Source organism: Balaenoptera ricei, chromosome 17, assembly GCF_028023285.1.
Source record: "Balaenoptera ricei isolate mBalRic1 chromosome 17, mBalRic1.hap2, whole genome shotgun sequence".
In the NCBI taxonomy this organism is placed as follows: domain Eukaryota; kingdom Metazoa; phylum Chordata; class Mammalia; order Artiodactyla; family Balaenopteridae; genus Balaenoptera; species Balaenoptera ricei.
Window position 1 is genome coordinate 151,343 of NC_082655.1, and position 266,740 is coordinate 418,082.

General features: G+C 57.7%; 19 protein-coding genes, 1 long non-coding RNA gene and 1 pseudogene across 64 annotated transcripts in view; 13 read left to right on the forward strand and 8 right to left on the reverse strand.

Moving 5' to 3' along the window:
* The first annotated feature begins 2,301 nt into the window (after positions 1-2,301).
* Positions 2,302-18,228, forward strand: ZNF7 (zinc finger protein 7). 6 transcript variants are annotated; one of them, XM_059901527.1, is made up of 5 exons: positions 2,302-2,355; positions 3,748-3,795; positions 4,315-4,441; positions 11,881-11,997; positions 13,681-18,228. In XM_059901527.1, the coding sequence occupies exons 2-5, from the start codon at positions 3,793-3,795 to the stop codon at positions 15,462-15,464; spliced, it is 2,031 nt and encodes a 676-aa protein (XP_059757510.1). In that variant the 5' UTR covers positions 2,302-2,355; positions 3,748-3,792; the 3' UTR covers positions 15,465-18,228. The 6 variants fall into 6 exon arrangements, with proteins under 6 accessions (XP_059757510.1, XP_059757508.1, XP_059757509.1 ...); XM_059901525.1 differs by having other exon boundaries at positions 2,324-2,382; XM_059901526.1 differs by having other exon boundaries at positions 2,326-2,382; positions 3,751-3,795.
* Positions 18,229-24,828: 6,600 nt separating this feature from the next.
* On the reverse strand, positions 24,829-26,900 carry COMMD5 (COMM domain containing 5). 4 transcript variants are annotated; one of them, XM_059902069.1, is made up of 2 exons: positions 26,832-26,900; positions 24,829-25,723 (listed from the first exon to the last, which is right to left on the reverse strand). In XM_059902069.1, the coding sequence occupies exon 2, from the start codon at positions 25,665-25,667 to the stop codon at positions 24,993-24,995; it is 675 nt and encodes a 224-aa protein (XP_059758052.1). In that variant the 5' UTR covers positions 25,668-25,723; positions 26,832-26,900; the 3' UTR covers positions 24,829-24,992. The 4 variants fall into 4 exon arrangements, with proteins under 4 accessions (XP_059758052.1, XP_059758055.1, XP_059758054.1 ...); XM_059902072.1 differs by having other exon boundaries at positions 24,829-25,893; positions 26,832-26,863; XM_059902071.1 differs by lacking the exon at positions 26,832-26,900 and adding an exon at positions 26,737-26,758.
* A 16,564-nt stretch (positions 26,901-43,464) lies between these two features.
* On the forward strand, positions 43,465-126,853 carry ARHGAP39 (Rho GTPase activating protein 39). 10 transcript variants are annotated; one of them, XM_059901246.1, is made up of 12 exons: positions 43,465-43,572; positions 85,252-85,413; positions 91,285-91,719; positions 100,886-100,969; positions 110,669-112,025; positions 113,829-114,390; positions 120,228-120,320; positions 123,439-123,512; positions 123,890-124,089; positions 124,791-124,882; positions 125,273-125,442; positions 125,522-126,853. In XM_059901246.1, exons 2-12 carry the CDS (start codon positions 85,334-85,336, stop codon positions 125,714-125,716), a joined length of 3,342 nt encoding a protein of 1,113 aa, XP_059757229.1. In that variant the 5' UTR covers positions 43,465-43,572; positions 85,252-85,333; the 3' UTR covers positions 125,717-126,853. The 10 variants fall into 10 exon arrangements, 9 of the variants coding, with proteins under 9 accessions (XP_059757229.1, XP_059757230.1, XP_059757223.1 ...); XM_059901247.1 differs by having other exon boundaries at positions 125,534-126,853; XM_059901240.1 differs by having other exon boundaries at positions 124,791-125,442.
* Positions 98,128-99,067, forward strand: LOC132351705 (autophagy protein 5-like; annotated as a pseudogene).
* Positions 126,854-127,890: 1,037 nt separating the features above from the next.
* Positions 127,891-129,581, forward strand: C17H8orf82 (chromosome 17 C8orf82 homolog). Its single transcript, XM_059901161.1, has 3 exons — positions 127,891-128,099; positions 128,748-128,796; positions 129,075-129,581. Exons 1-3 carry the CDS (start codon positions 127,938-127,940, stop codon positions 129,518-129,520), a joined length of 657 nt encoding a protein of 218 aa, XP_059757144.1. The 5' UTR covers positions 127,891-127,937; the 3' UTR covers positions 129,521-129,581.
* LRRC24 (leucine rich repeat containing 24) lies at positions 129,581-134,431 on the forward strand. 2 transcript variants are annotated; one of them, XM_059901156.1, is made up of 5 exons: positions 129,581-129,922; positions 131,709-131,959; positions 132,116-132,394; positions 132,563-132,731; positions 133,403-134,431. In XM_059901156.1, the coding sequence occupies exons 2-5, from the start codon at positions 131,792-131,794 to the stop codon at positions 134,323-134,325; spliced, it is 1,539 nt and encodes a 512-aa protein (XP_059757139.1). In that variant the 5' UTR covers positions 129,581-129,922; positions 131,709-131,791; the 3' UTR covers positions 134,326-134,431. The 2 variants fall into 2 exon arrangements, with proteins under 2 accessions (XP_059757139.1, XP_059757140.1); XM_059901157.1 differs by lacking the exon at positions 129,581-129,922 and having other exon boundaries at positions 131,371-131,959.
* Positions 134,432-134,803: 372 nt separating this feature from the next.
* Positions 134,804-138,808, reverse strand: LRRC14 (leucine rich repeat containing 14). Of its 2 annotated transcripts, none has more exons than XM_059901158.1 (4): positions 138,757-138,808; positions 136,784-137,137; positions 136,019-136,603; positions 134,804-135,924 (listed from the first exon to the last, which is right to left on the reverse strand). In XM_059901158.1, the coding sequence occupies exons 2-4, from the start codon at positions 137,110-137,112 to the stop codon at positions 135,357-135,359; spliced, it is 1,482 nt and encodes a 493-aa protein (XP_059757141.1). In that variant the 5' UTR covers positions 137,113-137,137; positions 138,757-138,808; the 3' UTR covers positions 134,804-135,356. The 2 variants fall into 2 exon arrangements, with proteins under 2 accessions (XP_059757141.1, XP_059757143.1); XM_059901160.1 differs by lacking the exon at positions 138,757-138,808 and adding an exon at positions 138,348-138,612.
* Positions 138,809-138,938: 130 nt separating this feature from the next.
* RECQL4 (RecQ like helicase 4) lies at positions 138,939-145,575 on the forward strand. Of its 3 annotated transcripts, XM_059901475.1 has the most exons (23): positions 138,939-139,099; positions 139,164-139,197; positions 139,324-139,427; positions 139,648-139,788; positions 140,098-140,720; positions 140,813-140,912; positions 140,990-141,116; positions 141,237-141,350; positions 141,458-141,583; positions 141,669-141,761; positions 141,841-141,977; positions 142,409-142,492; positions 142,576-142,749; positions 142,838-143,017; positions 143,090-143,231; positions 143,312-143,574; positions 143,651-143,936; positions 144,019-144,148; positions 144,230-144,399; positions 144,473-144,653; positions 144,734-144,887; positions 145,025-145,133; positions 145,225-145,575. In XM_059901475.1, the coding sequence occupies exons 1-23, from the start codon at positions 139,016-139,018 to the stop codon at positions 145,347-145,349; spliced, it is 3,681 nt and encodes a 1,226-aa protein (XP_059757458.1). In that variant the 5' UTR covers positions 138,939-139,015; the 3' UTR covers positions 145,350-145,575. The 3 variants fall into 3 exon arrangements, with proteins under 3 accessions (XP_059757458.1, XP_059757457.1, XP_059757459.1); XM_059901474.1 differs by lacking the exon at positions 141,237-141,350 and having other exon boundaries at positions 138,940-139,099; XM_059901476.1 differs by lacking the exons at positions 138,939-139,099; positions 139,164-139,197; positions 139,324-139,427; ... (2 more) ...; positions 140,813-140,912; positions 141,237-141,350 and having other exon boundaries at positions 140,992-141,115.
* Positions 145,576-145,652: 77 nt separating this feature from the next.
* MFSD3 (major facilitator superfamily domain containing 3) lies at positions 145,653-147,770 on the reverse strand. 3 transcript variants are annotated; one of them, XM_059901487.1, is made up of 5 exons: positions 146,786-147,770; positions 146,342-146,489; positions 146,134-146,258; positions 145,958-146,038; positions 145,653-145,870 (listed from the first exon to the last, which is right to left on the reverse strand). In XM_059901487.1, the coding sequence occupies exons 1-5, from the start codon at positions 147,549-147,551 to the stop codon at positions 145,791-145,793; spliced, it is 1,200 nt and encodes a 399-aa protein (XP_059757470.1). In that variant the 5' UTR covers positions 147,552-147,770; the 3' UTR covers positions 145,653-145,790. The 3 variants fall into 3 exon arrangements, with proteins under 3 accessions (XP_059757470.1, XP_059757469.1, XP_059757468.1); XM_059901486.1 differs by having other exon boundaries at positions 145,958-146,067; XM_059901485.1 differs by having other exon boundaries at positions 145,958-146,258.
* A 333-nt stretch (positions 147,771-148,103) lies between these two features.
* GPT (glutamic--pyruvic transaminase) lies at positions 148,104-153,326 on the reverse strand. Of its 6 annotated transcripts, none has more exons than XM_059901479.1 (12): positions 153,142-153,326; positions 151,837-152,002; positions 151,594-151,683; positions 151,411-151,519; positions 151,098-151,231; positions 150,712-150,955; positions 150,482-150,561; positions 150,338-150,391; positions 149,968-150,142; positions 149,736-149,891; positions 149,528-149,640; positions 148,104-149,458 (listed from the first exon to the last, which is right to left on the reverse strand). In XM_059901479.1, the coding sequence occupies exons 2-12, from the start codon at positions 151,996-151,998 to the stop codon at positions 149,039-149,041; spliced, it is 1,737 nt and encodes a 578-aa protein (XP_059757462.1). In that variant the 5' UTR covers positions 151,999-152,002; positions 153,142-153,326; the 3' UTR covers positions 148,104-149,038. The 6 variants fall into 6 exon arrangements, with proteins under 6 accessions (XP_059757462.1, XP_059757463.1, XP_059757461.1 ...); XM_059901480.1 differs by having other exon boundaries at positions 152,936-153,326; XM_059901478.1 differs by having other exon boundaries at positions 151,837-152,135; positions 152,936-153,326.
* Positions 153,327-154,131: 805 nt separating this feature from the next.
* PPP1R16A (protein phosphatase 1 regulatory subunit 16A) lies at positions 154,132-187,317 on the reverse strand. The gene is made up of 11 exons (XM_059901484.1): positions 187,198-187,317; positions 158,794-159,792; positions 157,570-157,640; positions 157,347-157,492; positions 156,136-156,239; positions 155,893-156,017; positions 155,677-155,802; positions 155,521-155,596; positions 155,313-155,442; positions 154,925-155,090; positions 154,132-154,705 (listed from the first exon to the last, which is right to left on the reverse strand). Exons 2-11 carry the CDS (start codon positions 159,050-159,052, stop codon positions 154,331-154,333), a joined length of 1,578 nt encoding a protein of 525 aa, XP_059757467.1. The 5' UTR covers positions 159,053-159,792; positions 187,198-187,317; the 3' UTR covers positions 154,132-154,330.
* Positions 187,318-187,463: 146 nt separating this feature from the next.
* Positions 187,464-191,809, forward strand: FOXH1 (forkhead box H1). The gene is made up of 4 exons (XM_059901744.1): positions 187,464-187,508; positions 189,756-189,984; positions 190,280-190,384; positions 190,489-191,809. The coding sequence occupies exons 2-4, from the start codon at positions 189,811-189,813 to the stop codon at positions 191,290-191,292; spliced, it is 1,083 nt and encodes a 360-aa protein (XP_059757727.1). The 5' UTR covers positions 187,464-187,508; positions 189,756-189,810; the 3' UTR covers positions 191,293-191,809.
* On the reverse strand, positions 191,807-198,862 carry KIFC2 (kinesin family member C2). Its single transcript, XM_059901742.1, has 18 exons — positions 198,556-198,862; positions 198,238-198,319; positions 197,905-198,056; positions 197,637-197,775; positions 197,374-197,498; positions 197,217-197,282; positions 197,000-197,128; positions 196,488-196,571; positions 196,259-196,373; positions 196,071-196,180; positions 195,573-195,681; positions 195,305-195,462; positions 193,524-193,628; positions 193,320-193,441; positions 193,100-193,223; positions 192,866-192,995; positions 192,524-192,780; positions 191,807-192,432 (listed from the first exon to the last, which is right to left on the reverse strand). The coding sequence occupies exons 1-18, from the start codon at positions 198,652-198,654 to the stop codon at positions 192,178-192,180; spliced, it is 2,361 nt and encodes a 786-aa protein (XP_059757725.1). The 5' UTR covers positions 198,655-198,862; the 3' UTR covers positions 191,807-192,177.
* Positions 198,863-199,553: 691 nt separating this feature from the next.
* TMEM276 (transmembrane protein 276) lies at positions 199,554-201,113 on the forward strand. The gene is made up of 2 exons (XM_059902392.1): positions 199,554-200,157; positions 200,323-201,113. The coding sequence occupies exons 1-2, from the start codon at positions 200,065-200,067 to the stop codon at positions 200,806-200,808; spliced, it is 579 nt and encodes a 192-aa protein (XP_059758375.1). The 5' UTR covers positions 199,554-200,064; the 3' UTR covers positions 200,809-201,113.
* A 956-nt stretch (positions 201,114-202,069) lies between these two features.
* ZFTRAF1 (zinc finger TRAF-type containing 1) lies at positions 202,070-214,694 on the forward strand. 8 transcript variants are annotated; one of them, XM_059902387.1, is made up of 6 exons: positions 202,559-202,634; positions 205,916-206,043; positions 206,410-206,546; positions 211,277-211,515; positions 212,133-212,344; positions 213,923-214,694. In XM_059902387.1, exons 4-6 carry the CDS (start codon positions 211,295-211,297, stop codon positions 214,312-214,314), a joined length of 825 nt encoding a protein of 274 aa, XP_059758370.1. In that variant the 5' UTR covers positions 202,559-202,634; positions 205,916-206,043; positions 206,410-206,546; positions 211,277-211,294; the 3' UTR covers positions 214,315-214,694. The 8 variants fall into 8 exon arrangements, with proteins under 8 accessions (XP_059758367.1, XP_059758368.1, XP_059758370.1 ...); XM_059902388.1 differs by lacking the exon at positions 202,559-202,634 and adding an exon at positions 204,222-205,136; XM_059902384.1 differs by lacking the exons at positions 205,916-206,043; positions 206,410-206,546 and having other exon boundaries at positions 202,070-202,634.
* Positions 214,695-218,387: 3,693 nt separating this feature from the next.
* TONSL (tonsoku like, DNA repair protein) lies at positions 218,388-230,641 on the forward strand. The gene is made up of 26 exons (XM_059902353.1): positions 218,388-218,469; positions 218,570-218,665; positions 218,824-218,966; positions 219,449-219,632; positions 220,028-220,157; positions 220,390-220,561; positions 220,650-220,764; positions 221,302-221,447; positions 221,541-221,693; positions 221,864-221,989; positions 222,332-222,521; positions 223,456-223,535; positions 223,635-223,724; positions 224,001-224,073; positions 224,174-224,337; positions 224,427-224,550; positions 224,672-225,432; positions 225,548-225,624; positions 226,035-226,188; positions 226,271-226,349; positions 226,736-227,037; positions 227,194-227,365; positions 228,080-228,255; positions 228,493-228,566; positions 228,974-229,107; positions 230,314-230,641. Exons 1-26 carry the CDS (start codon positions 218,445-218,447, stop codon positions 230,505-230,507), a joined length of 4,134 nt encoding a protein of 1,377 aa, XP_059758336.1. The 5' UTR covers positions 218,388-218,444; the 3' UTR covers positions 230,508-230,641.
* On the forward strand, positions 230,631-236,586 carry VPS28 (VPS28 subunit of ESCRT-I). 4 transcript variants are annotated; one of them, XM_059902351.1, is made up of 10 exons: positions 230,631-230,641; positions 233,520-233,590; positions 234,155-234,183; positions 234,304-234,341; positions 234,570-234,659; positions 235,387-235,492; positions 235,604-235,705; positions 236,035-236,088; positions 236,163-236,254; positions 236,351-236,586. In XM_059902351.1, exons 2-10 carry the CDS (start codon positions 233,554-233,556, stop codon positions 236,466-236,468), a joined length of 666 nt encoding a protein of 221 aa, XP_059758334.1. In that variant the 5' UTR covers positions 230,631-230,641; positions 233,520-233,553; the 3' UTR covers positions 236,469-236,586. The 4 variants fall into 4 exon arrangements, with proteins under 4 accessions (XP_059758334.1, XP_059758332.1, XP_059758333.1 ...); XM_059902349.1 differs by lacking the exon at positions 230,631-230,641 and adding an exon at positions 231,790-231,859 and having other exon boundaries at positions 233,522-233,590; XM_059902350.1 differs by lacking the exon at positions 230,631-230,641 and adding an exon at positions 231,871-232,173 and having other exon boundaries at positions 233,522-233,590.
* Positions 230,667-232,340, reverse strand: LOC132352048 (uncharacterized). Its single transcript, XR_009498568.1, has 2 exons — positions 231,000-232,340; positions 230,667-230,878 (listed from the first exon to the last, which is right to left on the reverse strand). It is a non-coding gene; the product is annotated as an uncharacterized LOC132352048 (long non-coding RNA).
* A 4,409-nt stretch (positions 236,587-240,995) lies between the features above and the next one.
* SLC39A4 (solute carrier family 39 member 4) lies at positions 240,996-245,603 on the forward strand. 2 transcript variants are annotated; one of them, XM_059901402.1, is made up of 12 exons: positions 240,996-241,285; positions 241,853-242,137; positions 242,618-242,813; positions 242,929-243,080; positions 243,170-243,341; positions 243,685-243,857; positions 244,027-244,164; positions 244,243-244,371; positions 244,547-244,601; positions 244,726-244,878; positions 245,069-245,256; positions 245,349-245,603. In XM_059901402.1, exons 1-12 carry the CDS (start codon positions 241,019-241,021, stop codon positions 245,475-245,477), a joined length of 2,037 nt encoding a protein of 678 aa, XP_059757385.1. In that variant the 5' UTR covers positions 240,996-241,018; the 3' UTR covers positions 245,478-245,603. The 2 variants fall into 2 exon arrangements, with proteins under 2 accessions (XP_059757385.1, XP_059757386.1); XM_059901403.1 differs by lacking the exons at positions 242,929-243,080; positions 243,170-243,341.
* Positions 245,604-248,708: 3,105 nt separating this feature from the next.
* On the forward strand, positions 248,709-263,934 carry CPSF1 (cleavage and polyadenylation specific factor 1). Of its 3 annotated transcripts, none has more exons than XM_059902296.1 (38): positions 248,709-249,010; positions 255,658-255,685; positions 255,778-255,920; positions 256,027-256,107; positions 256,193-256,344; positions 256,433-256,579; positions 256,743-256,882; positions 256,956-257,066; positions 257,151-257,244; positions 257,330-257,417; positions 257,488-257,610; positions 257,692-257,743; positions 257,827-257,921; positions 258,208-258,282; positions 258,364-258,444; positions 258,519-258,608; positions 258,823-258,933; positions 259,020-259,161; positions 259,247-259,425; positions 259,505-259,641; positions 259,724-259,898; positions 259,982-260,188; positions 260,258-260,347; positions 260,433-260,576; positions 260,660-260,812; positions 261,150-261,185; positions 261,603-261,719; positions 261,813-261,903; positions 261,975-262,059; positions 262,127-262,268; positions 262,367-262,519; positions 262,596-262,772; positions 262,864-262,930; positions 263,018-263,065; positions 263,149-263,304; positions 263,384-263,513; positions 263,596-263,734; positions 263,816-263,934. In XM_059902296.1, exons 1-38 carry the CDS (start codon positions 248,867-248,869, stop codon positions 263,861-263,863), a joined length of 4,371 nt encoding a protein of 1,456 aa, XP_059758279.1. In that variant the 5' UTR covers positions 248,709-248,866; the 3' UTR covers positions 263,864-263,934. The 3 variants fall into 3 exon arrangements, with proteins under 3 accessions (XP_059758279.1, XP_059758280.1, XP_059758281.1); XM_059902297.1 differs by having other exon boundaries at positions 259,508-259,641; XM_059902298.1 differs by lacking the exon at positions 261,150-261,185.
* Positions 263,922-266,740, reverse strand: part of ADCK5 (aarF domain containing kinase 5) — a 16,348-nt gene continuing 13,529 nt past the window's right edge. Inside the window, exons 4-15 of one of the 4 annotated variants that reach the window (XM_059902299.1) lie at positions 266,417-266,492; positions 266,103-266,303; positions 265,863-266,003; positions 265,672-265,785; positions 265,463-265,594; positions 265,311-265,394; positions 265,147-265,228; positions 264,988-265,066; positions 264,808-264,899; positions 264,493-264,745; positions 264,266-264,382; positions 263,922-264,181 (exon numbers count right to left, since the gene is read on the reverse strand). In XM_059902299.1, the coding sequence (XP_059758282.1) occupies positions 264,076-264,181; positions 264,266-264,382; positions 264,493-264,745; positions 264,808-264,899; positions 264,988-265,066; positions 265,147-265,228; positions 265,311-265,394; positions 265,463-265,594; positions 265,672-265,785; positions 265,863-266,003; positions 266,103-266,303; positions 266,417-266,492 (1,477 nt within the window). In that variant the 3' untranslated portion in view covers positions 263,922-264,075. The remainder of the gene's footprint in view (positions 264,182-264,265; positions 264,383-264,492; positions 264,746-264,807; positions 264,900-264,987; positions 265,067-265,146; positions 265,229-265,310; positions 265,395-265,462; positions 265,595-265,671; positions 265,786-265,862; positions 266,004-266,102; positions 266,304-266,416; positions 266,493-266,740) is intronic. The other 3 variants (XM_059902302.1, XM_059902300.1, XM_059902301.1) reach the window with 3 other exon arrangements.

Sequence of the window (266,740 nt, forward strand, 5' to 3'; positions counted from 1 at the left end):
CATTGTGGTGGCTTCTCTTGTTGCGGAGCACAGGCTCTAGGCGCGCGGGCTTCAGTAGTTGTGGCACACAGGCTCAGTAGCTGTGGCTTGTGGGCTCTAGAGCACAGGTTCAGTAGTTGTGGCGCACGGGCTTAGCTGCTCTGCGGCATGTGGGATCTTCCCGGGCCAGGGCTCGAAACCGTGTCCCCTGCATTGGCAGGTGGATTTTTAACCACTGAGCCACCAGGGAAGTCCCTAAATATTTATTATCTATTTATTTATTTAGGCTGCTCCGGGTCCTAGCTGCTCGTGAGATCTTTTTTTAGTTGTGGCATGTGGAATCTAGTTCCCTGACCAGGGATCGAACCCCAGCCCCCTGCATCGGGAGCGTGGAGTCTTAGCCACTGGACAACCAGGGAAGTTCCCCAGGCCCCTTACTGTTAATAGTCTGTTTGCTCAGTGGGTCCAAGGCTCAGTGAGGACTATGGGACTCAGCCACGGAGGCCCTGGAATGGCCTGCAGTGGATAGAAGCAGTCTCCTTCACCCCGCTCCCAGGAGCACCCTCAGTGCCCTGGTACCTGCACCTCCCACACTGCCCAGATGTCTACTGGGTGGACACTCTGGGCCAGGCTTTCGTGGTGGCTGAGATGGCTCTGTCCTCAGGGTCCACAGACCCAAGCATCAGCCCTGGCTCCCCCTCTTGCTCCCTGGGTCATCCTTACCTTGAATAGGAGTGCTCCTCTCACCTTGAGGGGGCCAGGCTAGGGCCCAGGTTTGCCAGCACCTCCTAGCTCTAGATGGTGCAGTGTGAAGACCCTCCAGCAGGAAGGCTCCCAGTAGATCAGGACCACCAGTGAGCTCAGGGTACCTGAGCGCTTGGCTGGCGATTAGGGTTAGGAAGCAGGTGTATTCCCAGCCCTTTCCCATTCTCCATTCCTTCGTTTATTCATACTTTGCACAGATGCTCTCTGAACGTGACCAGGGAGGATGTGGGGACGGGAGAGTTGAGTTCGAGCTGGGAGGTGTGGGGTGGGAGCGCCGGGACCATGCCGCACAGGGGCCCAGGGAGAGGAGCTGGTTCCTCCGAGCGTACTCGCTTTTCCCTTCCACCTCCCCTAGGAGTCGGTCCGGGAGCTGATTCTGCCCATTTCCTTACTTTGGTTTGCACCAATTTCACAGTGGCTTTGCCTGGGACCCCGGGATTTGGATCATCGACGAGTCGGGTGTCAGGGCCCTCCCAGCGAAAAGCTCTGCGCACCCTTCCCCTGCCCTTCCCGCTCCAGGGCTGTCCAGTGTGAAGAGCTCCAGGGACCAGGGCCGCACAAAGCTGAGGCCTCCGAAGACACAGGCAGCGTCCTCCCCAGGGCTGCAGGGACCTGGGGAGGCTCCTGCTGAGTTCCAGAAAAGTTGGGGTGCCCGCCCCTACACACAGGACAGCGTGGATCTGGGAGAACACCCAGAACACGTGGCTCCGGGGGCCACACGAAGTTGGGAATGGGTGGGGGCGCAGCGAGGAGAAGCCTTGACCTGACCTCGGGGCGCGCCGCCCTTCGCCTGGGGTCCCACCGCCCTTCGCCTGGGGTCCCACCCCATCCGGTCTCTTGGCAGGTCCTGGGCTGTCCTGCTGCCCCGAGCCCCGCGATCCAGCCAGGGACCCCAGCCTGGAGTCCCGGCTGACGACCCTCCCTTGGGCCTCTCCTCTTTCTGGTGGTCCTCACCCTTTCTGGGGCCCTCCCAGCCTCATCTCTGAGCTGTCGGTGCCCCGCCACACTCTGCGGTGACCTCGGCCTGGACCACCTGCCCCACCAGGTGCAGAACACCTGCTCTTTGCACACGGCTCCTCTGCGCCCCCAGCTGGCCGTTCCCCCCAACCCCGTACCCCCTCCACCCCGGGCACGGCCTGGGTGGGGGTGTCTCCGTAGTCCTGGGGCCTGGAACGGGTGCCCAGCGGGTGCGTTCTGCTATGGAAAAACCAGCACATAGAACCAGTGCGGGGACCAGCGCCCTCGGACTGGTGACCGGAGGTGCGCGGGATCGTCCCGGGCGGACTTCAGGCTCTCCGCCCGCTTCGCCCGGGTCCGCTCCCCGCCCCCAGGCCAAGAGACACCGGGCCCAGACCCACACCTTTCCTGGGCCCCGGCTCCGCCCTCCCCGTACTGTGACCCCGCCCTTTACCGGACTCCGCCCCGCCCTCTCCGGACTCCATCCTTTCCCCAGCGATCTGGCCCCGCCAGTTCACCGGCTCCGAGGCGGGGGCGGGGGCCGGCTGGGAACCACCGAGTTGGCCGAGCCTCCGAACCGCCCAGAACGGCCGGAAGTCTGCGGGGCAGAGCGGCCGCGGGCGGCCGAGGCCCATTTCCGGCGTCGTCCCGCGGGTGGGTCCTCGAGCGGCCCCGGGGAGGGTGAGTCGGTGTAACCCGCGCGGATTAGTGTCGGGGCGGCACACGTGCTCTTCGCCCTCGGGCGGAGAGGCCGCCTACCAGCCCCAGCGTCCTCCCGCCTCCGACTCTGCAGGCCCCGCGCTCCCCCTGCCTCTCCGCGGGGAAGCGCGGGTGGCGCGGGCGGCTCTCAGAGCCCGTGGGCGCCTGGCGGGGCGGTGGTCTACCCTCGGCCGTCTTGGCCAGCAGAGGTGGGAGGCGGGAGGGGGAGTCCCGCAGATCCGGCCTCGCGGCAGCCTCGTAACCTTCCCGCTGGTTCTAGGCCAGCTCCAGGGGCATCCTTGTTTCTCCTACCTGCATAATCATCTTCCTCTAGGGCCCTCTTTTTCCCTCCCTCACTGCCCGTCGAAGACCTAGACTTAGTGAGGGTGGCAAAAGGGGCTGTACCTTGGGGGAGTAGGATATGTATCTTCTCTGAATTCTGGCTGCCGCTCAGGGCCTGCGGTTCTCTACAGGGGACCCAGGATCCAGCACTGGCCAGGCCCAGGTGGGGACCCACCTGACAGTGGTCACTGCTGCCTTAGCCTTGGTGTCCTGACGGCCTGGGGCTTCGGCCCTCAAGCCGATTGGAGAGCCAAAAGCTCCCCTAGGAAGCCCGATTCTCATTCTGACCTCCCAGAGAGATGCCTGGGGAGGGGCCAAGTTTATGTACTGGGGTTGGGGTGGGGCCCTGTGTCCACTCCTCTTGTCCCTGCAGTCCTTCCTTCCGATTCCTGTCTATTCGAGCCTCCAGTCGCATCATGCTTCCTCTTGCGGCCCCACAGGCTCATTCAGCCCCGGTTTTTCCTGCCTCATGCCCTTTGCACACGTTGCTCCTGCTGCCTGCAGTGCCCTCCCCGCCTCTATTACCTTGGCCAAGTTAGCACCTAGGGGAAGTGACCCATCAGACTAAGTCAGAATTTCCTAGTTTACGTGCTTTCAGAGTTTCTTGTGCTTCGGTGCTATTATCACAGCTGTAATTTTGCATTTGTTTGTGTGGTCATTTAACTCTTTTCTCCAGTAGACTGCTCCGTGAAGGCAAAGTCTTTGTGTACTGTTCATTACTGTATCCCCATTGCTTGGTTGAGCACCTGGCACCCGTGGCAACCACCCATTACATGTTTGTGGAGTGATTCATACATACTACACACACTGAAAGATGAATGGAGCTTCGGGGGGCAGGTACTCAGGTGCCATGGCGACTTTGGCCCCGCCCCAAGTCCCTGCCAGAGAACACCTGGGGTTGGAGGTAAAGGATCGGAGAACGTAGTACCACGCCCCTCGATTAGCCTGCAAGTCAGGGGTTGGGGCCTCCAGGATACTGATCTCTGACCTTTTCGTAACTTCCAGCAGGTCTCTCGGCCGGGACACGTGGATCCCCACCCACCCAGCCGCATGGTAGGAGTCTGACTTCACCCGTTCACTCCCTCGTCCTGTGAGGGCCCCTTCCTCCTCCTTTAGGCACCCCCCCTGCCCACTGGACCTGGACCTAGACCCTCCCTCGGCCCCACACTGTGGCCCTTGCCAGTCTCAGGCATGCCCATTGCCAAGGTAGTGAGCAAACCCCTGCCCAGACTGGTCCCTGCCTGAGGCTCTCGGGGGAGGGTTGTATATCACCATAGTCTGGGTCCCTCCCCCTTCTCCATACTGTCTCTCCCCTTGATTTTCTTTTCTTTTATTATTTTTTTTTTTTTTTGCCACACTGCGTGGCTTGCAGGATCTTAGTTCCCTGACCAGGGATCTAACCTATGCCCCCTGCAGTGGAAGTGCGGAGTCCTAACCACAGGACCGCCAGGGAATTCCCTCCTCCCGTTGATTTTAGAGCCAAAGGGGCCTGGTGACTGTCTCACCCAACCTTGTGGTCCATGTGCCTGAGACACCCAGGGGTCCCTGGGGGACTGGTGTGTGTCCTTTCAGGAGGCTGTGACGTTTGGTGATGTGGCTGTGCACTTCTCACGGGAGGAATGGCAGTGTCTGGACCCTGGCCAGAGGGCCCTCTACAAGGAGGTGATGCTCGAGAACCACAGCAGTGTGGCCGGACTAGGTGAGGCTTCATCTGGACACCCTTACTCCCTGCGTCATCGGTCAGCACCCACCTAGCCAGGCCTCTATTATATATATTTCTTTATTTATTGATTTATTCTATTTAATTTTGGTTGTATTCAGTCTTCGTTGCTGTATGCGGGCTTCTCATCGTGGTGGCTTCTTTTGTTGCGGAGCATGGGCTCTAGGCGTGCAGGCTTCAGTAGTTGTGGCACACAGGCTCAGTAGTTGTGGCTTGTGGGCTCTGGAGCGCAGGCTCAGTAGCTGTGGCACACGGGCTTAGTTGCTCCGTGGCATGTGGGATCTTCCAGGACCAGGGCTCGAACCCGTGTCCCATGCGTTGGCGGGGGATTCTTAACCACTGCGCCACCAGGGAAGTCCCCAGGCCTCTGTTATAGGCTGTGGATACGGAGGCCCTGTGGTCAAGCTCTCATGGGCTAAACAGGGGCCTTGGGCCTGTGAGTCCTTGTGGGTCAGAAGCTAACCCCAGGAGGGGTCATAGTGAGCCAGGCAGGCTCCCAGGTTTGCACACGTCACGTGATTTAATTCTCACAGTGTAGGTGGACTTCTGGGAGCTGATGAAGTTTCCTTTTTGCCTGAGTGAATAGATTAACTTGTGAGAAATAGAATCCAATTTGAAATAGCTTAAACAGCAGAAGAGAAGCTATTGGCTCATAGGATCCAAGGGGATGGTTGTATAGCCAAAGCCAGGGTGGCAGCGATGCTGCAGGTGCCACTCCGTGGAGACTGTCAGGGCTCCCTGCGGCCCTCCTGCCCTGCCCTGTCTTCCTCTCCCATCCCCCACCACCACAGGCAGGCACCCCAGTGCATTTCATGTCTGTCTCTGTGTTGTTGTGTCACGCGCCCTGTGACGTGGACTGCACCCTTGTGAAAGGGGTGTGTGACCCCTGCTGCGCTGGCCCCATGTGGTCTCCAGCCCCATCACACTTGAGTGCCTGGGACCCCGAGAGAGCATTGGGCTGGGGGACCAGAAGTGGGCTAGACACGGCAGCGTGGTCAGCCAAGGGCCTCTCAGCCTGCTGGACCAGGCCTGTCCCCTTCAGTCCTGGCCAGCCCACAGGCCCAGCTTTCTCGTGTGTTTCCACGTAAAGGAGCACGCAGTGAGCCTGTCGTGATTTGAGCTCCCATTTCTCTGATGACTGCTGACCTGGAGCATCTTTCAAGTCTTATTAGAGTTGGGAAGAGCCAGGTATCTTCCATAAAGTGCTCAGAGCCTTGGCCAGTTTTCTGCTGGGGTCACTGGGCCTTATTGATTTGGATGTGTTTGTTATTTCTTGCATTTGATTTCATTGAGTCTAAGATGCTATACATCATAAAACACATCATTGTTTTACGTACCATTACGAGGTAGAACGCTGTTGTTTATACTGCCACACAATGTTTTCTTATCCTTTCAGTTTTTTTCAATAAATTTATTTATTTTTGGCTGTGTTGGGTCTTCGTTGCTGCTCGCAGGCTTTCTCTAGTTGCAGCAAGCGGGGGCTACTCTTTGTTGCGGTGCGTGGGCTCCTCATCGCCGTGGCTTCTCTTGTTGCGGAGCACGGGCTCTAGGTGCACGGGCTTCAGTAGTTGTGGCACACGAGCTCAGTGGTTGTGGCTCGCAGGCTCTAGAGCACAGGCTCAGTAGTTGTGGCACATGGGCTTAGTTGCTCCACGGCATGTGGGATCTTCCCAGACCAGGGCTTGAACCCGTGTGCCCTGCATTGGCAGGCAGATTCTTAACCACTGCGCCACCAGGGAGGCCCTTTTTTTTTTTTAATTTTATTTATTTATTTATTTATTTTTGGCTGCGTTGGGTCTTCGTTGCTGCACGCGGGCTTTCTCTAGTTGTGGCGAGCGGGGGCTACTCTTCGTTGTGGTGCACGGGCTTCTCATTGCAGTGGCTTCTCATCGTGGAGTACGGGCTCTAGGTGCGTGGGCTTCAGTAGTTGCGGCACGCAGGCTCAGTAGTTGTGGCTCACGGGCTCTAGAGCACAGGCTCAGTAGTTGTGGCACACGAGCTTAGTTGCTCCGCGGCATGTGGGATCTTCCCGGACCAGGGATCGAACCCGTGTCCCCAGCATTGGCAGGTGCATTCTCAACCACTGCGCCACCAGGGAAGCCCATCCCTTCAGTTTTTTATTTTATACCTTTTAAGAGTGCTCTCAGACACATTTAGTCAAGATTAAGTGTGCATCACTGAAATAGAAAGGGAGAGACACGTGGAGTGAGTTGGCTTGGGTGCTGCTCTGTCCCCTCCCATCCTCTGGTGAATTGGTTTCTGTGTCCACTCTTTGACCTGCTGGCGTCCTGTGGGCCATGGAGAGCCTGAGTGGTGCTGCCTTTCTTAAGTGTTGCTGGGTTTTCGTTTTCTTGCCCCGTGTGGGGCAGCCATTCTTCCTGCTGGATCTCAGTGATGAACCACACGACTCCTGCACTGTGCCCATCCTCCTATCTCAGGCGTGGTGTGCACATGGTTGCTGATTTGCCAGTGACTGATTTGCAGTCACTGCCCTGGCGAAAGTCTGCTTCTCCAGTCTCAAAAGAACCCCACTGCTTTTTCTCCCTGGCCTTCTGCTATACGGTCACTTGGTGCAAAGAGCAGTGTTTACCACAGTGCTGGTTACTCAGCTGAGGCCACTGCGATGTGAGCAGCTGTGGCCCAGCCCACATGTGCACAGGCTCCATGGCAGGTCACAGCGCCACCCGGCTAAGGACAGCACGTCCCAGATGTGACCCACATTCAGAGACCTGAATGTGCTCTTTAAGTGCATCTTAGGATCCATCAAATGAGACAGTACTGCACAGGTGTTGTGCCTTGTGAGTATCTTCCCCATTCTCTCCTGTTTGTTAGCTTTGTGAGGTGAGATTCTAATGTAATTAAATCGATCAGTTTTTGCGTTATGAGTTGTACTTCTGAAGTTTTATATAAAAGTTCTTTTCTACTCCAAGGCCATGGGGATGGCCTGCATTTTCTCATGTGGATTTTATAGTTCATCTTTCTCATTTAGACCTGGGCTCAACTTTTGTGTGCGGAGTTAAGTAAGAATCCTTTTTTTTTTTTTAAATTTTATTTATTTATTTATTTTTGGCTGCGTTGGGTCTTCATTGCTGCATGTGGGCTTTCTCTAGTTGCGGCGAGTGGGGGCTACTCTTCGTTGCAGTGGCTTCTCTTGTTGCGGAGCACGGGCTCTAGGCGCGCGGGCTCAGTAGTTGTGGCTCGCGGGCTCTAGAGCGCAGGCTCAGTAGTTGTGGCGCACAGGCTTAGTTGCTCCGTGGCATGTGGGATCTTCCCGGACCAGGGCTTGAACCCGTGTCCCCTACATTGGCAGGCGGATTCTTAACCACTGCACCACCAGGGAAGTCCCAATAATCCTTTTTTATCTTTGTCCACACACTGAGCCATTTCCCCAGCACTAAACAATCCATCCTTTCCAGTTGATTTGTGGAGCTGCCTTTTTCGTATGTGTGATGGTGTGTTTCTGAGCTCTGGTCTGTTATGGGCCAGCTCTCTGCTTTTTGTTAGGTTGTTCTGTTACTGGTATTATTTTTTATTGCTTTGGCCTGTGGCATGTTAATACCTGGTGGGGCAGCTCTCGCTTTTTATTCTTTTTAAAATTTCACTTACTTACGGCTAATAGAGTAGTTCTTTCATGTAAGTTTAGAATAAGTTTGAGTTCCTTGAAAATTGCACTGGAATTTTTATAGGGGAGTGGTTTGAATTTGTAGATAGTGTGAGGAGAACTGGCACCTTTCTGTTAACTGTTCCCACTCAAGACCATGCGCTGTGTCTCCATTTATCTACTTACCTCTGCAGACATTATTAGAGTGTGGGCATTTCCTCCACAGTGTAGGTTGTTTTGTGAATGTATCATTGTTATGTTATATTTCTAGCTGATTATTGCTGCTATAGAGAAATGCTCTTGATTTTGGAGGATAGACCTTGTATTTGGCCACTTCATTGGACTCCCTGCTAGTTCTGGTATCATGTTCTAAGGAGGGGCCTGCAAGTGAAAGCTTGGTGTTTTCCCTCCTGGCCCCCATGTGTCCTGATCTTTAGCAATGGCCAGAGCACCCGTGCTGTTAGGAGTGCTGAGAGCATGCTTGTTTTGTTCTGATTTTAAAGGGAATGCATGTAACTAAAGACAGAAGTTGGCTGAAGAGTTTTGGTGTTCTGTTTTTTTTTTTTTTTGGCTGCGTTGCTGTGCGTGCGGGCTTTCTCTAGTTGCGGCGAGCGTGGATACTCTTTGTTGTGGTGGGCGGGCTTCTCGTTGCAGTGGCTTCTGTTGTGTGGAGCACAGGCTCTAGGCGCGCGGGCTTCGGTAGTTGTGGTTCACAGGCTCTAGAGTGCAGACTCAGTAGTTGTGGTGCACCGGCTTAGTTGCCCCGCGGCATGTGGGATCTTCCCGGAGCAGGGATAAAACCCATGTTCACTGCATTGGCAGGCGGATTCTTAACCACTGGACCACCGGGGAAGTACAAGAATTTTGTTTTTAATCATAAATGAGCATGTCGAATTTCAAATTCTTTTCCTACATTAATTGAGATGTCCATATGTTTTTTTTTCCTTAGCCTGTTAGTCTAATAAATTACGTTGGCATATTTCCTTATATTCCTGGAATAAACCCTACTTAAGTCATGATATTTACATATACATTCTGATAACCTTTTGGACTCAGGTAGTCAGTATTGTATTTTGGACTTTTACATCCCTGTTCCTAAGCCAAATGGACTTGTATTGTTTTTTGTTTGTTTGTTTTTTCTTTTTTGGTGAATTGTCATTATATAGTTTGGTATTTTTTGCATATAAGTTTCATAAAATGAGCTGGGAAGCTTTTGCTGTCTTTTTTAATTTCTGGAAGAATTTATATAGATGGAATTAATTGAACCTTCGAGTTTTTGGTTGAACTCACCTGTAAAACCACCTGGGCCTTGGGCGCTTGGGGAAGGAAGGTCTTTGACTAGAACTTACTTTTTTTTTTCTTTTTTTTTTTTTAAACATCTTTATTGGCGTATAATTGCTTTACAATGGTGTGTTAGTTTCTGCTTAATAACAAAGTGAATCAGTTATACATATACATATGTTCCCATGTGTCTTCCCTCTTGCATCTCTCTCCCTCCCACCCTCCCTACCCCACCCTTCTAGGTGGTCACAAAGCACCGAGCTGATCTCCCTGTGCTATGCGGCTGCTTCCCACTAGCTATCTATTTTACATTTGGTAGTGTATATATGTCCATGCTAGAATTTACATTTTCTTAATGCCTCATGGTCTATCAAGCTTACGGATTTTCCCCTGTGCCAATTTTGTCATTTCTAGTTTTTGTACAGATAGATCTACTCATTCAGATTTGCAATTTTTTTAGCATGTATTTGTTCGTAATACTCTTTATTTTTAATCTCTATTATGTTTGTTTCCCTTATTTGTTTTATTTTTTGGCAGCATCTTTTCACTGTGTTGACTGTGATTTTTTAAAAAATATTTTTTTATTTATGCTGGCTGCACTGGGTCTTCGTTGCAGCACACAGGATCTTTTCGTTGTGGCATGTGGACTCTTAGTTGCGGCATGTGGACTTCTTAGGTGTGTCATGCATGCGGGATCTAGTTCCCCCACCAGGAATGGAACCCGGGCCCCCTGCATTGGGAGCGCGGAGTCTTACCCACTGGACCACAAGGGAAGTCCATGTGATTGGTTTTGCTACAAGACTATTCTTTTTATCTTTTTGAAGAACCAGCTTTTGGGGTTTTTTTTGGGAGGGGGTGCTCTTTCATTGAATCTTGCCCACTTTTGTTACTTTCTCCCTTTTTATTTATTTGTGTTTGCTGTGTTGTTTTGTTTGCAACTCTTTGAATTTAGTATTTACCTCTTCTGTGTTTATCATTCTTGTTTCTTTTTTTTAATAAATTTATTATTTTATTTTATTTATTTTATTTTAATTTTAATTTTATTTCTGGCTGCATTGGGTCTTTGTTGCTGCACGCGGGATTTCTCTAGCTGCGGCGAATGGGGCTACCCTTTGTTGCGGTGCATGGGCTTCTCACTGCGGTGGCTTCTCTTGTTATGGAGCACGGCTCTAGGCGTGCGGGCTTCAGTAGTTGTGGCACACAGGCTCAGTAGTTGTGGCTCTCGGGCTCTAGAGCACAGGCTGAGTAGTTGCAGCACACGGGCTTAGTTGCTCCACGGCATGTGGGATCTTCCCGGACCAGGGCTCGAACCTGTGTCCCATGCACTGGCAGGTGGATTCTTAACCACTGCGCCACAAGGGAAGCCCCCAATCATTCTTGTTTCTGGTCAACATATTTAAAAATGTGAAATTTTATCTGTAAGTACTGCTTCAGCTGCGCCCTACAAATTTTGACTTACAGTAAATACAATTTACTTATAGTAGATACCACTTAGTAATTCATTATTTAGTTTTCAGATAGCTAATAGTTTTGAGCTACTTGTTGTGATGGCTGTCATGTCCAGTTCCATTTAGATCAGGCGCGGTCTGTGGTATTATTCTGTGGCCTCTGCCTGACCCCCTTCCTGACTGGCCCAGGGATGTTTCTCTGTGAGCGTTGCACATGTGCTTGGCAAGAACACCTGCTTCATGTTGACTGTGGGGGTCCTGCCATCACCTGAGCCTTCGACCTAGGCTCTCTCTGCCTGCCCTTCTCCACCCACACAGCTGGAAACCTGAGGTGTGCTCCAGCCAGAGGGCTTGGCCAGCCCTTGGATGGGCTGGGAGCACATCACACGGCTGGCCCACAGCATGGGGGCTGGCGGCCCCAGAAGGCAGGTGCCAGGTGGGTGCCCGCAGCTCTCCACCCCTCTGCCGAGGCCCCCCAGGGCTTTGTATGAGGACTCGAGGCTGGGGCTGCTGGGTGACCATTGAACTTCACACCTGATTTTTTTTTTTTAATTTATTTTATTTTATTTTTTGGCGGCACCGCACGGCATGTGGGATCTTAGTTCCCAGACCAAGAAATCAAACCCGTGCCCCCTGCATTGGAAGCGTGGAGTCTTAACCACTGGACTGCCAGGGAAGTCCTCACACTTTCTGATTTAAAATCCATTTTGTTTGTTGATTTGTTGTTGTTGTTGTTTGTCTTGTTTTTTAACCACGTCAACCTCTTGGAGTGTCCTTGCCCTCAGAACTGAGGGACTGAGGGAAGTGCTGGCAGTGCCTGGCTTCTCTACCCCTGGGCTAGAGCTGGCCTGTGCTAGGCAGATTCGGGTGACAGGGCTCCCTGGGGATCCTGGCCCTGTGTGGATGGAGACAGGGACAGGCTGGGAGTCCAGGAGTTCCTCTGTGTCCAGCCTCAGGAGGTGACAGACCTGGACAGAGAGGGCCCCTGTGCCCCAGTAGCCCCCAGCCCTTCACTCCTGGGAACCAGGGAGGGCTGAGCTGCACTCCCAGCCACACCAATGCCATCTCCTCCTCTGCTGCCTCCACAGCAGGATTCCTGGTCTTCAAGCCTGAGCTGATCTCCCGGCTGGAACAGGGGCAGGAGCCATGGGTCCTCGACCTGCAAGGAGCGGAGGGGAGAGAGGCAGCCAGGACCTCCGAGGCAGGTGAGGCTTCTAGGCACAGGGTGAGAGGGCTGCGGGCGGGAGGCTGGAGGCAGACCCCAGGTGCCACCTACGTGGGCTTGCTGGGCTGCCTGGGAATGCCATGGGGTGGGCCCGGAAGTTTAGACTGGTGGTGGGGCAGCCTCAGAAGAGACTGAACTACAGAAAAGCAAGGGCACAAAACACCTGCGCATTATGGCAAAAACAGTTTGTTTTTGAACCACAGTTTGTTCAGTTTGTAATGTTTTTTTTTTTGAGGTGGGGGCTGTGTTGCATCTTTGTTGCTGCGTGCGGGCTTTCTCTAGTTGTGGCAAGCAGGGGCTACTCTTCATCGCGGTGCACGGGCTTCTCATTGCAGTGGCTTCTTTTGTTGCGGAGCACGGGCTCTAGGCGCGTGGGCTCAGTAGTTGTGGGGCGCAGGCTTCAGTAGTTGTGGCTCATGGGCTCTAGAGCGCAGGCTCAGTAGTTGTGGCACACGGGCTTAGTCGCTCCGCGGCATGTAGGATCTTCCCAGACCAGGGCTCGAACCCCTGTCCCCTGCATTGGCAGAACCACTGCACCACCGGGGAAGCCCCTGTAATTTTACTAATAGTCTTACTGAGCGCAGGTACACACATGTGGCTCTAAGGGGAGCACTAAGTGTGGCTCTGAGCAGCTGTCCCCTCCCTCCGCCAGTGCTCCCTCTGGAACTTCTTGGGGCCCTGGGTGACCCCAGCCTCTCAGATAAGGCTCTAGGGCTGTGTTAGTGTCCTGGGGCTGCTGTAACGAAGCACCACGAACTGGAGACTTAAAACAGCAGAGATTTACTGTTTCTCAGTTCTGGAGGCCAGATGTCCAAAATCAAGGTACGGGCAGGGTCGTGTCCTCTCTGAAACCTGTAGGGGAGGATCCTTCCTGCCTATTCTAGTTTCTGGTGGCCCAGGTATTCCTTGGCTGGTGGCCATATCACTCCAAACCTCCATATGGAGGGCAGGCAGCGTAGGTGGACCCGCCAGAAACCCACAGGAAGGAGGAGTCTGTATGACCAGTGGGTGTGGCCACCTGGAAGCTGAGGGGCAGACTAGCAAGGGACATGGCCAGGTGTGCATCAGAGAGCGTGGCTTGGCGGCAGCTGGATGCCACAGAGTTCAGGCCCGGGGTCCTTCTCAGAACCCCACCCAGTGGACAGCCGGAGGCCCAGTCCTCTTGGGCTCACCACCCGTGTACCCCTCAGCAGCTCTTGCACCTCATTTTTCTTGGTATCCAACATCCCTTTATTCACAGTTTTCAGTCCCTCTTTCCTCCTCACTCTACGTCCTCTGCAACCAGGAGCCTCTGACCTCTCAGCCTAGCCCTGCCTCTCACTAAACCTCCCACCCTATCGAGCTCACTTTGCTTCTTTGTGGATTTTTCCTCGTGCTAGTTCCACGTGGGAGGACCTTTCCCCCACGTAGGAGGGTAGCTCTTCGCACTCTGCCAAGTACACTGTAACTGAATGAGTGCATAAAATGAAGTATGAATGAAACCAGATTTTGAGAACTGTCAAAGGCATTGACTTCTTGTAGCGTCTTTCCATGTGCTCAACGCAGACTGTCCTGCGAGGGGGCTCAGTCCCAGGGGTGGTCTGTACCCCTGCCCCATCCTCCAGTCTTTGTCCTTTCTCTGAGCACATGGGATAAGTAGCAGTTTACTTCCTGTTCATTTCAGATTCTACAATCGGGACCGAGAGTGAGCAGGCCTGTGAAGACATTGACCGTCTAAAATCAGAATCCCATGTGGTCATGGTCAAAACCCCATCCCAGGACTTTCCCCAGAGTCCTGGCTTTGGAGACGCCTCTGATCCCGAGGTCTGTTCGGAGAGTCAGCCAACCTCCCTCTTCCAGAAAAACTGCTTGAACACAGGGACTGCGGCTCCCAGGGAGACCTTCGCCGAGGACGAGGCCCAGGGGTGTGGCGAGCGGGGGAGCGGTGGCCGCCTGGGTTGTCGACGTGATCAAAGTCAGGGGTCCTTGCGAAGATGTGACATCTGTGGCAGGAGTTTCCGATCTACTTCAGATGTCGCTCTGCATCAGGAAATTAATACACAGAAGAGACCTAACAGCTGCCAAGAGTGCCAAAAAAAATTACCTGATTGCTTACAGGGGAGACATCTGAGTACCTTGCGTGGAGAGAAGCCATATGAGTGTGAGGAGTGTGGGAAGGTCTTCAGGTTGTGCTCACAGCTTACTCAGCATCAGAGGATCCATACTGGAGAGAAGCCGTTTAAATGCACCGAGTGTGGGAAGGCCTTTCGTCTGAGCTCGAAACTCATTCAGCATCAAAGGATTCACACTGGGGAGAAGCCCTACAGGTGTGAAGAATGTGGAAAAGCCTTTGGTCAGAGCTCTAGCCTCATCCACCATCAGAGGGTCCACACGGGAGAGAGGCCCTATGGCTGCCGGGAGTGTGGGAAGGCCTTCAGCCAGCAGTCTCAGCTGGCCAGGCACCAGAGGACCCACACGGGAGAGAGGCCCTACCCATGCCAGGAGTGTGGGAAGGCCTTCAGCCAGAGCTCAACCCTAGCTCAGCACCAGCGGATGCACGCTGGGGAGAAACTTCAGCTCCCGAGAACCCCAGATAGTCCCAGCCTGGTTGCACATCAGAGGTTGCACGCTACTGAGAAACCGTTTAAGTGTGACGAGTGTGGGAAGGCTTTCCGGTGGGTCTCCCGCCTTAGTCAGCATCAGCTGACACATACCGGAGAGAAACCTTATAAATGCAACAAGTGTTCAAAGGCCTTTGGTTGCAGCTCACGGCTTATTCGCCACCAGAGAACTCACACTGGAGAAAAACCATTTAAGTGTGATGAGTGTGGGAAAGGCTTTGTCCAGGGCTCACACCTAATTCAGCATCAGAGAATTCACACCGGAGAGAAGCCCTATGAGTGCAGTGACTGTGGGAAGGCCTTCAGCCAGAGCTCGAGCCTCATTTACCATCAGAGGATCCATAAAGGGGAGAAGCCCTACGAGTGCCTCGAATGTGGAAAAGCCTTCAGCATGAGCACACAGCTTACGATACACCAGCGGGTGCACACGGGGGAGAGGCCCTATAAGTGCAGTGAATGTGGGAAAGCCTTCAGTCAGAACTCCACCCTTTTCCAGCACCAGATCATTCACGCTGGGGTGAAGCCCTATGGATGCAGCGAGTGTGGGAAAGCCTTCAGCCGGAGCTCGTACCTCATTGAGCACCAGAGGATCCACACTCGAGCCCAGTGGTACCACGAGTATGGGAATACTCTGGAAGCTTCTACCCACGTGAGCCGTAAGAAAGTTAATACTGTAAAGAAACTTCATAAATGTAATGAATGTGAAAAAATATTCAGATGGCGTTCGCATCTAATTATACACCAGAGAATTCACACTGGAGAGAAACCTTATAAATGTAATGAATGTGGCAAAGCTTTTAATAGGAGCTCAAGGCTTACTCAGCATCAGAAAATTCACATGGGATAGACCACTCACCTTTACGAATGTGTATAAATGTGAATAACCTTACAGCCTTAACTTATTTTTTATGGGATCATTTATCCTGACGATTTAGAATGTTGTGAAAGATTCAGAATTGCTCTCTTAGGAGAGGGAGCATCCAGATTCACCTGAGGTGTATGTTTATTTTCTGGCACCTTTGACCTTCAGTAAAGCCCGTGTCCCTCACATCAAGGTGCACGTGTGTAGCGTTTGAGTTCATAGAGGGAAGACCCCAGGTCCTGCGGACAAGGAAGAGGCATAAGAAAAGCCCCGTGAGCCCCGCCAGACGAGTGGGTTGAAAGAAGTTACCCAGGACGTCTTCCTTAAGCATCAGGTACTCAGACTGGCTTCAGCAGCAAGATATGCTCACTTGTGTCCGCGGGGCCCCAGGCGGCGCGGCCGGGTCCCCCTCACCTGACTCCCCCGGCAGGGCCTCTTTGGGGAGGAACTGGCTCCAGCAGCAGTGCCTGGGCCCGGGGACAGTGTCACTGGCCCACCCTACTTCCAGAGCCCAGCTGCTTCGGTTACGAGAATCAGACGCGCAGCCCTCACTGGGATTCCCAGCCTGGCCCTCAGCACTGCAGGAGCCTCGCCTCAGTCCCGAGAACACCACCAGAGGCTGGGATGTGTGTTGTTGGCGGCTGCTGGCCAGACGTCCTCAAAACTCCAGCCACAGGGACTGCCAAAATGGGGGTCTGCAAGTAGACACACGAGCCCGTGCCTTCTCACAGGCCTGAGGAAGGTGGAGATGCCTGCTCACCAGGATCAGCATGTCGGTGTGGTCATATGGGCCCCACAGGTCCCAGGGCAGAGGGCCCCGCGGGTGCCGAGCACCGGGTGCGCGTGAGCGAGCCCGCTCCACCCACATCACCTCCTCCCCGGGTTTTCTTTGCCAGCCCAGCCTGGAGAAACGGCCAGGGTAGAGTGGTCAGGACCCTTGACCTTCTTGGCACGGGCGGAAAGAACGTGCAGGGGAGATCACCACTCCGCCCACCCTTCTGGTTAACCTGACTGACAGGCTGGGGCTGCGGAGCGGCTCACAGAGCATCTCATCAAGGCCTGTGAGCCACAGGCTGAGGCTGACGTGTAGCATTGAGTCCAGACCTGCTTGGGGCCCTGGACTCGGCAGCGGTGACTCGGGACCAGGAGTGTCATTTGCAGAGGCTGCCACCCAGGACCACCCCCCTGAGACCTGCCGATCTTTGGTGCCATTGCCAATAATCACAGGCCAAGGGCAGCCTGCCACAGAGAGGCCATTTCTCCCATGCATGGACAGGTGACCCTGAGGGACATAGGTCACTTCAGGATTTATTGCAACACGACTGGGGTCACCATCACACTGGTTGGTTGAAGCCCAGATCGCCTTGTGCGACGCGGGTCAAAATCAGCCTATGGGTTTGTATCAGGGGAAACAGTGCCGCTCCGTGGGTACTGGAGGGCCTGGTGGGGCTGGGAACAGTGGAGCTCAGGGTGGCCGAGTTCACGTGAGTTTCCGTTCTCAGCACGCGGACAGGGACTCAACCCCGCAGCAGCTCAGCCTGACCTGCCAGTTCGCCTGACACAAGGTGTGACATGTTCTCAGGTTGCGGTGCTGTCTCTGGGGATGAGGATCGTCCCCCAACCTGCATCTTCGGGGGTGTTCCCGCCCTGGGCGGAGGACGCCATGCAGTCATTGTGCCCCTTGCAGCAGCTGTAACCCCATCTCCCCCGCCGTCCCCTGCTCTACCCAGAACTTGTGTCTGAAGGGTCAGTGCAAGAGGTCAGGGACTTTTACAGACTGTGCAGAGATTATGAACAGAGATTATGTCCCCGCCTCGGCTGCTGTGCTCAACCAGGTGGTCACTGCCGTCAGAGCCGGACAGGGTGGGCACATGTGAGTGGGCTGTATCTTAGGCTTTGTGAGCCACCCAAGGATGGGACAAGAGTCAAGGTCCCGGTGCACATGCCACACGTGCCCTCCACTGGCTCCTGGTGCCATCATGTGCTGGAAGGGCCTCCCGAGGCCCCATGCTCTCGCCTTCTGGCTCTAGGAAGGCTGTTTGTCACTGGGTGCACCGTCCCCACAAGGGAATTGTCTCCTGGCCGCTTCCTGGTAATGATGGACAAAGGGGTGGAAGGCCTCTGGACTCCAGGTTCTGCACTGGGCAGGATGCTTCTGTTTTCCCCTGACAGCACTTGCAGGCTGGCCAAAAAGGCCAGAGGGACCAGCCTTAAATCTGTTTCAGCACCTGGATTCTTTCTGGATCAACATGGTCCTAAGTCAGGGGCTGGCTGACTGTGTGGCCCTTGGGCCAAATGCGGACCTGTGCCCACATCTGTGAGGCCTGGTGATCAGCCTGAGGCCACTGGGCCGGGTAGCTGTAAAGCCTGGGACCTACACAGCCCACAAAACCTGAGCCAGAGTCAGTCCTGTAAATGCACTCATGTCCAGGAAACTTAATCACAAACAGCCAAGGAGTAAGGCAGCTGCTTCAGCTGTAGCCAATCTGACAGCTTCCTGGCTTTGCTTCCGAGTCCCCTGTTGGCAGGACTCCTAACCACTTCGGCTTGGTGCTGCTCCCGATCCATGTTTGCTCGAATCAACTTCAGGATTTTAATGTACCTGTTTACCTTTTAACAGGCCAAGAGCTAAGGATGGTTTTTACATTTTTAAATGGTTGGGGGGGGGGGGGAAAGACTATTTTGTGACATTTGAAAATTATATTGAAATCAGATTTCAGTGTGACCAAATAAAGGTTCTTGGAACACAGCTGGCCCATTTGTTTGCGGGTTGCCTCTGATCGAGTGGCAGTCCTCCCTCGTTTACTTGGGTAAAAACGTCATGCCTCCAGCTTTTGAGGGATTATTTTTCCTCTCTGTTCTTAGTGTGCTTTGTTCACTTAAATGTCCCAATACAACCAAGAATTCAATAGGAATACATCTCAAGCTCCGCATTCCAGTCTAGAATATCGACTGCAGAAGTACAGGGTGAGGAGTCCTTTCTTAGCTGAGTCCATGTGAAAAAGATGTGTAGTATTCATGTGTCACCTGGCGAGACATTGTGAGTTCAAACTGCTGCACAGGTTTGAGATCCCAGAGCACAGGAAAAGCATCTGTGCACGTCATGTGTGCTGGTCGCTTTGCAGGGAGGGAGAGGAGAGGGCTGCCTGCCGGGTAGTGCGCGTTCTGGACTATTCTGCTCTACTTTCAAGCTATATTTCCCAATTTGGGGCTTCAGTAAATGTAACACTAAACTCATTTTAAGAATTTCTGGGAATTCCCGGGCGGTCCACTGGTTAGGACCCAGCTTTCACTGTGTGCGGGGCCAGGTTCAATCTTTGGGGAACTAGATCCCTCAAGACGCCCAACATGGCCAGAAAACAGAATTTCCAGAACTATTCCAGAGTAGATATTAAAATACTTTGGATTTCTCTTTTGGAGACAATAAATTAAACCCCTAATTTTGACCTGAAATTGCTTTTTGTCTCAATTATCAGATTAAGCTTTGATTTATGACATTTTGAGCATTCTGGAAGCTTCACAAATAACATGGGGTGTGTGTGCAGAGCCCAGGTGGGTTTTCACATCCCTGTGTCCCCTTGTGTGTGTGGCTTGCACTCAGAGCCTGGGAAATGTTTGTTGAATGAATGAATGATGCATTTGGGGCACATCCAGGCTTTGAGGCGAGGCTTTAGAGGCCCACAGAAGAGAGAAAATTCTCCAGCATCAAGAGTTTCCACAGAGATCTAAATAAGGTCAACACAGTTGTAATTTTCCAGGTGCAAACATCTGTGCAAGGTCTTGTTCTTGCCTGGGGACAAAGGTGGATTGGGCTGGCCCCTGCCCTCAAGTCCAGGTCTGGGGTAGAGACTGACCGCAGGTGAAGGTGGATGGTCCCTCTGCAGCCTGAGGGAGCCCTGCAGGCACACAGGGAGGTGTAGCACTTACAGCCACCGCCCACCCCCTACCTGGTTTTGTATGGCCCTGGAGCTGAGAATGGGTTTTAAATGGTTGAAACAAATTTTGTGACATGAACTTAAAATCTCAGTGTCCACAGGGCATTTTTATTGGAACATGATCATGCCCATTGGTTTAGATGTCTCTGGCTGTTTCTGAGCTATGATGGCAGAACTGACAATCATTATGACCTGAAAAGCTAAAATACTCTCTGGCCCTTTAGAGAAAAGTTAGCCACTCCCGACGCAGGTGAGAAGGGCCACCACTGCTGGCCTGCAAGCCTGTGCCCCGCAGTTGGAGGGACCGTCTCAAGCTGGATCATGTCTGCCTCCCCGTACCCACGGTGAGGCCAGAATCCTGTGAGCGGCCTGGAGGCTGGTGGCCTTCATCCCCTGGCTCTGTCCAGCCCCAGGAGCCAACAGTCCCGGGAACAGCCTGCTGCCCATCTTCTGCGTCTCATGAAAGCCACTTACCACCTGTACGCCTTGTGTCACTGTTTGCCCGTGTGTCCCTCCTTGAGACAGAAGCATGAGGGCTCACAAATGAACAACCCAGAGTTTGCAGTATCAGAGCTGTCACGAGCTCCTCCGAGGGCCGAGGCAGGGCTCTGCGACCCTCTCCTGGTTGAGCAGCTGGGGAAGCGGGGGGAAGGGCTGCCCCACAGCCGCTGTGGGAGGGGCAGCGCCGTCAGGGCCACCACCTCCAGCCTCCCGAGGATGGAGATGATGTTCTGGTCCTGACGTTCCTGACCAGTGACTTAAAAGGCGCAGCCGGTGCCTTCTGGGGGAGGGGGAGGGGAGCAGGTGAGCGAGCAGAGCTCTACACCCCCACTTGCTGGCCGGGACCCCCCGAGGGTGGAGATGGAAGCAGATAGTGCTTGTAGACACGGTGACTTCGAGGGGCGCGGGGCCCTCCCAGAGTCTGCTGACCCTCCGGGGCGTGGACCAGCAGGGTGGACACACCCACAGGGCTGGGGAGACAGAGCCAGACAGCCCCCGCCAGGAGCACAAGGACAAGGGGGTCTCTGCCGCCTGGTGGGCAAAAGGGTGTGCAAATCCTGGTGCTGACTCGCGGGACTCCCAGCCTCAAGTCGGAAAAGCACCCCTGCCTGCCAGGACAACCGAGGATGATGGGAGGCTCCCTCGGGAAGGGGGGTGTGTGCGTTCCTGCCAGGCACGTGACTTAGAGCCACGGCGTCGCGGCCACGGGGACACTCCGTGGCAGCAGAGCTCGGAGCACCTGCTGGGGCACGTTGGCCGGGCTCGGACCCCAGGTCTCCGTTCCTGGTTGCACTGGCCCAACTTTGCTGCGGTAACCGGCAAAACAGACGCCCCCGAGCCCGTGGCCCTCGACCCTAAACGTGTGTCCTCACTCTGGGGCCAGCAGCCGCTCAGGGCACGGGAGCCAGCACCAAGAGCCTGTCCTGCCACCAGGTTCGCACGCCCACAGAGTCGGCGGACTAAGGACAGGTGGGGAGGGAAGGCTGGCGGAGAACGGACTGCCAGCTCCCCCATCAGCTGTGTGTCGTTGGGCAAGACGCAAACCTCTCTGCGCTTCGTCACCCGTGAGGCGGAGCGGCTTCGTGCCTGTGAGTTAATGAGTTAACACGTGCCCGGCAGAGGGCCTGCACCTGGTGGTTCCACCTGTACCTTCTCTGCGCTTGGCTGGGGCCTGGTCGACAGCGCCTGGCCTGTAGGGGGCGCTCGAGGTCGTGCTTTGGGTCGTTAGGGACATAATACCAAGGGCTTTAAAATGATCACATTCTTTTCTTTTAAAAAACCCCTTTATTTTTGGCTGCGTTGGGTCTTCGTTGCTGCGCGCGGGCTTTCTCTAGTTGTGGAGAGCAGGGGCTACTCTTCGTTGTGGCACGTGGGCTTCTCATTGCGGTGGCTTCTCTTGTTGTGGAGCACGGGATCTAGGCAAGCAGGCTTCAGTAGCTGTGGCATTACAGGCTCAGTAGTTGTGGCGCACGGGCTTAGTTGCTCCGTGGCATGTGGGATCTTCCTGGACCAGGGCTCGAACCTGTGTCCCCTGCATTGGCAGGAGAATTCTTAACCACTGTGCCACCAGGGAAGCCCCTAAAATGATCACATTCTATTTTTACAACACTGTGTTAAGTAAAAGAAGCCAACACAAAAGTCTACACATGGAATGATTCAACGTGGAAAGTGGTCACATTCTGCCTCCTCTGTTCCTACTTCTAAATAGTTTTAATATAAAATCTTTCTACCGTTTACTATTGACATCAATGATTTAAAAAAATTTTTTTGAAGTATAGTTGATTTACAATGTTGTGCTAATTTCTTGTGTACAGCAAAGTGATTCAGTTATACATATATATATTCTTTTTCATACTCTTTTCCATTACGGTTTATCACAGGATACTGAATATAGTTCCCTGTGCTATACAGTAGGACCTTGTTGTTTATCCATTCTACATATACTACTTTGCATCTGTTCATCCCAAACTCCCAGTCCTTCCCTCCCCCACCCCCTTCGCAACCACAAGTCTTCTCCGTGTGAGTCTGTTTCGTAGATATGTTCATTTGTATCGTATGCATTTTAGATTCCAAACATGTGATAGCATATGGTATTTGTCTTTGTCTGACTTACTTCACTTAGTACAATAATCTCTAGTTGCATATCTAGTTGCATAACATCACTGGTTTTTTTTTTTTTTTTTTTTTGGCTGTGTTGGGTCTTCGTTGCTGCACGCAGGCTTTCTCTAGTTGCAGAGAGCAGGGGCTACTCTTCATTGTGGTGCGCGGGCTTCTCATTGTGGTGGCTTCTCTTGTTGCAGAGCACGGGCTCTAGGCGTGTGGGCTTCAGTAGTTGCAGCATGCGGGCTCAGTAGTTGCGGCACATGGGCTTAGTTGCTCCATGGCATGTGGGATCCTCCCGGACCAGGAAATGAACCCGTGTCCCCTGCATGAGCAGGTGGATTCTTAACCACTGCACCACCAGGGAAGTCCTCACTGTGATTTTTTAAAATATTTATTTGGTTGAGCCAGGTCTTCGTTGCAGCTCGAGGGCTCCTTACTTGTGGCATGTGAACTCTTAGTTGCAGCAAGCATGTGGGATCTAGTTCCCTGACCAGGGATCGAACCTGGGCCCCCTGCATTGGGAGTGCGGAGTCTTAACCACTTAGCCACCAGAGAGGTCCCAACTTCAGTGATTTTTTAATTAAGAAAAAAATGAAACACGGAAGTTGCTCTAGTCTGAATGTCTGTGTCCCCCAAATGTATATGTATGTGTTGAAATCCTAATGCCCAATGTGAGGGTGTTATGAGGTGGGGCCTTTGGGAGTGCTTCGGTCATGAAGGTGGAGTCCCCCTGACAAGAGACCCCACAGAGCTCCCTTGCCCCTTCCTCCACGTGAGGACACAGAAGTCTGCAGCCAGGAAGAGGGCCTCACCCGCCCCTGCTGGCCCCCTGACCTCAGACATCCGGCCTCCGCACTGGGAGAAATCAATGTCTGTTGTTTATAGGCTGCCCGGTCTGTGGTGCTTTTTTTATTTTCCCCAAGAGAAACTTGGCACGCCCACCGGGAAGATGCATGTTCTGCTGCCATTAGACAGACCCTCATATCAGGAAGAGTTACATGAACAGAGCTGTGTTAACACAGAGACAGCACAGAGCGTAAATGTCAAGTCTGGTCAAGACGGTTTCTCCATGACCGTCTATGGGCAAAGGAGCTTTTTGAATCTTTTTATTTTTTTGTTTGTTTTACTTTTTCGGATTTTCCAAACATATCATAATGAGTACATATTCCTGACACATGCCCAGCGGTCGAGGAAGAAGTCACCGCACAGTGACGGTGCCAGGAAAGCCTCCATCACTGGTTGAGGCAGATGTGGTGCTCAGCTTACCTGTGCACGTTCTTCTGAGCAGGTGCGGGCAGCCGCGAGCACAGCCCAGGCCAGCTCCTGTCCTCAGGGAAGCAGGGCCCAAGGATGCCAGCTGACGCTGAAGGAGACCTGGGGAGTCTGCACTCCTCGGCTGAGCCAAGATGGGGCCCCGCCTGCGGCCTGGCCTCTGAAACTCTAGCTCCAAGCGCACAGCAGCACCTTAGGGTGGCCTCCTCCTCTCTGTGCCCTTGGCCCACACCTAACTTGCCAGGACCCTCACTCAGGGAAAGGCCTTAATTAACCGAGATCATGGGAGTGTTCTGGAAACAGCACAGAGCAAACACTGCCGCTCTTGATGGGTCGTGGCATGGAGCAGGGGGCAAGAAGGGGGCGCTGGGGAAGCGCAGGTGCCAGGTGGGCGCCCAAGCTCATCTGCTGTTTTCAGAGGAGGTTCCTGCCTGATGCTCGGGCCTATTAACACCACCAGACCTGTGACCTGGTTTCGCGGCAGAGCATGGAGGCAGGGACACGCCAGACCCCTACCTACCTGGGGTGTGGTTATGCTGGAGGGTGCAGGGCTGGCCACGGGCTCTGCACACTCCCACCCTAGAGGCACCCAGGCGAGGCCCCTGCTCCCCTCTCCCCTGCCACCGCCAACTCCACCAGACGCCCAATCCCTACCCTGCTGCCCTACGCTCTGCTATCAACACAGCATCCAGTATAATCCTCTGAAAACAATTGTCACATCACACTCATTTCACTCAGAATTGAGCCAAAGCTCTTAGAGAGGCCCTTGGGACTGCGCCCTGTGCCCTCCACTCACCTTCCCCCAACTTGGCTGCAGCCACAGTGCACCACAGGCTGCTCCCTCCGCCTCGCCTCCTTTAAGTCTTTGCTCAGGTACCATGTCCTCAAGGAGGCGCAACCCATGCCGATTTTTTTTTTTTTTTGCCTGCGTCTGGTTTTCGTTACAGCGTGCAGGCTTCTTTCTAGTTACAGCGCGTGGGCTCAGTAGTTGTGGCACCCAGGCTTAGCTGCCCCATGGCATGTGGGATCTTAGTTCCCCGACCAGTGATTGAACCCGCGTCCCCTGCATTGGAAGGATTCTTAACCACTGGGCCACCAGGGAAGTCCCCCCACGACCCAATTTAAAATGACAGCCCAGTTCTCCCACAGCCTTGACCCCCATCTCCAAAGGCTGCTCTACCTCCTGCACCACTTCCCATCCTCCCATGAGCTACACCACGTGTTTGTATTATGCACTTCGTAATGCCTCCCTCTCCCCACTAGAATGCTCTCTATAAGGTCAGGGATTTAAGACAGGGGAATGAAATGTGCACCCTGAAGCACAGGGTTCCCAAAATCACAGGAGCAAGAGTTCAGTTGTTAGGTGGGGCCAGGCTGAGGAACCTCTGTGTCCTCACAAAGGCCTTGGCCTGGACCCCAGACTGTGACTAGACCACACATGGCCACACCGGAGCAGTGGGTGCCCTTACCTGGCAACAAGACCAACTGATAGCTGGGGGGACGGGGCCTGCAGTTTGATGCCTACCCAGGAGAACATATTTTGTGTAGCTGCTTTACTTCCAAAAAAAGGGAAAGACACAACTGTCCTCTTCACTTAGAGAAATACACGATTATACTCAAACGGGAAGGGCGGCCTTTGCTCTGGAGACACCTGTCTGAGCCAGCTATCCCCAGTGACTAGAAGGGGACCGGTGAGCAAGGCTCAGCCCTGCAGTTTGCGCTCGCACCTCTTCTCCAGGTCGGCCATCTCCTTCAGGACCATGGCCACACCGAACCGCAGCTCCTGGAACTTGGCCGTGGGAACCTCGAAGCGGAGGGCCGACCCATCCGAGAGCTTCAGCTGCATCAGGACACTTGGCTGCAGGGAGCGGGCCAGGGCGCTGGTGGAGATGGCCACGTCCACCCTCCACCGAAAGTCGGCAACATGGGGCAGCCAGGCCCCCTGCTGCCTGGCCACAGAGTCAAGGAGAGGCCGCTGGCTCCCAAACACCACACTGGCCAAGTCCACGACCAGGTCTTGGGGAATGCAGAGCTCCTGGAGCTGGTTCTTGAAGGCATCGGGTTTCAGGCTGGCCGGGGGCAGCCGGAGGGCCTGCTGGAGCAGGGTGTGTGTGCCAGCGATCAGGGCACCCAGCCGCTCCTCAGGCAGGTCTGCGCCGGCCCCGAGGCGCCGCACAGCCTCACGGCAATCTTCTCCCTGCAGGCTGCTGACCACCAGCTTCAGCAACTTTCTGAACGTGCCCCTGTCCAGGTCCCTCAGGAGCTGGGGCATTGCTGCCACCTCTGGAGGCAGCTGGGCGCCCAGGAAACTCATGCAGCCACTGTGACTGTCACCAGGGCGATGCAGGTGTGGAGCTGCAGGACCCACGGCAGACATCGCTGCTTCCTGCTCTTTGACCGGCAGCCCAGGTAGGAGGTCCCAGCCGCAACTGCCTGGAACAGGGGTGCAAGAGAAGCCCAGTGACTCCCATGTCCTTTGGACCAGTGAATGAGGACTGATATGGTCTCCACCTCCCAGATGCTGATGGTGTGAAACACTGATGACAGCCAGCGTGACGGAAGGTGCCCTGGAAGCAGGTGGCGGAGGGGCCCCTCTCCAGTCCCTGGAAGAGGGGAGACAGGAACCGGCAGAAAAGGGAGATGAGGTGGGGAGGAGAGAAGGAAGAGAATCAGGAAACAGGAGAGCAACATAAGTTCTCCAAATAAATAACGGATTAAAGAATGAAGGAGAAGAAAAGTCCAGAGAACACAAGGACACAACAGCCACTGCCGCTGCCACTGACCACTCCAAGATCACTCAGCTACTCCACGTCCAAGCCGCACACGGCTCTGCACGAGCGGGTTACCGTTCTCACCCCACCAACAAGGAAATCGAGGCGGAAACAACTGCTCAAGTCAAGGACTAGAACCCAGGCCCGTCCACTCAGAAGTCCCTGCAGGGGGGCCCAGACGGCGTCTCTCAGGCAGGAAGGGCTGAGGCGCAAGTGTTAAGAGAGGTGGGTGCAGTATCTGGAGAAAAGGACTGAGATGTCACCTGAAGCACAGCACGACACCCCACACCTGCTTCTGCAGGAGCGCCCGGCCCCCCGCAGCCGCGCCAGGCGCCGAGCAGAGCCGTCCCCAAGGCGCCCCCACCCTCGGCCTGCGGGCCTAAGCGCGGCGGGCCCGGGCGCACGGCGAGCTCCCCACCGGTTTCCTCGTACCCCACTCTCCCGGGAAGGCTGGGTCCCCTCACGCCGGCTGTCAACGACCACCCACGGGTTTTCCTTCAGGGCATGGCCAGTACCCGGACAGCCTTCCGCCGCCCCGCCGCCTGCCGCTCAGGTCCCGGCCCCTGGAGGCCAGCGCGCTGCCCCCTGGCCCGGAGGAAGGAGCGCCCCGAGGCGGCCACCCAAGCTCTTCCGAGCCGCCGTCCCGGCCGCGGTCAGCGCCCTGCGGTCCGGTACCGAGCTGCCGGATCGGCCTCCTGCCTCCAGAGTGTTCGCCGCCTCGCGAGCAGGGCGACCCATCCCCAGCCCCGCTTCCCGCTGCGCCCCCGTACCTGGCGCGCGGTCCCAAGCGGAGCACAGAGGCGTGCGCAGCCGGAAGCGCGGCCTGGTTCCCGGAAGCGACCTAGAGACCCCGGCCCCCTCCGGGAGGCAGCTCTAGGACAGCGGGAGGACTCGCCCTCGGTGATCCGCGGCCTGTGGGGCGGGGCCTAGGCCGCCGGGTTGGCCTTACGGGTCCGACCGCGCAGGACGCACCTCCGGTTGTCCTCCGCTCGGATTGCTGCTGCGTGGTTTGGACTCGAAGAGCGGCGGGGTCTCCCCCGGGGTCTGGGGACACGGGGGTAGGGGGTGTGTGCCCAGTACAGACCTTCGGCGGGGAGGCTCGCCTGCACAAAAATGCGCGCGAACTTCGCCTCTCAGTTGTTCACTTTGAATAGGTGAATTGATGGGATGTGCATTTATCTCCATAAAGTGGTATTTTAATAAGTCAGGGCTTCCCTGGTGGCGCAGTTGTTAAGAATCCCCCTGCCAATGCAGGGCACATGGGTTTGAGCCCTGGTCCGGGAAGATCCCACATGCCGCGGAGCAACTAAGCCGGTGCGCCACAACTGCTGAGCTACTGAGCCTGCGCTCTAGAGCTCACAAGCCACAACTACTGAGCCCCCATGCCACAACTACTGAAGCCCACGCGCCTAGAGCCTGTGCTCTGCAACAAGAGAAGCACAGCAATGAGAAGCCTGTGCACCGCAATGAAGAGTAGCCCCTGCTCACTGCAACCAGAGAAAGGCCCACGCACAGCAACGAAGACCCAACACAGCCAAAAATAAAATAAATAAAATAAAATAAAAATTTTAAAAAGTCTAAAAACAAAACGATATCTTTTCTAAATCCATGTGATCCAAAAGCAAGAAATATCGACTTGTAAAAGATAGCTATAGAAAAACCACAATACCTGCTTCTGTTCCCATACTTATTAAACAAATTCCATGGAGTCAGGAGAAAAAGGCAGCCCTTTTCTCCCATTTATCCTGAATTTTGTTCTCTTTTTGCCCACTTCCCTCCCATAAAATATCGAGGGCCTTCCCTTTCCCTTACTACCTTCTTCAACTTCTATTACCTAGAAGCTTGAAGAAACCAGCCTATTACTAAGTCCATTAATTTATAAGCTTTTAGCAAATAACTTGTCCTTTAATAATTGTAAGTCAGAATTTTAAAAATCAGCAAATTAAATGTTCAACTTAAGCTAGACAAAAAATATCAAACCTAAATGAAGTAGAAAGAAATAATAAAGAGAAAATGAACTGGGACTTCCCTGGTGGCACAGTGGTTAAGAATCCGCCTGCCAATGCAGGGGACACGGGTTCAAGCCCTGGTCTGGGAAGATCCCACATGCCACGGAGCAACTAAGCCCTGGTGCCACAACTACTGAGCCTGTGCTCTAGAGCCCACGTGCCTAGAGCCCATGCTCCGCAACAGGAGAAGCCACCGCAATGAGAAGCCCATGCACCGCAACAAAGAGTAGCCCCTGCTCGCCGCAACTAGAGAAAGCCCGTGTGCAGCAACGAAAACCCAACACAGCCAAATAAAAAAAAAAAAATATATATATATATATATATATATATATATATATATATATATAAACAGGGAATTCCTTGGCAGTCCAGTGGTTATAACTTGGCACTTTCACTGTCGGCACTTTCACTGTCGGCAGAGTTCAGTCCCTGGTGGGGGAATTAAGAGCCCTCAGTGGCGTGCCAAAAAAAAAAAGGAAACAGAGTGGATGAATAAAACCGAAAGTAGATTCTTTGAAAAAGACACCAAAAGCACATGACAAAACAAAAATAGAAATATTGGACCACATTAAAATTAAGAACTTTTGTGCTGCAAATGATACTATCAGGACAGTGAAAAGACAACGCACGGAAGTGTGAAAATATTCGCAAACCATGTATTTGAAATATCTCCTAAGCACTCAGAGCTCATAGAGATATTGCTGCCCTTTGGGCATGAACCTGGTAAAATCCACGTGATGAGAACAGTATCTGACGTTCATCGAGTACCTGCCACGTGACAGGTTATGCTGAGTGCCCCACACGCACCAGGTAGGTATTAACATCCCCATCTTACAGGTAAGAAGACTAAGGTTGGGGGTTACACAAATTGTCTATGACCGCATACTAAGTGAATTCAGATCCATCTGTCCGACCCCAAACCCATGCTTCTGTTATTCCCCCCAGGGACTCACAATGGGTGCGGCTGGGCGTCTGTGAGGACAGATGAGAGGCTGCAGGTGTGCTACCGAATAGTTTGGAGTCACTCTAAAGCTTCATCAACCCTAAACTTACTTCCCAAGAGGGCAAGAGAACATGATTTTAACTTAGCAGAAACTTGTTCACTCATTAGAGAAAGTCTGAGGAAACCTCCATTCCGCTTAGACTCCAAGCCTCAGAGGAAAGAAAATGGACACATGAAGATCCAGAAGTGTGCAGACGCCACCCAGGCACTGTCTGGGAGACCTGTGGCCGGACAGCCGAGGGCAGTGACCACACCTGTAGTCTGATCCCTACAACGGGGATGGAAACAGCAGCTGTCAGTGCTTGGAGCCACTGAAATTTGAATCTTAAGACCCACTCGCAGATCCCCCAGCCTCCCCTGAAACTTGTGTTCAAAGAGGGGTGCGTGCCTGGCAGCACCACTGGCACCACTGACAATGGACGGGCCCTTGCTGGGTTCCGCTGTGCCCTGGCTCTCTGCTCTTCTGTGTCCACTTCCTGGAGGACAGGGCACCTGGTCTCAGCACCAGGGCAAAGCTGAGGAGCAGACCCGGGTTGGTGAGCCTGTCTCTGGACAGCCTCCCTCTGGCTGCCTAACCACAGGGGCCACACTCAGCCGCAAGCTGCACGAGAGCTTCTCTACCCTCAAATCCTACGTGAAGGAAGTGGATCATGAGGTTTGGGTAATCAAGAAACTGATTTACAATCTCTGAGGAACAGAGAAGCCTCTATGTTACGCCCGGGAGACAGGTGAGATGAGCCTCACCGAGCACCTCCCAGGATCCCACACAGTCCTCATTCCTGGATGGCCTGAAGATTAACTGAAGCCCTCCTTGACGATGCCTCACTCCTCAAAAACACGCCAAGGCTCCATGGCCTCCAGGACGGAGTCCACAGTCTCCAGGAGACAAAAAGCCGGGCCCTGCCAGCTCCAGAGTCACATTCCCATCTTTGCTATGTTGCACCTTTGCTTGCGCTGCTTCTGTCCCCTGTGCCACTTCTGTCCCCTTGTGCCGTCATCCCACCGTCTTCAAGGCAGTTCCAGTCCTCCTTCCTCAAGCCTTCCTGGCCTCTACCACTGCCTCCACCGCACTCCTGTGTTACCCCCAACAGGACCCGAGGAAGCACCTGACTCCGGCTGCGTCTCCCTCTCCCCGTGAGGAGCCCACAGTTGAGGACAGGACTCAGAAATCCCCCTTCCCGTTCCCTTCTTGACCTGTGTGAGGCAACAGCTTGCTCCTCCCCCCAGGCCTGACAATATGGAGCCCCTGGGCCGGCACCCTGCTGGCCTTCATCCGCACCTCCCGACTTCTGAAGACTCGGGCGTTCCTGGCTCGGCCTGTGCCGAGGCCTGGTGGGAAGGAGGTCTGGGTGGCTGTGCCTCACACCTGTTCCTCTCAGGCCTTCCTCCTTTCCCCTTGGATTGGGTCAACTTGGGAAATCTGATGCAAAACTTTTTTTTCTCATTAAACTTTGTTTTAATGGGTCTCAAAATTCTGTGACAGAGTTTTTGTCCAGTTGTTTCCATTAAAAAGTTCTGATTTGGGGACTTCCCTGGTGGTCCAGTGGCTAAGACTCCGCGCTCCCAATGCGGGGGACCCGGGTTCGATCCCTGGTCAGGGAACTAGATCCCACGTACCGCAACGAAGATCCCGTGTGCCGCAGCTAGGACCCAGCACAGCCAAATAAATATTAAGAAAAAAATTGTTCTGATTTTAAAAACTAGTAACTTAAAACTGCCACGCAACACCCCCGCAACAATGGTCCACAAAACATTCTCTTTTCCTTATGAAGATTTTATGATGCATTGTTCTCATTAGCCAGTCCTTTACTATTAAACCAAAATGGCCAATTGAGACTGTCCTGAGACGGTTCTTCCACCACAGGCTAAGAGTGGGTGGCAGGCATTAGGGACAATACAGTTGACCCTTGAACAACACAGGTTTGAACTGTGGGTCCACTTATATGCAGCTTTTTTTTTTTTCCAATAAAAAAATCTGGGGTTGTTGAATCTGCAGATACAGAAGTAAAGTTATACCTGGATCTTCAACTGCGTGGAGAGTTAGTGCCCCTAATCCCCACTTGGCTCAAGGGTTAAGTGTATTCGTTTAGCCTTCTGAACTTTCTTGCCAGCTCCAGCAGCCTTCTCACCTACTGCTTTGATGACACCCACAGCTGCCGTCCATCTCATGTCACAAATACCAAAATGGCCCAGAGAAGGATCGTCAGAGAAGCTCTTAACACACATGGGCTTGCTGGGGACCATTTCAACGATGAAGCATCACGAGGTTTCAAGAATCCGGGGCCATCTTCCAGACTCTTCCCAGTACAGTGATCAACATTCTTCACCTCAGCAGACTTGCAGGCAACAGATGCCCAGCCAGTGCTGACACGGCCTGGATGACTTGGGATAGTCACCTGGGCTGTGAAGCCAGCCACTTGCGTTGCTGGATCATTTTTGCTGTTGCCACGATGAGCGACAGACACGTTCTTGACACTGAAGTCCACACTCCCCAAGAAGAGCTTCACTCAAAGCTACTGCTGTGCACGTGGACAAAGGCGACCACTCCTCTGGGTTTGAGAACCCCCATCTCCTCTCAGCCCACAGGCTTGGTGCCAATGCACCAATTGTGTGGATGTGCTGGAGGGGTGGACGCGAGGGCTTGTCAGCTGGACGAGCTGCGGGCAGCTCGCTTCCACTGCACTGCCACCTCTACCAGGTGTTTTCCATCCCTCCTGGCTGCAGAGGGCTCAGTGGAACCCATCTTGTTAATACCTGCAGTTAGTGGTGTCACACCAGTGTGTAAGCCAGAGGGCCTGCTCAGGGAGAGGTCTGCCCACACTTGGAGACAGAAGCAGCAACAACCAGGACAGCACGGTCAGCCTGAGATGTTCCTGTGGTCATGTTTTCAATAACTTCTGTGTGTCCTGGGGCGTCACTGATGGTCACAGAATGTTGGCTGGTCTTGGGTCTCCCCAGGGAGGTCAGTGGGGACATGGCGCTCATGCTGAGCTTGAAGCCATGTAGGGGAGCCCTTCCCATCCCCGGAGGCTCCCTCCCCCCACCCCCCACAGTTCTCCACGGCTCCTTTGTTACTCCCACCATAGCTGTGAGGCAGAGAGCCAGGAGAGGCAGACGCACCTGAGCGCCATATCCAGCGACGACGACGTCTTTTCCTTGCCCGTTTTGGCTTAGCCTTAGTGGTGGTTTTTATTTATTTATTTATTTATTTATTTATTTATTTATTTTTGGTAAGGAAATGGAGATCCATATTTTTGTTTGTTTGCTTTGTTTTCATAAATCTATTTATTTATTTTTGGCTGCGTTGGGTCTTCATTACTGCACATGGGCTTTCTCTAGTTTTGGCGAGCGGGGGCTACTCTTTGTTGCAGTGCACGGGCTTCTCATCGCGGTGGCCTCTCTTGTTGCGGAGCCTGGGCTCTAGGTGAGCGGGCTTCAGCAGTTGTGGCTCGCGGGCTCTAGAGCGCAGGCTCAGTAGTTGTGGCGCACGGGCTTAGTTGCTCTGCGGCATGTGGGATCTTCCGAGACCAGGGCTCGAACCTGTGTCCCCTGCGTTGGCAGGCGGATTCTTAACCACTGCGCCACCAGGGAAGCCCTAGTGGTGGTTTTTTAAACGCCTGTGTCTGGGAGCAAATCCACTGTGGAAAAAGCCAGAAACTTTTCAACAACCATTTTATGTAAACAACCAACTATTCCGTTATACCTACAGTTTGAAATTCACGGTGGCTTTCTAGCCTTTATTTTCTACTGTAAGGACCTTACTATATATGTCACTATCGTTCATTGCTTTGGGGAGGATTGAGCTACAAATGAGCGTTCTTTCACAGATTTTAGAATGCAGCGTTGGCTGCGGCCGGTGCTCCACTTGATTGTGGAGGCGGGGTAAGGCCCCTTTTGCATGCTTCCAGATTTTAGAAACTTAGCACAGAAATGTAGGAAACTGTCAGCTACTGTCCATTTGGGTTTCGTGAAGAACTGAGTCACTGCTCGCCATTGTTCAGGAGAAGAAAGCTCCGGGGACCCGGCACTAACTGCAGCAATTTTGCACTTTTCCATGAATCCACGGACCCATTTCTCCATCTGCTTTTCTCTGTACATTTGATTCTCCCGTTCTTTGAGACCTGGCCACATCACAGATCACTGACTTCCCCTGCAGATGGGAATACAGCTGGTTTTGCCTCTGCCTGCACTCTGGTCTAAGGGCATCATGTCTCCCGCAGAGCAGGGCCACCCACGGCAAGAACTGGGCGGGGGGGGGGGCAGTTTGTTCAACAGGGAGCAGCTGGCAAGGGCAGGCGCCCAGAATGCCCCCTCTGCCCATGACCAGAGCCTTTCTTGTACCCATTACATCCCATATGAGGGGAGTTTACAGTTAAACAGGTACTTGCTGCCTTGAGGGACGTCCACACCGGTCCCTGTGCCTGTCCTGGAGCCTCCCCCAGGCCGTGCTGACTGGGCTGTGTGCTGCAGGCTCTCTGAGCCTCTGTACAGCTGAGGGGCAGGTGCCCGTCCCTGCAAGGGCTAGTGACACAGACAATGGACTTAGTGCCAGAGTGAGGGGCCCCACGTGCAGAAGCAGAGGAGCCAGACTCCACAGAGAGATAGAGAGGAGAGAAGGTCCACGCGGTGGGGACAGAGGGGTCGCAGGCTTCCAGGTCAGCCTCCTGCCATCTGTGTGAGCCAACTCTGTGTCCTCCCAGCTGGGTCTTCTCCTCACGGTGAGCAGCACCCAGGGCTCCCACTCCTTGCGATCAGATGATCCCAGACCTAAGGCACAGGCAGACGTCCTGGACAGTGCACAGGTCCTGGGAGCCAGTCCCTGCCCTGGACACACCTGGGGATATGGCCTTATCGAGCAGCTGTGCCCACCAAACAGTCCGGCTTCCCTGAACACAGACGTGGGTCCACACGTGTCCCGAGCCATGGCCTGCACTCCAGCTAGTAACCCTGGGGAACAGAAGGTGAGACTCCCCCCAAGGAGTCCTGGGCACTCATCTCTGGGTCCAGCCCAGGTGGGAGGGGCCAAGGTGGCCCGAGAGGCTGGGAGGCTGCTGGTCACACGTCCGGGTCCTCCTCCCCATTGCCCTCCACCAAACCCCATCATTCAGTGTCATCCACTTGTCTCCTCTAGCCTGAAAACATGAGCCCATAATCCATCCCAATGCTCCCTATGGGTCTCCTGCTGTGAGGAAAGGGACAAAGAGAAGGGACAGTCAGGCAAAAGATGTGAACAGATACCTCACTAGAGAAGATTTATTTTTATTTATTTATTTTAATTTACTTTTGGCTGCGTTGGGTCTTCCTTGCTGCGCACGGGCTTTCTCTAGTTGTGGAGAGTGGGGGCTACTTTTCCTTGCAGTGCACGGGCTTCTCATTGTGGTGGCTTCTCTTGTTGCGGAGCACGGGCTCTAGGAGCACGGACTTCAGTAGTTGTGGTGCGTGGGCTCAGTAGTTGTGGCTCAGGAGCTCTAGAGAGCAGGCTCAGTAGCTGTGGCACACGGGCTTAGTTGCTCCACAGAATGTGGGATCTTCCCAGACCAGGGCTTGAACCCGTGTTCCCTGCATTGGAAGGGCGATTCTTGACCACTGCACCACCAGGGAAGTCCCTAGAGAAGATTTATGAGTGGCAAACAAACACATGAAAAGATACTCAACACCATTAATCATTAGGAAAATTCACTTTTAAGTCACAATGAGGAACACCCATTAAAATTGCTGAAATTAAAAAAGACTGGGCACACTCACACTGGCAAAAAGACAGACATAGAGACCGATGGGACAGAAGAGACAGCCCAGGAATAAACTCTCACGTTGCTGAGAAAATAATCTTTGACCAGAGTGCCAAGAGCGTCTAATGAGGAAAGGGCAGTGTTTTCAACAAAGGGTGTTGGGAAAATTGGCTATCTGCATGCAAAAGAATGAAGTTGAACCCTTATTTCATGCTGTATTAAAAAATTAACTGAGCCCCCGCTCGCCGCAACTAGAGAAAGCCCATGTGCAGCAACGAAGACCCAATGCAGCCAAAAATAAATAAATAATAACTAAATTAATTTTTTTTAAAAAATGGAAAATGGATCAAAGGCCTAAAGCCACTAAACTCATAGAAGAAAATGGGAAAAGCTTCATAACATTGAATGTGGCAAAGATTTCTTGAATATGACACCAAAGCACACACAATAAAAGCAAAAATAGGTAAATTGGACTACATCAGACAAACTTTTCTGTGCATCAAAGGACACAATCAAGAGAGTGAAAAGGCAACCCAAAGAACTGGAGAAAATATTTACAAATCCTATATCTAATAAGAGGTTAATATCCAAAATATATTAAGAATTCCAACTCAACAACAACAACAAAACAAATACCAGATTTAAAAATGGGCAAAGGACTTGAGCAGACATTTCTCCAAAGATGATGGACAAATGGCCAACGAAGCGACAAAAAGATGCTAAACATTACTAATAATCAGGGAAATGCAAATAAAAACCACAGTGAAGGGCTTCCCTGGTGGCGCAGTGGTTGAGAATCTGCCTGCCAATGCAGGGGGCACGGGTTCGAGCCCTGGTCTGGGAAGATCCCACATGCCGCGGAGCAACTAGGCCCGTGAGCCACAACTACTGAGCCTGTGCGTCTGGAGCCTGTGCTCTGCAACAAGAGAGGCCGCGATAGTGAGAGGCCCGCGCACCGCGATGAAGAGTGGCCCCCGCTTGCCGCAACTAGAGAAAGTCCTCGCACAGAAACAAAGACCCAACACAGCTAAAAATTAAAAATAAAAAAAACAAAAACAAAACAAAAAAAACACCACGGTGAAATACCATTTCACACCCATTAGGATGGTGCCTATAAAAAAAATAAAACAATAACAATTGTTGGTGAGGATGTGGAGAAACTGGAACTCATGGACACTTTTGGTAGAAATGTAAATTTGTGCAGCCTCTGTGGAAAATAGTATGGAGGTCCCTCAAAATATTAAAAATAAACTACCATTTGGGAACTTCCCTGGTGGCACAGTGGTTAAGAATCCGCCTGCCAGTGCAGAGGACACGGGTTCGAGCCCTGGTCCGGGAATATCCCACATGCCGCGGAGCAACTAGGCCTGCTGCCACAACTACCGAAGCCCGCGCGCCAAGAGCCCGTGCTCGGCAACAAGAGAAGCTAACACAATGAGAAGGCTGGCACCGCAACAAAGAGTAGCCCCCGCTCGCCGCAACTGGAGAAAGCCCACGCACAGCAATGAGGACCCAATGCAGCCAAAAAGAAATAAATAAAATAAATAAATTTATAAAAAAACAAAAAAACACCAAAAAACTACCATTTGATCCAGTAATCCCATTTCTGGGTGTATACCCAAAAGAACTGAAAGGTGGATCTCAAAGAGATACTTGCACACCCATGTTCATAGCAGCATTATTCATAATAGTAAAGAGGTAGAAGCAACCCAAGTGTCCATCGATGAATGGATAAACAAAATGTGGTGTGTATATATAATGGAATATTACTCAGCCTTAAAACAGAAGGAAATTCTGACACATGCTACAACATAGATGACTCTGGAGGACATTATGTTGAGTGAAATAAGTCAGTCACAAAAAGACAAATACAAATACACTCCACTTATATGAGGTATCTAAAGTAATCAAATTCATAAAAATGGAAAGTAGAGTGGTGGTTGCCAGTGGCTGACGGGAGGGAGGAATAAGGAGTTGCTTAATGGGCAGAGAGGTTTAGTTTTGCAAGATCTGGATCTGGAGCACTGTTGCACAACAATATGAATATACTTATCACTACTGAACTGTTCACTTAAAGATGATTAAGATGGTAATTTTATGGTGTGTGTGTGTGTGTGTGTGTGTGTGTGTCTTACCACAATTTAAACAAAGACTGGCCATGTCAAGAGTCTGTGAGGATGTGCAGGAAACGAAACCCTCATCACTGCTGGTGGGGATGGAAAGTGGTGCAGCCACGTGGAAAATGGTTTGGAGGCTTCATAAAAAGTCCAACATACACCTCGCATATGAGCCATCCATTCTACTCCTAGGTGTTTACCCTAGGAGAAAAGGATTTCATTTACACCAAATTCTAGAAAGTGAAACTGACCTAATAGTGACAGAAAGCAGAGTTCCCTGGAGATGGGGTGGGGGAGGGTAAGAGGGCGGATTCATTGGGGCCTGCAAGACTGGGGAAGTGCCAGACACGTTCATTGTCTTGATTGTGTTAATTCTTTCACAGATGTGAAATTAAGAATTAATACATCAAAGCTTATCATCAAATTGTATCCTTTAAATTTGTGTGGTTTATTGTATGTCAATTATATCTCAATAAAAGTTTAAAATATTTTTAAAAAGAAGTCAGCCTGTCTTATTTTCCAGGCAGCAAAATCAAAGGAGGTCTGAAGGCTGTTTGACGTCTCAGCAACTAGCCTCCTGCAGGGGAGGAAAAAGAGCGGGTGGGGGCGCGTCCACCCCTCTCCCCTAAACTCCCTAGGACGCTTGGGGCTGAGCCCCTGGTCCTATCAGCGGACCGCTGGGCGACCTTGGCCAAGCTTATCAACTCTGTGCTCAGCGTCTCCACCCGGAAGAGAGAATGATGACAGTACCTACCGTAAAGGAAAAATTATACCAAGCCTGGTGTGCCGAGGCAGCTTCCTTGGGGAATAAAGAGCGTCCCTGATAGAACACCTAAGCAATTTCTGTTGAGCTGTAATCGGATTAAGATGGAAACCAGTTACCACCAACCCAGGGGACCCTCAGCCTGTCCCTGCTCGTGGGCAGAGCCCCAGACCTGGCACAGAGCCCACTGCAGGTGGGGAGCGGCCCTCGGACTGGAGGGAAGGGATTTGATTGGGTTTGACAGCCCACAGCCAGCTGGGGAGAGGGGGCCCTGAGGGAGTGAGCCGTGGGGGCGTGGCCCCGGTGAAGTCCACGGGGGCGTGGTCAGGGCGGAGCGTCGAGGAGCTTAAGAGGCTGTCTCCTGGGGGAGTGTCCTTGGGCAAGGGGCGTGGCCCGGGAAGGCGTGACTGGGATCAGAGGGACGCGGCGAAGCCAAGGTCCGGAGGGAGGCGCGGTCAAGGAAGGGGCGAGGAGGGTGTTGGGGGCGTGACCCGGTGCAGGGGCGGTCGTGAGGGGCGTGGTCAGGAGGCCGGAGCGGGTCCCAGCGGGTCCACGCTGTCCCGCCTGCGCTCGAGCCCTCGGGGCGCCAGGCCGCTGTTCCCGCCCCGCCGCCCAGCCGGGACGGAGCCAGAGGTGATGCTGGAGCACCCTGTCTTCCCGGCCCTGTCCTGCAGGGGCGAGTGGGATGAAAAGGGGTCCTCAGTGGGATTGCGTGCGGCCGGGCAGCGGAGGGGAGGCGGCGCCTTTGCACGCAGGCCCCGGGCCCTTTCCTGTCTGGACCAGGCGCTTCTCCTCGTTTATCAACGTATCCCTGACTCCGCAGCTCTTCCTTTCCATCACGTAGGTGCAGGTGTTTTATACATGTCCTTAATATGTTTTTTCCTTGTAAAATATGCACTGTTGTGTGGTGTATGTGACTTAATTTACATGTTGTGCTATAAAGCCCACTTCACTTAATTTTTTACGCAGCGCCTTGTTTTTAGGATCTTCTCTTGTTCTCCATACCTCTGGTTCTTTGTCCCTAACTGCTGCGTAGCACTGTCAGTCTGCGCGTCTGTCCCTGATGATGGACACCTAAGTTGCCTCTTATTCCCCATCACTGCAAATCACGTAGCGCTGAGTATTTTTTTACCTGGTCCCTAGGAATGAAAATTCCTCTGGATTATCTATCCAAGAACGGGTTGCTTGTTCATAAGGTATCTGCACGCTTAATTTCGCTGACTACCGCTAGGTTGCCCTTCAGAGCTGCTGAGTACATTTACACTCCCAGTAGCCGTGCCTGAGAGTTCCCAATTCACTACACCTTCCCCAACACTAAGTGTTATACAGTGTTCTTATTTTTGCCAATCAGATGCATATCATGGTTGTTTCAATTTGTCCTTAATGGATTCCTAGTGAGTTTCATGATCTCCTCAAATACCATGTGGGCTTTCCCCCTTCGTGAATTGTCTTTTCATATGTACGTTTTTTTTGTTTTTGTTTCTGACCTATGTTTCTATTGGAGTTCCTGTTTTTTGTTTTGTTTCGTTGTTAATACGCAAGAGCTCTTGTATATTCTAGATACTGATTTCTTGTCAGATTTAGATTGCAAATGTCTTCTGCTAGTCCATCATCTATTAACTTTAACTGTGATGTCATCTGTTTAATAGAAATTAAATCAGAGGTAGTCAAATTAGTTAATTTTTTACCTTGTGGCTTGTAGTTTTGTGGTTTTAATAAGTCTTTTCCCTCTCCAAGGTCATAAAGATTCACCCCTCTATTTTTTTTAGAAGTATTTCAGTTTTACTTTCTTCTACTTTTCATATTTATGTGGATAATCTATTGGGAACCCAATTTTATACATATTAGATGTGGCTCCAGCTTCATGTTTCTTCAAATAATTCCTCAACAAAGAATACATTAAATAATCAATCTTTCTCCATTACTTTTTATACATTAGTGAGATTCTGAATTCTTTTTTCTGTTCTATTGGTCCATTTGTGTTCCTGGGCCTATCAAGTACCATTGCTTTGGAGTAGATCCTAACATCTGGTAGAGTACCTGCCTGCTGTATGTCCTCCTTCAAAACTGAACTAGCTATTTGTAGACTTTTATTCTTCCATGTATATCTAAAAAATGTTTTTCACATTCCTCAAAAAATCTTACTAGAACTAGATTATTAATATTTTGGTTTTTTAGACCACTTTAGTGAGCATTGACATCTTTACAGTGTTATGCCATCTGGTCCATGAACATTGTATGTTTCTCCATTTATTTAGGCTTTCTTTTAAGATACTTTCATAGAGTTTTTATGTGTCCTCTATAAAGGTTTTGTATATTTTTAATTAGCTTAATGCCTACATAGTTTATAGCTTCTGTTGGTGTTGTGAAGAGCATCTCACTTTCTATCATATTTTCCAGTTGGTGGTTTCTCATCTGTAGAGAACCATTGTTGGGTTTTGTGAGCAGATCTTATTGAACTCACTGATTCTCATACTTTGTTGATTCTGTGTATTTTCTGTGTAGAATTTCATATTATCTTCAATTTTTGAGACTTTAGGTTATTCTCTTCTAATCCTTAGGCTCTTTTCTTTTATTGTTGCATCAGCTGAGCACACCTGCCTCCACCCACCAACATTAGTAGGCATCCTTTCTTGCTCCTGACCTTAAAGGGTTTGTATCCAAAGATTCTCTGTTGAAAATAATTTGTGTGGGATTTTGGTATATAGCCTTTACCCAGTTAATAAAGTTTCCTTTGTAGTCTCAGTTAAAAATTTTTTGATCATAAAGAGATGCTGACTTTTATCAACAATTGAGAGAAGGAGGTGATTTTATCCTTAGTTTGATGATATGCTAAATTACACTGATAGATTTTTCTGATGTTATGTTATCCTTACATTCTTTTTTAAAAAATTTTATTTATTTATTTATTTATTTTTTGGCTGTGTTGGGTCTTCGTTGCTGCCCACGGGCTTTCTCTAGTTGTGGCGAGCAGGGGCTACTCTTCGTTGCGGTGCGCGGGCTTCTCATTGTGGTGGCTTCTCTTGTTGCGGAGCACCGGCTCTAGGTACACAGGCTTCGGTAGTTGTAGCTCACGGGCTCAGTAGTTGTGGCTCGCGGGCTCTAGCAGGCTCAGTAGTTGTGGCACACGGGCTTAGTTGCTCCGCGGCATGTGGGATCTTCCCGGCCCAGGGCTCAAACCCATGTCCCTTGCATTGGCAGGCAGATTCTTAACCACTGCACCACCAGGGAAGTTCCTATCCTTACATTCTTGTATATTCTTAAGCATTCTGTGTTTTTGTATGTTGGCATTCAGTTAACAATTTTTATGTACGAATTTCACATCTATGTTTTCAAATAAAATGAGCCTAATTTATCCCAAACTACTAATGTAGCCCTCCCCACCTTCCCCTTTGGTAATCATAAGATTGTTTTCTATGTCTGTGAGTCTGTTTCTGTTTTGTAAATAAGTTCATTTGTATCTTTAAAAACATATTTATTTATTTATTTATTTATTTATTTATTGGCCATGCCACACGGCTTGCGGCTTAGTTCACCGCCCAGGGATTGAACCCGGGACACAGCAGTGAAATCCCCAGGTTCTAACCACTGGACGGCCAGGGAATTCCCTGTATCATTTTTTTAGATTCCACAAATAAGTGATATCATATGATATTTGTCTTTCTCTGTCTGACTTACTTCACTTAGTATGATAATCTCTGGTCCATCCATGTTGCTGCAAATGGCATCATTTCATTCTTTTTTATGGCTGAATAATATTCCATTGTATATATGTACCACATCTTTATCCATTCATCCCAAATTAGTAGTGTGGGATTAACAGATACACACTACTATATATAAAATAGGTAAACAACAAGGACCTACTGTATAGCACAAGGAACTATACTCAATATCTTGTGATAAACTATAATGGAAAAGAATCTGAAAAAAATATTTATAACTGAATCACTTTGCTATACAATTGAAACTAACAACGTTGTAAATTAACTATACTTCAATAAAAAACAAAATAAAACCAACAAACAAAAACAATATGATGGTGAGGTGCAGGCAAGTCTTTTGTGAAGCATGGCCACCAGGGGACCCAAGGACCTGGGAGGGATAAGTGGAGTTAAAGGAGGCATTTTGTTTTTATAACGAGAAATATCAGTGGCTTTGTATGCTCATGCAAATAATAAAACAGAGAGAGACAAACAGATGATGCAGGAGAGGAGACAGATGAACAAAATCTTTGAGAATGCAAGAAGGAGTGGGTCCCAGTTCATCAGAGGAGGGCCTGCCTTGTATAGGAGCAGGGAAACTGCCTGCCCATTTTCAGGAGGGAAGGTGAAGGGCAGGGATAGATATGGGCGGGCCTTTGGGTTTGGTGATAAGAAGTTTTGTTCTCATCTGGGAGGCTCAACTAGAGAGGCCTAAGAAATTCCTATGCTCACTTTGGGGAATGGGAGACTTACCCTCTGGAGAAAAATCACAAGATTGCCAAGGAGTGTGAAGTGCTCCTTCTAAGTTTAAAGTGAAGCCAGCCAGCGCAGGTCTGTGATGTTTCTGCAGCATTCATGATGGAGAATGGTGGGGTTCCTCCAGACTGGGCTTTCTCAAGTGTGCACAACGGTCTCCGAAGCTAGAGACAGGAGAGCAGAGACCATTTTTCCTGTGTATGGGAGTGCAGTGTGAAGATGGGCCAAATGGGAAGCCAAAGAGTGGTGACAGAGTGCGGATCAGAGAGCCGGGAGGCAAAGCACTGCAGCAGCGGTGCACTGAGGGAGTGAGCTGCAGGCCGGAAGTGGAACTCAACTGAGGGCTTCTGAGCTTGAGCTTTCAGCCCTTTGCAGTTCCTTGTGCGAATGGGATCCGGGCTGTGGCCACGGAGTGGTGTGGGCTTCTCTGTTTTGTTGTGGGAGTTTCAGGCTGGTTAGCTTCCATTTATATCGACATGCATGTCAAATACTACAACTTCTGGAAATGAATACTGTATAGGTAATAATAATTTTTAAAAGCCTGAAGAGCAGGCTAAACGCAGATTAGAAAACGCTAAAGAGAACAATAGTAAGGCTTAACTGAGCAATTACCAAGAGTTAAGATGACAGAGCAAAAAGAGAGAAAATCGTAGAGACACGGAGGACACAGGCCGTCCAGTTTAGCTGATAGATACATAGGGGGAACCTATAAGAATGGAGGAGAGCCAATATTTTAAGAGACAGTGGCTGATAACTTTCCAGAATCGAGGAAAAGTGAAATCTTTTCCAGGAAGTCCAACATGGTTTGAGTAGGTAAAATTACACCAAATCCACACCGACACGTAGGAAATGTCAACTGCACCGCACCGAAGGGGATCGGAAGACTCTCAGGAGCGATCTGACAGGCAACGTCGGCCGTGGTGCGGACCGCGGCGCTGGAGGGAGCGCTTCGGCATCACCTGGCCAGCAGCCGCCCCTCTCCGCCCGTCGCACCCTGGGACCCGGGTGACCCGGGCCGGGGGCGCCCCCCTTCGCCCGAAGCATCCCCGGACTCGCCAGGACAGCGCGAGAACCCCACACCCGCGTTGTGGGCGGAGCCAGCGCGACTATGCTCCCGACTCCCGGCATGCAGTGCACGCCCCCGGCGGGACTCCCGCTCCCGGCGTGCCGCGCGCCGGCGCATGTGCATGGGGCTCGCGGCGGCGTCCCCAGGCGGCGGGGGACGTGCGGGGCGGGGGCGGGGCCGGAGGCGGGGGGTTGCGCTGGTGACGGGAGGACGCGCGGTCGCGGCGCACTGGGCCGGCAGCGGCGGCCGCGGAGGGCGCGCACCGAGCGGGCGGCGGCGGCGCGGGAGAGCCGCGAGCAGCTCACGCGCGGCGTGCGAGCCGGGATGAGGGGCTGTGGCCGCGCGGCCCGCGCGCAGCTTGCGGGTGAGAGCGCGGGCGGTGGGCGGCGCGGGCCGGGAAGATGGCGGAGAGGCCGGCGCTGTGGCCCCCGCCCGGCCTCGCGGAGGTCCCCGGCCCGGCCCACGAGGATACGGGTCCTTGGCAACTGAGGGGGCGGGCGGTGCCGCGGCCGGGCCGGGGAGGGGCGGGTTCTGTGTGTAGAGGTCTGGCTGGTGGGGGGGGCGCAGGGGCGCGAGGGGCCCAGGCCTCGCGGGGCCAGGGTGTGAGGTGGGTGTGGGGTCCGGCCTGTGGGGGGAGGTGGGTGAGAGTGTGTCCGGCCCGGGGTGCGGGCCGGTGAGTGTGCCCGGCCCTGGGGTGTGAGCGTGCCCGGCCTAGGGTGGGCGTGAGTGGAGTGCCGGGCCTGAGCGCGGCGTGTCGGCGTGGTTCGGGTGCGCAGTCGGGGAGGTGCGGGGCCGGGGAGTCGGGACGCGCGTGTCCGGGTGCGGGCCGTGGCCTCCGGCTCCGCCGACCTGGCCTCTGCAGGGAGGCGGGCTGGGGCGTCCCCGCCTTCCCTCCCGGTCGCCCTCCCGGAGCTGGAATTCCCTCGGTGGCCCCCCGGTTGCGGGATTGGTGTGGGTGGAGGCAGTGTTCCGCGCGAGGGCCGAGATAGAGGCAGGCTGTGCGCATCTTGGGGGTCAGGACGTCTTTTATTTTAAAACGTGCAGCTGGCGGCGAGGCCGCCGCAGCTGTGGGTGTGTTACATGCTGCTCCCACCAGCAGCTGCTGCGGGCGCTGCGCAGCCTTCAGCAGTAAAAATGCGGCGTCCCTCACCCGCTTCGGTGTCCTAGGGTTTAACCAAACCTCCTGTGACCTTTGCAGAAACCTACAGTTGCAAGGCTTCTTGTTCCTCCCCTGGTGCAGACAATAGGAGGTTTGTCTTTGAAGCCAGCGAGGGGAATTGCACCCTGTACATCCTGGGTGCCTCTGTAAACAGCAGGTGGTTCCCGGTCAGCGGCTCCCCTTTCACAGTGAGCAAGGTGTGTTTCTCCTCGTTGGGGGAGGGGAAGGAGATTTGATAGGGGTGAATGTAAAGCAAGGAGACTCATTCCGTAAAGCAGCTTGGCGCGGACTGTGTGCCCCGCGCGCTGGCTTGGGAAATGAGCAGGGCCCTGGGTCTCCCTGCCTGCACTTTGTCTAGTCAGCTGTCTGGAGAGGCTGGAGAACAGAGGGGAGAAGAGGGCGGCTTCTGGAGCTAGACTGCTTGCCTTTGAGTTGTGACTCTTCTGTTTACTGGCTTTGTACTCTGCCTTTGGTTCCTCATGTGTAAAATGGGAACACCAATAATATTGGGCTCCCAGGGTGGTTGTGGGGACTCGGTGAATTCATTGTGCCTTGTACGTTGTCAGTGTTGAGAAAAGTCAGGAGTTGTTATCGCTGCCAAGATCTGGTTTCCAGGGTGCGCTCGCTGGGTCGGCAGTTTCGTCTTAGTTTAACACTAACTTGAGGTCTGTGGCTCTCTCTTCTTGCGCAAGCTGGGGTCATATTTGGAGAAACAAGTCTTTATAAAGGTAAACGAGGAACAAATCTCATGTACTTAGATAAATTATCATATAGAACTGTTTTTAAAAATCTTTTTAGAAGAAGAAAGCTTCTAATGAACCACTCTAGAATCCTGCAGTACTTACCGTCCTGGGAGGTAGATAGGATTGTCGTTGACAGAAATGAGATGTCGAGCAGTTCTTGGGTAGTTCTCTACGTGAATTAAACTATCAAAACCATTGTTGTTATACTTTTTTCTTTTTAATTTAATTAATTAATTAATTGGCTGCGTTGGGTTTTCGTTGCTGCACGCGGGCTTTCTCTAGTTGCTGAGAGCGGGGGCTACTCTTCGTTGCAGTGCGTGGGCCTCTCATTGCGGTGGCTTCTCTTGTTGCGGAGCACAGGCTCTAGGTGCGCGGGCTTCAGTAGTTGTGGCGCACGGGTTCAGTTGCTCCGCGGCATGTGGGATCTTCCCGGACCAGGGCTCAAACCTGTGTCCCCTACATTGGCAGGCGGATTCTTAATCACTGCGCCACCAGGGACGCCCTGTTGTTATACTTCACAGTGTTATCCTTGTAACAGAAAAGATACTTTATTAACAAACTCTAAGTGACAGCAAGGGCATAAGCACCAGAAAATGAGGACTTGGCGTTATCAGTGCTGTAACATTCTGTCTTGCTAAGCTGTTGGAAGGAATAACTTAACTTGCTTCAGAACAAAGTGGAAAAATTCGTCGTGTTTCCCAAGGAGATGGTTCTCTTTCTCAGGTCTAAGGAAAGTATCTTAGGCTTACCGTAGATCACTTCATCTCATCCCCTTTATCTGTGTGACACTGAGACTAAGAGGGAACCCCCCACTTTAAGGAGAGTCTTTTGGCATTTGTGGAGTCTGAGGTGGAGAACATTTGATGTTCAGAGCGAATGGTAACGAAATAGCTTCTGTGAGCAAATTTTAAAATATCTAAAGATAGATTTAAAAATGTCCATCCCCGCCTTCCTTCCTGCATGTGTGCTGGTGTGGGCTGTCCTCGAACAATGTAGTAACAGTGAATTCAGTGTCTTGTTAAGCCTCCACCTGGTTCTTTGTCGCTTTTGAAAAAAAATGTCCGTGTAAAGATGAAAAAATGAAACAAATGTTTCACCGTGAGAACATTCTCAGAGTGAAGTATCTGGTTTTACCAGCAAAATGCCTTTGCTGTGCCTGGTCGCTGACCCATGTGGCCATCTGTTGAGGGTCTCACACGCTCCCTCTCAAAGTTGGCTTTGTGGGTGTCCTGTCTCAGGAGCTCAGCCTGGGTGTCGCAGTGCTGGGCCTGGCGACACCTGGCAGAGCTGAACTGGGCTGCCCTGCCTGGAGGTCTCTTCTCCTGTTACCCTTCTTGCTCCCCTGATAAAGTCTGCACCCTCAGCTGTCGGCTGTCTCTGCTCCCTCCTATGCCTGCCTCACTGTGCCTCCCATCGGCCTCTGGGACTTGCCCTTGATGTTACCTGGCAGCTCTGCCCTGCTCCCCGAGGTCGTTTCTGACCCTGACTGCTGTCCTGCAGGCACACTGTTTCACCCTGCTGAGAAGAACCTCCTCCCTTGGGCCTGCAGCCCTGGCTCACTCCTGCTTCCGCTGTGCTCACGCCTCAGCCTTCCCAACACAGCGCCAGACGAGGGTCTGTAAGCTACAGCCACTGACAGCTCCTTGGCCTGTCTTTGTAAATAAAGTTTTATTGCAACACAGCCACCCTGGTTTATTTTTGTATCATCTATGGCTTTTTTGGCAGACTTGACTAGTTGCAACAGAGACTTCATGGCCCACAACACCTAAACTGTTTACTATCTGGCCCATTTTCAGAAAAAGTTTGCTCTAGAAGTTCAGAGGGAGAAGGATTGCAGGGGGCTGCAGTGTGAGGGAAGGCTTCAAGGAAGAGGTGGTCTTTGAGCTGAACCTCAGTAGGAGGTGAGTGGGGGAAAGGATTGAGGACATTGCAGCACTACAGACAGAAAGTGTTTCAGGTCTTGGGAGTAAAGGCAAGAAGGTGGCTCATGTGTGGTCTGTGGGGGTTAGAAGTTTGTGTAAGGAATAAGAGGAAATAAGGATTATAACGTGAAGATCTTTGAACTTAGGTGAAGGACTTTAGATTTCAGTTCTCTGGCTATAGGGAGCCACTTCAGGCCTGTGAGTAGGGGAAGTCCTGATAAAATGGTTTAGGAACATTTACCTGGCCGTGATGCGTAGGATGGGTTGGAGAAGGAAGAAATCAGGGAGTTTACTGGGCAGCTTTCTCTAGAAAGATTGCAGTAGCAACTCAGGTTTATTTCTAGCTCACATTTCATTTGCTTGAGGCTCTTTTCTGAGAGTCTTCATTGCTGGACTCGGGGACGTGCCCTTGTTTGGGACACGCTATTCTTTTTTTTTTTTTAATTTTATTTATTTATTTGTTTATTTGTGGCTGTGTTGGGTCTTCGTTTCTGTGCGAGGGCTTTCTCTAGTTGCGGCAAGTGGGGGCCACTCTTCATCGCGGTGCGCGGGCCTCTCACTATCGCGGCCTCTCTTGTTGCAGAGCACAGGCTCCAGACGCGCAGGCTCAGTAGTTGTGGCTCACGGGCCTAGTTGCTCCGCGGCATGTGGGATCTTCCCAGACCAGGGCTCGAGCCCGTGTCCCCTGCATTGGCAGGCAGATTCTCAACCACTGCGCCACCAGGGAAGCCCCTGGGACACGCTATTCTTATGGCAAGAGAGTGGCAGAGACTCAGCCTCTCTTTGAGCTTCAGCTTAGAACTGGAGACTCAAGTTCCGTGGCCAAAGCAGGTCACCTGGCCCAGCCCCGGGGGAGGAGATACGTCCCACGGCCGGCTGTAGGATGGACAGCCCTCTTACAGGGAGGGTGGCCAAATAACTGGAGACAATGCTAGGACCACCCCAAGGGAGAAAGCGAGCCCATTTAGTGCTCCATCTGGGGTCCAAGCGCCAGCCGCACTTCTTCTTCCCTTGGCCGCCTGTGCGGAAGCCCTGCAGGCTTCTCAGGCCTTGCCTCCTGCTTCACTTCCAGCCTTGGCCGTTCGGTGCTCTGGGACCGTCGTGTGCTAGGTTCTCGTCTGGAAGCTTGGCCTTCTGGGTCCTCCCCCAGCCACCGCATCCTGCTGTTCCATGTCTTGCTCGTCGTACCTTCCAAGTCGTTGATGACTCCCCCTTCCTCTGTCAGCAGGGCCAGCTGCCACGCGGGGCCCGGGCCCTGTCCCGTCCGCACTGTGGCTGTGCCTCCCGGCTGGACTCCCTCCCCTCTGTCTTCCACGCAGCTGCTCAGGGGGCGTGTGCAGAACAGTGTTCTTGTCCACGGGCGCTTCATCTGGAGACATTTTTGGTTGTCCCAGCTGGGAGCAGGTGCAGCCGGCAGCGAGTGTGTGGAGGCCGTCCCGTGGCACCCAGGACGCTCCGTGGCTGAGGAGCAGGCCCAGGGCGTGTGTGCCAGTCGCGCTGCTGCCCTGCCCTCCTCCCCGGCTCCCCGTGCCCCCTGGACTGCTGTCCGTGGCCCAGCGTGCCCCGACTCGCATCCTGCTCTCTGGCGACACTGGCTGAGCACCACCAGGCCCAGCCTTGCTCCGCATTCGCTCCTCCCCTAAAACAAGCAGGGCTCGGGTGGCTCCTCAGCTCCGCTGGCCCTCGCTGGGGCCTGCCTGGGGCCCGATCTGCCCCCGTGCCGGGCAGGCTCTGCACGGCCTCCAGCTGTCTCCCTCTGCACGGGGCGTCCTCGAGGGCAGTGGACTCAGTGCCTCGTGGAGCATTTCCTTTGTGTCTTAACATCAGCAGGGATGGGCGCCTTTGGGTGGGAGTCACCGTCGTGCTTCCCAGGTTGACACAGCAGCGGCTGCTTCCAGCTACCTGAGGCCTCTCATCTCTTGCTTTCCTAAGTGTAAATGTTTTAATTCTCATAGATTCTTTTCATTTTTGCTCCCTAAAAGGTTAAAAAATTTTGTACTACGTAACATATTCAGGGTTTGAAGGCACAGAGGATGCACAGTGTAGCTGTCTGTTGCCTCCTTCCCTTCTCTGCCCCCAGAAGCCTGGTCCCCTGGAGGCACCCACTGCGTCTCCTTCTAGAGATACTTTGTTGTAACTATGCACGCAAACATGTATATGTATTCTTTTCCCCTGCTCTTTTCTTTTAAAAAATTTTCTTAACCTCGCCTTTTTAACTAAATGTGTTTGGGTTTGGGAAGTCACTCCATATCAGTACATTTTCCAGTTCATTCTTTTTCATGACTACATCATGTCTGGCTGTGTGGAGGTGCTATAATTTATCTAACCAGCCCCTGCTGGTGAATATCGTACTTTGCGCAGTTAAAATCAGGCTGCAGGCACAGCATTGTGCACGTGTGCCTGTGGGGCCCATCCCTAGAAGTAACATCTCTTTGTTTAATCACTGTTGATTCTGTTAGTTCAGGTTTTGCTTTTGTTTCTTCATGTCTTTAACTCTGTACTTTCTTTGGTCATTTATTTCTCCCAGTTATCTGTCTGTATTTTAAATAGTATGGTCAGATTAAGTGAGTTTCTCAGTTGGAAATTGGCTCACCTTTCTTGTGTTCTTATAGGTAGGAGTGACGAGGAAAACACATCCACACAAAAACCTGAACACAGAAGTTCACAGTAGCATCATTCATAATAGCCAAAAAGGGGAAACAGCCAAAATGTCCATCAACAGATGAACGGACAAAGTGTGTTCTATCCATACAGTGGAATATTATTTGGGAATAAAAAGAAAGGAAGTACTGATTCATGCTACAATGTGGATGAATCTTGGAACATTATGCTGAGTGAAAGAAGCCAGACACAAAGGTCTGGCTTTGTACGGTTCCACTGATATGAAATGCCCCAAATAGGCAAATCCATAGAGACAGAAAGTAGATTAGTGGTTGCCAGGGGCTGGGAAATGACAGCTAAGGCGTATGGGGTTTCTTTTTGGGTAATGAAAATATTCTAAAATTGACTGTGGTGAAGGCTGTGCATATCTGTGAATATACTAAAATATTCTAAAATTGTATGCTTTAAATGGGTAAATTGTATGGTATGTGAATTACATCTCAATAAAGCTGTTAAAAATAAGAGTGATTAGGATTTTTAAGAAGGGAGCGTTCCAAGGGGGGGCCCAAGGCCTTAGTGTTGACTCTGTCCTGGGCTTGTGGTGAGAAGTCCAGTGGGCAGCACGCTGACTCCCGGATCGGCCTTTGAGTTACTGGGTATAGTGGACACAGCACTGTTCCCACTGCAGGAGACTTGAGTTCAGCCTTGACTCAGTCCCCGAGGAGTGTGGTCCATCACAGGTAAATCGATCAAATCGCTTAACAGCCGAGCCTCGGCTCGTATCTGCGGATTAGATTGTATCTGTCCCGTCTATTCTCAGGGTGTGTTGTGAGGACGAAGTGTGACTGAATTTCAGAGGACTCTGTAAATTACTGAGTGTTATACGTGTATAGGGTTCTAAAAAAGTAATTTCAACACCAAGAGGCCAAGTCAGCAGAGCACGTTTTCTGTCCTCTTGCAGACTGGTTGACCCGAGTGTAGCCGGCTGCATCGTGAACAGAACCATGCGTGGCCCCAGAGTGCTGGGCTCAGGCCTGGGAGCCCCTCGTCTGGCCCCCCCCTACTCGAGCCTATTTGCCTCCTTGGCTGCACTCCTCTGTCTGTTCTGCCTCTTATCTCGGTCCTTCCTGAAGTCCCTGGAGGCCCAGCACGAGCCAGAGATGTGGGTGCTTCCTTCATGGGTGGAGCGTCACAGGAGTGTCATCCTGAGACACTGCGGGTGGTTCTGCCACAGTCCCTTCAGCTGCTTCCTGGGACTTCTCTGGTGGCCAGCATGTGCCTCCTAGCCACTGGGATTGTGTGAAGCATGTACAGTACAGATTTCCCAGCCGACAGACTTCAGGTTGTTTGTGCATCCGATTGCACGTGTCGTGGCAGCTTCTGGACTCTGGATACTGTTTTTCTATTTAATTTTGGTGGTGTTGGCCTTTTATTTTGCATTCAGAATTCAGCCATGCTATGAGGATTCCTACTTCTTCCGACTCTGAGAAGCCCAAGAAGTAGCCTCTGGTTCCCAAAACCTGGGAGGGGGTAAACTGTGGGTCCCAAGACCCTCATTTGCAGGGGTGTGCAGAAAGCCCAGTGGCCGACCGCCAAGGGACAGTGTGTGCCTTCCTGCCTGAGGCCGCTGGGGCCCAGGATGGTGTTGCTCGGGGGTGGAGCCTTCTCTGTTGGTTTGGCAGGATTTTTTTAATTTTTATTTTATATTATAGTTGATTTTCAACGTTTTGTTAGTTTCAGGTGTACAGTTGAGTGATTCAGTTATGCATCTACATATATCCATCATTATTATTTTTTAATAAATTTATTTATTTATTTTTGGCTGCGTTGGGTCTTCATTGCTGCACGCGGGCTTTCTCTAGTTGCAGCGAGCGGGGGCTACTCTTTGCTGCGGTGCAAGGGCTTCTCATTGCGGTGGCTTCTCTTGTTGCGGAGCACAGGCTCTAGGCGCGCGGGCTCAGTAGTTGTGGCACGTGGGCTCAGTAGTTGTGGCTCGTGGGCTCTAGAGTGCAGGCTCAGTAGTAGTGGCGCATGGGCTTAGTTGCTCCACGGCATGTGGGATCTTCCCGGACCAGGGCTGGTTTGGCAGGATTTGATGTCTGCTTCTGTTTGTCAGGCCCACCCACGTCCATCCCATGCTCCTGGTCTCTTCTGTCACCTGCTATGTGCCAGCCATTCGCCAGTCAGTTGCCCGGTGATAGAGGTACACCAGGCTCCTGGTGGGGGACATGGTGGTGTGGATTCTGATAATCTCACGTGGACAACAGTCAGGGAGGAGAGTGTGGGGTCTCGGGGCTACCCCTAGGGTGGCCGCTAGCCTCGCCTTGGGGGTACAGAGTTTAGGTAGGCTTTCTCATCTAGAAAGGAGGGGTGTCTGACCAAGTCTTCGGGGGTGTTAACCAGGCAGAGGAACAGCGTGCCGCGGGTGGAGGTGGCGGGCATGAGCAGGGCACAGCACGGTGTGCATGAGCTCCCAGAGCACTTCGTGGCCGGAGCATCCAGTGAAGCAGGGCCGGGCAGGGTGGGAGGTCAGCGAGGTAGCCGGCGAGCGTGTTGGTGAAGCTGAGGGCTGGGGCGGCCTCCTGAAGGGCACCATCCCTCGTCTCCAGTCCTGCCTGCCGTACCCGGGATGCAGGTGAGCCCAGCGTGGGGTCCCCCATGGAGCACGAGAAATGACACCGGCCACATTAGCTACATAGTCCTTAAAGAGTACTAATGTTAGGAATTTACGAACTGGAGTTGACATGAACTTGGTATGTGGAGGCCCCGTGGGTACTGGGAGAAGCTGGGCCCTGATGCTTGGCGACCCTGCCGGCTTCCTCCTGAGTGTGAGACACGTGGGTGGTCGGCGGCTCCAACGTGAGGGGTGTGAGCTCTACTGGCGGCAGCATCGTTGCACTTGGATCAGGTGGTCGAGCCTCTCTGGTCATCTGGTCATTGATTTCGTGAGGTGCGGGGCTGGTGATGCAGGGGTGAGGCCCTTGCCTCCGGAAGCTTAGAGTTCAGTGCAGGGAACAGACGTGCAGTTGACAACTGTGGTGCTTTTATTTATTTATTTATTTGGCTGCGCCGGGTCTTTATTGCCACATGCAGGATCTTTAGTTGTGGCATGCGAACTCTGAGTTGTGGCAACTCTTCCATTGGTCTGTGTGTGTGTGCTTATGCCTGTACTACCTTGTCTTGAATACTGTGGTTGTATAGTAAGTTTCCAAGGCAGAAAGTGTGAGGCCTCCACTTTGTGCTTCTTTTTCAAGATTGTTTTGGCTTTTCTGGGTCCCATGAATTGCATATTCAGCCTATCAATTTCTGCAAAAATAAGGTCAATTTTGATAAGGATCTGCTGAATCTGTAGATTAATTTGGAAAAGTTTGCCATCTTAATGTTAAGATGAACATTCCAGGACTTCCCTGGTGGCGTAGTGGTTGGGAATACGCCTGCCAATGCAGGGGACACAGCTTCAAGCCCTGGTCCGGGAGGATCCCACATGCTGCGGAGGCTGTGTGCCACAACTGCTGAGCCTGTGCTCTAGAGCCTGCGAGCCACAACCTCTGAGCCCAAGTACCACAACTACTGAAGCCTGTGCACCTAGAGCCCATGCTCCACAACAAGAGAAGCCACCACAGTGAGAAGCCTGCTCACCGCAACAAAGGGTAGCTCCCGCTCGCTGCAACTAGAGAAAGCTGCACGCAGCAAAGGAGACCCAACACAGCCAAAAAAAAAAAAAGATGAACATTCCATGAACATGGGATATCTTGCCATTAGGCCTTCTTTAATTTCCTTCAACAATGTTTTATAGTTTTCAGTGTACTTGCACTTCTTTTGTTAAATGTATTACTAAATATTTTATTCTTTTCAATATTATTATAAATGGAATTGTTTTCCTGATTTCATTTTCAGGCTTTTGATTGCTAATGAGTGTCTTTTAAAACTTCTTCCTTTTTTCTATTTGAACAAAAGTTCAAAATTTAAAAGGTATTAGAGTGCAGAGTGAAAAGTTTCTCCCACCCTTACCCTTTGGCCATCCAGGTTCCTCCCTGGAGGTGGCTGGCTACCTTAGAGTGTTGTTTGTCCTAACAGGGATATTCAGTACATGTATAAGCAAATTCATATGCATGCTCTCTTTTTCCCCATTGGGTTGATAGTTCTAAGTGAGCAATAAAAATTATACCCTTCAAAACTTTTAGTGCATTCATAAAAAATTCTTTCTGGAAAAAGTGGGGAGTGAACAAATGTAACTTCTATTCCATCTTCTAGTTTTTGTCAGTTTTCAGGGACCAAGAACTCACTAGCTTTTTTGAATTCTGAGATGAGGCTTAAGAAGCGGCTACGACACGATTTCCCTGACGCACCTGGCTGGCCTGCTCAGCTTGCTCAGTGGCCAGGCCGTCGCCTTGTCTAAGAAGTTGTTACTGTCCGTCAAGTCTAGGAAAAGTACTTTGAAGCTACCTGGTGCCTGTTATCATCGTTGTGACCTGGTGTGTATGTTCCAGGTGCTGTTCTGACCCCCTCTGTGTTTTATGTAATTTATGCCTGTGAACAGTCCATGTGGTGCGTGCTCTTGGTCCCACCTAATAGATGAGGACCCTGAAGCCAGAAAGGCCTTGCTCAGGTCACATGGCTGGGGCAGCATCAGGGTGCAAGGCCTTTCCCTCTTAGCCTCAGAGTACACTTGTCTTATGTCATGTGGCCTCCCTGGCCTCAGGGTGTAAACATGCTTTTATTGACACTTCTATGTGCTGCACTGTTCTCGGCGCTGGGACATAGCAGTGAAGAAGACAGGCCAGTCCTCGCCCTCACAGAGTGACAGAAACTGACTTCTTCCATATGTCAGGAGGTGTCAGTGCTGCAGAGAAACAGTGGAGGAGGGCCAGGGAGATTGGGACGTGGGGTGCAAGTCTCAGTAGGGGGTTACGTGGGCCTCGTTCACAAAGACGATGAGTCTGAGCAGAGTTAGAGCAGATGAAGTAGGTAAACTTCTGTGGGGAGGAGGGTTCCAGTCAGAGGAACAGCCAGCACAAGGCCCGGGAGTTGGAGCGAGTGTGTTGTGCTTGAGGGACGGCCAAGGGGCCCGGGGGGGCTGGGCCTGAGAGTGTGTGGTGCCAGCGGGAGGGGGTGAGAGCAGGAGCGGGTACACAGAGGAGGAGGGGGCCTGTGGGGAGTTCGGGGCAGAGGAGTAACACCGTCTGATCCGTCTTCAGTAGCATCCCACTGGCCACTACTCAACAGACGTGGGGGGGAGGGAGGAGGTGAGGAGGCTGGTTAGGAGGTGACTGCGGCAACCTAGGTGAGACGGGTAGTGGTTCAGCCACAGTGGTAACAGGTGTGGTGATAGGACTTAGAATCTTGAAATATATATATATTTGTTTGTTTGTTTATTTTTGTCTGCATTGTTTCTTTGCACGCGGGCTTTCTCTAGTTGCAGCGCGTGGGGACTACTCTTCGTTGCGGTGCTCAGGCTTCTCATTGCGGTGGCTTCTCTCGTTGCGGAGCTCAGCCTCTAGGTGCGCAGACTTCAGTAGTTGTGGCACATGGGCTCAGTAGTTGTGGCTTATGGGCTCTAGAGCACAGGCTCAGTAGTTGTGGTGCACGGGCCCAGTTGCTCCGCGGCATGTGGCATCTTCCTGGACCAGGGCTCGAACCCGTGTCCCCCGCATTGGCAGGCGGATTCTTAACCACTGTGCCACCAGGGAAGTTCTGGAAATATATTTTTTTATTCTTAATTTGTTTTCTTCATTTTCCTTTATCTTCTTTGTCGAGGTTCTGGACCTATTTTGAGGCTAACCGTTAAGATTTCCTGATGGAATTGCAGGGGGCAGCTCGGGAGTTTGGGTGTGCTGCACTTGAGAGTCTGAAATCACTGGGAGCTGGCGGTCAGAGAGGAGCGGGCGGGCGTGGAGATGCCATGCAGGTGTTGAGCCTGGGGAGCCCTGGTGGGGTGGGTGAGGGTGGAGCAGGTGGGGGGATACTGGGGAGGGGGGGTGATCCTGGTGGGTGGTGGGGAGGGGGGGTGTGGTCTTTGGTACCCTGAGCTGTTAGGTCATAGAAGCAAGGACAAGGAACTGCCTTTGGGCCCAGGTCATGGTCATTGGTGATCTGGAAGAGCAGATTCGGGGGTTCATGTGTGTGTGTGGCGGGGAGCGAAAGCATGTTTGGAGTGGTTTATGAGAAAATGGACTGAAGAAATTGGAAGTGGTGAGTACAAGACACCTCTTTCAAGGATGTTTGCTGCAAAGGGGCAGTGGAAGGTTATTTATTCATGTCTTTTAAGATGCAGGAAATGACAGTTTATGTGCTGATGGGACTGCCCCCTTAGAGAGGAAGAAATGATGTAGGAGGGAGATTTCCCGGAGGTTGGGAGGTTGTGGTGCAAGTGGGGTGGCAGGAGGGCCAGGGTGTGTGCCGGTCCATGGCGGGCCTGTGGACATCCTCCTCTGATGCTTCTTAGAGTAGGAAACGGTTCTCTGTTGAGAATAGGGAGATGGGAGGAGATGCTGGAGGTTGGGGAGAGAAGGTGTAAAAGGGCCTGAGGAGGTTGAGATGACCAGGCGGAAGGGGAGGCTGGGTACAGTGCTCTGTGGGGCGATGGGCCGTTTCCATTTTCTTCTTTATCCTTCTGAGTGAATGAACCCCAGGGGTGTGGGGATTATTATTCAGAGCAGGAGCGGGACGGGGAAGGGGAGGCCTGGTGAGCAATCCCGGTGGAGACCTGGCAGCGGTGGGGCTATGAGGAGGCTGGAGGGAAGTGGGTAGGAAAGAGCCCGGCAGCAGCCCAGGCCCAGGTGAGGAGGTGGACCTGCTGCAAGCCTCTCTCATCAGCCGCTTGCAGCCAAGGCTGGAACCGCCAGGCCAGAGGTCCATTCAGTCCCATGCGGCGCCACCTCTGGGGTGGAATTGGGACAGTCCACTTCACCGTTGCATCAGAGCCACGGACTTTCTGCCCTGTCCAGTCGCTGGCTCTCACCTTGGACAGCGAGGTTGTTTTATAATTTAAATAGTATCATGTTGCTCCCCTGCTTAAAATCCTTTAGTGGCTCTTACACTTAGGACAGAATTTAAAATCTTAATGCTCTTTTTGAGGCCTTGTGACTCTGCTGTCACCTTTCAGTCCGTGGTCCCCGGGGCGCCAGATGGTGTCATAGGGCCCTGCTTCCTCCTCTTGGAGGCTTCAGCGTCAGCGATTCCTCCTCAGAGCTGGTTTCGCAACCAGTTTAATGTAGGTCCTTCCTGCTGTTCTTCCTCTTAGACCTTATCCTCTTAGAGCGCTTACCAGAGCTGACGATTGTGTACTCACTTGCACTTGTTCGCTATCTCTTTCTTCTGTAGAGTGTGCAGACAGAGGCTGTCAGTTTTGTTCATCACTGTCTAGCAGAGCGAAGCACGATACTGGCACATAAGCACAAAATAGATATTTTTGGAATGAGTTAATGAATGCATAAGTGGGAAAAATAAATAGTGGGAGAAATTTTAATAAGATCCATCAGGAATGCAAGAGATAGTACCAGCCACTGCCATACATAATTTAAAATTTAAAGTTATTTGAATGATAGAAATTAGTGTCACAGCGTTCAGAGGTGAGAGTGCCCAATGGGGTGGGTGACACTAAGCACTGCTTCTTAATGGGTGGATGGCCTGGTTGGAAAGGGAGGAGCGGGGAGCCCACAAGTGGGGAACAAGCACCAGGTGGAGTGGGGCTTGGCAGGTGGGAGGCGTTAACTGAGGAACAATTAGCAATATGTTTTTATTGGAACAGAGTAGGAGTGGGAAATGAGTCTGGACCAAGATGTTAAGGTGGGCATGCTCGTACAGCTGTGCTGTCCAGGACCATGGCGACCACTAGCCACGTATGGCTATCGAGCGCCGAAATGTGGCTCGTGGGACTGAACGTTGAATGTTATTTAGTCTTTTTTTTTTTTTCCTTTTTGGCTGTGACGCCCAGCATGCAGGATTTTAGTTCCCTGACCAGGGATCGAACCAGAGCCCCCTGCAGTGGAAGCGCGGAGTCTTAACGACAGGACTGCCAGGGAAGTCCCGAATGTTATTTAATCTTAATTAATTTAAATTTAAGTAGCCACAGTAGCAAGTGGCAACTGTTTTTGAACAGCATAGTTCCAGAAGATGCTAGTATAAGAAGTGTCCCTTTATTTGGGGGGCACTGTTGAATGTTTATCACGATGAAAGTGAGGTGACGTTGGCTGTCCTTTTGGGAGATTCTTGAATCTGACAGTGGGGGTGAGATGCGTTGGGGGAGGGAAGGCTGAAAGCATGGAGAGTCTTCTGTTATTTAACCAGAGGCCGGCATGAGAGGCCGTGAGGCTGTGAGAGCAGGTGGCTAGTGGCCAATGCCAAGCTTCATGGATGGGATGGGCAGTGGTGGGGACGTGGGCCAGGGGTGGGCACAGGAGCACCCCACACCTTCGAGCCTGGGGGCCAGGCCAGTGTGGTGCTGTGGACAGAAGTGGGTGCACTGCAAGTGCATGGGGTGGTTGGGAAAGCCATCTGCAGGAGAGTTCCATTGGGAACACTCTCCAGGGCAGGCCTGCCTGGCATTTGTAAAGTGAGGCGGACCTGACATTTGGGGGAGAGGTGGTCGGCAGAGACTTGGGACTTAGTTACAGAGAGGTTGTAGTGGGAACTGTGGGAACAGAACCAGGATTTCAAAGGATAGGGTGTAGAGGGAAAAGAGCCTCGCGGTGTCCCACAGTTGGAGGGCATTTGAGCAGCGGCGCTCGAGAGGCAGTGGGGGAAGGGGTGAGAGAAGCAGGTTAGGGGTGGGGGTGGGGGCCGTGAGCTGTGACTCTGGGTGGGTGGGGCACTTCAGCCAGAGGATTTGTCAGAAGATTGTTTGGAATCCTCTGATCTCTTGGTTTAGACCCCATGAAATAGTCTAAAGAATGTCCTCCATTTAGACTCTTGAACTTTGACTTAGAGGTAATCCTTGTCTCTCCGCACTGAGATCCTGGGACTGGTGATGGAAAAAGAAGCCCTTGTTAGTCTCAAAGATATTTTGTTGTGATTAAGACAGGACTCAATGGAAATACAAAGTTGAACCACGTGAAATTGCAGTTTTTGTAGGTAAAAGCGGTCAAAAAAATGACCATTTCATATGATTTTATGTATTGTATAAAGAAAGCATTCTTCAGATGAGCAGCTTCACAGCACACATAGGGGGTTATCTGGTCGTTTTCCTCCCAGCCTTCACTGTGTTGATCTAGTAATGCTCATCGCACTTGAATTGTCCGGGTCAGCGTCTTGCTAGTGATCTAGATAGCTACACTTTTGTCTCCTTTCCTTCCTTGACAAATGTATGAAGTATTAATTACTCTTCATGTTGGATTCCCTGGGAAGCAGACTCCAAGATGGAGATTTGTAGGAAGTTTCCTGGGGAGCACTTGTGGGGGGTGTGAAGTGTGAGGGACTGGACAGAGGACAAGTGGGAGTGTGACCCCTTAACACTATTGAGCCTTCCAATCCGTGAACCTGATACACTGCTCTGTAAATTTACACCTTGTACAACGCCTTTCCTCAGTACTTTGTAGCACTCAGTGTACATATTTTGCTGAATTTATCCCTGATATTTACTAAATATTAATATTTACTCAATATTCGGGACTTCCCTGGCGGTCCAGTAGCTAAGACTCCACGCTTCCACTGCAGGGGGCACGGGTTCGATCCCTGGTCAGGGAACTAAGATCCTGCATGCTGCATGGCAAAAAAAAAAAAAAAAAAAAAAAAAATTACCCAGTATTAAATGTTAATATTTAAGTTTTTTTGTATATCCAATAATTTTCCCTGTGAATAAAGATAGTTTTATTTCTTCCTTTCAAATCTTAATGCCTTTTATTTCTTTTTCTTGCCTTTTGCACTGCCTGGGCCCTCCAATAAAATGTCATACAAAAGTGGTGAGAGTGGGTGTCCTTTCCTTGTTATTGATCATAGGGAGAAAGCATTCAGGGTTTTACTACTTAGTATTCTGTATATAACTATAGGTTTTGTATATATCCCCTTTATCAAGTTGAGAAAGTTTTATTCTAACTTTACTTTGAATTTTATTAAGAATGAATGGTAGATTTTGTTAAATGCTTTTTCTGCCGCTACTGTAATGATCATATATATTTTTTCTTATTTAATTGGTTAATTACACTGATTAATTTTTTAAAAATATTTATTTATTTATTTGGCTGTGCTGGGTCTTAGTCGCGGGATGCGGGATCTTTTTAGTTGCGGCCTGTGGGACCTTTTTGTGGCATGTGGGATCTAGTTCCCTGACCAGGGATTGAACCCGGGCCCCCTGCATTGGGAGTGCGGAGTCTTAATCACTGGACCACCAGGGAAGTCCCTACAATGATTAATTTTTGAATGTTAAAACAACCTTGCAATCCTGGGATAAACCCCACTTGGGTATGGTGTGTTATCCTTTATAGCTGGATTCAATTTGCTAACATTTTTTTTAAATTTTAAGGATATTTAAATCTATGGTCATGAGGGCTATTGGTCTGTAGATTTTTGGTAATGTCTTTGTCTGATTTTGATATCAGTGTAATATTGGCTTCATTAAATGGGTTGAGAAATGCTTCTAGAAAGTGGAAGTGGAGGAATTTGTATAGAAATGTTATTTTTCTTGGATGTTTGGTACAATTTATCAGTGAAAACATCTTGGCCTGGAGTTTTCTTTGTGGGAAGGTTTTTTTAAAAAATTAATTAGTTAATTAATTAATTTACTTTTGGCTGCACTGGGTCTTCATTGCTGCTCACGGGCTTTCTCTAGTTGTGGCAAGCGGGGACTACTCTTCATTGTGGTGCGCGTGCTTCTCATTGCGGTGGCTTCTCTTGTTGCAGAGCACGGGCTCTAGGCACGTGGGCTTCAGTAGTTGTGGCACGCGGGCTCAGTAGTTGTGGCTCGCGGGCTCTAGAGCGCAGGCTCAGTAGTTGTGGCGCACGGGCTTAGTTGCTCCGCGGCATGTGGGATCCTCTCGGACCAGGGCTGGCACCTGTGTCCCCTGCATTGGCAGGCAGATTCTTATCTACTGCTCCACCAGGGAAGTCCCAGAAAGTTTAGCTAAATTTTTAATACTATTTTGTGGGATGTTTATCTGCCCCAACAGGTATTTGTCAGGAAAACATTGTTTTTTTCCTGCAGTACTTCAGCATTTGTTGTTGTTGCTGCATCTGTATTGAAGTGTCGCTTTGTACGTGTGCCATGAAAACTACCTTCCCTCATTCACCCTTTGTGTGGAACTGAGCCGATCACAGGCGAAAAAACAGGCCGGCCACAGCTTGTTTGGACTTGTCTGAGTTTAGCAAATCCTTGGCATCAGGGAGCCTCTAACAGGGCATAGAGCCTTTGATGTGCCTTGCAGCAGAAACAATTTTCAGTATTTTCTAAATAACACTTGTAATATATTCTATAAAGAGCAACTGTTCACATATTTCTCACTCAACACTGGTAACCCATCCTGAAAATCAGACATTCTACTTGAAAACAGAGTCTATTTTTCATCATGTTAAATGGGAAAATTTATTAACTCATTAATTATCAATCAATTTCCTAAAACATCTTTGAAACCCTGTTAAAAGACCTTCATATAAGAAATAGGCTATCACGTTAGAACGTAAAAAAGGGTTTCCCTGTTTTCCAGACAAGTGATGCAAATTACTTGCTGTTGCTTTTCCTGTGGTAACACCTAGAGCCTCTGCGACTCAGCAGCAGGTGCCCTGGTGACACTTTTTTTTTTTTTTAATTTTTATTGGCGCATACTTGCTTTACAATGTTGTGTTAGTTTCTGTTGTACAGCAAAGTGAATCAGCTATACATATACATATAGCCCCTTTTTTTTTTTGGATTTCCTTCTCATTTAGGTCACCACAGAGTATTGAGTTCCCTGTGCTATACAGTAAGTTCTCATTAGTTACCTATTTTATACATAGTATCAATGTGTATATTTTCAGAGGTGCACGTAGCACGCTTCTCCCAATTGAATTTCAAATCCAACCTGAGGTTTTTTCCCTGCATGTTGTTTTGAGGAAATTGTTGATTTAGTTTTTTGACATAAATACAAATTTTACCCCTTTAATAACCAAAACTGAAATACATATTAGAATAATTATATGATTTATGAACTTAAAAAAATTTTTTATTGAAGTATAGTTGATTTACAGTGTGTAAATTTCTGCTGTACAGCCAAATGAGTCAGTTATACATGTATATGTATTATATATATAGTCTATGAACTTTTAAACTATCAAAAACCAAAAGATATTCTACCAAAAAATGTTAACCAGGATGATTTCCATGGGGAAATACAAATACGCCTGTATTTGTAATGTGGTTAATGTTAAGAGATGATGAGGTTAAGAAGTTATTTCTTCTGTATTTTGAAATAATTTGTATCGTGGAAATGAAATTTAAATTAATTTAAAAAATGTCTGGACTCCAACTCCAATTTTTCATGCTGAAGATAATTTTTTAAGGAAAGCTTACTGGTTTTCAGGTAAGGATGGCAGATTGAACACACGTATACACTTTCACTGTCTCCCAAACTCTCTCCCATTCTGCTAAATGAACAGGAAAGTGATGTTTAAAAAAGTCAAACTCACAAGGCTGAGTAAAGTGAGAGGGAGACAATAGCAATAAAGTTTTGGAAGCTGGGAGGCAGATGGATACGTCATAACTGACGTAGCAGATCTGAGAACGCCAGGTTCGGTGCTGGCAGTGAGGAGAGCTGAGAACTAATCCTGTTTGCACCACAGAATCATCAAAAGGCTCAAAATTTAGAGGCACCAGGGACCTTAAGGAAGTCAAAGAGAGAACCACAATGATGAGCAGGAAACACGGGGCTAACAGGAAGGGTCAGGAAGATTGGAGAGAGACCGAATGGAATCTCCAGAAACAAATGACAGTTGGAATTTAAAAACTAACCCACAGGCTAAATATTAGGTTATAAGCAGTTGAAGAGAGGCTTTGTGAACGAGCTGAAAGGAGTTTAATAAGAACAACAAAGAGTTAATGGAATGGAAAGTATGATGGAGAAGGTGATTGAGGGGTAGAGGCAAGAGTTTCAGATACATTTGATTCCAGCCCCAAAAGTGAAAATAGAATGGAGAAGAGACAATGTTGGAAGAGCTGTTGGCTGGAACTAATGACAGATGTGATGGTGGAAAAATCGTTTATTTCAAACAGGATAAATAATGTCCGTGTTGAGAAACGTCACAGCAACGCTCCAAAACACCGAAGACCAAGACAACGTTTAAAGCAACCAGAAGTAAGAGCTCTTCCAGGGTGCTGACGGGTCCTGACTGCCGCTCCTCAGCGATCACGGCGCCAGGAGGACAGTGGGAGCGGCCTGAGACACTGGCCTCCTGCAGGGTAGTCTCCCAGAGCAGGGTGGAATGCTGTTTTCAGAGAAACAAAGAATCATCAGAGAAAGCATGACTTGCAAAATGGAATGGTTAACAAATGATAAATATGTTTGCGTGAAATAATTATACTTTGTAGGGTTCAGAGAGAGACTACACAGCAACAGCAGGGGTGCCAGATGAAGCAGAACCCAGATTTGGGGTGGGAGAACAGAGAAGAGTACTGAAGTCTGGGAACCCTGTCAAAGGGGCTCGACACTCTGCAGCTCTCCGGACAGATGGACGGCTCGGACAGATGGAAGGCTCGGACAGATGGAAGGCTCGGACAGATGGAAAGCCCTCGCAGGGCTTTCAGAGAGAAAGAGACAGAGAATTGAGCATCCGAATGACTTTGCACTTCTCAGTAGCGGTTCTGGAGTCTAGAGGTCTGGGAAGCAGTAAGTTCAGAATCCGACGGAAGGTGACCTCCAGGGTGGTGCTCTGCCCACTGACGCCCCTGTCCTCCCCGTCCTGGCAACGACCAGGATGCTCTTTACCGTGTGCGGTGAAGGGCGGCCCCTGGCGACGGCAGCGCCCAGCGGCGGAGCGTGCCTCTGAGCGTGTTCCTCGCGCCCGCGCGTTTCCACTGTTCTCCGTGGCGGTTGCCGCCCCCGCCGTTCGGGAGCCTTCAGCATCACGGCACCTGCATTGCAGGCGACGTTAGGAGTGCTAGGGGCCAGGGCCGGTTTCTTCCTGTGCTGCTCCCTCACCCCAGAGGCGGGAACAGCTCGAGCCGCCCAGGTGACCTGATTGCCAGTTTCTCCCTTGTTTCCTTTACATGCTCCCACCCCTTTTCCGGTACTGCTGCTGATTCTTCACTCACATTTGCTGGTATTTTGGAGGTTTGGGGTTGGTGTGGTAGGAACGGGGAGAGAAAAGTAACTTTATATTTTGCGTGAGGAACCAGGTGTTAAGCGAGGTGGGAGAGAGGGACCCAGGGCGGTGCTGTGGGTACCACGTGAGACGGGAACAGGGCGGGACAGTGCCAGTGGGCTGGGCAGGTGGCGATGGGGAGGGTGGGTTCTGGGAGAGGCTGCAGTACTTGGCATCTTCCTAGGATAACTGGCCGCCTTAGAAATAGGAGACTGGAAAGCTCAGCTAAGGAAATGACGGTGGGTGGAGCAGCGCAGGCCTGATGTAATCAAGACTCTCAGGTGCCCGCAGCACTCCTTGAGTTGGTCGCTTGATGTCTTTGGTCAGTTTGGGGACATTCTTGGCCGTCATCTTTTCGCATATTGCTTCTGGCCATGGGAACACGCGTGGCGCCCCTTCTCACGGTTTCCGTGTGTCTGTCTCTTCGGTTTTTCCACCCTTTTCCTCTCTGTAGCTGCGGTTGGACCATCTATTGGCTCTTTTCCCAGCTCCCCGAGCTGCGTCTGCAGTGTCCATCTGTCCATGAACCCAACGGTGGAGTTCTCAGTTTCAGTTTTTGTGTTTTGCATGTGAGCCCTTTCTGTGGATTCCACTTCTTTGGTCTTGTCATCTGTTTTCATGAATCCATCGGTCACGGATATTTAAAGTTAACGCCTTGTTGCAGAAGTCCCAGCGACACTGTGGGCCCGGCCCAGATGGACCCCTAGGGTGCTGCCGGCTATGCTGCCACTCGCTGCCTGCCTGCCCGCCGCCTCAGCCAGATGCCCAGGCTCAGCACCTTCCCCCCGCCCCCCAGGTCCCCGGAGTAGGCTCCCTTCCCCCAGGGTCAGCCGGGGCCTTGGCCCCTTGGGTCCTGGCTGCTGTGTAGCATTTCCTTGCCTCCAAGTAGATTTCTTTAAACCTTTTTTCTAGATTTAGTTTTCTGGTTGTCCTCAGCATGAGCTTTGCCTGCTGAATGCTCTTCCATCATTGGATGGAGAGTGTCAGGTGGGCATCTTAAAACAGAGATGCATGTGACCACTCAGGTCTTCTCCCCTGTGATGCCCCTGAAGTAGTGCCCGCTGAGGCAGAGAAGACCACGTGACCGGTGGTGCAGAGGACTTGGGTCAGCGGGCGCCGAGGGGCCTGGTGATGTGTCGCAGCCCTGCAGCCTCTGTGGATTCCACCAGCTGCCTGGTCCCTTGCTCCCTCCTCGAGGCTTTTGCCGTGGGAGTTGCAGCCCCTGTCTCGAGCCCTGTCTGCCCCAGCGCAGGGGCTTGGCCACGTGATTTGTGCTGATGCAGGGTGGTCCCGGAGCCTGTGTGTGTCATGACAATGTCCTGCCCGAGAGGCTGAGTTCCAAGCCTCATTCTGGGAAGACCGTGCTGCTCGTGGCCTTCATATGGAACAAGCAGAGGCAACACTGCTTAAGATCTGGGTTGTTGGTCCCTGTGCTGGACATGGCCCCGACTGGTCTTCACAGTGTGGAACTGCTGCCCTTTACGTGTGGGCCAGAGTGGGAGCTGGTGCCTCGGTCCCAGTGGTGAAGGGCGGTGACTGCAGGAGGTCTGTCTAGCCCACGTTGCACTTACGACTTTTACAACTAATGCAATTTAAATGCTTCACATTTTGAATTATTCTATTAGCAAATGCTCCTGACAGTTGAACCCTGGCAGCTATCACATCATCCAGAATAAACCCTTCTTTTATAACTGGCCAAACTCTCCTGTCCCATGTCTGCATGACCCTGGCAGTCTCGCCTCAGGCAGGGGGGCCTTGCAGAGCTTCATGGGGTCACAGCCTCGCAAGGGGCTCTCTGGTCGCCCACGTGGTGCTGTTGTCTTGGTCACTGCAGGTCAGGATTCAGCGTGAGCTCAGAGCTGGGCAGAGCTGAGCATCCCTGGGACACTCATGGGGGAGGCAGCGCTCAAGCCAGTGCCACGGGCTGGGCAGGCTTCCTGGGGGCTCCCACCCTTCCTTGAGTTTGGAGCCTGTGCTTGGACGGTAAAGGGTGCGGGTGCAAATCGCTGACCATCCCTGGGCAGTAGGGCTTCACGTGGTCGGCGCCTGCCCACCTCCCAGAGGGACACGTGGAGGCTGGTGTGCGCAGGGCGGTGCGGGTGCTGGGGAAGGTCCACGGGGACTGGATGCCGGAGGAGGTTCGGCCTCAAGTGGCAGCCACGGCGTGGCCCAGGAGCCGTGGGGTGCATGTGAGCCCCGAAGGGTGAGCGCCCTGTGGACGTGTAGGATGGGCAGAGAGGCGCTTCACACCTGCTTTTGGTTATTAGAGGAGAAAGGAGGTTAAAAAAAAAGAATCCTAAGACTTGAGGTGAGCATTCCAAATGCTGGTGGCACTTAGGACAGACTCGGGAGGAAGCCCGTGGGGCACCATGGAGGTCCTCCCAGGGCTGTCTGAGAAGTAGTTGTGTGCTTAGATCCTCTCCCTCGCTGCCTGGAGTTGACAGCTGCCCCTCCCTGTCCTAGGAGGCGTGTGAAATCTTTCCTCCTGGGAGAGGAGACAGAGGTCACGGGCGCGGGGACTCTGGCACCGGTGAGGATGCAAGTGCCTGCCCAGGACTTTGGCGGCCAGGCCTTTCCCTCCGCACCAGCTTTTGGCGGGGAGAGTCCAGCCAGAGAGGCCTACTCGGGCCCCCGTCCAGTGGGCCAGTGTACCGCCCTGACCAGGCCCAGATTTGGAGCTGAGCTTCCAAAAGGAAGTGGGGAAGCATCATCAACGTCTCTGAGGTGAGAGGACTTGCATCCCCGAGAGCAGGCCGTGCTGTGCAGGAGGGGACGGGGCAGAGTACGGGTGGGAGGGCAGCGTGAAAGGTGCAGTGAAAGAAGCGAATGTAATCATCCAGAAGGAGAACAGAAAGACACAAACGGGAGGAAATGAAAAGACCAGTAGAGGCCGCTCCAGCTGGTCCAGGAGCTTCAGCACCACAGGGTCAGGAGGATGAGGAGCGCAGGGTCCCTGCGAAGGCGTGGGGCAGGCTGGCTGGCAGGAGCGGGGGACCTCGGAGGCACCTCCAAACCTGACGCAATAAACTCTGACCCAGCCAGACAGCCCATCAGCTGTCCAGGTAGGATAAAGGCCTTTTCGGACACATACATTTTCAAAAACTTAGCTCCCACCTGCCCTTTTTCAGGAAACAGAGAGAAGAAATGGGAGCCAGGAAGAAGGTCTCGCAGAAGGGAAGGCGGTCCCAAAACGGCGGTGCCCCGGGGCTGCCTGTGGGTGGAAGGTGCAGAGCACGGAGCCCACGCTGTGCCCGCCGGCCGCCTCTGTTTGCCGGGACCCCGGGCTTGCCCTCAGCGGCTGGGCTGGAGGGTCCTCTTCACTTCCCATATTCACCGGCTCCACTGCAGCGCCCTTGGAGGACGCCTCGCTCCACGTGTGCCCGTCTGTGGGCTCCCCCAGCTCCGTGTACTGGCAGCTGAGTGCCTGGAGAGGTCAGGCCCAGGGAGGACGGGCGCCTAGGCTCCGGGGGGATTGGAGAAGACGGTTCTTGCTTTCTGGACTCGCATTTGAAGTAGACAGGCTGCTCGTGTGAGGACGTCCAGAGTCTTGGTGTGAAGAGAGGTCAGTGGAGAGTGTGTCGAAGGTCTCCCGGAGCAGGGCCTGTCCCTGGGCACCCCACGCTGGGCCGGGACTCTGTGATGCCAGCAGGAGCCTGTCAGCTCCGGCGCACGCGTCTCAGTAACAAGTGTTCTGGAGTTTTTCAGCTGAAACGAGGCCCCGTGACGCCACGTCGGTGCCCTCTGCCCACCTTTGTCGTGGTGCTTTCCGGTGCCGCCTGCTGTTGGTCCTCACAGCTTAAAAACGAACAAAACAGCTCTTGGCCTCTCCCCAGGCTACCACCCCGCATCCCTGTACCTGGCGCACCTGTACCTGCTGTCCCTCCTCCCTGCTCTCCTGAGCCCGTCCGCCACCGCCTGCCTCCGCAGGCTGCCAGCACCCTCTCCACGAGGGCTTCGTCGCCTCCTCGAGCCCTGACCTCTGTCGTCTCTGCTCGTTCGCTGTGCCCGCAAACACGCTGGGCAGGAAAGTGGAGTTCCTGCTGTGTGCTGGTTTCTCCTAAGCTTGCGTCCAAAACGTGGACCTCGTCCCGACCCAGGTGCGTGTGGCCGACCACCTGCTTGACGCGCTGAGTCAGCGCCTGCTGGTGTGGCAGCTGCCCTGACGCGCCGCCTCCCTGCCTCTTGCACCCGTCGTGCTGCCCTGGCTCGGCCCGTGCTGCCACCCCGCTTGCTACTCGTGCACCTGTCGAGCGCCGTGTGGTGTGCGGCGAAGCGGGAAATCCGTCGCACGGGGCGCCGCAGCGGATGACGCCCTGCTCTGAACATGTAGAAAACTTCTCCCAGTTTTCTAAGAAAAAGCCCGTGGAGAGTGAACCGGCAGCTCTGGGGATCAGGGTAACAGTTGAGATCTCGAGGAGCACATGATCCATCCCGTGTGCGCTGTTTAAAACCCCAGGGCTGACGGGGTCGGGAAGCGGCTGGCGGCTGAGGTTACGCAGACACCGGAGGGGGCTGGCAGCGCGCTTACCTGCAGGTCAGCTCCGCTCGGGACAGCTGTGGGCCTGATTTTGTCCTCTGCTTACTCTGTTGGTTATCCAGGGAGAGGTTTAAAGTTCTTCCGCTACGGCTGTGTCTGGGTCTCCTTTCGCTCAGGTGTCTGTGTGCCTGAGGCTGCGTTGTCCTGTTTCGTCCTCTCTTTGGTGGCCCTTCGTGGTGGCGGAGCGACCATCTCTGGGCATCGCTGTCTCCTCCGGGTGTGAGAACCGCTCTCCAGCTCTGAGTGTTTGCTGCCGCTTTCCTGTCATTCGGTCCCAGCCCTTCAGTGGCTTCACTCTGGATATTACGATGACCACAGAACGAGGAGCCGCCCTGGGCGCTATCCACGTTGAGGTGACAGGCTGGGTGACAGCCTGCATGCCCCCAGCCACTCCGCAAGCGCCAGCTCTTTCGGGGGTGCAGCTTTTTGAGGACTTGGTGAATCCTCCTTACCTTTTGTACCGCAGCCTGGAGGGGCAGCCTGCTGCAACCAAGGCCCTTGGAGAAGGGGTGGGATTGGAGACTCCCTTCCACTGTGCCCTGGCCCCCTTCTCCCCCTTCCCTCTCTCTTCCCTGCCGCCTCATAACATCAGCAGGTGTGGGGGCTTAAATGGCCCCAGGAGGGCTCTTTTGATCACCAGTGCATCCCAGCTTTAGGACAAGGGATCCGTGTCCTCTCATTTGGACAGGTACTGAGAAGTACCTCCTTCAGGGGTGGCTGGATCCAGATGCCAGGTGGTCGTTCTCTTTTTTCCTATTATTTATTTCTGCCTCCTTTTTTTTTTTTTGAGAAGCCTCTCCCTGTTGGGGACAAAGTGGCCCAGCAGCTGCAGGCCCCGAGCCCCAAGCTGGCGCTTCCAGCAGGCAGGGCGTGTCTTCTCCTGGGATCCTCGGGGACGTTGCTTCTGCCCTGCACCCGTCCCATGGGGAAGGGTGCAGGCGGGGCCTCCACTCAGACACCCGGAGGGGCACTTCCCTGGTGGTCCAGTGGCTAAGGCTCCACGCTCACAATGCAGGGGGCCTGGGTTCGATCCCTGGTCAGGGAGCTGGATCCCACATGCTGCAACTAAGAGTTCATGTGCTGCAACTAAAGATCCTGCATACCGCAACAAAGATCCCACGTGCCACAACTAACACCTGGCGCAGCCAAATAAATAAATAAATATTAAAAAAAAAATCTAATGACGTTAAAAAAAAAAAAAACCACACACCTGGAGAGCCCCAGGGAGCAGGGCTCCTAGCAGACAGGAGGGAGAGAAGCATAGACAGACAGGCCAGCTCCTGTGGCACGTGCTGGGCCCAGCAGGAGCTCCGGAACGTGAGCTCAGACGCTGGCCTTTTAGAAACGGGACCTTGTTTTCTGTCCTGTAAGGTGAGGACGGACACAGCTGCCGCGTCCCCAGGTGTGCAAGAGGAAATGTGATGGTGTTTGTACAGCTCTTCCCAAGCGTTTTACTGTATACAGTAGGCGCTTAGTAAATGATGTAGCCAGGGCAAGGTCTGTGCCAGTTTAGCTGAGGCAGTTTTGTGGAGCAAATGCGTCTTCACAGGCGGTCGGGGCAGTGTCGTGTTGCACTCAGGCCACCTGCTGAGTTGTGGGTTCCACGCTTCCTGCCCCCACCCCGTCCTCGTCCTCATAGTTGCTTGTGGGGTGATTGCCCTTGTGCATACAGAAGGCTGTCTCTATCGTGACCTGCTCTCCCATGTGTGCTGCACAGGGAGCGCAGGCGCCCCCCGGAGCGCGGTGGGGTGGTGCGCAGGTGCAGACCGGTGCCCTTGGGATGACCGTGGTTCTAGGTTCCTTAGAGAGGACGCCGCTGCAGGCAGCTGCACCCTCACCTGTTCGTAGCACATGATGGTCCTGCCAGCTTTCCCGTCCCTCCCCAAAAGGTCGCTTCTCAGCCGTGACCCTGAGGCTGTGGAAGCGGTGCATATATCTTCCTTTTTCCCACGAGCTGTGACCACAGATGACTGCTGGGGCCGGGCCTTCGCACTCCCTGACTCACTGCTGTATCCCATGGGTGGGGCTGTGCCTGAGCCGCTGGGCCTTTGACCTTTGTTGGGAGCTCTGACTTTTATGCCCTGGTATGGGGTCCGTTTTCAGAGATGTTCCAAGGATGGTCCCCTGAGATGAAGCCTGGTTAGCTGTGCCGGCTCTTCCTTCTCACGGATGTGAGGCCCCCCGACCCCACCGTGCGGTGGGCCGGCCCGTCAGGCCTGCTTCTGGAGGTGTCTTCTGCCCACACCCCAGGGCCGCACCAGCTTTCCCTCAGGTCAGAGTGTCTTGTCCATTCTTGACCTTCACAGTTTCACATCCTTATGTTTGAATGTATCTGGATCTTTAAAAATCTGGTCTGACAGTCTTTGTCTTACCTAGACTGCTGGTCCATTTATGTTTATGAAAATTATTATATTTGAATTTATTTTTACAGTCTTATTTCACACTTTATTTGTCCTGTTATTTGGGGACAGATTACTTTTTTCCTCCTTTCTTAACTTCTATTTTATTTTATTATTTATTTATTTATTTTTTGGCTGCGTTGGGTCTTTGTTGCCATGCACGGGCTTTCTCTAGTTGCGGGGAGCAGGGGCTACTCTTAGTTGCGGTGCGCGGGCTTCTCATTGCGGTGGCTTCTCTTGTTGCAGAGCATGGGCTCTAGGTGCGCGGGCTTCAGTAGTTGTGGCTCGCCAGCTCTAGAGCGCAGGCTCAGTAGTTGTGGCGCATGGGCTTAGTTGCTCCGTGTGGCATGTGGGATCTTCCTGGACCAGGGCTCGAACCCATGTCCCCTGCACTGGCAGGCGGATTCTTAAACACTGCGCCACCAGGGAAGCCCTTAACTTCTTTTGGGTTGATCTTTTTTATTTCTTTTTTTCTCCTCAACTAGGTTGGAATTCATTCACTTGGCTTCCATAGTGGCTGCCCTGGATATTTTAACACACAGAATTCATTTATCAAAATCTAAATTAATTGATATTTTTACTCTCCTCCAAACAATTCAGTGCTCTTAGAACACTGTGAGTCTGTTTAGTTCCATCCCGGGTGTGGGCTGACCTCTCCCTCCCCCCGCGCAGCTCCTGCCTCCTCAGGGTGGGAGGGCTGGGTTTCCTAGTGGCCCTTCGGGGCCTCAGCCTTGGGGGTGTCTCCGAGAGGGTGATCACGTGGGCACATCCAAGGCTTTCTGTTCGCTCCCCTGCCTCTTCTAAGCAGTACAAATGCTCAAGATCAGCCAGGCCCTCAGATGCAGGCAGCAGAGGGGTGCCTTGATTTCCCCTCTTGCTGGTTTTACTTAGTTTTTGCCCTCTGAGGTTCCGAACTTTCTCCCTATCTCATCAATGGGTTAAAATTTTTTTTCAGTAGTTTAGAACTGTCATAATAGTGTGTTTGTTCTCTCTTAAGAGGGTTGGTCAAAGCTGTCTATTTCATTATTGTGACAGAAATGGCAGTGTTCTCTGAAGTCTTTACTCCCAGTAGGTCCTGGGGCAAGCCTCCTGTGTGTGTGTTGGTGGGGGGCGTGTCCCCTGCACAACGGGTCCCAGCTCTCCCAGTGGCCTGGCAGGCTTGGCCCTGCCAGGAAGGCACCGTCTCTTCTTCTACTGGAACTTGGCAGAAAGGAGTCTCTGACGGTCTGATTTGATGAAACGTTCCTCATGTTTATCAGTGGTTTTCTGGAACCTTCAGCGAGGAACTGGATGGGACATCCCCCTCCGGGCCCCCAGGAAGGGGAAGCCCCCTCAGACGCTGTCTGACAGAAGGGCTTGCCCCAGGCCTGCTGCACAGGGCCCTGTGGGACCCGTGGGGTCTGTTACTGTGACTGCCGGCCCCGTCTGCAGGTGTGCAGGGCCCAGATCTGTGTTTCCTGATGGTCTTCCGTCGGATAGAGAAAAGGTTTCCACTTTGTTTTCCTTTCCTCCGTGTTTGGTTCATATTTCGTCCCTCACTTCGAGTGAGTCCTGACGAAGCCTGTGGTCACCCCGTGCCTCCGCTCCCCTGGGCCTGAGAGCTGTGAGGACGACTGGGAACCATATATCACCCTCCCTCCTGCTCCGCTCCCTCCTCCCTGCTTGATGGGTCGTGGGAGGGAGGCGTTGCTGCTGCTTCTGTGGCAGAAACCACATTTTCCTCCTGTTTCTGAGACGTGACCTTGCCGACCTCGGGACTCCTTGCTGGTCAGCATCTCTGGGTTTCGCTGTTGACCCCGTGGACGCAGGCCCCCTCCTCTGCTGCCGCCTGAGAAGGCCTCCACCTCCTGGCTGGGCCACCTCTTCGCTGGTCTGTGTTCAGCCGCGTGGTCTGTCTGCTGGTGGGAATTGGCCAGCTTTGCATTCCAGAAATATCTGCTGGCCTTTCAGCCTTGGGGGCAGGGAGGTCCTCAGGGAGGCAGTCGGCTTAGGGGAGCGACTCAGGCCACAGCAGGCAGGACCGCAAGGTTGTGCAGGCTGGCCGCTACCACCTTGCGTGGAGCTGGGGAGGACAGCAGGCCGGGGTGAGCAGGGCAGGGCTGGGCGGCCTCCTAGAGGCGGCTCCCGTCTGTCTGGACACACCAGTGGGTGGAGGGTGCTGTTCAGTGTCCCAGTGCCCAGCCCTGCCCGCCGAGGGTACCGCCAGTGGCTGTGGGCTGCAGGGGTCTTGGGATGTCCTGCCCTTGCCGTGGCCCCTTCCCTGCCCTTGCCGTCTCAGCGCCCCGGGGGAGTGGGGTGCAGCACGGAGGCGGGCGTCCCAGGCCCCATCAGGCCTCAGGCTGTCGCTCCGGCGGGCGATGGGCGCCGTGCTCACACGTGTTCACACGCTCACGAGGCTCACACACCGCGCCACGCAGGCGGCACCGGGCAGAGCGTTCCCCTCGGCCCCCGGCCTGCGGGTTGCAGCTTCCTGGGGCTCGTGCTCCAAGCAGACCCTATCAGGAGCCGGCACAGAGCGTCTCTGTTCCAGAACTCGCGTAGGAAGTTGGAATCAAGAACCTTCTCGCCCACGTGTGACCGGAGCGTTCCTGCAGTGGGGGCGGGGAGGAGCGAGCGGCGGTCCGGCTGCCCCTGCGCAGCTCCGGCCTCAGAACCGGCCGGGTCTGTGGGACAAGGACGAGCTGACCTGCCCGCGCAGCGGGGGAAGGGCGCCGAGCGACCACGTGGTGAGGTCGGTGCGCACTCGGCAAAGGGCAGCCGTCGTCACATCCCAGTGAGCCGTTTGTGAGTTTTTCGGTGTCTTTACTTCCCCTGCGCCAGGCGCTCTTCAGGAGGCGGGGCTGCGGAGCCCAGGTGCTGGGTCCAGGGGCTCCCCGTCCTCTTGAGCTAGGGCAGCTGGGCCCCGGGGCGGAGCCGGCCTCCGGCTCACCGACAGGGGGTCTTCGAGGGGCCTTGGCGGGGAGGGTGTCCCTCCTGCGGTGACTTTCAAGGGAGCAGACCTCCTTCAGGTGAGGGGTGTGCATGGAGCATTTTGGGGAGCGGGCTAGGATAGGGTGAGGGCGGCCCGGCCGACCCTGCCGGGAGCTTCCTTTCGCAGCCTCCCGTTACGTCACCCGTGGAAACAGGCAAAACATCCAGATCCGTAAGTGGGGGAGGCCCGAAGCGCGAGACTGAGCAGAGAGCGGGGCAGGGAGACGCCAGGCGTCCGCGTCTCCACACGGGACCCACGGGAAGCCTGACCACCTGCCCCGGGGCCACCTTCGCCCGCTGGGCGGGTGAGAAGCGCCCTAGGAAACCACCGAGCCCTGGGCAGACGGCCTGTTGCCGCTCTTCTCTGTGCTTTCAGGCGTCCCGCAGCGTTTTCAGGAGTTTCCTTGTCCTCAGGGACCCTCTGTCTTCTCCTGGGCGGGGGGGGGCGGGGCTGCGCACGGTCCCACGTGGCCCCCGGAGTGAGTGTGGGAAGAGTCCGCGCTTCCCCCGAGCTTCATGGAAGCAGCCAGGCCTTTCGCTCCGGTGCGCGCTGCTGATTCACGGAGCAGAGCTCTGGGCGCTGGGGTGGGAACGAGCGGAAGGCACTATTCTAATTCAGTGTGTTCTTAAACAATCACAAGGAGGTTGAAGTAGTCAGGAAACATCCTCTGCCTCGAAGCGCTCCTTCTGGAGGCCCCGTCTCTGTCCTGCACCCCCGCCCCCTCGCCGACGCCCCCGCATCGTCTTGTGGGGCTGAGGCGGCTGGGGGCTCAGCCTGGAGGGGTCGGGACTGGCTGTCGCGTGGGCGCTGGAGGCGACGGGAGGGCTGGCGTCGGCGTCGTGCAGAACGACAGCCCTGCTGCGCCGTCCTCCTCTGGGAGCCAGGGCGCTGTGCGCCTGGAAGGTTTGGGGAGCCCGAACAGGACGCTGGTGTTTGGCTGTTCCCGTCACAGGCCAGCTTGTGTCCCAGACCTTGGCTCGTGAACATGTGATAGAGGTATTGTTCTCTCTAAACGGTCCTGCGGGGGCTCTGGTGCGGTTTTGTTGGTGAGGAAAGCCCAAGGAGGTGAGGGGTTGGGGACACACACCGCGGGTGAGCAGAGCAGGGTCTGTGTGTCCTGATTGCCTGTCATGCGACCCCGAGGCCGGGCAGAAGCCACGTGCTATCCCCAGGGTGGCAGCTTTCCGAGAGCTTGAAGGGCAGCACCAGCCTCCGAGATTCACTTTACGTTGCGTCCAGTTGACTCCAAACAGCAGTAGCCTTTCTGTGTGGGGGACGGTCTGACATCCTTTCCCAGAAAGGTCTGAAAAGCTGGTTCTGACCTACGGGTTGATTCCATGACTTGCTGACAGGTTGGGCCACAATTTTCAGCATAACAGCGTGGCCCGTGCATTTGGGGGGTGGGGGGGGTGGGGAGGTCAGTGAGAACAGCTGCAGCGGGAGGTGTGGAGGCGGAAATGCCAGCCCGGCCTGTTGGCTGAGCGGGGAGAGCGGGGCCTTGTGCCACCAGCCCACACGAAACTGACATGGGCTCATTGTTCAGAACTTGGAAAACGTATTAAAAACAGCATGGAGAATGGAACATAGGCCTTCTGGAAATGATGGCTGAGTAGAGGCTTGTTTATTCTTCTTTCCTCCCTGAAACTCACTGAAATGGACAAAAAGAATGAAAAATAGGGAACAGGATTTAATCTACAGTGAATCTAAGGAATAGCCACAGCCAGAGGAGGATGTCGGCCAGACAGGGAAGACGAGCGAAAGCCAGAGCCTTGAGCAGGGCTGAGTTTTCGCCCAACAAAGAGGATTTTGGGGGCACCGTTGACGACATTTACTTGGCAGAATGGGGTCTGTGGTTTGGGTGGGCCTTGGGGTAAACCGGATGTGGGTGGGCACCTGGTGAGAGAGGAGCTGAAGGAGGAAGGCCCAGGTGCTCCAGCCGCATTTTCTACAAGATCCAGACTCTTAAGCGGTGAGATGGGGAAGAAGAGAGGGGAATCGGCGCTCCGTGTGGACATGCTGGCCTCTGGCAGTGCCTTGGGCCGTGTCCCCCGTACTGTGGGGGCTGACAAGAGGCCTCCCAGTGAGTCACCTGGCAGGCAGGCAGACAGTCACCCAAAGGAGCTTCTGCAGGAGGGCCTTCGGATACCCGTGGAGCCGCCTTCCCACCTGCCCCCTCGCAGCACCAGTCAAGACTGAGGCCCCAGTGCTCGCTCAGAAGCCAGGAGACTCTTGCTGGAGCCAGAGGGAAGAAACTTCTGGCCGTGTTTGGGGGTGTCGCTGTGTGGCTCTTGAGAGAGCCAGCCTGAGCAGAGAATAGGGGAGAGCGGCCCGGGGCTTCCTAGGAACCGGACAGCCCCACTGGGCACGGGTGCCGGCTGCTCTGTCTTCAGTTTGAGTTGGGTTTCTGTCACTTGCAACCAAAAAATGTCCTAAGACCAGAAACTCATTTCCAGAGCAGAACCTGTGAGGAAACTTGGCAGTCGAGCGTTCTGGAGCGACACAGCTGGTGGGAGCGCCCCGGCTCAGTCCTGTCTCTGCCCTCGTCTACAGACGAGCAGTGATGAGGAGCCAGCGTGGGACCCTCCTGCAGACACCGGAGGGAGGAGAAGGCGGCCCCGGGGCAGGAGCGGAGCTCAGCTGTGCGCAGGAGGAGGGGCTCAGGGGGACAGAGTGCGGGGAGAGGGCGCTGGCAGAGCTGAGAAAGGAGCTGGGGGACAAGGGCTGTGACGGACGTGAGAGTCCCACGAGTAACGGCAGACAGCGAGAAGAGCAAGTCCCCAGGACAGCTGCTTGCAGAGGACATGCCGTGCAGCACGGAGAGGAGCAGACGGAAGACAGTTGGAAGATGGTCTGAGAGGCACCGCGAGGCGCTGGGCAGCGGGGCGTCCAGGGAGGGCACGAGACCCCCTGGGGTGGAGGGGGTGGCTTTGCGCCTTGAGAGTCACGTTTGGGAAGAATTGGGCCGCGCGGCCCAGGACCTGGTGCCCAAACGGAACCCTCTGTAAAGCGTGGACCACCGCCCTCTGCTCAGGTTGGGGGGCGCTGTGCACAGGCGGCTGAGGGGGGCCCTCCAGGAGCTCCCCGGGCCGGGCCGGGCTGGGGCACCCGCGGGAGGAGGGTCCCTAAGGGCCGAGCGTCTGCATAGATTGGTGTTTGCAGGGGATATTTGTCTCTTCTCCCCATTTTACTTCCTTATTTGGTCATTTATTTATATCAGTATGGACTTACGGATATCCTTTTATACTTTGGGTTATAATCGGAATGACTTTTTTTTTTCCCTCAAAATGTTCCAGCTTTGGTCATTGGGAGCTCTTTTATTTAGCACCATTGTGCCTTTGGCAGACCCCTTCATCGTGGGGTTTTGTTTTTGTCTTAAGTCTTCCTTTCTGACTCTACGGGATCTTCCAGGATCATCTTTTTTTTTTTTTTAATTTATTTATTTAATTTATTTATTTTTGGCTGCATTGGGTCTTTGTTGCTGTGCACGGGCTTTCTCTAGTTGCGGCAAGCGGGGGCTACACTTTGTTGCTGTGCGTGGGCTTCTCATTGCAGTGGCTTCTCTTGTTGCGGAGCACGGGCTCTAGGCACGTGGGTTTCAGTAGTTGTGGCTCACAGGCTTCAGTAGTTGTGGCACATGGACTAGAGTTTGCAGGCAAGAGCGCCAGAGAGCAGAGAACAGCAAACAGAGAGAACTTGGAGATGTGCAGAGGGTCTCTCTTAGTTTCCAGCAGAGTGTTGATCAGTGTGTGGGTGTGGGGAAACCACCAGAGGCCAGGGAAAGAGTCACTCAGAAGGATTAAAGGGAACAGTACCCAGAGCTGTCACAACACTGTGAAGAGTGCCTTGTCATCAGGCAGACTGAAAACCTTCATAATTCACAGGGCACTGGGCAGACTACTCAGTGGAGAACAGCTAGCCCCGGAATAAATGCTGCTATGTGCCCCTGAACAATCTTAGAAACAAGAACCAAAAGTTTCACACTGTTTCCAAGTAACTGTATCCCCAAACAAAGCTCAAAAATATTTATAGGAATACAAAAATATACAGCTTACAAAAGGATAAAATTCACAGTGTCTGGCATCCAATCAAAATTACCAGGCGTAGAAAGAAACAGGAAAATACAACTCATTAGGCAGGGAAAATTCAGTTGAAACGGATGCAAAACTGACTCAGATGTTAGATTTAGCAGACAAGGTCATTAAAGCAGTTATTATAACTACATTCCATATGTTCAGAAAGCTCAAGGAAATATTTGAGACTTTAAGTAGAGACCTGGTGAAGTAAAGACACTGAACGAAAGATCCAAATTAAACTTCTAGGTTTGACACTAAAATGTCTGAATGCAAAACACACTGGATGGGATTAACAGCAGTTTAGATGTTGCAGAAGAAAAGATTAGTGAACTTGAAGACAAAGCAGTAAGAACTATCCGAACTAAAACAAGGAGGGGAAAAGTACTCTTAAGTAAACAGTGCAAAAAAAACGAGCATGACTGAGCTGTGGGGCAGTGGGCAGAGGCTAAGATTTGTGTAATTGGAGTTCCCAGAGAGGGAGGGAGGGACAGAAAAACGACTTGAAGAAATGATAGCTGAAAAGCCTCCAAATTTTATGAAAACTATAAACCTAGATCAAACAATCTTAAACCCTGAGCACAAGGAACATGCGCAGACACACCATAATCAAATTGCTCCGAGTCAGTGATGGAGAGAAAGGTCTTACAAGCAGCCAGAAAAAAAGACATAATTACGCACAGAGGAACAAAGATACAGACGATGGCAGATTTCTCTTTGGAAACAACGCAAATGAGGAGACAGCGGAGCACTGTGTGCAAGTGCTGAATGAAAACTGTCCGCCTAGGAGCCGACACCAGGGTAAATATCTCTAAAATGAAGGTGAAATAAAGGTACTTCAAACATACAAAAGCTGAAAGACCTTCACAGCAAGAAATGTTATAGGAAATTCTTCAGGCTGCCGGAAACTGAAACCAGATGGAAATCCGATCTATGTGAAAGAATGGAGAGTCCTGGAAACATACCTACATGACTAAATATATGACACTTTCTTATTATTTAATGCTCTTTAAATGGCATCTCTTTAAAACATAATTATTTAACTAAAAATAACAATTTAACAGAGTTGGGGGATTGTAACATAAATAGAATAAAATGTATGACAAAAATGGCACAAAGGCCAGGAGAAATGGCAAACTCATATGCTTGAAGAAATATAATTTCACTTGAAGGCAGACTATGATCAATTAAATATGGATGCTACAAACCCCAAAGCAGCTACTAAAATAGCAAAACAATGAATTACATACAGCTGATAAGTCAACAGTGGAGATAAAATTGAATCACATAAAATAATTCAAAAGAAGGCAGAAAAAGAGGAAAAGGGGGAACAAAGGACAGATGGGAGAAATCAAAAACAGGAAACGAGGGTAGATTTCAACATAACCTTGTCAACAATCACAAATATAGATGGTTTAAACACCCCAGTTAAACAGCAGAAATTGTCAGATTGCATAAAAAAGCATGACCCAATTATATGCTGGCTTACCCAGTAAACCCACTTTAAATATCAAGAGACAAATAGGTTAGTAAAAGAAAGGCAAAAGAGATACAATTCTAATGCTAATGGAAAGAAAGCTGGACCTGCTGTAATAATATCAAATGTACTCATTCCAGAGCAAAGAAAACTACCAGGTAAAGCTATTTCATAATGATAAAGAGGTTAATTCCTCAAGAAGATACTATAAATTTTATATACTTAATAACAGAGCTATGAAACATGTGAAGCAAAAACTTAGAGAACTGCAAAAAGAAATAGGCAAAGCCACAATTATAGTTGGAGCGCTCAGTACCCTTTCCTCAGTACCTGATGAACAGGTAGACAGAAAATTAGTGTTGGCACAATCAACCAACTTGACCTGATTGACATATATAGAGCATTCCACCCAACAGCATGTTTTTTCCAGTGCATATGAAATATTTACCAAGATAGACCATTTTTCTGCAGCATAACTTTTTTGACAAAAACAATATTAAATTAGAAACTATAAAAATATCTGGGACTTCCCTGGTGGCACAGTGGATAAGACTCCGCGATCCCAATATAGGGGGCCTGGGTTCCATCCCTGGTCAGGGAACTAGATCCCACATGCATGCCGCAACTAAGAGTTTGCGTACCACAACTAAGGAGCCTGCCTGCTGCAACTAAGACCCGGAGCAACCAAATAAATAAATATTAAAAAAAAAAAAAAAATCTGGAAAATCACCAGCTATTGGGAAAGTAAATAACATACTTCTGTATAATCCACGAGTCAAAGGAGAAATCAAAAGGGAAATGAGACAGCTTTTGAACTGGGTGAAAATGAAAATATAGCATATCAAAATTTGTGGGATATCGTGATAGCTGTACTCTAAAGGAAATTTTATAACACTAAATGCCTAAATTGGATTAAAATTTTAAAAGGTTGCAAATCACTGAACTCAACTTCTACCTTAAATTAGAAAAAGAGCAAATTAAATCCAAAAGAATGCAAAGAAAGGCAGTAACAGATCGAAGTGGAAATTAATCAAACAAAGCAGAAAAATAATAGAGAAAACTGATAAAGTGAAAAACTGTCTTTTTTTAAACAAGGTCAGTAAAATTGACAAGCTTTTGACCAAACTGATTAGGTAAAAGAGTGAAAAGACATAAATTACCTATATCAGGAACAAAAGAGATGGCATCACTACAGATTCTATTGATCTGACAGAGATAATATAGGAATACTATAACAACTTTATGCCAATAAATTCGACAACTTATATGAAGGGGACAAATTCGTTGAAAGACAAAACCCACTAAAGCTCACTCAAGAAAATGCATGCCCAGATGGCTTCACTGGTGTATTCTAGCAAACATTTGAGGAAGAAACAATAGCAATTCTGCACAGACTCTCCCAGAAAATTGAGAGGAGGGAATATTTCTCAAATCATTTTATTTTGGCAGTATTATCTTGATACCAAAACCAGACAGACATCACAAGAAGAATAAAGTACAGACTAATCTTCCATATGAACATAGATGCAGAAATTCTTAACAAAATTTTATTTTGTTAACAATATATAATATATACAATATATATACGTGATACAACAATATATAAAAGTGATAATATATCCTGACCAATTGGGATTTGTCCAAGGAATACAGGGTTGGTTTAACATTAGAAAGTTAATCAATGGAATTCAACTATTCTGAAACCAAAAAAGAAAACTCATGTGATCATTTCAGCAGACATGGTAAAAACGATTTACAAAATCCAACATCCATTTCTGATTTTTAAAAAACTCCGCAAACTAGGAATTCAAGGAAATTTCTTCAACCTAACACAGGACATTTATGAAACATCTGCAGTTAACATCATACTTTTTTAAAAATAAATTTAATTAATTAATTAAGTTTTATTTTGGCTGCGTTGGGTCGTCATTGCTGCACGTGGGCTTTTCTCTAGTTGCGGCGAGTGGGGGCTACTCTTTGTTGCTGTGTGCAGGCTTCTCATTGTGGTGGCTTCTCTTGTTGCGGAGCACGGGCTCTAGGCGTGCGGGCTTCAGTAGTTGTGGCACACGGGCGCTAGAGCGCAGGCTCAGTAGTTGTGGCGTATGGGCTTAGTTGCCCCGCGGCATGTGGGATCTTCTCGGACCAGGGCTAGAACCCGTGTCCTCTGCATTGGCAGGCGGATTCTTAATCACTGCTCCACCAGGGAAGTCCAACATCGTACTTAGTAGTGAGACACTGGCTGCTTCCCCTGAGATCAGGAATGAGGCACCTGTGTCTGCTCTTACCCATCCTAGTCAGCATCTTAGCGGAGGGTCTAGCCAGGGCAGGGAAGGAAGAAAAAGAAAACGATCCATACCGGAAAGGAAGAAGTAAAATTGTCTGTGTTCACCATTGACATGATCATCTATGTAGAAATTCTAATGAAATTTTTGAAAGGGAGGGCACAATTAGAGCTAATGAGTGAGTTTAGCAAGGTTACCAATATGCAAAACCAAATGATATACTTCTGTACTAGTAACAAACAATTGGAAATTGTTTTATATTTTGTTAGTGTCAAAAATATGAAATACAGGTAAATTTGACTAAATATGTACAAGATCTCTGCACTTAAAAAAAACTACAAAACATTGCTGAGAGAAATTAGTGACTAATGGAGAGATATGCCCTGTTCACAGATTTGAAGACTCAGAATTGTTACGATGTTAGTTTTCTTCATGTTGATGGGTAGATTCAATGCAACTGCAAGCAAAATCATAGCAGCCTATTCTGGAGAAACTGAGAAGCTGATTCTGAAATTCATATGGAGATGCAGAGGACCTAGAATAATTAAAACAACTTCAAAAATGAAGCGCAAAGTTGGAGGGCCAACACTACCTGATTTCAGACCCAGGGCATTTGGGTCACCAAGATGAGGTGTCTCTCCCAGATTGGAGAAGGCTTTCTGGAGGAGGTGATGCCTTAGCTGGCACTGAAACGAGGAGGGCAGCCAGATGCACTGGAGGTGGTAGCCTTGCTGCTCTGGACCAGCCGGGAAGGATGGCAGATGAGTGAAAGGAGGTGCACAGTTTGAAGACATTGATTTGAGTTGGTCTCAGGTTGTGGTAGGTACCTTTTACTTTTTCCAAAATTTCACTAACGGTGCTGTTTTAATTTTTTTTTTTTTTTTAATGTTGAAGCCATACAAGAAGGTCACCTATTTTCTCTTAGACAATTAGAAAGACTTGTTTCATTTTTTAAAAATGGCAGTCTTAAGCATTCCTGGTAGTTGTGTGGACATTCCAGTGGCGGCTGGGAGCCTGTCCTCCAGCCCAGGAACTGAGTGGCGTCGGGTGGGACATGGGGCGTCACAGCCCTTCTGGGCCTTAGAGGAAGTGTCTGATTGGCCTGCAGCGCCCCTTGTCCCAGGCCCCTGGCTGGCTGTGTTCCCACCTCGTGCCCTGAACCTGTTTTATCCCCGCCTTGATTAGCGCAGATAGGGTCTGTGGACCGGCCTCGTCCCGCCCGCAGCTGTGAGGAGGACGGGGCTCAAGGGGCAGGTGTCCCCTGCGACACTGCTGCTGCTCCTCGGCCCTTCAGACGTTTTACTGAAGTGAGGCTCGTGGACAAAAATGTGTGAAAGCGATGGCATGGAACTCCGAGAGCTCTTTTTTTAAAAATTTATTTGTTTATTTTTGGCAGCATCGGGTCTTAGTTGCGGCCTGTGGGATCTTTCGTTGCGGCGCACAGGCTTCTCTCTTCTCTAGTTGTGGCATGCAGGTTTTTCTCTTCTCTAGTTGTGGCACGCGGGCTCCAGGGCATGTGGGCTCTGTTGTTGTGGCGCGTGGGTTCCAGAGTGCGTGGGCTCTGTAGTTTGCAGCATGCAGGCTCTCTAGTTGAGGCACGCGAGCTCAGTAGTTGTGGCGTGCGAGCTTAGTTGGAAGGCGGATTCTCTACCACTGGACCACCAGGAAAGTCCCTCTGAGAGCTTTTATAAACCAACACATGCGCAACGGTGGCCCTGCCCCTTGGGACCACCTGTCACTACCCGGCATAGAGGCGGCTGCTTCTGATGCATGCCCGCAGAGGCTCGTGTGGCTGATGTTGAACTTATGTAAGGGGATCGTGCTGGTGACTCCAGTGTGTCAGGCTCCTGTCTCTCACCCCCCGGGAGCCACACCCGGGTTGTCGGGGGCAACTCCCGTGTGCCATTTCTGCTGTGATGGGCATCTGGCAGTTTCCCGTTGCGGCTGCTGGGAGTGCCATGTGCAGGTCTTGGTGAGCGGCCATGTGGCCTCTGCTGGCCCCTGTCGCTGGAAGTGGCAGCCCTGGATGACAGGGCCTCGGGGTACGTGCAGCCCAGGAGGTGCTGCCAACCCGGTTGGAGGGTGTTAACCAGTGTCCTGCGGCCGGTGGGCCTCCACACTCTTGCCAGCGTGGGATAGGGTTTCTTTTCCATGCTAGCCATTCTGGTGGGCACGCTGGTGTCCCATTGTGCTTTTAACTAGCATTTCCCGATGACTAATGAGGTGGAGCACACTTCTGTGTGTTTATTAGTCATTTAGGTTTTTTTGTTGTTAAGTGTGCTTTCAAGTCTTTTGTCCTTTTTTCTATTGATTATGTTTTTTTCTTATTTATTTCTAGGAATCTTTTTTATGTTCTGGAAATAGTCCTTTGTCAGATCAGATAATGTACACACATTTATGTAATGTATTATGCATACTCTATGCATCAAATATCTCATCTCCTACCCTGGATTTGTCTTTTTTCTTGTAATGGAAAAAATTTATTTTTAAAAATTTTATTGAAGTATAGTTGATTTACAATGTTGTGTTAATTTCTGCTGTACAGCAAAGTGATTCAGTTATACATATATATATTCTTTTTCATATTCTTTTCCATGATGGTTTATCACAGGATATTGAATATAGTTCCCTGTGCTCTGCAGCAGGACCTTGTTGTTTATCCATTCATTATATCCTAGTTTGCATCTGCTCATCCCAAACTCCCAGTCCTTCCCTCCCCCACCCCCCCCTTTGCCAACACAAGTCTGTTCTCTATGTCTGTGAGTCTGTTTCTGTTTCGTAGATAAGTTCATTTGTGTCGTAGTTTAGATTCCACACACAAGTGACATCATATGGTATTTGTCTTTCTCTTTCTGATTTACTTCGCTTAGTATGAAAATCTCTAGGTCCATCCATGTTGCTGCAAATGGCATGATTTCATTCTTTTTTATGGCTGAGTAATAGTCATAATGGTAAAAATTTATAAGCAGAGCTTCTTAATATTATAGTCCAATTTGTTAATGTTTCTTTTGTGGTTAGTGGCTTTCTGTGTCTGATTATGTGCACCTACTCTAAAACCACAAAGATTTTCTTCTGCATTTTTTCTAAAAGTCTTACTATCTTACTTTTAATGTTCAGAGCATCAGTTTACCTAGAATTGAGTTTAATGTATTGGATGAGGTAGGGGTCAAGGTTCATCGTTTCCCACGTGTAAATCGTGTCAGTGCAGCACCGTTTTTGAACAGCCCCCTCTGTCCTAAATCTGGGGGCCTTGCGTGTGCATAGATCACCCTTGAGTGTTGCCCAGTCGAGGGCGGGCCGTGTGCCTCTCACTTGCGGACACGGTAGCGCCAGGTGGGGAGTGCCGTCCCTGTTTACCAGGCAAGAGCACTGCTCTCGGAGGGGGCAGGCAGCTTGCCTCGGGCCAGCTGGCGAGGGGGTCTGGATGCCCTCCGCGGGGGCTGGGCAGGGGCCGGATGCCGGCTGGGGTTCAGGGTCGGGCGCAGGAAGCCCAGAAACCAGCTCGGGCATGAGCGTGCCTCGCTCTCGCCGGCGACCTGGGCCGTGAGGGGCTAGGCTGGGAGTTACTGGTTCCCCAAACCCAAGGGCGTAACAATGTGGCTTCTGCTCTCTCTCAGGGCGGTGCCTCCCCGACTGACGCTGAGGGCATCCCACTGACTGCTGACATCCGTCCACCCGGGTCCTCGGGAAAAGGCTGCGATGTCCCAGACACAGGAGTACGAATGTGAGAGCCATCATGCTGGCCTGCAGGAGTCTCGGATTTCAGGATCTAGCACGAGGTAAGGAGGCTGACTTACCGGGGGCCAGCGAAGCAGGAGGCTTTTCCCCGGCTTGTCAGTGCTGTCCTGCCTGCTTACGCGGCCTGGCCCCACTCTCCTCCCCGAGGAGCTGGGTGCTGCCCTCTGCATCTGGCATCCCCGGGAGCCCCACCTCCGTCGCCAGTGGGCTGCAGAGCAGGGAGGGCTTCTCCTCGGGCAGTGGCCACGCTGCCAGCCCTCAGCCGGGCCCAGCCCCTTAGGCGCCCTCTGGGCGTCCACGCCGAGGCCGCGGCCACAGATCATCACTTGCGTTCTTCTAACTTATGGCTTTATTTGGGAATAATTCCACAAGTTGCACGAACAGGAAGAGCGCTCTGAGCATCAGGTCCCCTAACCCAGATTCACGCTCTGTGCCGCCGTGCGGCCGCTGTTCCGTCCACAAACAGCACGGTTCTGAGTCATCTGGGGGGGCACGCACGTCCAGCCCCGTGTTTGCTCACGTCTCCCAGGACAGGAGGCGCCGTGCGTAAATCTGTGCGATGGGAAGCACCCGCCTCCTGTGCCGCCTGGTCCGGCTTTGGCCGCTGGCTCCTTGCCGTCCTTCATGACGTTTCCGGCCCCTCCAGCACCGCTTACCCCGAGTCTGCTGCACGTCTCCTTTGTGTTTTGTAACCTGGAAGATTTCCGCTTCCTTTCTCTGCCTTTTGTGACCTAGACCCTTTTTCAGGAAAGTCACCCTTGTTAAGGTAGAGCACTCGGTTTGGTTTTTCTGATGACTTCTGAGCAGAGTGTGTCCTTCTGCAGATTCACGGCCGCCTGCCGCCCACCTGCTCTCGGGACGATGGCTGTTTGCCTCGCTGCCGTGCTCCTCGCCAGTTCCGGGGCTTCCACCGTTTCTTCCTTGACCTGGGCCTTCCTGGGGTGGGTGCGGAGCTGGACGGCTTCCCAGCCACGGCACCCGGTCCACACCGGCCGGCCAGTGCCCACCGTCCCTCGGGAGCCCCTCCTCCCCATTGCTGTGTTCACCTGTGGATCCCTCTCAGTGTGGAACCACAAATTCCATTCTGTTTTACGTGGTTTGTCGTTCATCCCGCACTTAATGACTTGGTGCTCTGCTGTACCAGATGGGCCGGTGAGACTCCGCCAGGCTGGCCCCTGTGATTCCTGGTGGCTTCCCCGGGCTCCAGGTGCATCCTGTGCTGCCTCCCCCCCACCCCCCATCAGCTGTTTCTCTGAGGGGCCCCGTTCCCCAAGGGAAGACTAGGGTCTAAGGACCAGCGCGTGTGCTCGTGGCTCCCGCGATATGTGTGTTTCTTGACCCTTTAGCAGTAGGGCTAGAAACGCTGAGTTCGCGTGGGCATCTCCAGTCCCGGTCCTTTTCTGGGGCATTTTCTTGCCACCTCCTGTACCACAGCCCTGCTCCTCCTCCAGGAGAGCCCTGTTTCCAAGAGCCTCAGTGCAGTGACTCGTTTGTTCAACTGATAATATGTCCAAGATGGTTTCAAAGTCGCTTGCCCATTCTGCTACAGAGTTGTGTGTGTGTGTGTGTATATATATATATATATATATATATATATATATATATATATATATATACACGTACTAGAAAAGTGTTCAGGATTTATTTGCACGCCCACACGCGCCCTCCACCCAGGAGCAGGAACGGAGTCTGGTCCTGTGTTCACACTGGGTTGGCTTTCTTTTCCCTCTTGTTGTGGTTATGCGGTTCATCGAAATACGGTTGCGTTCGTTTGTTTCAGTTTGAGGTTTTTTTTTCCTCTCCCTTTCCATTCTTATTGATTTAATTTTGTTTTGGTTTGTTTTGGTTTGGTGTTTTTGGCCATGCCCACTCAGCTTATGGGATCTTAGTTCCCCAACCAGGGATTGAACCTGGGCCCCCGGCAGTGCAAGCGCCGAGTCTTAACCCCTGGACTGCCAGGGAAGTCCCTAATTTTGTTTTTTAAACATGTAGACCCTTAACATGCTTTCAAAAGACAAAACTATTCAAAAGGTATTTATATTCAGAGAAGGAGCCCCCAGACCTTCTCCGTGCCCCCACCTACCTCTTGCAGGAGGTTTTCTGGTTTATCTCCTATGTTTCTGTTTGGAAGGGTGCCCTGGACCTCGGGCCCCAGAGGTGGCCCCCTTCACAGCCTCCTGGATGTGGCGGCCCAGCAGTCCCGTGTTCAGTGCAGGCGTTTCCAGTTAGTGTGCGGTTAGGAGCGATGGTGCGGTGAGAGCCTGGTGCTTGTGTCATTTGTGTGTCTTCAGGGAAATTGGGGTAGGGGTTGCTAGGCTGGAGATGTCGTGCCCTCACGTGCCCTCCGTGGGGCCCTGCACGCTGCCCCCGTCTGCCCACAGCCTCCCCCCAGGACAAAGCTCGGGCCTGGATGTGGTGCCTGGGGGCTGGGGGGCCTCAGTGTGGCATGGGTTTTATGTCTGATGCCAGGTGAAGTGGGACATTTCACATATGTTATTTACTTTATGAATTGTCTATTCTTATCTTTTGCCCGTTTTCCTATAGTATATTTGTTTTTTTCTTGTTCGAATTTATGTATTAAGTATATGAACCTTTTATCTGCAATTTATATTGCAAATATTTAATATTCTCACCAAATGTGTCCAAAGAAACCAAATCTTTTTTACTTTACAATTTACTGATCTTTTTTTAGTGCCTCTGGGTTCTTAGTCACTGCTAGGCGTGAGCTTCCTGTGTGTGGCGTGAGCTAGGGGCCAGCGTCGCCCTCCTGCCCAGAGACCTCAGCTTCCAGCAGCGTTTGCTGGAGAGGCTGCCCCTTCCCTGGTGAACGGTCCTGCCTCTCCTGTTGCAGGATCCCCACTGCAGGGGCAGTGCTTGGTCACACTCGCCTCCCTTTCACCTGGCTGATTGCCTGGGACATACTTGGCACTCGTGAGGCTCTTCCGGGAAGTAAGTATTCGAACAGGTTATTGTCTGCGAGCAAACATCTCCACGACTTGGAGGAAAGAGGCAGGTCGTCCGCGCAGCCTGCCCGGCACACGGGGAGAGGCCACGGCCGGCGTCACACCCAGGAAACCTCTGTCATCTTGAACCTTCCGGCTCTGTCCCCAAATGGCTCATTCTTTCCTACCCAATTCATGTTAGACATCGTCGCCAAATCAATCTCCCTCGAACTCCATTCTGATGGTGTGGGTGGGTCACTGTGATAAGTCTGTCACCCACAGGTCCCGACCCTTCCTACTGGCAGGGAAGCCCCAGAGTGGTTTCAGCACCATTCCTCCATCACGCGCCCGGGGACGAGGTCTGCCCTCCCCACCCTGCCATGGGGTCTGCTCAGGCCCCGCTCGCTCCCGGCCCTCCCCAGGCTTCAGGCTCCAGCACATTCTCTGCCCCCTGGGTCCCCGGGGGACTTGGTTCAGTGCTGTAGGGAGTGCCCAGAACGTTCTTCTGAAAAGGCGGGGTCCTGCCCACGTGCACACAGGGATGCGCTGAAAAGGGAACAGACGCTTTTCTTTATTCAGAGAGAATTATCGCCATTAAATTCATTTGAAAGTGTATCTAGAGCAAAAATAAGAATTGTTACTGCTTCCTTGGGGCTCAGAGTGTTCAGTCCAGTGCTTTCTGAGCACCTCTGCTGGGTCAGCCCTTCCTTGGGTAGCGTCTGCCTTTTGTCCCAGCCGATCCCATGCCGCGGCCCAAGGGGAGAGCAGGCGGTCAGCTGAGGGCAATCTCGGAACCTCGGGGCTTCCTTCTTCACGGGAGCAAGACCCCCAGCTCCTGGCCTGGTCTCCAGGCGCCTTCGTCCCTGGGTGGGGGGGCACCCTCAGGCAGTGCCCGCCAGCCTCCAAGCCTGGTGGCACCCGTATCCTCTGGCTGAACGCAGGGCGCCCGCTGAGCTGCGCTGGCGGTGCCTTCCATCCTAGGGCACTGCAGGCGGCCGCAGCTTCCTGGTTAAAAGTACCCAGTTCCCAAAGTTAGAAGTTTGCTCCGTCCTCTGTGTGGATGATGGCCAGCTGGCGGCCGTGGGGATCCAGGCAGGAGGGGGCGAGAGGACAGGAGGGGGTGAGAGGGCCACACACTCCCACCAGGCAGAGAAGCAGGGCAGGTGCTGGTCCACTCAGCGCCGTGAGGTGGCTGGGGAGCAGATTTTGGCACCAGTAGCAGGTCGATGGCGGTGAAGGCTGGGCCCAGGAGGGGCGTCTGGGGACAGATGATGAGAGCGGGCACATGCCAGGGCTCCAGCCCCACCTTCTGCAGAAGCTGGCCTTGCAGGGTAGCGATGATCAGAGGCCACGTGAGGCCCGAGGAGCCCAGAGATGCTGCAACCCTACAGCACTGCTGGCAGGTCTGCCTCCTGTCCTCTACAGCTAGGACACCGTCTCACGGCCTCTGTCCCTCGGGCCGTCTGATCCTGGGATGCCCACCCAGCCCTGCTCCTCCTTCTACAGGATGACAGGTTAGGCAGTGGTCCCACATGGGCAGGCACGGAGCCCCAGTGCCCTCCCCCACCGAGAGCTGCCCAGTGTGACCGCAGGTGGAGGGAGACGGGAGGGGTGCAGCTCGTAGAGAGAGGGGGCTCGCTGGCTGGATGACCGGGGCGGGGGGAGGCCGCTCAGACGTGGCCAAGCCCCGCAGGCCGGTCCCACTTCGCATTTCCTCCTCCAGCCCTGCGGATCCTCAGGGCTCTCCCTCTTTCCTGCTCCCTCCTCATCTCCTGCCCTCTCTGTGGCTCCACACCATCCAGCTGCTGTGCCCTGCCCACTATGCTAGGCTGCCTTGGCTCAGCCGGCTTCCAGAAATGACTGTGGACCCAGAAAGAGGCCCTAGAGCCTGCAGGGCTGCTGCGGGGCAGGGGTGTGTGTGTGCGCGTGCGCGCGCGCGCGCGCATGCTAAGTGATCGGGGCTCATCGTCCTGCAGGACTGTGCCTTCTCTCCTCCCCACCCTGAGCACGTCTGGCCTCAAAGAGTAGGGATGAGGTACCCAGAGAAGGATGAGGTCCTCAGAGAAGGTTCTCTGAGGTCCTCAGAGAAGGGCTGCCCCCTCAACCCTCTGCCAAAGCCCACCCGTGCTCCCAAGTGAAACACTGGGCCTGCGGCAGAGGGCAAGGAGCAGGGTGCCTCCCCTTCTCTCCGAACCCCTGGAAGCTCCTGACCATCCTGGTGGTGGTGAGGCCCAGGCCCGTCACGGAGTCCAGGAGCAGTGGACACGGCGCATCCACACTGCAGGGCAGTCCATGGCACTTAAAAGATTGTTGTTTGTTGAAACTTGGAAGCAGAATAAAAAATGCTACTTGTCAGTTGGAGCACACCCTGATATCAAACACATCGGCATTATAAGTGCCTTGTTCTAAATAGCTTTAATTTACACGCTTAAAAAAAAAAGGCCTTATGTGGATGGAAGTCCTCTCCTTGGGGTGGGGGGTGCCCGGGGGGCCTGTGGGGGGAACCACCTCCGCTTTTGACTGGGGCATCGCAGTGATGGTGGAGTCCGCTCCTGCTGCAGGTGGGCGGGTGGTGGTGGCCTGCAGTGGCTGCTGCTAAGAGCAGCCAGGGCATCTTGTAGGGACCTGGCCCCCGGCTGGGAGGAGTGTGGGCAGTGCACGTGGTCCAGGCCCTCTGAGGACAGGGAGCCAGAACCCAGGGCATCCCTAATGTGAGACCAGCAGAGCGGGGCCAGTTGGAAGATCCCCACCACTCCCAGGGCTGTGGCCTAATGAGCATGTATAAAATCAGAAGTGGATGGAATTTAGGTATGCGTCGGTTTTTTGAGTGACAAGATTTCTTGCTTTTGAGGCTGGCAGATATGAGGATGGGTCTGGTGCTGGACGAGCCATTCTGCAGACACGGGACGCAGGGCGGGTGGCCCAATGGGCAGGATATTCGCACCCTAACGCTGCCGTCCCTCTCCCCAGGCTGGAGTGGGTGGAGATCATCGAGCCGCGCACGCGCGAGCGCATGTACGCCAACCTGGTCACGGGCGAGTGCGTGTGGGACCCGCCGGCCGGCGTGCGCATCAAGCGCACCAGCGAGAATCAGTGGTGGGAGCTCTTCGACCCCAACACGTCACGCTTCTACTACTACAACGCCACCACCCAGCGCACGGTGTGGCACCGGCCGCAGGACTGCGACATCATTCCCCTGGCCAAGCTGCAGACCCTGAAGCAGAACACCGAGTCCCCCAGAGCCTCGGCTGAGAACAGCCCCGGGAGGGGCAGCAGCGTCAGCCGCGACGGCAGCACCAGCTCGTCCCTGGAGCCGGAGCTGGATGCCGGCGACAAGGTGCAGGAGACTCTGGGGCGAGCCAGCCGGCAGGCCGTGCTCGGGGCGGTGAAGGAGGAGAGCGGCAGGTGAGGCCGGGCGCGGGGGCCGCAGCAGCCTGCCTCCTCCGGGTGGGACCCTGTGCCGGGAGGAAGGGCCGCGCTCCCCTGCCCCCGCCGGGGGCGGAGCCCGGCAGCGAGGGCTGCTCTGCTCTGCTCTCTAGACCTGCCTGCCCAGCGTTGCCTGGGGCTGGAGGTTTCCTGGCTACTTGTGAAATTGCTTGGTTCTTTCCGCTGTGGGAAGTGCGAGCGTGGCTTCGGGACCCCAGAGCCGGCCCCGCAGAGTACGTGTGAGGTGGGGGTGCCTTCCCCAGGCAGACCAGCCTGTCGTTCTCGGGACGCAGATCCGTGGGGATTCGTCGGCCCCACCTGGCACCGAGCACGCCTGCCCAAGCTTGACAGATCTCGCCAGCATCCTGGGAGGGAGGTGAGGGGGTCACCCCCGTTTTACAAAGGAAGGACTGAGGTGGTCGGCAGCGAGGCAGAGCCCAGGAAGTGTCCGCCCTACCCAGCGGCCGCCGTGGCTGTGTGCAGAGGTGACTGTTTTCCCTCCTGGACTGGCGAACAGTGAGGGCTCCCACCTCCTGCTGGCCTCGCACATCTGGACGTCTCCCCCCAGCTCTTGTGGCCCACCCCAAGTGCCCATACCCCAGAGCCTGAACCCCAAGTACCCATTCCCCAGAGGCTGCACCCTGAGTGCCTGTACCCCAGAGCTGGCACTCAGCAGACCCTGTCCCAGGCACCAGAGTTGACCCCAGGGCCCAGCACTCAAGGGACCAAGTCCAGAAGGAATGGCCGGATGACATGTGCCCTGGAGGAAAACCAAACAGGCTGGAAGTTACCAGAAAGAAGCCAGGGAGGATCTGGAATTGGAGGCTGGGCAGGAACAGGGTGGCGGGAAAGGGGCTGGGCGGCTGGGTTTCACTTGGGGACAGTGGAAATCACAGAGCAGCCGAAAGCCGACTTACACGGTGGGTCCATTTGCTCCTTGGAGAATGACGTGCCAGGCCAGGGACAGTGCATCGTGTGCCGAGGGTGCAGGGGGCAGACGGGCAGAGTCGGATGCGCTGGGACTCGAGACTGGCTGTGCTGCTCCTGCACAGCATGGGGAGCCGGACACGCGTGGGGGCAGGTCAGCGTGGGTGCTGGGCACACGCTGGGCTCGGGCCAGAGCCTGAGGCCTGGGCAGGTGGCCCTGAGCGGGCTGATAGGCTGTTTGGGAGTTGTCCTCAGGAGACAGAGCCCGGGATGAGCCCCAAGGAGGAAGCAAGCGGGTGAGTTTGAAAAGCAGCCTTCCGCCCTTCTGGTGTCCTCACGGAGCTCAGGCTGGCTGCTTCCTCCTGTGCAGATCTGACAGCCTTTGGGCTCAGATGCCCTCCCGTTTGCCTTGGGTTGGGATGGGTGCTGGCTCATCCTTGCAGGCAGGTGAAGGGACTGGACTCTAGGATTCTGTTGACCAATGTGTCCAGCACCCATGCCCGCTATCTGTGGGTGGGGGTGTCTTCTTTCCAAAAGTGTCCTAGATGCAGCGTGGTGACTCGGATTATGGGGTCGGCTTGGGATCGGGTTCCCACACGAAGCCCTGTGTGGACATGGATTAGAATTGTGTTGGATTTGTGGGGAGTAGGCACCTTGATTATGTCACCTTATCCCGTAGATGAAGGTGGTGCATTTTACACTTTTTTCCACAAAGGACTTGCATATTTTTTTAAGGTTTATTTTTAGGTACCATATGAAGTCATATGATCGTTACTGGTATACAGACATGAATTTTTATTTGTCAGTTCTGTTTTTACACTTCTGTTGAGCTCTCGTTAGTTTCAGTAGAGTTCACCGTCTGTCTCCTGGGTTGCCTGTGACACTGGCCAGCTGTCCCAAGCTGGTCAGCACTTTCACAATGAGGATGAACCAGGGCGGGCTCGTCCCTATGCTCAGGCTGCTGGCCTGCTGTCCGTGTGACACTGTGACACTGTCCATCGGGCTGCGGCATCCCTTTCAATTATTATGCTTTTTAGCATGAATGGATGCGGAACCTTATGCAGTACATTTTCTTAGTCTATTGTGGGTTGAATTTTGTCCCCCAAAAGATATGCTGAAGTCCTAATTCTCAGCACCTGTGAATGTGGCCTTATTGAGAAACAGGGCTGTTGCAGACATCGTTAGTTAAGCTGAGATGGGGCCGCCCTGGAGTGGGTGGGGTCCTATTCCCGCGGGACTGGTGTCCTTGCAAGAAGACAGACGCACAGGACAACACCCTGACGGCCGAGGCAGAGCCTGGAGCCCTGGGGCCGCAAGCCGAGGGACGCCAAGGACGGCTGGCCCCACCGGAAGCTGGATGGGGGCCTGAGCAGGTTCGCTCCAAGCATCCAGGAGGAGCCGGCCCTGCTGGCACCTTGATCCTGGGCTTCCAGCCTCCAGGGCCATGAGAGAGTGAATGTCTGTTCTTCTGAGATGCCCACTTTGTGGTGCTGGTTCCAGCAGCCCCAGGCACTACTACAACCGGCATTTTTAAACAATCATCTATTTCATGTGTTCCTGGGATACTCTGTGTAATTTTTAAAATAGATTCAGGTTGCGAATATTTTATTTAGGATTTTTTTTTCCATGTTGATAAGTGAAAATGGCCTATACTTTTCTCCTTGTTCTGTGTGTCCTGGTTTTTTATCAACAGTGGGAGTGTTTCCTCTGAAACATTGTCTGTTCCTGGAGTGTCTGGCAAAGAGCACTTGCTCACCAGCCAGGCCTGTGACCCGTGTGGATGGAGTTTTAACTACTGATTCCTCTTCTTTACTGCTTGCAGGAACGTTCAGGCATTTACTGTCTGAAATCCTATTTTACGGAGGCCTGCTGATCTAAGTCACAGACACATTGGCATGGGCTGCCCTGGTGCCCCTTCCTCCGTGGACATTGGTCCACACAGGCCCTTTGCTTCTGCTGCCGCGCCTTATGCAGGCTCCTGGAGGGTTTCCACGCGCTCAGTCTTCTCAGAGAACCCGCTCCGGCTCTCCGGAGCCTCTTTTGTGTCACTGCTCTTCTATTTATTGGACATTTTTTTCTCAGTCTTTTACTAACTTATTGTTGGAAACTTAACTCATCTATTTTCACTATTTCTTCTGAAATGAACTTTTGAAGTCATGCTTCCCTCAGCATACTGCTTTAGTTTTATTACACAACTCTTGGTATGTAGAATTTTCATTGTTCAATTTTAAATATTTTCTACTTTTAATTATGATTGCTTTTTTGACTCATTTGTAATTTAGAAACGTCTTCATTTCCAAAACTGTAGGTTACTCTCCATTCTTGTTCTTGATTGTGAACTTAATTTCATTTTGGCCAGAAAGCATGATTTCTTTTGAGACTTGCTTTGTAGCCTAAATCCTGAATTTTTATAAATGATTTCAGGACTACTTCAAAATTTTCTGTTCTCTGTTAGGTCTAGGGTTCTCTGTGTGTTTGTTAGGTCAAATCTGTTAATTGTGTCAATTGAGTTTCTTACTAACTTTTTGTCTACCTGATCTACCGATTCTGAGAGGTAAAGTCTCCCCAGACGGTGCAATTGGCCTGTCCCTCCTTCCTGTCTCGCACTGCTGCTGCCTGTGTGTGGAAGCTGTGGATTGGCTGCGCATAGATTTGCAGTTAGGTGTCCTGATGCGTTTTTCCTTTGTCGTTATGTTGTTTACCTGCTGATGTTTTTTGCCTTGAAGTGTGCTTTGGAACTAGCGTCGGCCAGTTTCTCCGTGGTTAGTATTTGCCTCTGAACGGCAGTCCTTTCCCGTGTGCTTTAGGTGTCTTTCTCATCAGTAACCTATTGGGTTAAGGTCATGCTTCATTCCAGCACCTGTCCTTGGTCTGGCGGGATGGTTGCGGGGGTGCTTCCTGGGGATCCCTGATACGGAGAGAGGATGTGGTTTACCATCCTCGTATCCGCCAGGCCCAGGCTCTTCCTGTCATCCTTCTTCCTGCGTCGTCCCCAAACTGCTCCATGCACGCGTCCACCGCCCAGCGTGTTCCTGTGCACGGGGGGCTGTGGGCTGTGCTCCCCGCCGCGGGACACTGCTCTTAAGCTGCGTGCACGCTGCAGCCCGGGGCAGCCCTGCACCTCCTCCTCTGTGCCCGGGGCCCGGGTGGGAGCGTTTGGGGTGAGTGACCGGCAGGGCGGCCCTGGACCGGGCTTACCCAGCAGATCTGGTCAGGCAGAATCTCGCGGATGTGAATCGGCTGCTTCTGCCTTTTGCACACTTTCTTCTGGAGCTGCTGGCTGACTGTTCAGTGTGCAGGAGCCCTCGTGGACCCCAGGGCTCAGCTGCTCACCAGTGCCCCCAGCATGCCTACTGACTGGTCCCTGGTGTCCTTGATTTTGACGCAACCAAATTTGCCATTATTTTCGCCTTATGGTTTGTTTTCTTTTTCTTTTTTTTTTTATAATAAATTTGTTTGTTTATTTTTGGCTGCGTTGGGTCTTCGTTGCCGTGCACGGGTTTCTCAGGTTGCGGCGAGGTGAGCGGGGACTACTCTTCATCGCGGTGCGCGGGCTTCTTGTTGCAGTGGCTTCTCTTGTTGCGTAGCACGGGCTCTAGGCGCACGGGCTTCAGTAGTTGTGGCGTGCAGGCTCAGTAGTTGTGGCTTGCGGGCTCTAGAGCGCAGGCTCGGTAGTTGTGGCGCACGGGCTTAGTTGCTCCGCGGCATGTGGGATCTTCCCGGACCAGGGCTCGAACCCGTGTCCCCTGCATTGGCAGGCGGATTCTTAACCACTGCGCCACCAGGGAAGCCCGTGGTTTGTTTTTAATGTTTTGCTTAGAAAGTTCTTTCTTGGCCTAGGCCCAGAGGTATTCGCTTATATGTCTTGTGTTAACTTTATAGTTTTCTCTTCCATGTGGAGGCCTAGGTCTGCCTGGTGCCACCTTCGTGTGGGGCCAGAAGGATCCTCGTTCCGTCTCCTCCCCGGCCCGCCCGCGCCACACGCCACCTTCTCTCCCTACCGCGCCGTCAGTCTGCTGTCTCGGCGCCACCCGAGCCTCGTGTGTGCTAGGAAGCGCCCCTGTCTCCTCTTTGTATTTAAGAGCATCTTAGCTAGTTGTGGGCTTTTCTTCTATCATTTAAGTCCTAGAGTTCAGATTCCTCAGAAAACCCAGGTGGCTATTGCATGGACTACAGTATAGTGTAAACATAACTTTTGTTTGCACTGAGATACCAGAACGTTCACGTGACTGGCTTTATTGTAGTCGTCTGGGACTAAACCTGCAGTACCTCTGAGGTTCACCAGTAGTTTGAGCTCAGAAAATATATCTGCTGCAAAACTGTGTGGGAATGGAGATCTTTCTTCTTGTTTTAATTTTTGTGGCATGGGAAGGAGATGATAAAACAACCTGATTCTTATTTGTGACTCAGACGTTCACTGTCGTCAAGATGACTCTACTGCAGTCTTGGTATCTCATGTAAACTCTGTTTGCCTTATAATTTTAGGTTGAATTCATTGAGAAACATTCTCAAATCTGAAAAAAAAACCCTCACATTCAATGTTTGATGATAGTGGTCGAGTAGAGGTTTTTCTCAAACAGAAATTTCAGTCTAGGTTGTGAGTTTTTTAAAAAACTGCAGTAAAACTTTCCCCTTTCAAGCTGTTAAACTGTTGTGTAGTAGGTCAAGTCGGGATGTTTCGCTTCTATTTCTGACAAAAATCCATGGAACTGGTGATGGCAAAGTCCAGGAGAGCAGAGGAAGTTCTCAGCCGATGCCGCTGTCTCATGACTCGTGATGGGTTTGGTGTGTTCTGCAGAGCACCTGCCAGTGAAGGGTACGGTGCGTACCCTTAAACACCCACCCTGTGCGGGCCTTGTGGGTTCCCAGCTGAGCCTCTTCTGACACGCGTGTTTTAGCATGATCAGTTGTTAACACATCTTAGCAGATTCCACTTCAGGTTGGACTGAATTAGGTGTTTTCTCAGCTTCTTTGGCAGTAATTTCAGCTGTAGTTGCTCCACAGAGATGATTCATAGAGGCCAATTCCTCAGTCACTTCAAACTCAGTGTTGACTGCTTGAGTGAAGTAGCAGCTGCAGAGCAGTGTCAGGAACGTGCGGCCGTCTGGAGCCCAGGGACCCTCTGGTCCTTGGCTGCTGCTCTCACTGTCTCCTTGACTCTTCAAGACTCTGTCCGTGCCTAGAGGCTGATAGTCTGAAGCAGGTTTATTTGCTCTGGACACATAACTTCAGCTGCTGCAGTCAACACAATTTAATAAACTCATCATTGGTGAACAGCATTCCTTGCTTTCCTTGCTTGGCTAACAAATGAGCCACTTGGGAGCTTACTTGGTGTAAGGGTCCTTTTCATTTTCATTCTGTGAAGTAATTCTGCTGCGATGAGATTTCCATTTCGGGCTCTGACTGTTGTGCACATTGGGACATTGCAGTGCTTCCAGCAGGGCTGTGTGTCCTACCAACCCAGCAGCAAAGAGCCCGCATGGCCAGTCTGGTGCACGTCTGTGGGACAGTGTGTCTGGCGCTCTCCGCCGCCGCTCAGCCAGAGCCCGAGACCCGCGCGTCCTCACTGGTGCAGGAAGGCAGAGGAGAAGCCTGAGCTTCTGTTTGGCTTTGGCTGGAAAAGAATTTAGCCTATATGTACTGCTTTAACCACTGGACGAATGACAGATGACAAAGATGTGCTTCGAGATGTGTGGTTTGGACGAATTCCAACTTGCTTCACCCTCTATCAGGATGAGATAACTGAACGGGAGGCAGAACCATATTATTTGCTTTTGCCAAGAGTTAAAGTTATTTGACGTTGGTAACTGACAAAGTGAAAAAGCACTTTGAGAAGGTTATGAGACAAGAAGACATTAGTGAGATATGGTTTGAATACGAAGGCACACCACTGAAATGGCATTATCCAATTGGTTTGCTCTTTGATCTTCCTGCATCAAGTTCAGCTCTTCCTTGGAACATCACAGTACATTTTAAGAGTTTTCCAGAAAAGGACCTTCTGCACTGTCCATCTAAGGATGTAATTGAAGCTCATTTTATGTCTTGTGTGAAAGAAGCGGATGCTTTAAAGCACAAAAGTCAAGTAATCAATGAAATGCAGAAAAAAGATCACAAGCAACTCTGGATGGGTTTACAAAATGACAGGTTTGACCAGTTTTGGGCCATCAATCGGAAACTCATGGAATATCCTGCAGAGGAAAATGGATTTCGTTACATCCCTCTTAGAATATACCAGACAACAACTGAACGGCCTTTCATTCGGCAGCTTTTTCGTCCTGTGGCTACAGATGGCCAATTGCATACACTAGGAGATCTCCTCAAAGAAGTCTGTCCTTCTGCAGTTGCTCCTGAAGATGGGGAAAAAAAGAATCAAGTGAGGATTCATGGAATTGAACCAGTGTTGGAAACACCTTTGCAGTGGCTGAGGGAACACCTGAGCCACCCGGATAATTTTCTTCATACTCGTATCATCCCGCAACCAGCAGATTGAGGGATCAACCATTTGCTTGAACGGAATCACCCTTAAATAGGATTTACCCGAGCATGTCACCTTTCTGCTTCAGTCAGGTTTGGTGGAGGCAACCTGACCAGAAACACTGCTACAAGCCAAACAGGAAAAAGATTCCATGTCAGATAAGGGCACTTGGGCTGGTCTTACTTTGCATCACCACTGCTTTCCTCCGCTGCTGTCCTTAAACCTCAGCTGCGACATGAAAGACTTTACAGGACCACTGCAAGTCTTCTGTTTTCTTGTAAAATATAATGAAGCTGAAACCTTTGGCCTAAGAAGAAAACGGAAATATGTGCCACTCAATTTGTATTTCTGATTAACAAATAAACAGGGGTATTTCCTAAGGTGACCATGGTTGAACTTTAGCTCGAGGGAGTGGAAACACTGGTTTAATTTTCAAGAGAATTAGACTTAAGAAAGTAAAAGAGAAATTCTGTTATCAATAACTTTCAGTAATTTTTTGTAAAAGATCAAATTACAGTAAACCCACCTTTCCTTAATGAAAATTTCCTATGTTTACAGTCTTTTTTTATGCAGTCTTGTAACTTTGATAGTGAACAGTGAGAGATTTTTAAATAAAGCCTCTAAATATGTTTTGTCATTTAATAACATTAAAAAAAAAAAAAAAGAGCCCGCATGCCACCGCGCCTGAAAGGCATAACAGTACAGGCCCACTCTCTTCATGGCGTGGCTTTGTGGGTAGGCAGGGTAGTAAAAGCGTCAGGGAAATGTCATGGGTCGGCCATGCGTGTGGCACTTAGGCCGATGAGTTGCAGCTGCATCGCTGGGCCTGCGCCACGCTGAGTGATGCAAGCACCTCCTGTGGTCTCTGCCGTGGCCACGCACGTCACTGTTGCAGATGAGCGAATGGGACTGTGTTCCCATGTCGTGTTCCTGACGGACAATGGAATTTGAATCTCGTGTAGTTTTCACGTTTCACACACAAAAAAATTTTAATATATAAACCATTCTTAGCTCACCTGCTATACAAAAACAGGCAGCAGGCTGGATGTGGCCCACAGGCTGTAGTTAGCTGCCCCCTGACCTGAAGGGGTGTGCAGGCTTCCTGGCGTGGCCAGCCCATGGGGCCTGGTGGCCTGGCCCGAGCCCCTCTGTGTCCCCCTCCTCACCACCCGCTGCGTCTCAGCACAGTGGCCTCTTCCTGTTCCCGGGCTATGCCCAGCTCAGCCCCCTTGCGGGCCCGCTTTCCTGTCCACAGCTCAGACGCACCCCCCCAGAGAGCCATCCCTGGAGCTGTTTCCGGTCTGGTCCTACAGCAGCCTGAGGTTCTGGTTTGTTCTGCAGTGGACTGCACCCGGAGTGTGAGCCCTGTGGGAGCAGAAGTGTGTCTGCCTCACCTGCCTCGGGTTCCAGCCCCGGCCCAGGCCCAGCCGGAGCTCATCGGCCGGAGCCCCAGCTCTGAGGTGGACCTGGGCCGTAGTGGGCTGTCCCTGTAGGAGGGCGGCGGGCCTCCAGTCCGTTCAATCCGGGCCACGTTCCAGGCACCCGGGAGGGGTGGTGAGGGCACAAGAAATACTCAGACCAGATGAAAGGGACGACTTTGTGGGCAGGAGCTGTGGATGAGAAACTAAAAGGACAGCACCCACATTCTGAAAAGTGAAAGAAAGGCGTGTTGTTTTTGATGTATCGTGTTTCTAAATGGTTGCACTTTTGGTCACGTCTCCTTTTCATTTTGCTGCGTTTCAGTTCTTCGCCGTCAGGAGGTCTCCTTGGGAACGACTATGAGATTTACCGGGATTACAGCGCGGATGGCCGCCTTCTCCACTGCAGGTAGGGCCCCTGCCTCAGGCCTGGCCCTGTCTCCTGACCCGGGGGTGGTTTTCCCGGCAGCTCTTCGGTGAGCTGGAGGAGACTCTGGCTCGGCAGGAAGCACCCAGCTGGGCGTGCACAGCGTGCGGGGCCCTGCCCCAGCCAGTGGAACGTGAGGAGAGGGCGTCAGGGCCACCAGCGCCGGGGCAGAGTGGCCCCAGGCTCGCATGGCAGCTGCCAGTCACTGCGCAGCTTGGGGAGCTGTTGAGTCCGTGGTACTGGCCCTGGCCCCTGGCAGACCCCTCGGGGGCTCCTCAGCATGTGGTCTCCCTGGGAGCTCCGGGCCACACATCGGAGTGCTTCCCAGGCCACGTGGGGAAGACTGGTGCCAGCCGAAGGGAAGGGAGGAGGGTGGCCTCCCTCGGCCCTGGGTTGGCCTTGCAGGGCATTGGGGTTTCTGGATACGACCCTCAGGACCCTGGGCACAGCAGCCGTCGGTCTGGGCAGGGACCATCCCTTGGTCAGCTCGTGTGTCCAGGCTGGAGGAAGCACCTCCCCTGCAGCCGAGGGGGGCCGGGACGGGCGCTAGGCCCCTGGTGGCCTGGGTGCCCCCAGCACAGGCCAGCAGTAGTAATGTGTATTGTGGAGGGATGTGAAGGTGCGAGGGGCCTTTGGCAGTTTGCTCAGTGTAGAGATTGAGCTTGCACGTGGTGACCGGGCTCGTTGATGTGGGAAGGGATCTGAGCCTGCGTGGGGCCGGTGGTGTGGTGGTGTCCACAGATGCGTTTTGTGGCCGCCCACGTTCTCCGTGGTAAAGGGGTGCGGTGGCTGACGGGCAGGGCCTCACCCCCGGCTCCAGGGCAGGTCAGGTCCCCGGACGTGTTTCTTCCCGTGCACTGAGTCCTGCTCTTGCCGGCTGCGCATCACGGCCCCGGGCCCTGCGGGATGCACGTGCCACCTGCTCTGTGGTGGCCCGGCGCTGCCCTGGCCCTGGCATCCCGGTGCCACCTGGGCCGGGTGTGAGAGCAGCTCCCTCAGCCGGCACAGCGGGAAGGACAGGGAGACTGTGGGGGAGGAGGGCCGTGTGCCGGTGGCCGTGCAGCCCGGCGCGGGGCATGTCAGGGGCCTGCGGTTTGCGGGGTGGTCAGAGGACCACGTGGCTCCGGTTTTGTGACGTGGTCTCTTCTCGTCGCGCGTGAGCTGCGCCCGCATCTGGGGCAGAGGCTTCCCTCCAGACCCACGCGGCGGCGTCCGAGCCCGGCTTCCCTGCCGCTCCTTCGGGGTTCTGGGTGCCGCACGTGGGGCAGCGCTTCCCTGAGGCGGCGTCTCCTTGTTCGGAGAATGGCGGCCGCCCTGCGCTGAGCGGAGGCCCCGCCCGCCCGCTCCCGCAGCACTTCCCGGGCGTGGGAGGCCGCCTCTCCCCTCGTGGGCCGGAAGCCTCCTCCGAACAAGGGCGTGGGGCGGCGCCCGAGCGGAGCCCACAGGGGTTGAGGGGTCGAGAGAGAAGCAGGCGACGCCTGGTCTGGGGAGCCACGAGGAGCCGGAGGGGTCGGCGGGCGGGCGGGCGGGAGGCTGGAGGGGGCGCGGCGGGGGCCCTGCGGGGCTACGGGGCTGCGGGGGGCCAGCCTGTGGGGCTGCGGGGGGCCAGCCTGTGGGGCGGGAAGTGAGGCTGGCGTCTGCTCTGTGAGCCAGGCGGCCCTCGTTTCCCCGTAAGACGTGGAGCCCTCGGCCCCGGGGCCTGCCTTGGGGATGGAGCCAGAGGCTCCTGTGCGGGTGACCCGCCCTCAGCCAGGGCGCCGCCTGCCTGCCGGGCACCTTCCTTCCTGCTGCCCCGTTGCCGCCTCTGCCCTGACTCAATGGAAGCGCTCTGGCCCCGGAGTAGACTGCTCTCTGGACTCCGCCCGACATGGCACACTGAGCTAAGGACTTAATCGTATGCGCATCGTGTTGTTTAATCCTCGTAGGAACTGATGAGGACACTGGGACAGAGCCGGGAGGTGATTTCCCACAGCCTGCAGCCAGGGAACAATGGCCTGGAGTTCGGCCACAGATCTCTGGGACTCCAGAGCTGGCTCTCTGGGTCTGCTGGCCCTGGGCACACTAACTGCCGCCCTCCGCTCTGCCTGCTTGGCCTGGGGGGCAGGCCGCGAGCAGCCTCCGGCAACCGGGAGTGGAGCCCTGCTGCAGGCTGACTTCTGCCCTGGGTGGTGAGGTCAGGCTGCAGGATTTGGTCCTGGTCATGCCGGAGCAGGCTGCCCGGCTCGAGGCCTCTCACTCTCACCCTGATCGCACATGCTGACCCTGGTTCTCTAAGTCCTGCCTCACCCACGCCCAGTAATTAGGACTCATGGCCTTATCCAGAAAGCCCCAGCCTCAGTCAGAGGACAAAGGCGGAGGACCAGACTACACAACTGGTTTCTTAAGACGCTTGGGATTTCTCCTTTCTGTGATGGTGGATTCACTTAACTGAGACCAGCCTGTACAACAAGAACAAAATAGACCAAATATTCCTGCAGGCATCCGAGGAGCCAGGACGTGTGGCCAAGGTCTGGCAGTCAGAGCAGCCCAGCACACGTGTCACCACCTCAGGAGCCACAGAGGGGACCTTGGCAGCATTCCATGTTTCTACTGGGACTCCTGAAAGGCTACACGAAGGCATAGGGTGAGCCATAAGTAGACCAGTCCTTGAATAGACGCCCGAATTCCAGTCAGCTCAGTCCCAGAAGGGATTCAGGTGATCTGCCCTTATCCCAGCTGCCTGCTAGAAACAAAAGTAAACCAGAGCCTCAAATTATCTCTACAGTTTTTCATACACAGTCACCAGAATTTCAGTCTAAAATTGCCAGAACTGATTAGAAACAAAAACAGATAATAGAAACAGACCCACCGGAGATCTATATTTTGGAGTTATCAGACACTCACTTTAATAAATATGATTCATTTGTACAAGATATTAGATGGCAGTTTTTCCAAATCAAATAATTTCATCAAGATAGATCACATTCTAGGCCATAAAACACAGCTTAACAAATTTAAAAGAAAAGAAATAATACAGTATCTGCTCTCAGACCACAATGGAATTAAACTAGAAATCAGTAACAGAAAGAAAGCTGGAAAACCCCCAAATACTTGCAGGTTAAACAACACACTTCTGAATAACACATGGGTCAAAGAAGAAATCTCAAGAGAAATTTTTAAATATTTTGAACTGAATAAAAATGAAAACACAACTTAAAATTTGTGGGGTGTGATAAAGGCAGTACTTAAAGGGAAATTTATATCAGTGAGTGCATATATTAGAAAAGAAGAAAAATCTAAAATCAATCATCCAAGTTTTCATTCCCGGAAACTAGGAGAAGATGAGCAAATTAAGTACAAAGTAAGCAGAAGAAAAGATAAGATATTAAAAATTAGAGCAGAAATCAATGAAATTGAAATAGGAAATTAATGGGAAAAAAATCAGTGAAATGAAAACCTGGTTCTTTGAAATGATGAATAAAACCAATAAGCACTAGCCAGTCTAAGAAAAAGAGAGAAAGGACACAAATTATTAATATCAGGAATGAAAGAAGCGATATCACTACAGATTCCTTGGACATTAAAAAGAAAATACAGGGAATTCCCTGGCGGTCCAGTGGTTGGGACTCTGCGCCTTCACTGCTGAGGGCCCAGGTTCGATCCTTGGTCAGGGAACTAGGATCCCGCAAACCGCGTGGCCGAAAAAAACATAAAATACAGGGATGCTATAAACAACTCTGTGCACACAGCTTGATAACCTACGTGAAATAAACCAGTTCTTTAAAAGACACGATCTGCCAAGACTCATATAACAAGGAATAGACAATCTGAATAGGTCTGCATCTGTTAAAGAAGTTGAATCAATAATTAATAATCTTCCAAAACAGAAAGGACCAGGCCCAGATGGGTTGGGTTCACTGGCGAATTCTACCAAACATTTATGGAAGAAATTATACCAGTTCTCTACAGTCTCTTTCAAAGGACAGAAGCAGAGGGAATACTTCCTAACTCATTCTATGAGGTCAGTATTACCCTAATATCAAAATCAGAAAAACACATTACAAGAAAAGAAAAGAAAGAGAGACCAGTCTCTCTCATGAACATGGATATTAAAAATCCTCAACAAAATATTAGCAAATCAAATCCACCACTGTATAGAAAGAATTACACACCATGACCAAGTGGGATTTATCCTAGGTATGCAAGGTTGGTTCAACATTTGAGAATCAGTATACTCCATTACATCAATATGCCAAAGAAGAAAAATCCATGATCGTATTAGCCGATGCAGAAAAAGCATTTGGCAAAAATCCAACACCCATTCATGATTAAAAAAAAAGAACAAACCCTCAGTAAACTAGGAACTAGAGAGGAACTTCCTTAACCTGATGAAGAATATCTGTGAAAAATTTACAGCTAACATCATACATAGTAGTGAGAAGCTCAAAGCTTTCCCACTAAGACCAGGAGCAAGACAAGGGTTTCCCTTCTGACCTCTGCTTTTCAGCATCGTATTGGAAGTCCTTGCTAATGCAGTAACACAAGAAAAAGAAAGAAAAGGTATACAGATTGGGAAGGAAAAAATAAAACTGCCTTTGTCTACAGATCACATGATCATCTATGTAGAAAATCCTAAAGAACTGACAAACTCCTAGAACTAAGTGATTATAGCAAGGTTGTAGGATATAAGCTAAATATACAAAAGTTAATTGCTTTTCTATATACTAGCAATGAACAAGTGGAATTTGAAGTTAAAGTCAGTAGCATTTACATTAGTATCCCCCAAAATGAAATAGGTATAAATCTAACAAAATATGTGCAAAATCTATATGAGAAAAGCTATAAAATTCTGATGAAAGATATCAAGGAAGAACTAAATAAATGGAGGAAGATGTCAGTTCTTCCCAACTTGATCTATATATTCAATGCAATCTCAGCATCCCAGCAGGTTATTCTGTGGATATTGACAAAGTGATAATAAAATTTCTATGGATAACATACCATTGTAAAGCAATTATACTCCAATAAAGATGTTAAAAAAAAAAAATTTCTATGGAGAGGCAAAAGATCCAGAACAGCCTACACAATATTCAAGGAAAACAAAGTTGGAGGAGTAATACTACCCGAGTTCAAGACTTACTATAAAGCTACCCTTATCAAGACAGTGTGGTATTGGTAAAAGAATAAACAGATAAATAGAATAGACTGGAGAAACAACCAATAGATCCCCATAAATACAGTCAACTAATCTTTGACAAAGGGGCAAAGGCAATGCAACGGAGCAAAGATGGTCTCTTCAACAGATGGTGCTGGAACAACTGAACGTTCACAGGCAAGAAAATGAATCTGGACACATTCCTTACACCCTTCATGGGAATTAACTCAAAATGGATCAGAGACCTAAATGTAAAACACAAAACTAACTCCTAGAAGGTAACGGAGGAGAAAACCCAGGTGACCTTGGGTTTGGCAGTGACTTTTTAGGTACAACATCGGAGGCATGATTCATGAAAGAAACAGTTGATAAGCCGGACTTCATTAAAATTAAAAATTTCTGTTCTGCAAAAGACAGTGTCAAGCGAATGAGCAGACAAGCCATAGACTGGGAGAAAACGTTTGCAAAAGACACAAATGATAAAGGACTGTTATCTGAAATATACAGAGAACTCTCAAAACCCAGCAGTAAGAAAACAACCTGATTTTAAAATAGGCCAAAGGGACTTCCCTAGTGGTGCAGTGGTTAAGAATCCACCTGCCAGTGCAGGGGACACGGGTTCAAGCCCTGGTCCGGGAAGATCCCACATGCCGCGGAGCAACTAAGCCCGTGCGCCACAACTACTGAGCCTTTGTTCTAGAGCCCGCGAGCCACAACTACTGAGCCCGCGTGCCACAACTACTGAAGCCCGCGCGCCTAGAGCCCATGCTCCACAAGAGAAGCCACCACAATGAGAAGCCTGCGCACCGCAACAAAGAGTAGCCCCTGCCTGCTGCAGCTAGAGAAAGCCCACGCGCAGCAGTGAAGACCCAATGCAGCCATAAATAAACAAATAGATAAAATAAAACGGACCAATGCAGCCATAAATTAATGAATGAATGAATGAATGAATAAATAGATAAATGAAAAAAAATAAAATGGGCCATTGCAGCCATACATAAATAAATAAATAAGTAAATTTATAAAAATAAAATGGGCCAAACACCTGAACAGACACCTCACCAGAGAACATACGCCGATGGCACATAAGCATATGAAAGCTGCTCCATATCATCTGTCATCAGGGAAATGCAAATTAAAACAACAGCGAGATACCACTCCACACCTATTCCAGATACTTAGGACGCCAGATGCAGGTGAGGGTGTGGAGCCGCAGGAACTCGCATTCATTGCTGGCGGGAACGCAGGGTGGTGCAGCCACTTTGGAAGACAGGCAGTTTCTTATAAAACTGAATATACTCTAATGATTCGGCAGTTGTGCTCCTTGGTATTTACCGAAAGGAGCTGAAATTTTATGTTCAAATCAAATCCTGTCCACAGATGTTTACAGCAGCTTTATTCATAGTTGCCAAAACTTGGAAATGACCAAGATGTCCTTCAGTAGGTGAACAGAGAAATAAACTATGATCCATCCAGACAAGGGGTTACTCAGCACTAAAAAGAAATGAGCTATCAGCCATGGAAAGACATGGAGGAACCTTAAATGCACATCAGCTAAAGCCAACCTGAAAAGGCTGCACATTGCGTGATTCTGACTCTGACATTCTGGAATCATGGTATGTAGCCTTTTCAGATTGGCTTATTTAGAGGCCAAAGATTTGCTCATTGATTTGGCTTCAGATTTGGCTTCTATGGAGACAATAAAAAGATCAGTGGTTGCCAGGGATGGGGCGGGGGTTGGGGGGAGAGATGAACAGACAGGGCACAGGGGGTTTTAGGGTAATGAAAATGCTCTGTATGATACTATAATGGTGGATACAAGTCATTATCCATTTGTCCAAACCCATAGAATGTACAACACCAAGAGTGAACCCTAAGGTAAACTAAGTGATCGATTATAATGTGTCAGTGTTGGTCCATCAGTTACAGCAAATATACCATCGATGGCGAGATGTTGATGACTGGGGAAGCTGTGCGTGAGTCGGGGCCGGGGACACATGGGAAATCTCTGTACTTTCTGCTCAATTTTGCTGTGAACCTAAAAGTGCTCTTAAAAAAAAAGAATTAGATATTCTAGAACTGAAAAATATAGTAATAAAAACTAAGAACTCAATAGATGGGTGTAAGAACAGTTTAAACACAGCTGAATAGAAAATTAGTAAATTAGGGGCTTCCCTGGTGGTGCAGTGGTTGAGAATCCACCTGCTAATGAGGGGAACACGGGTTCGAGCCCTGGTCCGGGAAGATCCCACATGCCACGGAGCAACTAAGCCCATACGCCACAACTACTGAGCCTGCTGCTCTAGAGCCCACGAGGCACAACTACTGAGCCCGCGCACCTAGAGCCCATGCTCCACAACAAGAGAAGCCATAGCAATGAGAAGCCGGTGCACTGCAACGAAGAGTAGCCCCCTCTCGAGGGAATTAGAGAAAGTCTGCGCGCAGCAACGAAGACCCAACGCAGCCAAAAATAAATAAATAAATATGTAAATATATAAAACTTATTAAAAAAAATGTTTCTAAAAAACCCCCAAAATTAGTAAATTAGAAGGTAGATCAGAAGAACACATCTGTGTGGAGAGGCCAGAGGATGGAACATACAGAATACAGCCTGAAACCATATGGAACACAGTGAAGAGGACTGCAGTTGATTCCCAGGAAAGGAGAGAGAGGAAACGGGATAAAAGTAATATTGAAAAGATATGGTCAGGAGTTTCCAAAAATCATAAAAGATGTCAGGCCACAGATTGAAAAAGTGCTGGGAATCCCAAACACTGAAGCACATGTTCCAAATACTAAATGTAAAAAGAGACTTCCCCGGAGGCACAGCGGTTAAGAATCTGCCTGCCAATGCAGGGGACACGGGTTCGAGCCTTGGTCCGGGAAGATCCCACGTGCCGTGGAGCAGCTAAGCCCGTGCACCACAACTACTGAGCCTGCGCTCTAGAGCCCACGAGCCACAACTACTGAGCCCACGTGCCTAGAGCCCATGCTCCGCAACAAGAGAAGCCACCACAACGAGAAGCCCGCGCACCGCGACGAAGAGTAGCCCCGGCTCGCTGCAACTAGAGAAAGCCGGCGCGCAGCAACGAAGACCCAACGCAGCCAACAAATAAATAATTAATTAATTTAAAAATGTAAAAAGAAAATCTTTAAAGCAGCCAGGAGTCTCTTGGGATGGGGGAGCAGGTGGCAGAGGTGAGCCCCACTCATCTCTCTGGGACTTTGTCCGGCCCGTCATGGCTGGTACAGCTGTGGGACGTGGTGCAGACCTTCAGTGGGCAGATGTGGCGTGTGGTCAAGTCCATGTATCCCCAGGGGCAGTGTCACTCATGTCACCAGGCAAGTGAGGCTCAGAAGAGGCTGAGCGTCTTGGGTGGCCCCCCGCGCTCGGTGGCGGGGTCGTGATTTGGGCCTCACAGCTCCCCAGCTCTCCCTTAGCCTGATGCAGGCTTTCCCAGGAACTGGGGGACAGTTTTATCGTCTCTGTCCAGGTGCAGAGTGCCGACTGTGTGTGTGGGCAGTCAGAGGAGGGCATTTAGCCTTTTTGGAGTTCACAGGAGCCTCTGTGGTTGAGATCCAGGGCCTGAGATGCTGGTGCACCAGGGGTGTGTTGGCCACCCCTGGTAGGAACAGGGGCAGGTGCTGAGCCCGGGAGTGAGGCCCGCAGGGCAGCACTCGTAGATTCCAAAGCCAGAGAGGCCTCTGGGAGGCCCCCCTCCTGGCTCTTCCTTACAGAAATAGTTCTGTGCCTGGTTGTAGCCTGGGACCAGAGCGGAGACGCTCACAGAGGCCCTGGCAGGGAGCGTTGCCGTGGGCAGCAGCTGGGGTCTGGGGGAAGCTCCCGGATCGGGAGAGCCCCCAGAGGGGAAGGCCGCAGGGAAGTGTGTGAGGGGAGCCCCCAGGACAGGAGGGCAGCTACTCTAGGCTGCACTGACCAGAGGTCAGGGCCTCAGCAATGAAAAGTGCACAGTTCGCTACTGGGAGCCCCAGTAGGCACCAGGCCCCCACAACCTGCAGCCCTGGGGGGGCGGGTGTGAAGAGGACAGTAAGAAATGACCAGGCCTTCTGGGCCCTGACCTCAGACACTCATGAGGTCAGTGGGTGGGTAATGGGTCCAGGCTGGCAAAGGGGTCAGATTTCCACCTTTCCTCGGTAACCTCTTCCCCCTAGGACTTCCCCCAGGTAACCTGTCCCCACCAAGACCTCCCCGGGTAACCTGTTCCCCCCAGGATTTCCCCCATGTAACCTGCCCCTCCTAGGACCTCCCCGGGTAACCTGCCCCCGCCCCAGGACCTCCTCAGGTAACCTGCCCCCCCCCAAGACCTCCCTGGGTAATCTGTTCCCCCCAGGACCTCCTCAGGTAACCTGCCCCCCCAGGACGTCCTCAGCTAACCTGCCCCCTCAAGGACCTCCCTGGGTAACCTGCCCCCCCAGGACCTCCTCAGGTAACCTGCCCCCCCAGGACCTCCCCAGGTAACCTGCCCCCCCCCAAGACCTCCCCAGGTAACCTGTACTGCACCGCCCCCCCCCCCCGCCCCCACCAGGACCTCCTCGCTCCGCTGGAACTCGGGCACCAAGGAGCGCATGCTCGTCAAAGTTGCCGACAGGGAGCCCAGCTTCCTCTCCCCCCAGGGCAACGGCTACCCCCTGGACAGCCAGCCCGGGGGTCGCTCCCGCAGACCCTCCGGGGGACAGCACTCGCCCGGCCTACAGACCTTCACCCCCGACGCGGACGGCCCTGTCTTCTTCTCAGAGCGGAGGCCGTCACCCTTCCCGAAGAGGGCTGAGCTAGGGAGCTGCTCCCCACTGCTGGCGCAGCCCCGCAAGCCCGCCGCCGACTCTCAGCCGTCCTCCCCGCGTTATGCCTACGAGCCCCCCCTCTACGAAGAGCCCCCCGTGGAGTACCAGGCCCCCATCTATGACGAGCCCCCTATGGATGTGCAGTTTGAGGCCGGCGGGGGCTATCAGGCCGGCTCGCCTCGGCGGTCTCCCAGCCGCAAGCCGCCCAAGCAGGCCTCCGCGTCGCCCTACCAGCAGCTGGTGCTCACCAGGCAGAAGTGCCCCGAGCGCTACCTGAGCCTGGAGTACAGCCCGGCTGGCAAGGAGTACGTCCGCCAGCTGGTGTACGTGGAGCAGGCCGGCTCCAGTCCCAAGCTGCGCGCGGGCCCGAGGCACAAGTACGCGCCCCACCCAGGCGGCGGCTCCCTCTCCCTGCAGCCCAGCCCCTGCCTGCTGCGCGACCAGCGCCTGGGGGTCACGTCCGGGGACTACAGCAGCATGGAGGGGCCCGAGCGGCGGTCTGCCCAGCCGCCCGTGCCACTGGCCCAGGCCCAGGACGATGCCATGTCCTGGTCCAGCCAGCAGGACACCATGTCCTCGACGGGCTGCTCCCCCGGCACACGCAAGAGGAAGAGCAGGAACCCCTCTGCGTGCCACGCCCCCAGCGCCCTGCCCACCGAGGGCCCCGGGGACCGCGACCCGCTTGGCCAGCAGCCCCTGAGCGAGGAGCGGCCCCTGTGCGGCCCCAGCCTGGCGCCCACACAGCGCGCAGAGGGCGAGGCAGGTGAGGGGGACGGGACGCGGGGCGAGGCCGAGCCCTTCCTGGCTCAGGCCCGGCTGGCCTGGGAGGCCCAGCAGGCCCACTTGCGCATGAAGCAGAGGGGCAGCTGGGACTCACAGCAGGACGGCTCGGGCTACGAGAGCGACGGGGCCGTGCCGCCGCCCATGCCTGGGCCCGTGGTGCGCGCCTTCAGCGAGGACGAGGCGCTGGCGCAGCAGGAGAGCAAGCGCTGGCAGAGGGGCGCCTTGGATAGGCTCGCCTTCCCCCAGGTTCTGCTCGAGAAGAGCGTCTCCGTGCAGACCAGCCTGGCCTCCCCGGAGCCCTACCTCCACCCCTCTCAGGTAGGGGCACGGCCGCAGGCGGGTCCCCGGGCAGGGGTGGTGTGGCTTCACGGTTCCCAGCAGGCGTGAGGACAGACGGTAGATGCCCCCCAGGTCTCTGCCAGCACGGGGGTCTCTTACCTCGGCTGCTGGCCGGGCCCAGCAGTGCTGCCAGGTCGCCAGGGGGCTGGAGGCCATGTCCTGATTCCAGGCCACAGAGGCCGCCACCTGCCCGCTGAGCCCTGAGCCTCTGCTCTTCCACCTGTGAGTGGCTCTCAGGTGAGCCGTGGAGGTAGAGCACCAGGCGCTCCTTGCGTGGCTCAGAGCGCGGGGCCAGGACGCACTCAGCAAGCCCCCGGTGGCTCCCAGAACCCCCCGCTGCGGCTGGAGCCAGAGCAGGAGCCCAGCCTGCGGCGTCTTCTCGGCTCAGTGCTGGGCACGGACATCATCAGGCCCTCGGGATCCACGTGCACCTTCTGTCCTGGTTGCGTGCAAGGAGCCCGGTGCCCAGGGCTTGGTGTGGCCCAGCGTCCTGGTTCTCACCTCCTGGTCCCTGGCCTTTCACACCAGTCTCCTGCCTGAAGCCAAGGCTGAGGGTCTGCCCTGGCCTCTGCTCAGAGCTGGCAGTGGCCACAGGGCCTCCCGGGGTCAGGAGCCTCATGTCCACCCCCAGTCCTGGTGGGGAAGACATGCCCGAGAACTACGGCATCTTAGGTGGCCAGCATCCCCCAGGGCACTTAGTGTTCCTCCAGACTGGAGAGCTCAGAGCAGCGTTTCTGTCTGTGGCTTGTAACACAGGAGGACGTCAGGACAGATGGGAAGAGGCGGGGGGTGGGGGCAGGGGGAAGGTGGAGTGTGAACAGCGCGGGGCCTGGACAGCAGGACACCTGGGCTCCAAGGGCCTGACCCAGGTCCACTCCTGGCGCTGCCCAGGGAGGTGCCTTCCCTGCTTTCAAGACCAAGGGTGGGGGAGGCCAGCACGGGTTTGGGGACAAGAGCCCACCTCCCAGACAGAGGGGACGGGAGCCCCCAAAGAGTATTGGGTGAGGGGCTGTTATCTGAGTGCAGGTACGTGGAGGCTGTTGGTGGGGGGGAGGGGGCGGAAGCTTGGGGCAACGCTCTCCCTTCCCAGCATCACGGGAGCGGAGGGCCGCAGCCCACGGCCCTCTCAGGCCTGGCTCTGCCCCTCTGCATGGCATCACTCTGCCCGATGCCCGAGACTACAACGCTATCTTTGTTGGGGAAAAGGGTGCAGCCGTTGTGGCCCAGAGACATTTGCGTTTCTCTGTCAAATGTTGCATCTGGGGGTTTCTGCTGCTTTGTGGGGCTGCCCTTCCCATCTGAACCAGCAGAAGCCAAACAGCCACAGCAAGGCCAGTAGGAGGCAGCACCTTCCTGCATCCACGCACGGTCCAGCTCCCTGCCTGGGGAGACCCCTGTGAGCACTGGGGATGCAGCGTCCCCGGGCCCTCTCCCACCTGGGGCTACGGCAGCCCAGGAAGCTGACGAGACACATGCGCGACTCCCTCCTGCCCCCAGACCCGTGCTGGCCACCCCCAAACCTCGGTCTCCGGACCAGGGCAGGCACCTCCCGGAGGCCGAGCCCGCAGGGTAAAGGTCAGAGGGAGGGCTTCTCTGGGTCCCTGTTAGACCAGTACAAGGCGCAGAGCTGGGAGCCCAGGCCCGGCCTCACCGCACCCCACCCCGCCCAGGCCTCTCTCCTCCAGCAGCTTCAGGGCCCGCTTGGGGGAGGGGGGCCGCACCTCTCACCTGGCTGGGTCACGTGGGGCCCCCACCCCCTCACAGCCCCCCTGTCCTCCCCAGTCTGAGGACCTCGGCACCTGCGCCCCATTCGAGAGCGGCCGGCAGAGCCGGAGCGTGATGCCCGGCGCCCGCTGCGTGTTCCCCACCTTCACGCTCCGCAAGCCGTCCTCGGAGACCGACATCGAGAACTGGGCCTCCAAGCACTTCAACAAACACACGCAGGGCCTCTTCCGGCGGAGGGTGTCCATTGCCAACATGCTGGCGTGGAGCAGCGAGTCCATCAAGAAGCCCATGATCGTGACCAGCGACCGCCACGTGAAGAAGGAGGCCTGTGAGGTCTTCAAGCTGATCCAGATGTACATGGGCGACCGGCGCGCCAAGGCTGACCCGCTGCACGTGGCCCTGGAGATCGCCACCAAGGGCTGGAGTGTGCAGGGCCTGCGGGACGAGCTCTACATCCAGCTGTGCCGGCAGACTACCGAGAACTTCCGCCTCGAGAGCCTGGCCCGCGGCTGGGAGCTCATGGCCATCTGCCTGGCCTTCTTCCCGCCCACGCCCAAGTTCCACTCCTACCTGGAGGGCTACATCTACCGGCACATGGACCCCGTCAACGACACCAAAGGTAAGACCCAGACAGGACCCCTGGGCTCTGCCACCAGCTCAAGTACAGGCTGCGGCTAGAGCATCCGTCTGCGCTGGGTGGCACCTGGCAGCAGCAGGTACACAAACACAGCATCTCCCGGAGGGGCACGTCCTTGGCCTCCATTGGGATGCGGGGTCCTCAGGCAGCCCCTTCTCGGCACTGAGGCCCTGAGAAGAGTCACAGGCAGTTGTGGCACAGGGTCCCTCCCTGGCCACGGGCTGACAGGTGGGGGTCTGCTTGAGGACCCATTGCACCCATGTCTCCGCCAGCCGGCATCCACTCCACTCTGAGGCTACCATCCTGGTCACCCTGCCTGACAAGGCCAGGGAGGCCAGTCAGCCTGTGTGCACTTACAGCATTTGCCCTGGCCAGGCTCACTCTATGCCTTGTGGCCATCTCAGGAGGGCTTCTGAGAGCAGTGGGGAACGTGGGCACACTGGCCCAGCACTGGGTCTGAGGTGGCCAGCGGGCTGTTGAGGTGCTGTGGGCTGAGCTGGCCCTGAGCTGCCTCAGGCGTTCCGAGGTTGGGACCGTCATGGACAGCGGCCTGCTGACGGCTGCCTGGGGCCGAGCGCAGAGCTGCATCCGCCTGGGGTCGCTGAAGGCCACGCGTCAGGTCTGTGTGGGCCCCGGCTTGGCCTTCCTTGGGGAGGACCCTGGCCCACGGTCCTGCCAGCCCGGCGGTGCTCGCCTTGGGCTGGGCAGAGTGAGCACGGGGGTGGAGCCGCAGGCAGCACGTGCCAGTGCAGCAGGCCGTCTGCCACCCCGTGTTCGTGAGCGTCTGCCGTGCCAAAGGTTGCCCAGTGGGAGTGGCCATCCATGCTGGTCTAGCCAGGGCTCTGCCCCAGCCCAGGTGTGGGGGGCTGAGGCCTGTGCACACAGCGGCGAGGGCTGCGGGCAGTGGGGGGCCCGGGGAAGGCGTGTGGAGCACAGGCACCGTCCAGCATACCAGCCGTGTAGGGGCACATCTTGGAAGCCATGAAATTTTTGCTCAGGCATGCAGTTTTCGAAGCAGGATCACCGAACACTGCAGACGGGTCTCCCCAGGTGGCTCCCTGGATGAAGCGGGCAGCCTGGATCTGCCTCTGTCTTCTCAGACCTTCCCAGGAGCAGGTGGGCCCCCAGTGGCTTCATGGTTCACCTCAGCCTCTTCCAAAAAGGTCTTGAAACGTCCCTGCCGTGAGCTGGAGGTTTGGAAGTATGTGTCCACCGCTCGGCACGCAGCCCTCGGGGGCCCCAGGAGTGCTTGCGGAGTGAACGGTGGGTGAGCGGTGGACGGAGGCCAGAGGCTCCAGGCTGCGCCCTCTCTGGCTGCAGCGTCCATGGAGAGCTGGCCATCGTTCAGCAGGACGTTGCGGTTTTGCACGGAGGTTAGTGCATTTTCGCCCTAGTGTCTATGCCATAGGAGCCAGACTGAGAGAACCGAGGTTCAGCCTGGCAGCCATGGTTTTGAGGCCCCGGTGGCCTCCGCCCACAGACCACACTGGCTCTGTGTGGTCCCACTAGCAGGGTTCTGTGTCTGTGGGATCTGGTCTCACATCTGTGGCACAGGGTTGCCCTCTAGCCAAAGCCCTGTCTCCAGCCCTGAGACCCGCTCCTGGGTGGGCGTTTTCTGCCAGGCCCTGCTCATCACTGAGCCCAGAGGAGAGGCCTCGATCTCCCTCCCACTGGCCCTTGTCAGGAACATGGGTGCTGGCTGCCAGTCAGGAGGGCAGGCCCCATCAGCCCAGAAGGACCTAGCCTGTGCTTAGAAAAAGGAAATGCAGTCCGTCCTGGGAGCACCAGCGGGGGCAGAGCTGAGCTGGCTCCCGTGTGTGGGGCCTCACCCTGAACCACACTGCCTGCCTTGGCCTCAGAAGCTTTTGATTCATCTGCCAGCATGTGTGTGACATCTGCTGCGTGGTCACCACTCCGAGGGAACAAGGTACCACACAGTGAACCCCAATTCACGTGACCCCACCCCCTGGCTTAGCCTCGGCTCGCACGTGGTCACAGCTTTGCACCAGCCACCACCAGGTGACGCCACAGCTTGTCTGCCCTGGACTTCCCTAAGCATGCTGTCAGCACAGGCGTCGCAGGGATGCTCCAGAAAGAGCACGCTGGAAGGCCGCAGACCCCGAGGGATACGTGTGCCTTCACGCCTTCGGCAAGACGCTGCCTTCCAGGTGAAGAGGGCAGGATGAACACGTGCATTGACTTGCGTTCCACCTTGAACTCATGATAAAAGAACAGTGAAGGAATTCTTTAAAGGCAAAAAAAGAAACCTCACAAGGAAATGTAAAATGCTGCAGCCACTATGGAAAACAGAATGGCAATTCCTCAAAAGATTAAAAATAGAATTATCATAGGATTCAGCAATTCCACTTGTGGGCATATACCCAAAATAATTGAAAGCAGGAACATGAACAGATATTTGTACACCCATGTTCATAGCAGCATATTCACAATAGCCAAGAGGCAGAAAGCAGCCCAGGTGTCCATTGATGGATGAATAGATAAATAAAGTGTCATCTGTACACATAATGGAATTATTCAGCCTAATAGGGAAGGAAATTCTGGCACAGGCTACAACATAGATGAATCCTGAAAACATTATGCTGAGTGAAATAAGACAGACCCAAAAAGACAATTACTGCATGAATCAGACAAATAACTGTATGAGGTCCCTAGAGTAGTCAAATTCATACAGAATGGTGGGTGCCATGGGTTACGGGGAGGGAGAAATGGAGAGTTGTTTGATTCGTACAGACTTCTCATTTTGGGAGGTGAAGAAGTGCTGGAGATGGATGGTGGTGACAATTGCACAGTAATATGAATGTAATTAATACCCTGAACTGTACAATTAAAAATGGTTAAAATGGCAGATTTTATGTTACATATAATTTACCACAATAAAAAATACTAAAACCCACCAGGACAAAGAGTATGGAAGAGGAAGAACAACTATGCTTTGGAAGCTGAAAAGCACACGGACAAGTGGCTGGAAACTGACTTGGCAGACCAAGAAATGTGGATCCCAAGCAGGTGGTGGGGAAGCTGGCAAGTCGAAGCAGGTAGCAGGCCCCAAAAAGCGCAGCAGCGGGTGGAGCCAGCTTCCTTCAGCAGTGGTATGGAAGTGGGAGTGACCATGGAGCTGAAAACAAAAGGACTAGTTGAAGGTCTGTTTAAGAAGCAGAGCAGCTACAGTGGAGTAGGCAAAGTTAAAGACTCTGGACCCAGAGCATCTGGACTCAGATCTCGGCCACTTTTTCAAAATAGGCCATATTCTGAGCCATAAAACAAGTCTCAATAAAGGTTAAAGAATGTGAGTCATAGGGACTTCCCTGGTGGTCCAGTAGGTAAGACTCCACACTCCCAACGCAGGGGGTGTGGGTTTGATCCCTGGTCAGGGAAGTAGAGCCCACACGCGTGTCGCAACTAAGAGTCCACGTGCCGCAACTAAGAAGTCTGCATGCCGCAACTAAGACCCGGCACAGCCAAAATAAATACTAAAAAAAAAAAAAAAAAAAAGAATGCGAGTCATAGAAAGTGTGTTCTCTAACCACAGTGGAATTAAATTGGCAATCAGCAACACAAAGATATCTGGAAAATCCCTGAGTATTTGGAAACTAAAGAACATACTACTGAACAATCCATGGGTCAAATAAAAACAAAAAAGGAAGGTGCAAAGTATTTTGAATTGAAAGAAAATGAAAACAAAACATTACAATTTGGGTGATGCAGCTAAAGCAGTACTTAGAGGGAAATTTATGGCACCTAGATGTCTGTATTAGGAAATATCTCAAATCAATCATCTCAGCTCCTACTTTAAGAAACTTAAAAAAAAAAAGAGTGAGAGGAAATTATACCAAAAAGTAAGGAGAAGAAAGGAAATAATGATCAGAGTAGAAATCAATGAAAGAGAAAATAGAAAAAACAATGTGGAAAAACAGGAAACAAAAAGCTGATTACTTGAGAAGATCAACAAAATTAATAAACCTCCAGCCAGGCTAACCAGGACACAAAGAAGACATAAATTATCAATATCAAGAATAAGAGATAATATCATTACAGATTCAACAGATGTTAAAAGGATAGTAAGGAAATATTATGAACAACATTATGCCAGTAAATATGACAGTTTAGAGGAAATGGACAAATTCCTTGAAAGACACAAACTACCAAAAATCACTCAATAAAAAATAACCAGAAAAATCATATATCTATTAAAGAAATTGGTACTTTATGAAACTTTCCCACAAAGAAAATTCCAGGCCCAAATGGCTTCACTAGTGAATTCTATCAAATATTTCATTGTTTGTGTAGCAACTAACTCAGAAAATTGAAGTGGAGGGAATATTTCCTAATTCTCTCTATATCAAAATTAGAAAAGGACATTACCAAAAATTTGAAAAAGAAGCACAGATAGTATCCCTCATGAGCATAGGACAAAAATGAACCATATTTTAGCAAATTAAATCCAACAATATATTAAAAGGATAATGCATCTTGAATAAGTGGGGTTTATCTGAGGAATGAAAAGTTGGTTTAACATTCAAAAATCAATCAATGTAATTTGCCATATCAACAGAGTAAAAAAAAGCCATATGATCATCTCAATAAGTGTAGAAAAAGCATTTGACAAAATCGAACATTCCATTCCTGATAAAAAACTTGGAAGAGAAGGGAGTCTCTTCAACCTAGTATACACATGTATCTTTCCTTGCCCTGTCAGCCTAGGGCCTAGAAGCAATGACACCCCAATAGCATTGAGGACACCTGACCCGCGGCTCTTGGTTTCTACCATTTTCCATTAAAAGGAACCAGAGCTGTTTGGAGAAACAGCTGACTCTGAGGCTGGGGTAGGGAATGTACAAGATGCAGTGCCAGAAGGGAGGATGTGCCAGAGGGGAGACGATGGGCTGTGTCACAGGACACGGGTCACAGGACACAGAGCTCCCCGGGGCCAAAGCTGGAGCACTTTGAGCAACAGAATAAAGTCATATTGAATTGTAACCTGACAATGTAAAATGAATATCCCTAAGCCCATACTGATACAAATGATTAGATAGATATAGGGTTAGGGTTAGGGGACTTCTTCCCTGCAGAAGAATTACAAATATGGGACTTCCCTGGTGGTCCAATGGTTAAGACTCCACACTTCCACTGCAGGGGGTGCGGGTTCGATCCCTGGTTGGGGAACTAAGATCCCCGAATGCCGCACAATGAGGCCAAAAAAAGAAAGAAAGAAAAAAAAGAATTACAAATAATTTATGTAGGTAAGAGGGTCCACCATGAGGGGAGCGTGAATCCCACCTCAGTGTGGGCTGTGTGCCTCGACTTCCTTCCAGAGCACGGGATGGGGGGATGGAGGGTCCGCATCGACAGCGCTGAGTTATTTTGTGCGGGGTGTGGGGGGGTTGCCCAGCTCAGCCAGAGAGGGGAGCCAGGCCCCTCCTCTCTCGCTCAGCACCCACTCAGCCCCTGGAGCGCAGCCACGTAGGAACCAGGTGGCTGGGCTGTGGCCCTCTCAGGGGGCTCCCTACCCCTGCCTTTCTGTCGGCCAGCGGGTCATGAGCTGACCACATCCTCTCCCCACTGCCCAAGGGCACGTTCCTGGCACCTCCCCAGCCACACGACCCAGGTGTGCCCGCACACCCACCCCTGTGCCCAGGACTCCCCTCCACCTCTGGCGGGGCATCAGCCTGTCTCCCTCCGAGGAGCCCAGCAGGCTGGGGCAGTGCCCTCCCAGCTGCCCAGGGTCAGTCCCGAGCGGGACCGTGTGGGCACGTGTTCCTCTTTGTGTTCTGTGGCCTCACCCTTTGTTTGCTCCCCAGTGACACAGCACATGAAAGCGCTCCTGGAAAGGAACACTAAGAAGAAGTCCAAGTTGAGAAAGAAACCCAAGCCTTATGTTGAGGAGCCGGATGGTAGGGCCTCTCCCGCGGGCCCTGTGCGCTGCGTCTGCACGGCTCTGCTCTCCGGCCTCGGCCGCCTGGCCTCCTCTCTCTAACCGCTTCTGGGCTGGGGGGACAGTGGGGGGACACTAACCGTCAGGTCTCCTCCTGAGTGGGCTGGAAGCCCAGGTCGTCGACAGGGCTCCTGGGAGAGGCCACACCTGCCCTGCGCCTTTCTCCACGGTGCTCAGAACAATTTCCAACGTGCATGCTGGGTTCTCTGTGGGGAGGGGCCTGCTGGAGGCACCCCTAAGTGAGGGAGTGCCCTGTGGGCAGGTGCCTCCCCAGCCCTGACCTCCAGCTGGGGCTGGGGGCCAAGCCTGGCATTGTTTCCCCGGGGCCCCCAGCACAGCCCATCCCTGCTCTTCTCCTGGGCCCTGGCTCAGGAGCCCACCCCCACCCAAGCTCCAGAGAAGCCCTGTTAGCCCAAGGCTGTGCTCTCCTGGCCAGGAGACCCAGCTGTCCATTTCTGTCCCATGAGCCTCCCTTCTTGGCACCAGGGCCCTGGGACCAGCCCCCATCCCACCTGTACCTGGTTAGCCACACTTGCCCCACTCGTCTTCCTGTGAGACTCACCCTTGGCACCCCTTCCTCTGGGAAGCTCTCTGGCTACGTGCTACCCTCACCAGAAGAAGGGGGGCAGCTGCAATCCAGGATTCCCAGGCGCCCTTGGGCCCCTGTCCTTGGGGACAGGAGCAGAAGCTTTGAGCCCCGGCCTGAGCCCGTCCGCTGGCGTCCCGATGCAGCAGTGAGGTGGGGCTGGGGGCACAGAGTGCAGGCTCCTGTGGGCCGGGGGTGGTTGGAGCCCCGAGGGGGTCAGAGGAGGGAGCTAGTTCCCCCGGGACCCAGCAGAGTCCGTGCCAAGAGGTGGCAGGTCCTGGCCACACCCAGCGGCCTTCGAGGCTCTTGGCCTGGGCACCTGGCACAGCAGCAGAGGCTCTGGGAGGGCTGCTTTGTCAGTCGCTCTGGGGGCCGCTGTCTCTCCGCTGGGTGGGAGCATGCCCTGGCAAGGCCAGCACGGGGCAGTGGACCCAGAGTTCCCCCGCAGCACCAGGTGGGTTTCCCTGGGTTGGCTGCGGGCACTCAGCAGACACCCCATAGTCTTGGCCCAGGAGGCTGTGCCCTGGCAGCAGAGGTGCCCCAGCCCTGAGATTCCAGGCACACGAGGCCTCAGTCCCTGGTCCGCCCACAAAAGCTCGGACTCCAGCAGCTGCAGCCCTCACTCCATGCCAGACTGAGGTCAGCCCTTCATGGGCACCTGTCCCCATCCTACAGAGAGGAAATAAGGCCTGGAAAGGCTGCACCACAATCGTCAGGTGAGAGGTGGTGGCACAAGGATATTCAGATCACAGCCTGTTGGAGAGGCCGGTTTGGTCCCAGGAAGCCCTGTGACAGGAGGTCAGGGCGAGTCTGCCCACGGGCCCCAAGCCCAGGGACAGGAGGCTGTCACCCAAGGGAGGGGTGGGCACGCTCCCAGGATGGGGAAAGCGAGCAGGTGCCGCCACGCACTCCCTGGGCTCCCGCTGCTCAGGGTGCAGCCCGGGTTCCGTTTGCTTGAGCACCATCCACTCTCCCTGAGCCAAGAGCTTGCCCACGTGGGCCGATGGCAGAAGGTTCCAAGTGCTGTGTCCCAAGCTGGCTGATTGGTAGCTGCAGCTAGGATTCTCTGTTTGGGTCTGTGGGTCCCCAGGGACCTGAAACAGATCCTTCAGGGTTTAAACACCTATAAGAAATGTTTGTTTTCATTTTGATTACTCTAAAACAGAACCCCCTTACCAGTTATAACGACAGAAGTATTTTGTGATAACTAGAAATGAAAAGGTTTTCACAAATGAGACATGTTTGTGTTCTTCACACTGAGGTTCACGGAACCCTGTGTCCTCAGACAACTGCTTCCTTTAAAAAAGACTATATTTGAGACTTGGGTCCAGAGGCCCCCGCTCAGGCAGGGAGGCCCAGCAGAGGCAGAGCCTTACAGGGAACGGGTCTGTCCTGAGCCTGGAGGCACACGGTCGGCCCATCTGTCTGTCCATGGTCTGGGGCAGCCCGGCCCAGATGGCTCCTCTGTCTTGCTGCTCCTTCCCTTGCCTGGGCCGGGAAAGATGCGCCACACGTTTCAGACCCTCCCTGGGTGGGGTCTCCTCCCCACTCCCTCTCCCCCCTCCTCCCTTTGCCTCCAGCCCCCCACCCCCACCTGCCCCAACACACCGTATCTGGAAAGACCCGTGGCCTGAGGTCTTTGCCCTCGGATTGCTGGCCCTGCCACCCTCCATGACCACCAGCTAGAACTTCTGCTTTCAGGGGCGAGGTTTGAGAAAGCCCCCTCCCTTGAGAAAGGAGACCAGTCTTCCTGTCACCCTCAGCCCTCAGGCAGAGTCGCCATGTGGTCCTTCCCCAGCATTGCCCTCCCAGCGAAACCCAGGCTCAGGACACGGCACCCCCTCCACACTCATGCCCCTCCCAAGTGAGCCAGGCCCTGGGCCTCCCTCTCCCTGACCCCCACCCAGGCAGCCTTTGACCAAGCAGGCATGAGGTCCTGTGGGCTGAGGCCTCTCCCTGGGCTGCCCAGGGCCTCTGGCTGGAAGCAGGGCTGCAAGAGAGCTGGGCTTGCTGTCCAGCGCCCCCCGAGCTCCCTCCTCCCGTGCTGGCCCAAGGCGATGGGCGCCGAGTGCCTGCAGGCGTGCAGCACATGGAGATCACCCTTCTCAGGGGGCTCCCCAGGCCCTGCCCTAGCCTGCCTGCGACTTCCCCTGGGGAATAGACCTCATCCCCAGCCTGACCTTCCTGGCCAGGGGAAGGGTTGGGTAGGCTGGCAGAGGGCTTCCTTCTTCAACCTGGCTCCTCTGGAGGAGAGGGCAGTGCCCCCTTGCCTCTTCACATGAGTTTACTTCTGAAGGGCGGCCCAGGCGTGTAAGGACCCACTGCCTGGGGCAAGCAGCAGGCAGGAGGCTGGTCAGGCCTGGGCCCCCAGGTTCTTGCAGGAGCCACCTCTCCTCACCCCTCTTGCTGCTTCCTCTCTTAGTCACCGGTTGGCCTGCAGCCCCTGCTCCCACTCATCCATGCCAAGCCAACTGGCACCATTCTTTTCCAGGGGTGGCAATAAGCACATATGCCAAGTACTGTTACCACAAGCTGCAGAAGGCAGCCCTGACTGGGGCCAAGAAGGTACGAACTTCTCCCAGGACAGCTGGGCAGAGGTGGGCGGGCAGCCTGTGCCGGTGACGCCTAGACAGAGTCCAACGGGAGGCGGGGGCTGCAGATTTGGGGAGGGGGCGGGGGGGCAGTTAAAGGCTCGCAGTGCGGAGGGTGCCACTTGGAGCTTCTGATGCTGTAGGTGGCCCAGCAGGAGGCCCCTCTGGTGACTCAGGGGCCAGGGAGTTGGGTGTCCCCGGCTCAGGCCTGGGGTTCACAGGGACGAGAGGACAGAAGGAGGAAAGAGGGCGGGTGAGCCAGGGGCAGCCCTTGCAGAGGTGCAGGGGGAGGGAGGGCTGGGAGCTGGGCGCCAGGCCACACTGGGACAGAGAGCTGGGCCGCCTTTGCAGGGGCTGAAGAAGCCCAACGTGGAGGAGATCCGGCATGCCAAGAACGCCGTGTTCAGCCCGTCCATGTTTGGCAGTGCACTGCAGGAGGTCATGAGCATGCAGAAGGAGCGCTACCCTGATCGGCAGCTGCCCTGGGTACAGACTCGGCTGTCGGAGGAGGTGCTCGCACTCAACGGTGACCAGACAGAAGGCATCTTCAGGTGCCCTGCAACCTGGGCCCTGGTGTGGGGGCTTGGGTGTCTACACCACGTGTCTTGGGCCGACGGGGGCCAGTGGGCCCCGGGCCCCTGCCTCAGAGCAGCGAGAGAAGCCCCCTGAGAGGCCAGCATGCAGGCAGGGAGGGCAGCTTGGAGCAGATAGAAGGGCCGGGCGCTCTGCGGCCAGGAGGGTGGGGCGGGCCCCATGTTTAGGCGGTGGGTCAGCAGGGTTGTCCCTCCTGAATGGCAGCACACCGGAACCCAGACAGGAGAGCTAGCCAGGGACAGTGCCCTTGCAGAAAGGGCCAGCAGGGGCCCAGAGGGCACTTGGACACCAACCATAGGCAGGGCCTGGAAAGATGCAGCAACCTCCAGCAAACGGTCCTCACCTGTGAGTGGAGATGATGGCCCTGTCCCATGGAGGATGGCACATGGCCAGTCACCTGCTGTCGTGACTCACCTACCCAGGACCCGGGACAGGTGGGGAAACAGGCTTATGGGTTTGGGCCTCAGGGACCATTCTGAGGAAGGGATCTGCATGGGAGCAGTCAGCAGAGGGATAAGGGATGGGGGCCTGGGACAGGGGACCCCAGCCACACCTCCCTCTGGTAGGAAAGAGGCCATTTGGGCAGAGAGGGGTCAGGCAGCCCTGACCCTGAGCAAGCCCAGCTCCTCCTCCCTGAGACCTGCCCTGTGCTTGGCAGAGTCCCTGGGGACATTGATGAGGTGAACGCCCTGAAGCTGCAGGTGGACCAGTGGAAGGTGCCTACGGGCCTGGAGGACCCCCACGTCCCAGGTGAGTCCCCAGTCCCCTCAGCAGCAGGAGCAGCTCGGACGGCCCAGCCCTCCCTGCTTTCCGTCGTGAAGGGACAGCCCTCGGGTCCATTTCCAGCACAGACGTCCCCCTGCCGTTGGACAGCCTCCGCGGCGCCTCCCTCCGCTCGCCTGCTCACGGTGGCCGCACAGCCTCTCTTGGTTCCCGGCGCCCGGGGTCTGTCCAGGCCCTCAGGACCAGGAGCCCGCTGGCCTCCGGCCGCGCAGCCCACACGGCTGGGGGGACACCTCCCGTCTGGTCCTGGCCCCTCGCCCCCACTCCCGACACACACGGCCGCTTTCGCCCCTTGCTGCTGGTGGGGCGGGTCCCCGACTGCCCCGCCCGGCCGAAACCCCCGCGCTGCGTCCACAGCGTCGCTGCTGAAGCTGTGGTACCGGGAGCTGGAGGAGCCCCTGATCCCCCACGAGTTCTACGAGCAGTGCATCGCGCACTACGAGAGCCCCGAGGCCGCCGTGGCCGTGGTGCACGCGCTGCCCCGCATCAACCGCCTGGTGCTGTGCTACCTCATCCGTTTCCTCCAGGTAGGCGGTGCCGCCCCTCCGCGCCCCGCCCCTCCGCGCCCCGCCCCGGCCCACCCGCAGCTCCCCGCTCCCCGCGCAGGTGTTCGTGCAGCCCGCCAATGTGGCCATCACCAAGATGGACGTCAGCAACCTGGCCATGGTGATGGCGCCCAACTGCCTGCGCTGCCGCTCGGACGACCCGCGCATCATCTTTGAGAACACTCGCAAGGAGATGTCCTTCCTGCGCGTGCTCATCCAGCACCTGGACACCACCTTCATGGAGGGCGTGCTATAGCGCGTGGGCACCGAGGGACCGAGGGTGGGGACAGAGCCTGCCCGGGTGCGCCCGGGCAGGGGGCACGCGGGGAGGGGGGAGGGGAGGCCCGAGAAGCGGAGGTAGCATGCCGGCTCCGCCCATGCCCGCCCCAGCCCTGGAACCCGCATCCTCCGACCCGGGCCCTCGGCCTGAAGGCGCAGCCAAGGCAGAGGGGCTGCGGGAAGGGCGCCTCTGCCCCGCCCCAGGCCTCGTGGCCGTATCGTTCGGCTCTGCCCCGCCCACCGCCAGCCGCCGTTCGGCCGCGAGAAAGTGCCTTCTGTTTCCCGGAGCCAAGTGACACTGCCCCTCCCGGCCGGCCCGAGAGCACAAGCCGCCCTTCCTGGGGCGAGCCGCCTTGCTGGGGCTGCTGGGCTCAGCTTGGCCCCGGCCCAACCCGGCTGCCCATCTTGCTCTTCCTCTGCCCTCCCCCTGACCTGGGGGTCTCCTGATCTGCGACTTCCGCCCTCCCCAGTCCCTTCCCGCCCCCTCCCCCTGCCACTTGTGGCCTCCAGCGTGGTGACCGCACAGGAGTTTGGGGGCTCCAGGGCTCTGGGCTGTTCACCACCAGAGCAGAGCCTGGCTGGTGCAGGGCCCGATAGGCTCTCTCTGGGTGGAAAGGGGCCCCCAAGCCAAAGTCCTCTGGGGTGGGGGGCAGGGTTGGGCAGGCATTCTTGGGGCAGGGTGGGGGAGGGGCAAGAGTATTTTTTCTTCGTGTAACTATAAATTCAGAATCTATCCCGCATCCCAAACCCGCCTGTGTATAGAGATATAAATAGAGCGAAACCTATAAGAACTAAATTTGCTAATGACATAGTCTTAACCCAAATGTTATTTATTTCTGAGTCCTCTGCAGACAAGTTGAGATCATTCCTTCATTTTCTTCTCCACCCTCTTGGCTTCTGACCAAAAATCAAACCCTGCCCCATCCCCATCCAGGACCTGCATCAGAGAAGGAAGGAGCCCTGAACTGGGGGACCAGAGGGGCACCGGGGACTGCCCTTCCTCGAGGCCAGAGCCGGGGCGGGGGGTAGGGTGGGTGGAGGGGAGGTATCTAGACTCTCAGTTTGTACATTTTCCATTTTGGAATTTTGAGTTCCAATTGTTGTAAAACTTAATTTCTCCCCGGCTTTTATATATATATATATATATATATATATATATATATATATATATATATATATATATATATATAATATATATATATTATATATATATAATATATATATATATTTAGAGTTGAGTTTTTATTTATTATTAAAAACAAAAAACCCCAGTCCTGCCGAGGCCTGGTGTCCCCTGGGGGAGCGTCCTCAGTCCGGTGGTCTCGGGGCCTGGGTAGGGGCGGCCCGGCCACAGACTCTTGCTCTGATGCACGGACTCGAGAGATGACAACACTTTGTGTGAATAAAGTACGTATGGACACTTGCGAGCCTGTCGCCTCCCATTCCTTCCAGTTGCGGCGGGGCAGCTATCAGCGGCCAGTCGGTTGCCGGTGTGGGCACCAGGGTGGAAGCCAGGCCAAGGGAGAATGGGGGGAGCGGGGGGCGGGGGGAGAGCAAGGCAGCTTCCCGGGAACGGGGACGAGGCTCCAGGTAGGCGCGCAAGGTGCGAGGCACCTGGGGTATCACAATTGAGCCCGAAAGCCCTGCTTGATTGGGAGGGGGGCTTTTTCTGAGCTACCTTACCCGCAAGCTGGCATAGGCGTCTAGGCAGTGTTTATTCACCACCTCGCTGTTCAGCACCCAGCTGGACAGGCAGATTGCCCCACCGTGGGTGGGGTTGGGGGAGGAAACAGGGCGGGTGCCTCGCCCAAGTGAGAGCAACCATCCTCCGAGGGCGGAGGGACAGGGCCCACACGCCCGGCGCCGCCCCGTCCCCAGCCCGTATCCCTGTTCCCGAAATCGCCCACACCCGCGTCTCACACCCGAACCCCACCGTCGGGAGGCCCCGCCCGCCACCCCTTTCCCAGCCGAACGGCAGGGCGGCGCGCCCCTAAAGCCCAGAGAAGGAAGAGTGTCGGGACCGCCCGGGGTCCGGGGAACAAGCAAAGCCCGGGGGCTGGGGAGGAGGCTGGGAGGTGGGGACGAGCTCGGCGGCCGCCGCCGGAACCCAAAGCGCGAGGTCGCAGCCACCAGGGGACTTACGTTCGCGCAGCACCGCCCCCGCGTGACCCTCTGGCCGCTTCCGGCACGGAAGGACAATGTGGGCGACGCGCGGAGTGCTGCGGCCCTGGGCCCTCGGCTTGGCGTGGTCCCCGGGGACCCGGGCCTACGGTGGGGGCGGGGGCGTCTCCTACACGCAGGGCCAGAGCCCAGAGCCGCGGACGCGCGAGTACTTTTACTACGTGGATCATCAGGGCCAGGTGGGCGGGGCCGGGGCCTGAGGGAGGCTCCCGTGAGAGGCGAGGCCTGGTGCCGGGTTTCTGCGGGTCGGGGCCTGAGGGAGGACCCTGTGAGGGGCGGGGCCTGAGTAGGCGGGGTCTTTAAAGTAAGGGTACCCGACCTCCGCAGTGGCGCTGGAGAGACCGGAGCGCCCGGCCCCGGCCCCAGAGGGTTAGGTACGAGCGGCCAACCTCCCACACGTGGTTACGCCCTGCGCGCTTTGCTTCCCCAGATCCTGCGGCCCCCAGCTCGGGGCAGCCCCGCCTGCTTTGGAAGCCCTGGCGGGGGCATCCGCCATATACAGGAGGAAGCAAGTCAGATAGCCTCCGCGGAGGAGGGGCACATCTCATTAGAAACTTGAAAGGAGGCGGGAAGAGGCGCGGGAAAGGCATGCCAATCCAGAGAACCTGTGCATGAGGAAGCAAGACCGGGGGTGCGGGGTAGATGTGGGGAAGTCTGCAGGGCCCCCAGGCTTACCTTCCACGCGCCTCCCTGCACACGGTGTGCACAGACGAGCAAAGAAAGCGGACACCGGCCCAGGCTCAGGCCCGCCCAGGCCTTCTCTCCCTGGGGCCGGCTCTGTCGGGCTTCCCCCTGGGACTCAAGGGCCACGGTCTGCCTCTTTGCAGCTTTTCCTGGATGACTCCAAATTGAAGAACTTCATCACCTGCTTCAAAGGTACTGATGCGCCCTCCTCCCCCACCTTCCCTCTTCCTTCGGGGAGGGCCCTGAAGGGCTCCGCTGCCCAACCTGCCGGCGGGGTTGCCCGCAGCAGGGCACTGGCCGTCCTGCGCTCAAAAGCCCCCTAACTAGAGTGAGGCCTGGGAGGCTGTCCGACCGCCGGCGTCTGCCCTTGGTGTGACCCAGGGCGAAACGCCTGCCTGGGGCAGTAAGGCCTAGGGGGCCTCGGGGCCCGGCATGCTGAGCAGTCGCGGCCTCCCCCCCCCCCACCACAGACCCGCAGTTCCTGGTCACCTTCTTCTGCCGCCTGAGACCCAACCGCAGCGGGCGCTACGAGGCCTCCTTCCCCTTCCTGTCGCCCTGCGGCAGAGAGCGCAACTTCCTACGCTGCGAGGACCGTCCCGTGGTCTTCACGCACCTGCTGGCCGCTGGCCCGGAGCCCCCGCGCCTCTCCTACTGCGGCGGCGGCGAGGCCCTGGCCGTGCCCTTCGAGCCGGCGCGCCTACTGCCCCTGGCCTCCAATGGGCGTCTCTACCACCCGGCGCCGGAGCGCGCGGGCGGCGTGGGCCTGCTGCGATCGGCTCTGGCCTTCGAGCTCAGCGCCTGCTTCGAGTACGCGCCCGGCGCGCCGGAGCTGCCCTCGCACGTGCGCTGGCAGGGCAGCCGTTTCGCCCTCACCATGGACCTGGCCCCGCTGCTGCTCGCCGCCCCGCCGCCCTGAGCGGCGGGCTCGCAGCCGCTGGCGCCCCCAGCCCCGCTGCGCCCCCCCGGGCTGCGTCGCTGCGCACGCGCCACCCGGAGAGCGCGCTGTCCGAGTGCGCGTGCGCGGCGGAGGTGCGCCGCGGCCCCGCCCCGCCCGGCGCTGTCCGAGGTGCTGCCGCGGTCCGAGAACCGACGCGGGAGGGGCGGGGTCACGGGTGCTCTACCCCGTCCGCACACCCCCGGCCTGGGGCGTCCTCGGAGTCCTCGGCTTCGGCCAGCGCTCGCGACGGCAGACCCGGGCGGCCGGGAGGGAGGTGCGGGGGCTCCAGTGCGCGAGCGCGAGCGGCGCCCGCCCCTCCCCCGCCCGGCGCTGCTCGGTGGGCCGGGGTTCGGCGGGGGAGCCGCGCCGCAGGAGCGTCAGGTGAGGGGGCGCCCGACCCAAGGTCAGCGGGCGTGGGGGCGGGATCAGGGGCCATCCTGGCTCTGTCCCCGGCGATCACCGAGAAGGGCGTGCGACCTGGCGGGGACCACGCCCTGCCCTGAACCGGCCTGGGACAGACCGCGCCGGAGGGGATGCAGGGGGCGCCTTGGGAGATCAAGGCACCCGACTTGGGCCTCGCACTGCGCTGGAGAGCGTCGCAGGGCTTCCTCCATTACCCCTCCAGCCTCCCCTCCCCGCACAGATGGGCGGCCTGGAGACAGTGACAGCCTTTGCCAAATCCAGTATGTGACGCCCCGCCCCCTGCCCAGCCAGATTAGGGGGTTCTCCGCTGAGTAAAAGGATTTCTGGCCTGGCTTTCCCCGCTCTTCCTGCTTGAGTCCTCAACGCTGCCCAGGCCAGCCCTTCCACACGAATCAGCATCTAGTGGGTGTCCGTGTGGGCAGCAGTCCCCTGAGTCTTGAGGAGGAGACCAAGAACCTTCTCTGTTTGAGAGGCCTTGCCACTGGAAGCTAGGTGGACGCCCTGGGCCAAATCTTTTGCTCAGGGAAATGGATCCTGGGGGCTCAGAGTATGCCCCCTAGTTCTCGGGGTTCTTCACACACCTTCTGAGACATCTGGGAACTGCCTCTGCCTGGGCCAAAGCGATTCCATTAAAACTTTTGCTGTGCCTACTTCTCTTCAGTGATCTTAAATAATCATGTGAGTTACAATTTAGAGCAAGATTTAAACAAACACCAAGGCCACTTGGTGTCTTTCCACATGACTCACTCTCCTAATAGGGAGACCAGGTGAACAGGCAGGTGTTCAGAGCAGGGACCATTTGAGGTGGGGCTGAAGGCTAGCTGATAGCACACCCTCAGCCCTGCCATCCCTGGCTTCAGACTGGCTGGCTTCTCAGCCCAGGTCCCCACCTTTACAACTGGACTCGCTGTGCCTTGAACTAGACCCAGGCCTTCTCCTCTCTCTAGGGTCACAGCTGCATGTGTCTAAACCCCAAAACACTACACACTCCTTCAGAGTCCAGGAGATCAGTGTTCCCAGAGCCTACTTGGGAAACTACACTAAAACCCAGTTAGTGGCCCAAGGCCCCTCTTTCACACCCCAGCCATTCCAGGGCCCCACCCACCCCCAAAGACGGATGCACCTTTCTCGGAGCCAGCATGGAGAACACAGACCCACAGCTTCTGAACTGGCTTTCCTATTTGTCTCATCCCCCAATTGTCTAACAATTTCCGAGGAAAAGCTCTAATTCTAGCTAAGCTGTTCTACCAACTCCCACCCCCAGGAGGGCAGGGCCAGAGGCTGGACAAAACTGTGCCTGTGGCTGGTGGCTGCCCTGAGACCAGTTGTGCCCACGTCCTGCATCAGTTCACAACCGGTGAATCCCAGGGCTGGGGTCATAGCATGAGTTCTAGAGATAAAAATGACTAGAGTAAACCCTGGGTCAAGGTTAGGTGAGGGCAGGGACGGACACTAGCAGCGTGGAGCCTTGGGCAGAGATGGGATGGGGAGAGAAGTGGGTTGGGGTGGTGTAGGCGCTCCTTCTGTGGCCTGTGTGGCAAGACCGAGGACATGAGAAATTCTAAACCGAAACCTGATGCCCCAGATCTTTATGCCTTTTTATAAAGGAAGGCAATGAACATTTTATTTTATCAGTTTCTTGAACTAATTTCAAACTTCAAAAATCAGACACGGTGTGTGCCTCCATCCGTGCTTTTCACTGGCTCTCAAATGTTAGGGACAGGCCTGACAACCTGTGTTTCAGGAGGCGCATCCCATCGGGGCCAGACTGTAGGGAGGCTGCTGAGAAGGCTGCAACTTCGTGGCCTGCGGCCGGTCCCGCAAGAGATGGCCCCAGGGGCGCCCGCACTGCTGCTGCTGTCGCTGCTGTCACTGCCAGGTCTCCCGCCTCGCGCTACCGGCTGCCCTGCGGCCTGCCGCTGCTACAGCGCCACGGTGGAGTGCGGCGCCCTGCGGCTGCGCCTGGTCCCACCCGGAATCCCGCCCGGGACGCAGGTGGGCACCGAGTGGGGCTGCCGGGCTGCGGGCCAGGGGTGCCCACGACACGGAGGGATGGTGTGTGAGCCTCCCGGTGGGTGAATGGGGCGCCCTAGGGAAAAGAGACCCCCCCCCCAGCGGGGTAAACGCCCTCCCTCCCTCCTTCCGGCACAGACGCTGTTCCTGCAGGACAACAGCATCGCGCGCCTGGAGCCGGGCACCCTGGCGCCCCTCGCCTCCCTGCGTCGTCTCTACCTGCACAACAACAGCCTGCGCGCCCTGGAGCCAGGCGCCTTCCGTGCGCAGTCGCGCCTGCTGGAGCTGGCTCTCACCGGCAACCGGCTGCGCGGCTTGCGCGTTGGCGCTTTCGCCGGCCTGGCCCAGCTGCGCGTGCTCTACCTAGCTGGCAACCAGCTGGTACAGCTGCTGGATTTCACCTTCCTACACTTGCAGGTGAGGGGGGAGGAGTGGGCAACAAGGGCAAGAGGTCCTCCTGCACTGCCACCTGCCTCCCCGGGCTGGAGTAGTGAAGGGAAGAAAAGGCAGCCCAGTCTAGCCTGGTAAGAAGGGGACATGTCCCCCAGGGCTCCTTTCCCTGATGACCTACTGTCCCTGCTTCAGCGACTGCAGGAGCTGCACCTGCAGGAAAACAGCATCGAGCTGCTGGAGGACCAGGCCCTGGCCGGGCTCTCCTCGCTGGCACTGCTAGACCTCAGCAGGAACCAGCTGGGCACCATCAGCCAGGAGGCCCTACAGCCCCTGGCCAGCCTGCAGGTCCTGCGCCTCACAGGTACCTCTTTCTGGGGGCAAGGGACTCTCATGCAAAGGTAGCTTCCTTGACCACAGTGGTGGTGGTAGGTAGCTGGCCCAGCTGTGGAGGGGGCTCCAGTGGCAGTGCTCTGGGGGGCCCCACCACCACCCATAGCCATGACAGAAGGCTGCTAGGAGTAGGGGTGCTGGCAGGGTTACAGTTGTCTAAGGGAGACAGAAAAGGTATGAGTCCCTGAACAAACTGGACAGAGCTGAGCGGCTCACACACTTTGGGGCCAGGAGAGGGCAGGCAGGAAAAAACTGGAAAGATGAGACCAGGACTGGGGACATTTCCTGGAGACAGCACCCGAAGACAAGGCTGGCAGGATGTGCAAGGTTTTAGTGCTGGTGGGATGTCTATGTGCACACAGAGATTCCCCCCAGATAGCAAGACTTGTCACAGGGAGAGACGTCAGAGAAGCGGGGGCTTTCTCAGAGACGGGTGAAGTAAACTGGACGTGCATCACACAGGGGGGGGGGGGTTGGCTGCCCACACTTAAGGAGCCTGGGGTCAGAGAAGGGGTGGCAGGGGTCCCCAACTGTGGGAGGTGAGAAAGGGGCTCCTGCTCTGGCCAACAACCCCAACCACACACGCTGTGCTCTGGAGCCACCCCTGAGCTAGCTACCTGTCCGCTGCTGCTCTGCCCACAGAGAACCCATGGCGCTGTGACTGTGCCTTGCACTGGCTGGGAACCTGGATCAAGGAAGGGGGCCAGCGCCTGCTCAGCTCCAGGGACAAGAAAATCACGTGTGCAGAGCCCCCCCGCCTGGCACTTCAGAGTCTCCTGGAAGTATCTGGCAGTAGCCTCATCTGCATCCCACCCTCTGTGCACGTGGAGCCGCTGGAGGTGACAGCCAACCTGGGTGAGGACCTGCGGGTTGCCTGCCAGGCTTCCGGCTACCCGCAGCCCCTGGTGACCTGGAGAAAGGTGGCGCAGCCTCGTGAGGGGCCGCCGCAGGCCCAGGCCCAACCTGAAGGCGGGGTGCCGGGCCCAGGTGGGCCCGGGGCATCCGACACGGGCAGCGGCATGCTCTTCCTCACCAACATCACCCTGGCCCACGCCGGCAAGTACGAGTGCGAGGCCTCCAACGCCGGCGGCGCCGCCCGCTTGCCCTTCCAGCTTCTGGTCAACCTGTCCCAGCAGCTGCTGCTGGCGCCTGCGCCGCCGCGGGCCGGCGGCCCAGTCAGCCACGAGCCCCTGCCCGAGGCGGGCGGCATGGCCTTTCGCGCCCTGGGCCTGGCCACGCAGACGGCCATCGCGACGGCCATCGCGCTCCTGGCGCTCACGGCGCTGCTGCTGGCGACCATGATCTGCCGCAGGCGGCGCAGGCGCAAAAAGGCACCAGGGCCTCCCGGGGAGGGCGCGCTCTTCGTCAACGACTATTCGGACGGGCCCTGCACCTTCGCGCAGCTCGAGGAGCTCCGCGACGAGCGGGGCCACGAGATGTTCGTCATCGACCGCTCTAAGCCGCTCTTCGCCGAGGGCCCGGCGGAAGCGGCCGAGGGCGCAGCGCCCGGAATCGCGCAGGGCCTCCCGCTGCAGCCGCCTGCCGCCTACGAGATCCGTTGCTGAGGGGGGGCGGGGGGCGGACGCGCGCTGATGACACGGGCCACGCGGATTGGCCGACCCGGCTCGCCCCGCGCATGCTCCAGCGTGATCAGTAAAGCGTGGAAGCTGCGCAGTGTTGCGAGCCGTGTATGGGGTTCCTGGGCGTCGGGCGGGGCGGAAGCACCTGCGGACCCCTGCAGATGGAAGTTCTGGGGCGCGAACGGAGGGTAGCCAGGGTAGGCTTCCGACGCCCCACTGAGACCTTCCAGAAAAACCCCTGCCCAAATCACCAGACCTCCAGCTCTGCAGGTCCGCCTCGGGCCCCGCCGCCCCAGGAAAAGCCTGAACCTCTGCGAGGAGGGGCGACGGACTGTAGAGATGTCCAGAGAAAAGATGGGGCGGCAGGCCGTTAAGACATATCACCCAGTGGCCAGGCTGGGGGTGACAGCAGAGCAGGAGACAACTCACTCTGACCAGTTACGACAGAAAAAATAGCCACAGATTTAAGTTCTAAGCATACTGCACGTTTGTACCTTAAAGACACCCTCTGGCCCCCAAACCCGGCCGACAGGCAGTTTCCTGTGTGCCAGGGAAAGGAGAACGTTAAGAGGCCCCCAAGTGCCTGGGAGCCCAACCCTCCTTGAAGCAGGCCCCTGTCCAAACTTCCACCCCACAGCAGTCTGCTCTTGGGGAGGACCCAAAGGAGAACATCCTCTTTCAGCTCACAGATCCCAGGAACATTCCAAGGAGAGAACCAGGACACCGGAGGGCAGCTGAGTGCAGCCTAACCAGGCAGGGCCATGTAGGCCTGGAATCCAGCCCTCAGGCCCACAGATGGTCAGCGAGTCAGGGGAGCAGGTGCAGGACAAACCGCACAGGGTGCTGCAAAAAGCATGGGCATGCTCAAGGTGCGCCCAGGAGCAAAGAAATCAGAGACTAGTGCCTTTGTGTCAGGCCTCCAGCAAGGTCCCAAAGGCTCTGACTATCCAAGGGGCAAGAGATCTCCAGTAGCCCTGGACCCCAGGACAGCCTAACTCTCACCCACAGCCTGGAGGTCACAGGCTAAAGTAGTCTGCAGCCAGGCGCCCATAGATGTCTGTGGTCCAGAGCACGTGGGCACGGCCTGAGGCCAGTAGCAACTGGTGCAACTCGGCCTCCACGCGGGCAAACTTCTCCTCATTGATGGAGGCTTCCAGCAGGACAGAGGCAGGCGGTGGCCAGGGCAGGCCCTCATAGCAGTCCACGGGGAAAGGGTGCACCACCGTGCGCAGCTCGGCCTGTGCCACCGAGTCCCTCAAGAGCTCCTTGAGGCCCGCCATAGACAGCGGGTTGCCGTAGAGGCCGAGGTAGCGGAGGCTGGCACAACGAGTCAGCACAGGAAGTGTGGCCAGCAGTTGGGTATCAGCAAGCTGGCACTCGGTCAGCTCGAGGTGCAGCAGCGTCGCTGCTGCTGCCTGCAGCAGACCCTGGAAGGGCTCCAGCTGGCTGCCGGACAGGTCATTGCCACTCAGGTCCAGCTTCTTGAGGTGGATAGCATGGGGGCTCCGTGCCAGGAAACGCAGGTCCTCAGGCAGCAGGGCACAGAAGGCCAGCTCCAGGCTCTCCAGGGGGCTCTGCAGGGTGCTGCGGAGGACACAAGGGGTCACAAATAGGCTGGGCCAGGGGAAGGCCTCCTGGAGGGGAAGGGAAGGGCAGGGCAATAGCAGGGCCTGCTCACCTGAGCAGCTGGTCCAGCCGCCCCGAGAGAAGAGAGGAGCCCATGCTGAGCTCCCGCAAACAGGTGAAGCGGCCCATCTGGGCCAGGAAGTAACGGAAGTTGTCCTCGCCGTCCACAGAGGGCTGCCGAGAGTCCCCGTGCACATAGTGTAACCGCAGGCTGGCCAGGTGCTGGAAGCGGGCCACGTGTGGGATGATGACGGACAGGCCTCGCAGGCCCAAGTTGTTGAAGCGCAGGTCCACGCGGCGCAGGCAGCCCGCATCCAGAAGCTGCAGCAGGGCCACGGTATTGCGCATGGGCAGGTCCTCAGCCCGCAGGTCCCGGCAGCAGAGCCGCAGTGGACTGTCCGCGCTGCTACGGAGCGCCTCCCGCAAGAATGCATAAGAGGCCCGGTTCACCCGCAGGTCCACACGCACCTCCACAGGAACGGGGGCCAGGCCGGGCTCTGCAGCCCCGCCCTGCTGCTGTGCGATGCACGTGCGGGCCACCGCTGCTGTGCAGTCCCACATGCTCATGGTGCCCGGGTCCTGCTCCACGCCGTCATCCAGAAGGCCCGTCATGTCCAGCACCCGCAGCGTGTGCTTCCTGGGAGCACGGGTGGACTGAGGCAGGAGACAAGGGGACACAGCCCACACCCACTCCCAGCCACCTTAGGACAGGAGCAACATGCCTGTTCCTGCATTGTGCTCTTGCACCAGCCTGGACCCTCTTGGGGGACCCTCTCTGCACCCCCCAGGCCCGAGGGCCCCTCCAGTGAGCCCATACCTGCCGAGGGGCTGTGTGCCAGCCTCAGTCTCCGGGGTGTGGAGCCGGGCAGTCAGCCCCAGGATCACGGCTTGCATGCTCTCTGTGCTAGGCCGCTCCTGCAGCAGGGCCCGGCTGCAGTGGGCACACTCCTGCAGCAGCTGCTGGAAGCTAAGCAGTGGAAAGGGCCACGTGTGCACCAGCTCGCGCAGCACAACGGTCTTCTTGTCCATGAAGGCCACTTTGAAGAGCAAGGGGAAGAGCTCTCGTGGCAGCAGGGGCAGGGCCTGGCAGGCAGCTGACTGGCACTGGAGCACCTGCCGTGTGCTCAGGAACACAAGGGTGTGCATGGTGCTGGGCCGGGCAGGAGGCCACCTGCAGGGAAGGGCCCTTCAGTGGGGAGGACAGGCCCCAGGCCCCCACCCCCTCCACGCACTGGTAGTGGGAAAGCTCAGCATGGTGCTCGGCACAGAGTGGAGAACCATGGCACCAAAGAGCAAGTGCTAGGTGCTTTGCCTTAGACTAAGGGTAGTGAAAAGGAGAACGAGGCCACCCCCAGTCCCCGCCCTCCAGAAACACAGAGGCCTCCCTAGGGAGACAAAGCCATCGAGCAGCACATAAACAGCATGGCACCAGAGATGACCAGCTCGCCTGGGTGTGCGTTTGATGGCTGTTACCCTGCGGGGCCCACCATCTGTATTCCGGGCCTCCCAAATCACAAAGCCACTTATCAGAGATCTGTTCTTCTCCCCTTCCTTAAAAGTAAGCAAAAACAAAGCCCCCCTATCCCCCAAGCACTAGAGAGATGGGATACTACCAGGAGGCTGGAAGCTGCATCACAAGACCCTCTCCCAGCCTCCTCAGAAGCCTTGGGAGGCCGCCCTTGGATTCTGTGCAGCACAGCAAAGAAGAGTTGGAAGTACAGATGCAGTTTAATAAACAGCAAGGCAAGTAGAAAGGAGCAGAACCCAGACAACTCTGAGTCCAAAGGGCCTGAGTAACCCAAGCTCTCAACACGAGCCCCAGTTCTAACTACTGTTTTCTGGGAGCATTATCAGACACACAGATCCCTGGAGATTTACAGAAAGAATGCCTCACCCATCGAGATCCTCGCTACCTGTGTAAACGTCTCTCTCTTCCCTGGAGAACCATGTTAAAAGAGACCAAGTCTCAAACCCATGGGATTCAGAGGCCCCACACTAGGGGCCTTTGCTCAGGTGGGTAGAGGCAGCTGCCAAAGGGACGTCCAAGCTGACAAGGAGCACAAAGGAGGTGCCTGAGAGCACAGGGTACCTGGGTGTCAGCTCTGCTGCTGACTTACTGTGCGCCCGCCAGGCACCTCATTCTCAAAACTGCCTCTGGGTCATCTCCCTGAAAACAGGTTAGACAACTAAGACCTAGGCCTTGCCCAATAGAGGTCACAGCCTGGGTGATGAGCTCGGGAATGGTGGCAGCCTGGCCCCAGAGCCCCTGCTCTTGCGGACCTCACACACAAGTCCTTAGGGCACTGGTTCCTGAGAAGCCCGGGACGTCAACCCTCGGCCTCGCTCTGCCTGTGGACAAATCTCGCGAGGACGATTCATACCTCGCTGTGACAGGACAGACCAACCAAGCACCTGTCACGAGAGGAAACGAAAGCAGCCAGTGTGGTCACCGCGGAAGGAGCCTCTGTGTGGTGGCCGCCGCCCCCCACCGGCCCGCGCCCCCGCCCGGCTCCTCCAAGCCTCGAGCCGCGGGAGGCTCTAAATCCGACGCCCTCCGCCTTCCGGGCGGGGTCTGCCCCTCGAAGCCTGTGCGTCGCCTCCTGGGACCCGAGGCCGCTCAGCCCGGCACCGTGCTCCGGGTCCTCCCCTCCCCGCAGCCGCACCCCCTGGGCTCCCGCCCCCGCCTCCCGGGCGGCGCCGTCCCGAGCGCCCGCACCGGCCTCGTGCGGCCAGGCAGAAACGGGGACACACGCAGCCACGCTCTGTCCCCGGCCGGCAGCCTGCGCTCACCGGGCCCGCAGATGCCGCCGCCACCGCCGCCGGCCCCGCCTCGCCGCCCGTCGCGCCCCGCCCAGCGCCGCCGCGCGCCGCGATGACGTTAACGCCCCCCATTGGCTGCCACCCCATGGCCCCGCGGATTGGCTGCCCCGGCCCGGCGGCCTCCGCGTCGCCCCGCCTCCAACCCCGCCGAGCGCCCCCAGTGGCTGGCGGCCGGCGTCGCCCTCCTGGCGGGAGATTCCTGGGGCGCCGGGCGCAGAGCGAGGCGACCATGGAGCGGCTGCGTGTTGTGTGGGAGCGGCTGCAGGCGTGGGAGTGCGCGTTTCGGCGGCGGAGCGGGCGGTTGCCGGGCCAGGTGCGGGCTGCCCGTGGGCGGGGAGCTGAGGGAGCGGCATCCGGCTGACGCGCTCCCTTTACAGGAGGACGTGGAAGCGGCGCCCGAGGAGACCCGCGGTGAGCGAGCGGGCGCGGGGCGGAGGGAGCGGCCGGGGACGCGGGCAGGGGGCGGGCGGCCTCCACCGCCACGCCCAGCCGAGCCCTGCCTCCTGAACACCGACCCCCCTCCGGCCCCGCCCTCAGCGCTCTACCGGGAGTACCGCACCCTGAAGGAGGCACTGGGTCAGGCCGGCGGTCTCGGGCCTCACGGCTCGGAGCAGTCGGTTCCCGCGGCGGCGGCCGAGGAGGTACCCGGGCTCGACATCCCAGCCTGTCGGTCAACTTCCTGTATGCCGGATCCAGGAGGAGTCGTGACCCAGGCTCTGTGGGGCGAAGAACTCAGGGGGCGGGCTGACAGGGTGGAGGAAGGACAGCCCCCGCCCCTAGGTCTCCGGGGCTGGAGACACTTCTGTCCCCCCGCTACGCCAGCCTTTCCGCGGCCTAGATCTCTACCGTCTCTTCCTGCAGATGCTGGAGCCCAGCTGCTGGGGGCCCCACCTGAATCGGGCTGCGACCCAGAGCCCCCATCCTCCATCCAGGCTCAGCTCTCAGGGATCTGTGCAGGACTACGGGAAGAGGCTTAAGGCCAATCTAAAGGGCAGTTTGCAGGTGAGGGTCGGGCAGGCAGTGCGTCCAGCCGGTGTCTAGAGCTACTCTTGGCCCAGGAGCAGGGTCAGCAGACACCCAACTCTGTTAAGTCTTTCACACGTATTCACGCGCACACACACAACTCCAGCATTTCCCAGGGCGCAGCTCTCCAGGAGAGCTCAGGGTCAGCTTCTACTCTCGACTTCTTTTATGTCCCAGCCTTAAGTTTCTCACGTCGCCCAGCTGTTACAGGTGGGGCCTCCAGCAGGTTTCAGAGTTTGCAGCACCCCCAAGGGCCTGAGTTCCTGCTTGCTTATCTCTCCCTCCCAGGCCGGGCCAGCCCTGGGCCGAATACCTCGGCTTACACGAAGATCCTCCTCCAAGATGCCTTCCCCAGGGCCACCAGGCACAGGAGCTGCCACCATCTCTCCAGAAGAAGTCAGTGAGGTGCCCCCCCAGCCTCCCAGGCCCCAGCTGAGGCCAGGCCGGCCCCAGCAGCTGAGGGCATCCCTGAGCCTGCGGCTGGGCTCCCTAGACCTAGGCTGGCTGCAGCGGTGTCACAACGGGACCCCAGATTTTCTGGGGGTTCCCAGGGCCTGCCAGCCTTGCCTGGGTACAGAGGAGTCCCAGCTTCTTACTCCAGGTGTTGCATCTGTCCTCGGTCCCAGCGCTGGCCCTGAGGTGCCTTTACAGGGCCCAGAGGCGCCTTTACAGGGCCCAGAGGCTCCAACCCTCCCAGCAGCTGGTATCAGTGCAGGGAACTCCCAGCCTGGTACCCGTCAAGGCAAGAAGCGGAGATGGAGTGGGGAGCTGGAGGGAAGCCCTGCACAGACCCAGCAGGACAGTGACCGAGCAGGACCGCTGCCTGCGGGAGCTGGCGCTGCAGCGCCTGCAGAAGACTGTCCAGAGCAGCCTGTGCAGGCACAGCCCCCCAGCAAGCCCCCAGCCCCCAGGTATCACTGCCCTAGCCCCCCAGCAGCGCTGCCCTCAGTCGCGCCATGGTGGGGAGGGCTGTGGGTGCAGTTGACCTGTGCGTCTCTTCTAGACTTGCTGTCCGCGACAGGGGGAACTATGTGCGGCTCAACATGAAGCAGAAACGCTACGCGCGGGGCCCGGCCTCAAGGGGCAGGCTCCTCCGCAAGCAGGTGGGAAGCTGGCGCCAGATGCTCCCGCTCACCTGCCTTGCTTCTTGCTCTGTGAGTCTCATTTGTGTCCCCACTAGGTATGGAAGCAGAAGTGGCAGAAAAAAAGAGAGTGTTTTGGGGGTGGTCAGCCCAGAACCACAGCCCAGGATTCCTGCTCCCCGTGTGGGCAGTTCAGTCACTGGGCATCCCAGTGCCCTCAGCCAGGTGAGGCCTCTGCCTTGGGGGGTGGCTTGGGCCAGCGCTGCTTGTAGGGGTTGTTGTGCTCTTTGGGGAGGCGGCTCTGGCTCAAGTAAAAGGCCCTCCTAACTCCTGCCCCTGGTCCAGAACTTACCTTGGCCCCTCAGAAGGAGGGTGGCAAGGATGAGGGTGGCACACAGACCCGGGCCACGTTCAAGGAAGTATCCCAGAGAATGGGCACTGCCTGCCGCCAACTCTCTGGTGAGCAAAGAGGTGGAGGAGAGGTTGTAGCAAGTGGCTTTCTTGCCAGAGTGACCCCAGACCAGTCCGGAGCTCCTGTCCTACCCTATCTTATCTGCTCTCGGCAGGTGAAGAACACACAGAGCCTGCAGGGCCTGAGCTGCTGGTGCCCACAGGGCAGTCTGTGCCCAAGGCTCCTTGTCTGCCTCCTGTGCCACCACTCTATCCGCCAGGGCCTTTGGGGCAGGTGGTAGGTGAGTAGACGCCTACCAGCTCCAGAGCCTTGACTGGGGGGTGGGGGCGACTCGGGGCCATGCTGACTGATACCTGTGTCCACAGACACGCCAGCTGAGGTGTTTCAGGCCCTGGAGCAGCTGGGGCACCAAGCCTTCTACCCTTTGCAGGAGCGTGTGGTCATGCGGATCCTGTCTGGTGAGTGTGGCCGGCAGGGGGCGTGGTGGGACTGAGGCTGGGCCGCAGAGCTGTGCTCTTGACCCTCTGTAACACCCAGGCATGTCCACGCTGCTGGTGCTGCCCACAGGGGCTGGTAAGTCCCTGTGCTACCAGCTCCCTGCACTGCTCTACTTCCGGCGAAGCCCCTGCCTCACATTGGTCGTCTCTCCTCTCATGTCGCTCATGGACAACCAGGTTGGTGGACAGGGTCCTTGGGTAGGTGCAGAAGGCAAGAACTGGTACCCATGGCTCTGTTGACCCACTTGGGCTGCTGCTTCTTGCCCCACCCCCACCCCCGAGTGGCAAGTCGCAGGCCATTCTCAGCTCTGTCCATAAGCTGGCAGTGGCCCAAAGGCAGCAGGGACACAGCTGGCTAGACCCGGGCCCACCCACAAGAGGAGCAGCTCGGGGGCGGGGCATCCCCACTGGGACCTGTCTCCAGTGCTCCTGAGTCAAAGCCCACACGTGGCTCTGAACCCTTAGTCGTAGGACCCAGGGTCTGGGTTTTTCTCCCAGAGATCCTGCAGGGGACACAGCAGTAGTTGTCAGGCCAAACCATTCTAAGAGGCACGTGGGGAAGGGCCAGGGCTGGTGGCCTGTGACAGGCTGTGCTCCTGTACCTGCAGGTTTCCGGCTTGCCCCCAGGCCTGAAGGCGGTCTGCATCCACTCGGGGATGACCCAGAAGCAGCGGGACTCTGCCCTGCAGAAGGTAAGGCGTCCTCGCAGGGCGAGACAGGCAGAGGCAGCAGGCAGATGCCTTGGCGGTGCTCCTGACCTTGCCATCATCCTCAGGTTCGGTCAGCCCAGGTGCAAGTGCTGATGCTGTCGCCAGAGGCGCTGGTTGGGGCGGGGGGCGCTGCCCTCCTCACTCAGCTGCCACTGGTTGCCTTTGCCTGCATCGATGAGGCCCACTGCCTCTCCCAGTGGTCCCACAACTTCCGGCCCTGCTACCTGCGTGTCTGCCAGGTAAGTTTTGGGGCGGGGGCGGTGGGGGTGGGGTGCTACGTGAGCAGACCAAGGAAGGTTGGGCGTCTCACCACTCCTCTCCACACAGGTGTTGCGGGAATGCATGGGTATTGGCTGCTTCCTGGGTCTCACAGCCACGGCCACGCGCAGCACTGCCCTTGACGTGGCCCGGCACCTGGGCGTGGCCGAAGAGTCTATCCTCAGGGGGCCGGGCACCATCCCTGCCAATCTGCACCTCTCTGTGTCTTCGGACAGGGACCCAGACCAGGTAAGCACGCACACGTGGGCCAAGCAGAGGCCCTGCCTTCCGACTGCTCGTGCTGACCCTTGTCCTCTCCAGGCTCTGGTGACGCTGCTGCAGAGTGATCGTTTCCGTGCCCTGGACTCTGTCATCGTCTACTGTAACAGACGAGAGGACACGGAGCGTGTCTCTGCCCTGCTGCGCACCTGCCTGCGTGAGGCCCGGGCCCCAGGATCCCGAGGTGAGGTGGAGGCAGGCCTGCACCCCACAGATGGGCCCCGGACACATGCCCCACCTGACCATCGTGGGTCTTCCCTGCAGGCCGAGCCCCGGAGGCTGTGGCTGAAGCCTACCATGCCGGCATGGGCGGCCGGGAGCGGCGGCGGGTGCAACGGGCCTTCATGGAGGGCCGGCTGCGGGTGGTGGTGGCCACGGTGGCCTTCGGGATGGGGCTGGACCGGCCAGACGTGCGGGCCGTGCTGCACCTGGGGTTGCCCCCGAGCTTTGAGAGCTACGTGCAGGCTGTGGGCCGGGCTGGGCGTGACGGGCTGCCTGCACACTGCCACGTCTTCCTCCGGCCCCAGGTGGGTACCCGTCCCACCACCGCGCCCCCAGCCCCGCCCCCCGCTGCGGCCCCGCGTTCATGCTGCCCTGCTGCAGGGTGAGGATCTGTGGGAGCTGCGCAGACACGTTCACGCCAACGTCATCGACTTCCTCGCCGTGAAGAGGCTGGTGCAGCGCGTGTTCCCGCCCTGTGCTTGCACTCGGCAGCCCCCAGAGCAGCAGGGAGACGAGAGCGGGGAAAGGCACTCGGGCAGGGTCCTTGTGGCTACATCTCCCCAGGATGCTGACCATCCCGGCCTCGAGCACACAACCCGGTGCCCGGGCCACAAGCGGGCGCTCCCGGTGCAGCCAACCGTGCAAGCCCTGGATATGCCCGAGGAGGGTGAGGAGCAGGGAGCGTGAGAGGGGGGGGTGGGGGGACACCCCAGCATCCCCGCATCTTCTGAGCCCTGCTCTGCCCCCAGCGATCGAGACTCTGCTGTGCTACCTTGAGCTGCACCCACAGCGTTGGCTGAAGCTGCTGGCGCCCACCTATGCCTGCTGCCACCTGCGCTGCCCCGGGGGCCCCACCCAGCTCCAGGCCCTGGCCCGCAGGTGAGCGTACATCCCACCCCTGGCTCAGAACAGGGACAGAGAACCAGGGCTGCCAGTCACATGTCCCTTCCCCTGGTACAGGTGTCCCCCCCTGGCTGTGTGTTTGGCCCGGCAGTGCCCCAAGAAGACAGGTGGGGGAAGCAGTTCTGTGGAGCTGGACGTGGTCGAGCTGGCAGACTCTATGGGCTGGGAGCTGGCCCCCATGCGGCGGGCTCTCCACCAGCTGCGGTGGGATCCAGGGCCTGGGACAGGTGCGCCCGCCCCCAGCCCTGCTTGCCGCCTGTTTGCCGCCTTTCTGCCAGTTTCTGACACCCTATCTGGCAGGTGTGCCTCGGGGCACGGGGGTGCTGGTGGAGTTCAGGGAGCTGGCCTTCCACCTGCACAGCCCCGGAGACCTGACAGCCCAGGAGAAGGACCAGATCTGTGACTTCCTGCATGGCCGCGTGCAGGCCCGTGAGCGAGAAGCCCTGGCCCGTCTGCACCGCACCTTCCGGGCTTTTCACAGGTGCAGGAGAGGGTGGGCAGGGCCTGGGTCACCCCATCCTCCCCAAGGCGGGCCGCTCTGATAGGCTCTCGCCACCCCAGCGTGGCCTTCCCCAGCTGCGGGCCGTGTCTGGAGCAGCCCGATGAGGCACGCAGCGTCAGGCTCAAGGCCCTGCTCAGCCACTACTTCGAGGAAGAGTTAGAAGCACCGGGGGGCGTGGAGACCGAGGAGGACCCTGAGCCAGGACAGGCCAGGGTGAGTGTCGGGGCCTCCGGGGAGGCGGGGGGGGAGAGGAGTTACAGAGGGGACGCACCCCCAGCTGCAGGCACACACCTGCCTCCCGCCCCTCGCCGACCACTGCGGAGCAACGTGCCACGTGTCCCCACCGGCAGCTCCAGGACTGGGAGGACCAGATCCGCCGGGACATCCGCCACCTCCTGTCCTCGTGGCCAGAGCAGCGGTTCTCGGGCAGGGCCGTGGCCCGGGTCTTCCACGGCATCGGTGCGGAGCTAGGAGGCCCAGCCCTGAGCAAGGTGGGGGCTGGGGGCAGACCTGGCCAGAGTCCTCAGAGCCGCGTCTCCTCCCACTGCAGGAAGCCCCTGCTATCCGGCCCAGGTGTACGGGCGGGACCAGCGCTTCTGGAGAAAGTACCTGCACCTGAGCTTCCATGCCCTCGTGCACCTGGCCACAGAGGAGATCCTGCTGTGGGGCTGCTGACCACCCTGCCGCGGAAGGACCCAGTTCCCCCACGTCACAGACACGGGCCTGAGCAGGGGCTGCGTGGCCACAGCATGGGGGGTGTCAGGTGCAGCAGGTCCTCAAGGCAAAGATGGGCACAGATATCAGTGGTCAGGACAGCGACCAACCACTCTGGACAAAGGCCACCATCAGTAGCGTGGGGGCAAGGAGGCCCCAAAGCGCAGAATAAAAGATGCTCGAGTCATTTTCAGGAACACTTCTTCCACCGCGGACAACCCCCAGCCTGAGGACAGCCTTGCATGTCACTCATCCCAGACACAGTCCAAAGGCACGCTCCACTTTATTGATAAGTCTGGCCACCCAGTTCAGGCCAGGGTGTTGGGTGCAAGGCCCAGGTACTGCATGGGTGCGGCCGAGAGAGCGAGGAAGACAAAGAAGCAGAGACGTGGCCCCAGGCTGTCAGCCAGGGCTCCAGCCAGCGTGCCCATCAGCAGCTTCCCCAGCAGCTCCAGAGTGGCCAGGAGACTGTAGTGTGTGGCCTGCGGGGTGGGGGCGGGGGGGATCACTTCGGGACCTGCTTGGACTCCAGTCCTGCAGCCCCTGGTGTTGCAGCCACACCCCCTCACCTGCAGGGCACTTGGTGCCAGCTGGCTGCAGCGCATCATCAGGGTGAAGGTGGCGGTTGTGACCAGGCCCCCCAGGAAGTGCTGCAGACACAGACTCAGCAGGGCTGCCCCTGGGAGGGCTGAGGTCAGCAGGGCCCAGGACTCCAAGCTCCTCCCCCCTGTGGCCCACCCCTCACCTCTCAGGACTGCGCTGGGGGCCAGGCTGGCCCCAGGGCTGTCCAGGTGAAAGAGCAGGGCAGTCTGGCAGGCCAGGCCACCCAGACGGAACTGAAGCGCTGACTTCAACAGGGGCAGTGGCTGCCTGGGGTGGGGTGATGGGGCAGGTCAGAGGGTGTGGGGAAGGAAGGGGAGAGAGGTGGGTGGGGCAGGCTGAGGGGGGCTCACCGGCGCCTGGCCAGGAGGGCCCCACCCAGGGATGAGCCGGCAATGGAGCAGGCCACAGCGCCCACACCATTCCACAGCCCCAGCTCTGGGGTAGAGATGCCGCAGTCCAACAAGAGCAGTGGGAACAGGGCGCTGGTGCCCTGCTCACCTGTGGAGAGAGTCAGTAGGGGTGGCTGGCACACCTCCGCCTGGGCCTCAGTCATGCTCCCCCAGCCCTGCCTTTTTCTGGGCCACAGATGCCAGGAGACAGCTGGGGCTGGGCTTCGACGACGCTCAGGGTCAGCGTGAAGCAGCTCAGAGAGGCTCAAGGGAGTGTGGCTGGAGCTGGACCTGCAGAGGGCCGGGCTGGGCTCCAGACTTCAGGTCAGACCCCAAAGAGGAAAGGCAGCCCTGCAGGTGAGTTCCGGGGCTCCTGTGGGCCCACCCCTGCTGTGCCTGACTCACCCAGCTTGTAGGTGAGCACGAAGCCCACTGTCCACAGGGTCCCAGGCACGGCCAGCAAGTCCTGCCCAAGGTGCAGGGTGTGTCGGGGGTGTTCTGAGGGCAGAGGTGGGGGAAGCTGTCGCAGGGCTGGTGCCACCCAGGTCAAGGCAGCAGCCAACCAATAAGTGGCAGCCAGGAGCAGAAAGAGCAGGGGCCAGGAGAGGGTGGGCACCAAGGCCAGCAGCCCACCCCCAGCCAGCACCGCCCCCAGCTTGTACGCGACCACCTGCACAGTGTTGCCAGGTCCCAGCTCTGCGGGCTCCAGGAGCCGCACAGCCAGCATGTCCAGGGCCACATCCTGCACAGCTGCAGCCAGATTCAGCAGCAGAAGCAGCCCCGCCACCGTGACAGGCAGCCCGGCCTGACCAGCTGTGGCGGGAGGGTGGTATGCCAGCAGCCCACACACCAGGCCCAGAGCAGCTGTGCTGAGCGTCAGCCAGGCCCTTGGGGAGCCCCGAGTGTCCACCAGCGGGGCCCACACAAGCTTGAACAGCCACGGTGCGTACAGGGCCTTGGCCAGTCCCACGCGTGTCAGGGAGAGGCCGCGGGCCCGCAGCAGCACGGGCAGCAGCCCAGACTGCAGCCCATAGGGCAGGCCCTGCACCAGGTAAAGGCCGGCCAGCGGCAGCAGCTTCCCACGCATGGCGAGGAGGCGGGGCGCTGGGGCGGGGGCTGGGGCCCAAGCTCTAGTGGCTGGGTCTGGGTTCAAGGCCGGCCGGGGCGGCATGAGAGGTTCCAGTCAGAGTGGGGGCAGGGTGCTTCCGAGGGGGGTCCGGTCCGGTCGGGATGGGGTCAGGGGTCACGGAGCGGCATGGCTCTGGGGCTGGGCCAGGGTTGGACAGGCTGGCGTCCGCACCCGCGCCCTTGGGTCCTGGGGGCGTCAGAACGCCGAAGAACTGCAGGACTCCTCCACGGCGGGGCTGGGGCAGCGCTCCGGCCCGGGCGGCGCAACCCGGAGACGCGGCGGCCATAGAGCACGCGGGCGGGCTAGAGCGCCGGCCGCCTTCTGGCGCCCCCGGTGGCCAGCTGTCCTCGAACGTCGGAAGCGGCCGAACCCGCGGCCCATTCAGGTCCCTCCCAGGGCTATCAGATCCGGTCCCCAGACCCTAACTCTCCGGAAGTGCTTCCTGGTGTCTCACCTGGAGCCTGGTGGCCGCAGGGTCCACTGGGCCCCCCACGGAGGACCCACTGTCTACTACCGCTTACTTCGGCTGCTGGACCCTCACCTCGCTGTGCTAGTGGTCTCAGCGCCCTCCCTAGGCCAGTGGCCGCAGAGCGTCGTGGAAGGCAGGAAGTTCGTGGGAAAGGCCTGAGCCCACATTCAGCCCAAGGAGGCACCCGGCTGCTGCCCGAAACGCCCTCTAGTGTCTAGCGACGAGGCCAGGAGAGCCAGTCCACGCCGGCCCCAGCCTGACCCCAGCTGGCCATGGAGAGGGCGGGGCAGGGCGGGGCGGGGCGGGGCGGGGTCCACCCGACGAGAAACCTGCGCCTCCCCTGCCCTCTCCTGCCCAGAGCCTTGCTGTGTGGGGCACCTGAGGCCCAGGGGAGATAGTGAAGCAGGGACTATGGTTAACAACCGCATCCAGAGTGGAGCTGGGGCCTTGGCCAACACTCTCCCTAAGCCCGTGGGTCGCTGAGGCCTGCCAACCCCTAGACCAACTTGCAGACACTTGAGCCAAGACATTCCATCAGCTGCTGAGGCCACGCGGAGTGAGCTTCCTTTCATTTCCACACATTTTGGGGGCCCAGGTTTCCTTATCTATGAAATGGGGACTACAGTGCCCACCAGAGAGGACCCTTTGTGCAGTGATCCACAACAGTGTCTGGCATGCACATCCTCGCGTGCCAGTGTCAACGACACAGGGCTGCCCGCCAGCCCCCAGCCCAGGTCCTTCAGCCCAGAGCTCCACAGGGCACCTCTTCCTCAGCATCTTCCGTGCTCTCTTCCCCCAAACTTGCCTTTGGGTGCCCCAGCTCAGGAGGGGGCCTCCCCTCTCACTGCTTCCCAGCCCAAGAACTGCATTTGCACGTGGATGTCACACACCACACACAACATGGCAAAGCGAGACCAGTTTGCTCTTCCTCCCGTCCCTGCTCTTGGGCCAGCACCACCGCTCCTCCAGCTGTCCAAAGTGGCAGCACCACTGCCCGCGCCCACTTACAGGAACCAAGACTGCCCCTTTGAGTTCTCACGGTCACTCCGCTTCCCAGTGCTCACCCCATCCCGCCAAATCCATCCTGTAAGAAGGTCACCTCCCCTGGAAGCCCTCCCTGACCACTCCTCCCGGGCCCCCAGGCCTGCACAGAACCCCACACAGAAAGGCAGTCAGGAATGGACAAGGCGGCGGAGGCGCATACAGGTGTGCACACAGCCTCCAAGCAGCCAAGCCAACCCACTGCTTTATTAGGGGCCTGAAAAGAGGCAGGGGCCCAGCCACACAGGCAGCAGGAGCAAGTCCAGAGCGCTCCAGAGACCCCAGGACCCTGAGCACTGTCCGCCCGGGGTCCTCCCTGCCGGCCCAGCCTGGCCCCCAGCGGTGTCCTCAGGAGTACTCGCGGGTGAACTTGGCGTGGAACTGGCTCAGCGTTTCCAGCAAGGGCCGCAGCTTCTCCATGGGGGGCAGAATGGTCATCCTAAAAGGGGGAAGAAGGTAAGCGAATGGGGTTGGGGTCGCGGGGAGGGGCTGCGGGGCCCAGCCTCACCGGAAGTGGTAGGTGCCTTCCCGCTGCCCGAAGCCGCTGCCAGGCACCACGCAGATGCCGGTCTCCTCCAGGAGGCGCAGGCAAAAGAACATGTCGGGAGCCAGGCCCAGCTCCTGGGGGCGGGCGGGCGGAGGGGCGGGTCAGGGCGGGGCGTCCCAGGCCGCGCGGTCCCCGCCCCGCCCCGCACGCCGCACGCCGCACGCCGGACCTGAGCGCGCTGCACCGCGCGAGGGGGCAGCTGCACGCGCGGGAAGGAGTACATGGCTCCCTGCACCGGATTGCAGCGGATGCCGGGAGTCTCGTTGAAGACCTGCTCCGTGAGCTTGGCCTTGGCCGCCAGCTCGGCCAGCACCGCCCGCTTCTCCTGCGGCCGTGGAGGGAGAGCCGGTCAGGCTGGGCCAGGGGCGCGGCGCCCTGACCCCGCGGCCCCGCCCACTCACCGCCTGGAACTGCGCGAAGGAGGGGTCGGAGGGCGCGGGCGGGCTGACCGCCACGTCTAGCAGGACCTGGCCCGGCGTGGGCGGGCACAGGCGCACGCTCCGCAGCTTCTGCATCTGCTGCTGTACCGCTGCGTCCATGTTCACCAGCTCCACGTAGCCGCCGCGGAAGCCGCACCTGCGAGGCGAGGGCGGGCGTCGAGGCAGGGCAGGCAAGGAGGGGCCGGCCTGGCGGGCGAAGTGAGCCAGGCCGCGGCCCGGGTGCCCGGCCCCGCCCGGCCAGCACGCACTCGCCCATGTAGCCCTTGGAGACCGAGTGGAAGGAGGCGAGCTCCTGCCGCGCCGCGTATGGCGGCCCCATCTCCGTGAGCACCTTCTTGAACGAGTGGAACTGCGAGCCCTCGGCGTACACGTTGTCCTGGTACACCTGGACGGGCGGACGGGCGACAGCGGGGTGCGTCACGGGGGCGCGCGCCGCCGCCCTCCGACCCCTACCTGCGGGGGCCCCGGCCAGCACCTCATCGGCCAACAGGAAGAGCCCCTCCTCAAAGGCGAAGCGGATCACGGCCTCAATGCACTCGCGGGTCTGCACCTGCCCTGGGGCACAGACGGGTCCGGGGTCGGCTGAGGGGGCGCGCTGCTCTCCGCGGGGCGGCGGGCGGAGCGGTAGGCTGACCCAGGCGCAGAGGGCGGGGGTGCCTGTTCGGGCCAGGGCGGGGGGGGGCGGGGGCGGGTAGGGGCGCGCACCGGTGGGGTTGCCGGGGTTGATGATGCAGAGCGCGCGGGGGCGACAGTGGTCACGCGCCTGGAGCAGCGCGCGCCGCAGCTCGGCCACGTCGAGCGCCCAGGCGCGCTCCTCGTCCAGGTAGTAGTCTACCTGCACCGCGCTGAGCTCGGCCAGCGCGGCGGAGTAGAGTGGATACTGAGGGATGGGGATGAGCACGCCCGTGCGCGTGCGACCCTCGCCGGCCACCAGCAACTTCAGCAACGTCTGTGGGTGGGACCGGGAGGCGGGGTTGGCGGGCCGAGGGCTGCACCCGTCCCCCGCCCCGGGCGCCGCCGTGTCAGGACGAGCCGACCCGCTCGGCCGCGCACTAGGAGCCGCGGTGTCTTCCCGCGCTGCCCCGGCCTACCACGATGGCGTCGCTGGCCCCCGTGGACAGGAAGATGTTATTGGGGTCGGCGGGAATGCCTCCATCGCGCCGCTCAATGTACCGCGCCACGTCCTCGCGGATCAGCTGGGTGCCAGAGCTGATGCTGTAGGCCCCTGGGCCCGGGGACAGGGAGGACGGGGTGGGAGTGGGGATGGGACAGGTGAGGTCCCCTTGCATCCCTCCCGAGGAGATCCGCCCTTTCCAGCGGGCAGATCCCCCCGTCTCCTGGGACAGCCTCCTCCAGCTCCTGTTCCTGCCCCTCCCTGGGGCTTGGGCAGGTTCTGGCACTCACCCAGGCTGTGGCCCCCACATGCCTGCAAGATGCGCTCCGCCCTCCTCTTGGCGTCGTCGGGGAAGTCAGGGCTGTTCAGGAGATCAGGGTGGACGCAGAGCGCCAGGACCTGGGAGGAGCGAGTGCTGGGGCCAGGGCACATGGGCTGACAGGGAAGGGGTGCAGGGCAGTACTGAGCCTCACCTGGCGCAGGAAGGTGATAGGCGTCTGCCCCATGGCCTGTGCGTCCCCGATGTTAGCTCGGATGACTTCAGTGAAGGGCTTCTTTACGCCCTGTGGCGGGGGGGCGGGGGGGGGCATGGGCAGTGACAACGGACCTTATCGCTCCCACAGGCCTTGTCTCATTCGGCCCACGGGTGGGGGGAGAATGGGGCCACTCAGTGCCCCGGTGCAGCCCTGAGGCAGTGGTGGGGCTCAGGATCCTACCTGGCGCAGCTCCTGCTCCAGCTCCAGCGCCCGCAGCACGATTGGGCCTCGTACCGCATACTCCACCTTCCGGACACACGGGTTCATGGTGTCCAGCGTCAGCACCTTCTCCTTCAGCCCGTTCGTTGCAGCCTGACCGTGGTCACCTGTTCTCAAGGCCATGATCCTGCTCGGACCGGGCAAGAAGGAGACTCAGGAGGCGTCAGGATCCAGAAGTGTGGGTGAGGGAAGCTGGGTCCCGGCTTGGTGGGCCAGGGCCGGGAAGGGGGCACCCTCTTCACTGCAGCCTGCTGGCCCCACTGAAAGGGACAGAAAAGGCTGAAGGAGCTGGGCCCGCCAGGCCCCGCCCCACCCGTCTGGGCACAGTTCTGCCCTGGGGAGCCACAGGGAGTGGGTGAGAAGACAGGCGGGGCTTGGGGTGAGGCCCAGTGCCCGCCCAGTGTCCCCATGACAGGGGAGCAGGAGACCCACATGGGAGGTAGGGACAGACGGAAGGGTCAAGCAGCTCTGAGGGACTAGGCTTGGGGGAGGGGAGGTGGGCTGAGTGCCCTGAGGGGTTGGCAGAGCCTGGCAGAGCTGAACCTGGAGGGGAGAGTGAGGCCTGGGGCCTCTGGAGATTTACCCCAGTAGGGCTCGGCCGAGGCCTAGCCCTTTTGGACCCCCCCCATCTTTGCTTGGGCCAGCAGAGTAGGCCTGTCTCCCGGGTAACTGAGCCAGGCCTCAGGAATCCTGGGGCTGTCCGGGGAGGGGAGTGAGGCTTCAGATGCGGGGGTTCCATCTGGCCCCTCCTGCGCTGGGGACCATGGCCCGCGGCAGCAAGAGCCCTGGGGCCGGACCTCAGTCCCCCATCAGTGCTGCAAGGCTGGAGTCGTTGGGTTGGGGTGTTGGGGGAGGGGCAGGGCAGCTCTGGGCCTTCGCAGGGCCCTTGGACACCTCAGCTGCTCTGGGCTGCTGTCCTGCCCTTTCGCCAAACACACACCAGCCTGGGGCTGCCCTTGGGGCCACACCACAGGCAGGGTGACCTAAGCGTCCCTTCCCTGTGGCTCCTGATTGGTGGAGAGAGTGGGAAGCGAGCCATGATAAGCCCTCAGGGCCCCACCTTCACAGGCCCTGCAGGGAGCTGATAGGCCATGCCCAGCGGTGGCCACCGCAGCACCAGGATCTGGCTCCGCAGCGAGGGTCAGGGAGCAGCAGGCCCTCTCAGCTGAGCGGGGCTGTGGGTGGCTGGTCAGGCCTGGGGAAAGCTTGGCCCCTTTGCTCCTGCCGGCTGGAGAGGAAACAGGAGGCCAGACGGCAGCCTCTCACCTGCGTCTCCTGCTCTGCTGCTGCCTCTGTCACCTCTGCCTCCCAGTCTGCAGGCCTCTCTGGGCCCCGGGCTGGAGAACAGGTTAATATGGGCCCAGCCGCTGGCAGAGCCAGGCCCCGCCCGCCCCCTGGCAGCAGGGCCATGTGGCAGCTGTGGTGGCAAGTGGACCTTGGGCAGCGCACCACCCCACACTCTAAATTTAACCAGCAGCCTCCCCGCGGCCCCCCCCCCGCTGTGCTGAGGACACCCCTCCAACCACTGATGCTCAGGGACGGGGGGGCGGGGCCTGTGGACACTGGGCTGACCAGGTCAATGTCCAGCGGAGAGGGTGACCCAAGCCCATGCCACCCAGCACTGGTGGCCATGCCAAGCAACCTGCCCTGGACAGATGAGCTGGCAGTGCCCCAGCCCTCCCAAGTGAGGCCCCAAAGGGGCCCTGTCACCCTGACACATCGTGCCTGGTCAGCTCAGAGCCTCAGCAGCCAACTGTTGGCCCTCTTTGCCAGCCTGAGCAGAAGCTGGCAGCCAGGCCCCAAGATCAGGGCTGCATGCCAGTAATGGGGAACCCGCCCCCCACCAGGGAGGCTTCTGACGCTAGCCTTGTACCACTTTGACCCTCTGGCTCTTACCCAAGAGTCTTATGGAAAATACTCTCTCCTTTTCCAAGCCAGGATCCCTGCCTCTCCAGCATGGACACCCCCAGCCCTGGCCAACAAGGAGTGTCCTTCTGAAGCTCCCCGTTCCCCTCAAGAAAGCAAAGAATTACAGAGGCGTCTCCAGGAGGCAGGGGAGGCAGGGTGCAGTAAACGCTAGGCCTCTTGCCGGGGGCGTGGGCCTCACGCCCACACAGGGGCTGGGCACCACAGGCAAGCCCCAGCACGTGCCCACAGCCCTCAGGTGCTCGCAGGGCCAGGCGCACGCAGGCCCAGCAGCGCAGCAGCTCCCCACCATGGCAGTGGCGGCCCAGCTGAGACACATGACAGGGCAGGTGGCAGAACGGCCCTTTATTGAGTCACAGAATGAAACTAGGTCTCCGCAGCCAGGTGCTTCCCAGGTACAGCTTCTGCCACAGGTCTGTCCCCGAGGAAGGAGGAGGCTGGCAGCCTAGCCCGGAACACACATTGCAGTACGCAGAGCAGGGGCCCTGGGCCTGGCAGTGGGACCTTGGGCACCCCAAGCGCCAGCCCCTCACATGAGCAGGCAGCATGGCCTCTTCTCCACGCGGGCCTCTTCTGAGGGGGCTGTGAGTTTGAGCAGGGGTGGGTCTCCACCAGCCCCGGAGCCACACTCCAGCTGGGGGGTCTCGGTGTCCACAGGCAGTTCAGACTCAGCAGCCTCGAGCCCCTCAGGGGGGGGTCGCTGCAGCTTAGCGGCAGCCCGCTGACGCTTCAGCTCTGCCAGGGTGTGGGGGGCCTTGGCCTGGACCAGGGCGTCAGGGGTGGTGCTCTCCAGGGGGCTCAGCTGGTAGGAGACACTTCGGTCCAGCCGCTTGGAGTACAGGTGCCGCCCGGGGGGGCTCCCCACTCGCCCGTTGTGCTGCCTGGCCGCCTCTGGGTCCTCCTCCTGTGTGGGGAGCACAGGCCCCAGAGGCCATCAGGAGGGTCCCCTCTGGCCTGGGGTGCCGGGCTGCGTGGCGGTCCAAGGGCAGAAACGCGGGTGGGGGCGGCAACTGACGCCCACGGGGCACGAGTCTTGCATATGGGGGCAGGGTCACTGGTCCCACCAGCTCCTGAGGCTGGTACGGAGGGAGGCGGGGCCCGGGCACGGCTGGGCGGGGCTCACTTCGGGGGGCGGCCGCCGGAGCTCCGCATCGGTCTGGCGGTCCTCATCCTCCTCAGACGGCTCCGGGCTGGTAGGCGGGGGCTGTTGCCACACGATGGCCTCCTGGGCGTGCTCCTTGCGGTACAGGCTGGTGCGCTGAGTCAGGCTCACCCGCCTCACCACCTTCCTGGGAGGGGGCGGGCAGGAGGAGTGGAGGGGGGAGACACCGCCTTCCCTGCGGACTCTGCCCCGAGCTCCAGCGGGCACGTAGGCCTGCCAGCTGACATCAGCAGGGACAAAGCCCGGGGCAGAGCCCAAGGGGCGAGGGGAGGGGAGAGGGGTGCTGAGGGCCCGGGGGTGGGGCGCTGGGCGGGCCCGCGGGGGCCTGGCGGGAGGGGCGGGCACTTACCCCCGGCTGCCGGCGCTAGAGGTGCGTCGACGCAGCAGAGAACGCTGGCGGCCCTGGGCGCGCAGGAGCGCGTCGTGCTTGTGTTTCAGCTCCAGCAGCTTGGCCCGCACCTCCTCGTCCCCGCACACGTCTGAGGAGGAGTGGCCGGAGGGTCAGGGGCGCCCGCCCGCCCGCCCCCGACACCGGGAGGATGCGGCCCCAGGCTCACCGAGAGGCGTCTCGTCCATCAGGGATTTGCCGTTCAGGTCAGCCCCGTGTGCCACGAGCAGCTCCACCAGGTGCACCTGTGGGCCGGCGAGCCCGGGCTGCTGAAGCCTGCGGAGCCGCCGAGCCCGCCCGGCCCCACCGCCCCGCAGGCGCTCACCTGGCCCCAGTAGGCCGCCGCGTGCAGTGGCTCCCAGCCGTCGCGGTCCTTGGTGCTCAGGCTGGCCCTGTGTTCCAGCAGCAGGGCAGCCGCCTCGCCGAACCCGTTGGCCGCGGCGATGTGTAGCTGCAGGCAAACCGCCGGCCCCTGAGTCCCAGCCCTGGTTCGGCCGGCAGCAGCCTCCCCTGCCTGGGTCCCGCGCGGCCCCGTCCTCACCAGCGTGGCCCCGTGGTCCCGGGGGGCATTAAGGTCTGCCCCCGCCTGCAGCAGGCTCCGGACGTCCTCCAGCATATGCAGCTCGGGCAAGGCCCGGGCCCGCTCGATGCTGTCCTGGGTGATGCCTGCGGGGCAGTGGGCTCAGGGCTCCACCCCCAGCACACCACCCACCGCACCCCGCACCCCCCTGCCCCGGCGGGCGGGCAGGCAGGCAGGCAGGCAGGCGGGCGGGGCTGCACGCACCACGGCTGGCCATGGCCGTCTCCAGGCAGTCCAGTGTCTGCTCGTCCTCACACAGGTCGTAGGGCATGTTCCCATCCGTGTTGACTGCCAGGAGGTCGGCACCACTGCGGGAAGGGTGGACGGGGCGCTGGTCACAGGGCCCTTCTCCCCCAGCGGAGGCCCCCAGTACCCTCTCAGAGGCCCTCCACCTAGGGCTGCCTCAGAGGGGGCCCAGGCCTCACGTGCTGCAGTGAGAGGCAGCCCCTCGGCCCTGGATGCTGTCCTGGGGCCAGGTGGGCTGTCCTGCAGTCTCCACCATGTCTGGTTTTTCAGGTTCCTGGCACCCCTCTGCCCCCATGAATACGTACAGTGGGCTCACTTGCCACGAGGGGGTGCCAAGACTCTGGGGGCCCCAGGCAGCGAAAGGTGGTGGGGAGAGAGCCTGGGTGTCAGGAGAGCGCTGTGGGGAGCTGAAGGAGAGCCCGAAACACAAGGCTGGGTGCCCACTGTGGAGGGACACGGCGTGGGGCTAGTGGCCGCCTGGGCGCACCCCCTTGCTGCCCCGTGACGCTGCACACCCAGCCCGTCCCACTCCAAGGCATCTGTGTGCAAACGGGAGCCACCGCCATCCACCCACACACCCACCACTGTTGCCCGGACTGCTCCAAGGCCAGCCAGTGGGGGACTCCTGGATCCTGGTGAAGCTGACCACCCTCTCCATTCACCAAGGCAGGTGTTCAGGAGCCCAGCCCTGCTCTGCCCTCCTTGTTAACGGCCCCACCTGTGTCCAGGTATCCCCCCTTGCCAATTTCTCCCTCGTGGCTCTGACTAGAATGGCATTTCTCTGTGCAGACCCTGGGAAGGCCAGAAGACCAGAGCAGGAGGTCGAGGCCTGTCCTCAAGGAGTTCCCATGCTCTTCATGGTGTGAGCAGCCTGGCAGGCGGAGGACCGCACTGCCCTGAGTATGTGCTAGTTCCCTTGGGTGGCAGCATCCGTGGTCTCGGCCCACGTCCCGCTCTGCACGCCAGGGTGCAGGCAGGGTAAGCAAAGGTCAGTGGGAACACAAGAGGCCAGGGTCCAGGCACACTTTCCCACAGAGATGAGATGCCTGGGCGGTGTCTCCGGATGAACTACCCACTGCAAGGAAGGTCCTGCCTGCCCCTGGCCCAGTTGCAGCCCCTCCCTGATAGAGACACCCACTCCAGCCACACCTGCTCCTAGTGGGCCCTACCGAGCAATGAGCAGCTCCACCAGGTGCAGGTGGCCACAGGTGGCCGCGGCATGCAAGGGTGTCCAGCACTCACTGTCACGGGCATTGACCTTGGCCCCAGCCTCCAGGAGCTGCTGCACCATCTCCCGGAAGTCATCGATGCAGCTCTGCAAAGCACGTGGCCTGAGTGCCCGAGCCGCAGGCCAGGGCCCCATCCTCTCCTCGCACCCTCAGCGAGGCTGACCTGATGCAGCGCGGTCAGGCCGTCCTCATTGGCCAGGTCAGGGCTGACCCCACTCTCGAGGAACTGGCGGACTGCAGAGAGGAGGGGGGTGCATTCAGGGCACAGAAGTCCCGCCACAGGCCAGCGCCATCCTGCTCAGGTCCCTGCACCTGGGATACCTGGGCTGACTGCTGTGCGTAGCCGGGAGAGCAGAGGACGGGGAGAAAGGCAGTGGTACAGGTGACAGGAGGGACACCAGAGCTCAGGCCGAGGGCTCAGGAGCTGGGCCCCCAAGCCGGGTACAGACAGCAGCACTCTGCCTCTACCCTCCAGCAGGGTGCCCTCCTGAGTCATGGCACTAGGGCCCTCCTGTGTGACAGCCACCTCCGCCATCGCCCCCTGGGCCTGGGTGCTGGCACCTTCTGTCAGCCATCCCTGTGTCAGGTCCCATGCTTCCCCCAGCCTTCCCCACTCACACACACACACACACCCACACCCCTTCTCTGGCACTTGCAGCCCCCCACCCCTGCACTGCTGCAGCCAAGAGTGTGGGCCCAAGGTGCCCAGGCCTGGCCCTCCCTGGCTGCACCCTCCTCCCCGCAGCTCCCATGCACTGGCCTGAGGCACACCCTGCCCCTCCTTGCCCTCTGCACCCCAGCTTCTACAGCAGAGGCCCCTGCCCGGGAGGGAGGCAGAAAGCGCCCTCGGGAGCCTCCCGGGACAGCAGCAGAGGGGCTGTGAGCATGTGGGCACAGGAAAGGAACAGGAAGCCTGCCCAAAGTTCAGGCCTGTCGTCTGGGAAGGTTCTGATGGGAAGAAGGAAGAAGTCAGAGGCAGAGCCAGGTGCAGGCATCGAGGGGGCCAGCCCGTACGGGGAGCCCCGCTCCCCGTGCTCTAGCCTGCCCAGGTGGGCTCCACCGTACTCCCGTATGGAGGCTCAGGACCCAGGCAAGCAGGTGTCCCGAGCTAAGCCCAGCGCCCTGGCGAGAGGCGGCAAAGACTGGGCAGCTCCCGGCCCACCTGAACCAAGCCCTGTGGGCCCACCCAGGGCCCCCGCCCACCCCCCTAGGCCTCACCGTCACTGCAGGACCCTCCTCAGGCTGGCCTGTGAGGGCTGCCCTGGGGGCTCCCACCACTTGGGGTCTGTGGCTGAGGACGCTGGGCCTCGCCCTTGGCGGGCCTCGCGAGGCCTGCGCGGGGGACGGGGACGGGGCTGCCTGCCGTGCGCGGCTGGCCCACACTCGCCTTCCTCCAGGTCATTCCGGGCAGCCGCCTCCAGAAGGGCAACGCTGGGGGTGAAGAGGACCCGCTTCTGTGGCCAGCCGCCGGCCGCCTCCTCCTGTGACTGCTTCCGCGGGCCCCTCCTGCCGTGGGCCTCCTTCTCAGCCTGGGCCCACATCTTCACCTGCTGGGCACGTCGCTTCTGGGCGTGCTTCAGCCGCTCCTGTGTGCTCATCCTGCCCACCATGGGCATCTCTGCCAGCAGCTCCAGGTGCTCGGCCATGGCGGGGGCTGCCTGCCAGGGGGGCTGCTGGGGGCACCGGACGGGGAAGCGCGGGGGCCAGGCTGGGCCTGAGAGGCAGGGCAGCTGGCTGGACTGGCGCCCTGGGGGGCATCCCCTCTCTAAGGCTCGGTGTCCTCTGCCCCTGGCAAGGCTGGGTCAGGAGGCCCCCCACTGTGACCAGACCCGGGCAGCCATGAGGGGCCCGGGTCCCAGGCAGAAAGGGCAGCAAGGGAGGGCGCCTCGGCTACCCAATGGACAAGGCCTCCCTCCCTCGTGGGGTCGGGGTGCCCACCCTGTGGGAAGCAGTCCTGGACCCGGCCAGCCTCAGTTCAGGGTCTGAAGCTAATGACCCAGATAACGAAATTGCAGCTCCGTGACACCTCGCCGAGGGGAAGGGGAGGCCAGGACAAGGGGCAGAGGCCCCTGTGAGCCCTAAAAGCCCCTCTCACCTAACAGGCCTTAGGGGACCAGGTGGGGTCTAGGAGCAGCCATGGCGGGGGCCTTCTCTCCCCACGCCCCCAGCCTTCTGGGGTCGGTGCTAACGAGGAGGTGTGGCCACAGGGGGCCCGGGTGGGTGTGTGTCCAGAGTCCCGGGGTCCGGCCCCCAGCGTCCGGGGCTGAGGCTCTCTAAGCGGCCAGGGCACCGAGGGTACAGCGGGCCTGGCAACTGTGTCTTCAGGAAGGCTTCCCCTTCGGAGAAGCCGGCAGCCCAGCTGTACACGGCAGGTGCTCCCGCTGGCCTGAGAGGAGGAAGCAGGAAGCGCGTCAAGGCCAGACGGCGGAGACGGGCTCCACCCGGAGCCCCGCCCTGTGTGAGGGCAAGCCCTGCCCGGGAGATCCTGGCGGAGGGGAGGGGGCTGCCTGTGCCCGCATTCTGGCCCACACACTCGGTGTTTCCAGCAAGGGCTCTGCAGGCTGTGCGGTTGAGAGAGGGGAGCAGGGGCGGCACTGCCAGCTCGCGGCAGCCCCTCAAGGCCCCCGGCTCGGCCCTTGCCCCGCAGCACCCCTGACCTGTGCGCCCCGGGCTGGGCTGGGCTGGCCAAGGTCACCTTCTCCTTGGGCTCTCCCGGACTCCCCGAGGGCTGTGCGGCCTACGGCCTTCCCGAGGGCGGGCCCTGCCGCCTGGGCCCCGGGCCGCCCTGCTGCTGGGCTGCAGCTGCGGAGGCTGGAGGGCCTGGCCTGTCCTGACCAGCACCCCAGCTCCTCACCGCCCGAGTCTGGGCCTCTTCCTTGCCGGGCTTTCTGTTTCTAGCTCAGGCCGCTCGGCGCTTCCCTCTGCCATCCTGGGCAGCGGTCCAAGCCCTGATCGTGTGAACACAGGCGCAGGTGGCCTGCCTGACAGGTGGGCAGGCAGCTGGGCTGGGGCACAGCCCACGGTCCCCACCATGGCCCGTCCTGCCCAGCACGCCCGGTGTGCTCACTAGGCATGGTCCCAGGACACTCCTCGGGAGGCCATGGCCATGCTCCACCTAGAAGGTACCCACCTGCAGCTCAGCCTGCCCACCGGGAGTCCCCATTCCCACTCGGCCAGACCTTGTGGCCATCTAGAGACTGACCCAGCCTTCTTCTGGCCAGACTTGTACTCAGGGGTCTCAGTGAGTGCCCCCTTCTTTCTGGAAGGGAACTGTCCTGGGCCAGATCAAATGAGGTCAGGTCCCTCCTGCCCCGGGACCCCCAGTGTACTGGGAGCCTCACTTTACAGCTCTGCCTTGCCCTGGACTTTGCTGGCACTCCAGCGATCCGCTCTGCGAGCCAGGCCTCAGAGGCTTCCTGGGGACAGGACAGGGGACCAGCGAGGCCCAGAAAAGACTCTCCGGGCAGCACTCCTGCTCCAGGCAGCCAGCCCCCAGCTGGCCCCCTCTGCAGACTGCTGGGGCCAGGCAGACAGTGAGCTGCCTAGGCCCCCTGCCTGGATCCCCCAAGTCCCGCCTCTGCCCCCGAGACACCACTTCTCCCCCGAGACGGAGACAGGCAGGAGGCCTGCAGGCCCCGTGCCAGCTCCCCACCCATGAGGCTGGGGGTGGATCCCAGACCATACCCAAGGCATGGCAGAGCTTTCACTGGCTCTGTAAGACTCTCCCTCCCTGCTGGCCGCTCACAGGTAGCCTCCTGTTCCCCTGGAGGGAGCTGGGACCCCCTCCAGCCCACACATGGGATCTTCACCTCTCTGGGGTAGGCCTCTGAAGAGCCTGCCCCAAGAGACCCCAGGAAGGAGCAAGGCACTCTGCCCAGGCCACCCCCGACCCCGTCTCCGCCGTGGGAAGGGGAAGGGGACCCACAGGGGATGCCACCCCGACCCTGTCCACAAGGGAGGAAGTACCCTGCAGGCCGAGGCTCTGCGGCAGAGCCGGCTCACAGGGCCTCGGGGACCGTCTTCCCCAGGTGGCGCCGACATCAGAGCCACAGCCCGATTTTGTTAAGCTTGACAAGATTTAGGAGACATCATCTACCCATCATTTTATGGAAGAAAAGAGATTTTGACGCCCATGTCATACAGAAATTCCCCTAGAGGGGCATTCCCTGATGGTCCAGTGGTTAGGGCTCCATGGTTCCACTGCACGGGTTCGAGTCCCTGGTCGGGGAACAAAGACCCCTGCATGCGGGGGGAGCAGGGTGGGGGACAGAAAAAAACCTAAAATAGAATAACCACCAGCTTTTCAAATTGAACAGGTGTTGTGTTTTCTAGCTGTTGTTTTCTTATTTTGAAGGCCACCCATGAAAATACATCTGGAGCAGGATCTGAAGCCTCACCCAGCCCCACCCCTGTGCCCCAGGCCACACGGGGCTCAGGATAGAGACCTGCTCCCTGTGGGCCCCCAACGGCCCGGGCACTGCACACTGGAGACTCTGGTCTCCTGCTGGGCTACAGCAGCTCAACCGGGTCCTCAGCCCCCTACTCTGGGGGACCCACCTGCCTGAAGCCCCAGGTCCCCTTTGGGCCCCTTTAGCAGCACTCCTTGCTGGAAGCTGCCTGAGGACAGTCTACATGTGACCTTGGGTGGGTCCTTGGGCCGCTGGACTGCCTCCTCTGAGAGAAAGGTGACCCCAGGGAGTCCCAGGACCCCGCTGCAGTGGGCGGCCATCCTGGAACAGTCTCCATGGGGGGCAGCACACTGCCCAGCCCCCGCCCCCCAAGCTGAGTCTAAGCTCTCCGCCTGCTGCCCCTCCTCAAGCCCCCCTCTTCCGCCTCCTCCCAGCCACACAGTCCAGGAACAGTCCCCCCAGGCTGGAAGACTCACCCCTCAGCTGAGCCACAAAGGCCAGGGCAGCTCAGTGGAGTCTCAGCAACTGACCACCGCGCCACACCCAGGCCACGGGGGCCAAGCAGGGAGGCTGCCGCCTCAGCCCACAAATCCTGCCCCAAGCCTCCCTGGAATGTCAAACAGAGATAATCTGGACGATTTTTCCACTTCTCAGCTCCATGCCTGGGGCGCTGCATGGGAGTGTGGGGCTGAGGTGGGAGGAGCCTTCTGGAAGGACAGTGGCCACTGCCCCTCATCCTCTGAGCCCACGCCACTGGACTACGTCCAGAGTCTGTCGAGAGTACCCCTGGACACCCGGCTTACGGGGCCCAGCGCAGGCCCTCAGTGTGGACAGACACATGCTGGCCTGAGTGTCTCAGCGGCCCCTCCCCATCCAGTCCCAGCCCTGCGCTGGCAGGCCCCTGTCATTATCCCCGTTTCCCACCTGGGGAACTGAGGCCTGAACCCGTGGGGCCCTGCTGACGCCGCCACCGTCCTGCCTCTCGTGCTCACTTCCCAGCATCTGTGAGAATCAGGGACAGTGTAGCAAGAGCCCAGAGCCTTTGAGGGTCGGGAAGTGTCCCTTCACTCACTCAGGGACTGGGAGGCTGTGCCTTGCTCAGAGAGAGGAAAGGAGAGATGAAGGGGCAGGGTGGGGGGCGCAGAGCCTCAGAGAAGGGCTGGGGGCGTGCGAGGAGGAGTGGGATGCCCCCCTTCCCTCAGGTTCTGGGGGCTTCACATCCCCGTCCTGCTTAAGGTTTGTTGGAGCTGGTTTTCCTTGTGGCTTTATCTACAACAGCAAAAGATGGGGAATGACCAGCTGCTCCTCACTCTGGGAAGAGCGAAGTGTGTGTTGCCATCCTGCAGAGTCACACACACAGACATGCCCATTAGCAGGTGAGGGCATGTAAATGTCACGGGCGAGGGGCTGGGGCCTGGTTGCCGAAACCCCGAGGCAGAGCTGACCCCGCCGCGTTGCAGGCGGGGCATCTGTTTGCTCGGGGACCACGAGTAGCTGGACTTCATCCCTGGGCCGACCCCCTGCCCCATCCCCTCACCCTTCCGCCCCAGCCTGGCTCACCTGGGAAGCCTCCCATCCCCGCTGCATATCCGGCCGCCGCAGGCACAAGTCCACCAAGGGCACCGTTCGTCCCGCAGAGGACCAGCCAGCTGGGGGCCCACCCGGTCCGTGCCCAGGGCCACGTGCTGGGACCTGGAGGGCAGCCTCGGGTGGGGACCTGCTCAGGGAGGGAACCCGACGCCCCAAGGGCAGGGTCTGGCTCACAACAGGCACTCCGCCAGCGGTCTGGCCACGCCGTCCCCAGCCCTGCCCCATGGGCCTGGCCTGGGGGTGGCCTAGGGTCGGGGGACAAGGAAAACTGGCCTGCCCTCAGAGGAGGTGCAGGACGTGCGCTGGTGAGTAGGAGGGCCACCGTGGCCCCGGGGTGGGCCCACCTGACGGGCCCAGAGAGGGGTCGGGGGCACCGGCAGCGGGGTGGGGTGGGCCGAGGAGGTGTGAGCAGCAAGGACGGAGAGGCCAGGAGCCAAGCAGCGTGGCGGGTGGGCAGTGGGTTCCTCGCACTGGTGCGGGCGGGACCCATGGAGGAGCAGATCTGGGGTCGTGGCCAGGGCAGCATTACCACAGTGACAGCACATGCGTGCAGAGCAGCTGTCCCCAGGGGCACTCACCTGCCTCCAGCAGGCCTGTTCTAGAATGTTCTAGAAGCTAATCCCACAGCACTACCATCAGGCCCCTCACTGCAGCAGCCTTTACGTCCTACACGTCTATCAAAGGGTCATTAAGTAAGGCCCTAAGGGGTTTATGAGGAAGCCTCCTATGCACCCTCATGAGAAGGTCACTAAGAAACTCTTCAGTGAAGGAAAAAAGGTGTAAAATCTGTACATGATAAGCAACTTCTGTGTGAACACACATGTAAACATGTATCAAAAACACAGAACGAGGAGAGAAGCAATGGGAAGGGCCTCAGGCGGGGTGGGGGCAGGGCAGGGGGTGCAGGTGGGCGGCACCAGAGCTTTGGGTCACTCCTGTTGTTTGGCTTTTGAGCCATGTGAAGGTAAACCTCTTTGAAACAACATTTAGTGCTCTGTTCAGGGAGGGCAGGTGTGAGCACACCTGTCAGGTATCAGGTGCGGCCTCGGGGGGCGGGGACTAACAGGACCAGCCCGTGCCAGTGTCAGCAGAGGAGCTGGCCTCGGCCTGGGCCGGGGGAGCTCAGAGGCTTCCAGACAAATGAGTGATGTGATCGGATCTGAGGGGTGGGGGGACCTGGCAGGAGACCTGGCAGGAGAGACGATGGGACCCGCACACACCCCCGGCAGTGGTGGACAGGAGAGGAGCCACAGGAGGAGGGCAGGACAGGCTGCCAGGTGCGAGGAAAGGGCCCGCAAGGGGCAGACGGAGGAAGGAGGGCCCTGAGAAGTGGGACCGAGCAGTGTCCACGGTGAGCAGGGGCCAGGACGCCCAGGAGAGAGTATGTGGAAGTGAGCGGTCAGCAGAGGCACAGACGGGAGAACTGAGCGGGGGCCTCAGGGAAGGCCTGCTCGAATGGGCGGCAGGGCGGGACGCCACCTCTCTCCTCACACCAAAACCAATCCAGATGCATCACTGACACAGCCGTAGGAAAAATAAAACCACAGGAGTACCAGAAGGAAGAAGGCAAGACTGTCTGTGTGATCCCAGCAAAGGGGAAAACCTTTCTAAGCTTGACGCAAAACCCAGAAACCAAAAAGAAAACTGATAAGTCCGACTGCACTAGATTTTTTAAATGTCTGCACTGCAAAAACAAAACAATTCAAAATGAAACCTATAAAATCAAAAGACAAATGGTCAACTGGGTAAAAACATTTGCAATAAACGGCAAAGTGGTCCTCACGTCAATCATGACGGCCGCACACAGGGACAGAGCATGGATCCCACTGGAAACATCCAGATAGATACTCAACTCCCTGATAATCAACACATGCAAACTGGAAGCAGGACGTGAGCGTGGACGGCACCTGCAGCTGGACCACAGAGGCTGAGAGCACCAGCCCTAAAGGATGCGCCTGAGTAACTACTCAAGTGCAGAAAGCCTCAGACGCGCTCGGCCAAGGGGCTGCCCTGCAGGCAGCCCTGCCAGGCACACAGGTGGTCTCCTGGCGGTGGCCCAGCAGCAGTCCCCGAGGCAGAGGTGCAGTGGGCTCGGACGTGGTGGGGTCCCCACCTCCTGAGAGTCTCAGACGACGTGTGCGGGAGGCAAGAGAGAGGCTTCGTGAGAGGCATGGCACAGAGGAGGGGTCTCCTGACCCTGCTCTCCGCCCCCAGGCCCTGACACCCTCCCCCGGGGCCAGGCTCCAGCTACCCCCCACGCCCTCAGCCCCGTCACTCAGCCTTTGCTCTCCCCCGGACCGCGGCCCCTCCACCCTGCCCCCTTCCCGCCAGCCTTCTCCGGGGGCTGCTTTTTCTCTCTCGCCTCGCTCCCAGGCCTGGAAGTGCCACGACCCCTCTTCCTGCTGCAGCCTGCAGCCCCTTCCCCCTCCTCCCCCTAAGAGTCCTGGCTGACGCATCCATCGGCCATCGGCCGCACCGACCACCCACCCCAGCCCTTGCCGAGGGCGTCGCCGCATCGCTGCATCAGGCCTGAATTCCTGGTGGTCTCGATATTCCCGTGGACCACCCTTCAACTCCCTGCCCCTCGGTGTTGACCTCTTCTACCTGCCAGTGACCTCATCCTCTGCCTCAATGACACCCTGGACCCTGTCACCTCCAGTAACCCCCCAACCCTGCCCCGGCATCTCGGTTCAACACCCCGTTCTCTGCCCATCACCCCTCCCAGCTCACTGCTGACTCCAGCGCCCCAGAGCCCCAGGATGATGTGTCCTCAAGCAGCAGCTTCAAGCCCCATCAGCACACGCTCCCTGGCCCTGCCACTTCACTGAGCTTGTCAGAAAGTCCCAGGCCCGGCCCAACACAATGGCCCCAACTCTGAATGTACCAGCAAAGCTGCTGACTGAAGACCCCGCTCAGACACGACAGCGCTAAAGCTTCGGGAAACCCTACAGCTTCCCTCTCCCCTTTTCCTCATCCTCACGCTCAGCTACCGACACGTTTCCTGACAAGACAGAAGCCATCAGAAGAGGACATCTACCTCTGTGAAAAAGCCACCAGCCACTGAGCCCACCCACAGGGCCTTCCAGCCCCACCCCAGGATCCTCCAGGACAATCTCCCAGCATCAGCTCTCTCCTCTGGACCCTTCCCCTCGGCAGAGTGATGATCCCAACCTAATTTTAAAAAAACAGCAAACCCTACTGGAGGAGACAAGGATGTCTACTATCACTAGCTCTATTCATATTGTACTAAAGGTTTTAGCCAATGCAACTGGGCAAGAAAAAGAAATAAAAGGAGTAAGAATAGGGAGGGTAGGGGAACTCCCTGCCTGTCCAGTGGTTAAGACTCCACGATTTCACTGCTGAGGGACCAGGTTTGAGCCCTGGTCAGGGAACTAAGATCCTACAAGCCACGTGTTGTGGCCAAAATACATACATACATACATACATATATATATATATATATATACACATACATACATACACACATACACACACATATACACACACGTATAAAAGAACAAGAAGGGTAGGAAAAAACTCAGTATTTGCGAATGACATATAGTGTATGATAAAAACCTGAAAGGTCCTAGAAAACTATTAGAATATGAGAACACAGCCATAGTAATAGATACAAGTTGGTTTTTTTAAAAAAATATTTATTTATTTATTTTGGCTGCACCGGGTTTTAGTTGTGGCATGCGGGATCTTCATTGTGGCATGCAGACTCTTAGTTGCGGCTTGCATGCGGGATCTAGTTCCCCAACCAGGGATCAAACCCGGGCCCCCTCCACGGGAGCACGGAGTCTTACCCACTGGACTGCCAGGGAAGTCCCGTTGATAGATACAAGGTTAACGTACAAAAATCTATTGTATCTATAAATGCCAGCAACAGTTAGAAGATGAAAAATTGTAATGATGGTATTTATAATACTAAGTGTCCAAAAGCATCAATGTCTAGGAATAAATCTAATAAAAGATGTGCAAGGTCTCCACACAGAAAATCACTGAACCTCACTGAGACACGGGAGAAGGACCAAAAGGGACACACTGCGCTTAGGGGTCAAAAGACTCTGAACTCTAAAGATGCCATTTCTCCCCAAATTCATCTAAGATTCAATGCAATCCCAATCAAAATCCCACTGGTTCAATCTGAAATTCACAAACTGATTCTCCATTTAATAGGAAATGCCAAAGGGCAAGAATTGTCAGTACAATCCTAAAAAGGGACAAATCTGAAGTGCTTAGGGATAGAGAAATAGACTGACGGAACAGAACGGAGTCCAGAAACAGTTACACATGCACAGACATTCAATTTATGACACTGCAGAGCAGCAGAAAAAGAGTCTTTTCAATAAATGGTGCTGGGACAGTTGAACAGCCACATGTAAAAGCTCACCTTGACCCCACCCCCAGGTGAGCTGTGCACCTACACATGAAAGGTGAGGCAGCACAGCATCTATGAAAACTGGACACCAAAAGCACAGCCCATAAATGACAAGCTAGATAGACCTCATCAACATTTAGACGTTTTGTCCTGCTAAAGACCCTGTGAAGAGGGTGAGAAGACATGCTATTGACTGGAGAACATATTTGCAAACCACAAACAGAACAAAGGACTTTTATCCAGTGGACACAGAGAACTTTCAAAACTCAGCAGTGAGAAAACAGACACTCCAATTAGAAAAGGGGCAAAATGTGAACAGGCATTTCACTAAAGAGGATACAGATGGCAGAAAAGCCCACGAGAAGATGTTCAACAGCACTGGCCATTGGGAAAATGCAAACGAAAATCACAGTGGGCCATCAGAACGGCAAGGACGGGACAAGGACGGGTCTCACCCAGTGCTGGTAGGGATGGGAGACTCACGGCCACTCTGGAAAACAGTCTGCTGTTTCTTAAAACTAAACATGCACTTACCATATGACCCTGCAGCTGCACTCTTGGGCATTTATCTCAGAGAATGAACACTTACGTTCACACAAAGACCTGTACGTGAATTTCAGAGCAATTTTATGCATAAACTGGAAACGACCCAGATGTCCTTCACTGGGTGAATGGCTAACCACACTCCAGCCCACCCACCCCACAGGACACCCCTCAACAGTGAAAAGAGCCCACGATGGACGCACACGGCCGGGGTGGACATGGACGGCGCTCTGCTCTGTCCCCACAGTCACATCCTGCGCGGCCCCGTCCACCCAGCATTCTCGATGGGGTGGGGGTGGGGTGAGGAAGGAGGTGGCCAGGGCCGCATAGGGCAGCCGAGGGTCCTCGACTGTGGTGGTCACACCGTTTGACACGAGTGATCAGATCGCACCCCTGTGTGTGCACACCCTTGGGTGCGTGTAAAACTGGTGAAATCTGAAAGGGTCATGGAGTGTGTCCACGCCTGTGTCCCAGACCAGACCCTGCACCGCAGCCATGTGCCCTTGGGGACAGGGGAAGGGTTCGGGGCTTCCCGAACCCTTTCTCCTCAAACTGAAATTGTAAAAGTGTGAAGGGCCTTCCCTGGTGGTCCAGTGGTTAAGACTCCGTGCTTCCACGGCAGGGGACACGGGTTCAGGGAACTAAGATCCCCACAGAGCAGCCAAAAGATAAAAAATAAAAAGAGCGAAAAAGCAAGCCACAGAGTAGGAAATACATAACAACAACTGATATAAAAGGAACCACTAAATGGGACTTCCCTCGTGATCCAGTGGGTGAGACTCCGCGCTCCCAAGGCAGGGGGCCCGGGGTCGATCCCTGGTCGGGGAACTAGATCCCACGTGCCGCAACGAAGATCCCGTGTGCCACAACTAAGACCCAGCACAGCCAAAATAAATAAATAAATAAACACTTAAAAAAAAACCCAAAACTCACTAAGAAACCTCCACCAAATTGGAAAATGGGCCGAAGACTTCAGGAGTCCCTTCACATCAATACACACAATGAGGGGCTCCAGGTCAACAGTCATCAGGGAAATGCACACGTGACCCAACACCCCGGCACCTGCCCGCCCACCCGTGGGGAGACCGAGCATTAGGGAAGGCGCAGGGTGACCGTGACCGTCCCTGCTCACGGGGGTGCCCGTGGACCACACACCTTCCACCAGCCGCTCACTCCAGGCACTGTCCCCAACAGAAATGTGTCCGGGCCCCGCACTGGGCCTGTATGGGGGACAGCGCTACAGAGGATATTCCCAGGACAGCTGGCCAGCTGGGACCTGGGCTGGGGACTCGGGTCCACGTCGATCCCCTGAGGCTTCAGGCTGCGCTTGGTCACAGAAGCAGAAGTGTGGACTCAAGAATTAAGGGCACTGACAGCCTCCCCAGCAGCCGGCAGCGGACTGGGGAGGGTCAGCGTCGCACGGCCCGCGCTTAGCACGCGTCAGGATGCGCTCTGAGACCAGCCCTGGGCCCCTCGGCCGCGCTCCCACCCTTCCCGGGACCCGGCTGGACACGCTCGCGGGTCCTTCCAGACACACAAGCCTCTCAAAGGCAACGCAGGGCTGTGTTACGGGTCCCCGCCCCTGAGGGGCCCCTCCTCCAGGCCCCAGTCTCTCACCGTGCCCCAGCCTGAGGCTCCTGATGTCCCACAGGTCTGGGGAACCCGCCACGGGCAGCGCCCACAGCGCTTGGCCTCAGGGCTCCCAAGGACCCCTAGGAAGTGCCGCTGCACCGGGAGCGCCCTCAGCACCGGTCACGTCCATCGTGGCGCGGCAACCCTGACACCACAGCTGTCACCAAGGCAGACCTGGGCTGCAGGAGGCCAGCGTCTCCGGCTCCTCCTCCTACCCCTTCGCTCCGCACTCACCCATCCACCAGCAGCACTCACGGCCCTGCTCCTCCCAGGCTGGCATTTGAGGGAAGGGCGGCGGGTGACCCACACAGCTACCAGGTGCCCACATCACAGGCAGGAAGGAGCATCCGGGCCAAGTGAAGGGCTGGTGCAAAGGCCCAGAGGAAGACACCTGGCAGATGTGAGAACTGGGGAGCAGGTAAGGGCAGGAGTGAGGAGACCCATGGCATGGCTGGACCCTCATCTCAAGGAGGGGTAGTGACAGCACCAGAGGTGAGGCCAGAGTGCCATCCTGGGGCCCCCTCCCTCCAGCCCACTCCTGCCCCCAGCCCCCATTGGGTCTGCGTCTTTCACAGGGCCTCTATCTGCTGCCCTGCTCCTAGTCGGGGGTCCAGCCCCTCTCCGCACTGCAGCCCCAGGGCATTGAAATCGCAAGGCTCAACCCAGTCGCCCCCGTGCGTGAAACGGTCCTAAGGCCCTGCTGGCCCCATGTAAGGTCCATGCTTCTTACACAGCCCATGACATCCTGGGCCCAGGGCCTGCGTAGGATCCCAGCCAAGACTCAGCAGCCCTGCCCATCGCCCCACTGTCCGGCCAGGCTAGACCTCGTGTCGGTCCTGCATGCCCTGCCTCTCAGGTCTGGAGGAACAGGGGTCCCTGTGCCTGGGATGGGCCCCTACACAGGCTTCCCCAGGGTATTGGGGTGCCCTGTTAAAAACTTTTTATTGTGAAGTGTGATACTGTGAAAATTAATAAACAGAAACCTCATTTAAACTGGAGTCGGGAATTCCCTGGCGGTCCAGTGGTTAGGACTCCACACTTCCACTGCAGGGGGCCTGGGCTCGATCCCTGGTCAGGGAACTAAGATGCCACTAGCCACAGCCAAAAAATAAATAAATAAAAATTAAAAATAAATAAAATAAAATGGAGTCAGGAGGCCAGAAGGGGGAGCTCTCACACCCTGTAACTTCCACCTCAGTTGCAGACCCAGCAGGAGGAAGGAAGATTTTCTCCCGGCCAGGCAACAGCTCAGCCAATGAAAAACCACTAAACCTCAAACTCCCAGTTTCCTCCAATGGACTCTGTTTAGAACAGCCCCTCCCAACTCCCCTTCTCCTCTATAAAAGAGTTTCTTCTCTTTGTTGTGGTTCCCCATGGATTGCAGGTCCTGAATTGCAATTCTTTGCTCCTCTAAAATAAACCCATTTTCCTGATAAAATAACTGGCTGTTTTAAGTCAACAATACAAGTACAGAAAGTGCAAAAAAACCAATGCACATAAAATGGAAACACAAAACCATGTGAGCTCCACCCCATCAGGATGCCAAGCAGCTCCCCAGAGCCTTCCTTTCACTGCTGCTTGCAGCGATCACCACCTGGCTTTTCTTTACACCTACACATCCCCGCACACCTTCCGAACAGCAGAGTGCAGTGCTGACAGGCTGCACGTCCAGGCGGAGCTGGGCCTCACGCTCTGCGCTACCTCCCTCCCGTCATGTGTGTGCGATCCACCCACTCTGAGGGATGTGGCCTAGGCCTTCTGCCTTTGGCTGCGTAACAGCCCACTACACGCCTGTTTACACAGCTCGGGGTACACCTCTGAGGGCCCGGGGCAGCTTGGGTGTGGGCCTGTGAATGGCAGGCTGCCGTGAACACCCTGTCCACAGACACTGGTGCACAGCAGCCAACGGCAGCTACACGACATGAATCAATGGATGCCACAACTGCTTTTCAGAGCGGTACCAGTTTACAGTCCCAGCAGCAATGGAGAAACATCCCAGTTGGTTTATACAAAACATATTTGCTTTGTCACTCTGGTGCATGGGCCATGGTATCTCCTACAGTCAATCTGCAGTTGTCTGAGAATTAATCGGATGAGACATCTTTCTAAAGACTAGTCTCCTATATTATCTTCTAAAAGTAGCATAGTTTCCATCACATTTAGGTCTATAGTCCACCTGGAGCTAGTGTTTGTGTACAGTGTAAAGTAGGGAATCTGTAGGGGTTTAAAAATATGCCCACAAATTATTTAACGCTCTTCCCTTGAAAAGGTGGAGCCTATTCCCCTCCCCTTAAATGTGGGTTGCACTTAGTCACTTGCTTATAATGAATAGAGAGTGTGGCAGACGTGACAGTGTGACGCCCAAGATCAGGATGTGAAAGGCACTGTGACTTCATCCCTGCTCTCCCTTTCAGGTCATTCACCCTGGGGGAAGCCAGCCGCCTCCCACCGGGACCAGCAAGGGAGCCAGCTTGGAAGCAGACTCCCCGCCCCAGTCGAGTCTTCAGAAAATGTGTGAGATCCTGAGCCAGAATCATCCAGCTGAGCTGCTCCTGGACTCCTGACCCACAGAGATTGAGATAATAAATGCTGGGTTTTTGTTTGGTTTTTTAAAAAATATTTATTTATTTGGCTGTGCCAGGTCTTCGTTGCGGCATGCAGGATCTTTGTTGCTGCGTGGGGGATCATTTTTTTTAGTTGCAGCATGCGAACTCTTCATTGTGACACGTGGGATCTAGTTCCCTGACCAGAGATTGAACCTGGGCCCCCTGCATTGGGAGCGCAGGGTCTTAGCCACTGGACCACCAGGGAAGTCCCAATAAATGTTGTTTCAAGCCGCTATATTTGGAGGCAATTTGTTACACATCAATACATAACTAGTACAGGCTCCAATTGCATTTTTCTTCCACATTTATATCCAACTGTCCCAGCACCATTTATTTAAAAGCTGCTTCTTGGGACTTCCCTAGTGGCGCAGTGGTTAAGAATCCGCCTGCCGGGGGCTTCCCTGGTGGCGCAGTGGTTGAGACTCTGCCTGCCAATGCTGGGGACACGGGTTCGAGCCCTGGTCTGGGAAGATCCCACATACCGCGGAGCAACTGGGCCCATGAGCCACGATTACTGAGCCTGCGCGTCTGGAGCCTGTGCTCCGCAACAAGCGAGGCTGCGATAGTGAGAGGCCCGCGCACCGCGATGAAGAGTGGCCCCCACTTGCCGCAACTAGAGAAAGCCCTCGCACAGAAACGAAGACCCAACACTGCCAAAAGTAAATAAATAAATAAATTTAAACTGCTCTGCAACATACTAATTAAGTCTGGGACCCGATTCTCAGATTTAAAAAAAAAAAAGAATCCGCCTGCCAATGCAGGGGACGTGGGTTCAATCCCTGGTCCGGGAAGATCCCACACGCCGCAGAGCAACTAAGCCCATGAGCCACAACTACCGAGCCTGCGCTCTAGAGCCCACAAGCCACAACTACTGAGCCCACACGCCACAACTACTGAAGCCCGCGCACCTAGAGACCATGCTCCTCAACAAGAGAAGCCACTACAATGAGAAGCCTGCACACCACAATGAAGAGTAGCCCCCATTCAGCGCAACTACAGAAAGCCCGCGTGCAGCAACGAAGACCCAACGCAACCAAAAATAAAATAAATAAATAAATTTTTTAAAAAAAAGGTGCTTCTCTCCACACTGTTCTGCAGCGCCACCTTGGTAATAAATTAAGTTCCCATATATATGTGAACCTGTCCAAGACTCTTGACTCTGTTCCATCCGTCCTAAGCCTGTGCTACAGTGTCCTCCCCACTGTAGCTTTATAATAAGTCTCCTCTCTGGCTTACTTATTCCTACTCATCTTCTGGCCTCAGCTTCCTTCCTGACCCCTCCCATGAGATCTGTGTCCTTTTTCAGTGATCTCAATACTCCTCAAACTTCCCTCAGCAGTAGAACCATAGGAAATTGAAGCTATTTCAAAGCTGTGACCTACAAACATGAAATTTCATTTGGCTCAGTTACAACTTCCCAGCTGACAGTCCTGTGAGGAAGGAGGACCCCAGGACGCTGGCACGGCTGTGCACACGGTGCTTGCAGCCCCCAGGCCCCTGGGCCAGAGCAGGCGCTGCAGATCTGTTTGGACCACGCGAGTGAGGGGCTGCCAGCAAGGCGTGGCAGCAGTGTTGTGGGGGCTGGAGAACCTGGGAGGGCCCCTCCCCAGAAGCCAGGGGCACTCCAAAGCTCCCTCATCCATTTCCTTTCCCTTTGCCACCCAGCTCCGAAAGAAATCTAATCAACTAACTCACAGCGAGGTGTCAGAAGTCTAGATGGCCAAATGAAAGAAGTTCGGCAGCTGGAGGCATCTGCATTTGAAAACAGACTCAAAGAGAACTGAGGATAAAAGCCACCCTGGTGGTCCAGTGGTTAGGACTCTGTGCTCTCACTGCTGAGGTCCGGGGTTCAATCCCTGGTCAGGGAACTAAGTCCCACAAGCCACGCAGTGCAGCCAAAAAAAAAAAAAAAAAAAAGCCAACCCATGCTCAGCTAGGAGGAGAAAGGATGGGCTTCCAGAGGCCTGAGCACCATGCCTTCCCAAAGGCCAGGCCACAGGCTTGATCCTGGCTGCCGTGGTGCTGCACGCAGCCTCTTTGGCCTCATGACTCTGATGGGCCATGACCTCACCGCGCAGACTTGGAAATTAAGGTCTGTCAAGTACAAGACTGTCAAAACCAAAATAACAAAAGTGGGCTCTGGAGGGGACAGCATTGTGACCCTGGGTCTGCTCTGATTCGAACCTCAGTCACCCACACACACATCACACACAATGATGCTGGGCCTGGGGGTGGGCAGGATGCTGCCAGATGCTGCCAGAAGCACAGGGCTGGAGAGTTACGGGGGGAAGGGGCAATGAGGCCACAGAGCTTTAGAAGAAGACATGTGTGGGTAGATGTCCACACTGAGACCTCCACAAACCTAGGAGGAGAACTAGAGGGGCATCCAGAAGAGAGTTCATGATTTGTTTACACATTCCTGAGGTCACAGGGAAGAACGGTAGCAGCCCCAGAGCAGAGAGAGGGGCGCTGCATGGGGGAGGTGTCCGGGAATGACCTGAGGCCAGAAACACACCAGGAGACTGGTAACACATAACACAGCCGAACCCTGTGAACTTGAAGCCAGGTGAAAACACTCTAGGGGTGCAGGAGTTGGGACAACAGGCCCACGGATGAGGAGACACAGTTTGTGCACAATGCCTGGCTCTGAAGACAGAAAGACTGACATCGTCTCCAACTTCTGTACCACAGGACAGTGAGCTAGGGCACAGAATAGAATGTGACCCTACCGATCATGCAGTGTGAAAGCAAAGGCATATTCCACTTCTGGGTATATAAGCAAAAGAACTGAAATCTGGGACTCAGCTATGGGCACATCAAAGTTCACAGCAGCATTATTCACAATAGCTAAAAAGCAAAAACAACTCGAATGCCCATCGACAGATGAAGAAATAAACAAAATGTGGTATATACATACGATGGAATATTCAGCCATGCAAAGGAATGAAATTCGGATACATGTTACAAATGTATCAGACAAAAGCACATATATTGTATGATTTCCCTTTATATAATAGGTAAATTCAGAGATAGACAGCAGAATGGTGGTTGCCTGGGGCTGGGGGGAGGGGGAGTAAGGAAGTACTGTTTAATGGACAGTTTCTGCTTCAGGTAATTAAAAAGTTCTGGAAATTGAGAGTGATGATAGTTGCACAACACTGTAAATGTATTTAACCCTAAAAAAAAAGACAGACCATATGCTGGAACTTAATATAAGATTCAGTAAGTTTACAAGGAATGAAAGCATACAGAGAAAGTTCACCGACCACATTAGAATTAAACTAGAACTCAATAACAAAAAGATATCTGGAAAAATTCCCAAATATTTGGAAACTTTAAAGCATACTTCTAAATAACCTACAGGCTAAGGAAGGAATCAAGATGGAAAGTAGAACATATTTTGAACTGAATGAAAATGAAAACATATCAAATATGTGAGATGCATTTAAAGCAGGTTTTAGAAGGAAATTTCTACCTTTGCATGCTTAAATAACAAGAAAGGTTATTTCTTTCAATGACCAAAGCTTCCAACTTAATGACCAAAGCTTCCAACTTAATCAATGACCAAAGCGTCCAACTTAATAAGAAGCTAGAAAGAGCAGAAAATTCAGCCCAAAGTAAGTAAAAGGAAATATTAATAAGAACAAAAACTAATGAAATATAAAATAGACAAAAAGAGAAAAATATTTAAACTAAAAGTTGTTCCTTTGAAAATGTTGATAAAATCAATAAAATTCTCGCTGAACGGATCAAGAAAAGAAGACAAAAATTACCAACAGCATGAAAGAAAAAGGGGATATCACTACAGATCCTACAGACAACTAAAAGGATAAAAATGAGAATGTTCTGAACAATTTATGATTATAAACTTAACAACTTAAGTCAGGGGTTGACAAACTACAGCCTATGGACCAAATCGGCCTACCATCTGTTTTTGTAAATAAAGTTTTATTAGAATACAACCATGCTCATTTGTTCATGTATTGTCTATGGCTGTTTCATGGTACAGTAAGAGATGAGTAACCACAACAGAGACCATATGGCCTGAAAAGCCTAAAACATTTACTATTTGGCCCTTTATAGAGAAAAATTGCCATGCTTGACTTAGATAAATGGGCAAATTACCGGAATGAAACAAATTATCAAAATGGGCTCAAGAAGAAATAGAAAACCTGAACAGCCCTATATCTATTAAAGGAATTAAATTTCCAGTTAAAAACTTTCCCACAAAGAAACTCCAAGCCCAGATGGCTTTACTGGCAGATTATAACAAACATTTAAAGAAGATATAATACAGAATCTACAAAAATGCTTTCTGAAAATAGAAGAGGAAGAAACACATCCCAACTTGTTTTATGAAGCCAGTATTACCCTGACTCCAAAACCAAAGACACAACAATTTAAGAATACCACAGACTGATTGCTTCATGAATAGTTGCAAAAATTCTTTAAAAAACATTACCAAATTGAATCCAGGAATATATAAGAAGGATAATATGTCTTGACCAACTGTGCTTTATTCCAAGAATGAAAGGTTGGTTTAACATTTAAAAAATTAACATAGGGGACTTCCCTGTTGATGCAGTGGTTAAGAATCCGCCTGCCAATGCAGGGGACACAGGTTCGAGCCCTGGTCCGGGAAGATCCCACATGCCGTGGAGCAACTAAGCCTGTGCACCACAACTACTGAGCCTGCGCTCTAGAGCCTGCAAGCCACAACTACTGAGCCCGCGCGCCACAACTACCAAAGCCGGCGTGCCTAGAGCCCATGCTCTGCAACAATATAAGCCACCACAATGAGAAGACCAAGCACTGCAACGAAGAGTAGCCCCCGCTCGCCACAACTAGAGAAAGCCGGCATGCAGCAACGAAGACCCAACGCAGCCAAAAATAAATAAAATTTAAAAATAAAATAAAATTTAAAAATATAAAAATTAACATAGTTTGCTATTTTAAAAATACAATCAAATCAATAGAAGCAGAAAAAGCATTTGGCAAAATTCAATAGCTATTCATGACTTAAGAAAAAAAAACTTAGAAAACTAAGAATAAAAGGAAAATTCCTCAGTCTGATAGAGGGCATCTCCACAAAACCTACAGCTAAAGCATGCCTAATGGGAAAAGAATGAACACTTTCTCCCTAGGATTGAGAACAAAGTAAGAATATCTACTCTTACCACTCCTATCCAACACTGTACTAGAAGTCCGAGCCAATGCACTAAGGCAAGGGATAAAAAGATTGGAAAGATTGGAAACTCTTTACATGCAGAAGGCAAGTAAAAAGACATGTAGACGCAAATCAATCAATGTGATACACCATATTAACAAATTGAAGAATAAAAACCATATGATCATCTCAATAGATGCAGAAAAAGCTTTTGACAAAATTCAACACCCATTTCTGATAAAAACTCTCCAGAAAGTGGGCATAGAGGGAACCTACCTCAACATAATAAAGGCCATATATGACAAACCCACAGCAAACATCATTCTCAATGGTGAAAAACTGAAAGCATTTCCTCTAAGATCAGGAACGAGACAAGGATGTCCACTCTCACCACTATTATTCAACATAGTTTTGGAAGTCCTAGCCACGGCAATCAGAGAAGAAAAAGAAATAAAAGGAATACAAATTGGAAAAGAAGAAGTAAAACTGTCACTGTTTGCGGATGACATGATACTATACATAGAGAATCCTAAAACTGCCACCAGAAAACTGCTAGAGCTAATTAATGAATATGGTAAAGTTGCAGGATACAAAATTAATGCACAGAAATCTCTTGCATTCCTATACACTAATGATGAAAAATCTGAAAGAGAAATTATGGAAACACTCCCATTTACCATTGCAACAAAAAGAATAAAATACCTAGGAATAAACCTACCTAGGGAGACAAAAGACCTGTATGCAGAAAACTATAAGACACTGATGAAAGAAATTAAAGATGATACCAACAGATGGAGAGATATACCATGTTCTTGGATTGGAAGAATCAACATTGTGAAAATGAGTATACTACCCAAAGCAATCTACAGATTCAATGCAATCCCTATCAAATTACCAATGGCATTTTTTACGGAGCTAGAACAAATCATCTTAAAATTTGTATGGAGACACAAAAGACCCCGAATAGGCAAAGCAGTCTTGAGGCAAAAAAATGGAGCTGGAGGAATCAGACTCCCTGACTTCAGACTATACTACAAAGCTACAGTAATCAAGACAATATGGTACTGGCACAAAAACAGAAACATAGATCAATGGAACAAGATAGAAAGCCCAGAGATTAACCCACGCACCTATGGTCAACTAATCTATGACAAAGGAGGCAAAGATATACAATGGAGAAAAGACAGTCTCTTCAATAAGTGGTGCTGGGAAAACTGGACAGCTACATGTAAAAGAATGAAATTAGAATACTCCCTAACACCATACACAAAAATAAACTCAAAATGGATTAGAGACCTAAATGTAAGACTGGACACTATAAAACTCTTAGAGGAAAACATAGGAAGAACACTCTTTGACATAAATCACAGCAAGATCTTTTTTGATCCACCTCCTAGAGTAATGGAAATAAAAACAAAAATAAACAAGTGGGACCTAATGAAACTTCAAAGCTTTTGCACAGCAAAGGAAACCATAAACAAGACGAAAAGACAACCCTCAGAATGGGAGAAAATATTTGCAAATGAATCAACGGACAAAGGATTAATCTCCAAAATATATAAACAGCTCATTCAGCTCAATATCAAAGAAACAAACACCCCAATCCAAAAATGGGCAGAAGACCTAAATAGACATTTCTCCAAAGAAGACATACAGACGGCCACGAAGCACATGAAAAGATGCTCAACATCACTAATTATTAGAGAAATGCAAATCAAAACTACAATGAGGTATCACCTCACTCCTGTTAGAATGGGCATCATCAGAAAATCTACAAACAACAAATGCTGGAGAGGGTGTGGTGAAAAGGGAACCCTCTTGCACTGTTGGTGGGAATGTAAATTGATACAGCCACTATGGAGAACAATATGGAGGTTCCTTAAAAAACTAAAAATAGAATTACCATATGACCCAGCAATCCCACTACTGGGCATATACCCAGAGAAAACCGTAATTCAAAAAGACACATGCACCCGAATGTTCATTGCAGCACTATTTACAATAGCCAGGTCATGGAAGCAACCTAAATGCCCATCAACAGACGAATGGATAAAGAAGATGTGGTACATATATACAATGGAATATTACTCAGCCATAAAAAGGAACGAAATTGAGTCATTTGTTGAGACGTGGATGGATCTAGAGACTGTCATACAGAGTGAAGTAAGTCAGAAAGAGAAAAACAAATATCGTATATTAATGCATGTATGCGGAACCTAGAAAAATGGTACAGATGAGCCAGTTTGCAGGGCAGAAGTTGAGACACAGATGTAGAGAATGGACATATGGACACCAAGGGGGGAAAACTGCGGTGGGGTGGGGATGGTGGTGTGCTGAATTGGGCGATTGGGATTGACATGTATACACTGATGTGTATAAAACTGATGCCTAATAAGAACCTGCAGTATAAAAAAACAAACAAAACAACTAATACTAAACTTTCATTGGGTTATTTGTATGGAAATATGTTAATATAAATGTTTCAGACATTACATGAAATTTCTAAAAATCTTATATTTGTATTTGTATGGAAATATGTATGGAAATATGTCAATATAAATGTTTCAGACATTACATGAAATTTCTAAAAATCATATTTGTATTTGTATGGAAATATGTATGGAAATATGTTAATATAAATGTTTCAGACATTACATGAAATTTCTAAAAATCATATTTGTATTTGTATGGAAATATGTATGGAAATATGTTAATATAAATGTTTCAGACATTACATGAAATTTCTAAAAATCTTATATTTGTACTTGTATGGAAATATGTATGGAAATATGTTAATATAAATGTTTCAGACATTACATGAAATTTCTAAAAATCTTATATGTTCTGGTATAATGTTATAAGTAATAATCCTAGTTATTACTTTAAAATGTATATCTCAGAAATAACTAATTTTCTTGTCAACTGCATTATTATGAACTGTCATCAAATCTTTAACCGTGGTCATTTTTAAGTCTTTTGTCATTTACAGACAGTTCTGGGTGTACTCTGATGATTTTGCAAATATGTTCCTATAAAAGGGTTTCATCTTCAAGAAATACATGGAAAAGACTCTGACAAGTACAGGTTTCTGGTAACGGACTGTACTGCTGAACTGAATGAATAAGCATTTTCAGAACTCTAATGAAAAACTGATGAACTCATAAAAGTGCTAACAAAAGATCAAGATGAAAAAAAAAATTAATTACATGGGACTGAGTGAACTGATGAGGATGAGTATAATTTTTGTGACTTTCTGTCTGAATTAAAAAAAAAAAAAAAATTCCACAAGGACTCAGAGGCAAAGAATATACAAATCAATTTTCACTGCAAAGTAAAGGAGCTGTTACAGTGGAGGATTACTGGACTGAATGTCAATATTATGACATAGTATGAGTGTGTTTCATGTTTCGTAATTGCAATCATTGTTGCTTTTGTTGTGGTCATCCATGTACAATGGTTGGTGTCAGTCGATTTATCTCTTGTAAAAATAAAATACAGTGTGTGTGAAAAAAAAAAAAAGACATGTAGAAAATCTTTAGAAATCTATAATAGGGCTACTAGAATAAATAAGTATATTTAGCAAGGTTGCAGGATACAAGGACAATATGTCAAAATCAAATTCATATCTTTGTATTGGCAACAAAGGACTGGAAAATGCAAAATGGTAAATATATCATTCAAAAAATTCGTGTCACAAAACATGGAAGCTCTGACACCCGCTTCTAATGGTAGAGCCTAATCCCCTTCCCCCTGAATATGGGTTAGACTTAATCACTTCTAACAAATAGAAAAAAAAAAAACCTGAAATGATGACGCATCACTTCAGAGACCAGGTCTACAAAGCAGTGCAGCCTCTTGCTCTCTCTTGGATCGCTGGCACTGGAGGAAATCAACCGCCACGTTGTGAGACAGTTAAGTAGTCTAGGAAAGGCCCTAGTGTGAGGAACTGAGCCCTCCTGCCAACAGCCACGGGAGGGAGCAGATCCTAGACCCCTGCCCCAGCCCTCAGATGATGCAGCCCTGGCTGATCATCCCAAATGCAGCCACAGGAGACCTTGAACCAGAACCACCCAGCCAAGCCATTTTTAAATTCCTGACCCACAGCAGCTGTGAGATAACAAAAATTTATTGTTTTAAGTCACTAAATTTAAGGGTAATTTGTTATACAGTAATAGATAATACAGAGATCTACATAAATAGATCTGTAGCTTCAATACAATCCCAATCAAAATGCCAGTAAGCCCTTTTGTAGAAATTCTCAAATTTATATAGGACTACATAATATCTTGAAGAGCCAAAATGATTTGAAAAAGAAAAACCAAGTTGGAAAATTAACAGTACTTGATCTCAAGGCTTATTATAAAGCTACAATAATCAAATATGTGGGATATTAGCAATAAGATCAATGAATATAATAAAGAATCCAGAAATACACCCAAACATATACTGTCAATTGATTTTCAACAAGGGTGTTAAGGTAATACAATGGGGAGAGGATGGTCTTCAAAAATGGTGTTGGAATGACTGGATATCCACGGAAAACAATGATCCTTGACCTCTTGACCATAAGAGAAAGCATAAACCATAAAGGCAAAAAAATGACAAACTGAACTTCATCAAAATTAAACATATCTGCTGTTCAAGACCCTGGTAACAAAATTAAAAGTCGGGACGTCCCTGGTGGTCCAGTGGCTAGGACTCCGTGCTCCCAATGCAGGGGGCGTGGGTTCGATCCCCGGTCAGGGAACTAAATCCCACATGCAGCAACTAAGAGTTCGCGTGCCGCAACTAAGACCCAGCGCAGCCAAATGAAAGAGAGAGAGAGAGAGAGAAAGAAAGAGAGAAGGAAAGGGAGAAGGAAAGAAATAAGGAAAGAAAGAAAATGAAAAGTCAAGCCACAGACTGAGAACATTTTTGCAATACATGTATCTGGCAAAGGACTTGCATCCTAAATATACAAGGAATTCTTAAAGCTTGATGAGACAAACAACCCATTTTTTACGGGTAAAAGATTTAGACACATCACAAAAGAAGATATACAAATAGCCAATAAAATAAGGACATGAAAAGATGTGCAACACCATTCATCATTAAGGAAATGCCAATTAAAGGCACAACGAGCTACCAACACTCACAAGAATGGCTAAACTTTAAAAGAATGATAAGAGGATATGGAACTGGGAATGTAAAATGATACAACCATTTTGGAAAATAGTTTGGTACTTTTTTATAGAGTTAAACACAAATACGCATTTCAACCATCATTTCTATCAACTCAACCCAAGAGAAATAAAGTATATGTCCACACAAAGACTTGTAGACACGAGTAGTCACAGCAGTTTTATTCATAACAGCCAAAAACTGGAAAGAATCAAAATGTCCATCAACAGGTGTGTGCACAGAGAGTAAAAGGTGGTGTATCTATGCGGTGGGTACCAGACATTCGGCAACAAAGACAGAACGGACCACACATACATGCAGCAATCTTAATTTCCAAAACGCTCTGTCTGGACGAAGAAGTTAGACACAAAAGTGTTCATTCTGTACGCTTCCATTTATGTGAAATTCTTAAAAAAAAAAAAAAGGGACAGTGAATCTATAAAAACAAAAAGTAGGGACTTCTCTGGTGGCACAGTGGTTAAGAATCTGCCTGCCAATGCAGGGGACACAGGTTCGAGCCCTGCTCTGGGAAGATCCCACATGCCGCGGAGCAACAAAGCCCGTGCGTCACAACTGCTGAGCCTGCGCTCTAGAGCCCGCGAGCCACAAATACTGAGGTCGAGAGCCACAACTACTGAAGCCCGTGCACCTAGAGTCCGTGCTCCGCAGCAAGAGAAGCCACCGCAATAAGAAGCCCGTGCACCGCAAGGAAGAGGAGACCCCACTCGCCGCAACTAGAGAAAGCCCATGTGCAGCAACGCAGCCAAAAGTAAATAAATAAAATAAATAAATTTATAAAAACAACAACAGGGCTTCCCTGGTGGCACAGTGGTTAAGAATCCACCCGTCAATGCAGGGGACACGGGTTCGAGCCCTGGTCCAGAAAGATCCCACATGCCATGGAGCAACTAAGCCCACGCGCCACAACTACTGAGCCTGCGCTCTAGAGCCCGCGAGCCACAACTACTGAGCCCACGTGCCACAACTACTGAAGCCCGCGCACCTAGAGCCCGTGCTCCGCAACAAGAGAAGCCCCCGCAATGAGAAGCCCGCGCACTGCAACGAAGAGTAGCCCCCGCTCGCCGCAACTAGAGAAAGCCCGTGCGCAGCAATGAAGACCCAACTCAGCCAAAAATAAAATAAATAAATTTAAAACAACAACAACAACAACAACAAAAAAAAACCAAAAAGCAGATCAGTGATTGCCTGGGGAAGGGAATGGGGATGATGGAAATGCTCTACATCTGGATTATGGTAGCTTTTACAAGGATGTATACATCTATCAAAACCCACCAAATTATTTTATATAGGTGCCTTTTATTGTAGGTAAACTATACCTCAGTAAAGTTTGATGTAACAAAACAAAAGTATACAACCTAAGTTTTCTCCTGGCCTCTAACCCTGAGTGGTCTGGCCACCCCTGGCCTTGCTGTCCCCTCCCACACCTCTCTCCACTTCCCACTCAACACCAGACTGCTTCCTGCACCTCAGGAACCTCGGCTCTATACCACAGAGACTGGGAGCTGAGCTCTGGAACCAGACTCTGGGTCTAAAGTGGCAGCAGCTGAGGGGATTGGTCAAGTTTCTTTACCTCTTTTAAATCAGTTTCCTCATCTGTAAATGGAATAATAGTACCTTCTTTATAAGGGTCTTATGAGGATTCAATGAGTTAATACACAAGGCATTTTTTGGTGTCTGGCACAGGAACTGGCAAACTACAGCCCACTGTCTGTTTTTGTATGGCCCATAAGCTAAGAATGGTTTTTACCTTTTTCAATGATTGGGGAAAAAATAAAGAGAATATTTTCTGACACATGAATATTATATGAAATTCAAGTTTCAGGGTCTATCAATAAAGTTTTGTGGAAACAGAGCACATGTACTTACGTACTGTCTGTGGCTACTTTTCCACAAAAAGGCAGAATAGTTGCGAAAGGGACCATATGGCCGGCAAAGCCTAAAATACTTACTCTCTGGCCCTTCACAGAAAAGCTTTGCAGACCCCTGATCTACCATCCTCATCATCACTCCCCCTTTGCATCAGCTGTGCCTTCTGTCTGGAAAGTTCTTCCACCAGATCTAATAATAGTTCCCTCCTTCTTGTAACTCAGATCTCAATTTAAAGTGTATTTTTTAAAAAATTTTTATTTATTTATTTTATTTTTGGCTGCATTGTGTCTTTGTTGCTACGCGCAGGCTTTTCTCTAGTTGCGTCGAGCCGGGGGCTACTCTTTGTTGCTGTGCGCGGGCTTTTCATTGTGGTGGCTTCTCATGCTGCGGAGCGTGGGCTCTAGGCGCACGGGCTCAGTAGTTGTGGCTCGCGGGCTCTAGAGCGCAGGCTCAGTAGTTGTGGCACATGGGCTTAGCTGCTCCGCGGCATGTGGGATCCTACTGGACCAGGGGTCAAACCCGTGTCCCCTGCTTTGGCAGGCGGATTCTTAAACCCTGCGCCACCAGGGAAGCCCCTCAGATCTCAAGTTAAATATCACCTCCTCAGAGGTCTCCTGTGGTTACCCTGTCACTCCTGTCTCTTCACCCTGTTTTCATTTTTGACTCAGTTTACTGTTTTCTTCCCTGAACCCGGTGCCTGACTTGCAGGAAGCACCCATAACCACAGGAGCAGATGCATTCCGGGCACTGGGGGACGGCACAGAAGGGGACACAGGAGATGGTGAGCTTGGGACTGAGCCGGCTGAATGGAAAGGACCACCACTCAGCTGTGTGTGCAGCTGCGTCAGGGCCGGGCTCAGCACTGGGATGCAGAGCCAGCGATGGTGACACATGCATTGCTCACCCACCCGGAGATCAGCCCGGAGGAAACACAGGAGGCCTGTCGGCAACGGCAATGCTCACTGCGGGCCCTGCCAGAGCAGCGAGGGCCATTCCAACCTCCCTGACAGTGGGGAGGGCTCTGCAGGGGCTTCATCTGAGTCCTGGAGGCTCCCGGGGTTCACCTGCAACTACACCACACTCCTCCTTTCAGAACGGGAGGAGGTTCTAGGGGGTGGGTGGGGGTGAGACTTACAAAGCGCGCCACACAAAACCAACACAACAGCAGTGGTCAGATCAAAGAATGACCAAGGTCTCGCGAAGTCCTGGCAATCTTTGTGTTTGTCACAGCCGCCCAGGAAGGAAGCAGCCCAGAACCCGCCGTCTGCCATCGGGCCTTACCGCGTTGCCCACACAGGGGTCCTGGCAGTGGAGCACATGCTCCTTCTCCCCAGGACCCTCTCCCCTGGGTGTCTGTGGAACTAGACTTTCCTTCACCTCTCTGTCTTTTTTCTCAATCTGATGTGCTGACAAGACCTTTCTTAAGGCCACAGAGCTTGGAAAGGGACAGGGGAGGTTTACTCCCTCCCCTCCCCTCCACCACTATTACAGGGGTTCAGTAGGGTGGTGGTCTGACACACACATGGCAAGGTGATCAGGAGTGCGGCCCCTGAAGTGAATGAGGCGGCCCAGCCAGGGCACAGAGGCCCTTTACACCTCTCCCAGGGAGAGCTCCCCAATCCTGGTGGGGAGCACCTGGGGGAGCAAAGGCAGGGACTGAGAAGAGCAGCGTGGTGCCCCTGCACCTCCACCCCCAAGCTAAGGACCGGGAGGAAAAGGCAGGCCCAGAGGCTTGGGGAGGTCTAGCCTTTCTCCCGCTTCCCCAAACCTGGAATGACTCCGTACACACCTCCCGTCTCCGCACCCACGGAAATTAATCCCACAGTCGCCTCAGCCTCTGCTCCAGGACGGCGAGGGGCCCCAGCCGGGCGTGGATACTCCCTCCCAGGCCCGAGCGCCTCCGCACCAGCACGGCCGGCACTTACCACACAGCAGCTACTATTCCCGCCCGAACACCGATCTGTGAGCTGGAGCCCAGGATCCCCCCCACAAGTGAGGTCACTTGAACCCCTGGAAGTTTAAGGAACTTGCCCCAGAAAGGCTTCAGTTTCTCCTCTGGCCTAACTCCAAAGCCCACAAGAAGCCTGGCAAGTCACTTCTCCGCAGGCCTTAATTTCCTCAGCTGACATGGAGGTAACTTTAGTGCTGCCTACCTGACCAACAGGTTGCAAGGCTGCAAACAACTCCACATTTAGCTAAAACGTGAACAGCCTACCGGTGGCCTTCACAGCCTGCCACTCCAGGAGCCTTCCTGACCCTCAGCACCGGCTGCCCGGGCCTCACCCACCTGCGCCCAAGCGGGGCCTGGACAGCCTCCCGCCCGGACCCGGGCCTCCCCGTCTCCCCGTCTCCCCCTCCCACCTCCGGCGCTTCCCCTCCCGCCAGCAGGCCCCGGAAGTCCGCGCCTCACCTTCCGCCTCGCGCCAGCAGCCACCGCGCAGTCGATCGGAGCCCGTCTGCGGGTCCTTCAGCCTAGCGCTCCTCCCGGCGCCGCGGGGGCGGGCCCCGCGCCCGGCCCTCGCCATGGCAACGCGATACTTCCGGCCCGCGGGTCCCGGAGCCGGAAGCCGCGGCTCCCGGTGGGAGCAGGGGGCGGGGCCGGGCCGCGCGGGGGCGGGGCCGGGCCGCGCGGGGGCGGGGCCGGGCCGCGCGGGGGCGGGGCCGGGCCGCGCGGGGGCGAGGCTTGCGCAGAGCAACTAGAGAGAGGTTGCTGACCGCAAGGTGCGAACGTCTGTGGTAGGGGCGTCCTCGGCGCGGTGGGGCCCGGTTGGGGCGGGAAGGGCAAGTAGGCAAAAGGTTCCCAGGAGGGTGGTCATCTATTTACGCTGAGCTTTTAAGGAAGGGTCAGAGTTCACTCGACAAAGCAGGGTCATCACTGGTGTAGAGATGAGCATGCGCAAAGGTGGAAGGACCCGGTGGGAAGAATTGAGGTGGTGGTTTAGGAGGGCGGGGGCCCGGTAGGGTGGTACGTGCGGTCAGTGATGAACAGTCAGGACATGAGGAGCCTTGAACGCCAAACCAAGAGCTGGGCTTTATCCTGGAAGCACAGGAGGACCAGTGGAGGAGAGGGGGTGACTTAAGACCTGTTGGAGAAAAAGACCTCTCTAATGACCGAGTGGAGCTAGGAGGCCATAGGTCGCCTGGTGAGACACAAGGACCCCTCAGCTAGAGCCCTGGAAACAGACAGGCGTTGAGGAGGTGACATAGGGATCCAGAGGAAGCCAGGTGAAGTCTGAAGAAAGAGTCTGAGACAGCGGAGGGAGTCGTGTGGTACCCCACATACGTCATCCATCTCAGCTCCAGGCTTCCTCCTCCACTGCACCCATCACTCACCCATTCCCTCAGCACCTCGGTGAGAGCTGGGCACCCACTGTAGGCTGCAGATTTTCAACTCTCTAAGGGTATAATTGGTGTGTGTGTGTGGAAGGGGTGCTGCTGCTGCCCAAGAAAAGCCAAAATCTTAGAGTGAAGCGATAGAAAGTGTCTCCCTGTGCTTCTGTGGCTTTCCTCGGGTCTGGGGGTCCTAGTAGCAACACCCCACCACTGCTGGTGTCCTGGGCCTGATAATCCCTTTGCAAACTTGCCCAGTCCTCACCGGGGGGAACCCAGGCTTTGGGTCAGGGTACAGAGCACAGGCCCTGACTGACTTGAGGGGCAGAGCCACAGACTAGATGGCCAGGGAGGAGGTCAGGGGACAGAAGTGTCTGGGACCCAGAAGGACCATGTCTCAGGGCAGCTGCCAAATGCATTTTTCCAGAATCGCACCTTTGGGCCAGGCCCTGTGCCTGCTAAAGCACTCAGAAGCTCTGGCCAGGGCTGAGCAAGGGGTGCTGGCCCTGCAGGCCTCCCCAGGCTCAGCCTCCCCTCTGTCTCCCAGAGTGCCCCTCCTCCACTCAGGCCTACCCCCTCCTGCCTGGGGAGCATCTCCCTCCTAGCCTAAGCCACAGGGCATTGGGGCTGCCTGGGAAGCCCTGTGTACCCAGACATAACACACCTGTCCTCACTCCTGCCCAGAGTGATGCCAAGTGGTTCTCGCAGGCTCCCCTGGGCAGGCACCATGACCCACAGGGCTGTGTTCTCAAGGCCTGGCCCCAAGCGGTAGCCAGTAAACACCTACGGCTAGAAAGCCTCTCCTTCCATGCACACCCACCCAGGGGCACTGCCTGAGTGCCCCAGAGGACCAAGCGGCGTCCTCCTCGGGGGACAACCTCCAGAGTCTCTGGACCCAGAGGACCAGAAGAGGAGCAGAGAGGCAACACACTTCCAGGAAGTTCTCTCAAGCCAGGGGGGGTTCCAGCTTACCCAGGACCAGTGAGGTGCACAGGGAATAATGAGGGACTATTATTATGGTCATCTCCCAGGACCCACTGTTGACCAGCACCAAGGAGGGAAGGAAAGTGACCTCCAGGGCCTGGGGAGCCTTCTGGGGCCATGCAGCAGCCTGTGGGAAAATCCCTTGAGTCAACTGTATCCCTCTTTTATTTCTGAGGTTTCCTCTAGGAAGCCCTCCCAGACCACCACCCAAGTCCTGCTAGCTGCTTGGCCTTGAACTCTGGGCAGGACCCACCCCTTCTTGGCGGCTCATCTTGGACCAATCACTCCCCCATCTGTTAAATGTGAACCTGAGATCTAGATGGGATAAAGTAACTGTGGGTCATAAGCCCCTTCCAAGGGCTTTTCCTTCCAGCTCTAGGGGGGGTGCCAAAGGCAGCCCAGGGGTGAGGAATGAGGCCTGGGTGGCCGCCTGCAGCCCCCACTGGAATCTTCCCTGCCCCTCCCTCCCAGATTAACCGAAACCTGCTAATTGTGGCTGCCCTCTGCACGCTCCCCTCCCCCACCGCGTATTTCTACCTCCCTTGGCCTCCCCTCCCCTCCCCCTTCCATCCGAATGATAAAGGGCTTGGCCCGCCAGCCCCCGCCTGGCCTCAGGCCCCAGCTCTTCCTCACCACACTACCACACTGCCCCAGTGCCCTGCGCCCACCACCCGGCCGGACCCCTGCCCACGTTGCCTGCTTCCTCTGCATGGGGCCCTGCAGCAACCCCCGCCTGGGGCTCCCCGGGGGGGAGTCGCCCTCCCAGCCCCCCCAGAGGAGGAAGAAGAGATACCTGCGGCATGACAAGCCCCCCTACACCTACTTGGCCATGATCGCCCTGGTGATCCAGGCCGCACCCTCCCGCAGGCTGAAGCTGGCCCAGGTGAGAGGATCCCCGCCCGCTCTCCCTCACACTCCGTGATCGGACCTGTCCCCGGACGCGTCCTCCACCTGGCCCCTGCTCGGAGGCTCAGGCTCCGGCCTCCACCCCGACCTGGCCCTATCCAGCCATGCCAGTGGGGCCGGTCCCGGCCTGGGCACCCAGGGAGAGAGCTAAAGCACTCAGGCAGTCCCCTTCCCGGCAAGGGGGGGCCACGCAGAGGCGAGGGGAGGGGCAGCGTGGCCCCCCACCCACGCGCCCCAGCTCACGGCGCCCGCTGCCCGCCCGATGGTTTCAGATCATCCGTCAGGTCCAGGCCGTGTTCCCCTTCTTCAGGGACGATTACGAGGGCTGGAAAGACTCCATCCGCCACAACCTCTCCTCCAACCGATGCTTCCGCAAGGTGGGGCAGGGCGAGGGTCGGAGCCTGGGGGCGGGACGCGGGCGGAAATCCTGAGTATCCGGGGTCGTACAGCCCCACCCAAGCCTGCCCCCCTCCTCCACCAGGTGCCCAAAGATCCCGCGAAGCCCCAGGCCAAGGGCAACTTCTGGGCGGTCGACGTGAGCCTGATCCCAGCCGAGGCGCTGCGGCTGCAGAACACGGCCCTGTGCAGGCGCTGGCAGAGCAAGGGCGCGAGGGGAGCCTTCGCCAAGGACCTGGGCCCCTATGTGCTGCATGGCCGGCCCTACCGGCCGCCCAGTCCCCAGCCGCCGCCCTGCGAGGGCTTCAGCATAAAGTCTCTGCTAGGGGACTCCGGGGAGGGGGCGCCGCCGAGCAGCCCAAGTCGGTCAGGCTCAGTTCGCATAGGGGAGGAAGAGGCACCCACTCCAGTCCCCCCCTCTGAGAGACCTCTGTGGCCCGTCTGCCCCCTCCCAGGGTCCCTGAGAGCAGAAGGGGAGACTTCCCAGGGGGGAAACAGCAGGCCCTCGCCCCTCTCCCCTGAACCCAGAGCCTGGCCCCTCCACTTACTGCAGGGTACCCCAGGCCCTGGGGGACTCCCTGGTGGAAGCCACAGGGCCTCGCTTTGGGGGCAGCTACCTACCTCTTATTTGCCCATTTACACTCCCAACGTGGTGATGCCATTTGCCCCACTGCCACCCACCTCTTGCCCCCGGTGCCCCCCCTCAACCAGCACAGGCTATTGGGGGGTGGTCCCTGAAACCCATGGCCCCCCAAGGCTGCTCTGGGATCTAGACGCCCTCTTCCAGGGGGTGCCACCCAACAAAAGCATCTATGATGCGTGGGTTAGCCACCCCCGAGACCTGGCTGCCCCTACCCCAGGCTGGCTACTCTCCTGGTACAGCCTGTGAGGCTCCCAGGGCAGGGGCTGCTTTCCTCTCCCACCCTCTCCTGCCACCCTTAGGCCTGCTGAGGGGAAACCAAGGTATGTGTGGCTCCACCTTGAGACACGAGGTACCAGCCGTGCTGAGAGTCCGCGTGTTTATTGGACACTCCAGAAGAGCTGTGGCCCAGCTGGGCACCACCGCAGCCCTGATGGTCAGTCATGCCTCTCTTACCCCAAGAGGCAAGGCTGAAAGGAGCAGGGCTCTGCTTGAAGTAGCCCTTCCTGTCCCCTTCCTGGTCCCACCTTCTCCAGCCCTCTGTCCATCTATCCATCCATCCATCCATCCATCACCATCTGTCACTTCCCCTCCCTGGCTCCGGGCTGGGGGAGGGAAAACCTAATGACCGCCCCAGCCGCTCCATCCCTAAGACCTGTCCCCCCTCCACTGTTGCCTGGCAAGGAGGTAGCACCTTTGGGGGGAGGGGACGGAGAATGGAGACCCTACCTGGTTTTGGTGGTGGTAGTGGGGAAGATAACAGTAAAGGAACAAACGACATTTTAATGCAAGTCTGATGTTTGGTGATGGGGTAGTGAGTCTGGTGGCCACTTGGCCAGGGTCTGCCTCCGCGGCTCTGGGATCCCCTGCTGTGCGCCGCGCGATAACAGCAGATGGTGATAAGCAAAGGGCTAAGGGCCTGGGCTGGGGCGGGGGGGGGGGGGTGTGTGTGTGTGTGGGGGGGTGGGTGGTGATCATTACCCCAGGCGGAACACTCCTGGGGGCGGGAGAGAAAGGGGTGGACTCTGGGAGTCTGGGGGTCAGCAGGCCCCCAGAGATCAAGGAGGTCGTGGGGGGAATAGGGACTTTGCTGCCTCTGCCAGCAGAGACGCGACCCAGACTCCTTGGGTAGAACTACGAAGGCAGGTCCTCCGGCGGTGCCAGGGCCGAGCTGGAGCCGCTGTCCAGGCCGGGGCTTGGAGGGCTGCCGGGCGAGGGCGTGGCGGTGCAGGGGGTCCCAGAGAGTGGTGTGTCGGTGCTCAGGGAGGAGGGCGTCCCGGAGCGCGGGGCCCTGCGGGGCCTAGCAGGCCCCAGCTCCACTCGCCCCACTCGCTCGGCGAACTTGAGCGAGCACACGGTCTCGCCGAGATCCTCCGGCCGCGTGGAGACCTGCGGGGAGCGGCGCTGGTGGGCGGGCCCGGGTGGGCGGCGCCTGGCATGCAAACAACCCTCCCGCGGGGCCGCGGCCGCCTGGCCCCACCTGCAGCAGCAGCACAGCGGTGGCGCCGGGGCCCAGTGCGGGCTGTAGCAGGCGCGTGAGCTGCGAGTCGCGGAAGGGCACGTGTGGCCGGCGGGCCCGCAGTGCGGCCATCACTCCTCCCAGCGCCAGCAGCGAGCGGTTGATGGTCCGAGCCTCCCGCAGACGCTGAGCGCCGTCCCTGTCTTCATGCGACGTGCCGGCCGCCCCTGCCTTCCAGGCGCGCTCGGACCCTGCCAGGTCCACTAGGTGCAGCGTGCCTGCAGAGGCGAGAGAGCCCGGCGTGGAGGGAGGCCCGGTCTCGGGTGCAGCGAAGCCCCCCGCACGACTCAGACGCCGAGATACCTGCGGTGCCGGGACCGCTTGATGGGGACGCCGTGCGCAGCGTCAGCGTGACCAGCGCGTGCGAACGAGAGCTGTGCTGGTTCATGGCTGTGGCGGCGGTGGCCCGGTTGCTCCTCCCCAGGTTCAGCATCTGGAGGACGGAGGACAGGGCTGGCCTGCTGCGGCGTCCGCGGCCCAGGTGGGAGTACAGGGCGGGGGCTTGGAGGACTGCGCAGCCCCACCGAGCAGCCTCACCTGGTGCAACGACTCCAGATTGGGCACGTCCCAGTGGGTGAGGCCAGCCACCTGGATCCCCCCCTCGCCTGCTGGGCCCTGCCTCACTGCCAGGCGCTGGGGAGGCCCTGGGGCTAGGAGGTCCCTGGCGAAAAAGGGGAGGGCTCTGTTGGGGGTTCTGGGGGGCGGAGCCAGAAGTTGGGGCCCGGGGCGGGGAGGAGGCACCGTTTGCGGCCCTGACCTGACAGCCTCGTTGTAGATCTCCACCATGCTGAGGGTCACGTGGTGCTGTCCCCCTGTTCCCATCTCCCGGAACAGTGACTGCAGCGCCCTAGGAGCTATGCCAGGGTCCTCAGGCGGGCCCTGGGGACGGGGTGAGGTGCCTCATCGGGCTCACATCCCAGCCCCTGGCCCCAGGAGCCACCCAGACTGCCCCCTTTCCCACCTCCATGCTGTAGGTCTTTCCCGTCCCTGTCTGACCGTAGGTGAAAATGCAGACACTGTAGCCTCCGAGGCAGGACAGCACAGCCGACTCCAGCTCCCTGAAGACCTAGGGGTAGGAGGGGTTGGGAGGGGCCCTAAGCTCCAGGACCTGGGGCAAGGTGTGAACAAAACTTGATTCCCCTGGAAGGAGGCTGGCTCTAGGGGAGCACAGTGGAAGAGGGGATCTCCCAACAGACAGGTGAGGCTCCCTGGAGAAGGTGGCATTTGCCAGAATTTGCCAGGCAAAGGGAAGGGACGTGACAGGTAGGAGGAACAGGCGATGCAGAGTATTGGAATCCTGACAATTGACTGCTTGGAAGGCTGGGGGTGTAGCAGTCAAGAGCCCAGACCCTGGGCTTCATGGCCAAGTTCAAACCCTGGGTGTGACTGGAGGCAAGTCACTCATCTTGCCCTCTGTGAGATGAGGACTGTAGTGGCACCTGTTGTGAGGATTAAGTGAGAATGTGGACCAAGAGGACTAGTGCAGCACTTGGCACGTGAAAGATGAACCCAGAGAGTCCCATGTGTGGAGGTTGGTGGGCAACCAGGATCCTGGAAGTCAGGCCCTGGGAGGGTGGAGAGAGGCAGGTGAAGGGGAGATGGAGCTGGGACTTGCGTCCTGTTGGCAGCTGGACACCAGCAGCAGCCTCTTGAGCAATGACACAGTCGGCCAGCTTTTGTGCCCAGAAGGTGGCGGGTAACTACTGGGCTGTCAGATCTCTTTGAAATTTTGGTTGCCAGCTACGAGGGCAGAGTCCAGAATTGCCAGTGAGGTTGCTAAGACTCCATGACTAGAAAGGAGCATTGGGGGCGCTATTGCAGACAAAGATAGGGACTACAGGTGAGGGAGCCCAGTAACAGAATCCTTTAGCTCTTTCAGCCAGAATTGGAGGACCCTGTCTAGGAAGGCTACCCAGAAGGCAGTAGACAAGGGACCCCTGTTCAGGGCTGCAGTTGGGATGGAGACTGAAGACAGGGTGGGGGTGGTATGGGGGGTAAATAGAGGTAGGTGGAAAACAGCTGCAGTGCCCCAAAAAGTGGGGGAGGGAGTACCTGCCAGGCACTCTCATCACAGTCTGTCCCCGTGAGGCCAGCACAGGTCTGGGTCTCTGAAAGCTCTGCCCCTCGCCTCACCCCCTCCCAGCTCTCAGCCTTGTTTCCTGAGCTCTAGTTGCAAGTTGGTGTGCAGTGAAGATAGTGTGCGGGAAACAAGGCAGCGGGGGGCTGGGGTTGGAAGCTCACCTGTGCCCCCCACTCCCCTTGGCCACAAAGCAAGGAGAGCTACCCACCCTCAGAGCTGACCATCTCTGGACCCTGGGCCAGGGGAGTGGGCAGCCAGTGAAGCCTGCAGGAAGGAGGTCACAGTACTGACCTCACAACAACAGCAGCACCCCAGCCATGCTCCACAGCCCCCTGAGTAACCATCACCTCAAACATGTTCATTTTCCTTTGTTTCCTGGCACAAAGTTACTTTTGAAAATGTTAATCTTCCTGTTTAAGCCATAAAGTCTGTCTCCCCCAGCCTGTAGAGTTTGGTGGGGGGATGCAAAGCGGAAACCCTGGAAAGAAAGTAGGTGCCCAGCTAGAATACCAGTCCTGCCTCCCAGACCCTCCGGCTCCCTTCCCTTCCCTGCTGGAGTCCTGCCGCCCTCTCTCCTGGGAGGGCAGACAGACAGGGAGCCTCCTCTGGTCTCCAGGGAACTCTGAGTGACAGGCGACACAGGTGAAAGGGTGGAGCATCACCTCCTCCTGGCTGGCGTGTGGAGGGAAGACCCAGTCCAGGCGGAAGCGACGCTGGTGCCCTCGATAGCAGGTGGTGACAGTGCCACCCGGGCCGGGCTCTAAGCTCACCAAGCTGGAGGGTGTCCCTGGCCTCAGCCGACAGAGCACACGGATGTTTCCTGGGGTGGAGATCAGGTCAGGGGGCTGCCTCCCAGATCCTGAAGCGTGGAAAGCCTCCACGTCCCCCACCTCTGCCGCCCCAGCCCTTTGCTCCCCAAGCCTGCCATACCCTTGAGCTCCAGCGGCCGCCCTGGGCATCCAGTTGGGGGCTCCTGCTGTGCCTCCAGGAGCTGAGTCCCAGCCCCACCCGCTGACAGTGCCCCCAGGGCCCACGATACCTGGGGGCACAGAGAGGTGAGGAAGGGGAAGGCAGTGGGAAGAGAGCAACGGATGGGGTGCTGAGGGCAATATCCACCACGTGGCCCCCAGCTGTGGGGATCCACAACTTTCAGTGGCTTCAGACCCTTGGGGCATCATTCAGTGGGCCTGGGATGGAGCTCAGGGACCCGAGGAGAACCGTGGGCTTCCTGGCAATCCTGTGAGGGATTCACCGTCACCCCAGTTTGCACAGAACACAGTTGTTCTGGTTCCAGAACCTAAGATTTGCAGTAGACGAGACAAGACCCTGGGACTGGAAAGGAAGGGAGAGCAGGGGTTCCCCAAGGGAAGGCCAGTGACGAGGCTGCACAGAGAACAAGTGCAAGGGAGGCGAGTGAGGGGTCCTGACCTGGCCCCGGGCTTCGCTCAGCGAACCCTGGCAGCTCTGGGTAAAGGTGCTGACCAGTCCTCGGAGGTCCCCACAGCCCTGACGCAAGCTGGCCATGCGAGCACGGAGTCCTGGGGGCAGGAAGGCTGTTGTGAGGGAAAGCCCAGACCCCACAGCCTTCCCATGAGCTCTGGAGCCCCAGCCCTCACCTGCCAGCTGCGCGCGCATCTGCTGCAGCTCCCTCCTGCAGTTCTGCTCCGTCTCCTGCTGGAGCTGCCGGAGGGCCCCCCGGAGGCCCTGCAGCTGCGCCTCCTGCACCCCTAGCTGCCCCACCCAACCCCAGCCCTGTCACTGAGGAAACAGGCACTTACCAGGCTCTGCCTCAGACACCCCCTGCCCAGAGCCCCAGACTTCCCGGCCCCTGGGCCCAGAGCCCACCTGGACTCGGAGAGCTTCCGTGGTGTCCTGGGCCTCTTGAAGCCGGCCCCGGAGCTCCAGCAGTGCCTCTGCCTCCTCCTGCTCCTGCAAGGGGAGTGGCGGCCAGCTGAACTATGGAGCCAGGAGGAAACTCAGGGAGGGGCACTCCAGCTGCCCCATTTTACAGATGAGAAAGTCAAGTCGACAAGGGCTCACAAAGCTGGTCACACATCCATGCCTCCCAATTCCATGCAGGGCTCCTTTCCCCAAGTCTCTCTGCTCTCCTGGAGTCAGTCACTGGGAGAAACCATGGACTGAAAGGAGGAGATTCTCCCATGAGCATCAGTCTCCTTGACGGGGCTACCATGCATTTGCCGCCCACAGTCCAGGCCTCAGGTCTGAAGGGTCAGAGGGGGCTCCCTGCCTCTGCTCCAGCGAGCACAAGGTCCTGAGGAAGCCCAGGCAGTGTTGCTAGAGACCAGGGTGCAGGAGCCCCGGGCTGCAGGGACGGTAGCAGCTAAGGAGCAGGATACCTGGGGGGCCCTGTTGGGGGGGGCGGGGCCCCAGTGCAGCAGGAGGTCCCGAGTAAGGCTCAGGCTCTGTTTCAGGGCCTTGTTTTCCAGAGTCAGATGCTGAACCCTTTTCTCCGAGTCTGTCGCCCCCTGGGAGAGAAGGAAGCACTCAAAGCTCACCTGGAGGCTGAGACCCTCTCACGTCCCCCTTGTCCAGCCCCGACCCCAGCAGCCTCACCACTCCCACACGCAGCTGGCCCAGCTCCTTCTCCTGCAGTTCCAGCTGCTGCTTCAGCTCCTCCAGCTGGAAAGGAGGAAAGAGCACCGGGTGGAACGCCTCCTTCCAGGCCCCTCCCAGACCCCCCACCCCCCCCACTGCCTCCTGGGCCCCTCACCTGTCCAAGGATGAGCTGTTCCAGCCGCTGCCAAGCCCTCTGGTCCTCCTCTAACTGAGGAGGCTGCTGCCCCTGGGCCTCACCCCTTGGTGAAACGGAAGGGCTTTCTTCTTGGGATGGGGATCCTGGGGTGGGGTGGACCCAGTTAGGACAGAAGAGCTCTCTGGCCTGAAGGAAGGGACACCTCACATCTGGCTGCTAGGGTTCTGGTGGGCGTCACTCCCTGAACAAACTCCCTCTTCAACTCACTACTCCTTACGCACCAGCAGGAGTGGGGGGCTGCACCCCTGAGGCTGGCTGCGTCGCCTGGGGCAGGACCTGCCTCCCCCTGGGGCTCCGAATCCATGCCAGGAGGGCCAAGAGCTGACCGGTCACCGTCAACAGTGGGGGAACATCACCAGGCTGGGAAAGAAATAGAAATCAAAGTGGAAAAGGATGGGGATCGGGTGGAGAGAATACAGGAGTATGGATGGAAATCAGTAGGCCTGAAAACACAGAACAGGTGGCTGTAGAAATCTCAACTCTGCTTACCTTGCTCAGGTCGGCAGAATTCCCGAAGCTCTCTTCCGCCCCCAGCTGGACTGAGAGGAACTCCGCAAGACGCACGAGAGCCTCTTCCAGTGAGACCTCGGCCGGACGGCCCTCCGCTGCCCCTCCCGGCCCATCCTCGGACTCCGAGCAGCCTGCGAGGGAGTGGGACGGGTAGGCATGCTGGGTCACGTGTCGGATGCAAGGCCACTAGCCGGCACCTGCCAGCTCCCTCCCTTCCAATGAGGGCACGAGCACCCCCTGCATCTCTCGGACGGCGGCGCTCCCTCGTTGCCCCGGGAGACGCAGCACTCCCGATGCACCAACAGTACCTACCGACCAGGCCGGTCAGCTCGGTCCACAGCTCTGCGGTGGGCTGGTCGGGGCGGCGGCGACCCCCGGGCTTGCAGCAGGCACTCTAGGGAGGGAGCGGGGGGGAGCCCCTGAGGCGAGGCCAGGCAGCCCATGGGGCTCCCTGCCTCCGAGAACTGAGCCCGAGGGGTTGGAGCCGGGCTCTCATCTTCCAACACCAGAGACGGGGTCCTCGGCACGGCCCCTCCCCCGCGTCAGCGCCCCGGGACCTACGCAGCGCCGGCCTGCAAAACCGTTCTCCGGAAGGGGGTCGCCGGCCGAGCTGCGCCCGCCCCCGCTCACCTGGGCGGGGTTCCCAGGGTCGGCGGCCGCCGCGGCCCCGCCATCCCTGCGAAAGAGGCTGTAGAAGATGTAGATGAGCAGCGAGTAGAAGGCGTACATGAGAGCGCGGGGCGGCAGAGGGCCCCGCTTCGCGCCGCCCCGCGTCCCCGCGCCCCAACTCCGCGCCCGCCCGCTGCAGAGCCCGTGCGCATGCTCTGGCGGCCGCCCCCTCGGCACGGCCCCGCACCTCCTCTTCCAGAATCCCTACGGGTCCTCTGCGAAGGACCCCCGCGCGGCTGTACCCCCTCAGAGCCTTCTGCCCTCAGGTGTCTAACCTTTTCTTCCCTCAAGCCCCTTTCTCGGCCCCTCCCCTCACCGCCGCTTCCACCAAGCGCTCCCCTCTCCGGCCCTCCCCTCCCGCCCCTTCCTCCGACCCCTCCCCTCCGCCTCCTTCTCGGCCCCTTCCTCCAACGCCTCCCCGCACCGCCCCTCCCCTCCCCTCAATACCCTTCCCCTCCCCGCCCCTTCACCGGCCCCGCCCCCTCCTCAACCCCTCTCCTTAACGCCCCTTCATCCAACTCCGCCCTACGTCCTTCTCGGCCCCTTCTTCCAACCCCTCCCCTCAATGCCCCTGTCCTCACAGCACCTTCCCCCAATCCCTCTCCCCCTCCCCGACCCCTCCCTCACCACTCCTTCCTCAGACCCTCCCCTAGAAGCCCCTCTTCTCGCCACCCTTTCCTCGGCCCTTCCCCTCATCGCCCCTTCCTCCAACCCCGCCCCGCCCCGCCCCTTCCTCCAACCCCCGCCCCGCCCCTTCCTCCGACCCCACCTCTCACTGCCCCTCCCCTCATGGCTCCTTCCTTGAGCCCCTTCCCTCCCCCCAAACCAGCGGGCGTGTGCGTCCATTACCAAGCAGACACCCCCTCCTCCTAGCCCCGCCCATTCTTACAACCCAGTCTTGCTCTCCTCCACGCCCGCGACGCCCCGGCCCCGCCCCCCCCCGGCCGCTCTAGCCTCCGCTCCTCTCGTTGGTTGGCGCGGGACCGTCGCACACCCGGCGCGGGAGGCGGAGCGGCAGCCAGAGGGCGGCGCGGTGGGCTGATTTGGGTCTCTCGCTCGCCGCTGCGCCGGGGTCGCGCAGCTCAGCGGTCTCTGAGTGCTTGCGCCGTCGCTCTTTCCGGGCCGGGTTCCGAGGACGGCGCCTCCCCGAGCGCAGGGCCCTGCGCCCCTCTCCCCCAGGCCCTGCGCCGACTTGGGTTCCAGGACGCCAGAGCTAACGCCCACCCAGTCCAGGCCCCGCACCGTCTTTTCCCGGCGGATATAGGTTCTTCTTCCCCAACGTTGTGTCCAGTGGCCTCAGGGCTCCTGCGAGTTTCGGATGAGCCCATAACAATATTTAGAAATGGGGTTCTGGAACCTGGGAATTCTGGAGAGACACCCCTAGGGCCCCTTGTCGCCGGCTTCTACGTTCTTCTCCAAAGTTGAGGATCCCTTTCCCATTCCCTCAAACTCACTACCGCCCGAGGTGTCATGGCCCCCAGGCCAGGGCGCGAGTGGAGCTCCGCCCTGTCCCACCTGGCGCTGGGATCAGTGTCTCTGCATGCAGCCCTGAGCACTGCCCAGGTGAGTACGCTGGGGCCGGGCAGGGGCGTAGCCCACTCCCAAATCCCTAGAGGGTGGTGGGAGGTAAGTGTGGGGGCCCGACTTCTGTGAGACCTTCAGACCCTTCCCTGTTTAAAGGGAGGTCCTGGCCTCTTTTTCCCACATCTCCCTTCCCTGTGTTGACAGGCAAATCGAGGGGCCGCTGCTGGCTTCCTGCTCCAGGCCCTGGCTGCTGCCACCATGCTGGCCCCAGGGCTGGGCACAGATGAAGACTGTCTTGCTGGAGCCTGGGTGGCCACTGTCATTGGCCTGCCTCTCCTGGCCTTCGATTTCCACTGGGTGAATGGGGACTGCTCTTCCGCCAACCTGCTCCTGGGAGGAGGCATGGTGCTGGCAGTGGCTGGTGAGCACCTTGGTGCTGAGGGCCGCTCTGTGGCTGGGCAGGCAGTGGTGCTGGTGGTCGCAGTGACCATCCTCATTGTGGCTGTTTTCACGACCAACACTTATGGAATGTGGGGGGGGGTGATGCTCGGCGCCGCAGGCCTCCTGAGCCGGTTGGAGGAGGACAGACTGCTGCTGCTGCCGAAGGAGGACGTCTGTCGCTGGGCCCTGGCCGGAGGCAGCTGGGCCTACCACCGGGCCCTGCACACACAGCGCCTGCAGTGGGGGTGATGGTTGGGGACGGCAAGGCGAGGCTTCTGCCCTGGCTATCACCTTCCCCTCATAGGCCTGCTCCTAGGGCCTCCTCCTCTAGGGAGAGACTCTCCTTCCACCGAAGCCAGCTTGCGGCAGAGTGACTGGTCAGGGGGCAGAGTCTGGGCACTATCTCCTTCTCTAGCGCAGTGTGAAGACTTGCCTAGACCAAAATGAGGGGGACTGGGTCCCGGGCATGTTTTGGGGCCTGATTCTGGGCAGGCCATAGTTGTGGATCCAGAGAGAGGCTTGGTCTCCAATAAACCTTAGGGATTTAGCAGGAATATGGACTCTGCCTATTCTTGAGTCGGATTGAGAGCTCCTCCAGTGAGCTTTCTGAGGCTCCCAGGGCAGCAACTGGTTTCCCTGAGCAAAGGAAGGCAATGCGCTGCAACCAACCCTGGGGGCCTCACTCAACTTGGCCTGCCGGCACCTTTGTCAGGAGGGCCCCTGGACTGAGAAGATACAGGAGCCCTTGCTCTCCTGGAACACGGTGGAGTTCTGAATATCCTTGCAAGGTCTGGCTGGTGGCCCTATGGGACAGTGACCTTAACCGCCCGCCGGCTGGTGTGGGGGCAGGGGAGGGCCGTACCACAGCTGTTCCCGGAAATGTACATCCCCTCCCAGGGCTGACTCGACCTCTACCCGTTTGCCCACCGGCCTGTGCGAGGCAAGTCCTGATTTCCTAAGACCCTCGCTTTCCTCAGCGGACCCCTCTTCAGCTCCCAACCCCAGGGTTATGAAACGGGATTGGGCAGAGCAGTGGGTTAGATTCCGGGTCCAGAGTCCTCCCTTGGGGAGTGCCTGCACTCGCGTCCTGTGGAAGCACATCTCTTCCCGCACAGGAGGGAGAGGTGGCCGGCAGTTTCTCGCTCCGGCCAGCCAAGCCAGAGCCCCGCGCACGCTAGCCTGGGTGTCCGGGGACAAAGGCGCAGGCACATCTGGACGTGGGGGTCCAAGGTTGCCCTCCGTTCCGGGGCACCCAAGGCGTGTGGTCGCGGGCCAGACTGGCGGGGAGCACCGCGCTCACCCCTGACGCCAGGACTATTCGAGCCCCAAAGATCGCCCCTCAGCGGGTCGCCCGGGGCCCCGCCCACCTTATGCAGGGGCGGGCTCTCGCGCGCCCATTGGTTCTGGCCGTCGCGCTGTCTCCCCGAACGGCCCTCCCATTGGCCTCGCTCGGCTCACGTGATTGAGAGAACAAGGGGGCGTAGGCGGTGGCAGGGGGGATCGCACAGGGAAAACAAAGATGGCGGCCGCGCCGGGGTCGGTGGCCGCGGCGGCTGCGGGGCGACGCGCGGGCCGAACCCACTGAGGCGGCGGCGCAGGGAGCGGGGCTGCGGGGTCGCGGCGGCGGCGGCGAGAGGGCGGAGGGAGTGCGCGGCGCCCCTAACCTCCAGCCGCGGGAGCGCGCCGGCACCCGCCCGCCGGGCCGGCCGGCCGCGATGTCCGGCGCCGAGGAGGCCGGCGGGGGCGGCCCGGCCGCGGGGCCTGCCGGTGCCGTGCCGGCCGGGGCCGGGGCCGGGGTCGGGGCCGGGGCCGGAGCGTCTGCGGGGCCGGCGGCGGCGCTGGGCGAGGCGGCGGGGCCCGGGGTCCCAGACGAGGCGGGCCTGGCCAGCGCCCGGCAGTTGCAGGAGGCGGCGGGCGACCCCGATGCGCCGCCCAAGAAGCGGCTACGGGCGGCCGAGACGGCCGAGGCGGCGGCGGCGGCGGCGGCGGCGGGCAGCGGGAAGCTGGAGGAGCGGCTCTACTCGGTTCTGTGCTGCACGGTCTGCCTGGACCTGCCCAAGGCCTCCGTGTACCAGGTAGGGCCGCCGGCCAGACCCGGCTCGGCTCCAGCCCCGCCGCGGCCGGCCCCCCGGCACCGCGTCTCCTCGGAGGCCAGGCCAGAGCCCTGGGGCCCAGAGGTGGGACTCTGGCGCCTGTTCGGAAGCTCCTCATTCTCGTCCTCTGGGAACTTTCCTGTTTCGTGCTCTGAACCTCCTTTTTTCTCTCGTTGTGACTGCCCTTATTTCCTGATGGGAATCTCCTGTCTCCCACTTGGACGCCCCTTTTCTTTCCAGATTCCCCTGTTGCCCCTTTCTCAGCACTCCTCAGCCCACCCTCAAGCTGACCCCAGAGAAAGCTGGCGACAGATGCCCGTGCTCCTCCCCACTTCTGAGCCTGCTCTGCGCAGCCCTGAGCTCCCTGGGCTCCGGGAGTCCCTGGTCTTTGCTCTTCCTCAAGTGTTTCTGCTCAGTTCTTTTGCAGACACACCCCCCCAAACCTGTTCTCCTGCTCATCCTGTATCCCTTTACCCTTTGGTGTGGAAGAATCCCCTTCCCTTGTCACTTCTTTTTGGGAAGAAAGTTGAGAAGGGAGGGGCTCACCTCTTTGCCTTCCCCCACCCCTTCCCCTCATTCCTGGTCCGGATGAACTGCCCACATCAAGCCCCACAGCCTGGGTCTCTTCTCCAGCCCCAGCCCCCGCCCCAGCCCAATCCAGTGCCTTCTGGACATGCTGTGCCTCAGGCTGGGCTCCTACCACATCCCACCTCACCCACACCAGGCCTGGCTTCCTAGGCTACTGGTGCTCCAGGAGGTCTGTCCACTTCCCTTCTGTCTGAATAGCCAGCCTGGTGGCTGGACTCAGAGTCCTTAACCCGCTCAGGGCTGCCAGAGAGGGTACTTAGCCCAGGGGTTCTCACTCGTGCACCCCGTAGCAGCAGGGTCACACTCTGGTCCCAGGGTCACTGCGCAGCGTTCTGCTTTCTCCATTGTGTGTCTCTCCACGTCAACCCCCATCTCTGATTACCCCCACACCCCCAGCCCCTTTGAGGAATGAAACAGGTACCCTGTCACCTTTGTTTGCATTTACAGGAGCTGGACGTGGCCGATGGGGCCTCATCCCCCTGCTTACGCTCAGAGTGAGGGCTGTGGTGCGAGGGCCATTTTTGTAGTAAACAGTGCAGGCTAGTCTGAATTGCCATTTCCCCAGCCTCTGGATCTCCAGATCCTTCCTGCTCTGGCATGAGTTTGCTTTGGAGGATCCCAGTGTGCCTGGGTGATGGAGAGAGAAGAGGCATTGGTGGGGAAGTGGGTTGAGTTCCTTGGGGAGAGGACACTGGCTTTCAACCCACCCTCCTGGGCTTTGGGAAGCTCCTGGCCAGAGGCCCTAGCTCAGGAGTACCACAGGCCTCCTGGCCCAGTGCAAATTGGGGTAGCACTTCTCATAACCGCCTCAGCCTTGGGGGTGCACCTCAGGCCTTGTCCTTTCTCTGGCCTTTTTTGCTTGCCTACGACCTTTTGATCCTCCCAAAAGCACTCTTCCTTCGTTGGGCCTTGAGTGAGAGTCTAGGAAGCCAAGCCAATGGTGGGGGGGGGGGGGTCCCAGGGGGATTAGAGGGTTCCTCATCTCTCCTCGTGTGAGTGGGCTGGAGATGGACCTGGCATGAAAACAGGCCATGTGGTGCCAGCTCTGGGTCCACTCAGCACAGAGAGCTGCATTTCTGCCTCTGGCCGGAGCTGCTGGTGACCGGGCCTCTGAGCCTGGCTGCTTCAAACCGGCCCGCACCGTGCTGGGAGCTGAGCTCTGGGCCGGCAGGAGGCAGGTGGCGGAGCAGCTCTGATGGGGAATGAAGGCTCTGGGCCACCTGGCCTGTGGCCTTCCCCGTGGCCTAGTGGGCTCTGCTCAGTGGCTTCCCTGGGAACGGGCCCGCTGAGTGAGGAGAGCCCACCAGTGCTCAGCTGTGGGTTTTGGCACCAGCCCTCTGCCCCACCTTCATTCTCCCCAAGTGACACCCGGGCCTTGGCAGGGAGTTGATTCCCTCTCATCTCTAGAGGCTGGGAGAAAGCTTTAGAGCGTGTGATCAGTGGGAGAGCCCTTGGCCCTAGAAGGGTTGGCTGGAACCCTGCCACGGGTCAGAACTCGCTTTGGCTGCTGGGAGACCTGCAGTGTGATGGGGGCCCGTGGGGCACGGATGCACAGCCGTGCCCACCCTGGAGCCTGGGGTGTGAGGGGCCCGAGGGAAGGCTTCTTGGTGACTCCTTGCTGCGTGCAGTGGTCCGCATTACCCTCACAGCCACCCTGGATGGGGACATTTATTTGGGTGGGTGGGGATCGAGATGGGCCTGGAGGCCCGCCCGATTGCCTGGTTGGCATCAGAGCTGGGTTTGCTCCCAGGATGATTTGGTCAAGGACAGCATAGGTTCCACATGCGCTGCCTTGAAATGAGGACGCAGAGCTCTACGTGTCCCTGGTTGGGGCCCACTGCTCGCCAACGCTTCTGGGCCTGGGCTCAGCCCCTCCACTTCTGCTGGCCTTCTTTGGTGAGTCACGTTGATGGGCTGTCTCTGGTGGACCTGCCTCAGGCATGTGGTATGTTTTGCTCTCTGTTCCTATAGGCAACGTTTTGTCTGACCCCACCAGGATACGTGGTTCGGGGCAAGCACCAGCAGTGCTACGCATCTGAGGGCTGTTTCAGATGGTACCCAGTTCTGGGGTGAGGAGAAGAGCCAGTGACCATGCTGAGCCCTGCATGCTGTGCCTGGCACTGGGGCAGCAGGGGCGTCTCCATGGGCCTCTGGATGTGGCTGGGTGCGCAGTAACTCGAGAGCTTGCTCTCCGGCCAGCAGCCCCTACCTCCGTGCCTCTGGGGAAGCCTGGGTGGTGGTGAGAGCAGACACGGGCTGCACGGTTAGGCTTGGTCACCTGCTCCCTGATCCGAGCCCCACAGTGTCGGCTCCGCCATGGGTCCAGTACATCACACCACCTGGGTTGGGATTCTTGCTCTGGTGTCAGACCAGGGCACTCATGCAAATGGTTCTCACCGTGACCTGCGTTAGGTCAGGTCAGGTCAGGGCTGCAGCTGGTGCGGCAGGTGCTGGCTTTGATGTTCTCCGTGTGGGTGTTAGGTGTATTCTTGGTGACTGGCCTGACAAGGTGTGCAGCTGCCTTCCGGGGTCCTGGGTGGGCACGACAGCGGGCAACCAGGTAGGGATAGGAGGGCCGGGGATGCAGCAGTGACGTGCACATAGGAGCTCTGTGTTGGAGCCGGCAACGGGCAGCTGTGCTGGCACCTGCTCTGAATGCAGCCCTGTGGCCCCAGGGCGACGTGACCTGGGTCGTCTGCCTTCTTTGGGGGAAACACAGGCTCAGTGGGTGGTGCCTGGATCGTTGCAGCCACAGCCTGATCCCTGACCCCACCTGGGACTCTCCTCCAGCCCTTCACACAAGGTAGGCCTGGCCCTGACCCCGCTAATGTCAGCTGAGGCCCTGAGCCTCAGACCAACATCTGGAGGGAGGGGCCGCAGAGCTCTCCCACCCCAACTTGGTTCTCAGCCAGGAAAGCTCCTGTGACCCCCACTGGGGTGGAGGAGTAGTCAGGGGGCCTTTGTCACGGTATGTGGCACCAACTGGCCTTCTGGCCCCTTTGCCCACTGCTCCCGCCTCAGACTTGAGCCCCGCCCCTTCAGCCCATTGCTCTCATGCCCCTGCTGCCGGGGTGCCCTCTCCCGTCCCTGCCCCTGCCCACTCCTGCTCCTCGTGGGCCCCACTGAGGCAGCACCCCTGCACCGAGGTCGTCTTCTCTCCCTGCTACAGGATGCCTGTCCCGCCCCACCTGCCTGGGCACCTGACGCCGTCTGTCCTGTGGGAGGAGTGAGGGTGTCCTGCTGCGCTTCCTGTGCCCGCCAGACTCGGCTCAGCCCACCTGGCTTGGTTACCTCGTTGGCAGCCATGTGGGTAAAAGGCCCGGGAAGCAGGGGTGGCTCCATCTCTGCCTGTGTCCTGGCCAATGTGGGTACCCGCCTTGGGGAGCTTCCAAGTGCGCCGGCTTGGCATCTGTCGACCTGCCTGGTGCTGCAGACTCTGTTCAAGGTGATGTTTAAGGAATCTCTAATGGGGCTGCCCACCCACATGGCCTGGGATCCTCTTCCCCAGCTCCAAGACTATGGCTGGCTCATGCTTTGAGAAAAAAGCTTTGAAAATATGTCTGCATAGCTATCCAAGACAAGGGCAGAGGGAAGAGCAAGTTTCTGGACTCTGACGAGATGAGAAATTGTGCTCTTTGTAGTGGTTGTTTGCCATTTGAGTTACCTTTTGATCCAGGCAGCACTTGGGTTCTGAGCAAGAGCCTGACTGCAGGTTTGACTGATCCCCACCCAAGTCCCCGAGTCTCGGGGTGCTGTGACATCAGGAACTGCTGGCCCAAAACTTCAAACCCAAAACCTGGTGGAAGGTTGTAGCCCTGGCTTCCCCTGAGACAGTTGTGCGTCTCAGACCCTGCATGGTCCCTTCCAGGCCCCTTGACGAAAGAGGTCAAGGAAACCTCAGGCCGAGTGTGCAGGGGTGTGGGGTGCCGTGAGACCCTGCTGGGCCTGGTGAAGGGGGGCCTCCAGCTGGGCTGAGGGGCACTTTGGGGGTGGGTACCCTCCGCTGTGCTTTGGAGATTGGGCTGCTCACATGAGTCTGGGTGCTGAGCCTTCCTTTAGTGGTAAAGAGCGGAGTTTGGGGGGCACCCCAGGGTTTGAGGGGACTGTGGACTCCAGGCCTAAAAGGCCTGCTGATTGAGGACTTGGCCCCCAGAAGCTGGGGGGCATTTTCTAAGACCTGCTATTGTCCCAAGGCCCAGGGGCCAGGGCTCCTCCTCAAGAGTCCGGACGGTTCCTTCAGCTCCCCCAGGGGGAAGCTGGTTCAGATAGAGGCCCCGGCCTGCATGGCCTGGGTGCCCTGGGCAGGCAGGGGGAGGGGCTGCTGGGCGACATCCTGGGGGCAGGGACAAATGCCCACTTTTGGGCCATTGCAGAGGGGCTTGGGCTGAGGCACAACTTGGTAGGGTTGGGGAACCCAGGGGTGAGAGAGGGAGAGGGGGTTTTGTTGAAATCACAGGCTTGTGCCTGGAGTCCTTCCTGAGGCTTTCCGGGCAGGGGCTGCATGAGGGGCTAGCTGGGTTCTGCTGGGTGATGAGTGTGGTGCCAGGCATTAGTTCTTTGGCCACTGTGTGTCGCACTGGTGGTCCTATCCTACCTCTTCAGTGCGTAATAAGGCCAGTCCTGTCCTCGTTGCCTTTTTTTTGGCTGCGCCATGTGGCCTGCGGAATCTTAGTTCCCCGACCAGGGATCGAACCCGTGCCCCCTGCAGTAGAAGCGCGGAGTCTTAACCACCGGACCGCCAGGGAAGTCCCCTTGTTGTCTTTTTTTTTTTTTTTTTTTTTAATTTGGTTGGGCTGGGTCTTGGTTGTGGCAGGCGGGCTCCTTAGTTGTGGTTTGTGGGCTCCTTAGTTGCGGCTCGCCGGCTCCTTAGTTGAAGCACGTGGGCTCCTTAGTTGCGGCTCGCGGTCTCCTTTGCTGTGGCATGCGAACTCTTAGTTGCAGCATGCATGTGGGATCTAGTTCCCTGACCCAGGCTCCCTGCATTGGGAGCACGGAGTCTTATCCATTGTGTTATCAGGGAAGTACCTCCCCGCCCCTTGTTGTCTTTTGTGCCGGAGAAAATTGAGGCCCAGAGAAGGATGTGACCAGCCTCAGAGCATACTGCTGGTGACCTGTGGGGTCTGGCCAGCATCTGTCCTGGGAGGGCCTGGGAGGCCCTACAAGGTCCTGGGTTGTGGAGCCCCCTCCGTAGCCCTCCCTGTCTCTAGGGTCTTCCTGGCAGGTGGTGGGAAGGCAGCCCATCCTGGGCACTGCAGGAACTGCTCCTTGGAACTGCCCAAGCTCTCGGGGGCTTGGCCCTGGCACGTAGTGTGGGGCACTCCGACTGCCCTGGCTTGTGCTGTCTGTCAGAGGCTTGGCATATGGCCAACGCTGTGCTGAGCCCTCTGGGGCCCAGCTTCTGGATGGGCAAACTGGGGCAGGTACAGTCCAGCCCGACCACCGCAGAGGCCCTGGGCCAGGCCTGCGTGCAGAGTTAGGTCTCGCTCTGGAGGCCGAGGGGGAGCCTGGCTGGTGGGGAGGGCTCTGGAGCATGGTGACTGTCCTGCTGTGGACAGACCGCCTGGGCTGGGTAGGTGCCGGGGCCAAGGCTGGCCACCTGCTGGCCACCCAGAGAGCGCCCCTAGGGTGGCCGGTAAGGGACTAGCCACGTGTGGCCGTTGGCTTGCCCCTTGGCAGGCCGGCAGCACTTGGAGCGCCTTGCTGGTTAGCCGCGTTCCGATTCAGAGCTGAGCGGTTAGGGCTGCAGGGGCAGCGCCCCCGCCTCCCCAGAGCCCAACAGAGGGCAGGTGCCCTAGTACCTGAGCCTGTGTTGGGTCTGGAGGCTCCGGGAGGGTGGGATGGGGACTGGCCCTGGAGCCTGGGAACTCCTGCGGCCCCCAGGTTCTGAGGCGAGGCCTGCCGGGGGGCGCGCAGGCCACCCCCTCCGCTCCAGAGCAGGGGGCTTCCAGGGCGGCGCTGGGAGCGAGCAGTCACACAGCCGGCAGCCTCGGGTCCCTCAGGAAGTCCCAGGACTCCATCCCGAGTCGCTCGCCTGCAGGCCCACGCCCTGGCTGGGCCACCGGAGACAGAGGAGAAGCCCGCTGGGTTGGGCCCAGCAGCGACTGTTGCTCTCTGCTGAGGCCCTCGGGCCCTGCCTTGGGGCACCTAGAACCAGAGCCGCGCAGAGCGGTGCGGGGTCCCCAGGCCTTCCTGGCTTCCTCACTGGGGTGCTAGGCAGCGGCTGGGACTTCAGCAAGCCCGGTGCTTCCTTGTCTGGCCTCACTTCCGGGGGCCCTGCAGCTTCTTCCTCCCATGACTGAGTGGTCAGGTCGCCATGTACTGCTTCCTCTCTGCCTTCTAGAAGCCACAGCGACCCTCTCCCTGGGGCTGTGGCACGGTGAAGCCAGGCCCTCTTGGGCTCAGGCCCTTGGCGGGGCTTTGAGAACACGTGTGACCTGGGCTCTTGGTCTGAGCTTCCCACAGGGTGGCAGCAGCCTACGGTGCCGTGTCCCCCTACCCTCTCCTCCACTCATCGCGTCTCTGGCTTCTCCACTGACCCCGGGCGGTGGACGGGTCAGACTGCTTTTCCTCCCTGGCCGCTCTCGGGACCAGCCTCGCTCCACGACCCCCAGCCAGGCTGTGTGTCCAGAGAAGGCGCTGGCCGGCCCCTGCCAGCCCCCTCCTCGTCTCGCACATCTTAACTTTTGACCTGACTTAGAAATTGAGATTTGAGTGCAGCTGATCTAGGGTGCTTGTGTGGACCTGGATCCTGTGACTGAGGCCTTTGTCCCCGGCCCCCGCATCGGTCCTCAGCACATAGGTCCCATCGCTCACTGGACCCCAAGCATGACCCACAGGCGCTGAGAGCTCACTCAGCCTCTTGCAGCCCTCAGCTCAGGGTGCACGGACCCCTGGTGTTTACCGAGGACCCCATCGTGTGCAGGCGTGGCTTGGCAGTGGCCCTGTGAGTCCCTCTACCACACTGGATCCCAGTCGCAAAAGGGTCCTGGGCCCCAAGGAAGCCTGTGGAAGCACTGCCTGCCCACTTGCCCTCAGCTACTGGGCGTCTCCCAATGGAGATAGGTGCCCTCGGGTGAGGGGGCCCACACTCTCACCAGTGTTCCCCGGGCTCCAAGACTGCCGTGTCTGCCCTGGAGGACACAGCTTGTCTGCTCTTGCACCTCTGGTTCCCGTGTGGGCCTCTCCTCCCCCAACCCCGTGAGCCCCTGCAGGCCCAGGCCCATAGCCTGCCGTGTGTCTCAAGGGCACCAAGTGGGTGCTCAGGAGGTGTGTGGAGCCGGTGATGGAGCCGAGGTAGCTGAGCCGGCAGCCCACTGTTCACACGCCAGGACCCCCGGCAGGGAGGGGCAGGTCGCCGACGGCATCGTCTGCGCCTTGGATCCGCAGGCTCAGCCAGGGAGGGGCCTGGCTCCTAGGCCCAAAGCCAGCAACGCTCCTGCGGATGCACACTGCCCACGTGCCCTGTCCTGGGCCAAGTGGGCCTCCCCGCCCGCCACGGCTCTGTGCCACCGGCCCTTGGGAAGGTCCCCTCCAGGTAGCCAGCCCCACTGGGCGGGTGGCAGCTGCCTCCTCACCTGTGCAGGCCCAGGAGGCTGGAGTGGCGGGGCCAGGCTGAGGGTGCAGCTGCCTCGGCGTGGGCAGCTGGCCGAGAGCCCGCGTTCCGTGGGCGTCCCTGAATCAGGCCCTGTGGTGGACTTTGGGGACAGTCTCCAGCCCCTGGATGGGAAAAGCCCCCGTGTGGCCCACCCAGTGCCCGCTGGCGGGCCACCACAGTGAAGAGCCCGAACCTCTGCTGCCCATGAGGGCCACCTCGAGACCCGCCCTCTCCATGGGGACCCTGCTGGCCGCGTGCACGGGGCTCCGGGAGGACAGCCTGGCCCTCCCTCGGGAGTGGGAGTGGCAGCCTGTGCTTGTCGGGCAGCAGCCTGCCCACGGCCCCTGCACCGCAGCCCCTGGGAGGGGCCGGCAGTGGGGCGGGCGCGCGTCTGCGCGGTCCCGCAGGTCCGTGAGCTTCATCTCCCTTTCCTTCTCCGCAGTGTACTAATGGTCACTTGATGTGCGCTGGCTGTTTTATCCACCTACTAGCAGATGCCCGGCTGAAGGAGGAGCAAGCCACGTGCCCCAACTGTCGTTGCGAGATCAGTAAGAGCCTCTGCTGCCGCAACCTGGCCGTGGAGAAGGCCGTGAGCGAGCTGCCCTCTGAGTGTGGCTTCTGCCTGTGCCAGTTCCCCCGCTCCCTCCTGGAGAGGCACCAGAAAGAGGAGTGCCAGGACAGGTAAGCACCTGGGCTGGCTGGCCTGCCTGCCGGGGGCTTGGCTCCACACACGCCGCCCGGCGGCGACCTCACAGGGTCGGGTCAGTGCAAAGCTGCTCAGGGCCCAGGCCGTGGAGGGGGTGGGCGGGAGGCTCCACAGACTGGGGGGCTTAGATCTGCAACTGGAAGCGTCTGAATGTTACCCTGGCCCTCCAGGGTTCTTTGTGGCTGTGTGGTGCCTTCTTTCTTAGAGACTGTCCATGGTGTCCCTGGGCCAGGAAAGTGTGGCCAGCACAGGGGCTCTGGGAGCGCAGCGTGATGGTGGCACTGGCACCCCAATCCCCCCCTCCAGGGGGCCAGGCTGCCGAGCCTCCCCTGGAGTGAAGCCACGCGGGGCCCAGGACCGTTGTGGAGAGAGGCCCCGTGGCAGTGGGTGTAGGGGGTATGCATACGCACAGCTCACACATGCCCTGCTCCTTCTCAGGCTCTCATGCACTCTGACCCCTTCCTGAGGGCCGGCATGTGGGGAATATGTCCTTCAGGGAGTGGTTTGTGTGAGCAGGGCTGGTTGGAGGCCCACTGGCACAGCCACCTTCTACGGGGCGCGGGTGTGACCGCAGTGCTCGCCTCCTCCCCAGGGTGACGCAGTGCAAGTACAAGCGTATCGGCTGCCCATGGCACGGCCCTTTCCACGAGCTGACAGTGCACGAGGCCGCGTGTGCCCACCCAACCAAGACGGGCAATGAGCTGATGGAGATCCTGGACGAGATGGACCAGAGCCACCGCAAGGAGATGCAGCTCTACAACAGCATCTTCAGCCTGCTCAGCTTCGAGAAGATCGGCTACACAGGTGAGGCGCCCTGCTGACCGCTGCATGCCACACAGGCTGGGGGTGGGGCCGGCGGCCGGGAGCTGGGGGAGCCATGGGGTCTGGGCAGTGGCACAGGCTGCACCAGATGGCCAGGCTCTGGACAAGCTCCTGGTGAATGGGAGGACATCTAAGGGAGAAGAGGGGCCGGGCAGGACCCTGGAGGCACCTGCATGGCTCTCACAGAGGCCCTTCCCACCTGTCCTCCCCACCCCGGCCCTGCTACCCCAGCAAAGTGGTGTCCTCACCGCGTGGGGCTGCACAACCTTGGGACAGTTGGGGTCTAACCGGAAGGTGGGTGTGTCTTGGTGGGGGGTCTGGGAGCTGAGGGCCTGCCCTGCGGAGCCAGGGGCAAGAAGAGCACTCGTCATGTGAGGTCCTACCTGCAGGCGGTTACTGCAGTGGCCACGGGCTTCCTGAGGCCAGCGAGAAGATGGTCAGGGCCGGGGCTCCAGAACGAGCTGAGGGTGCCTGACTCAAGCTGCAGAGCTGGGAGTGGATGCCCAGGGATGGGCAGGCTGGACTGCACTCAGGCCCGCTGGATCTCCTGGGCTCTCCTGGCCACCGCCACTGCCTCTGGACACTCTGGGGAGCAGAAGTCAGGCCAGAGCCTGGTCTAGACACACACAATAGCAAGAAGCCCCTGCTGTCGCTGGAGCTGCTGGGGGTACTCTGGCCCTATACTGCCCGGCCCACGCCAGGCGGCTGGCCCAGAGCGCCGAGGGCAGTCACAGGCAGCCAGTCAGACCGTGCTGCCTGGACTGGACCTGGCTAGGTGTAGGCCTGTGGAGGCCCAGAAGGCCGAGGGCCGGGGTCTCAGCAGAAGAAGACCACGGCCGCTGGTTAGTCGTAGCCTCAGCTGCCCCGGTGGGCACTGTGTCACAAACAGTCCAGGCCAGGCCTGGAGAGTCTGGGTGGACCGAGGCGTCGTGACTGCAGCCGTGGCCGGGCAGGGAGGATTGGCCACCTCTGTGGAGGGACTCGCCAGCCGTGGGCCACGGGCTCTGCTGAGAGAACTGTGTGATGGCAGTCGCCCACTGACCGATGGGCCCTTCGGCCGGCCAGCAGAGCCCAGCACCAGCCATGCGATGGCACTCCACCTCGAGGCCCAACACGCCAGCCCGGCCGCCGGCTTTTCCGGCAGCTCTGTATCGGAACCAATAAAGTACACTTGTTCACAGAACTGCATCCTGTCTGTGTGTCTGCTTACCCCGGCCCCCTGGGCGGGGCCTCTCCCTCTGCTGGGCCCTGGGGAAGGGTGAGGAGGGAGGCCTCACCTGACCTGGGGGTCAGGCGGGGCTGGCCGTTCACCTTTCGCAGCCTCTGGACTCCCTGCCGCTAACGCGTGTCACTTCTGTTCGTAGTTGTTTCCCCAAAGCTTGCGTGCGCCTCCGTTTGCCATAATTGCATTTGATTTGCCTTGTGACAAGTAGAGCCCGCTGTGTCCTGGTAAGTTGCCTTCCTCCCTGGCCGAGCCCGTGTCCTCGGCCGGCTGGGAAGGCGCTGCCCCTGGCCCTGCCTGCTCTGACCGCCGGCTCCCCGGCCTGTCTGTCTCCACAGAGGTCCAGTTCCGGCCGTACCGCACGGACGACTTCATCACGCGCCTGTACTATGAGACGCCGCGGTTCACGGTGCTGAACCAGACGTGGGTCCTGAAGGCGCGCGTGAACGACTCAGAGCGCAACCCCAACCTGTCGTGCAAGCGCACGCTGTCCTTCCAGCTCCTCCTCAAGAGCAAGGTAACGGCGCCCCTGGAGTGCTCTTTCCTGCTGCTCAAGGGCCCGTACGACGACGTGAAGATCAGTCCTGTCATCTACCACTTTGTCTTCACCAATGAGAGCAACGAGACGGACTACGTGCCGCTGCCCATCGTCGACTCCGTGGAGTGCAACAAGCTGCTGGCCGCCAAGAACATCAACCTGCGGCTCTTCCTGTTCCAGATACAGAAGTAGGCAGCCCCGAGGCACTGCCCACGCCTGCCCGGCAGCGGCTTCACGGCGCCATTGCCCATCTCAGCCAAGAAGGAAGAGGAACAGAAGCGAACACTGGGACGTCTGCATGCGTGTGCGAAGGCGGGAGCGCCCCTCTCGCCCTCTGCCCCACCTCCCCTGTCCCGGGCGCTGGAGGCCGGGCCACCGCAGAGGAGACGCTGCTCGGGGACCCAGGGGGCGCGGCGCAGCACGGCAGCCTGGCCCCGGCCCCTACCGCGCAGCGGGCCACACGCCTGCTCTGGGCCGCACATGGGGCTGCGCATGGCCCCTGGGCCGGGCTCGGGGGCGCTGACCTCAGACGGCATATTTGATTGCAATTAAAAAGGCACCCTTGTTTCCTACTTTCTGTTTTGTTCGAGGGGAAGGCGTGGCTGTAATTGGACAGAATGGGGTCTTCGGTTTGGCCAAGGGTCAGAGCCCGCCCATCCCTGTGACTGCACCTTCACGTGCCCCGCCCCAGGAGAGACTTGGAGTCGCTGCCCCCTCTGTCACAGGCCTGGGCAGGGGAACGGGCGGGGTCGGGGCTCTCACTAGCTCCAGCACATCCCACCCCCAGCCGCTCCAGGGAGGCAGGACTTGGCCACCAGGGCTCAGCAGACGTTTCGGAATGCAGGGTGATTTTCTGTCTCTTCCCAGGGAAAAAATTAAACCCTTTACAGGCTCTTCTACAAGTTATGCAAATTGAGCAAGAGGGAATCTATCTTCTGTATTCAGCCTTAAGGACTCAGTGTCCCCAGGCTGTGAGGAGAGTCCTGGGGTCTGCCGGCGGTGAGCAGTCCTGGCTGTGTGAGGGTCTGAGTGGTCCAGCTGCCCCTCTGCTGCTCTCAGGGACCAGCTGCTGGCCCTGCATCCAGGGCTCTGCGTGGAAGTCAGCGCTGGGCAGTGTGGTTTCTCACCCGAGGAAGGTGGGCCCCACGAGGTCCTGCAGTCCTGCCCCATAGCTGCGGTGAGCGGGCCCAAGTGCAGGCCTCACAGGGGGAAGGAGACCTGCCTGGGGATCCCGGGACCCTGGGACCTACTGGGAAAGGGAGAGCTCCGGCCCCTGCTTAGGAGACAAGGCTCTTCTGCAATAGTTTCTCGTTGCTTCAATACCAAAGAACTGTTTGCTTCGCCCCCCAGCCAGGCCCACCCCCGTGCTCAGAGCAGCCCCTGCCGGCCTGGCCCCCTATTGCCTGGGCCCTGCAGGCTCAGTGGGCAGGGCCTCCCTGGCCTGTCTCTGGGGGCTCCTTTCTCTCCTGGCCCTCGAGGTGGGGAGCTGAGAAGGGGAGTGAAGGAGCTATGGGGTACAGCTCGAGCCTCAGCCAGTTCCTAGTGGACGAAGCAGCCCTCCCAGGCTGGCGGGGCCCCTGTTCCCCACCCAGGGCATGGGGCTGGCGGGGGTCCCATCCTGCAAGGCCGACTCAGCCTGGCTTGCCCTCCACAAAGAAAGACCCCACTCCAGCCCCAGCCCATCCTTGTGGGCATCTGACCCAGGCACACCCTGGTGTTGTCCCACTGCCCTCCGGGGCTGCCCCTGCCTGCCTGTAGGCGCAGAGGATGACATTCACGTCAACACGGGCCAGGTCTCCTGTCACCCTATTGGGTCTCTTGGGGATGGACACCCTGTCAATTCCAAAGTGACCATATTGTGAGGGGGGCCAGGACAGGGGTGGGTTTGCCTGGTCCGTGTGTGTCTGGGTGCCTGTGTGAGATTGAGGAAGCGGAGGGGCGGGCCCCCAGCAGCTCTCCTGGATGGGGCATGTGAAGGTGTGTGGCCGCCACAGAGGGCCAGGCAGGAGGAGGACACCACTGGGGCTGGGCTGGCAGACCTGTTGGGGTTGGTGGTGGTGGACAGGAGGGGCTGCGCTCTGCAGCACCAGGGTCAGAGTTCAGCTGCTGGAACACACGGCTGGGGGCACATGGCCCTCGAGTTCCAGCTGCCCAAGTGAGTGCGTGGGAGTGGGCTGGCACCCAGGCAAGGCCCTCCCTGCAGGGGTGTGGGTCTGGGGGGGCCCAAGAAGACTGCTAATCCACCAACACGGCCCTGCCCTGTGACAGTCATCTCAGCAGCTGAGCCTTACAGCCTGGTGGAGCCGGGCACTTCTGGGACATTGCAGTGCGCTCTTGGCCATCGCTGGAGGCTGGCGCCATAAACCTCCTTGTGTCATCTCACTGGGAGTCACTGGTTTACTGGAGGATGTCCCAGTCCTGTTGTAAGAAAGGAGAAGACACCAGCAGTCTGTCTCCAGGATCCCGGTCCACCTTGGCATCCTGAGCTGGCAAGGGTTGGGGGAGGCCTGGGGGCACAGGTCGAGCCAGCCCCCCTTCCCTTCTCCCACCCCCACACTTCCCTTTAAGCACTACATCTCTCAGTACGCCCGAAGTGAGACATTTACAAAAATAATAAAAATAATTTTCTAAAGAGAGGAGTGAAGAGGTGTTTTTACCGCTGTCGAAAACGACTTAACATATTATGTTGCTTTTGTGATCTGTGTTCTCTTTGGATATTTCTGTATGTAACTACAGTTTTGAAAAAGGTCCAAACCAAGTGTTGTTTGTATTTCCTTACAAGAAGACAGCCTCATGGATGGGCTTCCCTGGGCTCTGATAGCCTCCCAGCCCAGGGGTCAGCTGCTGGCCCCCAGCCTGCAGCCTCCCCACCCCAGGCCTTCAGCTCTTGCTGGCATCCTCATATGCGCATTCTTGTCTGATCAGTGGGGAAGCCAAGGCTAGAGAAGTTGGGTCCTCTCTGAAGGGAGATCAGGCCCCAGGACCTGGGCTGTCCTGTGAATGCTGGTGCTGGAGGGGGAGAGGGTCTCGGGGGAGGTGCCGTCCCACCCGTTCTGCTGAGACAGTCTCTGTTTCCATGGCTTGGCTCCCCCATCCCCACCCTGCTTCTCACTGTGCCCCTTGCACCTCACCAGCCTGCCTGCCAAGCAGCCACCTTGGTTTCAAGGCCTCCTGTCCTGTCTCCTGGGATCCCACGTTGGAGGGAGGGGGAGAGAGCACCACACCCTTCAGGAGGCAAAGAGGAGGCCCTCCTGCTGCTCTTCCAGCTCAGCCTCAGCCTCACCCCTGCAGCTTTCCCTGGACCTGGGGACCAGCCACCCTCCACATCGCTCCCTCCCGGGTAGGCCTTGCTGCCTACCCACTGGCTGAGAATTTTACCCCATTGGGTCTGTTTCCATTTCCATAGGAAATAAAACTGCCCATCTCCCACTCCTTCCGGGCCTCCTCTGGGGACTTTGGGGCGCGAGCCCTGGCACCTAGGGCCCGGGGCCACGCGGCAGGGTGGGGACTGAGAGCCCCGAGGCCCGGCAGGTATTTGGTTCTCGAGGCAGGGGTTGGGGGAAAGGACGGGTACTTAGAGGTCCCCAGGCTCCCCACACCCCCGATCTTCTGCAGCTGAGAGGTTGGTCACAGCGCTCCGAGCCCGGATCCTGCTCCCTTTACCTCTCAGCACAAGACGGTTTTGCAGTTTTAACGAACGCACGCTGAGTTTTCCAGGAATACAAAACTGGCGTGCACACTGAGGAAGCAGGACCGCGCTCGGTTCTTTTTGAAACACACAACCCCCCTCCCGCCGGTAGCAATGGGGGTCGGAGTCCCCACGTGTGACGACTGTGGCGCGTTCAAGGCTGATCCGCAGGTTCTGCGGGGGCGCCTCTGATCATGCCCACAAATCTGAGTGCTCAAGTGCCCGTGGTCTCCGAGGCCTTCCTCTCCTCCCACGCGAGGGCAGTCCGTTCCTCAGGCCAAGTAGCGTGGGTGGGTAGGTTTGCTTGTGTGCGGGATGAGGCAGCACGCGGAGGGAGCCCAGGAGACCCCACCCCAAGGGCGGATGCGGGATGCGGGGTGCGGGGCGGGGCGGGGCGGGGCGGGGGGTGGGGCTCAGCTCGAGGGGAAGACCCAGGAGTCCATGGAGGCGCCCGCCGCTCTTCCGGCCCCGGCGCCAGCCCTACTACAACTACCAGGATGCGTCGGGCGGGTGGACTACACTTCCCGGGATACTCCGCGCCAGGACTGGGCCTGCGCGCTGGGCCTAGGGGTGGGGCTGCCGTGGCGGCGCTAGAGCGCGGGAAGTCCGGAACCCCCGGCACGGCGACCGGAGTATGAGCCTGGACCGCGAGCTTCGCCGTGAGTCCAGGGACTAGCGCCCGGACGCGGGGGCCGGGGGCGGGCCTGGCCCTCCCGGGCGGAGAGGCTCAGCACCCACTCCTCGTCCTTCTTTCTGCAGAGTTGAGCAAGGCTAAGGCTAAGGCCCAGAGGAGCGGGCAGCTGCGGGAGGAGGCAGCCGTCTGCCACCAGCTGGGGGAGCTCCTGGCCAGCCATGGTGCGTGGGGTGGAGTCCGGGCCTGGGAGCGGGGAGCCGGGAGGACCCGGGGGGCGGGCAGGCGGGCCTTCCTGAGTGCCGACCGGCCGCTGCCCCACTGGCCCTCGCGGTCCCTGGCCCACTGCCCGGCCAGACTGAAGCCTGCCCCGCCCGCCCAGGCTGCTACGCGGAGGCCCTGCGAGAGCACCAGCAAGAGCTGCAGCTTTTGGAGACGGCCGACGACCCCCTGGGCTGCGCCGTGGCCCACCGCAAGATCGGAGAGAGGCTGGCGGAGATGGAGGACTACTCGGCTGCCCTGCAGGTGGGAGGAGGCCGCGACGTGGACCCCCACGCTGGCCACACCCAGCTCTCCTGGGCTCTCATCTCCTGGGGGTCCATTTCCGAGAAGGGAGGCCCGGTCTCTGCCGTCCAGGCCTCTGGCTGGAGGGGAGAGGGAGACACGCTGCGATGGGGCCTCACCTTCAGAGAGCCCTGCGCCGGGCCCTGGTAGCCTGGTCCTTGGGTGGGTGTGCCACAGTGGGGGTCCAGGCCCTCTGTCCACACAGAACTGCCCTGGCCCCGGCTTCTGGGGCTGCCACCGCCCAGCTAACTACCGGTCAGTGTCTCTCCCCCAGTGACTTTGGCTGGCCCGAGTGTGGTGCCACCATCCCCACAGGCAGTCCTTGGCATAGAGAAAATGGGGTGTTGCAGCCTGGCTTTGGCCTGCTCTGTGGGGGCTTGGGGGACACATGGGGTTTACTTGACATGGGGTTGGCTCACAGTGGCCATTCTTCTGTGCTCCAGCACCAACACCGCTACCTGGAGCTGGCATGTTCCTTGTCCAACCATGTTGAGCAGCAGAGGGCCTGGGCCACCATTGGCCGCACCCACCTGGACGTCTATGACCACCACCAGTCACAGGATGCCTTGCTGCAGGCACAGGGAGCCTTTGAGAAAAGCCTGGCTATCGTGGACGAGAAGCTGCAGGGTAACTGCCCTTGGAGACTGGCCCTCCCCGCCTTCTGCCTTCCTGAGCTCTGCAGGGAGAAGAGGCTACAGCCCCGTTGCCCGCCCTGCCTGTGTGGTGGGTCCACCTGCCTGGGCCCTCCCTTTGTGAGGTTGAGATCGGTTCTCAGAAGCAGCAGCCCTCCCCCAGCTGCCTCCCCCCCCCCCCCCCCCCCCCCCCGCCCCGCAGAGCCTGTGCTCCTCACGATCTCGGGTCCGGCTGCCTTTGCTCTTTCTCACTCCGCTCTACCTGCAGCAGAACCCCTGGCACCTACAGTGAGAGGTGGGAGGAGGGGTCCAGGAGAAGCTGGCCAGGGCCCAGGGCTGGAGACCCCAAGTGGGGGTAGGGCACTGAGTGTCTGGAGGGGCGTCTTCCAGGCTCACTGACCAAGCGAGAGCTGAGTGAGATGAGGACCCGACTTTACCTCAACGTGGGCCTCACCTGCGACAGCCTGCAGCAGGCGGCGCTGTGCCACGCCTACTTCACCAAGAGCATCTACCTTGCCGAGTAAGGCCCCGCTCGGCCCCAGGAGGGAGCGGCTGGGGCCTGGGCTGCTCCCAGGGTCCTCCCGAGAGGGCAGCCGGGCTGACCTCACCCCTCCGCCCAGTCAGTTTCCTGTTAGCAGAGGGGCAGCCTTGGCTCTGTGGGGGCCGGAACCCTAAGTGGCATCGGTGAGTGCTTGCCGTGCTGGCCCTAAGCGGCAGTGCCCCGGGCACTGAGCTCCTGTCCCCACCCACAGGCAGAACCACCTGTACGAGGACCTGTTTCGCGCCCGCTACAACCTGGGCGCCATCCACTGGCGGCGGGGGCAGCACTCTCAGGCCATGCGCTGCCTGGAGGGGGCGCGGAAGTGCGCGCGCATCCTGAAGCAGGGCTCCCTGGAGAGCGAGTGCTGCCTGCTCCTCTCGCAGGTGCTGCTCCTCAGTGGCTCCGGGCCCTGCTCCCGGGTGGGCTTGGGCCTTCAGGAGCCTGCGGGCCTCACCTTCCCTTGCCCTCCAGGTCCTCCAAGACCTAGGGGATTTTTTGGCCGCCAAGAGAGCCTTGAAGAAGGCCTATCGGCTTGGTTCCCAGAAGCCTTTGCAGAAGGCACTGGTCTGCCGGACCCTCAAGTATGGTGAGCCTAGGAGGGGATGGGGGGGCTGAACCCCCTGAGAAGGGGTAGGGAGGGCTCCTGTCCTTCAGCAGAGGAGGCCTGGGCGTGTGTCCTTTGGGAGGTGGCAGCGTCCGTAGGGCACCCGTCTCCCCCCACTTCTTGTTGGGAGGGGCCTCATTTTTCTCTGAGCTACGCACAGAGTGTCAGAGGGGCACCCAGGGTGGTCAGGAGGCTAGTGTCTATGCACCAGCCAGCTTCGTTGGCAAACTCGAGAGAAAAGCCGCCCCGCCTAACGGGGTGGGAGCGTGGACGGTGCGTGTGGCCTAGCAGGACTGATAAGTGGCGGTCAGCAGGGCCCCACCCCATGCTGCGGACCAGCCCCTGCCCTGACTTGTCGTTAGTTGGTTCTTCTACTCTTGCTGCGACCCCACGAAGTAGTTCCTCCTACCACCCCCCTTACCAGGGGGTGAGCGGAGGCTCTGGCAGGTGGCTGGCTGCTTAAGGGCATGGGGTCAGGCCCCAGGCTGTGCCGCCCCTGCACCAGGCTCTTTCTGGCAGTGCTGGCGGTGGTCCGCCTGCAGCAGGAGCTGGAGGAGGCTGAGGAGAGTGACCCGCGGGGTGCCGTGGGCATCTGCGAGCAGCTGGGGGACCTGTTCTCCAAGGCGGGCGACTTCCCCAAGGCCGCCGTGGCCTACCAGAAGCAGGTGCGTGCCCGGGCTGGGGCGGGGGTGAGGGCACCGGGGCTGTGGACTGCGGGGTGTGGCGCAGCCCTGGCCTCGCTGTTGCCGCTTTCCCAGCTGCAGTTCGCGGAGCTGCTAAACAGGCCGGGGCCTGAGCTGGCCGTCATCCACGTGTCCCTGGCTGCCACCCTGGGGGACATGAAGGACCACCGCCAGGCCGTGCGCCACTATGAAGAGGAGCTGAGGCTGCGGGACGGCAGCGCCCTGGAGGTGAGGGGTCACGGCGCCCTGCCCTGCCCGGGGCTCTGTCCCAGGACTGCTGCCCTCGGGGGTGGGCACGGGAGGGCTGTCGTCCTTCTGTCTCGTGTGGGCAGCCATGGGGAGCCGGGGCCAGCTGGGTGCGGGGGCAGCCGCCACCGAGTTCATGCCTCCTCCTCCAGGAGGCCAAGACCTGGTTGAACATCGCGCTGTCCCGCGAGGACGCCGGTGACGCCTACGAGGTGCTGGCGCCGTGCTTCCGGAAGGCGCTCAGCCGTGCCCAGCAAGCTCAGCAGCCGCGGCTGCAGGTGTGGGAGCCCGTCCGTCCGTCCGTCCGCCCGCCCGCCCGGGGTCCCCACGCACAGCTTCCCCGCGGCCTGTCTGTCCCCCGTCCCTGTCTCTGCTCTGGCCCTGAGCTGGGTGTGCCCTGCTCCTCAGAGGCAGGTCTTACGGCACCTCCACGCGGTGCAGCTGAGGCTGCAGCCTCAGGAGGCCCCTGGCACTGAAGCCAGGCTGCAGGTGTGGGAGCCCGTCCGTCCGTCCGCCCGCCCGCCCGCGCTGGGGTCCCCACGTACAGCTTCCCCGCAGCCTGTCTGTCCCCCGTCCCTGTCTCTGCTCTGGCCCTGAGCTGGGTGTCCCCTGCTCCTCAGAGGCAGGTCTTACGGCACCTCCACGCGGTGCAGCTGAGGCTGCAGCCTCAGGAGGCCCCTGGCACTGAAGCCAGGCTGCAGGAGCTGAGGCCGGCTGAAGGTGAGGAGGAGGAGGGGGACGAGGAAGACGAGGAGGACGAGGGGGACGACGCCGCCCTGGAGGCCATCGAGGTGGAGCTCTCAGAGAGCGGTGAGGCTTGGACGCTGTGCCGGTGGCCCCGGCGTTCCCTCCCTGACGCCTGCGCGGGGCCGGGGCCGGTGGGTCCTGCTCACAGGCTCATGATGGGAGGGAACAGCCCAGCGCGGGGTGGGCAGCTGGCGCAGGTGAGACAGGTGGAGGAGGGTGGAGGAGGGGGTGGGTGCAGGGAGCTGGGCACAGCCGGTGCCGGGAAGCTGGCGGGCGTCTGCAGGGGCGGTGGCTCGGGGCAGACCTGGGGAAACGCACCACAAGCGGGCAGAGGAGCCAAGCGGGTCCCGAGACCCTCGAGGGCCCGCGCATGTTCCCCTGAGGCCAGCGTGCTCAGCTCCGTGGGGCAGCCGTGAGGGTGAGCTGTGGCGGAAGCCGGCTCAGGCAGCGGGCCAGTGGGTGGGCTTCAGGAGTCAGCTGGCTCCTGGCTGCACGGTCCCGGAGTGGCTTCAGTTTTGAACTCGAGGGGCCTCCAGAACCTCCGGGAAGTTTCAGCCTTGCCTTAGGCGGGTGCCGAGCTGGGCGTGGCTCGTAGATAGGTGTGGGGGAGGGTCCGCAGGAGGGGCGGGGAGAGAGCACCCAAAAGGAGAACTTCAGGCGATGCTCTCCATAGGCAGTTACCCACGGAGGAGAAGGAGGTGCCAGGAAGGGCCAGAGGTGCAGGAGGGAGCAGGGGCGAGGAGCGGGGTTGGGCTGAGAGCAGGCGGGGGCAGAAGGCAGAGGCACCGGGACTCATGCAGGCGGAGGACGCCTGGGCTCCAGGGTCGAGCTGTGTCCACCCTGGGCCTGACTTGGCCCGACAAGGATGCTTGCCAGGAAAGAGACGGCAGAGGTCTGGCGTGGGGGAGGCTGACCCACAGGGCCGTCTCCTGGGCGCAGGAGAGCTCGGGGCAGGGGGCTAGGCTCAGCTGGGCTGGCGGGCCTGGTTCCGTTCCAGAGGATGAAGCTGACGGGTCCCAGCGGTTGGAGGAGGAGGAGGAGCTTCGGGGCTGCCTGGGCCAGCGGAGGGTGAGCAAGGTGAGGACGGCGGCTGAGCGGGTGTGGCGCCCTCCCCTGCGCGCCAGTGCCGCCCTGTCCCCTCACGCCTACGCCCCCACGGGGCGACTGTGCCCACAGTGGAACCGGCGCAACGACGTCGGGGAGACCCTGCTGCACCGAGCCTGCATAGAGGGCCAGCTGGGCCGCGTCCAGGACCTCGTGAGGCAGGTGGGCATGCTGCCCCACCCCCGTCACCCTGCGGCCATAGCAGGGGCTCTCGCTGGGGTACTGTCTCCCCAGGGGCCAGGGCAGGGCGCAGGGGCCGGAGCCAGCGCTGGGGACTCTGTTCTTGTGGTGGGGAGTGTCTCCCTCACTCTGGTGTGATCTGGGCCAGGGCCAGGCTCGGGGGTGGGCCCCGGGGGCCCTCCTCAGGCTTCAGAGCCCCAGGGCAAGGCCAGGCTGTGGGGTACTCGGGGCCAGGCTCCTTCCCGTTCTTTGTCACAGGGCCACCCCCTGAACCCTCGGGACTACTGTGGTTGGACACCCCTGCACGAGGCCTGCAACTACGGGCATCTGGGTGAGCGTGGGACCGGGGGGGTGCTAGCATACGACAGGGAGAGGGAAAGGGTCCCTTCCAAGGAAGGGCCCGGGAGGTGGCTCATACCCCCTGTCCACAGACATTGTCCGTTTCCTGCTGGACCATGGGGCAGCGGTGGATGACCCGGGTGGCCAAGGCTGTGAGGGTATCACTCCCCTGCACGACGCCCTCAACTGTGGCCACTTTGAGGTGGCCCAGCTGCTCATTGAGCGAGGAGCGTCGGTCACCCTCCGAACCAGGAAGGTGAGCACAGACGCAGGCCAGGCAGGCGTGGGCCGCGCGCGGTTGGTGGTACTGCTGCTGCCAGCCCTGCTCAGCTGGGTACCCCACAGGGCCGCAGCCCGCTGGAGACGCTGCAGCAGTGGGTGAAGCTGTACTGCAAGGATCTGGATGGCGAGACGCGAGAGAAGGCTGCTGCCATGGAGACGCTGCTCCAGGCGGCCTCTTCGGGCCAAGGCATGCGGGGACCTCCTCTGCCCCTAGGGACACCTTGCTCCTCAGCCTGAGAGTCCCCGGGGCCCTGGGTGGCGGGGATGGTGCCGGGCACTGCCTCACAATAGATTCGATCTCTCCGCAGCTCCCCACAGCTCCCTGGCTCCCCCGACCCTCCCAAGTAACCACCTTTTTGACCCTGAGACCTCTCCTCCCTCAAGTCCCAGCCCAGGACCCCCAGAAGCCTGTCAGGCCAGTGCCAGGGTCTCCCAGGGGCTGGCGGTGCCAGCTGCGGCCAGGCCTTGGAGGAGCAGGCACAAGCTGGCCAGCAGTAGCAGCTCGGAGGGGGAGGACAACCCAGGCCCGCCCCAGCCAACCCAGAAGAGGCTCCGGCACTCTGGCCCATCACTGCCCGCCACGGCCCGGATGCCCGGCCCTGCCAGTGACGGGGAGGCAGCCACAGCGAGTGCCGGCTGGGCAGCCTCCCGGGCGGCCGTCGGCAGTGCGGGCAGTGCCCAGAGCTGCCGCCTGGGCCCCAGCCCCCCTCGAGGCCCCGGCGAGGCCCCCACCCCCTGGGCGGCGCTCCTGCCTAAGGAGGAGAGCTTGGCCGGGGACTGGCTGGAAGAGGACTTGCCGCTGGCCCGCGGTCACCGGGGCAGCCACCCGCCCCGCCCCCGGAGCAGTGCGGGTGGCAGCAGACACGGTGCCTCGGGGTCAGGCAGTGACGCGAGTGCCGTCAGGCCTCGGGCCCGGGCCAGGCAGAGCCGACTGTCCTGTCTCAAGAGGTGGAGTGCAGTGGTCAGAGCAGATGCAGCCTGCAGCTCAGCCGCAGAGCCCGCGCGGAGCCCTGATGTCCCCAGGGCCTTGGGGCCCACTGGGGGAAACCCTGCAGCAGGCCAGCCCCTGGTGGGTGTGCAAGCCTGGAGCAGAGCTGCCGCCCAGGCTGGGGCGGTTGGGGGTAGTGGGCGGGGGGCTCCGTCTCTCCTGCCTCAGGCTGTTCTTCCCTGCCCACACCTGCTAGGGTCAGGCCCTGCTCCCTCCCATCCGAGTTCGAGTTCGTGTTCAGAATAATCTTTTCCTCATCCCCGTTCCACACAGGTAAGGTGTCACCTGTCTTCTCCCAACCCCTGGCTCCCTCTGCGCCTCTGCGGGTTCTGGGCCGGGGGATGGTGCGCAGGGGCAGCAGAGGGCCCTCGTAGCTGTAGATGGCGCGGGATGTGTGTTGAGAATCCATCTGGTTTTATACCCCACCTCTGGGGGGCTGGTAGCTGGGGGAGGTGATGGCAGACACAGACTCGGGGAGGCCCTGCGTCCCTAGAAACGGCCCGGAGGTGCTGCACGTGTGCACGGGGCACTGGCGTGTCACACGTAGGGGCAGGGGGAGAGGAAGGAGCCAGACGAGGGAGCTGTGGACGCCAAGCTGGGATGGCAGGACCCCGGGGGCCTCTCCTCAGCGCGTGCAGGAACCTGGCCAGGTCCAGGACTCCGCTCGCCCGCTGTCCCCACAGCAGGGAGACCCACTCCGTGGCCTGGCTGGCTGAGCGCGCTGCCCAGCGTTACTACCAGGCCTCTGGGCTGCTGCCTCGGCTCTCCCTGCAGAAGGAGGGGGCCCTGCTGGCCCCACAGGACCCCATCTCCGACGTGCTGCAGAGCAACGAGGAGGTGAGCGGCAGGGCCGGGCCCTGAGCTCGGGGTGTTCTCCAGCACTGCGTGCCGGGGGCTGCACACCGCTGGTGCTTTCCAGGTGTTGGCTGAGGTGACTTCGTGGGACCTTCCCCCGCTGACGGACCGCTACCGCCGGGCCTGCCAGAGCCTGGAGCAAGGTAAGGGCCCAGGGGGCCCTGCGGCGGTGGCCTGGGCAGAGGGCTGGGTGTGTGGGCTCCACCTGCCCGTGCCACTCCCAGGTCTGCGGGCCTCGACTCCCAGGACCCCAGGTGTTCACCAGGGTCCCTTCCCGCCACACCTGTTCTCGGCTTTTCCTCCCCTACCTAGTGGCCCTGTGTGTAGGTAGTGGGGGGGGGGGGGAGGATTGGCCCCGTCTGGAGGTAGATGAGCACCACCCACCGTCTGCGGCGTGGCTCCTGGGCCACGGGGTCCACAGGCCTCTGGTGGCTGCGCCAGGGCTCGTGGGCGAGGAGGGGCTGCCTGGTTTGCCTCAGGTGACGCACAGGGCAGGCTGTGGTCCTCGTGACGCCACGTCCCCCTCCAGGGGAGCACCAGCAGGTGCTGCAGGCGATGGAGCGTCAGGGCTCGGGCCCCGCGTTCAGCGCCTGCTCCCTGGCGCTGCGCCAGGCCCAGCTCACGCCGCTGCTGCGGGCCCTGAAGCTGCACTCGGCGCTCCGGGAGCTGCGCCTGGCCGGGAACCGGCTGGGGGATGGATGTGTTGCCGAGCTGCTGGCCGCCCTGGACACCGTGCCCGGCCTGACCCTCCTCGACCTCTCCTCCAACCACCTGGGCCCTGAAGGCTTGCGCCAGCTTGCTGCGGGCCTCCTGGGGCAGTCCGCCTTACAGGTAGAGGCGTGGGGAACAGTGGGCCGGTACCAGGGCAGCATCTGAACGTCCATATCTAGCCCATCCCTGGGTGGGAAGGCGCGGTTGAGAGTGCTGGCCGGTACCCAGCTCCGGGTGGCCCAGACCAGATCCTCTGGGGAACCCATGTCTCCACAGAACTTGGAAGAGCTGGACTTAAGCATGAACCCCCTCGGGGATGGCTGTGGCCAGGCCCTGGCCTCCATCCTACGGGCCTGCCCCTTGCTCAGCACCCTGCACCTCCAGGCCTGTGGCTTTGGCCCCAGCTTCTTCCTGAACCACCAGGCGGCCCTGGGCAGCGCCTTCCAAGGTGAGCTGCCGGGCACGTCCACTCCCTGGCCCCACTCGAGCGCAAGGACCGCTAGGGCATGAGCCCGGCTTCCGGGAGCACGTAGGCGCACGTGCAGGTGCTGGACCTGTCTGGGCTCAGAGGGACGCCGGGTGCTTGCCTGGCCTGGGCGGCCCCCTCAGGACGCAGCCAGTCCCAGCTACGCTGCAGGCCAGAGCCCCAGCCCCACGGCTCTCACCAGGTCTGAGCATCCCGTTTGCCGGAGGCGATTCCGCCACAAGCCCACTGGGGCTGCAGAGACCCGCCGTCCCAGCGCTGAGAAGCTGGAAACTGGGGTCCTCTGGGGGGCTTTCCACAGAGCTATGAGCACAGCGGCACGGGAGGAGGGGTCTGGGACTGGGGTGGCAGATGGAGTGCTCCCCGCCCCGCCCCACCACACCACATGTGGGTGTCCCAGCCTAGGGCCTGTCTCGGGTCACCTGGGGCCATCCTGTTGTCAGTAGGGGCAGGTAGAGGACCCAGAAATGGTGGGAAGAAGCTGGGCTCAGGAGTCCAGTTCTTCCCCCTCTCCACTGGGAGACACTGGGCCAGAGCCACCCGTTTCCCTGCACACCAAACCTCAGGGACGAGGACGGCTTCCCGAGGGTCACGAGGGTTCTGGGCCCAGGACTGTGCGGCAGGGCTGGGGGCGGCGGCAGCACGCGGGGCTGACAGAGGCTCTGGCCCTTGGTACAGGCGCCAAGTGCCTGAAGACACTGTCCCTGTCTTACAACGGCCTGGGCACCTCCGCCCTGGCCCAGGCCCTGCGGAGCCTGCCAGTTCGCACCCTCCTGCGCCTGGAGCTGGGCTCTGTGGCCGCCAGCAAGAGTGACCCAGGCCTCATGGAGCCCGTGGTCAGCTACCTGACCAAGGTATGCGGTCAAGGAGGGACACTAAGCCAGAGGCACCTTGGGCCACCCAGGATTGGCGGGTGGTGCTGGGAAGAGGCTTGCACGTTTGGAAAAAACAGAGGCGGGGAAAGCTTTCTGTGGGCCTGCCTGCCTCAGGCTGTGAATTCCTGGCCAGCAGGAAGGACACCTGGGATCCAGGGAGGCAGGGAGGGCAGGTCCCCCACTCAGGCCAGCTCCCCTTGGGCCTCCGCTGTCTAGGAAGGCTGCGCCCTGGAGCACCTGGGCCTGTCGGCAAACCACCTGGGCGATGAGGCCGTGAGAGATCTGAGCAGGTAATGCCAGCCAGCTTGTGCCACCACCATCCTGCAGGGGTTCTGATCTCAGGGCCCAGGAGCCCGGGGAAGCTGGGGCTCCTTGCCCCGGCGTGCCCCGAGACCTGGCCGCCAGCCACTAGCCTGCTTCCTGGCTGGCCCTCGTGTCTCTCTTCATGCTCCCACAGCTCTCGAGACTCTTTCCCTCTGGTGTGTCCTCTCCTGTCACCCTTTGTCCAGCAGCCCAGGCAAGGGCCACTGCTTCTGTGGCCCTCCAGCCTCAGCTGGCTTGTGGGAGTGTGAGGCACCCGTGCCCGGCTGGGGGCAAAGCCTGTGGGCCTGGCCTGTAGCTCCCCGAGCCTTGGGGTCACCTGGGGCAGCTTCCCCTCGTGATGGAAGCCGACCCCCGGGCTTCTTCCCTGTCTCAGATGTCTGCCTCTCTGCCCCTCGCTGGCCTCGCTGGACCTGTCTGCCAACCCCAAGATCAGCTGTGCTGGCCTGGAGGAGCTCCTGTCTGCCCTCCAAGGGCGGCCCCAAGGCCTCAGCTTCCTCGGCCTGTCAGGTGAGCTCTGGGTATGGTGGCTATACCTGCCACACCGGAGCTGGTGACCCAGCTTCCTCCTCGAGGACCTGCCTTAGGCCCAGGTGCCTCCTCTGAAGGGGCCGTCACTGCCACCAGCCAGACCGCAAGGGTGGGCTGGGCCCCTTGGGGTTGCCACAGCGGAGGACGGTGACCATTGTGACTGGAAGCAGGTGTGAGCCTCGCTCCTCAAACCGTAGGGCGGGAGGACCGTGGGTCTCTGTCTCTGGCCTGGTCAGCCTGACCCTCGAGACCATGGCTGGGGGACCCACTGCCACAGGGACTTTCTCGTTCCTGTTGTCCAGAGGGAGGGACGTCGGGCTAGGGTGGCAATACCTGCCTCTGAGAGACCCTCTCGCTTCCTGGCCAAGGCTGCCCTGACCCTACCGTCCAGGCCTATGGCCTGACTTAGCTGGTTTCTCTGGCCACGCCCCGGTGCAGGACCCTACCAGAGCTGTCTTGAGAAGGACCCCAGGGAGGTGCATTTGGTGAACTGGCCACCCAGCAGCCTGGCACATCCTGCTGGGGCCCAGGGCAGGACAGAGCAGGCTTTGCCCTCTAGAAGAACAAGGGCTGGGAGTGGGTCTACACACAGGGGACCCCGGGGTTCTTCCTGCTCCTCGCCCACGGGCCCACAGGGCCAGCCTGGCTCCTCCAGGAAGGCCCCCCTGAAGGTGGGCTGGTAGGAGACCTGCGCTCAGCTGAGGGGCTGCTCCCCACACACCTGGCTTCTTGGCACCTGCACCCTCTCACCAAGCTCCCTGGGGTCGTGAGCCTGCTGGGTATTCTCTGGTCTCTCTGAGGATTGAGCCTTGTAGCTCAGTGTCTTGAGACTCACAGGTAGCCCTTTGGGTCCATTTTATGGAGGGAGAGACCCAGGCATCGTCAGACAATGGCAGAGGCACAGATGTGAATGCGGTGTTTACTTTAGCCAACCTCCCTCGTGCCCGACCACTGGCTGGGAAGGGAGTCCACAGTCCTGGGCACACTAGGCCTGGGAGAGCACACTCCTTCCTAGAGAATTATCGGGCCTCTGCTGGCCTTTGCTCATGCCCCTCGCTGCAGCCCTTGGGGCCTCAGAGGAAGTGGCAAAGAGAAAAGCCCCACAGGGCCCCCCTCTACGAACACCACTGGTTCCCGCGGGCCCCCGGCCATAGCCTGAGGCCTACTCCTGCCTTCCCTCTGCAGGCTGTGCTGTCCAGGGCCCCCTGGGCCTGCGCCTCTGGGACAACTTAACGGTGCAGCTGCAGGAGCTGCAGCTGTGCAGCAGACGTCTCTCTGCTGAGGACCGGGATGCCGTGCATCAGCTGCTGCCCAGCCGGCCGGGCCCCAGAGCGTGCACCCTGGACCGGGGCCCCAGGCTCTTCTTCAGGCACCTCTGACTGCCTGAGCCAGCCCCGCCCGCCCCGCCCGCCCAAGCCTCTAACAAAGGAAGCCGCTGCTGCCGCCTCCCTCCCTGCTGTGGCCTTCCGAGGGGTTCACTGTGCTGTCAGAGCGCTCTGGAATGAGGCCTCCCTCCCCAATAAGCAGTGAGCCACAACCAGCAGAGAGAGGGTTTATTCACAGGCAGCCAAGTGAGGGGACAGGAGGACGGATCTCACACTGGCCTCCCCAAAGTAGGGGCGTAGGGTATTTACGGGATGAAGAAGCAGGTTGGGGGAATTCCCTGGCAGTCCAGTGATTAGGACTCCAACACTTTCACTGCCGACAGCCTGGGCCTGGTTCCATGTTCAGGGAACTAAGATCCTACAAGCTGTGTGGCCAAAAAAGAAAGGAAAAAAAAAAGGCAGGGTGATTTTAAGCATGGGGAAAGGAGATTGGAGGTAGGAAAAAGGTGACATAATCTGTGTTCTGCAGAGGTGTGTCTGAATTACCTGCTTCCTCATGGGACCCATGTTAAAAAATGGCACATGATCTGAGGGTGGGGGCTTGGGCCCTCTGATGTCAAAAGGTCATTCACTGGACACCTGTGCAGGCCCAGTATTAGGGTTGGTGGTCCCAACCAGTCTTAACTGGCTTGAGCTCAGACTGGACACAGGTGACTCCAAGTTCCTGGAAAACAACTCAGAGCAAACATCTTATTTTTCAGGACATGCACGTTTTTGTATCAACAATTAAAGGCGAGCTTGGTCAGTGAAGGCAGGTTACAAGCGGAGGGCTTTTTTTCATTGAAGTACACTTAATTTGCAATGTTGTGTTAGTTTCAAGCGTACAGCAAGGCAATTCAGCTCAGTTTTGTATATATGTTTTGTATATATGTTGTTTTTCAGATTCTTGTCCATTATAGGTTATTAAAAGATACCGAATATAGTTCCCTGTGCGGTACAGTAGGTCCTTGTTGTTTGTGGAGGAGTTTTTACGAAGCTGTAAAGACAAGCTCAAGGATTTCTGTTAACCCTGTGGGGCACAGTTTCCAGGACAGATCCGGCCACTTAGAGGCCCTACAGGTGAAGGCAAAGCCTTCTCCCTTCGTTACCTCTTCCGGTTCCTATCAGGCATGGCTGGATCAGACCCGTAGAGTGTTACCCCCGGCCTGGCCTGGCCTGGCCTCAGCGCGGGGTTGCGGGGAAGTAGCCAGAAGCCCAGGCGGACCGGCCCCGCGCGCAGGCGCAGACATCAGGACCCGGCGCCGAGGAAGTGCGCGCAGGCGCATACATCGGGGCCCGCGCACAAGCGAAGACGTCAGGGAGCGCTCCGCCCCCGCGCCATTTCCGGGATCCGCGAGGCCTCCCAGGTACTCCAGGCCGGGGGCGGGCGGGAAAGGCGGCCCTGGCTGAGGCCCGGGGGTGTCGCTGTGCCGCGGAGGGCACTCCGCGCCCGTGCTCCTCCTCGCTCTCCGTCTTGTGGTCCCCTCTCCCGGTGCCCGGCTCTCCTGGCTCCCCCCAGGGCTCCAGAGCCGTTTCCCCGGGACTGGCGCCTCCGAGCGCGGCGCTCAGACCGCCGGGCCCGAAGGTTCCCGCGGCCTATGCGCCCCGCACCCGGCCCGCCCGATCGCCCACCGCGCTCATTGGGCTTTCTCTAGAAGCTCGCCGTTCTGGGTCGGGGCAGGTTGGTGAGGTTCAGCCGAGTATTCGCTTGTGGCCGTGGACGTCCGTTTTCGTGGCTGCGTGGAATCTCGCTGTAGAGCCACAGACGATCCGTTTTTTCCTTCTCTCCGTTGCGCCTCCTCTCTGATGCGGCGGGAGGGTGGCTCAGTGGTATCCGTGTCCCCACCCCACCCCCGCGGGCTCTCGTAATTGCGTCGGCCTTCTCGGCCCCGCCCCCGCTCCCCTGCTGCTTAACTTGTACAACCTTGGCCTTTCCCAGCCCTGATCCCGCCTTCCCTCTGCCCAGCCTCCGCACGCCGGGGTGCCCGGGGCTCAACGTGGGCTGCTTTCCTTTCTACCTTGGTTCGCCCTTAGCCATCTCCTGTGGGACGCCATCCATCCCCTCATTGCCACTGGCTCAGCCCTGCCAGCCCCGGCCTCTCCCCTGATCTCCAGCCGCCTCAGCAGCTTCCTCGGATGTCTGTGGAGCCTCTCAAAGCCAACAGATCAACCGCAGCGCTTTCCTGCACACCAGCCTGCCCTCCACACCTACTTTGTTCACTTTCTCCATCTCAGTTCACCTCACTGTCATGGTGCCACTGGTCCAGAAATAAGGGTGTCATTCTTGAGTCCTTTTTACTTTTTACCCCTTTTCAAATTCTCCATTGGGTCTGGTGGTTCCATCTCCAAAGCACGTCAGGACGTGGCCCCAGTCACCGCATCAACTTCCGGAGTGGGCAAGCGATCCTGCTTCCACGGTCGGCTCAGCCCGCCGCCCACCTGGAGCCGGAAGGACTTTCTTCAGTCTTCCAGTAGTTACCTCTGGCTGTGCCAGGATAAACCCAGACTCCTTCTCCTGGCCTGTGAGATCTGTGCCCTTTGATCCCCCTGCCTCTCTGTCCTCATTCCTAGGACGCCCCTCACCCCCTAGGACGCCCCTCACTCAGAAAGCTCACCGTCCCCCCCGCCCCCCCCCCACGCTTGTCTGTTTTTCTAAATTCATTCCTGCGTAAAGACCTCACATTATACGTGCTATCGTATGTGCTGTTCTCTCTGCCCAAACGTTCACCCAGGTCATTCATCTGATAGTTGCAGCCCCTTCCTCTCCTGGCCACCTGACTCAGAGCAACCTGCCCTGACCATGCTCCAGGGCACCCCTCCCCCACCCACCCCCTCTGCCATCCTGCCCTTGCTCACTCCTGAGATGCTCACCTGCACCTGCTTCCTGCCGGCAGCCTCCAGGGTGGCTTGGTATTCCCAGCACGGTGCACAGCACCCTGTGTGTTCATTGCTGAGGATGGGGAAGCTCTTCATGAGGCCCAGGGGTGTTAGGGGGTCACCTTTGCGTCAGCACTGGCTCTGCTCCCTAGGTCTCTGTACTGTGGCCACCTGAGCCTGCAGGATGTTTCACGGGATTCCAGCCACTCCTGGCATGGGAGGTGAGTGTGGCCCAAGCTGGGCCCAGGGACCCAGAGGGCCTAGGCTTTCAGCCTCTGCGGCAGAGGCTGATGGGAGTGGTGGCCAGAGCATTTGGGAGGTCTATAAGTGTCTGCCCCCGCAAGACCTCAGGTAGTGGCCAGGGGCCCAGAGACCTCCTCCAGGTGGGGTCAGCTGGGCGCAGAGATGACAGCTTTAGTGTGCCTGGAACCTCAGGGGGTCTTGGGTATCCCACAGTCCCCAAGCCAGGGAATAGATTACAAAGCGTGTGACAAACGTGTGTGCCCATCACTGCATCGTAAGCAAGGTAGCCCAGAAACAGGTGGAATGGAGGACCAGCCCTGGCGTGCAGCCCCCTGGACCCAGAGGCATGTCCTCTGCTCAGGTCACCCCACAAACTAACTGATGGGGATGCCGAGATTGAAATTCCCCCAGCTCCCTTTGGGACATAGCCCGGGGGAGGCCTTGGGAGGGGTGCTGAGATGGGGCTGGGCCAGGGCGGTGGACAAGCTTGCCAGGGTGACCTTCGTAAGCAGCCTGCCAGCTATCTGCCTGTTCTGTCGCAGCCCCTGGAAACAAGCCGGAGCTGTATGAGGTGAGTGGCGGGCACCCGCCTGGCGGCGTTGGCCAATAGTCCTTGTCCACGTGGTCCTCACCGGGGCCCCGCAGCCACTGTGGCGCTACTGGCCGACCCTCTGCCCTGTCTCCCTAACAGGAAGTGAAGCTGTACAAGAATGCCCGTGAGCGGGAGAAGTGAGTCCAGCACCCACGCTGCCTGCCTCCCCCATACTGAGGGTCAGAAGGACATGGGGTCGGCCCAGGGAAACGGGTCCCAAGAAGCCTCTGCCAGGGGTGGGGTGAGAGGGGCAGCCAGACACGGAGCTCTGCCTCGGCGGCACCTGGGGTAGGACTGGCACCCTAGGCTCCGGGACCCCGGCTTCCCTGCCTTGGCGGCCGCGGCTGAAGGAGGCGCCCCCTCAGGTATGACAACATGGCGGAGCTGTTTGCAGTTGTGAAGACGATGCAGGCCCTGGAGAAGGCATACATCAAGGACTGCGTCAGCCCCAACGAGTGAGAGCCCGCTTCCCTGCACCACCAACCCATACTTGGAAGCTTGTTTCTGCCCTCCAGGGCTGGGGTGCTCAGTAAGGAGCAAGGGCGGGGGTCTGAGGCCCACCCAGCGCAAGGAGGGTCCCCTGGGTGCTGGTGGCCTTGGTGCCATCTCAGGCAGGGACGTCCTGGCGGCAGTAGCCCAGCATTCTGGGGAGAGGGGAGCCCAGCGGCCTGGCTTCAGGATTCTGCCCCAGCTTTGCTACCTGGGGCCTCATCAGTGCAAAGGCATAGATGGCGAGCAGGGTGGCACAGGCAGTCGGTCTGTGGGGTGCCACTGGCCAGGCCTGGCAGCCAGGAGGTACGTGGGGCCTTTGTTCGGTGCAGCAGCCCCTCCCCCATAGGACCACGAGCTGTCGACGTGGAGGCACAGCCAACACGGCCCGAGGAGCGGGCCCGAGGGGTCTCGCTGGGCCTCTGTCTGGTGCTGGGCTGGGGGCCAGGCTGCACAGTCCAGGCCAGGTCCGTGTGGGAGCCGTATTTTGGCCATTACCATCTCCCGCCACCTTCCAGAGCTCTTTTTTTGTATAAACCAAGTGGGAAGGCTCGGCCCTCGATGGCCAGTCCCTGGCCCTTCACCCAGCCCTCCGTGCGAGCTGCCACTTGTCTGGAAGGGCCGAGGATAAGCAGGATGTGCCAGGCGGCGCTGGCCTGGCGCTGAGGGCGGCAGCCTGACCCTTCCCCCCAGGTACACTGCGGCCTGCTCCCGGCTCCTGGTCCAGTACAAAGCTGCCTTCCGGCAGGTGCAGGGGTCAGAGGTCAGCTCCATCGATGAATTCTGCCGCAAGTTCCGCGTGAGTGAGCGGCCCCTCCACCCTGAGGGGCCGGGGCGGCCGTGGGCATGGGGGCCATTGGGCTGGGGCTGGGCTGCCCCGTGAGGCCCAGCACCGTGTGCCCTCCCTCAGCTGGACTGCCCGCTTGCCATGGAGAGGATCAAGGAGGACCGGCCCATCACCATCAAGGACGACAAGGGCAACCTGAATCGCTGCATTGCCGACGTCGTCTCGGTGTGGAGGCGGGAGGGCCACGTGCCCACAGCCCCGCGGTGCACAGAGTAGCTGGAGGGGGGTGGGGGGGGCAGTCCTCCTGGGCAGCTTCCGGGAAACCCCCTGAGGCCCCTCCCATCCCAAGGCCCACGTGGGATGTGCCCAGGGCTCTCACCCACTGACAGCTCCTGAGGTGCAGGGTCAGGGTTAGGGCCCACGTGACCCCACGGCCGAGGCTGAGGAGGGCGAGGGCCGGCTGGTGCTGCCCCGGGCCCAACCCTGCAGAGGACCAGGCTGGCGGGGGTCTTTGCCGGGGGCCCACGTCGTCTCACACACACAATTGCCGCCAGCTCTTCATCACAGTCATGGACAAGCTGCGCCTGGAGATCCGGGCCATGGACGAGGTGCGGCTCCCGGGCAGTCGGGGGTGGGGGCAGGGGAAGCGGGGTCGGTGTCCCAGCGGGTCGTGTTTCCGCAGATCCAGCCCGACCTGCGGGAGCTGATGGAGACCATGCACCGCATGAGCCACCTGCCCCCTGACTTCGAGGGCCGCCAGACGGTCAGCCAGTGGTGAGTGTGTCACCTGCTGAGCCGCCCCGTCCGTCCCAGCCCCGTAGCCCCCCCCCCCCCCCGCCCCAGCCCAGCTCTGTGCTCTGTGCCCCACAGGCTGCAGACCTTGAGCGGCATGTCAGCCTCAGACGAGCTGGACGACTCCCAGGTGCGCCAGATGCTCTTCGACCTGGAGTCAGCCTACAACGCCTTCAACCGCTTCCTGCACGCCTGAGCCCAGCCTCCCTACCCCCACCTTCTGCCATGGTCCCGTTTCCCCCGACGTCAGCACACGTTTTGCCGTGCACAGTGGCCTGGAGCCCGCTCCCCCAATAAAGATGCTTTCTGACCTCCCTGCTGCTGTGGGCGCCCCCGCCCCCCCCAGGCCCACCCTGCCTGTTTGTCTGCCCTCTGGGCCTCGGGAGCACGCAGCCCATTCATCAGGGAAGAGCCTCAGTGGCACTTCAGAGGCAGCGGCTTCCCTGGTGAGCACCGCCTGGCAAGCCAGCAGGGGTGCGCCTCCCCCCAGGCCAGGTAGGCTTGCCTCTGCCTGCCACACCTTCCCCCACCCCTCAGCTGAGAGCTTTAGGCAGCGTGGCAGCCCAGCTGGCCAGGTTGGCGCAGAGCCTGACACCTTTGCAGCAGGGCCCATCCTTGTGCGGTAGCTCACAGGAGCCCCGGTTGATAGCTCACAATAGCACAGCTTGTCCTTCTGCCTGCCGCCAAGGGTGTCCCTCACCCGGGAGCAAGGCCCAGCCGGCAGATGCCACGGGAGCCCCAGAGCTGGCCTTGCCCAAAGCCTGGTGGGGAAGCAACGCCAGATCCTTTACTAGTGTTCACCACGCCTGCTCCAAGGCCTTGTGCCGTCAGTGCTGGAAGCTGCCTGGCCCCACAGTGTTCACGTCCGCGTCCTCATCCTCTGGGGCAGACAGCAAGCAGCAAACCAGAGACCAGGGCTCTGGGTTCCAAGGTGGGTTGGTTCCAGTTTTAGCAGCTGTGGCGTTGGGATAAGGGACATGCCAGAGTTTCATTGTAGCATTTTCTCTCTCTTAGTGGTGCTGCTTTGTATCTGGCTTCTAGAGGCAAGCAAATAAAGTGTGTGGTATTTCGAGTGGTGATGGAGGAGGTCCAAGGCTGCCATTGAGGAGGTGCCATTGCATATGGGGTGGTCAGGAACAGCTCTCAGCGTTGAACAGCAGGTCCAGGAGAAGTGAGCAGGGCTCCCTGGGGAAGGAGAAAGGGTGTGGGGAGCCGGGTGGGAAACAGGGCTGGAAGGCGGGTGAGGACTTGGGGTTGTACCCAGGAGCCCTAGGTGCCAGTGAGGGACTCAAGAGCAGAGGCCCTCATCTCCCTTGGGTGTTAGGAGGGAAGAGCAGAGTCAGCAAGTGAGGGGGAGAGACCGTCAGGTTCTGGGTGTGGACTGTGCTGTGTGTGGCGCCCACAGTCTTTGCTGGATGCAGCGGTGGAATGAGAACTCCGGGGTTGCACCCAGGCTTGAGCCTGAGCACCTGGAGGGGTGGAGGAGCTCCGACTGAAATGTGGACACCTGGGGAGGAGGGGCCCTGTGTGCACAGGCGGAGCTGGCCTTGGCTCTCAGATGGTCAAGGGGAGCTGTCAGGTGCGAGGCTGCACACCAGAGGGTGGGGTTCCAGAGACGAGGGTGAAGGCTGGTGTCGGGGGTGAAGGCACGCTATCATGGGTGCCAGGAATTCTACCCGAGGCGCAGGACTGGCGCTGCATCAATGCCGGAGCTGAAGAAGGGGTGACCGGGGCCCAGGGAGACCAGAGGCCCAGGTGTGGAGGACAGTGAGCTCCAGGGCGGACCAAGCCGAGGAAGAGCCCTGCCGAGTCTGGCCCGCGGGGCTCTCGGTGACTCTGACAACAGTGTGGGCTGGGGTGAGGCTTCAGTGGAGCCTGGGAGAGGCCACCAGTGCCTGAGTCCCCACGACCTGCTGTCCAGGGAGCTGAGGGGGCAAAGGGCCAGGGAGGGTTGTTGGGGTCTATTTTAATTTTTTATTATTTTTAATTTTTTATTGCAATGAAATATGTAAAACATAAAGTTGGCCACCTGACACATTTCTAAGTTCAGCGGCATTAGGTGCATTAACCACGTCGTGCATTCATTGCCACCACCTGTCTCCAGGACCCTTCTCATCTTCCTAAACTAAAACTGTCCCCATTAAACAGCTCCCTATCCCGCCCAGCCCCTGGCACCAACCATTCTGCCTTCTACCCCTGGATTCTGGCGACCCCCAAAACCTCGGAAGTATGAATGGAATCATACAGAATTTGTTCTTTTGTGACTGGCTTATTTCGCTTAGCGTAATGCCCTCAAGGTTCATCCATGTTTTAGCATGAGACAGGATTTCCTTCTTTTTCATGTCTGAATAATATTCTGTGGTATGTCTAGACCATATTTTGTTTATCTGTTCAGCCACTGATGGGCCCTTGGGCTGCTTCCATCTTGGGCTTCTGTGAATATCCTGCAATGAATGTGGGTGTCTGGCGCTTGCTGGATGATGGCCTGATGCAGGAGGGGCCTGGGGATAAGCCCAGCGCTGGCGGGGGACAGGCAGATGTGCAGGGGAGTTGGTGACACACTCTGGCTGCTCTGGGCTAGGAAGGGAGGGCATGGGTAAGTGGTTGGGGGGACATGAAGCAGGGAAACGTGGGCCCACACAGAGGGGTGCTGAGGCCCGAGGGCATGCCAGCTGTGTGCCAGGCCTCCACCAGGGGACCTGAACAGCTGGGCTGAGACCTTTTCCCTGAAGCTAACCAGGCCTTGAGCAGTGGATGACCTGAGGCAGCAGCTTGGTCCCAGGCTCAGCTCCAACCAGCCCCTGGCCCTGACAAGGTGGGGTAGGAAAAAGGCCAGTTTGGGCCCAACAACTGGGGTGGGGGGGTAGCCCGAATCTTTCCAGCTTCCCTCCTCATTGACTCAGGGGTCCAGGAGTCATCTGAACCCCTGGCAGACTCTTCCCATCCCCTCCCCTTGCCTGATACCCCCTTAGGACCCACCGAGGTCACACTGCAGTGCCATCCAGCACGTGTGTGGGTGGGAGAGCAGGAACTACACCTGAACTCGGGCCCAGGACACCGTCCTCAGCCTGAGGCCCTGCCCTGGGTGGCACAGGATGATGGGGACAGAGTCCTGGGGCCTGAGCTCCCAGGTCCCCTGGAGCCTCTCCTCCCCCACCCCAACCACACCCCCTAGGGACAGGGTCAGCAGTCGGTCCAACCAGGTGTGGAAGGGGCCACCCACACACTCCCTCTAGAAGGCAAGGCTGCCCCGAGACCGGGGTGTTGGCTAGCTCCCTGGGGTCTGCCCCTTTCCCCAGACTGCCAACTAGGCAGAGATGAGGCCTAGAAGTTCAAAGGCCGGAGCGGGAGCCACAGTTCTGCCCCTCCCCTGGAGCCTAGCGCCCACTTCCTGCTTCCTGCTGCCCTCAGGGCCCAGGAGCCCCTCACTGGCTGGTGAGCCAGGGGGTATGGGCAGAGGGCCCAGCCTCCTTTTTGCTCTTGTTTGTGTGGGGCTTTGGCCATTTCCTGGGGAGTTTTCCCTGGAGGGTTTGGAGAGGGGCACATGACTCAGCCAGCACCTTATCTCAATTCCCTCGGATTCCAGCCCGCAAGAATTTCAACACAGAATTCCATTGCAGCTCAGGACCCCACCCCCAGCGAGGCCCTCGAAGGCTCTGGGGGTGTCTAAGCTGCCCGAGCCAGGGGGCGGGGGGGCCCTGCTGGGGGTGCTGCAGGGAGGGGAGTGGGGCGGGGCCGTATGGGGGCTTTCAGGTGGGATGTGGGGACCGGGCCTGCGGTGGTGTCTTGGAACCTCTGCGCCAGGCCCCCTTGTCTTGAGGGCAGCTCTCAGAGACAGGGCCCCGGGAAGCAACACCCACACTGAAACGGAGTTCCCCTAAAACCGAGTTCCTCTGCCAAGTTCCTGCGTAGCCTCTCTACGCAAACCTTATTCCCTGTCTTGTCCGACACCTGTTCCTCTCAAGACTGAGGAGCACCAAAAAAAAGGGGGGGATTGAAACTGAGCAGGACCCGGGGGGGCCTCCTGAGTACAAATCCTTCCCTTGTCCCCCGTTTCTCGTTTGTAGGAAATGGGCTTCATTCAGCCCCCTAAGACCTTCCCTGAGTTCCAAAGGGCAGGTTCAAACCGTTGCTAATCAGGGAAGGGAGGGGATGCGGAAACAAAGGAGGGGCAGTCAAGAAACTACAGCCTTGGGGCAAGGTCCTGGCTCCCCTTGGAGCTCTTCTGCCAGAACGAAGGCCCCCACCCAGGTGGAGGATGGCGACTACCAGCTGGGACCCCACAGCACCGCCGCCACCTCCCCACCAACCACTCAGGAGAAAGTCACATGCCCTGCTGCCCTCACCCCAAAGTTTGCCTATTAAAGACTCCCCAGAAACCATCGGGGAGTTCAGGGTTTTTAAGCACGAGCCACCCGTTCTCCTTGCTCGGCCCCCCAGTAAACCCTTCTCTGCTCCAGACTCTGACGTTTCGGTTTGTTTGGCCTCACTGTGCGTCGGGCACACAGACTTGCATTCGGTAACAAGATCCTTGCGGGAGCAGAAGGGGTGGCCCGGGGCCACAGCTCAGTGGGCCCAGCCCGGGCTCGCCCCCCGCGGGCAGCAGCACCTCGCTCAGGGAGGACCTGGAATGGTTAACCTGCGACACCTCCAGCAGCCAATCACAGGGCCCCGCAGGAAATGCCTGGAGAGCCTCGCCGGGGCGGGCGGGTCCCAGCCCAGCCCGAGTCTGGCACCAGGCAGCCCATGCGGCCCACAGCCACCCAGGCGACCATGGCCTCCCTGGAACTCAGAGCACCTGGGGGCCGCAGCTTGGTTGGCCCGGCCGGGCCCAAGCCAGGGCTGCTGCTGGCCTTGCTGGCCGCGCTGGCGTTGACCGGGACGGCGACCCCACCTGCCCGTCTGCTGACCCTGCTGTCCTCAGGCCAAGGTGTTCTGGACCGCACGGCGCTGGGCAGCCTGTTAAATACACTAGCGGCCCGTGTGCACTGCGCCGACGGGCCGTGTGGAAAGGTAACGGCCCCACCCGACGGGTCCCCCAGCCCCAGCCCCAGCCCCAGCCCGCCGCTCCACCCCGAGGGCCGGCAGCAAAGGGCTCGGGCAAACTCCAGGAGGCGGGCCGAGTGCAGTGGCCTGGCGCCTGGGCCCTGCCTGCAGGCCCGAGCCCACCTTTCCCCACTCCGCATTCAGACCCTCCTGCCCTCCCTGTTGGTGGGGCGGTGGCGTGTAGGGACCCGCGGCTCCGGGACCCCAGGGCTGCCCCACCCCAACCCCATCAGCCCCCAGGCCAGCAAAGTGGCAGTGGTTCCAGGAAGAAATCACCCTGAGGTGGCGGGACCCCTGTGTGTGTGTGTGTGTGTGTGTGTGTGTGTGTGTGTGTGTGTGTGTGTACGCGCGTGCAGGCGCAGTCCTGTCATTGGGGGGGATGGTGGGGAGAGTATGTGAGTGAGCAGGTGATGGAGGGGTATCGCTGTGAGAGGGATAGAGAGGACGGTGGTCCTTGTGTGAGGCCCCCGCAGGGAAGGGGGCGGCTCCTGGGCCACAGATACCTGGCCCCTGCCCACCTGTCTCTGCCCACAGTGCCTGTCTGTGGAAGACGCCCTGGCCCTGGGCAGGCCTGAGAAGCCAGGGCTCCGCTCCGGTCCAGCCCTGGAGCCCAGGCACATCGCCCGCCTCAGTGCTGCCGCCGCCCTCTACCTCAGCAACCCGGAGGGCACCTGTGCGGATGTCCGGGCTGACCGCTGGGCCTCCCGCGCCGACCAGCTCCTGGCCCTGCTCGAGAGCCCTGAGGCCCTGACCCCAGGCCTGACCCGGCTGCTGCAGAAGATTCAGGCCCAGGCCGCTGGCCGGCCCACTTCTGCGGAGGTGGGGGCTCGGGCGGGCTGGCCGGGGGGGCGGTGGGTGAGGAGGAGCCAAGAGGGATTGAGGGGACGGGGACCCCTTAGGGGGTTGGGCCTCGACGCCTTTCTGGGCACTTTGGGGAGTCTGGGCTGGGGGAATCACAAATGGACGCTCACCACTGAGTCGGGCAGGGCTGCAGGGGCCCCAGGAGGGGCCCTGACCCTGGACGGGGTCTGAGAAAGCTCCTGGGGCTACAGGGAGGAACACTGGGGGAAAGGTGGGGGCCTGGACCCGCTGGGCCAGGAAGGGGGAGGCCTGTGGTACCAGGGAGGGGCCCCAAGCAGGGGAGGGGCCCAGCCCAGGTCTTACGTGAACAGGAAGAAGTGGTGCTCCCAGGAGGCTGGTCCAGGGTCACTGGAGTCCAGGGGGCACCAGGGGCAATGGCAGAGCTAGAGGCCAGGAAGTCCACGTTGCCAGTGAGGCTGAGGTCCAGCTCCTCCCCAGGCCTGTGTAGACCTGCCTCAGCTGTTGGAGGAAGCGGCGGGGGTGGGGTCTCCCGGCAGCCCCGGCCCAGTGCTGGCTGCCCTGCTGGACCACGTCAGGAACGGGTCCTGCTTCCGAGCCCTGCCGACCCCTCAGTACTTCGTGGACTTCGTGTTCCGGCAGCACAGCAGCGAGAACCCCAACATCACACTGGATGGTGAGGCCTGAGCTGGGCCACTGGGCAGGGAGTGCCCTGAACCCCAGCATCGGTGCCCCTGGGGAGTGCAGGGCTGGAGCCCACACAAACTTTGTCACTCTGTCCTCCCTGCCAGAGCTGGAGGCCTTGATGCAGCGCCTGGGGGTGGGCGGAGCGACCGAGACCCATGGTGACCACAGTGATCACGGTCATCTGGGAGAGGGGGCCAACCGCCAGGGCCCTGTGCCCCTTGCCACCCCCAACAGCAGCTCCAGCATGTGGGACACAGTGAGCAGCCCATGCGCCCTAGTCCTGGAGAGAGGTGGGGTCCCACTAGTCTGCTCAGGTCCCTGACCCCCAGGCCTGTCACCCCCCAGGTATGCCTGAGTGCTGGAGATGTGATGGCTGTGTACGGGCTGTCTGAGCAGGCTGGGGTGACACCAGAGGCCTGGGCCCAACTGAGCCCTGCCCTGCTCCAGCAGCAACTGAGTGGGGCCTGCAGCCCCCAGCCTGAGCAGCCCACCCAGGACCAGCTCAGCCAGGTGGAGAGTGAGTGCCCACCTCCCCAGCTGTGCCTGGCTGTGCCCAGGGGGCTGGCAGCATGGAGGTGGGACCGAAAAGGGAGGAGGAAGTGGCCGCTGGGTTTGGGAGGGGTGGGGAGAGCTGGGCCAGGGCTGGCAGGAGAAAGAGCCATTGGCGTAGAGGGGTAGCAGGGAATATGGGGGCCTGAAAGGGAAGAGGATGGAGTTTTGAGGCCGGAGGGCTAGCGTGAGCAGCCCTGGCGGGTCTTGCTCACTCCTGGACCCCACCTGGACACCCTTCCCTGGGAAGCAGGGGTGAGGGGCTGAGGCTGAGAGGGAGGCTCTCACTGTGTCCCCCCCTCCACCACCAGGGTACCTATATGGCTCACTGGCTACGCTGCTCATCTGCCTCAGCTCCATTTTCGGGCTCTCGCTCCTCACCTGTGCCAAATGCAGCACTGCTACCCACTACATCATCCAGACCTTCCTGAGCATGGCTGTAGGCGCGCTCACAGGCGACGCGCTTCTGCACTTGACGCCTCAGGTTGGCCCCCTGCCCACCAGGACCCTCCCTCCCCCACCAGGGACTCCCCTACCCAGCCTTCCTTCCAGGCACACCCTCCTGGGACCCTTCCCTGACCCCTAACCCCTATCTCCTTGTCTGGGGGGAGGAGGCCCTGGGGCAACTGGCCCAGTGCCCTCTGCCCACCCAGGTGCTGGGGCTGCACTCACATGATGGCGAAGGCCTTGGCTTGCAGCCCACCTGGCGCCTCCTAGCTGTGCTGGGTGGTCTCTATGCCTTCTTCCTGTTCGAGAGCCTCTTCAACCTCTTGCTACCCCTGGACCCGGAGGTCAGGTGCATGGGGGCTGGACGCGGTGTGGGGAGGAGGGGGGTTGGCGTGGTGGACCCTGAGCCGCTGTCCCCGCAGGACCGAAAGGACGGGCCCTGCAGCCACGGACACAGTCACGGCGGCCACAGCCATGGCGTGTCCCTGCAGCTAGCGCCAAGCGATCTCCGGCCTCCCAAGCAGCCCCACGAGGGCTCGCGCGCAGACCTGGTGAGCTGGCTCTGGCCGGACGTCCCTACCCCACGCGGAGCCCTGTCTGCACTCCCAGCCCCCACGCCAAGGCTTCTGCCCTTGGCCTGAGCTGAGGACCTAGCTCCGCGAGCCCCTCCTCTCCTCCCGGCCCAGAGGCTCATCTACGTGGACCGCATCCCCCCCCCCCCAACAGGTGGCGGAGGAGAGCCCCGAACTGCTGAGCCCGGAGCCCCGGAGATTGAGCCCAGGTGAGCCCTGAGGGAGGCCCCGGAAGCATTGGGTGCCAGGGGTTCGGTGCGCGGCACAGGCGCGGGGTGGGCGGGGGCGAGGAGGTGCGAGGCAGATGCCCACCCACGCCGGCCGCGCCCGCAGAGCTGAGACTGCTGCCCTACGTGATCACGCTGGGAGACGCCGTGCACAACTTCGCCGACGGTCTGGCCGTGGGCGCCGCCTTCTCGTCCTCCTGGAAGACGGGGCTGGCCACCTCGCTGGCCGTGTTCTGCCACGAGGTGCCGCACGAGCTGGGTGAGCCGCGAGAGGTTCCAACGGGGCGGGGGCGGGGCCTGCCCGTAGTGGGCGGGGCCTGCCTGGGGTGCGGTTGGTTGGTTGGCGGGACAGTTGGGAGGGACTATCGGAGCGGGGCGAGGTCTGTCGGGGGTGGGCGGGCCGTCGGGTGGGCGGGGCTCTAGGCCTGACCCCGCCCCGCCCGCCCCAGGGGACTTCGCGGCCCTGCTGCACGCGGGGCTGTCGGTGCGCCGGGCGCTGCTGCTGAACTTGGCCTCGGGGCTCACGGCCTTCATCGGCCTCTACGTGGCGCTCGCTGTACGCGTCGGCGAAGACGGCGAGACCTGGATCCTGGCGGTAGCAACTGGCCTCTTCCTCTACGTGGCGCTCTGCGACATGGTCAGCGCGGAGTGCGGGAGGGGACTGCCGTGGGCGGGAGCTGAGCAGGAACTCTGAGCTCACTTCTGACCCAGGGCCCACCTCCTCCTCAGCTCCCGGCCATGCTGAACGTGCGGGACCGGCGGCCCTGGCTCCTCTTCCTGCTGCACAACGTGGGCCTGCTGGGCGGCTGGACCGTCCTGCTGCTGTTGTCGCTGTATGAGGATAATATCACCCTCTGATAGCCTCTGCCCCAGTCTCGGCCCTTGACTCTGGCTCCTGGCCCTGCACTATCTCAGCCCTTAAAAACCGCAGCCACCCGGAGAGCCCCGGCACCCATCTTCAATAAAGACACTCTTGTCCTTGGAGCCCAGCCTGCTCACCTCGCTGGGAGGGAAGGGTCTCCCACCAAGAAAGGTCGACAGGTGGGGCAGTATCTCTCCCCACAGCAGTGCCTGGTGCCTGATGAGGAGCCAGGATAGCTGAGCTCAGGGACCTCCAAGTAGCCAGCCTCAGTCCCCTCATCTGTAATGCAGGGGAAGCAAAGCCAGAGAAATCGGCCAGGGTCTGTGGGCCACAGGTAGGACCTGGGGTCCAATCAGGAATCAAATTTGTTTGCTTGTAGCAGAAAAAACAAAACAAGCAGCAGCACTTACACAGATGAGGGCTTGTTTCTCTCTCATGAAAAATGGGCCTGGAGATAATCAGACCAGAGTGTGTGGCAACCCTCAGTGAGGCCCAGGCCTCTACTATTCTGCTCCACTGTCCTCAGCAGAAGTGTCCATCCTCAGAGTCCCCTCGTGGTAGTTTCCTAGGGCTGTAGCACAGCCCACCACACACTGGGTGCCTTAGGACGTCAGAAATTTATTTTCTCAGAGTTCTGGAGGCAGAAGTCTGAAATCAAGGGGTCAGCAGGCTGTGCTCCTCTGAAGTCTCTAGGGAAGAATCTGTTATGTGAGCTTCTACTGGCTTCTTGTACTGGCCGCCCCATCACCCCTCCCACCCCCCAGCCTTGCACCATCCTCCAGCCCATCACCGTCCCTCTCGAGCAACTTTGAGCCCCCACTTCCACTGACAGCCTCCTTAAGTTTCCCATTGAAGAAGTACGTCCACCAGGCAGGCCCACATCTGCTTTCCTGCTGGCAGCCCCACAACCTCCCAGTCCCTCTGTCCCCCTTCTCCTCCTGTCCGCCTGGAATGGAGCTGCGCCCCGCCCGCTGCTGCTCTCCCGGCACTGTGCTCCTTCAGCATCCCTGCCTCTCTCTGCACCGACCACCTCTCTCCCACAAACAAACTCTCATTCCTGTGTCAGGGCACTTGCCACACGCCAGGCTCGAGTCTGAGGGCTCTGTGGCCACTGACCTGTTTATCCATCACAGATGCCCTGCGCTGTGGGTGCCACGACTATGTCCATCTGACTTGGACGAGGAGAGTTAAGTGTTCTGGCCACAGCCCCAGCTCTGCCCCTGCTCCCTCCTCTAGTACATCCTCAGGGTGGCTCTGGCTACAGTTTTTGTTATGACTTTTTTTTTTTTTTTTCATGCTATCAGAACTTTATTAGGTGGAGTTTGGGCAAAAGAGAAAACCTCTGAAACAGTCACCCACCTGGTTCAGGATGACCGGAATAGAGGAGCCTTTGCTTGGAGACATGCTCTCACTGAGATGAAAGCATATCTTTGATTTTTTAAAAGGGGAGCTGACAGGCTGAATATCTCTTGAGTGTAAATTCAGATTATTTTAAAAATGGTCAGCCAGAGGAAGGCAAGTCTCTGGGGTCAAGACCAGAACAGAAGCAGAAGCCCCTGCTGTGTATGGAGACAAATGGGTACCACTTTTATGTTGGGCAGGGGTGGGGGGTGTGGCGGGGGACGTATCTCTGCTATTCCCAGATCAAGATTTGGAGGGAGGGAAACATGACAAATGACAAAAGGACCAGTTTCTCAAAAATCGAGGGATAAAGTAATTGCACTAGGACGAAAACTCAAATAATGGTTTACAAGGGAGCGAGATAAGTCGTGATTCTTCATTGGTACCTGACCCCAATACTCAGACTGCCTTAAACCAGCCTGCCAGGGGGCTATGTATTAATAGAAGGCCTGAAGGGAAAAGGGGAAGAGGGGGCTCATTTTGCTACAGCAAGAAGGGGCTTGAGTGGGGAGAGTAGCAGCTGGCCCCCACTCCCCCAAGACTTCTATCACATCCACAAATATATATAAATACATTATATAAAATAGCAAGTCTGGGAGGCAGGCTCCCCACAAAGGCTCGGGTGACACAGTTACACGTCGCAGGAATTCTAGGAAAGGGCGCGGGGCTCCTAGAGAAATGGGCTCCGTGTGTTCTCTCCTGCCCAGGGTAAGCTCTGGCCCAGCCCACCCCTCTTTTCAGGGTTCAGTTTTGTTATGACTTTTAAAGGGGTTTGCTGTGACTTAGGGGTCACACACCTGCCCAGGCATCCAAGTGACCCCTTTGTCCACCGCTCAAGGGTCCAGATTTGAAGCCTTGTTGCTGAAATGAGCAAGTGAGCGGATCTGGATGCAACATGAACACATATTTCTATGCCATTTTCTCGGGTGTGACTATATTTTCTTGTTTTATTTCCCAAGATTCCGTTTCTTGAGAATTCCCTGGCGGTCCAGGGGTTAGGACTCCGCGCTCCCACTGCAGGGGGCACGGGTTGATCCCTGGTCGGGGGATTAAGATCCCGCAAGCCGCGCGGGGCGGCCAAAAAAAAAAAAAAATTCTGTTTCTAAATCCCAGACCTGTTCGCGGGTACCTAGGGCGAGTCCCTGCCAAGTGAGGAGAGGACTGTTTAGCTGTGCATGGTCCTGGCTCCAGGGCTCTTGAAGTGGGCAACTGTGCCAGGCCTCGGGAGGGAGCAGTGGGCACGAGGCGCGAAAAGGCAGCTACGCGACCGCCAGTGCCAGTCAGGGCCGTGCGCCGTGAGTGCGCGTGTTTTGGTGGGGGCGGGGGGGTCGCTCTGCGGGGGAACACTGAGCAGGGACGGGACACGGCATCTCCAGGAAGCTCTCCCTGGACTAGTCGGGCGTCCGCCGCACTAGCGGCACCTGCCGGGGCGTAATTTGGCGAGTGTTTACGTCCGGGGGTCTCTGCCCTCCCGGCCTCCACACTGCGAGGCTCGCCTGGCTGAGCTTCGGCACCCGGCAGGGCGCCTAAGACCTCGCCTCTTTCTGCGGGCGAGACCCTCAGCGGTGACCCCATTCTGGGGTCCTGGGGCGGGCAGGGCCCTGGCCGGCGGCCCTGAGCCGCCTCAGCCCCCGTCCGGCTTCCAACACACTCCTGCGTTCGCCCGCAGTGGGACCCTGGATCTCGAGAGAGCTCGGTTTTCGGGGCTCCGGAGGCGGAGCCTCGAGGCCGCCCCAGACCACCAGGGGCCGCTGTCGCCCCCGCGGCAGCTGCGCCCTGGCGGCGCTGCGCAAGCGCAGAAACACGGAATCTCGGCGCGCGGCTTCCGGGCCCTGCCGGGCTGTGTTCACTGCCGTACGGGTCCCCCGCCACCCGGCTCCAACTGCTAGGTGGGCGGCCGGCGGGCGGGCGGTCCTGTGGTCGTGCGCCGGCGGCCCGGCTCATCCTGTCGCCTTCCGGCCCTGTGCAGCCCGGGCTCGGCGCCATGTACGCCGTATACAAACAGGCGCATCCGCCCACCGGCCTCGAGTTCTCGATGTATTGCAACTTTTTTAACAACAGCGAGCGCAACCTCGTGGTGGCCGGGACCTCGCAGCTCTACGTGTACCGCCTCAACCGCGACGCCGAGGTAGGTAGGCCCGCTCCAGCCGCAGCGCCACGCGGCGAGGGGTGCCCGGTGGAGACAGAGGCAGGACAGACGGGCCCCGTGGTTGGTTGTGTCCAGAGCCTGTTCTCTTCGCTGCCGCGTTCCTCGACCTCTTCCCACTCCTGGCGGGCTCGGAGGCCTGCCCTGCGCGTCTCATTTGCTCTTTCGTTTTTTTACCAAATTACATGAACACCTGCTGTGTGCTAGGTGGTAGCGATGCAGTAGTGAACAAAACCTGCAAAAACTTGGGGCAGGAGGACACCCGCTGACCAAATGCACACGTGCGGACACACCTGTAGACACACTGCAGCCTGCAGAAGGGGCAGCTGAGGAAATGGAGGAGAGAATGAGTGATCAGAGGAGCCTCCTTTAGGCAGAGTAGGAGTTTGTTGGGGGAAGAACTTTCCTGGCAAAGAGAACAAGGCTGGGTGTAGGTGTGGGTCGGAGGTCGGTAAAGTGTGATGAACCCATCAGTAGAGGAGATACTTTGGTTGCCGGAGGTGTGAGGTTTGGTCCAGGGGGACTTCTTGCCAGAGGCGGCTTCTCATCTGTTCTTGAAGGGGGAGTAGGAGCCGGGAGTAAGAGCCAGGCGCAAGGATGGGGAGGGGGTAGGTTCCAGGCAGAAGGAAGGCCTGTGCGCAGGCCAGAAGTAATTGAGGGTGGGGAGGGGGTGAGGGGTTGTACTGGGGTGCAGAGTGGAGGTGGGGTGGGAGGGGTTGTCGTCCACGGTGCAGCAGGTGGACAGGGCCAGAGGGCAGCCAGGAGGACGCCGCCTTCCTGGGCAGCTACCTCAGGACATGGGTGTTTGTTTTGTATTAAACGTGTGTACTGCTGTACTAATTCACACGTGACAAAGCAAGCAAAATATAGAAGGATGTGAGAGCTTTGCGACTGAATACGTGTCGTTAAAAAATCTTAGTTTAAGCTTTTGCGATACAGCAGTTTTGAGGTCAGTGTTTGGCTTTTGTCAACATTTCAATCAAAACTGAAGAAGAAATTTTTGCAAATAAATGGTTCCGCACTGAACAGGAGGACCTTTGCTTACTAAATCTGAGACTGGTTTTCAGTCAACTTTCAGAGACAGACTGGAAGTTTTTACATTGTTACGTGTTTTACAAATGGGTTCACAGCATCTTGGGAGGGGTTGGTGAGCGCTGCCTCAGAGCACCGCCGCCGTGGTGGCGCTCTGGTTCTGGTTGGGGGGGCGGACCACACGCTGCCAGCACGTCACATGCTGGAGGCGAAAGTGCCTGCGCCCACCAACAGGATGGGATGGAGCCAGGCGTGGTCTAAAGCTCCCCTCCTTGGGCAGGTGAGATTTGAGTGGGCGAGGGGGATGGTGTGGGGAGAAGAGCTTCCAGGCAGAGCCGAAGGTCCCAGGGCAGTAGGGGCATGTGTTCCGGACCAGCCCAGCGGCGGAGAGGGAGGGAGGAGTGAGCAGGTGAGAGCAGAGGGTCAGAGGGGTGACGGGCCGGGGTTGGGGCATTGGCACCGCAGCCTTCTGGGCCATTGTGGGAACTGAGTGGTGACGTGAGGCAGATGGGGAATTAAGGTTTGGGCAGAGGAGCGAGCTGACCGGACGGTGTCTCCCAGGGTCGCTGTGGCCGCTGTACGGAGGAGCAGCGGGTGCTAGAGGTGGCAGGAGGAGCTTGGGTCGGGACGGACGGATGTGGGGATGTGCGGTGGGCAGGGGAGAGGAGCCCAGGGCGATGCCGAGGCTCTTCAGGGTCGAGGCTTTGCCTGGGTCGGAATTGCGGTCTGAGCACCTGCAGTGCAGAGTTGCCGGCACCTGAGAAGGGAGAAGGCTGCGGGGAGGGCGTGGGCACTGGGGTCAGGAGCTCATTTTGGACATCGTAGGAGTTACTTGTTGCTGCACCACAAGGTGCCCCAAAGCTCAGCAGCGTGAAACAGCGGGCACTGCCTCACGGGATCTCGGGTCGGGAAGCCGGGAGTGGCCCCGACAGGGTCTCTTGAGGCTGCAGTGAGAGTTCGGCTGGGGTCGCCGTCCTCTGAAGGACCCACTGGGGTTGTGGTTTCTGCTTTCTTTCGAGTCGTCGGTTCCTCACCGTGCGGCCTCTCCACAGGGCTGCTCACCACACACAGCCCCCCCCAGGACGACTCAGCCCCCCGGGTTGGAAGCCGCTTGTCTTTTGTAACCTGATCTAGAAGTGGTCAGGGCCACGTGGACCTCCCAGCGCAGGGAGCTGCTGGGGCCACCACCGGCACTTCGAGGTGCTCACTCCACAGCCGGAGGCAATGTCCAGGAGGGGTTGGGGACTGGAGCTGGAGGCGGGGTCTGCAGCCTGTGGGTGGTGTTTAGATGCGGTAGCAGCAGGTTGCGATCACCCCAAAGATGGCCCCTGGGGCGCCCCAGCGTCAGGGGGTAGGAAGAAGAGAAGAAGCCGTGGACGAGTCGGGAGCCGCATGGCCAGGGAGGTGGCAGCCAAGCCAGAGAGTGTTCTGGCGGTCGAGGGAGGGCAGCGTTTGGGGACCTGATGCTGGGTGCCATGTTTCTGAGCCTCAGGTGGGTCCTGAGGCCTGGAGGCCCCTGGTGACCCCGACGAGGAAGTCTGGTGGCAGGCAGGGGTGCGGGCCAGTGAGGCCAAGAGCTTGGTGCAGGAGGAGGGCCAGTACCAGTGGACCGAGACAGCTCCCTGGGAGAGGTTTGCGCAAAGGGAGGAGAAGAAATGGAGCAGGAACTGGTAGGAAGGGCAGGATTTTTTAAGGGGAGTGAGACGGCACATTTTGCTCCGAAGGGAAGGAGCCACCTGTGCGGGGCCCCTGGCACAGCCCACTCTCAGCCCACCAAGATCCAAGGGAGCTTGCACGCCTCTGAAGGGCTGTAAACAATTCCACAGAAGATCCTTGACAGACCAGATGCAGCTGCAAAGCCTGAGTCAGATACTTGCTCCCCGGCCCTTCGTAGGAAAGTTTGCCAACTCTTACACCAGAGAGTGGAGTGTGTGGCAGCCGGAGATGGAGTGCGGGCTGGGGTGGAGTCCTCGGGTGGAGTCCTCGGGTGGGTGAGCGTGTTGGGGATCAGCCTAGGCACTGCTGCGGGACAGCCTGCCCTGGAGCTTCAGACGGCACTGTCACCAGGGTGGCACACACCTGTGGGCGGCCGGGAGCTTGGATGGCACAGCAGGGACCGTGGGGACGCCTGGCCTCTGCTCTGTGAGGTCTGGGTCTTGTCTGGGTGACTTGAAGGGCATGTCTCTCCCCTTTCTCTCCACGTGGCTGGCTTGGTTTTCGTGGCAGGCGGCCTTGAGGTAGTTGAGCTTCTTACGTTGAGGGAAGCGGCCAGTCGTGGCCAGGGCCAGACCCTGGGGGCGCAGTCCCTTTTGTCACTGACTGTCCTTCAGAGCACCACCCCCAGCCCGGATTCAAGAGGGGGTGGTGAGCCCCCTCTGGAGGCTGTCTTCAGCCTGCCCCAAGGAATCAAGTGCAAGTGCAGGGGCTGCCGTGGTGACAGGAGGGAAGGAGAGAGTGGGGAGCAGATGGTGGGGCTGGGGCGTGTGCCTGGTCCCTCAGTCCTGGGGGAAGCAGACCCCCGGCAGCTGCGGGAGTGCCAGGTCTTGCTGCTTTGCAGGGCCGGGCAGCTGTGACCTCCGGGAGGAAAGAAAGTGCATAGCACTTTCTTGAAATTAAGGATAGTCTCAAGTAAATAGAAAATGTACCATGGATGGGAAGTCTCAATATTGTAGAGATGCCATACCCTCTCCAAATGAATCCAAAAATCGTGTCCTTTTTCTCCAAGTTGCCATAAGATTTCTTGTTAGATTTCATAATCTTGATTCTCAGATTTACATGGAAGAGCCAAAAATCAAGAATGTATAATTTTATTTATTTTTAAGAATTTCTAAAAAAATTAATTTACATTTTATTTATTTATTTTTGGCCGTGTTGGGCCTTCGTTGCTGCGCGTGTGCTTTCTCTGGTTGTGGCGAGCGGGGGCTACTCTTTGTTGCGGTGTGCGGGCTTCTCATTGTGGTGGCTTCTCTTGTTGCGGAGCACGGACTCTAGGCACACAGGCTTCAGTAGTTGTGGCGCACGGGCTCAGTAGTTGTGGCTCGTGGGCTCTAGAGCACAGGCTCAGTAGTTGTGGCGCACGGGCTTGGTTGCTCCGCGGCATGTGGGATCTTCCCGGCCCAGGGCTTGACCCTGTGTCCCCTGCACTGGCTGGCGGACTCCCAACCACTGCGCCACCAGGGAAGCCCGCATTATTTTCTAATTAGCTACCTTTGAGGCCACGACGGGTCTCTGTGGTTTATTACAATCTGGCTCCACTGAGCTTCCCCAAACAGCACAGAGTCCTTGTAACCCTTTATCCTCTTGACCCCCGCGCTTTGTCCTGTTGTTGCAGGTTTTGCTCCTGCATCGGTTAGAAGCTCTGCAGGACATGACTGTTGTTGTTAGCACTTCGGTGTCACATAATTTCAGACCCAGAAAAGTTGCAAAAGCACAAAGATTTCCTGTGGACGCTCACCCAGAGTCCCGAAGGTGAACATTGTGCCGTATGTCTGTCTCTTTTTCCTGGACCTGGAGGAGAAGTTGCAGGCAGGGACCCCTTGGCTCCTGGAGGTCAGCGTGTCGCGTGCGCTCAGACAGTACCAAAGTCTCTGCAGAACCACGGGCCAGTGGTCTGAACCAGGACGCTGGTGCTGGTGTAGTTCAGGCCTGGTCACATCTGGCCAGCGTGTCCTGTGGTGCTCCTTGGTGCAGTCACTGGGTGCTGGTGTAGGTGGCTTGGTGGGGTGAGCAGCCCGCCAGCTTTCCCACTGGGATGTTGGGACTTTGAGGCCATCAGTGCCGTCTTACTGCTCACACCTTCCTCTTCCAGTTTCAGCAGCAGCGATGGTGTCTGTCAGCATCCGTGGTGATGGGGACAGCACGGCGGTGCTTCTCCTGACCCCGCCCTCTCTGCTGCCTTCTTGGTGGGCTTTCCTTTCTCCCCGTACTCATTCCTTTCTTTATAACACCACAGGCTCATGGATTCTTATTCTATTCAGTAGGTTGTAGTCTTTTTTTATCCTCTGGGGTCTTCAACCTGAAGACCTTCCATTAGTAATCCTTGAAGAGTGTTTCTGCTGTCAGTGAACTTGTTCCACTTTTGTTTGTCTGAAAATGTTTTTATTTCAACTTCCCTTTTGAGGGATATTTTCATTGGGTTTAGAATTCTAGGTTGACTTCTTTCTTTCATCCCTTTAAAGCACTGGCTTCTGTAGTTTCTGTTGAGAATCAGTTTGTTTTTTAAATTATTTATTTACTTGTTTATTTATTTTGGCTGCACTGGGTCTTACTTGCGGCACGTGGGATCTTCGTTGCGGCATGCGGGCTTCTTAGTTGTGGCATGCGTGTGGGACCTTAGTTCCCCGACCAGGGATCGAACCAGGGCCCCCTGCATTGGGAGTGTGGGGTCTTAACCACTGGACCACCAGGGAAGTCCCTGAATATCAGCTTTTATGAAGGTGTTGTCTCTTTTTGCCTCTGACCACTTTTATGATACTTGTCTTTGTCTTTGGTTTCCTATCTTTCAACTGCGATGTGCTTCTTTGTATTTACCCTGCTTCGGGACTTGCTGGCTGACCTTGAATCTGTAGGCCGATGCTTCTTATTGGAATATTTTTGGTCATTTCTTCAGTTATGGGTTCTGTCCTTTTCCTCCCTCCGTCCTTCTGTGTTGCCAGTGGTATGTTAGACAATTTGGTTATGTCCCTACGTCTCTTAAAATGGATTTACATTTTTACTCTGTGTCTTGCGTCTGTACAGAATTGCAGTTGGTCTCTGTGTCTTGACCTTGTGTCTGGCGAGGGGAGAGGGTGTCCTGGCCTAGTCCTCATCTGAAGGGCGACTTTCACATTGTAGTTCACGTGCGACACTTGTTATAGATTTACTGTGGATGACCTTTATTTGATTAAGGAAGTTGTAGTCTTGGGTTAGTAAGAATTTCTATCATGAATGGGTCTAAATTTTATTAAATGTATTTCATATCCATTGAAAACAATACATGATTTTCATCCTTAATTTTGAGACTTTGGTAGATTGTAGCGATGGGCATTTTTGTGGTAAACTGACTTTGCATGCCTGGAATAGCAACTTGGTTGTGGTGTAGTATCCTTTCAAATGTCGCCAGGCTCACTTGCAGACACCCTCCTGCCCTGGGGAAGGTAGTCGGTAGGACACAGATGGGGCGAGGGCCATAGCCCCGTGTTGGGGTCACCGTCACGCCCAGTTCGGGCTCAGGGGTGCGCCCGGCATGTCAGCAGAGCTGGGGTTCCTTCTTCATAGCAATCACGTGTCATTGGCAGCTGGTGGCAGCCATGGCCGGGCCCAGGGTGAGTCTGGGGTGGTTTGGGGGTGCACAGAGAGTGCTGTCCATCCTTTGACCCTGAGCGTCCCATGTCGGGACGGCTGCTGGGGAAGCTGGGTGGGGAGCTTCCTGAGGAGGAGCCCTGGGGTGGGCTGGGGACCCCAGATGCCAGTGTGAGTCTGTGGGCACGGCCGTCTCCAGCAGCGTCTGGTCGTGAGCCCCATGGGACTCCTGGCTGCAGGGCCGGCCTTGGGTGGTCTTCTCCTGTCCCTCCATGAGGTGCGCCCCTCACTGCCCTCCCTCTTTCTCCCTCCTACAGGTGCCAACCAAGAATGACAGGAGCGCGGGTGAGTGAGCGCAGGGTGGCTGCCTGGCCGTGCACCTGGGGGTTGGCGGCCGGGGCACGGGGCCCAGATCCCTACCCACTGGCTCTCCGCAGAGGGGAAGGCGCACCGGGAGCACCGGGAAAAGCTGGAGCTGGTGGCTTCCTTCTCTTTCTTCGGCAACGTCATGTCCATGGCCAGCGTGCAGCTGGCGGGCGCCAAGAGGGATGCCCTGCTCCTGAGCTTCAAGGATGCCAAGGTGGGAGTGGGAAGTGGGGGTGGGGGGGCGGGGGAGGGGCAGGCGGGAGCGGGGCGGGGCGGTGGGGCTGCGGTGGGCGGGCCCAGTGCTGACCTGCCGCCCCCAGCTGTCGGTGGTGGAATACGACCCGGGCACCCACGACCTCAAGACCCTGTCTCTGCACTACTTTGAGGAGCCTGAGCTGCGGGTAGGCCTAGCCCCGCCCCCTGTCCCGCCGCCTGCCTCCCCGTGGGGTCCCCTGCCAGGGCCTGCCTGATGCCCCTCCCCCGCAGGACGGCTTCGTGCAGAACGTGCACACGCCGCGGGTGCGCGTGGACCCCGACGGGCGCTGCGCGGCCATGCTCATCTACGGCACGCGGCTGGTGGTCCTGCCCTTCCGCAGGGAGAGCCTGGCCGAGGAGCACGAGGGGCTCGTGGGTGAGGGGTGAGTGCCCGGGCAGGGGAGTGGAGGCGCTGCCGAGCCCGGGTTCCCCTCCCCGTGCCCCTCCCCAGCTGAAGCCCTTTGCCCCCAGGCAGAGGTCCAGCTTCCTGCCCAGCTACATCATTGACGTGAGGGCCCTGGACGAGAAGCTTCTCAACATTGTCGACCTGCAGTTCCTGCACGGCTACTACGAGCCCACCCTGCTCATCCTGTTTGAGCCCAACCAGACCTGGCCTGGGTGAGGCCCTGCGCTGCTGTGGCCATGGCTGTGGCCCTGACCCAGAGAGAGGCCCGCCCCGGGGGAGGGAGGGAGGGAGGGGCCGGGCGAGTCTCAGTGGCGCGGGACTGGGGACTGACGTGCTGTGACTGGCCCCCTGGCCGACCCGCTGTCGTGGTCCCAGGCGGGTGGCTGTGCGGCAGGACACGTGCTCCATCGTGGCCATTTCGCTGAACATCACGCAGAAGGTCCACCCCGTCATCTGGTCCCTCACCAGCCTGCCTTTTGACTGCACCCAGGCCCTTGCCGTGCCCAAGCCCATAGGTGAGGTGGGGCTGCTTGGAGGGGGTGGGTACGGAGGGCACTGGGCCCCACCCACCAGCGTGTCCACCTCCAGGCGGGGTGGTGGTCTTTGCTGTCAACTCGCTGCTATACCTGAACCAGAGCGTCCCCCCCTACGGCGTGGCCCTCAACAGCCTCACCACCGGCACCACTGCCTTCCCCCTGCGTGAGTGTCAGGGTGACGGGGCCGAGGGGCGGGGGCGGGGGGAGGGGCGGGAGGCTGCTGGGTCCGGCTGACTCCCCACCACAGGCACCCAGGAGGGCGTGCGGATCACCCTGGACTGTGCCCAGGCGGCCTTCATCTCCTACGACAAGATGGTCATCTCCCTCAAGGGCGGCGAGATGTGAGTCTCCCCCTCCAGGGAGCCCCGAAGTCTCCGGCGGGTGGTGTGGTCCCCCCGCGCCAGCTCAGCGTGCCCCTCCCGGCAGCTACGTGCTGACGCTCATCACGGACGGCATGCGCAGCGTCCGCGCCTTCCACTTCGACAAGGCCGCCGCCAGCGTCCTCACCGCGAGCGTGAGTGGGGTCTCGGGGGGCGGCCCCGGGTCCGGGCTGGGCCCCGCCCTCACCCCCGTCCTGCCTTCAGATGGTCACCATGGAGCCCGGATATCTGTTCCTGGGCTCTCGCCTGGGCAACTCCCTGCTCCTCAAGTACACGGAAAAGCTGCAGGAGCCCCCGGCCGGCACCGCCCGAGAGGTTGCCGACAAGGTGGGTGCGGGGCCTGTGGGACGCTGCCCTCCCGTGCGGGGCGGCCTCGGGGGGCTGCTCACCGCCCCACCTGCCTCACAGGAGGAGCCGCCCTCCAAGAAGAAGCGCGTGGACGCCACAGCCGGCTGGTCAGGTGAGGGCCGTCAGGTGAGGGCCGAGGGCGGGGGCTGGACTGGGCAGCCAGGTGGGCTCAGGTGGCCTTTCCGCATGCTGTAGGGGGCAAGTCAGCGCCGCAGGACGAGGTGGACGAGATCGAGGTGTACGGCAGCGAGGCCCAGTCCGGCACGCAGCTGGCCACTTACTCCTTTGAGGTGAGGCTGGGCGTAGGGGGGTCGCCGCCCGCCTGCCCTCCTCCCCGCCTGCCCTCGTGCCCGCCTGCCCGCCTGCCCTCCTGCCCACCTGCCCTCGTGCCCGCCTGCCCGCCTGCCCTCCTCCCCACCTGCCCTCCTCCCTGCCTGCCCTTGTGCCCGCCTGCCCGCCTGCCCTCCTCCCCACCTGCCCTCCTGCCCTCCTCCCCGCCTGCCCTCCTGCCCACCTGCCCACCTACCCGCCTGCCCTCGTGCCCGCCTGCCCGCAAGACCACTGCTGTGCCCGCAGGTGTGTGACAGCATCCTCAACATCGGACCCTGTGCCAACGCCGCCATGGGCGAGCCCGCCTTCCTCTCTGAAGAGGTGCCCGGTCGGGGACGAGGTGGCGGGGGGCAGGTTGCACAGCAGGGAGGTGCCGTCCTCACCCCCCTGCCCCCCATGCAGTTTCAGAACAGTCCCGAGCCAGACCTGGAGATCGTGGTGTGCTCCGGCTACGGGAAGAACGGGGCCCTGTCAGTGCTGCAGGTGTGTGGGGGGCAGGGGTGGCGCCTCCTGGCGGGGCCCGGGTGCGCTTGCTGATACCCCTCGTGTCCTTCCAGAAGAGCATCCGGCCCCAGGTGGTGACCACCTTTGAGCTTCCTGGCTGCTATGACATGTGGACAGTCATCGCCCCTGTGCGTAAGGAGCAGGTAGGTGTGCCCCAGGTTGGCGAGGCCTGGGCGGTGCGGGGGCGCAGTGCTGCTGCCCACCTGGCCCGTGTGTGGGTGGCCCGGAGGCTGCCGGTCCCAGCACCGGGCTCTGCCGTGCAGCTCAGGCGGGCTTGGCCACGGGCTTGCTCTGGCTCGGCGCTCCAAGCACCTGGGGCTGGGCAGTGGGATTCCTGCTCTCCTTCTGCCTTCACAGGAGGAGACCACTAAGGGGGAGGGGGCGGAGCAGGAGCCCAGCGCCCCCGAAGCAGATGACGATGGGCGGAGACACGGGTTCCTTATCCTGAGCCGGGAAGACTCCACCATGGTGATGGGGCCCGCCTGGCAGCCTGGGGCGGGGGGGCCGCTGGTGGGGGGTGCACCTCACCCACCGTCACCCACCGTCACCCACAGATCCTACAGACGGGGCAGGAGATCATGGAGCTGGACACCAGCGGCTTCGCCACGCAGGGCCCCACAGTCTTTGCTGGCAACATCGGGGACAATCGCTACATCGTGCAAGTGTCGCCACTCGGCATCCGCCTGTTGGAAGGAGGTGGGCCGGGCCACGCGGGCAGGTGGGATGGGGTCCAGGGCTAGTGCGTGCCAACTGCCCTTTGCTGACCAGCCTGTGTCCGCAGTGAACCAGCTGCACTTCATCCCCGTGGACCTGGGCTCCCCCATCGTGCAGTGCGCCGTGGCCGACCCCTACGTGGTCATCATGAGTGCTGAGGGCCACATCACCATGTTCCTGCTCAAGAGTGACTCGTATGGGGGCCGCCACCACCGCCTGGCGCTGCACAAGCCCCCGCTGCACCACGTAGGCTCCCTCCTCCGTTCCTGGGGCCTGCTGACCCCCCCCCCCCGCCCCCCCCCACTGAGCCCCCCTATCCCCGCAGCAGTCCAAGGTGATTACGCTCTGCGTGTACCGGGACGTCAGCGGCATGTTCACCACCGAGAGCCGCCTGGGCGGGGCCCGCGACGAGATGGGCGGCCGCAGCAGCTCAGAGGCCGAGTGCCAGGGCTCAGAGACCAGGTGTGTGCGGGGCTGGGCTGCAGGCTGGGACCCGGGTCCCTGGGGCAGACTGCCTGTGACTGACGTGTCTGCTGGCCCCCAGCCCCACGGTGGACGACGAGGAGGAGATGCTTTACGGGGACTCGGGCTCCCTCTTCAGCCCCAGCAAGGAGGAGGCCCGCAGGAGCAGCCAGCCCCCCGCCGACCGGGACCCCACCCCCTTCCGGGCTGAGCCCACCCACTGGTGCCTGCTGGTGCGGGAGAATGGAACCATGGAGGTGGGTGGCGCCCCGTGTCCAGCGTGGCCCCCGTCCCCCGCTTGTGCCCCGCCCCGCCCGGCTAACTGCCGCTGTCCCCGCAGATCTACCAGCTCCCCGACTGGCGGCTGGTGTTCCTGGTGAAGAACTTCCCTGTGGGGCAGCGGGTCCTGGTGGACAGCTCCTTTGGTCAGCCCACCACCCAGGGCGAGGCCCGGAAGGAGGAGGCCACGCGCCAGGGCGAGCTGCCCCTCGTCAAGGAGGTGCTGCTGGTGGCGCTGGGGAGCCGCCAGCGCAGGCCCTACTTGCTGGTGAGTGTGGCCCTGCCCGCCCCTGGGCTCTGCACAGCCCCCGCCCCCTGACGCCCCGCATGCCCCCAGGTGCACGTGGACCAGGAGCTGCTCGTTTATGAGGCCTTCCCCCACGACTCACAGCTCGGGCAGGGGAACCTCAAAGTTCGCTTCAAGAAGGTGCGGTGTCTGGGCCGTGCTGGGTGTGGGGAGGATGTGGGGCGGGGGCGGGGGCGGGACCTCACAGCAGCAGTGCCCCCCCCAGGTCCCGCACGGCATCAACTTCCGAGAGAAGAAGCCAAAGCCGTCCAAGAAGAAGGCAGAAGGTGGCAGCGCTGAGGAGGGCGCTGGGGCCCGAGGCCGTGTGGCGCGGTTCCGCTACTTTGAGGACATTTATGGCTACTCTGGGGTAGGCTGGCGGCTCCAGGGGAGCCTGGGCTGGGGCCGACAGGGCTCCGGCCCCAGCAGCCTCCTCATGGTGCCTGCCCCCAGGTGTTCATCTGCGGCCCCTCGCCCCACTGGCTCCTGGTGACTGGCCGGGGGGCCCTGCGGCTGCACCCCATGGGCATCGATGGCCCCATTGACTCCTTCGCCCCATTCCACAACGTCAACTGCCCCCGCGGCTTCCTGTACTTCAACAGACAGGTAGGGAGGCCCCATGCGGCCCAGCCTGGCTCTCTGACACTCGCCGATGCTGCCCAAGCAGGACCAGGTGCTGGAGCCCCAGAAAAGAGGCCCTCAGTGGCTCGGGATGGGGGCACCCTGGAATGGAGAGTCAGGGGGTGTCCAGAGGGTGGTGGGAGCCAAGGCCGAGTTGGGGAAGTTGGGACTGGAGGCTGTGGCCCACAAGGGCACCCGCCTGGGCAACCAGGGTCCAGTCACTGCTCTGCTGGCTTGGACCCCAGCTCTGCCCCTTAGAAGCTGTGTGACTGGGTGAGATGCTCACCCTCTCTGAACCTGAGTTTCCTCACCTGTCACCAAGGTGTCAGCACTCCGAGGACTCAGTGATGGTGACGTGGTAGGTGCTCTGTAGGTGCTGGTGCGCTTACAACCGTGGGCGGAGGAAACCGGCTCAGGGCCCCGGCGGGGCAGCCGTGCTTGTTTGTGCAGACCCTGGCGTGGCCTGTGTGTGTGCCGCCCACCCTTTGCCTGCGGCCGCCAGCACCCCCTGAGCCTGGCTCCTCCCTTGTCCCGGCCCAGACCACAGCTGTGGCCAGTGTCCCAGCCCTGGGTGAGCTTGGCTGAAGGGATGGGAAGCCCATGAAGCACAGGACAGTGGGCCATGGTCTCTTCAAGGCCTTGCCTGGACGCTGCGGTCCCTCGCCACCCATTCCAGCAGAGCTGAGGGCTGACCCAAGGGAGCCCTTGGAGGCCTGGGTTCACCGGCTTGGCCTTCGGGGTGTGCCAGCCCCCGCTAAGCCCCTGCCCCACCCAGGGCGAGCTGAGGATCAGCGTCTTGCCTGCCTGCTTGTCCTACGACGCCCCGTGGCCTGTCAGGAAGATCCCGCTGCGCTGCACGGCCCACTATGTGGCTTACCACGTGGAGTCCAAGGTCTGACACCGCCCCCCGCCCCACCACGCCAGGGACCTTCGGGGCCTGGGGGCCCGGCCTCTGGCATGTGACACCCTCCACCCGCCCCCCCAGGTGTATGCTGTTGCCACCAGCACCAACACGCCGTGCACCCGCATCCCGCGCATGACGGGCGAGGAGAAGGAGTTTGAGACCATTGAGAGAGGTGCGAGGTGCCCCAGGCTGGGCCCGTTCTCGGGGCCACCCTCCCTGACTGTCACCCCTTTGTCCGTGCAGATGACCGTTACATCCACCCTCAGCAGGAGGCCTTCTCCATCCAGCTCATCTCTCCGGTCAGCTGGGAGGCCATCCCCAACGCCAGGTGAGGCTGGGCCCAGGTCGGGGCTGGTGGCTGGCCTGGGCTGGTGTCCTGACCTGGGCTGATGCAGGATTGAGCTGGAGGAGTGGGAGCATGTGACCTGCATGAAGACGGTGTCACTGCGCAGTGAGGAAACCGTGTCGGGCCTCAAGGGCTACGTAGCCGCTGGGACCTGCCTCATGCAAGGGGAGGAGGTCACGTGCCGAGGGCGGGTAAGTGGCCGGCAGGGGGTGGGAGGCAGGCAGTGCCCAGTGGCCTGCACGCATCCTCTGTGAATCACCCCCCTGACAGATCCCGCCTTCCCTGACAGATCCTGATCATGGACGTGATCGAGGTGGTGCCCGAGCCCGGCCAGCCCCTGACCAAGAACAAGTTCAAGGTCTTGTACGAGAAGGAGCAGAAGGGGCCCGTGACCGCCCTGTGCCACTGCAATGGCCACCTGGTGTCAGCCATCGGCCAGAAGGTGTGCCCCTCTCCGCCCACCCCAGCGCCCACCACTCACTGCCCACCACTCACCGCCCACCCCTCCCACCCCCCAGATCTTCCTGTGGAGCCTGCGGGCCAGCGAGCTGACAGGCATGGCCTTCATCGACACACAACTCTACATCCACCAGATGATCAGCGTCAAGAACTTCATCCTGGCCGCGGACGTCATGAAGAGCATCTCGCTGCTGCGCTACCAGGAGGAGAGCAAGACGCTGAGCCTTGTGTCCCGGGTACCGAGGGGCTGGGCTGCACAGCAGGTGGGTGGGTGCTGCCCCAGGCCCACCCTGACGTCCGTTCCCCCCCCTCCCCTCCCGTCCTCAGGACGCCAAGCCCCTGGAAGTGTACAGCGTGGACTTCATGGTGGACAACGCCCAGCTGGGCTTCCTGGGTGAGCGTGGGGGCTGGGGTCCCTGGGACCTCGCTGGGGCTGGGGCTGGGGCTGGGGCTGGGGCTGACCGTGGGCTCTGTTCCCTAGTGTCCGACCGTGACCGCAACCTCATGGTCTACATGTACCTGCCAGAGGGTGAGTGCTCCCTCCACCCTCTCCTGGGCAGGGGGTCAGGCATGGGGCCGGGCAGGCAGTGACCTGAGGTCCCTCTGGCCCAGCCAAGGAGAGCTTCGGGGGCATGCGGCTGCTGCGCCGGGCGGACTTCCACGTGGGCGCCCATGTGAACACGTTCTGGAGGACCCCCTGCCGGGGGGCTGCCGAAGGGCCCAGCAAGAAGTCCGTTGTGTGGGAGAACAAGCACATCACGTGGTTTGGTGAGTGTGGGGCGGAGGGGGTCAAGGTGGCAGTGGGGTGTGGTGGGGCTCCACAGGGCTCACGCCGTGTCCGCTTTAGCCACACTGGACGGCGGCATCGGCCTCCTGCTGCCCATGCAGGAGAAGACCTACCGGCGGCTGCTGATGCTGCAGAACGCACTGACCACCATGCTGCCCCACCACGCCGGCCTCAACCCGCGTGCCTTCCGGTGAGCCTGCCGCCCCCCCGCCCCCCTGTCCCGGCACCCCGCATCTGTCCCGACTCTTCACTGCCTCCGTGCCTACCCCCAGGATGCTGCACGTGGACCGGCGCGTCCTACAGAATGCGGTGCGCAACGTCCTGGATGGGGAGCTGCTCAACCGCTACCTGTACCTGAGCACCATGGAGCGCGGGGAGCTGGCCAAGAAGATTGGCACCACGCCCGACATCGTGAGCCGCCCTGCCCCTCCACGTGCCCCCAGCCACCCCCCTACCCCTGCCCCCTGCCCTCACCCACCTCTCTCCCCGCAGATCCTGGACGACCTGTTGGAGACGGACCGAGTCACTGCCCACTTCTAGACCCCTGGATACTGCCACTTCCCCCACCCCCCTTTTGTACAAAACACGATGAAAAACATTTGATTTGAGAAGAGCGTGTGGTCGTTTCATGCCCGACTCCAGGCCACAGTCACTCCAGTGCCCCCAGGTCTTTCTCAGGCATCTGTGCCTTGGCCCTGGCCGGCCCGTCAGCCTGCGGTGGCGTGAGCTCTGTGATCCTCGTGCGGGGGGCCCTAGGTCTCCAGGAACTCGTACAGCGCCTTGGTCTTGGGCACGAGGCCCAGGTGGACCAGGACTCGGACCAGGAGGGCGGTGATCCGCATCGACAGGGTCTCCAGCCTGGGGTGGGGGAGTCAAGGCGTTGCAGGTTGGTGGGGGGCGGGCCCTGGCTACCCGCCCTTCAGACCCCGCGCGCCTGCTCACCTCAGGGCCACTTCAAACTTCAACGACTCCCAGATGACCCTGATGTGGCGCAGGAGGCTGGCGCCATAGACGTTCTGGCACGTGGCGCCCGCCAGGCGGCTCCAGCCCCGGACTGCGCTGCACGGAGACCACCGACCGGCGGTCAGCCCCGCCTCCTGGCCCCGCCCCTCCTGGCCCCGGCCCCGCCCCTCCTGCTGCGCGGGGCTGGGGGGGGCCCGGGGCCCCACCTCTTGGCCATGAGGAAGTAGCGGTCCACTGGGGCGCCCAGGGCGGTGTTGATGGCGCGCACGGTGTTGAGGTTGCGCAGCACAAGCAGCATGGGCCGCGGCAGGGCCTTGAGCACGGCCATGACCTCCTCGAAGTGCTCCCGCGCCATGTCCCGCATGTAGGCCGCCTCCTCACGGCTCAGCAGGCGCGAGCGCCACAGCTGCCGCAGGCGCACAGGCCGCTGCATGAGCACCTCGGAGAACAGGAAGTAGTCTGGGGGGGCCTGAGCCAGGGCTGTGCGCCCTCCCCGCCTCACACCCACACCGCGGCCTCACCTTGCACCCCGAGCGCAGCTGCGTGCGCCTTCATGGCAGCCTCGTCCCTCAGGATGATGGCCCGCCACAGCTGGCACAGGGCTGACCGGTCCCTGGGGGGCCCAGCAATGAGCGGGGGGTGGGGGGAGGCCGGCCTGCGGGGCAGGGTGTGCCCACCCAGTCCCCGCACCCCCAGCTTACTTCTCATCCAGGAACTGGTACAGCCCATGGTCCAGCAGCACCAGCTGTCCCTTCCCATCGGGGCCTTTCCGCACCAGAACTAGGGACAGGGCGTGCCGTCTCACACCGCCCCCACCCTGAGCCCAGACCCGACTCCCACCCCCTCAGGCCTTCTCCTACCATTGCCAGGGTGGGGGTCAGAGTGGACGAAGCCTGTGTAAAATATCTGCTCGGCAAAGGCCTTGATCAGTTTCTCCGCTATCTGGGGAGAGGACAGGCCACAGGCCATCGTTCTGGGCCCACGGCACATGTACCCTCGCCCGCCCCAGGCACACAGCACTCACATCCCGCACCGCCAGCCCCATGGTCTTGATGGCCTCCACGTCGTTGACCTTGCAGCCCTCACAGAATTCCGCCGTCAGCACGCGCTGGGAGAGGACAGGCGCCTCAGCTCAGCAGGCCTGCACACCCCCGCCCAGGAGGGGACCCAGCCCACCTTGCTGGACACGTCCCAGTGTACGCGCGGCACCACGACGTAGCGGAAGTGCTGCAGCTCCCGTGCACAGCGCTCGGCGTTGCGGCCCTCGTTCTCAAAGTCCAGCTCCTGGGCCAGGGTCCCCTTCAGGTCCTGGGGGCCACATGGGCAGCTGGAGGTCCAGCTCAGGAGGCGGCCCACCCCCGGCCCCCTCGGGCCCCCACGGGTACCTGGAGGACCCAGCTGAAGCCGAAGCTGGGGTGCATGAGCTCAACGAGCTGCAGCAGGAGCTCCAGGGTGTAGATGTCGCCCTCGAAGCGGTCCCGCAGGTCGATGTACTGCACCTGCACGGGAGGCTGCAGGGAGGACTGGCCACCGGCGCCCGGGTGCCCCCCGCGGCGCCCCGCGGCGCCCCGCGTACCTTCACGGCCACCACGGTGCCGTCGTGCAGCCTGGCACGGTGCACCTGGGCCAGGCTTGCCGCTGCGATGGGCTGGTAGTCAAACTCCTGGAAGAGCTCGTGGGGCGGGGCCCGGAAGTCTTCGAGGAACAGCTCGTCCACCTGGCAGGACAGGGGGGTGGGGTGGGGGCGGGGTGGGGGCGTGGCTTGGAGCAGCGTGCGGCCGCACCCCGCCTCCGCGCTCCCGCGAGAAGGGCTCACCTCCCGGAAGCCCTGCGTGAGAGCCCTGTCCTCCAGCACCCGCAGTGTCTTAATGTACTCGGGGGGCAGCAGGTGGTTGAAGGAGCACAGCCCCTGGCCCAGCTTCACGTAGAGGCCCCCGTTGCTGATGGCCCCAGCCACCAGGGCGTCGGCCGCCCGCTGGTGACATGCAGACATCACCTCCAAGTACCCCGGGCTGTTCTGACCACAGGTATAGAGGGAAGGGATGGGGGCGGGCGGGCACCTCCACCTGGGCACCCCCATCCCCGCAGGCCGCAGGCCAGGCCCAGCCAGGCCAGGACGCAGGAACAAACCTCCTCCACCCCTCGCAGGACGACATTTGTGCACCACCAGTAGTCCAGGGAGATCTGCAGGCCGACCCTCAAAGACCTGTGGGCAGAGGCTGCCCTCAGCCCCAGCGGGCACTCGCCTCAGATGCCTGCCAGCACCCCGGACCGCTGTGAGCACCTGGCAGGGCTGCTGGGCTCTCGGGACTGCGTGGCCAGCAGGTCAGTCTCGGCCGCTGGGCTGTGGGCTGGGCAGCCGCATCCACACCACCCCTCAGCCCCTGAACGTGCACCCGGGGGCGCCTGGGACGGAAGCGGGGGCCTCGGGCCCTAACAAGCAGGCGTGCTCTT

Coding starts and splice junctions, on each gene's coding strand:
- ZNF7 (XM_059901522.1), top strand. CDS start 3,557: ATGAATGGAGCTTCGGGGGGCAGGTACTCAGGTGCCATGGCGACTTTG. Junction 3,647..3,747: donor GAGAACACCTGGGGTTGGAG/GTAAAGGATCGG, acceptor CGTAACTTCCAG/CAGGTCTCTCGGCCGGGACA. Junction 3,796..4,314: donor CCCACCCACCCAGCCGCATG/GTAGGAGTCTGA, acceptor GTGTCCTTTCAG/GAGGCTGTGACGTTTGGTGA.
- COMMD5 (XM_059902069.1), bottom strand. CDS start 25,667: ATGTCTGCCGTGGGTCCTGCAGCTCCACACCTGCATCGCCCTGGTGAC.
- ARHGAP39 (XM_059901240.1), top strand. CDS start 85,334: ATGTCCCAGACACAGGAGTACGAATGTGAGAGCCATCATGCTGGCCTG. Junction 85,414..91,284: donor ATTTCAGGATCTAGCACGAG/GTAAGGAGGCTG, acceptor CCCTCTCCCCAG/GCTGGAGTGGGTGGAGATCA. Junction 120,321..123,438: donor TTATGTTGAGGAGCCGGATG/GTAGGGCCTCTC, acceptor ATTCTTTTCCAG/GGGTGGCAATAAGCACATAT.
- C17H8orf82 (XM_059901161.1), top strand. CDS start 127,938: ATGTGGGCGACGCGCGGAGTGCTGCGGCCCTGGGCCCTCGGCTTGGCG. Junction 128,100..128,747: donor ACGTGGATCATCAGGGCCAG/GTGGGCGGGGCC, acceptor GCCTCTTTGCAG/CTTTTCCTGGATGACTCCAA. Junction 128,797..129,074: donor CTTCATCACCTGCTTCAAAG/GTACTGATGCGC, acceptor CCCCCACCACAG/ACCCGCAGTTCCTGGTCACC.
- LRRC24 (XM_059901157.1), top strand. CDS start 131,579: ATGAACATTTTATTTTATCAGTTTCTTGAACTAATTTCAAACTTCAAA. Junction 132,395..132,562: donor TCACCTTCCTACACTTGCAG/GTGAGGGGGGAG, acceptor TCCCTGCTTCAG/CGACTGCAGGAGCTGCACCT. Junction 132,732..133,402: donor GCAGGTCCTGCGCCTCACAG/GTACCTCTTTCT, acceptor CTCTGCCCACAG/AGAACCCATGGCGCTGTGAC.
- LRRC14 (XM_059901158.1), bottom strand. CDS start 137,112: ATGCACACCCTTGTGTTCCTGAGCACACGGCAGGTGCTCCAGTGCCAG. Junction 136,604..136,783: donor GGCACACAGCCCCTCGGCAG/GTATGGGCTCAC, acceptor CCGTGCTCCCAG/GAAGCACACGCTGCGGGTGC. Junction 135,925..136,018: donor CGGCTGGACCAGCTGCTCAG/GTGAGCAGGCCC, acceptor TGTCCTCCGCAG/CACCCTGCAGAGCCCCCTGG.
- RECQL4 (XM_059901475.1), top strand. CDS start 139,016: ATGGAGCGGCTGCGTGTTGTGTGGGAGCGGCTGCAGGCGTGGGAGTGC. Junction 143,018..143,089: donor CGGACAGGGACCCAGACCAG/GTAAGCACGCAC, acceptor TGTCCTCTCCAG/GCTCTGGTGACGCTGCTGCA. Junction 145,134..145,224: donor CCGGGTCTTCCACGGCATCG/GTGCGGAGCTAG, acceptor CTCCCACTGCAG/GAAGCCCCTGCTATCCGGCC.
- MFSD3 (XM_059901485.1), bottom strand. CDS start 147,551: ATGCCGCCCCGGCCGGCCTTGAACCCAGACCCAGCCACTAGAGCTTGG. Junction 146,490..146,785: donor CGTGCTCACCTACAAGCTGG/GTGAGTCAGGCA, acceptor CTCTCTCCACAG/GTGAGCAGGGCACCAGCGCC. Junction 146,259..146,341: donor GCCCTCCTGGCCAGGCGCCG/GTGAGCCCCCCT, acceptor ACCCCACCCCAG/GCAGCCACTGCCCCTGTTGA.
- GPT (XM_059901479.1), bottom strand. CDS start 151,998: ATGGCCTTGAGAACAGGTGACCACGGTCAGGCTGCAACGAACGGGCTG. Junction 151,520..151,593: donor CTATCACCTTCCTGCGCCAG/GTGAGGCTCAGT, acceptor CGCTCCTCCCAG/GTCCTGGCGCTCTGCGTCCA. Junction 150,562..150,711: donor CAACCCCGGCAACCCCACCG/GTGCGCGCCCCT, acceptor TCTGTGCCCCAG/GGCAGGTGCAGACCCGCGAG.
- PPP1R16A (XM_059901484.1), bottom strand. CDS start 159,052: ATGGCCGAGCACCTGGAGCTGCTGGCAGAGATGCCCATGGTGGGCAGG. Junction 157,493..157,569: donor GCCTGACCGCGCTGCATCAG/GTCAGCCTCGCT, acceptor CGTGCTTTGCAG/AGCTGCATCGATGACTTCCG. Junction 155,443..155,520: donor GATGGACGAGACGCCTCTCG/GTGAGCCTGGGG, acceptor ACTCCTCCTCAG/ACGTGTGCGGGGACGAGGAG.
- FOXH1 (XM_059901744.1), top strand. CDS start 189,811: ATGGGGCCCTGCAGCAACCCCCGCCTGGGGCTCCCCGGGGGGGAGTCG. Junction 189,985..190,279: donor GCAGGCTGAAGCTGGCCCAG/GTGAGAGGATCC, acceptor CGATGGTTTCAG/ATCATCCGTCAGGTCCAGGC. Junction 190,385..190,488: donor CCAACCGATGCTTCCGCAAG/GTGGGGCAGGGC, acceptor CTCCTCCACCAG/GTGCCCAAAGATCCCGCGAA.
- KIFC2 (XM_059901742.1), bottom strand. CDS start 198,654: ATGTACGCCTTCTACTCGCTGCTCATCTACATCTTCTACAGCCTCTTT. Junction 198,320..198,555: donor ACCCTGGGAACCCCGCCCAG/GTGAGCGGGGGC, acceptor CTCCCTCCCTAG/AGTGCCTGCTGCAAGCCCGG. Junction 195,463..195,572: donor GCGGCCGCTGGAGCTCAAGG/GTATGGCAGGCT, acceptor TCTCCACCCCAG/GAAACATCCGTGTGCTCTGT.
- TMEM276 (XM_059902392.1), top strand. CDS start 200,065: ATGGCCCCCAGGCCAGGGCGCGAGTGGAGCTCCGCCCTGTCCCACCTG. Junction 200,158..200,322: donor CAGCCCTGAGCACTGCCCAG/GTGAGTACGCTG, acceptor CTGTGTTGACAG/GCAAATCGAGGGGCCGCTGC.
- ZFTRAF1 (XM_059902384.1), top strand. CDS start 202,275: ATGTCCGGCGCCGAGGAGGCCGGCGGGGGCGGCCCGGCCGCGGGGCCT. Junction 202,635..211,276: donor CCAAGGCCTCCGTGTACCAG/GTAGGGCCGCCG, acceptor CCTTCTCCGCAG/TGTACTAATGGTCACTTGAT. Junction 212,345..213,922: donor CGAGAAGATCGGCTACACAG/GTGAGGCGCCCT, acceptor CTGTCTCCACAG/AGGTCCAGTTCCGGCCGTAC.
- TONSL (XM_059902353.1), top strand. CDS start 218,445: ATGAGCCTGGACCGCGAGCTTCGCC. Junction 221,990..222,331: donor CTCAGCAGCCGCGGCTGCAG/GTGTGGGAGCCC, acceptor CCTGCTCCTCAG/AGGCAGGTCTTACGGCACCT. Junction 223,536..223,634: donor GCCAGCGGAGGGTGAGCAAG/GTGAGGACGGCG, acceptor CTGTGCCCACAG/TGGAACCGGCGCAACGACGT.
- VPS28 (XM_059902351.1), top strand. CDS start 233,554: ATGTTTCACGGGATTCCAGCCACTCCTGGCATGGGAG. Junction 233,591..234,154: donor AGCCACTCCTGGCATGGGAG/GTGAGTGTGGCC, acceptor GTTCTGTCGCAG/CCCCTGGAAACAAGCCGGAG. Junction 234,342..234,569: donor AATGCCCGTGAGCGGGAGAA/GTGAGTCCAGCA, acceptor GCGCCCCCTCAG/GTATGACAACATGGCGGAGC.
- SLC39A4 (XM_059901402.1), top strand. CDS start 241,019: ATGCGGCCCACAGCCACCCAGGCGACCATGGCCTCCCTGGAACTCAGA. Junction 243,081..243,169: donor GCTCCAGCATGTGGGACACA/GTGAGCAGCCCA, acceptor GTCACCCCCCAG/GTATGCCTGAGTGCTGGAGA. Junction 243,342..243,684: donor CCAGCTCAGCCAGGTGGAGA/GTGAGTGCCCAC, acceptor CTCCACCACCAG/GGTACCTATATGGCTCACTG.
- CPSF1 (XM_059902296.1), top strand. CDS start 248,867: ATGTACGCCGTATACAAACAGGCGCATCCGCCCACCGGCCTCGAGTTC. Junction 257,744..257,826: donor CGCCACAGCCGGCTGGTCAG/GTGAGGGCCGTC, acceptor CGCATGCTGTAG/GGGGCAAGTCAGCGCCGCAG. Junction 261,720..261,812: donor CTTACCACGTGGAGTCCAAG/GTCTGACACCGC, acceptor CCGCCCCCCCAG/GTGTATGCTGTTGCCACCAG.